This window comes from Tursiops truncatus, chromosome 7 (genome assembly GCF_011762595.2).
Source record: "Tursiops truncatus isolate mTurTru1 chromosome 7, mTurTru1.mat.Y, whole genome shotgun sequence".
Lineage (NCBI taxonomy): Eukaryota > Metazoa > Chordata > Mammalia > Artiodactyla > Delphinidae > Tursiops > Tursiops truncatus.
The window spans coordinates 26,718,485-27,006,842 of record NC_047040.1 but is presented as its reverse complement, the minus strand read 5'-3'; the positions used below and the strand labels follow the sequence as shown (position 1 = coordinate 27,006,842).

General features: G+C 38.5%; 2 protein-coding genes across 30 annotated transcripts in view; both read left to right on the top strand.

Annotated features, from left to right (window-relative positions):
* MAP2 (microtubule associated protein 2) overlaps positions 1-13,157 on the top strand; it is a 265,271-nt gene extending 252,114 nt beyond the window's left edge. For 13 of the 27 annotated variants that reach the window (XM_073807315.1, XM_073807310.1, XM_073807323.1 and 10 more), the window contains 4 exons: positions 3,282-3,374; positions 5,334-5,415; positions 8,963-9,075; positions 9,294-13,157. In XM_073807315.1, the coding sequence (XP_073663416.1) occupies positions 3,282-3,374; positions 5,334-5,415; positions 8,963-9,075; positions 9,294-9,509 (504 nt within the window). In that variant the 3' untranslated portion in view covers positions 9,510-13,157. The remainder of the gene's footprint in view (positions 1-3,281; positions 3,375-5,333; positions 5,416-8,962; positions 9,076-9,293) is intronic. The other 14 variants (XM_033859830.2, XM_033859827.2, XM_073807321.1 and 11 more) reach the window with 3 other exon arrangements.
* Positions 13,158-45,874: 32,717 nt separating this feature from the next.
* UNC80 (unc-80 homolog, NALCN channel complex subunit) lies at positions 45,875-284,708 on the top strand. 3 transcript variants are annotated; one of them, XM_033860390.1, is made up of 65 exons: positions 45,875-45,966; positions 46,917-46,965; positions 49,651-49,807; positions 50,742-51,043; positions 59,518-59,641; positions 61,801-61,874; positions 64,871-65,010; positions 84,799-85,060; positions 86,038-86,172; positions 88,567-88,783; positions 89,744-89,884; positions 90,850-91,118; positions 92,442-92,801; positions 97,966-98,112; positions 102,443-102,590; positions 104,943-105,091; positions 107,485-107,651; positions 108,411-108,509; positions 112,622-112,830; positions 114,304-114,410; positions 116,030-116,126; positions 130,546-130,718; positions 151,300-151,512; positions 154,888-155,023; positions 164,619-164,752; positions 170,093-170,258; positions 176,428-176,631; positions 178,585-178,685; positions 189,504-189,704; positions 197,027-197,134; positions 198,318-198,456; positions 211,718-211,899; positions 212,520-212,651; positions 215,066-215,252; positions 215,900-216,031; positions 217,706-217,849; positions 221,073-221,173; positions 222,178-222,264; positions 223,853-224,036; positions 225,789-225,883; positions 227,511-227,600; positions 228,337-228,438; positions 230,197-230,377; positions 231,588-231,856; positions 233,941-234,075; positions 236,626-236,764; positions 237,393-237,489; positions 244,931-245,101; positions 248,515-248,607; positions 250,011-250,046; positions 250,401-250,619; positions 255,069-255,269; positions 257,426-257,549; positions 258,504-258,629; positions 259,870-259,993; positions 260,763-260,969; positions 264,631-264,815; positions 265,428-265,593; positions 266,937-267,116; positions 271,427-271,565; positions 274,058-274,114; positions 280,838-280,919; positions 281,873-281,984; positions 282,965-283,164; positions 284,442-284,708. In XM_033860390.1, exons 1-65 carry the CDS (start codon positions 45,875-45,877, stop codon positions 284,706-284,708), a joined length of 9,966 nt encoding a protein of 3,321 aa, XP_033716281.1. The 3 variants fall into 3 exon arrangements, with proteins under 3 accessions (XP_033716281.1, XP_019794447.1, XP_019794449.1); XM_019938888.3 differs by lacking the exon at positions 176,428-176,631 and having other exon boundaries at positions 112,622-112,836; XM_019938890.2 differs by lacking the exons at positions 176,428-176,631; positions 274,058-274,114 and having other exon boundaries at positions 97,966-98,097; positions 112,622-112,836.
* The last annotated feature ends 3,650 nt before the right edge of the window (positions 284,709-288,358 follow it).

The following is a 288,358-nucleotide window of genomic DNA, read 5'->3' as shown; positions in this document are numbered from 1 at the left end:
GATTATTCAAATAATTTTTCCTTCATATCATTTAAATAGAAAATTAGTTCATTTGTAAATTAGAAGGTCATTATATTTTTTCTAGGCAGTCTCTAAGATGTTAACATAATTTTTCTTGACATAAGCTTTAGGAAAACAAAAGTCCAATGAAAATTTCTTCCCAAAGAAAGTAGTTTTTATTTCAATCTATCCACAGAGAACAGAAAGTTAAACTCAACTCTGATAAAAAAAAACTAATCTGAAATAAAGCCTTATGCTTCACAGCAGTCATCTATTTTTCTATTTTATGGGATGGTTGCTGAGGACTGCCTGTATTTGTGGAATTAACTCTCTAAGGTGTTATTTGCCAATGATCCTAGAGATATTTGGCATGAAGTATTTTGTAATTTTGCTAAGGCATAAATGTGAGTCACATGGCTCAGATATAAGTTGTCAAGCTCGAGTGTAAAACTTACTGAACATCAAACATTCACTGCCCAGAGTGGTTTTTATTTCTGTCCACTCAACCATTAAGCAAAATGAATGTCATACTTTGCCTCATTTTAGACAAAAGCAATATACCATGGGGCTTCCCTGGTGGCGCAGTGGTTGAGAATCTGCCAACTAATGCAGGGGACACGGGTTTGAGCCCTGGTCTGGGAGGATCCCACATGCCACGGAGCAACTAGGCCCGTGAGCCACAACTCACGCGTCTGGAGCCTGTGCGTGAGCCTGCAGGTCTGGAGCCTGTGCTCCACAACAAGAGAGGCCGCGGTAGTGAGAGGCCCGCGCACCGCGATGAAGAGTGGACCCCGCTTGCCACAACTAGAGAAAGCCCTCGCACAGAAACGAAGACCCAACACAGCAAAAATTAGTTAATTAATTAATAAAAACTCCTACCCCCAACATCTTCTTTATATATATATATATATATATATATATATATATATACCATGAAGTTTTTTCAATTATGGAAATATGTAAAGAATGTGTTATTAATGCATGTCAAATTAAGCAAACATGGGTTAATATAGTCTACCATCAGAAAAGGCCAGCTAGGGCTTCCCTGGTGGTGCAGTGGTTGAGAGTCCGCCTGCCGATTCAGGGGACACTGGTTCGTGCTCCGGTCTGGGAAGATCCCACATGCCGCGGAGCGGCTGGGCCCGTGAGCCATGGCCGCTGGGCCTGCGCGTCTGGAGCCTGTGTTCCGCAACGGGAGAGGCCACAACAGTGAGAGGCCCGCGTACCAAAAAAAACAAAAAAAAGGCCAGCTAGTTTTTTCCGCTAGAAAATCTATGATTCTCGGGAAAATCGACTTTGAAGTTGGCCTTGAAGTTTTAGAATTTAAGATTTAAATCATCTCTAAATAATGCAGGCAATGTGTCCCCTTTGGGTTTGAATCATTCGTTTTCGAAATCATAAAAATTGTCAAACAATTGATTAAAAGTTAGAGTCAAACAAATTTATATAACTGAATTTGGAATTTCCATTTTTGCAACAGATGAGTCAGATTTAACATTTGGCTTTTGGTCACTTGGTAATGAGTCACTTGATTGGTACTCTTATGATCTCTAAATTAAAATTTGTAGATGAAATATGAGACTCTGTATATCCCCAAGGATTAGAAAAATGGCTTAGATGAATTCTGTTTCATTGCCAAAATAAATAGATCCTTATGGAGAATAATTTAAAGTATTATTATTAGAAATAACAAATCAAAATTATTTGCTTTCTAAAAATAACTTACCTGTGAGGTTTGAAATGTAGTGGCCCTTAGTGACTTCATTATCTGCATCTACAATTTATGTGAAACTCTTACAGTGCAACTACACATATGGTTAGATACAGACTCTGTGATAGCCCCCCTTTTTTTAATAGGAATTTGTATTATGCCCTAGAGAGTGGCCCAATCATCACGTCTTCTGAATTCAGATTTTGACGAGAGGCCCTTCCCTTGGGCTGCCGATGAGAGCGGTGAATGATACTTTCCTGAAAGGAACGAGCTATCTTGTCAATGTTAGGCAGATGCTGCAATTTAAGCTTTGTCTAGTTAAAAATAGTCAGGATTCAACGTGCTCTTGAATTTTTTACTCTTTTTTGCGAATACCAAGAGATGTGATACCAGTCTTAGAGACAGCTGTATATCTAGGGTAATTTTATTAAGCTTTTTTTTTCATATATAAGAGGATAAATTGTCCACTAAAGACGGGATTTCCCTTTAGCTATTGGGGGGTAGTTGTAGCCAAAGTAAGATAAAACAAACAAAAATAAACCTTTCCTTCCATTCTTACATTGCTCGTTGGCCCTCCAAAACACGCACAACTCAAAAACACATGAAAGAAGCTACAAGAGTTATTACTTTGCACATTACATTACACCGGAGTAATATCTTTCCAGATCTGGAGTTGCTATTACCTGGATTTACTATTGCCTTCAAGGTGAGTACTGGACTTGCTGAAAATAGAAATAGAACACCTAACCTCATATCTGTTGGGCCCAACCAAGGCCTGGACTACCTGTTCATGACTCAGTACAAGTCAGCTAGCTAATGGTCCTTGGTTTTCTCCCCTCTAAAGACGGAAATAATGCTTTCACACCAAATCCAAGAATAAGGGCTATTTATGAGCAGTTGTCAGAGAGAGGCCTTTCAAAAGGCTACTGAGCCAGACCAGCAAGGGAATCATAAATCCTTTCAGGAGAGGAGGCCCAGAGCCTCCTTGTTGACCGTCTTGGGAAACCGGGGCTTCTTCCCCTGGATGAATGAGAACCCTCACCTGTAGCATTCAGCCAGACCAATGTGAACCTCACCTGTTCTATGTGGACCAATCATAGTCAAGTCAAGTGTACCAGGTGATTCACAATTGTGATGGGTGACCCTTTAGGGATTAAGGGGGATTAAGGGCACTGGTGTATCCTTCAGGATCCTGGGCTGAACTACAATCTTGGCCCTTCCAGAGAGTGGACCTGAGTCCCAGTGTTGCCCACAATATCAGAAGCCTCCTCCTCACAGATAATTCAAGTTTTATTTTTCTTTTCCTATATTGTTTCCAGATTATAGCAGCCTACGGCTGGGATATCTAAGGCTCTCAAGCATTTGGCCCTTGGGGGAGCGGGGTGCAGGAGAAAAGGGGCTCATATTCATATGATAGATCTGCTCTTCAGTTTCAGTGTTAGTTTTTTCTCTTAAATGATTACGTAGGTGGAAGGGAGTTTGGAGCCTCTGGTGCTGCCCATTTCTGGTTCCCTGTACCCAGCATATTGAAAGAAAAATGCACAGTGAAGTTACTTCCAATTCCTTTTAGGTTAGGATTTTAAACCAGAAGATTGATTTTAGCAAGGTTCAGTCCAGATGTGGTTCCAGGGATAACATCAAACATTCTGCTGGGGGCGGAAATGTAAGTAGAAGCTTCTGTTAGGAGCCGTCCTGATTGTGTGGAGCCATCTGCACAGCAGGCACTTGGTCTCCTTTCCTGCCTCCCTCCCAACACACTCCCCCCTTCTTGTTGCTGCTCCACACGTCCCCCTGGTTTGGGAGCTTGTCAACCTTGCATTTTTGGTGATGACCTTCCCATCCTTCCCTCTAAGATCACTGGCGAATTCTTGCTTTTTTAATGGGGTACGCCATGGTTTTCGGGGAGATGGAAAACCCACCTCACTTGCCAATTTGTTTGCTGGCCTTTGGCTTCAAGGTATTTTCTCATGCTGTCTCTACGCCCCTGTAAAAGTCAGCTGTGCACACACTTTTCTAGCTCCATTTAAGTTACTCTTGGGGCAAAGTCTGATGTACTTGAAAGCACCCAAAGTGTATAATGTCAATATTTTGTGCTTCATTATTCATGAGAGTTGGGCTATCATTTGGAATAATACAGAACTGGTGAAGCATGGCTCATCTGTAATTCAGTGAAAAGATTCAAGTCCCAGTATACTCTGTCTTGATGGAATTTTTTCCTGTCTCTTAAATTGAGTGAAAATAATATCCTATGAGAGAAAGGGAAAGATGAATCCGTGTTTCTCAAATGTAGTTGAGGAAGAGTTGAAACAGGCAAACTCAAGCTAAAGAAAGCATGGTTCTTTGTAAAATTAGAATAACAAAAAAGGCGAACTGGGTGACTCTCTATACTACAGATCCTGTCACCTAAACTTCAGATTCTGACCGTCTGTGACTCAGGTAATTTATAGATTATCAAATCCGGAATTCTCACCTATCTAATAACTCTTGGTTCCTTGCTCCTCAACTGGGCAGAGATGGAGTCAAGCAGTGAAAGGAGAGACAAGCAAGTGCCTTCTAGCAGGAGCTGTCGCCTGATGTTCAGAGTAGCTCCACTGGGTGTGAAAATATGCCATGTGGGAGGACCACAGCAAGGTTTTCTGGGCTCTTTCCAGGGTGCAGGGCTAAGCTTCAGGCTCAGCATTTACACTGACAAGGTTGCCCTCCTTCCTGTTGCCCTGACTGTAAGCTCACACCATGTGGTACTTTCACAGAAGCAATCTTGGTCCTAGGAAATAATTTGAGGGTATCAGAGGGTAGACCCAGCTGCCCTCTACTACGGGTGCTGCCGGTCAAAACACCTACATGGAAAAGGATAAATTGAGATAACTAATGATCTCTAAAGTAAGTAAGGGAGCTTCCAACCTCCAAAACAGTAGTCTGAAACTTTCCCCTAGAGAAGAATCACTTGTTCAAATGTGCAGATTCCCTGACGCCATTTCCAGTGTTCAATTAAGTAATTCCCATGTATTTCTGATGCAAATGGACCAGGAACCACACTTGGAAAGCACTGTTTCAAATATTGGGAGATGAAATAATTTCAACAAGACACAAAGAAGAAAAAATGCTGTCATTTTATATTGATAATTTGGTGTGCAATAAAAATTCCATTTAGCCAAGACATGACAATAGTATTTTAAAAAAGCATGTTTAGAGCTTTCTTCTTCTTGTTATCTTAAAGCAGTGTTGGGCTTCTTGTTTCTATGAGCAAAGTTGGTCACTTTTATGTAAAAATCACTTTTTAAAGCATAATTTCTCTCTTCACTTGGCTCTTTGCTTATGGAAAGGTTTGACACGTGGCTTTGTTCTCTGGGTGGAAGCTTGCCGTATGCATCCAGGTGTTTCTATCCCCTTGGGGCATGATCTGTTTTCTGCTAATAAAATCTTCTATTCTAGGATTTTCCTTCACTTTGGTTTTTCTTTCCAACCAAACATGTGGGAGGATCTATGGAAGATTGTGTTTTCCCATTTGTATGTATATGTTGTTGTATGTTGTGAGTTTGGATATGTTTCTAGATTTGACGTATGATCTTGGGGGTTGTTTATGTCTAAACTATTTTAAGCACATTTTATGTGGTTCACACAGGTACAGATTGTCACCAAGAAGATAGACCTAAGCCACGTGACATCCAAATGCGGCTCTCTGAAAAACATCCGCCACAGGCCAGGTAAATCCGTACTTTTTAGTAGTCTGGGAGATATTAGATTGGATTCAAGAAATTGACAAGTGAAATTTGTGTTGCTGTGAAATATCTAATTGGAAGGACTTTTCCAAATCCTGATACGTCATGCTTTTATTAATAGAAATTTACATGAGAAATTTCAAGGCATCTTCACTTGGACAAGTAAACTTAGTAACCACACACAGGCCACGTATCATAGGACATGTTAAAAATTAAAAGGTACAAAAAAAAAAAGAGAGAAAAAGACAAAAAAATAAAATTAAATAAATAAATAAAAATTAAAAGGTACATGAGATGCGTTTATCTCGATGTACGCAACATGCATGTTGGAGCTCGTTGGAAATATATAGTCTATAAAATACACTGGGCCATGTATTTATACATAATACATACACTGAAAGAAGCACTTCCAAAGATTTTTCAAGAAATTGTTTTTCTGCATTATGTGAAAAAAGGATTGTGCTTAAGCAAAGCTGAAAAAATTAACTTTTCTGCTGAATTTCTCAGATCCAGGTCTATAAGTATTGTGAATCCTCAGAATGCAATGTCTCCCCCAACTTATTTGACCATGGACTTCTTGTTTTTCTAGAATATCTCATAAGACTGATGCTCTAAGGTAGAATTTCTACTCATCTTGCTGGGGATTTTTCCCTCTTTAATTCCCTCTAATGTATTATGAGTCACTTTTTCTGAGTATCATGTATTATGTTTTTGCTAAATCCACCTCCATGCATATGTAAATAATGGACAACTGTCAAATTTGTAAATTTTCTTGAGAATATTTTGACACAATTTATATATACCATTGAAGGACAAGAGGAAGCAATTGGTTTTAACCATCTATGCTTGGCATCTTAATTAAACCAGGTAATAGGTTATTCCCATTAATCATTGTCTCAAATGTTATCAAAACAAGGTATAAGAATAATTGAGCCCAATGAGATTTCTGACCAGGAGGTTATTAAGAAGAATTTATTAGTTGAAAAACAAAGGTAGATAGGATATGTTTCAAAATAGATAAACGAACTGGAAACATATCTAGAAATTGGGCTTCTCTTTGGCAAAGGGAGTTCATAAGGCAAGTCAAGGAGTTAGAAACTACGAGTAAGGAATCTCCATTCCTGGTTTCAGAATTGCTACCCTGGAATTAGCTCTCTGTCATTTAGGAAACAGCAGGGATATGTTCCCATGTGGGTATCTTCACAACCCCCCATCTATTACTTAAGTCTACAAACATTTAGTTGACTTTGTACTGTGCCAACAGTATGATAGAAGTATTTGGCTACACTGCCTACTTTCTTCCAGAATACAAAAGACAATATCGGATTCTTTCATTCCAGACAGTAAGTATACATTTAGTTAAATTCACCTGGGGTCTTGATGCACAGAAAAATCTTATACAGATAAGAAAATATTCTGTGTATGTTTTACTGGTCATAAAAGGCTATTGTCATGGACTCCCACCTTTTTCTAAATCTAGCTCTTACTTCGTAATAAATGAACCAGGTGACTAAGTTCATAAAGATGTATTAGCACAATGATCCGTGTCAATAGCAAGCTTTTCACAAAGCTACTTTGGATTGTGGAATATCTAAGGAGAAAATAAAGGAAACAGTTTGATACCTGGAGCCACAAATTGAAATATCCGGTCTTGTGGACTCCACTTCGGGACATATGAAGCTTGATGGGGATTATAGTCTTCTGCAGTTACTGCTCCTGAGGGGGCCAGAATTTTTCAGAACCAAAGGCAGAGATGTCTGAATTCAAATGGGCTTCTCTAAGAGTTACGTAAAAATACCTAGTAGGACTTCAACAGAAGTAGACTTCTCAGTCTTCCTTTTCTGAATATATTTTGGGTCAATGTTACATTGTTATTTTTTTTTCTCTCTCTCTCAAAATACAGTTCAAAAAAATTTTAACAAGGTTACATAGACACAACATATAACCATAAAAGAAAACTTGAAAAGACAATTTCTATCAGAGGCCACCAAAAAATAGAAAAGTAAGATCCTAAGAAAGTTGATCTCATGTAGCTGAAAGCTCAACATCTTCTAGACTCTAACCAATATAATTATGTTTTATGAATCACACTAATCCTGTAACAACCAACAAGTGAGACCCATGGGGCCAAGTAAAATGTTGGAAGGATAACACTCCTGCAGTTATGCATCTTTTGAGGGAAGGACAACTACATGTCTTCTGTAAGCATGAGTTAAATAACATCATGTACATCCTAAGCCTTCAGGAGGAGAATGAATGAATCTTCAAAATTTAATCCAGTAACACCACACAATTTCAAGGGGCCCCTGGCCAGGTAATTGGGTGTTAATATAAATGTCCAGGTATCACATGAGAAAAACACCACAGGCCTAAGAGACCTGTAAAGTTTTAACAGAACTTTCTCTCGTCTACAGAGATAAATAAGCAGCAAGAGTCCAAAATTGAAAAATCTCTTCCATGTTTCCATAGAGTCCCTCAGGTATTCTTCCCAAATCAAAATCCCAAGAGAGATGCAATGATAGTAGAGGGTCACGTGGCTTACCACTGGCCTTGCAAAAAAAATGCATAGCGCCAAAACCAAGTTAATAATGCAAGTCAAAGCTAATCCCTTAGGTGGAGACAGGTAAAGGTATCTAATCCAGCTTCCTTCCAGGTCAAAGACATCAGCAGACAGGCTCAAGAACAGGCTAAAGGACAACTCAATGTAGAACTCCTTACATCCCTAAGCCTGAGAAAGGTGTGCAGAAATGGGGAGTGCCACAGAAGGGTGGCTCATGGCACTCTCATCTATCAGCAGATCCTCGAGTTTCAGACTAATTAGCATTTAAGGAAATGGCATGGTCAAAACTCCGTCTCAGTATTATCAGATCGAAGTCAGAGTCACATTGGTCCTATGGCATCTGGAAAAGAATGGGATCTCCTGAGAGTCTCTTCCTATCACTCCATCTGCTAATTAAAATGGAAGCTCTTAAGCAACTTAGCCCCTGACTCCAGTTTCATCAGTCAAGCTATCAATGCTGAAAATTGACAAATGGTAATATTACCCACATGCACTCCATTGCTAGCCTAATAGTTCTTTGAACAAGTGACCTATTACCATTAAGAAAATTAAAGAGCTTCATTGCAATTTAATTTGCTCCCTTAGAAATAAGAGACTAAATGTGCCAAGTTCGAGAAAGGATACATATGATACTTTCATTGTGTTATTTTTAGAGTTTTTATCACACAGACAAGAAAAACCCCTCTGATATTTTAGGTTAGACATGAGTAGAGGAGAAAGGAATTAACATGTAGAGCAATCCACGTAATGGTACAAAAAGGATGTCACTACCGTAGATGGTGTGGGGAAAATGGTATAGTCTAGAAATCTAAAAGATTCCTTTCACATCCATGGTCGGAGGGATAGTAGAGTTCATTAAGTTTGTCATTTGCCATGGTCTACCTACTATAATCATTTTGGGGAACTAGTCACCACAAATATAAGATTTAATTTTAGCAAGGCATTTAAAAGCCTTTCTCCTCTCCTACGTAGGTGGTGGGCGTGTGAAAATTGAGAGTGTGAAACTGGATTTCAAAGAAAAGGCCCAAGCTAAAGTTGGTTCACTTGACAATGCTCACCACGTACCCGGAGGTGGTAATGTCAAGGTAAGAAACAAGATCCTGAGCCGATCTTGCCTTTTTAAAAAATCCTTCTGAAATACTCTTCATCAAAATGGGTCCCAAATTGAAGGCCTGGACATCTAGAAGTAGGGATGGTAGAGCTGGATAGAAGTGACATGAACGTCAGCTCTGGGATATAGAGAAAGAGCTAAGCAACAGTTAAGATGCTTGAGTTAACGAGGACTGATGCTTGTCTTAAACAGATTGACAGCCAAAAGTTGAACTTCAGAGAGCATGCTAAGGCCCGTGTGGACCACGGGGCTGAGATCATTACGCAGTCCCCAGGCAGATCCAGCGTGGCATCCCCCCGACGACTCAGCAACGTCTCCTCTTCTGGAAGCATCAACCTGCTCGAATCCCCCCAGCTTGCCACCCTGGCCGAGGATGTCACTGCCGCACTCGCTAAGCAGGGCTTGTGAATATTTCTTGTTTAGCATTGAAGTAATACTATTTAGGCATGAGCTCTTGGCAGGAGTGGGCTCTGAGCAGGTGTTATATTCATTCTTTACAAACCATAAAATAAATAATCTCATTCCCAAACTGTAGTAATTGTTACAATTTTATATTAAAAAAGAATAGTATATGCAGAAATTGACTTGATTTCCATTTGTAAAAGGAAGATACTGGCTTTACATGAGTACAATTGGACAATTATTTTTGCTCTGCTCTGTTTTGCATGGAGTAATATTATTTTAAAAACTGCATTTCTACCTTTCATGTGCCTGAAGGCTATCCACTACATCCTGAAAGGCCTTGTTAAAATCCAAGCTGCTCATTTCACTATTTTGTTGCTGGGTGAAAAGATAAAAAGCTGCCCATTGTAACTTATTACAGGTTAAATTAAATCAAGGAGTCTGATTGCAGGAAGGGAAGAGCATGTAAGAAATAAGTTTTTTTTAAAGCGTTATTTTGTATAAATGGGAAGAAAGATTCAATTAAGTTATTAACATTTGGGACCTGGATAATTATATCAGAGTATAAGTCAATCCAATAAATTATTTAACTAATTAAGAAATAGTTACGACGCATTTGAGCTGTGGTTGAGGAAGTGGTATAAAGTGCATCTCTTAGGAATGAAGCACTTTCATTAGGGTGGACTCGTGTCTGATTAGAACGTTGGTTGATCAGCTAGATTTGTGTACACACTACCAGTTTCACACCCCTTTTCCATCTGTTTGATACAGTATTATAGATATAAATATATATATATTTCTCTGTGGCCATTTGTGATACTTCCTCATATACTTGAATATTATACTTCCTTATTCACAGCATCTGTGTCTCCTGCACCCTTTGGTGTTGCAGTTTTAGGTATGTGAAAGTAGGTGTTAGCAGGGTTCTTTCCCTATTAAAAAAAAGTTTAAAAAGACAAAAAGTTTTAGCATGAAGTTGCTTTCTGTAACAACTCAAAGCTGTAACCCTGTTTTAGTGCCAGATACAAGTCTCTCCCGTGATGCTAGAAAAAATTTGTTTTTCTTTGCTTTCACCAACATGGAGTTTGTGGGGGTGGGTCCAGTTATACATAAAAGGGTTTACAGATTGTTGGTGTAAGATTATGGATTTATCTTATTTTGAATCACAGGATAGTTTGGGTTTTATTCCTGTAATCATTCATGAAACAGACTTCTTAAGATTTCTTTTTCTTTTTTTTTCCATTTGCTAAAGTTGAAACTAACCGTGGGATTTGGGGGCATGTTATCCCATTCTTCCAAATAGTACCTGTTTATTAAATTATCTGATAGAAAATGTTTGACCTCCATACCCAAAGATCCCTTGATCAGAAGGGAAAAATACGGTATTTTGAGAAGCTATAGCTATAACATATTGGAGATGCAGATATCTAAATCAGTTTTTTCATAACTCCAACATTGTACTCTGTAAAGGAACACTATTATTTATCAGTAGATAATACCATTCTGACTTTAGATGCGGTCTAGAAATCACAAATCTATTAATTAATTCACTTTACAAATCATTCATCTTAAATTTATGAATAAGCAATGAAATAGTCAATAGCCTGAATAAGGCAGTGGGTTACCAGGCTAGATGGATGCTTTCTAGTATTTTATCTGTTCTTTTTCTTGCTCAGGGATGGTAGGCTGGATCTGAACAGTTAAAGGCAAATGGTCCAGTAGGCGTTTGATTCCTTTGAGCCAAATCAGTTCTCGAATATAAAGGAAAAAAATGATGAATATGGACTGAGGCAACAAGCTAGTATAGTAGCATCTAAGAAAGAAGCCAAGGGATGCAAAGACAGAGACGCGGGTGCCATTTTGTGACCCGTTGGAAATTACAACCAATGCGACTTCCATAAAAGAAACTCTAGGAGCAAAAGTGCACCATTCATTCTCAACTAAGAGGTTTTGCGTAGGCAAACATTTCTGAAACTATTTATAGATCAGTTATTTTATAGGACAAAGATTTAGAAATGACTGATTAGGACTGTGGATGTGTCTGTTTTCTGCCTAATTATTGCTGTGAGGTTTGATTTGTCCCATCTGGGCATTTTATTCATCAGCTTCCCTTGAAATGCACCAGAATATAGGAGAAGAAAGAATAGGAGTGTGGAGACTTAACAGTATTTTCTTATGTGTTTGGTAGTGTTAGATAGTGATTAAAGCTGAAGTTAACAGCTGGTTAGAACAGTTTTAACCTGTGAAACAAGTATTTTTTTTCAACCTGGTTTAAATTTTTTATAAGCATTAAGAATAAGTAAACATGATCTACATATTAAAATTGTTTCTTACAAATACATGTCTAAAATAAAGATTATATAAAGTACCAAGTTATAAGATTTGGCATTAAAACAAATGTTTACTTCAAATCACAGCAAAATTATAATGAATAAATGCCCTTGCTTTGTATGGAAATACAAATTCTTTATAAAAAGTTAACAAAATGAACCTGATAATTTGTACAAGTAGAAGAAAGAAACACAGGCTAAATGTCTTCTTATGGGGATAAGGGGTGGAACCCATCTTGCCTTTACACTCAAGATTAACGACACAAATTAAGCTTTTTGAACACCACTCTTGTGGGGACATCCATACGCTGATCTAGAAATTAAGGCTTCATAGTTCCAATTCTAGATCTATTAATGCCAGTTTCTCTCTGGCTTTAGCCTTTGAGAACCTGTTTAAGGAAACATAAGTAATCCAGAGCTGTGAAGAGTTAAAAGGCCCACTCACTCTCTCTGGGTCACCTGCAACCAATAATTGGGTACTTTACAATGATGCAGGAGAGATCCGAGTCCATGATGAGTCTCAAAGGCCATGTTCATTTAGGAACCAACTCTCTCTGGATTCTCCTGCTGAGTTCCAGCAGGGTGATGGGCTAAAAATCCCACCCACAAGCAAGACACCTGTGTCACACTAACTAGGTATCACTGAAGAAGGCTGAAGAGAGAACTTGGTTAAATGGAAAGATGTACTTGATGGTAGCTGACCTTCTCCACACACTCATATAGTTATAGAGCAGGGAATGGGTCATCAGCCAAAATATGTCAATATTATTAAAGAAATAATCTCAATGTGGTTGATTCTGACATAGCTGCAAGTATAGTATTTTCTCCTATTTTTCATGCCACAGAAAGGAGGAAAATAAACTATTCATGGTCTAAGTGGCCAGAAAAGATAGATCCATGGCTTGGAAAGGCAAATTCTACACATTCCTTCAAAGACTGATGTGCTAAAATTAGCATTGATGTTTGTTTTTTAACACCTAGGATTTTTAGCCTGGGTATGTAGGTTGAGGCCAAGTCCCTGGCAGGAAAAAGCTTATTTTTAGACTCCTAAAATGTCAATCATGAAGATCTACTTCAACTTTAGCAAAAAGAAAAAAAAAATCAACAAAAAGTATACTCTGTATGCTGGGATTCCAAGGTTCCAACATGCCGCTACAAATCTGTGGGGGGTTTCTTTCTTCTGATAATTCTAGAGCCTGTTACCATAGAAAGGCATTTCTTCAATGGCTGGTTGTAGTTAGTTCATGTTTTTCAAGCAAAATTTGCAAATGTATTTGTTGCTGTATAGTGATTGTTTTGCAAAATAAAGTTGCTTGTCACCTAACTGATAGTTTCAGATTGTTTCTTCTTCTCTGGAAAAAAAACATAATATATAATATGATCTAATCTAATCTAATATAAATTCCTCAATCCAACCAAAGAAAAATTAGAAGAGAAGGCTACAGTTATTTGCTGAATGCCTACTATGTGTCAGGCCCTCTCACTACTGTATTAGCAGGATGCTATCTGTTGCAAGTGACAGAAACTCGAATTGGCCTAAGTATAAAAGCAAATTTATTGGCTCAAGTATCCAACTAGGCAGGAGTATCTGCCTCAGGCAAGGATGTATCCAGGCACTCAAAAAATGTCATTTAGACTCTTTCTTGGGGCTTCCCTGGTGGTGCATTGGTTAGGAGCCCGCCTGCCAATACAGGGGACACAGGTTTGAGCCCTGGTCCGGGAAGATCCCACGTGCCGCGGAGCAACTGGGCCCCTGCGCCACGACTACTGAGCCTGCGCTCTGGAGCCCACCAGCCACGAGCACTGAGCCCGCGTGCTACGACTGCTGAAGCCCGCGCACCTGGAGCCTGTGCTCTGCGGCGGGAGAGGCCACCGCTCGCGGCAGCTGGAGGGGGGCCTACGCGCAGCAATGAAGACCCAATGCAGCCAAAAATAAATAAATAAATAAAAGAAATATGTTTTAAAAAAATTATAAAATAAAAAAGACTCTTTTTTCAACTCTGGATCTAGGCTCTCAAAAGATGTCATCAGGAATTTTTCTTTTTTTCAAATTTTCGTTCTGCTTCCTCTATGTTGTCTTCATCCTCAGGCAGGCACCTCTCTCCCTATGGTTACTGGGAGCTCCAGGTTTCACAGCCTCCCAAAGGAAGCCTCTTTCCCAACAGCACTAGCCAAAATCCAAGCTCTGAAAATCATTGCATTACGTGGGTCACCTGCTCACTTATGCTGATTGGCGAGGGTGGGTCACAGACCCGACTCTATCGCAGGTGGTTGGGGTAGGTGGAGAGTAAAGGGAGAAGTGGCCTTATCTGAACTCCATAAACTAACCATGGAGAGAAACTATTTCCTCCAAAGTCAAGTCAGGCTGCTACTGCCAGAAGAGAGAGAAATCAGTGCCGTGCAGGCCGTGAAAACAGACATCCTCGACGTCCACAAGCCCTACTCTCTATCTTTATTCATCCTTTAGCTCCTTGCTGCTTAGATTGTGCGCAGCTTCACCTGGGAGCTTGTTCAAAATGCAAATCCTCAGGCTCCACCCAGGCCAATTTACAACATTCCCCTAGGTGATTTCACCGGCCCGTTAAAGCTTGAGAAGCGTCGGCTCATCCAGTCGCTGCTAACGTGTTCAAGGAGGAAGAGCTCCGTGGCAGAGACCCCTAACAGGTAAAAATCACTCCTAAAACTGTTCAGACAATGTCACCGACTCCGATGTCGAAGAGGTTAGTTTTCAAGTGGTAGAAACGTGTGACTGGTGGAAGAATTACTTTTGTACTGAAGGTTTTCCAGACTCATATTCTCACTTGACTGAAACCTACTTCTTCTACCAATAGTGTCATCACGTTCTATTTACTCTTCCTTTGGTAATAATACAGATTTGGAGCAATATAGCCAAAATCATTAGAGTTTTCCTATAGTAATTTTTTAAGATTAACATCTGTGTTATACTTCGTAAAGGAAGTCTTTAAACCACAAGGGATTAAGACGTCTGTCTGGTAGTAGGAATCACGATAAAAGTCTTTTTTTTTGCTAATTGAAGTAGATTTACAATATTGTTTCAGGTGTACAGTATAATGATTAAGTATTTTTGCAGATTATATTCCATTATAGGTTATTATAAAATATTGGGTATAATTCCCAGTGCCATACAGTAAATCCTTGTTGCTTATCTATTTTAGGTATAGTAGTTCATATCTGTTAATACTGTGATTCTAATTTGTCCCTCCCCACCTCCTTCTCCCCTTTGATAACCATAAGTTTGTATTCTATGTCTGTGAGTCTTTTGCTGTCTTGTAAATACATTCACTTGTATCATATTTTAGATTCCACATATAAGCGATATGATATAGTATTTGTCTTTCTCTGTCCAACTTATTCCACTAAGCATAGAACTGTAGGTCCAATCACATTGCTGCAAATGGCAGTATCTTATTCTTTTTATGGCTGAGTAATATTCCATTGTATATATACCACAACTTCTTAATCCAGTCATTTGTTGATAGGCACTGGGATTTCTTCCATGTCTTGGCTATTATAAATAGTGCTGCTATGAACATTTGGGGTGCATGTATCTTTTTGAATTAGTGTTATCAATTTTTTCAGATATATACCCAGGAGTGGGATTGCTGGGTCATATGGTGGTTCTATTTTTAGCTTTTTAAGGAACCTCCATACTGTCTTTCAGAATGGCTGCACCAATTTACATTCCCACCAACAGTGTACAAGGGTTCCCTTTTCTCCACGTCCTCTCCAACGTTTGCTGTTTGTAGACTTTTTTTTTTTTTTTTTTTTTTTTTTTTTTTGCGGTACGCGGGCCTCTCACTGCTGTGGCCTCTCCCGTTGCGGAGCACAGGCTCCGGACGCGCAGGCTCAGCGGCCATGGCTCACGGGCCTAGCCGCTCCGCGGCATGTGGGATCTTCCCGGACCGGGGCACAAACCCGCGTCCCCGGCATCGGCAGGGGGACTTTCAACCACTGCGCCACCAGGGAAGCCCCCCAGTAGACTTTTTAATGATGGCCATTCTGACAGGTGTGAGGTGATACCTCATTGAGGTTTTGATTTGCATTTCTCTAATAATTAGCTATGTGACACAATGAAAGCTTTTTTTAATTAATTAAGGCAAAGAAGAGACAAATTAACTCAGATATAATGTGGGAGGGCAGGATAACCCTCTGTGCAGCTTATGGGGGGGAAATGTTCCTCTTTTGTGATGTGGCACTTACTTATAATTCAAGGCTAGAATGTTGTCTCTGTCAAAAGTACTCTTTCCAGCAACCTAAAATTGTTTCAAAATACTGTCCTTCCTAGGTTTTCTTAAGTACCTTAAAGAAACACCACAGACACACCCTTAAAGCCGCCTTTTTTCTTCTCATGCCTTTTCATCACAAACACACCACAGCTGTTCCCACTTTGCCCTCAAATTCCACCAAAATCTCCTACCCCCAGGCCTCGTTGAGGTAATAGACCTGTGGCCTCCAGCTGTGCTTTGTTTGGTTCGCACCCTGTTTTTAAACTCAAGAAGATTCACACACACACATACACACAAAATCCCAGATTTGGATCTTTGAAAAGTTAAAAGATTTGGCAACAGTAGGCCCGCATTCACGATAATTAACTGGAGCTGGTCCATGAATGATGAGATAAAATCGTGTGGCCTCCCCTCGGCCACGGCACCCATCTGTGCCTATTGTTCCTCCCAGCCCACATTATTCCCTTTCGCTTACCACTGTGGGATTTAGAGTTTGTAACCTCTGGCCTAAACTCACGTGTTTCTCCCTCCCTCTCTCCCTCCCAATTTCTTCCTCATTCTGTGAAACGAAAACCCAAAAGCATAAGCCCCAGTCCTACAGTGGGGGAAGGAAAAGGTCAGGTGGGGTAGGTCAGATCAGAATCCTCAGGGAGACTGGGAGCCTGAGAAATCAATATTCAATAGATTTTGCCCTGTCTCAAGAAAAAAGAAAAAAACACCCTTTTAACCAGTATGTTTATTACTAATTGGTAATTATTTACCATCATTTATTACTAATTGGTAATTATTTACCATCAAATAATCTGGTAATTTCATGTTTGTAATAAACACATTTAAGATTCTGCTCCCACCTTTATCATAAAGCAGAGAAAAAAGAAGAATGCAGTGGAGTATATTTCCTTCTTTCCCCACGCTATGATAAATAAAAATGTCCTTGTCAAGTGAGAAATGGCAAAAGCTATCATCTTACTTAGTAGGCCTGAACTTATGGGATACTTGCCTATTACTTTTAGAAGTAGAAGAAAGGCATAGCGGAAGGATGTTCTAACCTAGTCAAGCGAGTGACATGTTCTTAAACCCAGGGCTGATCTTCAGTCAACATACACTTTATCCAGTTGAATAAGTTGTTATAATATTAAAGGACTTGCTTTCCAAGCTCCTCCTTATCAGTGCCTGCCCTTTGCCACCCAGGCCTATTCCCACAGGTGTCATAGACACCTCCAATTCCTAGCCTCTATGAGGTTAATGCTTGGTACAGCAGAGAGCTTCCAAGATCCTGTTGCAGTGCCCCCAGAAGTCCTGCCTTCCAGGCATCACCAGTTGCTATGATCCCCTCAGGGCCTCTAGAGGACTGGCTTGTGCATGCCAGTTCAAGGAAGTCCAGATTGTCTATGCTGGCTTCTAGCAACCTGCTGGCCGCTAGCCAGCCTGCCACAGCTTTTTCTCAACTATTGCTATGCATGCATTGTTCTCCAAGTCAGAAGAAGACTGGAACCCTACAGGGGAGACAGCACTTTTGGGCTTTCTGGTAGGCGGGTACCTGGTGCTCATATAACCATACTTTGGCTATGGCCAGCTGGTACCAGTCTTCATTTTTTCCCCAGACTCCTCTCCTACAGTTGCCTGTAAGAACTGCAGTCACCACAAGACTTTTAACTCTCACCAGAGTATAGGGACGGGCAATAGGCACTGAGGAGGTAATCGGGGCTCCTGAGGCCAACAACAGGAGGTTGTGAGCAACATATAGGCCCCATGGGACCATGCAGGGTTAACAGTGCCTAAGGGAAAGCCTTTTATGGTCCCTGTTGAAATTCATCTGCATCTAAAACCCACCAAAAGCCCAAATGGAGTGGCCTTAACATTAATTTTATACTTATTTAGTGATTGCCTCTTATAGGCAACCTTATAAACATGTTGACTCCTATGAGTACTGTAATTATCAGCATCCCCATTTAACAGATGAGAAAAATAGAGAGGTTGTTTAAAAGTTAATGGGCAAAGCTGGAATTTGAACCTAAGCAGCCCGAGATGTCTCATCTGGTCTAATGGATTAGGGTTGATCCAATTAAATATTCTAATAAACAATTTTCCTGACAATGATAAAGATACCAAATAGATATTATGTAAAAATCTCAGCATTATGAGGGCTAGAAAAATGTTCATATTTTGCTCGTTCGTATTTTGTTCGTATTCAGCAAACAATGACAGGATTGTGGATCCTAAACAATATCATGTATGTAAAGAGAAATTTTCTTTTTTTAAAAAAATAAATGCAAGCCATTCAATGACAATTAAATGGGAACTATTGGGACAATTTTCTGCCCTTCTCTATGTCAAGTCACGGCTCATACAAAGGCATCATTTAGCGAGTGACTCCTACGTCAAGCAAAGTTCAACCAGACATTGCTGAAAATCACCAATATATTTGGAAATTATTAGGAAAATTGGATGAACTGTTTGTGCCAAAACACACATCACTTGACAAGCAATTTCGTAATTCATATTGTTTAGAGAATAAAAGCATTTTTCTATTGTATATATTTATGATGATGTGTCAGTTGCTAAACACTGTTGACTCTCCGTTTCCATGTGTCCTGCATCCCTGGATTCAACCATCACAGAACCCACAGATGCAGAATCTGCAGATGCAGAGGGCCGACTGTGCCAGACCATTTTACGTAGAGGATTTAAGCATCCCCAGATTTTGGTATCTGCAGCGAGGCCGGTCCTGGAACCAGTCCCCAGCAGATACTGAGGGATGACTGTATTTTAACATTACTCTTGCTTCCAGCGCCATGCAGCTTTCTTAAAGGCTGTTTTTCTTTCTCTATTATGACACCAATAACTGAATTAAATTTCTCGCTTTCATTACAAGCATGGCATGTCACTTAGATTTTCCTTGTAAAACAGGTACCTACAATTCATAGCATAAAATGTAAGAATGCCTGCTCAAGCTTTAGATGTGGAATACACACTTCTGATAGTCTAACTTTTAATATGAGTAAACAAAAGATTTTCATTAACATCAGAAAACTAAGACACAAATAGATACCAAGAGGAGCTCCTCAGCCATTTTTTTTGCTTCAACTGTAGAAAAATCAGAAAGCACTCATTATGTGGACACCCAAGTATTAATATTTTGTCTTTTCCTATGTAACCAAAGTGTTGAACAAGCATGACGCATGTAAGTTGTGATCAAGACACAAATTTAGTTTTGTCTCTCGCCGTTCCTTTAAACATTATGCAGTGAAAGAAATCTTCCCCTGACTCAAGCTGAAGGCTTGGACAGACTCGTGACGTTTTAGTCACTCTTAGATGATAACATTCTTCTGGCTATAAAAAGAATCTCAATTATTAAAAAGTCTGAATTCAGAAATTAAAATACACAGCCCATGGAATAGTCAAAACTCCAGAGCTGATGTTATAAGATTTGTAGCAGAGATTTGCCTCAGGCATCAAGCCTGCTTTCTTCTCTGTGGACTCAACTCTCTCTTCTTCCTGACAAAGCTGCTTTTGCTCCCTCTAGGGATAAAGCTGGGGGAATAAGGAAAACTATGGGAATAGGAGACGTCTTCCTTGATTGGAGACTGGGCATCCCATGACAGGCAGGTGGTTTAGCGGATTTTTTTTCTCTTTCTCTGTGGGCTTCCAGGGGTGTACCTCCAGCCTCTTTCTGCTGAGGCTTCTCTCCCATCCAGGCAGCCCTACTGGACAGGACCTAAGACAACTTTCTCCAGCTCCCTCTCCCGCCCGGCCCTCGCCTGGCCCTCTTGTATTACCAACCCTCCTTACTCTGGGAGTCGAGGCAAATTCCAGCTCAGAAGCGCTTCTAGGGAATTCCCTGGTGGTTCAGTGGTTAGGACTCCATGCTTTCACTGCCCAGGGCCCAGGTTCAATCCCTCGTCGAGGAACTAGGATCTCACAGGCCGCGAGGTGGGATCGCATAGGGTAGATGTTGCCTAGGGTTAAAAAACAAAAAAGCGCTGAAGGGTACCAGAACCAGAGCCATCAGCCCTTCTCTGGCTGCTGGATTTCTCCAGCCTGTAGAAATCTAGTGTCTCCCAACATCTGTGTCTCCCAACATCAGGGAACACATTTCAGTGCTCTCCAAGCACTTAAATCCTCTTTTTATTAAACTTAGGGTTACAAGGCAACAAGGCAACAGCTCCCCAGACCTCCCCCAGAAGTGTGACAGACAGCATGGCATCTCTGTCCAAAGAAATCCCCTCATCAACCTCCTCTATCCAATCCATCTCTCTATCCCCTTTTTGTGTCCTTAATCACACAGAAACAAAGTCCTGGAGACCATTTCCTTTATAAATCTGCACATGGACAGGGACAATTTGTCACTCTCATTTTTGTGTCCTGCTGTCAGTCAGGCCAGCCATGCAGTAGATTCTCAGGCCAAAAAAAAAGTCCAATTCTAAAATTCTTCTGTGTTTTCTGCACTTTGGGCTAGAGTAGTCTCAAAATGTGTATACCTTTTTAAATAGGAAACGAATAAATGCCACAAACACTTACTGAATGCTGCATCCTCATCTGGTCCAATGGCCTCAAGGCATTGAGAGTCAAGTGAGGGAGGCAGATCATATATGACACACCACAGCCCAGGATAAACAGTGATAGGTGGTAGAAACTCAAGTTTACACAAAACCTATGGGGAAAAAGGAGTCCAGCAGGGGCAGGGAATAAAAGGGGATTTCTAAAGCAATGCATAAAGGCATGAGTGGAGGACACATTCTGAGAACATGAAACTGTTTGGTGTACCTGGAGCATAAGGTAGGTCAGAGGAAATGAGACCAAGAAAAAAAAAAAAGCTTGGAGATAGATATTGGGTCTTCTATCATATTCACAAGCTTGGGGATTCTATTGTGTACGCTAGAGCAGTCATTACAGGTGAGGAGAAGAAATGATGTGACCAGATCTGAGTTTTAGAAGAGTAATTTTGGCAGCAGTGTGGAGATTGGACTGGAAAGAAGGGGCTAGAGCTGGAAAAACCAGGGAGAGGTGACTAAGAGCCTGAGTTAGGAGAGCAGCAGCGAACATCTAGAGGAAGAAAGATGCTTAAGACCCTCAACGTAAAAGGGACAGAACTTGGAGACCACAGGATGTGAATTGGTTAATAGAGAAGGAGAAATAAACGTGAGGTTTATAACTTGGGTAACCAAGTGGATGATAATGCCATTGACAAAAATGAGGTAGGCAGGTGGAGAAGACATGGTGTCAGTGGAGTGTTCATTAGGAAATCTCAGGAATTTGTCAGTTCATATCTGGATCTTAGAAGTAGAATCATGACCAAAGATGGGTATATGAGTACCACCCCAGATTCCAGATGGTTCCAAGCCAGGGAGAGTGAATAAGAGGAAGGGGGTGGCTTGCCCCAATCATTTCTAACCCAACCGTACTGCTCAATAATGAGCAATGCTCTTGCCGTTCATCCCAGAGTGTGGTTCTGTCTTAGTTCAGGCATCATCCCTTAGGATGAGTGAATTTAGTTGACATGAATGCAGTGTTGGTGACCACCCTAGGTCCACAACTTCCCTGTTGTAAATCTCTGCAGATGTTCCTAGTTTTAAGGAAAGTTAGAGACGCTAAGTTTCAAAACATCATGAGTCGGTAGGATGCAGGCTGCAACAGTCCCTCCTTGGTTCAGTGATTTTATACTTAACTCTTCCTATGTCATCATCAATGCTAATTCTTAATTTGTCCATTGCCCCTAAGACTTTGATCTTAAGCAGAGAAAAGGTCTTTTTTTCCACTTTTTTATTTGTTCTTGACATCCACTCATTAAACATCAGTTACCTTAGCTCCATTTATTTTGTTTAAGGATGAAACATCAAGTCATCTAGAAATAACATTCTTCATGTCAGCCAGGACCAGTACAGTGTTATTAATTTTGCTATGTTCCCATAATACTTGACATTTGTTCTCCTTTCCTCATAATCTGAAACAGGGCTTTGAAAAATTCCTAACATACGAATGATGATATTAGTCCTGGAGAATGGATGAGCTCATGTAGGCTGGGCTCACAAAAGAGAGGAGTTAAAAAATCCAAAATGAAACAGTGTAATTCCTATACTTAAGGGACAAGCAGAGAGGGAAAAAAAGGGGGTTAATCATAAAAACTGAGGACCAGCCATTTGAGGGATGGGACTAAGAGAAAATGTCACAGAAACCACAGGAGTAGATGTTGCATAGGGTTAAAATCTGCAGGGAGTCTGCCAAACGTGAGAAATGAGAAGCTGTTGAATTCTAGAATAGATCGGTGACTTTGCAGAACGATGGTGAATGCTGAAGCTAGAACAGGGTTCTTGGGCTGTACTTCTTCATTTCACTTACATATGACCTGGGGCAAATTACATAACTGAGCCAGTGGCAAAGAAATATCTTCTCCAGCTCGGAAAGGGCAATCTGCAATGCATTTCCCACTCGTAGCTTGGGGAACTTTGAATATAAATGTTCTCTTCTGGAAACGCCCTTCATCCAGGGCACACAGTATTTGTCAGCATTGTCAAGGGTGAAAAGGCAAGCTCTCTTCACTTTGGCAACTCACCCTATCAGTCCCGATGACTATTTTTGAAAACTAGTTTGTATTTCCCCTCATTCACAAACACTTGCATTTCCTATCTTGCTGGCACATGACTGCTCACTCTATACTGGCTTCTAAATGAATATAAGTAGATTTATTTTTTATATAATAGCATGAATCAAATTTTTAAAAAGAGTAAACAGACTTTGTAAGTATATGAAGCGTCTCAGTAGGATCTCAGGGGTTAAAAGGAAGAGATTAATGTCTGTTTCATAACTGCTTCATTTGTTGGTCTTAGATTAAATCTTTGAACCAAACCTTTCAGCCACAAAAATGAAGATAATAATTCTTCTTTATGTCCTTGTGTTTTAGCCAATTAGATTTGCAGAGTGATTTGTGATTCTCAGATGAAGATTACTGAGTTTTCTCATTTAAACATTAGAATTGTAATAGATGATGAGTTGATGAATTTAAAAACCTCTGCCTTCAAGGCCAGTCTGGAAAACCACACTAGATTAATTTGGGCTATATAATTTATTGTGATTTCTTCTCCAGATAGACTTGACTGCATTATACAATCATGGAATCATTTGTACATAATCGCCTTTGAATTATATTCTATTGATATTTTGATCTCATTCCTGGTTTTGCACATACATGCATGTGAGCACACTTTAAATATTCTATGACATGCCCATTCTAAAATTAAGTTAGTTTTCAATTGCTTGGGAAATGAGAAGAATTTCTCATAGAAGAATAAAAAGGGGTTCAGTCTGCAGCCAGCTCTTACAACAGGGTTGTAGTTCTTCCCAATTATGTTGCCTGTGCTTGCTTTCATTCCTGATGTCAGAGGAATCATCTGGATCAAGCACCATGGTGCTTAATTGGAGAAGCACATTAGCAGCAACACAACTTCAAGAAAAATCCAAGGGCTTCCCTGGTGGCGCCAGCGAAGTGGTTAAGAGTCCGCCTGCCGATGCAGGGGACGCGGGTTCGTGCCTCGGTTCCAGGAATATCCCACATGCCGCGGAGCGGCTGGGCCCGTGAGCCATGGCCGCTGAGCCTGCGCGTCCGGAGCTTGTGCTCCACAACAGGAGTGGCCACAGCAGTGAGAGGCCTGCGTACCGCAAAAAAAAAAAAATCCCAGAGGAGATGCGGCATTTACCTATGCTTTGTAAGGAAAATTTTTACCAGTAAAAAATGAAATCATATTAAATATCAGAGCATAAATGGGCCTTCCACTCTTTATGCAGCATGGATTAAATATGAGAGGAAGTAGAATACTTCCTCCTGAATTTCACAGACACATTCAATGTCATTCCATTTTTATAGCGAAATTTCTCACCAATTTTCTACAGAGACATCAAAGTTTCACAGAATCAATTTCATACACTGGAAAGGAAGATTCTAGGTGTGATATCAGTAAAAGAAGTAAACATCAAGAGAAGTCTGTTTGGCTTGTTTTAAAAAATGCTAGAAAAATAGAGATGAAAATTACCAGATGTGGCACAGCACAGATCATGGAACAAGATGAAACTCCCTTGTTTTAAAGGTGTATCAAACACAGGTGCCACTTTTCCCTATTCAAGACACTTGACTCAATCTGTTTTCTTGTGTTTGAACCAATGGCTAGGACTGTACTCAGCTATTTCAGTACCCCAGCCATGACACCTGCAAGAGGATCCCATAGCAACCATTCCTCGATTGTTGGTATTTTTCTAACTTGCTAAGTTGTAGTCCTAACACTATCAGAAAGGAAATTTCCCAAATCATTCTTTTGAAGAATTAGATATTTTTCTTGCCAGCTAACATATATTTTTTTTAGCAGACAAATGTCATTCTTAGGCATGCTAAGTAATATCTCTAGATGTAAAGTGTGCTTGTCTGTAATGGAAGGGCTGTATAAATTTTACATCAAGGACTCAGAGAATGATTGCTATGTCTGTGATAAGTCAGTCTCTTCCTTTAGCATCATTTCCTTCAAAGACAAAATAAGGATTTCTAAATTAGTAGCTCTAAACTGATGACAACCAGTCTTAATGTACAAAATTAAATTACATGGTCACTGCTTAGTATTTTAGAAATCCATATGTAGACACACAGGGGTAAATTATGGTACTCATCGTTTATTACATTCTTAAGGGAATCAAAGTTTATTGCTTTTCAAGTATGTCTTACATGCTTTTTTAATATGCTTTTTTATGTGCTTATATTGCTTCTTTTAATCTTCACAATAACTCTATGAGATAAATATCATTATGTCCATTTTATTTTAAGGAAAGAAGAACTCATTGGGCTAAATAACTCGTTCAGTATCACGCAGACAGTAAATGGTTAAGCAGTGAATGACATGGATCTCTCTGATTGGAATTTCCACAGTTTTCCCATGAAACATGGCTGTATCTCAGGAAGGGCCTCAGCCATTTATAGTAAAAGAACATACTAAAGTTTACTGTTTGATTTTTATTAAAATAAAATATTCAACCTGATCCCTGATAGGAAACTGTGGTGTAGGGTATAAAGAACATGAGCTTTCTAATCCTGGCCTTACTGCTTACTGGTTATGTAACTTTGGGCAATTTTTTGTGCCTCAGTTTCAACACTCATAAAGTGGAGACAATTTTAAGTACATTAAAAATATAATTAAATTAAAAATGAGTGAATAGCTTACAGGATTGTTGGGAATTTTAAATGAAATAACGTTTAGGTTTGTCTAATAGAGTACTTAAAACTCAGTAAATGCTATATTTTCTGCCGTTCCACCTTTTATATTTTTAAAGATCACACTTAATGAAATACCGCAACATATAATTTTTTGTTTTTTTTGTTTTTGTTTTTTGCGGTATGCGGGCCTCTCACTGTTGTGGCCTCTCCCATTGCGGAGCACAGGCTCCGGACGCGCAGGCTCAGCGGCCATGGCTCATGGGCCTAGCCGCTCCGCAGCATGTGGGATCTTCCCGGACCGGGGCACGAACCCGTGTCCCCTGCATCGGCAGGCGGACTCTCAACCACTGCTCCACCAGGGAAGCCCCAGAACATATAATTTTACTAAAAGAACATACTATACATGTTCTTGTGTACCATGATGTTTTCCCCTAAACATGTATTATGCACATGTTTCAACTCAGTAAATGTAGGTGTGCATTATTCTTTTTAATGACTTTATTACATTCCATTTGATGCATATACTATAAGTTACTTAGCTAATTATACATGTTTGGACACTTGGTTTGTTTATAAATTTTCACTATTATAAATGATTCTCCTTTCCTACATCTCTGTACAGATGTCTATTTCCTTAGCAAAATTTTATAGAAATGGAATTATTGAGTCCAAGGGTATCCAGATTTATAAGAACTGTTTACACATGTAGTAAAATTGTCTCCAGAAATCATGTGCTACTTTTTATTCCCACAATAGAGGGATTTTCCCCACTGTAATATTTTTATCTTTGCCAATTTGTTGTACATCCATTAGTTTTTCACTTTAAATGCTTTTGATGACAATTGATGAGACACTATTTTCTTATTAATAAGAAAACAAATGAAAAGCAACCAGTAATGGAGATCAGGAGTCTGTAAACAAGAGCCAGATAATAAATACTTTAGGTTTTTGCAAGCCATACCTTCTCTGTCTCCTCAGCTCTGCTTGGTAGTGTGAAAACAGCCACGAACAACATGTAAACAAATGATCAACATGGAAATTTGAATTTCATATAATTTTCACTTCTCATAATTTTATTCTTATTTCAATTTTCTTTTCATTTAAAAATGTGAAAACCATTATTAGCGCACACAGAGGACTGGATTTGGCCTAGGCTGTCGTTTGCAGACCCTAATTTGAATAGATGTAATGTGATTACACGTGATTCATGCTGCCTGATTTTCATGTAACCAAGGCAAGGGAGGAGACAACATAGATAGGAGGTCAACTGGTTGAAGAGACTGGTGCCCTTTAGTCTTAAGGAAAGAGCTGCCCCCTCCCACAGTCCAAAATGACTTCAAATCCTGCTCTGTAATTTACCACCAGTGTGGACTTACGCAACTTAGCCTCTCTGAACGTCAGCTTTTCCTCACTTACGATGAAGTTGGAATCATCCACATGATGCCCTTAATTCATGTGAAAGCAGTAATGGCCAGTATTCATTCTTCAGTGTTTTGGAAAATTCACACATGAGGTATTACATTAGTATATTGGATACATGAGTTAAAATAGACAGCCAAGCTGATATTTATTCATAAGCCGTCGCCTTGCATTGCCTTCCTTACAGTAGTAATTAACCTGACATTCTGGTCCATTGAAGTAATTATTCCTTTGCATTTGTCTGATGCTTTCAGATTTACGAAGCATTTTCAACCTTTTATTTATTTATTCCTTAAGTCAGTCCTGTGGGGTATATATTCTTGCCACATTTTCTGTAGTGAAACTGACATGAAGTAATGTTGCAAGGTTATACAGAAGACAGCTAGTTAATGAAAGAGCTATGGTTGAACCCAGGTCTTCTAACCCCAAGTCCAGGCTTCTCTTTTTCACATCCAGGTGGATCCTCTCACATTTGGAAAGACTAGGCAGCTGGCTTTTCTGTTGTCCCCTTATCCTGAAGCTGTCACTCATGGCCTGACTCTCACAGGGATTCAAAGAGGGTCTGCCCCTCTGCCCACAGTTCCTGCTGTCTTAGTCACAGTTTAGAACATGACCTTTCTCCTCCCAATTCCACCACAGTTTATGGAACTACTAAGGACACTGAGTCAAAGACAGCTCAGCCCTGGCAAAGGGACAGGGAGGGGCAGGCCCACAGAGCACAGCCAAGTCTCACTAACTAGGGAGTTATAGCCTGAACTGATGGTCTGGTCCTTGTCACATCCTCGTCCCCACCTAGTTCCCTCTCAGTGAGGCTTAAGCGCAACTTCTGTGTCTGTGAGAATTCCCTCTTTATATCCCCCTCTGTTTAAGCTAGTCTGAATAGGTCTCTTTATTCCAACCAAATAAGCTCAAAATAAAACACACTGCTTTGTCCATGGTGCATTTTTATTTAAACACCTATATAAATCCATGAGATTTTTCAATCAAAACCCACATTAAAAGCTACGTATCTATGTAATGTTGGGCACGTTTAAAAAATATGATCAGAGTAGGCAAACTGGGTTTTGAATTATTTCTCGTGGGAGGTAAAGAACATTTATTATTGCTAACCATGAAATTTATTTTGGATGAGGCCTGTTGCATGAACAAATGTTGATCAAAGGTTAAAGGTAGAAGTTAGAGGATTGTTTCCTTTATGGTATTTGTTTCTGCTTTTCCTGGTGATTAAAACACTACTTTCTTGGTTAATCCTATTCGTACGACAATTGGAGTTGTTTCCTTCTGTTTTTCAGTTTTTTGTGTAAGTCACCTTTTCTATATTAAAATAATAAAAGTTAAATAATTGTTATCTGTGCCTTTAATGTATTCAGTTTTCCCTTTTGGCCTGAGCTACTTACCTGCTTTTTCTAATATATGTGTATTTTTTAAAAATTTATTTTATTGAAGTATAGTTGATTTATCGATACAGCGTTGTGTTAATTTCTGCTGCAAGGCAAAGTGATTCAGTTAAACGTATATATATTCTTTTTCATATTCTTTTCCATTATGGTTTATCACAGGATATCAAATATAGTTCCTTGTGCTATACAGGAGGACCTTGTTGTTTATCCATTCTATATATAATAGTTTGCATCTGCTAATCCCAAACTCCCAATCCATTTCTTCCCCACTCCCCCTCCCTTTTGGCAACCACAAGTCTGTTCTCTATGTCTGTGAATCTGTTTCTGTTTCATAGATAAGTTTATTTGTGTCATATTTTAGATTCCATATATAAGTGGTATCACATGGTATTTGTCTTTTTCTTTCTGACTCACTTCACTTAGTATGACAATCTCTAGGTCCATCCATGTTGCTGCAAATGGCATTATTTCATTCTTTTTTATGGCTGAGTGTAATATTCCATTGTATAATAGGTACCACATCTTCTTTATCCATTCGTCTGTCGATGGACATTTAGATTGTTTCCATGTCTTGGCTATTGTAAATAATGTTGCTATGAACATAGGGGTGCATGTATCTTTTTGAATTATAGTTTGTCTGGATATATGCCCAGAAGAGGCGTTGCTGGATCATATGGCAACTCTATTTTTAGTTTTCTGAGGAACCTCTGTAATGTTTTCAATAGTGGCTTCACCAATTTACGTTTCCACCAACAGTGTAGGAGGGTTACCTTTTCCCCACACCCTCTCCAGCTTTTGTTATTTGTAGACTTTTTAATGATAGCCATTCTGATTGTTGTGAAGTGGTACCTCATTGTAGTTTTGATGTTGAGCATCTTTTCACGTGCCTGTTGGCCATCTGTATGCCTTCTATGGAGAAATGTCTATTTAGGTCTTCTGCCCATTTTTCAACTGAGTTGTTTGGCCTTTTGTTATTGAGTTGTATGAGCCAGTTGTATATTTTGGAAATTAAGCCCTTGGCAGTTGAATCATTTGCAAACATTTTCTCCTGCTCTGTAGGTTGTCTTTTCATTTTGTTTATGGTTGCCTTTGCTGTACAAAAGCTTGTAAGTTTGATTAGGTCCCATTTGTTTATTTTTGCTTTTCTTTCTATTGTCTTGGGAGACTGACCTAAGAAAACATTGGTACAATTTATGTCAGAGAATGTTTTGCCTATGTTCTCTTCTAGGAGTTTTAAGGTGTCATGTCTTTTATTTAAGTCTTTAAGCCATTTTGAGTTTATTTTTGTGTGTGGTCTAATATATGTGTATTTTGACTTTAGCCGGATTAGAGCACAGTTGTTCTTCATCCAGTTTGCACTTTAGAGTTAGTTACCTGCAAAGCTCTGTAAAAATATTCAGAAACTTTTCTGTCTCCAATGATTCTGATTTAATTGATCGGGGATGGAACCTAGATATTAATATTTTTTAAGCTCCTCTGATAAGATTCTAATCACCAAGGTTGAAAACAAATGGTTTCAAGAAATCTATCCACCTCTCCTAGAATCCAGTTAGTCAGCACTAGGGTTGATAAATGTGTAGTTTATTTCTTGATCAGGTAAAACGATATTGACCCAGATGTGCAACACTTTGGATCAGGAAACGAGGAGAGCGGAGTTTTGCTACACTTGTAGCTCAGAAGTATAGTGTGAAATAAATCCCCAAGAGGGTCTTGGGCAGGCTTGCTTGATCTTGGTTCCATCGATAAGAATGATTATGCTGAAAATAAAAGTTATTTGATCGGTGGTTATTGCTTGCCTTTTTAAAAGAGAAAACTATGAGCTGTCAGAGTTTGATCGTATTTTAAATCAAATTGCAAGTGTTTTGCATATCAAATTCCCTTCCTCTGGGGAGGAAGTGCTGCCCAAGGTCGCACTGCTGGTTTCTCTGCAAGCAGACTCCCAGATGCAGTTGGTGTGCAAGAAATAGTTGTTGTATTCACTGTGGAACAGGGAAAGCTCTCTCTGCGGGGGCAGGTCAGGGTCTGGGGTTTGTGCTGCTGCCGCCACATGACTGAGTCATGGACAGACTCCCACCCTACATGCACTAGAGAACAGAAGGAAGGAGGCGTAAAAGCAGCGACACAGCAGCAGGGAGAAGTGTTAACAGTGAGACTGTTTCTCCCTGGTTATTTCCTAAGGAGCCCAGCATCACCAGGTCTCCTCTCACACCAATGCTCATTATTACATATTGCATTATTACATTGCATATTGCATACCAGCATTACAGTATTTCTGAAATTTCGGCCAGTTACACACCAACAAACCTTTCATTAATAAGAAATGTCAATAGAATATTAAGTGCAGATATGGCATTTTCCACATTTTAAAAGGACACACTTTCTAAAACAAACAATTTTATTTTTTCTAAATTGACCCTGTGCAAAAATCGTTTAGACTCTAGGAAAACATGAGTCTCTTCATTCTTTTAATAGTGCTGATATAAAAGAAGATTTTTAAAAAATCTTTTTTTTCCTGTACTTCAGAAGGAAAATTAAATTGAAAGGTAGTTTTCTAAGGGGTTGCTCAGCATTTCCACATTAATAAAATAAAGCTTCCTTCATTACAACATTACAGCATGATAGAAAGTGGAAATATATACATCTTCCTCCTCATAATATGACAAACTGTGCATAGTAATGAAGTCTGAGAATTTAAAATATTTCAAATATTCAACATACCAATGTTAAATGAAAATAAATACACAGTGACTCAGCAAATATGGCTTCCAGCATCAGGAAGCTTTCCTAGTCTTTCAACCAAAATACATGTGATTGTTTATAAAACTAGAAACAAACAAAGATAGGCTTTATGATATTGAAGTCTCCCTGAAGTACAGTATACGTATTTCTTCTTGTCTTAAATCTATAGAAGAAAAAGTTTATTTACTCCAGAAACAGAGCTGTTGGACAATTGATAGGAATCAGAGAACTGGCATGAATTAAAGTTAAAACAGATCTGACCTATTAAGGGACTAACCATTCATATGTCATGATTTTAAATAAGTGGATCCTAAAGTGATGTCAGGAGCTAGCATCCACCCCCATCCTCTGCAGGCATCAACGAGCAACAATGTGTCATTTCACCCTGTGCTTCAGGGATGTGTTGACTAACAAGCCCTAACAAGATACCAAGTGGCGAAGAAAAATTAAGTGAAAATGCTCTAGCCATCTTCTCCATATAACTGCAAGGTTTATATAACATCAGCTCTGAGAATTACCAGAACTGTTGTTTGTCCATCTTCCCCAGTGTCACTCCATAAAGAAACATCATGGATTGTAACATCAAGACAAAATAGAAATGACTAAGCTACAGAAGAGTTCATTTAAAAGGCTAAAAGTCTATGGCATCATGTCCAAAGAATAGTACTAAGGATAGAGTCGAACAGGCACTGTTCCAAGTGCTTTACCTATAGTGTGGTTATTTTAAAAGATGTCTGCAAATCCTTTGACAGTCCTCCCATTGAGAGGTGGAATCTTTGTTGCTACCTCTTGACTCTGGAGGAACCTTAGTGACTTACTTATAACCAATAGACCGCAGCAGAAGTGCTGCTACGTGGCTTTTGAGGCTAGATCAGAAAAGACTAGGCAGCTTCCACCTAGTTCTCTTGGGATGCTCTCTGGGTGAAGTGAGCTGTAAAAAAAAATCCAACTACCCAGAGACTGACACTCTGGAGAGGTTGTGTATACTTGCTACAGTTGACAGCCTGAGCTGAACTCCCAGCTGTCAGGCAGTATCACCTGTCAGCAATGTAACTGAGCTGTCTTGGGCATACAGACCATTTAAGTCTTCAGATAACTACAGTCCCAACTCACGACTAACTGTAACTGCACGAGAGACTATAAATGAGAACTACCCTGCTGATACTTCCCAAATTCCTGACTCACGAATCATAAGCCCAATAAAATGGTTGTTTTATACCACAAAGATTTAGACTAATCATTGTTATACAACAGTTGGAACCAGAAAATATATTGATTCACTTAATCCTCACAACAGCCTTACAAAATAGCTATGCTTGTTAGTCTCGTTTTTCAGATGAAGATACTGACTCCCAGAGATGTTAAGTGGCATTTTCAATGTTACATGGCTTGTGAGCCACAATGCTGGTGTTTGAACCCAGGAAGGACCCAGGTTCCAGGGTCTTTGTTTTTAAGGATGAATGGTGGTTATCATATTTGAGCTTCTTATGTGCCATTTCAAATCCTCTTGGCCTCACCTGTTTCTGGAGTCAGTGACCACTTGTTCAACCTCCAGCACTTCTACAGAGACCAGTACTGTGCGGACTCTTGCCAACTTCACCTTGCCTGATGCCCCTGCCACATACGCTACTAGTAACCCAGAAATCCGTTTTGAGATGAGATGCTGCAAGACCCTCTCTGCACCCACACATAGGTGTCCAGGGAGTGTGTGAATGTGTTACCGAACGCAAATTTGTGTACCCAACACACAATGAGGCCAAACAAACTGAAACATCAGAGTTTGGAGCAGAGAAAGGTTTCTTACAGGGCCATGCAAGGAGATAGGTGGCTCATGCCCCCCAAATCCTGAACTTTCTGAAGGATTTCAGCAAAGCATTTTTAAAGGCAAGCTGAGGGAGGGGCATGGTTGGTTGGTGCAAATTTCTTGGTGTTGGAATCCTTCCTTCTTGCAGCTGTCCTTGTAGGTCGGGTCACGATGTTCCTGTAAACCTCCAACAAGACAAATGTTATTCTCTGTTCTGCAACTTTTTATCTTTATCTGAATGGAGAAATGTTACACCCTTAAAGGTCAGAGCCTTGAGAATGGCTGTCATGTATATTTCAGGCTATAGGTGCCCTTCTTAACTTGAAGCAAAAGAAATAGAATACAAAGGTTAAACTAAAAGAAACAGATCTAGTATGGAGTCAGATTTGTTCTTCCCTGTTACAAAGGAACTACACTCCATAGAGCAAATCAAATCTCCAGGTACACTTTTCTGGCTTCCTTCTGTAGATACACTCTCTGGAGAAGCAGTTATTCTGAGAAGCAAGTTCCCAGATCAAGCAATTGCTTTTTTTTTTTTAACATCTTTATTGGAGTATAATTGCTTTACAATGGTGTGTTAGTTTCTGCTTTATAACAAAGTGAATCAGTTATACATATGCATATATCCTCATATCTCCACCCTCTTGCATTTCCCTCCCACCTTCCCTATCCCACCCCTCTAGGTGGTCACAGAGCACCAAGCTGATCTCCCTGAGCTATGCGGCTGCTTCCCACTAGCTATCTATTTTACATTTGATAGTGTATATATGTCAATGTCACTCTCTCACTTTGTCACAGTTTACCCTTCCCCCTCACCACGTCCTCAAGTCCATTCTCTAGTAGGTCTGCGTCTTTATTCCCGTTTTGCCCCTAGGTTCTTCATGACTTTTTTTTTTTAAAATTCCATATATATCTGTTAGCATATGGTATTTGTTTTTCTCTTTCTGACTTACTTCGCTCTGTATGACAGAGTCTAGGTCCATCCACCTCACTACAAATAACTCAATTTCGTTTCTTTTTATGGCTGAGTAATATTCGATTGTATATATGTGCCACATCTTCTTTATCCATTCGTCTGTCAATGGACACTTAGGTTGCTTCCATGTCCTGGCTATTGTAAATAGAGCTGCAGTGAACATTGTGGTACATGACTTTTTGAATTATGGTTTTCTCAGGGTATATGCCCAGTAGTGGGATTGCTGGGTGGTATGGTAGTTATATTTTTAGGGTTTTTTTGGGTTTTTTTGTGGTACGCGGGCCTCTCACTGTTGTGGCCTCTCCCGTTGTGTAGCACAGGCTCAGCAGCCATGGCTCACGGGCCTAGCCGCTCCACGGCATGCGGGAACTTCCCGGACCGGGGCACGAACCCATGTCCCCTGCATCGGCAGGCAGACTCTCAACCACTGCGCCACCAGGGAAGCCCTATTTTTATTTTTTTACGGAACCTCCATACTGTTCTCCGTAGTGGCTGTATCAATTTACATTCCCACCAACTTCCTAGTGCCAGAGGGTTGCCTTTTCTCCACACCCTCTCCAGCATTTATTGTTTGTAGATTTTTTGATGATGGCCATTCTGACCGGTGTGAGATGATATCTTATTGTAGTTTTGGTTTGCATTTCTCTAATGATTAATGATGTTGAGCATTCTTTCATGTGTTTGTTGGCAATCTGTATATCTTCTTTGGAGAAATGTCTATTTAGGTCTTCTGCCCATTTTAGGATTGGGTTGTTTGTTTTTATGATGTTGAGCTGCATGAGCTACTTGTATATTTTGGAGCTTAATCCTTTGTCAGTTGCTTCATTTGCAAATATTTTCTTTCATTCTGAGGGTTGTCTTTTCATCTGTTTATGGTTTCCTTTGCTGTGCAAAAGCTTTTAAGTTTCATTAGGTCCCATTTGTTTATTTTTGTTTTTATTTCCATTGCTCTAAGAGGTGGGTCAAAAAGGATCTTGCTATGATTTATGTCATAGAGTGTTCTTCCTATGTTTTCCTCTAAGAATTTGATAGTGTCTGGCCTTACATTTAGGTCTTTAATCCATTTTGAGTTTACTTTTGTGTATGGTGTTAGGGAGTGTTCTAATATCATTCTTTTACATGTAGCTGTCCAGTTTTCCCAGCACACTTATTGAAGAGGCTGTCTTTTCTCCATTGTATATTCTTGACTCCTTTATCAAAGATAAGGTGACCATATGAGCATGGGTTTATCTCTGGGCTTTCTATCCTGTTCCATTCATCTATATTTCTGTTTTTGTGCCCGTACCATACTGTACTTGATTACTGTAGCTTTGTAGTATAGTCTGAAGTCAGGGAGCTTGATTCCTCCAGCTCCGTTTTTCTTTCTCAGGATTGCTTTGGCTATTCGCGGTCTTTGGTCTTTCCATACAAATTGTGAAATTTTTTGTTCTAGTTCTGTGAAAAATGCCAGTGGTAGTTTGATAGGGATTGCATTGAATCTGTAGATTGCTTTGGGTAGTAGAGTCATTTTCACAATTTTGATTCTTCCAATCCAAGAACATGGTATATCTCTCCATCTATTTGTATCATCTTTAATTTCTTCAGTGTCTTATAATTTTCTGCATACTGGCCTTTTGTCTCCTTAGGTAGGTTTGTTACTAGGTATTTTATTCTTTTTGTTGCAATGGTAAATAGGAGTGTTTCCTTAATTTCTCTTTCAGATTTTTCATCATTAGTGTATAGGAATGCCAGAGATTTCTGTGCATTAATTTTGTATCCTGCTACTTTACCTAATTCATTGCTTAGCTCCAGTAGTTTTCTGGTAGCATCTTTAGGATTCTCTGTATACTATTATGTCATCTGCAAAAAGTGACAGCTTTACTTCTTCTTTTCCAATTTGTATTCCTTTTATTTCTTTTTCTTCTCTGATTGCTGTGGCTAAAACTTCCAAAACTGTTTTGAATAATAGTGGTGAGAGTGGTCAACCTTGTCTTGTTCCTGATCTTAATGGAAATGGTTTCAGTTTTTCACCACTGAGGACGATGTTGGCTGTGTGTTTGTCATATATGGACTTTATTGTGTTGAGGTAAGTTCCCTCTATGCCTACTTTCTGGAGGGTTTTTATCATAAATGGGTGTTGAATTTTGTCGAAACTTTCGCTGCATCTATTGAGATGATCATCTGGTTTTTCTCCTTCAAGTTGTTAATATGGTGTATCACATTGATTGATTTGCATATATTGAAGAATCCTTGCACTCCTGGGATAAACCCCACTTGATCATGGTGTATGATCCTTTTAATGTGCTGTTGGATTCTGTTTGCTAGTATTTTGTTGAGGATTTTTGCGTCTGTGTTCATCAATGATATTGGCCTGTAGTTTTCTTTCTTTCTGACATCTTTGTCTGGTTTTGGTATCAGGGTGATGGTGGCCTCGTAGAATGAGTTTGGGAGTGTTCCTCCCTCTGCTATATTTTGGAAGAGTTTGAGAAGGATAGGTGTTAAGCAATTTCTTTTGATACAAAGTAGTACTCAGCTTGGTAATGCACCATCCTATTAGCTTTTCCTCCTTCCCTACCTAATCTATTTTTAGTTCACTTCCACCCCCTTGAATTGCACTCCCTAATAAGGAGTAACATGTAAACCATTGTTTTAGGCCCGCGTTTCCTGGGAAGCTCAGGTCAGGATAATAGCCAAACATATTTTATTACATTATTATGCCTAAATATACATAACATATATAGCATTGTTTTGTGTATTTTAAACTTTTAAAGTAAATGTTATTGTACCATAAGATAATTCTGAAAGTTGTTTTGTTCAATCAACACTGTAGTTTGGAAATGTTCCCATGTTGATACATGGAGCTCTAATTCATACATGGTAGTTGCTATATATTATTCCAACGTGTGAATGTGTCATAGATAATTTATCCACTCTCCTATATATGGATATGCATCGGATGCTTAGAATTCACTAAAATGTTGTTATGAATAATTATTGTTCTTATCTTTTTGTGCATATATGTGATAAATCCTCCAAAGTCTACTTTGGGAATTGTTGAAGTGTACACATATTTCAGTTTTCCTAGATATTGCCACATTAGTCTCCAAAATTATTTTATAAATTAAGTTCTTGCTGGCAGTTCTATTCTTGACAAAACTTGGTATGACCAGACTTTTTAGAAGACTTTATTTTTAGAGCAGTTTTAGGTTTACAACAAAATCGAGAGAAAGGTACAGAGATTTCTCATTTATCCCCTGCCCACACACCAGCATAGCCTTTCCTATTATCTGTATCCCCCATATTATCCCATTAGAGTGGGACATTTGTTAAAGTAATGAAACTACATTGACACATCACAATCACCCAAAATCCATAGTTTATCTTATGGTTCACTCTTTTTTTTTAATAAAATTATTTATTTATTTATTTTTGTCTGAGTTGGGTCTTTGTTGTTATGCACGGGGTTTATCTCTAGTTGCCGCGAGTGGGGGGCTACTCTCCGTTGTGGTGCGCAGGCTTCTCATTGCGGTGGCTTCTCTTGTTGCAGAGCACAGGTTCTAGGCATGCGTGCTTCAGTAATTGTGGCTCACAGGCTCTAGAGCGCAGCCTCAGTAGTTGTGGTGCACAGGCTTAGCTGCTCTGCTGCATGTGGGATCTTCCCAGACCAGGGTTTGAACCCATGTCCCCTGCATTGGCAGGCGGATTCTTATCCACTGTGCCACCAGGGAATCCCCACAGTTCACTCTTGATGTACATTCTGTGGGTTTGGATAAATGTATAATGACATACATTCATCATTATAGTATCATATGGAGTGTTTTCACTGTTTGAAAAATCCTCTCTGTTCTACCTATTCTCTCCTCCTCCCTCACCAACCTCTGGCAGCAGCTGATCTTTTTACTGTCTCCATAGTCTTGCCTTTTCCAGAATGTCATATAGTTGGAATCTTACGGTTTATAGCCTTTTCAGATTGGCTTCTTTCAATTAGTAATATGTGTTTAAGCTCTTCCATGTCTTTTCATAGCTTGATAGCTCATTTTTTAAATGCTGAATAGTACTTCATTTTCTGGATGTACCGCAGTTTATTTATCCATTCACCTATTGAAAGATAACTCAGTTGCTTCCAGGTTTTGGAAATTATGAACAAAACTGCCAAAATTATCTACATGCAGATTTTTGTGTGGGCACAAATTTTCATTTCATTTGTGTTAAATACCAAGGAGTGTGACTGTTGAATCTTATGGTAAGAATATATGTTTCATTTTCTAAGAAATTGCCAATCTGTCTTCCAAAGTGGCTGTATCATTTTGCATTCCCACCAGCAATGTATCATGTTTCTGTTGCTCTATATCCTCACCAGCATTTAATGTTGCTGGTGTTCTGGGTCTGGGCCTATTAAGGTGTGTAGTGACATTTTAATTTGCATTTCTGTGATGACATATGATGTGAAACATCTTTTAATATATTATTTGCCATCTGTCTGTCTTTTTGGAGAGGTTCTGTTAAGGTCGTTGGCACATTTTTAAATGGGGTTGTTTGTTGTCTTATTGTTGAATTTTAACAGTTCTTTGTATGTTTTGGATAACAGTCCTCTATCAGATGTGTCTTTTGCAAATATATCCTTCCAGTTTGTGACTCATCTTCTCATTCTCTTGACATTGCATTTCACAGAGCAGAAGTTTTTACTTTTGACGAAGTCCAGCTTATTTCTTTCATGGATTGTGCCTTTGGTGTTTTATCTAAAACATCATTTTATGCCACACAAAAAAAATGGGTTTTATTGCTATACTACCGGTTATCAAGGTTTTCCTCTATGTTATTTTCTAAGAGTTTTATACTTTTGTGTTTTACATTTAGATCTTTGATCTATTTTGAACTAATTTTTTTAAAAGACATAAGGTCTGTGTCAAGATTCATTTCTTTGCATGTGGAAGTCCACTTGCTGAAGAAATTATCTTTGCTCCTTGTATTGCCTTTACTCCTTTTCAAAGATCAATGACTAAATTTATGAGGGTCTATTTCTACGATCTTTATTCTGTTCCATTGATCTATTTGTTGTTTCTCCAATACCACATTGTCTTGATTACTGTAGCTTTATAGTAAGTCTTAAAGTTGGGTAGTGTCAGTCCTCCAACTTTGTTTCTCTCTAATATTGTGATGGCTATTGGTCTCCATACAAACTTTAAATTCAGGTTGTCACTATCCATAAAATAACTTGCTCGTGTTTTTATTGGGATTGCATTGAATCTGTAGATCAATTTGGGAAGAACAGACGTCCTGATAATGTTGAGTCTTCCTATCCATGAATATGGAATATCTCTCCATTTTTTAGTTTCTCTTTGATTTCATTTATTAGAGTTTTGTACTTTTTTTCATATAGTTCTTGTACATATTCTTTCAGATTTATACCTGAGTATTTCATTTTGAGGGGTGTTAACATACTTGGTATTTTGTTTTTAATTTCAAATTCCACTTGCTCATTGCTAGTGTATAGGGAAGTGATTGACTTTTGTATATTGACCTTGCATCCTGCAGCCTTGCTGTAATCACTTTTTCCAGAGGAGTTTTTTTTTTTTTTGTCAATTCTTTTGAAATTTCTCTACAGATGATCATGTCATTTGCAAACAAAATTTTATTATTTTCTTCCTTCTCAATGTGTATACATTTTATTTCCTTTTCTTGTTTCATGGCATTAGCTAAAAGTTATCAGACTTTTAAAGTTTTTTAACTTTATGGATTTGGAGAGAAAATTGTTTTTATTTACATTTTCCAGGTTATTCATGAGACTGAGCATATTGACTATTGGGACCACTGATGAGATATGAGCATATTCTCATTTTTCAAATTTTTTGTCTTTGCTTATTGATTTTGCAATAAATCTTAATATATTATGGATCCTAATGGTTTGTTGATTAAATGCAAGATATCTTTAAGAAAATGACTCTCCCTACCTAGGAACATGGTATTTTTGCCAGTCTCTATGAATTTAAACAATTTATGGTGTTGTTTCCACAATGGTATTAAATGTTTTGTTAGATTTATTCTTGAATATATTATAGATTCTCTTGCTATTATCTAGACTGAACAAATATTAAAACAAGTAAATATATTAGAGAATGATAAATTTTATGAAGTAAAAAACAGGGGGAAATAATAACATTTCTGGAACAGGATAGGAAAGACAATTTCAGGCAGGTTAATAAACAGTCTTATATGACAAGGTTATATTTGGACTGAGACCTGAATAGTGAAAAGGTACCAGCCTTGTAAAGATTTGGAGGAAGACAGTATCTAGAGCAAAGTAGAGTGGTAAGAGTTGTATGTAATGAAATCAATCATGAAGAACCTTGCAAACCAGAGTAAGGAGCTCAGATGAGTATGGACTTGGGATTTGGAGCTTTGTTCTTCTCACTGAGGGACCACTGAGACTGCTTTCCTTAGAGATACCAGCTATTTGGGCTAAGGATACCCAAGACACATGGGATATATCCACTCCTGCATAATGGGTGTGGCCTCTCCCCTCAAACTCCAAAACTACAGCGTCAATGTTTTCATTGTACACTTTGACTGATAGACACATGACAACAGCAATCATGCTTCATCTTCAAATTCTAGTGGGTTGCTGTAGAGTAACAGTGGGCTCTTGCCAAAACTGTTTTTATTAATTACTATGAGTGTTTATATTACTACAAACTCTTCATATACTAACACAGCATTCTGGATTCTGCTTACTAAAGCAATCTTTTCCAAAATCCAAACAGAGTTCTCCTCTGCTCAGTTTATTTGCAAAGAATGTTTATTTATATACTCATCTGGCAACTTGGCTCCTGGCCACTATCAAAATTCACCCTTCCATTTAAAAGAGAGGATAACTTTCAAAGCTGACGTATATTTAGCTACATCTGTGTGCATCTTCTTGCAGTTTCCTTTCACATGCTTCCTAAAGCCCAGTAGCCAGTTTCCTCTTCTGACCCAAAGCCACTCCATCACTGAATGCCATCATTGGGAAAGCTCCACATCCAATTCAATGTGTTGCACAGTGAGATAATAATATGCAGTGATTATCATGGACTGGTTTATTAACCCTGGTGCTATGATTGACAGATTAACTCAGTTCTTAGCTTTCCTCCAACAGTGTTCATCTGAATTGAAAGAGAAATGTATTAAAGAAGACAGTGTAGAGGAAAGCATTTAGGGAAGGCAGGTTTCTTTCCCAAAGGCAAAAAGTATTTGGAGGTTTTCAGTGAGGTATGAGAAGTGAACCATCATGGTAATCTTAATTCTCCACTAAAATGTTATTTTGAAAACAGATCTTTACAGTGCTTATTATAGATTTTTTTCCACCTCCATATGACTCATTGCCTTAAGGGGATTTGGAAATGGAAAGGACCATTAGCTCTTCTTCATCTTCTATCATTAACAGAGAAGTTCTTTCGTATGTCCTTAAGTAGCTCTCATTTACATGATTCATAGCACTTCTTCCAAACCCTCAAAACTTCACAATACTCAGTATTGTAATAGAAAGTTAGGGTATAACTTTGAAGCCAGACTTCACAGTTTCTTTTAGCACTTACCGTGTAACCTCAGGCAGGTTATGTAACCTTTCTGTGGCTCAGTTTTCTCTACTTTAAGTTTTGACAGCAGAGTTTTTTGGATCAATTGATTGATACACTTAAAACAGACCTTGACATATAACGAGTACCCAATATATGCTACCTGCTATTAATATTTTTCTGACAAATACCCTACTTTTATCTATTAAATATCACTCATTAAAAATGACCTTATTGATTACTACAGAGCTTACATAGGCCATCAAGCCTGAACACTCTCATATTCTCATTCTTCCTCTTTTCCTTCTAACTTAGACTCTACCATTCTTCCTTTTTATCTCCCATCCTAGGAATTATTTTTCCACCAAAGAATGATAAATCCAGCTGTGCTCCAGAACCTGGTTAATTAATTATTCTCTCTCTTAAATATGCTCAACATTTCCTTCTAAAATGACCCTTTAATTCTGGCCCATAAATATGTCCAAATCTCTTATTTTAAAAAAAAAATTCCATGGTAGAGACACTTTGGCTGACAGTTTAACAGTTTCTTACAAAGCTAATCAGTCTTTAAAAATCGTCCAGCAATTGCACTCCTAGGTATTTTACCAAATGTGTTGAAAACTTACATCTACACAAACACCTGCGCACAAAATGTGTGTAGCATCTTTACTCATAATTGCCAAGTATTGGAAGCAACCAACCTTCAGTAGACGAATGGATAGGGAATTCCCTGGTGGTTCAGTGGTTAGGACTCCATGCTTTCACTGCCAAGCACCCAGGTTTAAACCCTGGTGGGGTGACTAAGATCCCACAAGCCATGCAGCACGGCCAAAAAAAAAAAAAAAGATGAATGGATAAATAAACTGTGGTACAGCCATACAAATGGAATATTACTTAGCAATAAAAAGAAATAAGCTATCAAGTTACAAAAAGACATGAAGGAAACTTAAATGCTAAGTGAAAGAAGCCAGTCTGAAAAAACTACGTACTGTATTATTCCAACTACATTGCATTCTGAGAAAGGTAAAACTATAGAGACAGTGAAAAGATTAGTGGTTGCCAGGAGCTGGAGAGGAGCAGGGAGGAATTAGGTGGAGCAGAGAAAATTTTTAAAGCATGAAACTACTCTGTATATCATAATGATGGATAAATGACATTATTTGGAAAAACCTATACAACTCTACAACATAAAGAGTAAACACTAATGTAAACTATGGATTTAGTTAATAATGTATCAGATTGGCTCATCAATAATAACAAATGTACCATACCAACACAAGTTGTTAAAAGGAGAAATTGTGGGCTGGAAAAGAGAGAATATATGAGAACTGTCTGTGTATTCTTTCTTTAAACCACAACTGCCCTCAGAAATAAAGTCTATTAATAATTTAAAAAAATCTTAAAGTTTATATAAATTGTTTCACTGCAGCACCTAGGTTAGTATGGGTTTTATTAATAACTTGGAGAAGATGTGTGTGTTTAGCAAGGGGCAGGAATCTTGGGGGCAATCTTAGAATTTTGCCTACCCCTCTATCCTATCCTATGCTGTCACCTCCTAAAAACATCTTTGGTGACAAAAGACTAAAGTTGTTTTCCCCTATACTTCCAAATTGGGCTCTTTTTTTCTCTTTCCATATGTTCACCTGAATTACTCTATCTACTTCTATGGTTTCACTGTCTTTTATACAGTGTTAATCAATCTATCCTACCCCGTTAACCCTTCTGGGCTCCACATCCATATTTCTAGCTGCCTCTTCGTGGTATCCATTGGAATTTCCAATAGCTACTCAAGGAAAACTAATTAATTCTCCCATACACACTCATAAAATAAGAACATGATTCTCCTTGCCAACTTTTTCTCTCTTTGAATGAGATCATCATTACTCAGTTGCTCAAAATAGAAAATTTAGAGCTTCAGCTGATATTTACTGAAGGCTTAGTATAGATCAGGGACTCTCTTAAATTCTTTACAAGTATTAACGTTAATCTTCACAACATCTCTATGGAGAAAGTATCAATACAATTACTTGAAAACCATAGTGAAGAACCTTTCCCAGGTTGTTATATCTAATATGAGGTAGGGCTAGAGTCAAAACTGTCTGGCTCAACACCTAAGCTTTTAACCACTGTGCTATTTTTCTTTCCCCATGCCCACTTCGTTATCAAGTCCTATCTATTCTGCCTCTGCAAGTCCACTCAAACTCATCTCCTTATCTCTAGCTCTGTTGTCATGTCCTTAGTTCAGGATCTCATAGGATATTTTTCTAATCTCCAGACTTAGGTTCCCACATACAACTCTTGCCTATTTCAAATAACCTCTACATTCCAGTCATATCAGTCACTTTCGAATGGAAATGAAGTGTTTATTGCCCTGCTTAAAATCTTCCTATCCAAACTTTGTAGCCTGCCATACAAAATCTTTCTCCGTCTGATTCTTGCCCACATTTTCTGCCTTGTCCCTTTGTTCATAAGTAAATTTGTATCATGTCTCCCATTGTACCCTTTTCTTTACCTATCTGTCTTCCCTTCAATACAGTGAGTTTCTTATGGGCAGGAATCTATATAGATTAGTGCTTGGCATATAAAATGGACTCAGTAAATATGAATAAACTATTTAGAATCTATCTTTCTTTGTTTCAAGATTCATATTAAAAGATGACTTCAAGAGAAGCAAAACTGGAGTCAGCCTGTACTCAGAGCTTTAGCCCTGCCCTGGCAGCTTTGAGATCCTAGTCAGACAGGTCACATCATAATAATGCAGAAGCCCAAGACATTTAGCAACATGAGAAATGAGAAACAGCTCAAGAAAACTCAATGAAGATCCGAACTAAGAATGACATATTTCCCAATGATCAAATCTAAGTCTGGTACACTGAGACATATTACCTCTCAGGATAGAATACATTTGACGACATTAAGTAACATTGTGAGTGATGGCAGCTACAAGCGAGGCAGAAGAAATATTGAAAGTTAGGCTCAAAGATCGTGTATAAAGAATACCTTTGAGAAGTAACAAATGTGTGTAATTTCCCCTATGCTGTTCACATAGCAGACAGCACTAATTAATAACAGCAGTCTTTTCTTGAAGTACCTGGGCCTTATCTCCACAGTCTTTCTCAACAGCCAGGCCTACCAATTGATCTGAGTTGGCATGAGAGAGAAAACCTATTTACCATATAGCCTATAAAAGAAAAGAGCTCTGTGATGAGAATCCTAAGGACTTGCTTCTCCTTTGGGTCCTAACCATTAACCAGCTAGGAAGTCACTTCATAACCCTAGGCCTCATCACCCTTATCAGTACAATTTGGAAATAGGAGTGGACTGTCTCTAAGTTTCCTTTGTATGTCCTAGCCCTAGATATTTATAATCTTAAGCAATGGAAAGTATCTATGAATAACTGAAAAAAAATGACCATCACATAATTCTAAGAAATGAACTTACTCATTGATGTTATAAAACATCATTGTTATCTTTTTTCCTCCTCACAGAGCTGCTGATACTAATTATAAGATTCTTTGTCCAATGGTTAAAAAGGAAAAAAAAAGCTTTAAGAAATTAAACGAAGAATTTATTTCTGTGACTGAAAATACCAATACATACCATATAGTTGTCTCTATATGGTGTAGACACACATGTAGTTAATAGAAGATATTTCTATCTGTTGAGATGAGGCCCTGGGGTGTCTGATTCTCCATTTTGTGGATCACACCAATACCTTTGCTCAACATGGTGTATGACTATGTTCATTTGCAAGTATTTGGATCCACAGCAATGGTTTTTTACTCACACTGCTTAACTGTTGACCCCACCCCCTATCTGTTTTACTGCCAGATAAAACATCTAACAATAATTACTTATAAACTATAGTACAGGGCTTTGACTATGATAACTCAAGTAAAATGGCAGATATCAATGGAATGAACATGAATATCAATGTTCTTTCTCAAGTTGTAATTAACTGATACAACTGGTTAGTTTGGCAATATTTCTGCTTTGCCGAAACAAGCATGGTTACTTTCTTGTGGTTACCCTTTTACAATAAATTCTCACATCAGAGAACTTTCAAGCTTTCTGTTTTGCCAAACTTGCTTCCTTCCTGGTTTAGACTTCTAATAATTTTCAAGTGCTCCTTCTGCTGAATCCCGAGGGTGGACTCCTGACCTCCTTGCCGGAGGTACGAAGGATGCCAGGGTTATAGCGACTGCTCTGCGGTTCTTCAAAGCTCCTCCTCCCCGGAACGTGACAGTTCTTCAGCTGCCAAGGTTGGGAAGCAGGACAGGGGACACTCCTGGGGTGCAGCTCCAAGGGGAGGAAGCCGAATTCTGGGGGCTAAAGAGGCCACGCAGGGGACCTGCTGCGCGGTGCCGAGCTGGGACCCTTTTGGCCGTCCCACTGCTGCGCAACCTGACCCCTGTCCGGCGCGGGCCGCTGTCCACAGTGGGAGGTGCTGAAAGCAAGGAGAGGGCGCGGGGGCGGCGAGGCGGACAGCTTCTCCGAGCGCCTCCGTCCTCGCTCCTCGGTTCCTCCAGCCCTCCCCTCCTCCCGCAGCCATGTTCCACGCGCGGGGAGGGGCTGGGGAAGGGGAGAGGGACGGGGGATCAGGGCGGAGAGCGTCTGCTCTGCCTCAGGGAAGGAGGGGATGAGAGTTGGGGAGAGCAGCGGGAGGAAGCGGCGGCGGCTAGCGAGGAGCCAGCGCTGGGTCCTGCAGTGGAACTCCCAGGAGCCACCATCATGGTGAAGAGGAAGAGCTCCGAGGGCCAAGAGCAAGACAGCGGCCGCGGCATCCCCTTGCCCATCCAGACCTTCCTGTGGCGGCAAACCAGGTGAGGGGCGCAGAGGGCGCACCGTGGGCCGCCCTGGGCTGGGAGCGCTCCTGGGGCCGCCTGGGTCGTCGTCGTCGCCGCTGCCGCTGCTGCCGAGGCCGCGCCACAGCCTGCAGCTCCCTCTCTGGGGCTGGAAATCGAGCCTTCTGCACCCGCGTAAAAACACGCATTTAAAAAATATTTCAGTGAAGTTTGACGGCAAGCAGGTTGGCAGCTGTAGAATAAATATATACATTATTTAGGGGATGAGAGGGCAGAGAGCCTAGGGAGAGGGGGCGGGGAATTAGGGAAGATAATTATGACTGGTTGTGCTCCTGTGTCCAATTCCCCCTCCATCTCCTGCTGTAATTCCAGCCCGGTGACCTGTTGTTTTTCCAGCTCCTGTTTGTTGAATGTCTGCTATGCCCACTTGTTAACCATTTTTGCTCGGATTCAGCTAGTGTAATCTTCCTGGTTAAAGCCTCTGAGAAGAATCATTTTTAATAAATTTTTTTTTTCTTGGAAAAACCTGAAACCTATTTCCATAAACAGGAAACAAGGTTTCCATTATTATTATTAATTATTATTATTTTAGAGATTTATCAGATAAGAAATTAGATTCTGAAAATCATATGCCACAAACTGTGTTCAGTTTTCAGTTTTTGAAATGACGGTACACATGAGTAATGCAACGCTTCTGACCATTGGTGATTTAGAATCCGATTAGGTAAGAAGTCTTCAGAATAAGACTGGATACAGGAAACGTAGAAATCCACAGCTTTTTCATGTATGTAATCACACACATAAAAGCAAATGTCGTCAGCTGTTTAATACCCGCCCTTTAGCAAGCCATAGGGAGGCGTGAAATTTGTTTCATAGCACTATGTCTTATTCGTTGAAAATATGTCATAAGGATGCTCTAATAATAATTTTACTTGCGTTTAAAACGATTATTTCTATTAATTTTTCAGTGCATTTTTGAGGCCTAAACTGGGGAAGCAATATGAAGCCTCTTGTGTGGTATGTGATATTCACCATTTAATGACTATTTGCATATACTGTGTGGTAATTTGAAAGAAAGAATTTAAATTGTACTGTGTATATTAATTCACTCAGCAAATATTATTGAGCACCTACTATGTGCCAGGCACAGTTCTAGATGATGAGATAGAGCAATAATCAAAACAAATATAGAGTTTGCATTCTACTGGGAGGGGGATAGGCCACTCATAAATGAGTAAAATACATAGCCAGCCAGGTGGTGATATGCGCTATGGAGAAAAATTAAGCAAGAAAGGTCATTAAGGAGCCCTAGGGTGGAGGTTTCATGTTAGAAGTAGAGGATAGATAAGGTTTGCCTGCTAACGTGACCCTTGGACGAAGATTTGAAGGAAGGGAGGGAGAAATAGCTGAGGGCAGAGCAGAGGGAAAGCAAGTCTAAAGGCCCTAAGTGGGGAGGGGTAGAGCAGTAGAAGAGAGTGTGGAAAGATAACAGAATGAGGACAAGTATAATAAGTCAAATCCTTAATCAACAAAATCAAAACTGTTATATAGTGGAAGCTCATAAAATGAGAGCCTATGACCTACTCAAAGTAATATGCAATTCTGAACTTTTATTTCTTCCATTTTTTGTGCAAGCTTGAAATGGATGATATGAAATAATTATGAAAATAATGCTATTAATATTTATGCAAAATACAGTGCACTTGTCCTGAGATTCTGAGGGAATCCCATGACTTACAGATTGTCTTTTTACAAATTGAGAAGACACAAAAACGTGAAGCAAAATTAAAATGGGCTTTTCAAAGACTTCATTAAAACTTGGAGCTCACATAAAGGTCTTTACATTGCATATATTATAACCTAAAAGTGGAAACCTACCCATTTGGATATTGCCATGATATTTGCAAATGACTTGATAGATGATAAATGACCTTCTAGTAAGGAGCTCTGAAATGTGTTAGGGCCACACACTATTATGGAAGCCAACTGGAAAGTCAAACACCTCTCCCCATACACACACATACGTGCACAGCACACGCTCAAATAAGAATTTTTTTTGTTGCATTTCATGCCCTTCAAAATTGTCACAGATATTTTTTTAAATCTAACCAACTTTTTAATAAGGACCTTTTAATGGGATTTGTTGTACTTAGCTCAAGTTAAAGTAATTTGGCACCTGAAATCTCTGCGCCTTCCTCAAATCATGCTTGCAGTTATACTAGCTTAAAATAACCCTGACTTTTCTGTTCTTGGCAAAGATACGTCTGACATTTTAATGTTGTCACACAATATCAAGTAAGTCCCATTCATAGATACAGATAGATAGAGAGTGATGTAAGTATAGAAAACAATTGCCAAGGTTTAAAATTACAAAAAGTTATATTAGTAACATTTAAGAAGAAAATGGCATTAAGTGTCTAAAGCTTCCTGAGATTATAAAATGTATAACTCATCCTCTGAAAGTATATTCATCAAGACTATATAAATTCTTTATAATCTTTTAATGTCTAACATACTCACCCTTTACTTAATGAATACTTAGATCCCTGAGGGCTGAGGAATTTTAAAGTATTTGGACCTGCCTTTATCTGGTTTCTTTAAGAAAACCCCAAAGACTACATCTCTGATTGAACTCCTTGCCAAACCTCAGCATGCCTTTCATTATGAAGGTGAATGTATTTTCTTTTCTTGAATCAAAGGTAAATAGCTTTCTTTGGAGAATCTCTGTATTAGGCCATATCTTTTTTCAGATATCCTAATAATTCCAATAACACAGCTTGAGCACTTGGGACTGGTATTATGACCACTTGGGGAGAACACAGCTCTCTAGATCATTTGGGACATCAAGTAGCAAGCAGGTTCTGTTCATACAAGTCAAATGTTTATTAACTTTATTCTGATATTTGGTAGCTGCACTTTCCCCAACACCTTATAGGGATATCCTCCTCCACCTTCAAAGAGAAAAAACAACTCAGTAGGTCAACTTGTTCTGGGGCTTGGGGGTGGGGTGCTTCACTTGCTGAAAGTATCCCTGGCCAGGATAGAAGATTTAATAAACCACCAAAGCAAAAATGGCTTATTCCCTCCTCCCTCCCTCCTTTCTTCTTCCCCTCCTTTTCTCTCTTTATTCGACAGTTAGATGAACAATCTTTATGGTTTTAGGCATTCTGTAAGGAGTGTCCTGTGCCACATCATTGCTAGGGACATGGAATAACTCAGAGACCCCAAAATCAGATCTCTTGAAACAGTTGGATCTTATTTAACACTTGTTGCCCATTCACATAAATTCTGTACCTCAAGACACTTTCACAAAAGACATTTCACCTTGGTCTGCAGTTGTGATAGCTCCTTTCAATGACCCAGGATCATTTTATAAAATATTACGTCCAAAACCTTCATACAGCTAAATGTGTTGTTGTACTCTTTTTGACAGGAGCTTATTTTGGTGGAAATAAAAATCATGTAATAATTCAAGCCATATACTTTGGATCAAAAACGTGAAAATGGGTAGACAATAGGAAATTATCACTGGCTCATTTCATGTCAACATATACAATGAAATGCAATGTGCGGGCACGCTAAAGAATTTGGTCTAGTGATACGTATCTTTTTGGGTATACAGTACCGTGTTGTCTATTTTTTCACCCATCAGAATCTCTAATTTCTTATTTTACTTTTTTTTTTTTTTTTGGGTATCTACAGTCCTTTGAACGAGTGTTGGTAGAAAACAAGCTGCATGGCCTCTCTCCAGCCCTCTCTGAAGCCATCCAGAGCATTTCCAGATGGGAACTGGTACAAGCTGCTTTGCCTCATGTCCTGCACTGCACTGCAACCCTGCTGTCAAACAGAAACAAGCTAGGTTGGTGCTGCTACATTCCTTCTTCATGACATACCATTGTCCTCACTCATGGTGACCCATAATAACACTCACAATAACAACCTGTATAACTGACTATTTTTCCAGGCACTGGGCACACATTCTCATTTAATTCTGACAAAATCTCCCTCACGTTGGTGTCATTGTTATCTCCATTTTACCAATGAGGGAACTAGCTCTCTTTGTTTTAACTTTTTAACTTTACAAGAATATGTGAATGTATTCTCCTTTTAAACATTAGAATGTTATAGAGAAGCTAAAGACTCTCTCTCACCTGTTCAAGATGAGTTCTAATCACAGTTGTCCCTTTGTCCTCCCAACGCCTAAAGCAACCACCTTCATGAGTTTGTCATATTCCGCTCCAGATCTTTTCCCAACTTCGTGGTGTTATGTGTATGTGTGCATGCATGCACATACATATTATTTTTCTTGTTTAGATTATTTTGCAGATTGCTTTTCCCACATGGCATTATGTCCTAGCCATCTGCCCCAAGATCTTCTCCATCCAGTTCCTTCCCCTCATTTGGGTCTCTGCTCAAATGTTACCTTTATAGAGGGGCCTTTCCTAATCACACTGTCTAAAATGGAGTAGCTGTTATCCTCAAAGCCCATACTCTTAACTACTCTGCTGCTTATTTGGAATATATGTGGGTATCTGACTGAAGAGATATGACGCATGCAGTTTCTTTCCCTGTGTCAGCATATCATTCTGCAGGGATTGCAGCCAGTTAGAAAGTCCCAAAGCAAGAGTGAACCCTTTCAGCAGTGGCTGTAAGGGGTGTAGAGAAATGCTAGTTTCTCCCAGGAAATCAAGCCATAGAACAAAGCAAGGATGTTCTTCCCACACCCAAGGTTGACACCCGTTGTTCTGGTCACAGAGTTTGCCTTAACCTAGCTGTGTTGTTGTCCCATGCAGGCCACCAGGATAAACTGGGTGTCGCTGAGACAAAGCTCCTTCATACCCTGCACTGGATGCTCCTGGAGGCCCCCCAGGACTGCAACAGCGAGCGTTTTGGGGGCACAGACCGAGGCTCCAGCTGGGGTGGCAGCAGCAGTGCTTTCATCCACCAGGTTGAAAACCAGGGCTCTCCAGGGCAGCCTTGCCAAAACAACTCCAATGATGAAGAAGAAAACAACCGATGGAAGATCTTCCAGAACTCCATGGCTACTGTGGAGCTCTTTGTGTTTCTCTTTGCTCCTCTGGTACACAGAATCAAGGTAAGCGGAAAGCTGGTGAGGGCTAAGGGGAACTAGAAGTCAGATGAGAGTTTGCTTCAAATGATATTTCTGTATTTGGCATCCATGTCTTTGTATGATCTTATAGCAAGCCAAGACATGGAGAGCTTTGTTTTTATACTAAACTATTGAACGTTATTTCAAAACCACAATTGTCCTACTCAGAAGTCTTTAGTGGTTCTCCATCTGCCCCAAGATAATACCCAATATATTAAACATGGCATATAGAGTCAACTGTGATCTGGGGCTTAAATCCTATCTTAACTGATGAACTGCCGATCCCTGCTGGCCACCTCGTGATCCAGTTCTGGGAGCCCTGTGAACCATTCCCTGAATATGCCCTTGCTGTTTGCTCCGCCCTCCTTTCCTTCCTCTGTTCCTTTCATGGTTCTTCAAACTTCAACTTTAGTGTCATCATTTCCATGAAGCTTTTCCTCTGACCTTCCCCATGTAGGTTTAGTCACCATCTCCTTTGTATTTCTACAGCATGTTGTAGCTACTTCTATTATAATGCAAGATCTGGAACAGAAGTTTTTACTGTGGACTTTTTGATATTTTGGTATACAATCTAAGAATTGCTTTTCAAAATACTTTTAAATGCATAAAGTACAAAACATAGTATTACATGGAAACAAATTGTATTAAAATACAATTATATACATGTACCCCTTGGATCTGAAAGAGACAATATTATTTTAAATCATAGTGCTACCACTTTCTAGCTGTGTCATCTTGTTGATATTACTTAACCTCTTGGATCCTCCATTGCATAAAATCGTGGATATTCAAACACAGGGTGAATATATATGAAGACATAATGCATGGAAAGTATGTAGAAAAAAATCAAGTACATGGAAAGAAATCAAGAACTATTTGTTACTTCTGTGAATGAATAAATTACAATATTCCATCTAAGTGCTCTGATAAGAGATAAGAAGGAATTAATATGCTCAACTGTTCTTTAATAGAATATTAGGATCTTAATCTGATTGACTCTGTTCCATGCCTGGTAGGACTAGGATTGAAACTACCTGTAAATCCCCAAAATGCTTCACATGCACTGGCCACATTGTCTATCAGAATTATCAAAAGATATTAAATGTTGTTAAATTAAATTGATGCTTTAAAAGCATTACACTTTCTATTTTTAAAAGTCTTTGATAAAGGTTACACTTAATGGAAAGCATTACTTTAACTGAGACGGTCCCCCTGACCTGTGGGATCTACAGGATCTGCCTCGTGCCCCGCTACCTGGCCTCATCTCCCTCCATCTCACTGGCCTCTCTCTTGTTCACTAAGTTGCAGGCTCCCCAGAGACTTATCCTCAAACTCAACACATTTGTTTTTGCTTTCAGGACTTTGCACTGGTTTTTCCTTCTAAAACATTTACTGCCACCTTCCACCCTAGATTTTCACATGGCCATGTTCTTTCCATCAATTTACTCACAACTCAAATGTTACCAACTCAAAGTATTTCCCTGGTTACTTTAGTGCCACTAGGACATGACTCTACATTTTTTGTTGCTTCCTTCTTAGCACCTATCAGTACCTGAAATTATTTTATGTGTTTGTTTACATGTTTGTTGCCCATCAACCCCACCAGAACAGAGGTTCTCCAGCAAAGGGACACTGCCGTCCAGGTCACAACTCTATCTGATAGTGTCTAGAATAGTGTCTGGCATATATGAGGCAATCAATAAATATGTAATGACTGTCACTAAATAAACCCAAGTTATTATCAGAAGCTGATCCAGATGCTAAAAGTAGCAATTATACATATGTACATAGTCCCCAAAACAGAAAGGGCAAGAAAGAAAGCTCCTTTAAAAAAAAAAAAAAAAAGATAGCCTACAACATGTCTATTTGTAGAGAGAGATCCTCTGGATTGAAAAATATGGAAGGGGCTTCCCTGGTGGCGCAGTGGTTGGGAGTCCGCCTGCCGATGCAGGGGACACGGGTTTGTGCCCCGGTCCGGGAAGATCCCACATGCCGCAGAGCGGCTGGGCCCGTGAGCCATGGCCACTGAGCCTGTGCGTCCGGAGCCTGTGCTCCGCAACGGGAGAGGCCACAACAGTGAGAGGCCCGTGTACTGCAAAAAAAAAAAAAAAAAAAAATGTGGAAGTATAGGAGTGGCTGGAATGGCTATAATTTTATTTGAAAACATGTTGAGAGTCCAAGATTTGGAAAGAGATAGACCTGTGTTAGAATCCAGTGCTTGCTGCTTCCTATTCTATGTAGGAAAGACATCGAGCAATTAACTTCTCTAAGCCTCAGTTTTCTCAAGTATAGATTGAACATAAGAATAATTTTATGGAGCATTGTGAGGATTAAACAAATTAAAGTGCTCAACCTGACACACAAAAAGGCATTAACAAATGGTAGTTTTTAGTGTTGGCATTTTATTGCTGTTGACATGAATTATTAGTAGAAGGGGAGCCAGATCTTCCTTCAGGGGAGACCACACAGACAGTGAGGAAAGCTGGCTCAACGTCCCCAAGTTTTACCTATGGCCTGGGATTGGAGTATTTATAAGGAAGTAAAACAATGCCTATGAAACACTGCACGGCGCTTAATACATGGTATTGTAACAATTACTGTTGGCTATTATAACTAGCATTATTGTTTTATCATTTTATTATTGCTGTGAGAGAAATATTGTTCTAGATGCCATAGGGAACAAAAAATATTAATGAGTCAATACATTTCACCACAACGCTTTTTCCCTCTGAGCAAGGACTTTGCTTCTATCAGTGTAGTGAGGAATGAACAATCCCTTGATCAGGGTTTCTCAATCTTGGCACCATTGGCATTTGGGGCCAGATAATTCTTTGTCCTGTGCTTTGTAGGATATTTACTGACGTCTCTGGCTTCTACCCACTAGATGCCAGTAGTACCTCCTTCCTCCGAACTGTTACAACCACAAATGATTCTAGACATTGCCAGATGTCCTTAAGGGGTGGGGAGGGGTGAGAATTGCCCCCTGATTGAGATCCACTGACCTAGATCTTTTATTTGCCTGCAGGTATCAGGCCCTACCTTCCTTCTCCGTACTGTACCCATGTCAACTCCTCACCAGCACTTTTAATAGCCTTTTCTCCCTATTCTTCCTTTGCATTTGTCCTTCAGAACTCCAGCCCCAGATCAAGACTGAAAGCCACCTTTTCTATCCCAGCCCCAGAGATCTGCATGCTCCTGGGGTAAAACTAGACAACAATCCAGCCTGTTGTTTCTACAAATTGTGGTCTCAAGCTCCGTGTGCTGCCCCACTTGTCATGATTCCCTCGAGTCCCCACTCTGTGCTCACATAGACAATGTTTTATGTTGAGGCTCTTATAGGACATAGTGCTGCAGGAGGCATGAAGGGCTGAAATCCAGTCTAGGCATGAGCCTGTGCCTCCACTTCACACCTCCTCAATCCCTTCCACTTGCTTTCCTCTATTAGGTAACAGAAGTGTTCACATGTCATTTCTCATTTTTACAAACACCCACAGGAAGGTGGATATCTTTGTCTTCATTTTACCAAAGAGGAAACTGAGGTCCAGAGAGGTAATAATCAAGCTCATTTAAGTAACCGAGGTGGGATTCAAACCCAATTCCATCTGACTTTCTACCAAACTATACTGTTTCTTTTGTTTCTGTGCTGGAACTCTTCTCATCAAGGTCATGAACAACCTTGAGCTATTGAACCTAATATTTATTTTGCTGTCTTCATTTCACTAAAATTTAGCTGCATTTGAACTTACAATCCTTTCTTCTTGAAGTTTTTTATTCCTTTGGTAGCACCACACTCTGCTAGTTCACCTTGCATCCCTGGCTATCTGCTCTATCTCCTTTGAGAGCGTATCTTCTTTGCCTGCCCCTCTAACATTGTGGTTCTCCAGAGATGCAACCTAGACCCTTTGCACTTCTCACTTTGTCTTCTCTTTGCAGACCTCCCCTCCTGCTTCATTTACCATTTGTGTCCTAATAGGCTGAGGTCATCTAATTTTATATGTCTAAAGTAGTCTCCTTTCCTAACCTCTAGACCAACTTGTCAACTAGCTTCTCCAGATAGATAATCTAAGGGCATTTCAGATTTCCCCTGGAGTGAGCCATTGTCCTGATGTTCTATATTTCAGGTGATGGACCCATTCATATAAACTCAAAACCTAGGTGCTTCCTTTGATTACTCCTTCATCCTTACCTACACATTCCACTAATCACAGAGTTCTACTCATTTTGTCTCTTAAATATTTCTCAAATTTACCTAATTTTCTTCATCCCTATTATCCTCCTTAACCCAAGATTTCATCATCCATTGCTTGGGCCTCTTACTTGGGCCACTTTCTAACTGGATTTACAGTCTCCTGGCTTGTCTCATAAAATCCAACCTCAACACCAAAGTGATCTCTCTAAAATGCATATCTGAACATATCACTAACATACTTAGAGTAATTTGTTGATTTCTCATTATACAGAGGATGAAACTCTAGCTCTCCAGTGTGGTAACTGGGACCTCCATGACCTGCGTGGTTACCTCTCCTGACTATGAGCTCCGAATGCTTGGAGTCTCCCTAAGAACATAACATGCTTTGTTCCAGGCCTATTTTATGCTGGTCATGTCACCTGGAATACCCTCCTACCCTACCCTTCTGCCTAGAAAATTCTTACTCATCATTTATGACTTCATTCAAGATCTATCCTCCCTCCTTCTCTATCTCTATAATATATTAGACATATTTTTAAAAATTATTTTTAGCTTCTTATTATCATTATCTCTTTATCTGTCCATCTCTTCTACTAGATTCCAGATGGTTTGAGAATAGGAATTATCATTGTATCATGGGTAGCTAATGTAGTGTCTGTGTTTTGTAGGCATTTAATTGATATTTATTGAATGAATTAGTTTACTAATTAGCAAATAATCTAAGTGACTCATCCTTTTGTAAGACAGTGTATAATTCAATGCATTTTTATGCTTTTACTTTATAACTAGCTCAAATATTTTATATGAAATCAATAATCTGAAAATTCTGTCAAATATATTATTAAATGATGAACATTTGTTACAACTAAGGAATCTACTTTAACTGTGCTGCCAACATTTTCTTGATTTGATCCTAATCACTTATTCCTTCCATAAATATTTATTGAGTGCCTACTACATGCTAGGCACTGTTCAGAGTGCTGGAGAAATGGCAGGGGATAAAACAAAATCCAAGCCCTCAAGGAGATTTTTATAAAATTCGTATGTCTGAAGTAAACAACTTTAAAACAGAATTTAAAATAATAGTTGTTTAAGTAGATGTCTCTAAGCTACTAGTAAACACATTTAGAATTGCTTCATGTCAGCAATTCTAAAAACAGGCTTTCATTGCAAGCAACATTGTGGAAATGTTGATTCTTTGAATTTTTACACCTTCTGGTTTTTCTCAACCTTTCTAGACCACCCACCCCACAGCTGTTTGAATGATAGAGTACCTTCTCCAACTACAGAGTTTCTGTTCATGTGTGCATATGTGTATATATCACACTGGGTGACCCATGAAAGGGAATTCTATAAGAGGAATTAGTGACCCAGAGTTTATACATTCAGCCAACTTAAGAGGACTTACAAAGGAGCATATCAACATAAGAACTGGCCATCCATTCTGCAGGTGTTCAGGTCTAAAGAATGATCAGATTTATTTGGTGTTATTTGGAGACTGTAACATGCTCAATTAATCAACAATTATGTATTGATGTTCAATCAACAATTATGTATTGATGTTCAAGGAAAAATGCCCAGAAGGAGATCTCAACTTGTCTTCAAGAAATATACAGTCTAGTTGGGGGTATATCAAACAAAACAAAATGATGACAGTAACTGTCACTGAGTGGATAGAGCAGAGGTTAAAGGCCAGGATGTCAGTTTAAGAGAGCCCACTTCCTGCTGCAATGTCCATTGGAGTTTTATTTGTGCCAAGATTACTTAGAAGAAATGTGGAAAAGGACCAATCTCTGAAACTAAGAAATTGTCAAAACCAGATCAATTGTGATTTAGCATTCTGCATTTCTGGAGACAAATCTGATATACTTTGCACATGGTGAATTCCCTGATTGCTGGATCACACATGATACCATGCAGACTTCCCCATGTCCATTTCAAGGGAAAGGGGTTGCTTTCCCCTTAACTTCGGATCTATCTAGTTGTTTACTCAGTATATCTAGTTGAATGTCTAACAGGCCTCTCAAACTTAACATGTCTAAAACTAGGCTCCTGATATCCCCAAACCTGTTCCTCCTTTATCTTGCCCATCTTTATCAGTGGCAAAGCCAAAAAATCTTTGACATCTCGTTTTCCTACACTCTACCTCTAGTCAGTTAACAAAGTCTATAAACTGTATCTTCAAAATGTATCCAGAATCTACAGCTTCTCATTTTTCCCTCTACTGATACCCTGGTCTAACGATCTTTCACCTAGTTGGTAATAACAGCTCCCTAGTCTCTTTCCTCCCTTGCCCTTTCTCAAACTATTCTCAATAGCCTGAGTGATCCTCAAAACATACATCGAGTCATGTCATTCCACTATTCAAAACCCTCCAGTGACTTCTCATGTTACTCAGTAATTGAAGCCCTTACTATGACGTATCAGGCCCTATATTATTTGGCATTCAAAAACGTCTCCAATCTTATTTTTTTCTACTCTTCTGTCATTCGCTTAACTCCAGGCCCGCAGTCTCTTGGCTGTTTCTTGACACACAAGATATACTTAGGACCTTTGCACTTGCTGATCCCTTTTCACAAAATGCTTTTTCTGGAAATATCTACTTGGCAGCTCCTTCATTTCATTCAGATCCTTATTCAAAAGTCACCTGCACAAGAAGGGCTTCCCTGGCCTTCCTGTCTAAAACACCAGCACCTTGTCTGGTACTTCCCTTTCCCTCCTTTACTTCTCCTTTGCACTGGAGAGCAGGGATTTTTGTATGCTTTGTTCACTGTTGTATCCCAGAACCTAGAATAGGACCAGGTACACAGTAGGTGGTCTATAAATATTTGTAGAATGAAAGTGGCATGAATTTGAACAAATGCTTTTCCAATACTGACACTAGATGCTTTTCCATCATGGGTATTGCTGTGGTGCCAGGATCTTGGCCTATAGCTTACGGAAGAGTCCCCTCTTTACCAACGTGGAGATTTATTCAGGGGTTTCATCTAGCCTTTCCAGTTGAAGCTTCCTTTGAGCTACATTGATTCACCATTTGCAGAATAAATTTGTTTTCCTTTTTTTCAATTTCTTTCCAGCTCTCCTCCTTCTAGATCAGTGATTTTCAACCATAGCTACACATGAGAGTCACCAGGGGCAACTCAAGAAAACCTCACAGCAATTCTAATTTAATTGGTCTGGTTAGGGGAGGAAGTGGGGCCTGGGCCTCCTAGGTTTTAAAAGCTCCCCAGGTGATTATAATTTACAAGCCAGGTTGCAAATCACCACCCTGTGAATTCCTGGTTTCAGTTATGTTCATTAATCTGCAATCACTCTCTCTGCTTCCATCTCTACATTGTTTTGAGAGGCCGAGTTGTTGAAAATGTAACCTCAGAATGTCATACATTTGTACTTATACAATTGCATTTTAAACATCTCAGCCACTCAAAATGATGTAATGATGAAGCAGAGAATGTACTCCCTGGAAGAGACCTTCAGTTGTAGATAACCGAATGAGTATGGGTTGCAAAGTAAGTACAGTTCAGCAAGTACTTATCATGCACCCAATTCCTAATGCTGTATTTAACATTGTGATGATGACAGGGGCTGTGGCTACATCGCTGCCCTCAGGGAATTAAAGATTGTTGAGAAGGCAACAGTATAAAATAACATGCTAAGAAGGGTCTAACTATATGTTCCTGATTCCATGAAATGCAAGAACAAGAGTTAGACTGGAGAATAGAAAGTCAAAATAGCATCTGAGGATATTGCCTTATGAGGGAGAAAGAAGGACCATTAAATCATTAAGAGGAATAATAACAATAACCACGAGTAAAGAGATCTGCCAAGACCCTTGAAATAAAAAGGCCTCAATCATTGCTAACAGAAAACAATAATTGTGTGTTTCACGCTCTACCCAAAGCTGCATCTTTATTAATTATTCATTTTGCCTAAAGCAGACCACCGTGATTTCTATCGTAGTTATGATGATAATTTAAGGCTATTGGTTTACCCTAGAAACACTCATCAGAGTGAAGAAGAAAGGTCTTGAAGATCAGCCTGCTTTGAGAATAATCGTGTGAATGATCTTTTTTTATACAATTTTAGAAGGTTACTTTCCATTTATAGTTATTACAAAATATTGGGTATATTCCCCATGTTGTACAATGCATCCTTGAGCCTATCTTACACCCAGTAGTTTGTGCCACAAACTATTGGGTGAATGATGTTAACCGTTGCATTGACTGGTCCCTTCAGCCAGTTCTTGGATATAGATCTTCTCTTCTCCCAGGAATCTGACCTCACGTTCCGACTGGCGAGTGGGCTTGTTATATGGCAGCCCATGTGGGAGCACAGACAGCCCGAAGTCTCTGGCTTCACAGCACTGGTGAAGCCCATCAGGAACATCATTACAGGTTTGTGACTCAGACGCCCAGTGGGACAGTGTCAGCATACACAGGAGTGAGGGCGATGGGATGATTTGCTCTTAAGAAACCAAGAGGAAGACAACTTCAGGGTGTTGTCTAGGTGCCCCAGGTACAGGGCTCATTTACATGATGAGAAACTCTAAACCAGGAGCACATGCTGCTGAGTTGTGTGACTTTGGGTAAGTCATTTAAACTTCCTGTGCCTGTGTTTCCTCATCTGTAAAATAGGGTAGGGGTCAAAACACAGTATTACAAGTACTTACAGAGTTGTTATGAGGAAAGATGAGTTAATATATGTAACATTACTTAGAAGAATGCCAGGCACATAGTAAGTGAGTAAGTGGTAGCCATTATTATTTCATCATTATGGTAGATGGAGTAGCAGCTCCTTAAGGATCTCGCCTTAGTGGGTTGTTTTTGGTTTTTCTTTTTATCAAGACATTTCACTACAGGAATGGTCCAATGCAATAGTCCTACTGTTGAATTGTAGAAAGAGTACAACATGATAGCTTGAAAAGTGCCTGAAAAGTTCATGTTCCACCCCAGATCTATCTCTTACCATGTATGTAACCTCACCTCCCTGAGCATTTCTATTTCTTTAAAATGGAGATAAAAATACCACCTTATATGGCTTCATAGTGAGGAGTCAATAAAAATGCATATAAAGTGCCCATTTTATAGAGAGTGCTTAATTACATACTTCTATTCCCAGCCCAACTTTTAGCATCAATAACAAAATTTAAAAAGAGATAAATTGTGTGGGAAATCTACAGAAGTGTGTGTGTGTGTATACACACACTGAAGTATATACAGAAGTATATATATGTATACATATATACATACATATATATATATATATATATAGTTTGTTAACTTTATGTTTTTCTGCAGACAGTGGAGGATTATGAATGGAAAAGAGCTTTGTAAAGGGAAGGAAACCATAAACAAGTTCTTACATGCTTTATTTTCCCCTATAACTTAACACAAACTTGCAAGGTTCATAGAATGTTAAGGGATTTTGTAAACTGAGGAGTTGCATATTATTCATATACGTGATAAGATGCTTATAGTGACAAGTCATGCTTATTATAGACATTCAAAAGATGAAATTTTTCATACAGTGAAAGTAGACTAATCCCTCAATTTACATGTATATAATCCATTAACTATTGAAATAAATTGTAAATTAAAGAGTAACAGTCTATCATAATATTCAGATATCAAGGAACTAAGTAAAGATGCCATAGTCAGAAGTGACCTACTTCAGAATCCATGGATGGAATGAGGTTAACACTTGTATAAAAACTAAGGAATCATGTCCCTCCATGAAAGCACCTAAGCTGTTCACTTCCCTGCTCCCTGTGCTTCTCAGTGATATTCACAGCGGGTTCCTTACCCGCTGCTTGATGCCTCTGGACTTGAAATGGTGTCCACTGAGGGAAAATTCAACTTAGCATGGCCAGAAGAAAAACAATGGCACATGAGTGACACTCCTCTTATCTCTTGCTTTGTGATTTGGTAAATCACTTTGCCTCTCAGCACCAAAATATTCCAATTCAAATGGGGCCTGTCGTTTTGGCTTCCCATTGATCCTCCGGTAAAGATGTGACTGGTTTGAATCTTACCTCAGGGGCAGCTTAATGTGTTCAATAAAGCACCTGGAGCCAGGTAGCCTGGGCTGGAACCTTTTTCTAAGGGTCAGTGACCTTGGGCAAGTTAAATTCCCTGTTTCTTAGTATCTTCATCTGTAAAATGGGTCTGGAAGTATACCATAAGTTATTACAGGGTTATTGTAAGTGTTGAATCAGTTGATATACGTAAAACGCTTAGAACAGGACTTGACAGATATTAGGTAATATGTAGATGTTAACTGTTATAATTTTTAGTATGGCCAATTTTTAGCACCTTAACTTATTGAGTCATACTGAATAAAGAAATCTATATTGATATCCTAGAAATGCTAAGATTTTTGAATAGGTTATGTGATTTCTCTTACAACATATGCTATTAAATGTCTTCTTGCAAGGTTTTAATGATCTATTAAAATAGGTTTTTGATTTGAAAGTGGAATGAACTTAGGAAATAAAATACCTTATATAACATATAAACTTATAAAATTTGTGGTGGGATTTCATCTATCTTTGCAGCTAAGAGAAGCTCTCCCATCAACAGTCAAAGTCAGACCTGTGAATCACCAAATCAAGACACAAGACACCGAGAGGTGAGTATATTATAATCATGAGAAGAAGGGTGGTAATTCCTTGAACGTAGTGTAGTGTGAAGGGTAAGACTTGACCAGTGCTGCATCTCAATGGCTAGCATGTAACAATAAATGTTAGTTATCATTATTCATCCTGCATTAACTCAAGTATCATCTTGTTCTCAATTATTGAGTCTCCTAATATTTGCTAGGCAAACCTAATATAGGTACAATAGTCCTGCAGCAGTGGGGAAGGAAAGGAGGTTTAAGTTACAGCATCCTTTAAGGAAAGTAAAGTTTAATGGGGAATCAAGACCAATCCACATAAAAAAGAAGATGCATAATAAAACAGAATATAATTTAATGTAAATTCATCATGCACTATTTGATTCAGAAGAGAAATGAAGACCAGGGTAGTTCAAAGCCACATAGAAATGTATACTGTCATTAACTTAATACGTGTTAGATGACCTGCTTTCACTTCCAGTTCAGCATGTGAAAAATACACTTTACTGCTTTCCATCAAAATTGGATCATGCATTATTGCCAGGAGTAGCACCATCCTTTTCACCATGAAAACTAGAAATTTTGGAGTCCTAGTATATCTCCTACTGAGCAATTGCTAAGTATAGACACTGTGATTTATACGCTGTATTTCATCTATTCTAAGGTGTACATTTTTTTCACTTTTAACATATTTGAAATCTGGTGTATTTCATGATCTTTGGCCTCTAACCATCTCCCTGCCTGGTAGAAGTCTTGATATGATTGTCATTCTTGCAGCATAAATTTGGTCATTTTCAGCATCCAGGTTTGCAGAATCAGGGTCAGTGGCTTGGAATAGTATGTCAGAGGGGATAGTGAAGCACTCTTTTAAGAAATAACACTCTTGACACAGAGGAAGTTATTCTATGGAGAAATATATATCAACAGCTCTGAGTTGAAATTGCTAAATGTGAAAGAATTTTAGGAATACCTACACAAATTTATTTCACTTATATTTTCCTTTTTACATATACATGGGATTAATATATAATCAAAAGCTCTGCATAAATAAGGCTAAGGTAGACCTTTTTTTTTAAGGTAGACCTTTTTAATAAGTATAAAATTAAAAAGTTCTCACTGATAAGAAGTGTCCTAATTTAATTAACAGAAATTTTTTTCTTAATCATACATAAAATAATGGTGTATCTTATAACTTGAAGACGTCTTAGATACAATGAAATACATAAATCCCACATTTCAGTCTCTTTAATCCTTTCCATTTGATTTCCTTAGTCATCCTGTTTTCTTTTCATCCCGTTGCTCAGGTGTGCACTGCTACCCCGCTAAATCCAGGTCCTCGTAACTAGATTGCAGCTGGAGCCACAGATTGGATTTTCCACCTGTAGCCTCTCCTGCTTCACATAAATATCAGTTCATAATGCCTGACTAATCTTCCTAATGCATCATTTTTTTATTAACTCATCATTTCCACAGAGGCTCATTATATACAAGGTGCCATCCTTTTATTATATCCCTTCCTCCTTAGGAACCTTTAATCATCACCTCAAGACCACACTCCTCTCCCTGGCTCTCTGTGCATTCCACCACTTGACATCATCCTTCTTAGGTGACCCTGATTATCCCTTCAGTTAGTTAAGCACTGCTCCCAGGGGGCAGAGCATGCAGTTTTAGTCTCTGGGTCTTCCCTCAGACTGTTTCCTCCTCCCTGTTGTCTACGTAAATTGTATCTTTCTTTTAGGGACGAATTTAGATCTTGACTCCCCATGAACTCTTGTCTAATTACTCTAAATCTACACTGTCCAACATGGTAGCCACCAGGCGCATTTGGCTACTGAGCGCTTGAAATATGATTAGTTTGAATTGATTGAATAGTCTGAATTGGTGTTAAGTATAAAATGTATACCCGATATTGAAAACTTAGTATAAAAAAGGTAAATACTTATTGGTAACACTTATATTGATGACATGTTGAAATGAAAATTTGGGATTAAACAGACTATATTATTAAAATTTTAATTTTGCCTATTTCTTTTTACTACTTTAAAAATTAGGTGTGTGTCTCCTATATGTGGCTTGCATTATACTTCTATCAGATGTGCTGCTGTAACCTGTATTTACTTCTCTTAAAACTAAACTGTAAGCTCTGGATTTCAAGGTTCAGGTTCATCCAATATCTTTTTATCTCCAAAAATCTAACATGAAACACACATCATATGTTCATGCGGAAGGATTCTTTGATCAAATTCAGAGGATTTATTTCATCAAATTTCTAGCTGTATTTGTCTCTCTATGCATCATGTTTGAACAATGCTTTCTTATTTTACATATGAAAATCGAAATTGTAAGGGCTAAAATGCTAGGATCAGTTTTTGAGGGTCTTTATCTTTTAGCAAAGAATTTTATCTGTAATACTGATGGAAAAATAGCTCACATTACCTGGGCAGAATTACATTTATCAGCTAAATGTAATTAAACTACTCTGTAAATAAAGTGAAATGAATTTGTACTTACAAGTAAAGGTAATTGTATCCAATTGGAAAAATGTATTACATGCCCCCCTGATGCGTAATGGAAAAACCTGAACCTTGCACTTTCATTCTTATGTTTTGTCTTTGATTTGATTAGCTCTTTCTAACCTGACCCTTGTTCTCTGCCTCATGTCTCTATTCAGTTCACCTCAGTATTGGTGTATCTTTGATGAATCGTTGGTTTGTAGCTCTTCTTCTGTAGATACTGGACATGGAGGTGAAAAAGAAAAGAATCAAGGGCAAAGTGAAATAAAGGACATGAAAGTACTTAGCCCAAGGCTTAGAATAACACAGGTGCTCTCTAGAAGCCAGTTTCCATTCCCTCTTAAATGAAGGCAAAATCCCTTCCTCTATGACATGATATTTAACTATGCTGCAAATTTTTTTTAACTTAAAAAACAATGTATATAATATGATAGATAATTCTAGAGGATATGCCTGAAGGAAAATAAAGCACTAATCTACTATCTCCACCCCCAAAAGGGACTCCAGGTGGTCTCTGAAACGTTCCAGTCAGATTCCGTCTCACCCAAGGCCACCATTTCAGGCTGCCACCGAGGAAACTCCCTTGATGGAAGTCTGTCCTCCCAGACTTCCCAGGAAAGAGGACCATCGCATTCCAGGTACACAATTGCAATGTTAGGGTCGAAAATGTATCCCCAGCTCCCAAAAATTAAACATACATTTCTAGCTACTTATACAGCCTCTGTCCCTTAAAATGTGTAAGTGCACGATACGTATGTACATCTTCTTGGTCAAAGTATAATTAGATTAATAATTCCAGAAATGAGCTATGAATAACTCATTTAAACACACTTGGGTAGACATGGAAAGACATGTCTGATTCAATGAGATGTCTGAACTGAATAATATTTTAAATATTTCGATGCAGAAATAAGTGATGCTATCAAAAGATTGTGTTGCAGGAGTGTGAAATGATCTGTTCTAATGTATAAAAATACTTTATACCAGCAGATCCTTGTATTAAAAAATGAGTGCTTCTAAAGTACTGACAGGGAATTCCAAAGTCTGTTCTTTGTAAATATTCCAAGGCTGACTGTTAGCTTGTGTCATAGTGACTCTACTTACCGACGCCTTCCCTAGGGACAAACATTGATCCACTTCTTTCTACTCCCTGATAAAATGATGAAAGCCTAGATTCATGAGGTTTGCCTTTGTACCCATCTATAAACTCCACCTAGGAGGGGAGGGTCCCTGAGACCATTTGTATATCCCTGTTTTCAAATGACGTTATTGTCTAGTAGATAGTATTTTAAAAGGAGGTATTTTAAAAATAGTTTTATTGAGGTTTAATTTGCATACCATAAAATTAACCCATTTTAAGTGTACAGTTTAATGATTTTTAGCAAATTTACAAAATTGTACAATTATGAACACAATTCAATTTCAGAACATTTTCTATCACCCCAAAACATCCCCTCTGCCCATTTCAAACACTGATCGCTTAGTATGCTTTTTGTCTATATATAGTTGCAATTCTGGATACTTCAAATAAGTGGAATCGTACCATCTGCAGTCTTTTGCATCTGAATTCTTTCCTTCAGTGCAGCGTTTTAGATCATAGCATGTACAAACAGTTCATTCCAATTTGTTGCTGAATAGTATTCTGTTGTATGGATGTATTACATTTTGTTTATCCATTCTTTAGTTGATGGATGTTTAGGTTGTTTCTAACGCTTTGCCTGTTGTGAATAATGCTTCGATGAACATTCACGTATATGTTTTTGGATGGGCAAATGTTTTTCTTTCTGTTGGGTAGATACCTAGGAGTGGAATTGCTGGGTTGTATGGTAAATTTATGTTTAATTTTTTAAAGAACTATCAAACTGTTTTCCAAAATGGCTGCACCATTTTACATTCCCACCAGAAATGTATGAGGGTTCACTTTTCTCTATATCTTTGGCAGAACTCGTTGTTGTCTTTTTATTATAGCCACTCTAGTGGGTGTGATGTGAGATCTGATTGTGGCTTTAATTTACATTTCCCTAATACCTAATGATGTTAAGTATATTTTCATGTCTTTGTTAGCTATCTGAATATCTTCTTTGGTGAAATACCTATTCAAACCGTTGCCCAAGTTTTAACTGAGTTGTTTGTCTTCTTCTTATTGAATTGTAGGAGTTTTTAATGTATTCTGGATACAAGTCCTTATACCTCCCTCACCCCCAGAGAAAAGATTCACAGATATTTCCTCTCAGTATTAACTTGCCTTTTTGTAGGTAATTTTAAAATGATCTACCTCCTTTTGGCACCAGAATCAGGCCACATGGGTATAGTGTTTTATTTTTATTTTTTAACATCTTTATTGGAGTTTAATTGCTTTACGATGGTGTGTTAGTTTCTGCTTTATAACAAAGTGAATCAGCTATACGTATACATATATCCCCATATCTCTTCCCTCTTGCGTTTCCCTCCCACCTCCCTATCCCACCCCTCTAGGTGGTCACATAGCACCGAGCTGATCTCCCTGTGCTATGTGGCTGCTTCCCACTAGCTATCTGTTTTACATTTGGTAGTGTATGTGTGTCCATGCCACTCTCTCACTTCGTCCCAGCTTACCCTTCCCCCTCCCCGTATATAGTGTTTTTTTTTTTAAGATTTCTTAGAATTGTTGAAAGCATGGAATCAAATGAATATAATTGCTTTTTAACAAAAACACTATGTTGTGCTTTCAAAAAGCAAAATGAAAAGAGTTTATTTTTGTGTCTTTATTTTGGATTTTAAAAGCAAGTGGCTCCATTGAATAAGCTTTTGCTGGCTGGGAATATGAAAGTTTGACAGCAACTTTAGTTGTGTAAGCAGGGGTTGTTTGTGTTTATCCACAGGATTTACTGTGCCAGGTCAATGGTGATAATTCATTCTTAAAATCATATCATTTTTAATGTGGTAGGAACCCTGTGAGGATAACCAATCCAATCTCCTGTCTCCTTGCTGATAAACTAACCACATTTGAACCAGTTGGACACTTTCAGCAATGAGAAAGTTAGTACTCTCAGATGAAACTCATTTCATTTTTAGATAACTCTATTTAATGGCCTTTTAAAAAAATTGAAGTATAGTTGACTTACAGCAAAGTTGTTATACATACATATATATGTATTTGGCATGTCCTTTTTATATTTGACTAAATTTTGCTTTTCTTTAGTTTCTGTATATGGTTCTTGTATTAGTTTTCTATTGCTATGTAACAAATTACAACAAACTTACTGGCTTAAAACAACACACATTTTTTATTTCAAAATTTCTGTACGTCAGAAATCCAGGCACAGTTTAGCTGGACTCTCTGCTTCAGGGTCTTATCAGACTGAAATCCAGGTGTCAGGATGGACTACAGTCTCATCACAGACTTGACTCAGGAAAGATACGCTTACAAGCCTTTTCAGGTTGTTGACAGAATTCATTTCCTGTGGGTGTAGGACTGAGGGCCCTGTTTCCTTGCTGGCTGTTATTTCAGGGCTGCTCTCCATTCCTAGAGGCCACCCACAGTTCATTGCTATGTGGCCTCTCCACAGGCTACCTCACAACATGGCAGCTTACTTCTTTAAAACCAGCAAGGGAGAGAAGTCCTCTCTAATTCCAGTCTGCCTATACAGTCTTTATAATATAACATAATCACAGGAGTGACATCTCATTATCGTTGTCATATAAAATAACCTAATCACAAGAGTGACATGCCATTACTTTTGCCCTATTCTAGAGGTTATATGAAAGTCACAGGCCCTGCCCAAACTCAGGAAAAGAGGATTATAAAGGGTGTGACCACCATCAGGTGGGAAGCAGGGGTGGCTCCCCAAAGTGTATCCATCACAGTCCTTTTGAGTACGTACAGACTCTTCTCATATTACTGTTCCACTTATTCAAAAGTAACCACTATGATGACCCCTCCACACACCAAGACTCTCATTTTATTTAGTGACAATAACTCACTAACAAAGTTATCAACGGTATAATTTAATCATATCTGGGGAAAAAGTAACTCCTTACTACACAGATTAAAGAGAATAACAACAGGAACTACCTGTTGTTAGACGTCTCCTGTGTGCCAAAAAACAGAACTAGGGTCTTTACATTCATAGTTTTGTCTAAATTTTCATTTATTCATTCATTTCTATATCTTTTAAGTGTATTCTAGACACTAGGGTTTTTTCAGTGTCAAAGTTCTTATCCTCAAAGAGCTCATTTTCTAAAAAGATAGACAGATAAAAGAGAGTAAATGCATAAATAAGTAAAAATATTTTCAAGTTACTCTAGGACTAAGAAGACAAAACCAAAGCAAAGGGATGGGAAATGGGCTCTTTTCATAGAGACCTAAATGGTATGAAGGAGACAGCCTCAGGAAGATCTGGGAAGAGCACTCCAGGCAGAGGGAACAAGTCTAAAGGCTTTGAAGTGGGAATAAGCTCAATGTGTTCCAGGAATGGAAGGGAGGCCAGTGTGACCAGGGGCTAGTGGTGAGCGGGGGGTAAGGTGTAGGAAATCAAACCAAAGTGGTTATTAGGGGTCAGATCACGGAGGAGCCAGAAAGCCATGGTAAGAAGTTTGAATTTTGTTCCAGGTGTGATGAAAAGTCATTGGAGTTGTTTGAGCAGTGGAGTGACATTAAGTGAATTATACTTTTTAAATATCACTCCAGATGGTTTATGAAAATAGGCTTGGAAAGCGGAAGTAGATACAGAGATTAGTTAGGAGACATTTGCAACGGTCCAGGTGAGAGAGGATGTGGCTTGGTTAGGATGGTGGTAGCAGGGGTGGAAAGGCTGAGATGAGGTTGCAGTTGAGATATATTTAAGGTAGAGCTGACATGACTGGATGTGAAGAGTGAGAAAAAGAAAAGAATCAAGCATAACTTAGGTTTTGGGCTTGAACAACTCTATGAGTAGTTATTAAATTTATGATATAAGGAAGACTGAGAAAAATCACATATAAAAATATTCTGAATCTGCTTACTTCCACCTACCTCTATGGCCACCACCGTTATTCAAGCCATTCATCACCTCCTGCCTGGAGTCCTGCAACAGCCTACTTATTAATCTTCTCTTATTCACTCTTGTCACCACCCAATAGAGGACATACAGAGACATGAAAAAAACTAATCATGCCACTCCTACACTTTAACTTTTTCAAAGGCTGCCCACTGCTATCAAGATAAAATTCAAAATCCTTGAAATACCCCTCAAAGCTCCCCATTATCTAGCTGCTGTCTAGTTCTCCTGTCTAACATTGTGTAATTACTCACATTCACATCACTAGATTCCAACATCTTCTGAGTTCTTCACATGCATCGTACTTCCTCTTAGCGCTGAGATTTGGAGTATGTTATTCCATCTGCCTGGATGGTTCTTCCATCTCTCTTTACTTAACCAGCTCCTCATTCTTCAAGACTCAATTTAAATAGCATTTCCTTACTTCCTAGGGAGGCTTTGGCAGATTTTAAATACAATCACAGAACTCCCTCTTTTCTCGTACGGTACAAATGGCAATTGTAATTTAAAGACCTGTGTGATTAGCTATCACTGTAAAATCCATGAGCAGAGGGACCAAATCTCTTTCACTCATTGCTCTATCTCTAGCGCCTGGCACATGGCCTAGTGAAGGGCGCTGAATAAGTGGATGAGTTTAATCTTCACAACAGCCATGCAAAGAAGACATTGTTTCTCTTTTAAAGATGAGGAGCTGAAGCTTAGAGAGATTAAATGACTCACTCAAGGACACACAGAAAATAGAAGAGCTAGATCTGAGCCCAATCTAGACAGTTACACGGTCCACACTCTTCACTCCTCTTCCATGAGAAGGTAGGCCTTTAGGGGAGCACAGTGGAGTTCCTATAGCAAGCCACCCACCTCCTTAACTATGTTTTTATGGAAGCCTCTTTTCTTCTTGATCCCTCATTAAAGGAGAAAGTGTTGTGGTTGTTTGCCAGAATTAGTCATTTTCAGGAACGAATGCTAGCATCACCTTCCCCTGACCTCTCCCAACAGGTCAGAAACTCAGCTCCTATTTGGTCCTTATCTAATTGGGTCTTTCAACACTTTAACCCCGGTGGCCACTCTACACTTCCTGACACTTCCTCCTTGACTTTTTTCACGTTATACTCTGTTGTTGTTGTTTTCCTTACCTTTCAAATGGAACCTTTATAGACTTTTTCTTTTTTTTTTTTTTTTTTCTTTTACGGTACGCAGGCCTCTCACTGTTGCGGCCTCTCCCGTTGCGGAGCACAGGCTCCGGACACGGAGGCTCAGCGGCCATGGCTCACGGGCCCAGCCGCTCCACGGCATGTGGGATCTTCCCGGACCGGGGCACAAACCCGTGTCCCCTGCATCGGCAGGCGGACTCCCAACCACTGCGCCACCAGGGAAGCCCTAGACTTTTTCTTTGCCTTCTCTTCCATGGCCCTCCTCTTACTGTTGCTGTTTCCCTCTCCTCCCACATTCTCCCTCTGAGTGGTCTTATTCACTGCCATAGTTTCAATGACTCGCAAGGTGATGATGACCCTCAAAAGATATCCCATCTAGACAACTCTTTTAGGCTCCAAACCCATGTAATCAAGAGACTGATAGAAAGCTCTTTCTGTACCTCAAACTCAGCCTGTCTAAAACCAAATGCATTCTCCTATCTTCCCTATTTCAGTAGATGGCACCACTATCAACCCACACATCTTAGTCAAAAACGGGAGGTTTGCTCCACTCCAAGTCCTTTACATTCTACCTTATTAATGTCTCTCAAATCCTCTCCTTCTCTCCAACCTCATAGTCACTGCCTTAGTTCAGATCCTTATCATCTCTTATTTGGATTTCTGCAAGTGATCCTAACTGGTATCTCTACATTCAGTGTTGTCTCCCTCTAAACCATTATCTATATAATGTTACAAAAGTGATTTAAAATACATATCTGATCATTCTATCCCCTTGCTAACAAATCTTCAGTGGCTACCCATAGTTTTTAGGATACATTTCAGACTCCTTGGTCAGCATATGTTAAGTCTTCATGATCATTCCCGACCAAGCTTACCTTTCCCCACTTCTCTCTTGCCTCTTCTTTTTCATGTTTATTTCTGGTACCAAAATCTGTATTCACTACAATTGCTGTACAACAAGTTACCCAAATTTCTTAGCAGCTTAAAATGAAAGAAATTTACTGTCTCACATAGTTTCTAAGAATCATGAATCCAGAAACAGCTTAGCTAAGTGGTTGTGACTCAGGGTCTCTCAAGATACTGACCAGAGCTGCAGTCATCTGAAGACTTGAATGGGCTGGAGTGTCTACTTTCAAGGTCACTCATATGGCTGTTGACCAAAGGGTTCAGTTCTTCAACATCTGGGCCTCCTGAGTTCCTCATGACCTGGCAGTTGGCTTCCCATAAAACAAGTTACCCAGGAAAGAGGGTGAGAAAACAAGATGGAAGTCTCACTGTCTATTATAACCTAATATCCAGATGGAATCTTCAGTGTCTTTTATAACCTAATCACCGAGGTGACATGCCATCACTTCTGCTATATTCTGTGTATCACATGAACCAACCCTAGTACAGTGTGAGAGGAGATTCCACAAGGGTGTAGATACCAGGAGGCAGGGATCATTGGGGGCTATTTTAGAGGCTAATTACAATAAATAATAATGATTACAATGTCACCATCATTTTATATATAATTATTATGACTAGATATCTGTATTTTCTTTATATCAGTCATTAAGTATTCTCATATTTCTTCTTTACTAATTCTGTTCTACACATATTCCAAGGAGTTTAATTTAATTTAAATGTAAGTGATTTCTTACCTCAAATACTATGCTTCTGCCTGACTTTAAACAATTGTGAAAAACAATGTTATGGTGAAATATTGAGGTCATAAAATACCCAGGAACTTATATTTCTTACATAATTTTTCTCAACCAGAGTAAGCATTGGAAATTTGCAAATATAAATAACAAATGATCTTTCTTTCCTCTGCCAAAACTCAGTGTTAATGGCTTTATTCTGATTTGCCTGTAAAGACAAAGCCAACTATAATGTCCAAGGTTTCCTCTTTGTGGAAGGACATTGTTTTTCCCGTTCTCTGATATTGCCACAGTCAATCATCTACGTGTATATGCATTCATCGACACATATATGCACACAGTCACCCATAGCACACATAAACCTCACGTGTGAATTAGATATGAACTCAGTGGCGCTGCAGAAAAAATGAATTATGTCTTCTCTTTGCCTAGCTGCAGGGAGTGGTTGCCATGGAAATGAGGCACAAGGTAGACCTTTCAGAAAATGCTAATGTTAATGTGTCTGCATTGGAGGAGTTCATGTATTAGTCAGAAATAAAGAGAACTTTAATAAAACAATGCAAATATCCTAGGAACAAAAGCTGTCCTCTTATATCAGAGAAATCCAATTTACCATCTCTTTTGCCCTGACCTTGACTGAATGGAACATCACTCTTCCTGGAACTCTGCAATCAGAGAACAGGTAGCTAGTTTTTTAAAATTAATGTGAGATTTCATCTTTAATTACCATATGCATAGACTTAATTTCTGCTTCATTAAATACTGCATAGGGTCAGGACTAATTTCCACAGTTCTCTTCCTCCATAGATTGTCTGTTATTTCCAAAGTGTTCTTTTGCTTCGGATGCATTCTACTAGGATCTCCCGACCCTAATTAATAATAACTTGGTTTCCTTAAAGCCATAGTTGCTTGGAAAATTCACTAAAGCAATTCCTACCTTTTTTTGACAGTCTTTTTTGGTCATGATGTATTCTACACATATCAGAGAAGTGTGTGCCAATTATAGAAAAAAATTTAAGGGTATAAAATATCTTTAAAAAATTGAAAATTATCCATGAGCTCATCAGGTAGATATAAACATTTTTTTTGTATATATACTTCTCTTTATTACTTTTACATATACCATTTAGAATAAGACTTGTATTCATACTTTCATAAAATTTTCACTTTTTTCTGCAAAATAACTTACAGAATCATAGAATATTAGCATTGGAAATAACTCTCCCATCATATCATACAATGAGCTGTCCCCATACCATCTTTATTCACTTATGTAAATTTTTTCTCACATTTAATTAAGTAGATAGTTGATTAGTTAAGTAAAATGACTTTATTGGTTACTTAGTGACAAGTTGATTGTCTGATAATCCTGTCCTAAATGAAAAAATCATGATTGATTATTCTTGCCTTTTATTGACTACTCACCCCAGTGTAGCTCACACTTTTAAGCCAAATAAACTTGTACTTGATAAAATGAAGGTACTTCACGTTATAAATATTTGCTATAGAATGGCCTGTTAACTTCATTCTTGTTTCAGAGTCTCTTTAAATATTAAGCAGCTGAAATGTGAATTTGCTTAACAAATTTTGATTGCCTAAGTTATAGACTCGTTTTTAGTCTCTGATTGCAGCCGTATATTGGTGGAGTCTTGCTGTTGAAGACCTGATTATCAGCAGAACTGATCTGTTAGTAAGTAGTTAATAACTATGAGACTCAACTGTACAGTAGTAATTACTTTCAGTCAAATAAATTTTGTGTGTAAAGACAGAAATATAGTCATCTGGCACCCTCAGGGACAAAACTACCAACATATCATTGCAGTTAGTGTTTCCATATAGGAATTGTTTTGGATGTTGTTTAAAAGTACAAAAGTCATGCATTATTTGCTCTCTAGGGCAGTTGCCCTCCAATCTTATTAAGAATGTTTAAGAATTACCTGGAGAAATTAGGAATATGGGATGAACAGATCCAAATTACTATATATACAATAGATAAGCGACAACGATTTACTATATAACAGAGAATTATATTCAATATCTTGTAATAACCTCTAACAAAAAATAATCTGAAAAAATATATAGATATACAAAACCGAATCACTTTGCTATACACCTGAAACTAATGCAATATTGTAAATCAACTATACTTCAATAAGAAAAAAAAAAGATTACCTGGAGATACTGTTTAAAATAAAGATTCCTGGGTTCTATCACCAGCAATTCTGGTTTAGTTAAGTTTGGGATAAGACTTGGGAGTGTGCAAATTCTCACAGAAGCAGTACATTGACATATCACTATATAGAACACTGCTCTAGGGACTTGAAATTATTTATGGAACTTCCTAAACTAATTTACTAACTAGAAATATTTGGGGACACTGTGGTGTGGGGCAAAAGGTAAAGGGTAAAGATAGCTAGTCCAATGGTGGGGGGATGGAAATCTGTTGAACTACTAATGTCTGCTTTCATCACCGCGGCCTATTCAAGAAAACAACAGGCTCTTATAAAAAGTCAATTGACTGTCACAAATGCTTGAGAACCTAAAATTACCCAGCTGGTAGCCAAGCCAACCTCATTCTTTGTCTTTTCTTTATAAATCCAAGAGTACAGCACTGAAAAAATAAAATCCTCTTATTCTAGGTATGAACGATAGGCTGAGAGGAGTGGGTTAGTCCATGCTTTTTAAAAAACGAGAAGTGGGGTGGGTGGGAGGGAAGAGTGTTGAAGACCTCTTAGGAAAATGGTAGAAATGAGAATCAAGGTTGTTACTTTCCCTCCAACTGGGCTTGGGGACATAACCAGTCAGGGTCTCAGGAGGAAACAAGTGATAGACTGGTAATTTGAGAAGAGATTAAAAAGGGCTATTTACAAAGGTTTAGATAGGATGTAGCGAAACCACAGGAGCTAGTGCAGTACTCCAGGGAGAGTGCCCTCAGGAGGCCCACCAGGAGGCTCCAAGTCTGAGTGGGCAATGGGAGGGAACAGCTGTGGAGAACTGTAGGGAGAGAGTGATTAATAAGATCTGTGACCTACCGTGGTCACATCGGTCCTAGGCCACAGTGTGAGCTCTCCTCAGATCTCTGGGAGGGAGAAAATCATTGTCCTTCTTCCTTCCCATCTCCTGTGGGAGCCTCCTGTTGCAGAATTCACCCTGGAGCGAAAGGCATGGGAGCCTTCTATAGAGTCTATACAGACCAGTCTTTCTGGACATGGAGGTAGAGAAGGGTGGAAAGTGGATGGGGTTGGGGAGCAGCAGGGTTGGAGGCAAATAAGAGATATCCTGCCCAAGAGGAGAACCTTAATTTTGAATCTAACCCTCATACTTCTTATGAAAACTCAGCAATTCACAATTCTGAGACTCAGCCTTTTAAATAAAATGATTACATAATGAAAAGTTAGATAATAAAGTATTTTGAAAGAACAGTCTAACACATCACCCGGAGGATGAGGAGACATTTGTATAAAACTATATATATAAATAATATAAATTACATATATAAATATTTACATTATACATTTATTATATATTTATTTTATATATAATGGATGTACAGAGTTCTGTATAAATGTGTATCAATATATGTGTATATTATATAAAATATAGTGTACATATGGATAGAGTTTCTGTATATATAAATAGTGGCTATTTAGTCTATATTGATAAAGTTCAAGATCTTAGTTGGCTAAAATCCTCTAAAGAAACACAGAGAAAAGTACACAACACCCAAGTGGTTAATTTTATGTATTTTCACAGGTGAATACACTAGAGTAATCAGCACCCAGGTAAAATAGAACATTACAAGCACCCCAGCCTGGTAGATCATATAACACCTAATTAATTTTTGTTAAATGAATATACGTACTAGCATTTTTTTGCCTATTCTCCTTTGGCTGACTTTGAGAATGTTCTCTAGGTTTTTACTGTAACAAAATTGCTACAATAAACATTCTTGTGCATGTCTCCTTGTGTACAAGGGTTTCTCTAAGGTGGACTTTCTGGATCATAAGGCAGGGACACTGTAAAATTTACTAGATATCACCAAATTGCACCCTGAAAGGGTTTACCAGCAGTGTATGAGCGTTCCCATGTATTTGCGCCCTCCGCATTTCTTACTGTCTTCAGGCTTCTATACTCTCACAGATCTGATGGGTGTGAGGTGATATCTCATTGTGGTCTAAGTCTACATTTCCCTGATTATTCATGAAGTAGAGTATCTCTTTATGTTTATTCTCTCTTTAGGTTTTCTTTCTGGTGAAATTTCCTTCCATACCCTTTGCTCCATTTGAACTATTTGTCTTTTTCTTACTGATTTATAAGCATTCTTTATTAATGAGAAGAATAATCCTTTGTAGGCTAAATACATTTCAATTATCTTTTATATTTTGTAGACTTTTCACTTTGTTTATGTTTTTTAATAGAAGTTTTACATTTGAAATAGTCAAATTTATCAATACTCTCTTAAAATAGTTGGGGATGGTATCTTCTTTAAGAATCCTTTCATATTGGTTATAAATATTTTCTCCATAGTTTTCTTCTGTTTTGCCTTTGCTATGTCTCCAGTTCATCTAAAGTTGGCTTTTTCTGATACATGGTGGTATGAAATAGGGATTTGGTTTCTCCACATGAATGACTCATTTTTTCCCTCAGCATTTCTTAAACAGTTATTTTCCTGCAGATTTGTAACTTTATTGAGTATCAGTATCAGTATCCACATATGTGAATGTATGATTTTGGGGCTCTCCATTCTGTTGCATCTCCCTATTTGCCTGACTCTACCCATATTCTACAGTCTTATCATTATAGCTCTTTTCTCATTTTTGTTATTGACTTTAATAAATTAATAATAAATTTTATAAAAGGTTTTGTGCATCTATTAAGAAAATCATGGGACATGTTCTCCTATAATCTTTTTAGGTAGTAAATTAATAGATTTTCTAACAATAAATCATCCTTAAATTCCTGGGGAAAACCCAATTTGTGCATTGCTGGATGTAGTTTGTTAATATTTTATTATTTTTACATTGTGCTCATAAATGAGTGTGGCTTTTGGTTTTCCTTTCCTGTTCTGTTCTTGTCTGGTTTCAGTAGCAAATTCATAATAGCCTCATGAAAAGAATGTTCCCTCATTTTTCTGTCTTTGGAACACTTTGTATAAAACTAGAAATACCTGTTTCCTTAATATTTAATGAAATTTGGCTGTAAACCTTCTGGGCTTGATATATTTTTAAAATAAACTTTATTTACCACAGTTCAATTTTTAAAGGTGGTGGATCTATTTAGGTTTTAATTTCTTCTTGAATCAGTTTGGTTGGATAAATATGTGTTCATCTAGGTATTCAAACTTTTAATTCCATTGTTCACAGTGTTTTCCCTCATTTCTGAAACCGTCACCATATCTAGTTATGTCTGCTTTTTCAGTGATAGTATTTTGATCATACTTTTTACTACATTTCTTGATTAATTTGTATTAGTTTTATCAAAGAAATAACATTTGTTTTTGTTAATCCTATCTATCTTTGTTTAATATTTCATTAGTATATGCTCCTATTTTATCTTTTTTTATTCTTTACTATTTGGGGGTTTATTTACTTTTTTTTTAACCTATTGAAGTAGATGCTTACTTCATTATTTTTCACTTCATTATGTTTCCTTTATCCTGCTATAAGCATGTAGATCTCTAAATGTTCCTCTCATTCCACTTTATCTGTATCTCACACAATTTCATATGTGGAATCATTATCATTCCATGTAATATTTTAAAAATTCTAATTGTAACTTTTTATTTGACCCATGAGTTATTTCAAAGTGTATTTCTAAATTTGCTAACTGATGAGAGCTTTTCTTTTTGCTATTAGTTTCTACTGGAATTCAACTATGGTTAGAGTACTAGATTTATGTGAGATGTTGAGTTTTCAGTTTCTTTTGAGACTTCATTTGTAAACACTGCAAGGTACAAGAAAATAATGCTGAGTGTGTTATTCAGATCTCCTATATTCTTACTAATCTTTGTATGCTTGATCTACTATTTGCTAGAAAATACGTGTTAAAATACTACTACTATTATTTATTTGTCTATTTTCCCCTTACAAGTCTCTCAGGTTTTGCTTTAAGCATTTGGTAGCATTCTTGTTAGGTATGTACAATACATGTTTAGAACTAGCATAGCTTCCTAAGTTTTTCTTTTAACATTATGGTGACAATCTTTATATCTAATAATACTTTTACCTCAAAGTTTATTTTTTATTATTGCTACACAAACTTCCTTTTAGTTATATTTGCATTTCTATACCCATTCTCTCCCTTCCTAAATTTCTGTGCCCTCAACTTTTAGGATTTTCTTTTGTAATTAGCATGTGACTAAACCTTGTTTTTTAAATCCAATGTGAACATTTTTGTCTTCTAGCCCATGAATGTATTCAGTATTTATTTTGATAACTGCCATTTGGATTTATATTTTCCATTTTATTTTATTTTGTGCTTTTTATATACTCTGCTTTTTTTTTTTTTTTTTTTTTTTTTTTTTTTGCGGTACGCGGGCCTCTTAACTGTTGTGGCCGCTCCCATTGCGGAGCACAGGCTCCGGATGCGCAGGCTCAGTGACCATGGCTCACGGGCCCAGCCGCTCTGCAGCCTGTGGGATCTTCCCGGACCAGGGAACGAACCCATGTCCCCTGCATCGGCAGGCGTACTCTCAACCACTGCGCCACAGGAAAGCCCCTATACTCTGCTTTTTATGTTTCTTTTTTCTCTTCCGCTCTGCCTGTTAACTGATTGAGTTTTCTCTAATCTCCTTTTTTCTTCTATTGGAAGGAGATTTTCTATTATACGGCTACCATTGAAAGTATAACATGGATATTTATCTATTGAAAGTCAGAATTAAATAAAATCCCAGTGTTTCAGCTCTGCCTTGTTATATACACTTGTGAAAACATCACCAAAATCAAGATAATGAACATACCCCTCACCCTTTAAGGTTTCTTTGTGCCTTTTATAATTTTTCCCCTTCTGCACCCCACTCTTTCCTCGTTCATAGGCAACCAGTGATCTGCTTTCTGTCACTACGGATTAGTTTGCAGTTTTCCAGAATTTCATATAAGTGAACACATACTCTTTTTACTCAGTGTAATTATTGAATATATTAATAGTTCTCTTCCTTTTATTGCTGAGTAATATTCTGTCAAATGGATATACCACAGTTTGCTTATCCACTCACCTGTTGATGTGCATTTGTGTTGTTTTAAGTTTGGGGCAATTCCATTCTTATAAAGTCCTCTCCACTCCAAGATTATAAAAACAAATAGCCAATTTTTTTTCTAGTATTATTATAGTTTTATATTTTTGCCTTTAAATCTTAATCCATCTTGATTTTATTTGGTGATAAAATATGCTAATTAAGAAAGGTTAAATTAAGTTTTTTTCTGAGGAGTAAGTCAATTATGCCAATATTATTGACTAGTATATTCTTGGAACTAATTTGATTCATGACCTTTTTATATATTAAATTCTTGTAAATATTTGAATCTTTTGTAGCTCCATATTTTATACCACTGAACTTTTGTTTAAACTCTTGGCTAAATATTATTGTTGTAAAGCACAGACTAATATCTGGCAATTTATACTCTTTATACTTCCTGTTAAACCTTTCTGGATTACTCCCAAACTTTTCTTCATCCATCCAGTTAAGTTTCAGAACAGTCTTATTGATTTATCAAAGATAAATCCCTTTAGAATTTTGGTTAGAATTTCTGATATTGTGATTTATAAAAAGAAATAGATGATATTTGGTCTTTGTCCTTGTTTCTGGTACAACGATCCTACAACCCTTAGAGTCTCCTAAGTGACGAGAGGAGCAAAGGTGTCTCTTGTTATGTTAATGAGGTGACTTTTGGACAGCATCTAAGGTTAAGGGCTGGCTGCCAGGAGAACTAATCATGTGATTAGAGGGTTGGAAATTTTAGCCTCACCCCTGACCTCCCAAAAGGGGAGACAGACTGGAGGTTGAAATAGTCGCCAATGGCCAGTGATTTAATCAATCACTGCCTATGTAATGAAGCCTCCATAAAAACCCAAAAGAGAGGGTTCAGAGAGCTTCCAGGCTGGTGAACACATGGAAGTGCTAGGACAGTGGCGAGCCTGGAGAAGGCATGAAAGCTCCGTGCCCTTTCCCCATACCTTGCCTTATGCATCTCTTCTGTCTGGCTGTTCTTGAGTTATATCCTTTTATAATAAACTGATAATCTAGTGAGTACATGAGTTTCCTGAATGCTGTTAGCCTCCCTAGTGAATTAATTAAACCCAAGGAGGGGACCATGGGAACATCTGATTCATAGCCAGTCATTCAGAAGTACAGGTAACAACCTGGCCTTGCAGCTGGAAGCTGAAGTCCCGGGGCAGGGGTTGTGGGAACCTCCAATCTATAGCTAGTAGGTCAGAAGTGCTGGTAACAACCTGGACTTGTGACTGGTGTCTGAAGTGGAGTGGGAGCAGTCTTGTAGCACTGAACCCTTAACCTGTAGAATCTGACATTGTCTCCAGGTAGGAGGTGTCAGAATTGAGTTATATTGTAGGACATCCAGTCAGCATCCAAAGAATTGTTGGTGATGTGGGAAACACTCCCTTCCTACTTCCACACATTGAAACTGGGTACAGAACACAAAAGAGAATTACATTAAACTTACGGATTCCACCTATAAAGAGTGGAAATCTTTATAGAACTGAGTATTTATTCCAATGATTATAGTTTGTCTTTTCGTTTATTAAGATTTTTTAAAATGTTCTATAGTACTGTCTATAGTGGTTTCCAAGTGTCGCCAGCCTCTTGTATTGCCATTCTCTTTTAGTTTATGGGTTGATTTTCTAGGCTAACTTCTTTAGTGCCTGTGCAATCTTTCCTAATATATCCTGATACTGATTATTTTTTTCAGTGGTTTGTAAACCATAATATAGGACAATGATCAAATCTTATGTTGAGTGTTAGATATTCCCTACATAAACTGATACCAATTGATGTTAAATTGATCTTTCTTCCCCTTACTTTTTGGAGTGGATGTTTATCTTCAGTTTGTTAGGTCAAATATTATTTAAATTTGAATGTATTAATAAGTTATGTACGTGGGCTTCTCATTGCAGTGGCTTCTCTTGTCGCGAACATGGGCTCTAGGTGCGCAGGCTTGAGCAGTTGCAGCATGTGGGCTCAGTAGTTGTGGCACGTGGGCCCTAGAGCGTGCAAGCTTCAGTAGTTGTGGCATGCAGGCTCAGTAGTTGTGGCGTATAGGCTTAGTGGCTCCGTGGCATGTGGGATCTTCCCAAACCAGGGATCAAACCCATTTCCCCTGAATTTTCAGGCAGATTCTTAACCACTGTGCCACCAGGGAAATCCTGAAAAGGCCTTTCTTATTTACATTTTCAAACTGTTTATTGCTTGTATGTACAAAAGCCATTGATTTCATCATCTTTGTTTTGAATCCTTTTCTGAAGTTTATCAGTTTATTCAAATAAATGAAGACAGACAATAAGCATGTAAACAAAATAAATATAATTTCAAGTCATGCCACGTGCTATGAAGAAAATTAGAACAAGATGAAGAGATGAATAGTGGGAGAGTGAAGCCATTTCCCATAATGGTTAGGAAAGACCTCTCTGAAAAGATGACATTGGAACAGAACCGGGATAAAGCTTAGATCATAAGGATAGAAATTTCCACATAGAGAAAAGCTCTGAAGCAGGCAAAAGCTTGATGTATTCAGGGGTGGTAAGAAGGTCAGTGTGAGTAGAGCACAACTACCACATGTATCCAGATGGGTCCAATCAGGAAGGAGAAACCACACAGTAATTTGAACAGGGCAAATTTAATATAGTGAATTATTAAGTATAACAGAGGATTGGGGTATTGGGGTAATGAGAGACCAGCTAGTAAGAAGTAAAGAGAATTCTAAAGCATATAGAAATAGCAGATATAATGGAGCAGTCACCAACTTTGAAGCTCAGACACAACACCCAAGGAAGAAGCCCCTCCAGGACTGAGATCCAGACCTTGTTGGAGAGGACAGAGTCACACCTCACTGAATGGAAGAGAAGTCAGCGTGGTGCTGTATCAGGGGAACATGCTGGAAATCTGCCCTCTGGAACTTGTCAGAAATCCACTCTCTAGGGTGCTAGGGAAAGCTGTTCATGGCGGGGGGGGGCTCTTAGTAGAGGCACTTTGGTACAGAACTTCCTGAAACGGGATGTGCCAGGGGAGCTGTTGACCACTGGGTGCTGCTAGCCACTGATCACGGAGGAGCTGGGCACAGGAAGAGCTGTGAGTGCGGCAGGAGCCTGGTGCTAGAAAAATCACCCAGGCTGCAGACCCTGCACACTGGGGAAGCCGTGTGCCCTGCAGGAGCTCAGCACTGGATACACACAGACGCGACGGGAGCCTGGTACTGGAGAAGCTGCACACAGTGGAGGGACGTGCCAAGCAAATCCATCAGAACCAGGAAGCAAAATTCTTTCCTCTTGCAATACCTCTTCCATTCCCTCTACTGACAACGCTTAACATCATGCCAGCTGTCCACAGAAAAATATTTAAAGGACTCGAATCCATTTTCACAGAGCAAGCAGAAAAGATGAACTTGGAGTTAAGAGGGAAAAAATAAATAACTGGCATACCAGTGCAAGCATGATAATGAGGTTAGAGTGATAGACACAGCCAGATTATGCAGGCCATGTTGGCCACTGTAAACAGCTTGCATTTCATTTTAAGATCTTTATTTCAAAATCTATTGGAGGGGTTTGAGCAGAGGAGTGGAGAAACGAGAAGAAGCAATAAGACTAGGAAGAAGTAATTGCAGTAAAGCCTAATGGGACATGTTGGGGTCTGTGGAGCAAAGTGGTTGGAAGGAGAATCTATGGGACTTCCTGATGGATTAAAAGTTGCCATGCTGTTGATGTCCAAAGCGTATTCTAGCTCCCTGTAAAAGGGATAAACTCTAACATTCCATACATAGGAACTGATATGAAGAAACGCTTTCTACAACCGGTTGACTGCCCACTTGGTTAAATAATTAGTATCGTAGCAACTTATGTGGTTGAATTGTAACTTATACTTAGTTTGCTACTTCCATTAAAATATTCAAGAATATTAGACTACAAGATAGCATCAACGGTCACAACCATCGTGTACATAGACAGTCACCCCTCCACATGCCAGACAATGCTAATGAGAGTAGAGAGGAGAAAGGGCATCACGTGCTTTGGTAAGGGAGTAGAAAGGCTATGAAAATGATTCACAGGGCACCAGACCTCGTCGGGGTTTGTATATCTGAACTTTTTACTGCACGCACAGTAAGAAATATTTTTTACTCATGACTCACGGCAAGTATGTAAAGTGAAACAGAAGTATCACCAACCATACAAATCCTTACTCCATTTGTTGCATTTTGATAGTTTTTATTCTAGTTAACATTTTAATAATAGTCATATCCTTTTGAATTAATTTCCTGAACCAGTAATGAGTCATAACCTCCAATTCAAAAAATATGTGCCTAGTAAATTAAGGAGAACCTTTCCTTCTCACTCTCAGTGGCTGCATTTTTCTTTTTTTCTTTTTTTTTTCTGAAGCTCTTCACGTGGGGGTGGCACCATTTGCTAGTTGATAGCAGGGTATAAAAGTTTCTCTTTTGCATCATTTAATTCAGGAAGAAATTATGCTGGGGGTTAATTTCAGATTTTAGATTTAAGATTCCATCTTTGGATTCCAGAAGTTCTAAGTTTATAATTTGTCATGTATTGTCTATCATTCTCACCAGACCATACGTTCCTCAAGGTGAGGAAGTTGAACTTACCTTCATATCCCCTAAGATACCCGAGATGCTGAGCAATTGCTTAAAACTAATTTGTAGTGCAAGTAAGTTGAACATTAAATAATGAATATATCATGTGTGTAAACTGAATAATAGAATTCCAGAATTCTGAGATTTTTTAAAAAATTACTTTTGCTGTCTTATATGGATATGACTTTAGAATTTTCAGAATGATTTCATTTTCCTCAGAGTATAACTTCTGTTCGTTTAGTACTTTGCAGTTTGCTTGGCTCCTTTACATAATATTATCAAACTGAAAATATCCCAGTGAAGTACACAAATATTATGTCCATTTCTATCAAGGTACAAGTCAACCTGATAGCTTAGCATAAAAGAAACATCATGATCTGAACCTCATCTGTTTTTATAGATCTCATCAGTGCCCACCACCCAAATTACTCACCAATTATACCAACTGCATGATTCTCCCCCACCGACTTAAAACTCATGATTTTTTAAAAACTCCGTGCCTTCGTAGGCATTGTTCCCTCTGACTGAAATGCTGATCCACTCTCCTGACCCATCCTCAACTTTGCCTGTATAATTGCTACCTATCCTTCAAAACTCTCTCAAATGTCTCTACTTCTAGGTAGTATCTAGCAAAAGCAAAATGAGTGAGACCAGTTAGGAGGACAGTAGAGTAAATCAGACAAGAGATAAGTGAATGAATAAATGACCAAATGAGAAAAGCAGAGCTATAAGCTACATTGTGCCTCCCCTTGGAATGTATGACTGCCAGGATAATCACGTTCTTTCTGCCGTTGGGAACAGGGTCTCTCTCGTGATTCCTCCATGCCAAAGGTCCCGCTATGCCACCTACTTTGACGTTGCTGTTCTTCGCTGCCTACTCCAGCCCCATTGGTCTGAGGAGGGCACTCAGTGGTCTCTGATGTACTATCTGCAAAGGCTGAGACACATGTTGGAAGAGAAGCCACAAAAGCCCACAGAGCCGGATATTCCTCTCCTGCCCAGACCCAGAAGTAGCTCCATGGTGGCGGCAGCTCCCTCACTAGTGAACACACACAAAACCCAAGTAAGAGAAACTTGGTCCATTATCATTTGAACCAACAACTTCAGCCATAACAGATTCTTTGTTTCTTCTGTGCATCCAGCTCTTATTTATCCCAGTGCTGACTGTTGGATTGGTGGGTTACTCTGATGCTATTTTCCATCTTTTATTGCTGGACCCTTTTGCCGTTCTTTAGCATTTAATTGACCATTCAAAGAGGTGCTATCTAAATGCCTCTTACACACAGTTATCTAGAGTAAGCCTCTGTTGATCCAGGATAATGGAAAATGGATCCTCTGGTTAATCAAAGTGCTGGTCAATTGAGAGTTTTCACATATAAGTGTCAATTGATGATATTATAAAATGCATGACACTAGCACTTTACTGAACGTGATTTGACCTCCTTTTGCATAGCTCAACATTTTCCAGTGCCTCAATGTCGTCATTAGCAATTTCATTTTTTGATATATAGTCTCGCTCTTTATTATAGATGTTTGGAGGAGTAAACTGAATGTGTACTGATGACATCCCCCTGAAAATCACTTTTTGATAAATGAAAGTCCTAATACCAGCTTGAATGCTTGTTCTTTTCATCCTTTTCATCAATACCACATATTGAATATGTAGAGAAAAGTACGATTCACCGTGTGTTCCAGTTGTCTGGGCTTACTTAAATGTGATTTGGCTGCGTCTAAAAGACGTCTGCGTATTCTGAAAATAAACAGGAGCAATATCAGAATGAAAAGGAAATATGCTCTGTTTTAGTAATAGATGATTCTGCCCAAAGTGAATATCTCCTCTGGTGAATCATTAAATGTAAAAATACTTTTTTTTTTTTAATAGAAAGAGAAAAAGAGATACCTGTCCCCTCCTTATTTTCTTAGCTTTCCTAAATCTGGAACTTTGTAGTCTCACTGTTGAAACTCCAAACAGAAGTTACAATTAATATGAAATATATCTCTAAGTCCTTGATCATTAATCTACCTTTATTGTCTACTAAGGATCTCACCATGAAGTGTAATGAAGAGGAAAAATCTCTCAGCTCTGAGGCTTTTTCCAGAGTTTCATTGACCAACCTACGTAGGTCTGCAGTCCCGGATCTTTCTTCAGACCTTGGCATGAACATTTTTAAGAAGGTGAGTAGAACCATTTATGTTCTTTGCATTTTGGTGATAAAAAAAAAAATACACAGTGGAGCATGAGGTGCTTCTGATCATGCTGCAGAGTGGGGTGGGATGGGGAAGGACTTCAGAACAGAGGTCCACTCCCAATTATAGCACTGGCTGGCAGCATGACCTTGGGCAGCATGACCTTGGGCAAGTCCCTCCTGTGCATGAGTACTTCCCATTCTACATGTCATGTGGGGTTGTTACAGAATTCAATCCTGATGATGTGTGTAAAGTGCTTTTAGTCGTGTGGTTATGGACAAGGTTGTAGTAGCAGTAATGGTAACTGACATTTGTATGGCTCATTCTCATTTTACCTAGCACTTTATATAAATAATTCTCATTTAATCCAATGAGATTTTTTCCCCCTAAGGTCTGTTTTGTTGTTTTCTTTTTAATTTATTTATTATTTATTTATTTATTTTTGGCTATGTTGGGTCTTTGTTGCTGCGCGCGGGCTTTCTCTAGTCGTGGTGAGCGGGGGCTACTCTTCGTGGCAGTGAGCAGGCTTCTCATTGTGGTGGCTTCTCTTGTTGTGGAGCACGGGCTCTAGGCGCACGGGCTTCAGTAGTTGTGGCACACAGGCTCAGTAGTTGTGGCTCACGGGCTCTAGAGTGCAGGCTCAGTAGTTGAGGTGCACGGGCTTAGTTGCTCCGCAGCATGTGGGATCTTCCCGGACCAGGGCTCGAACCCGTGTCCCCTGCATTGGCAGGCAGATTCTTAAGCACTGTACCACCAGGGAAGTCCTCCAATGAGATTTTTATTCTCCACAATGTACACCTAAGAAACTGGGTCTTACTGCAGTTCTTAAAGTGTTGGGATCATCATGGAACATTTATTCTTGAAATCATCTCTGTTTTAAAGGCAATGGACAAACCAAGTTTTGTTGATGAAGTAGTAAATCCTTATAACTGATCCCTAGGTTTATGACCATCACTTCTCTTTGTGAATGACAGTGTAGGTTTCTATTCAATAAACATTTATTGAACATCCATAAGAAGCTAGAACCCTAAAGGTGGGAAATTAAAGGTGGAGTCTTTGTGCAAATAAACTGACTTGGGAGTCAGTTGACTGGGGTTCAAATTCCAACCCTACCACTTTCTACCTATGCGATACTGGCAAAATGATATTGGTTTCTTCATCTATAAATGGGTACATAATATACTTACCTCAAAAGGTTATGAGGATTGAGATAATGCATGTAAAGTCTTTATTGTGCCTGGTACTCAGCAAGTACTCAATAAATGTTAATTATTATTCTCAAAAAAAATATGAAATGAAATGAGACTTTATGTAGTTTTTGAAAGGTTGAGTCCAAACTCAAAACTAGGTCTTCTAACTAAGTAATTCATGCTCTTATGAATCCACACTTCACCTCTCTATTTTATAAGTGAATGGAGCTAATCAAATAGAAAATAATACATGTAGAATAATATATGTGATGGCTTATTTTTCTCTTTTGCAAAATGACTGGTTTATGTCAATGAATAACACAGAATTAACAACCTATCTATGAACTCAGAGTGTTGCCACACAAGCAGTGCTCTGCCTTCATTGATGATGTAGTAATAAGCAATGGCTGTAGTTTTTCTAAAAATGTCAATCAGTGGGGGCAAAAGAGGTTTTCCATACTGGCTGCACATGAGAATCTGCAGAACTTAAAAAAATTCAAGTGCCCAGGCCTGACCCCACACCTATTAAGTCACAATTGCTGAAGGTTAGGCCCAGACGTCGATATATTTTAAAAGATTTCCAAGCAATAAACTCTTAGTTATACTGGACCTTGAACTTATTTGACTGGTAGGAGTAATAGAGTTGCCTCTCCTTATGGGCAGAGGCGCACATATGAAGTTGTTTGGTTGAAACAATGTATCTCAGTCTGGAGAAATGGAACAGAAAAAGACTGGCTGATCCAAGTGATGGCTCAGGGATCCTATACTCTAATCCAGGGCTTCTCAAGTTTTACCAAGCATCAGAATCACCTACAGGGCTTATGAAAACACATTGCTGGTTTCCCCTTTTTGGTCTCTGATCCGGTATGTCTGGGGTTGAACCTGAAAATCTGCATTTCTGACAGTTTCCCAGACACTGATGCTGCTGGTCTAGGAACTACACTTTGAGAAGCACTCCTCAAACCCAACCCAGCAAAAGAAAAAAAAACCCAGGAAATACATTATCTTTTCCTTAGTTTCTTTCACTCTTTTGACACATTGTAGAAATTTCTTCCATCTCTATTGGATGCCATTCAGTGACTTTCCAGGTCTCCTTTTCCTGTATTTTACCCCAGGTCATGGAGCCCTTTGGGAAGCAAACTGTAACCTTGCCTTTGCCCTGTGCCTGACCCTTCATATCTCATTTCTGTAGTTCAAGAGCCGCAAAGAAGACAGAGAGAGAAAAGGTTCCATCCCATTCCACCACGCGGGGAAGAGGCGGCCTCGGAGAATGGGAGTGCCATTCCTGCTGCACGAGGACCACCTGGATGTGTCCCCCACCTGCAGCGCATTCTCCTTCGGAAGTTTCTCCGGGCTTGGAGAAGACAGGCGAGGCATGGAAAAAGGAAGCTGGCAAACCACCATTTTAGGTGACCACAAAGACCTTCCAAAGTAGGGCAGAGCTTCAGTGACCTGTTTAGAAATCTGGATCTAGGGCTCCCAGGGAAATGTGGATCTTTCTTGAACAGTTTAGTCAAGGAATTTGGGCCCAAATACAGGCTCCCCAGGACCAAAATAATGCTGTGTCTTCATAGCCAAAGAAATGCAGATAATTGAATTATGCAGCAATCCTGTTTAATTAGACAGGTCATAGCCCTATTTCTTAGATCATTCTATAGTTCAATGATTTTATTTTATTGAAGTATAGTTGATATACAATATTGTGTTTCTTCTGTACAGCAAAGTGACTCAGATATATATAGATATATAGATATTCTTTTTCATATTCTTTTCCATTACGATTTGTCACAGGATATTGACTGTAGTTTCCTGTGCTGTACAGTAGGATGTTCTTTATCCATCCTATATATAATAGTTTGCCTCTGCTCATCCCCAATTCCCATTCCTTCTCTCCCCTCCTCCACCCCCTCCACCTTGGCAACCGCAAGTTTTCTATATTAGATCATTCTTGATGTGGACACATGGCCTTAGAGGGTTCTGTGCATTAACTTTCATTGTGAATCCAAAGACAGACTTCCCTTTAACTCAGATATTAAAATAGGAAGATGTAACGAAAAGAAAAAGGAGCTTTTTTTTTTTTTATCTTTCTGGATGTCATATTACGAAGCCCAGCTTAAAAGCAAGAGCTGACAGCTAGCGGGGGCCGAACAGATGGTTTCTGACATTTGGCTTAGATTGGGGCTGACCTTATCACAGGCAGCGTCATCAATCATCTCGACCCTGAATGTTCCCAAGGCAGGCTAGTCGGCTGTGCCTCACATACTGCCTAATATCCCCTCACTATCACTGCTGTCCTTTGGACAGACAGAATCTTGGCAGAGAATCTTTCAGATTTTCAAACCCTCTTGTGGTGCTCTTGTCCATCTCAGGGAAATTTACCCGGCGGGGCAGCTCGGACGCGGCCACTGAGATGGAGAGCCTGAGCGGCAGGCACTCCCACTCTCATCACACGTTGGTGGGCGACCTGCCGGACCACTCCAACAGCCATGGGGAAAACACCGTCAAGGAAGGTGGGTTGGAGGCGGCCGCTGCAGGTGGGCGTCCAGGTTCCGTTTCCTGTTTTTATTCCATGTTCCATTTTCATTGTAATCTGGCTCCGTGTGCTTTTTTGAAAAATTGCATTCGTGTATTATATTGCTTGATAATTTACTTGTGAGCCATTCTTAAAATTTCCTCAGTAGCAAGAGCTATTGGATAGCACACTATGAACACCATGCCTCTCAGGGAAAGCAAGGGCAAGCCATTCATGGTTGTTTTCAAAAGAGCATAGACCTACAGAGCTTGGAGAAACTTGAGGGCATCTGTGATGTCCCTCTGAAGGGCTTGTCCACTTTCTGTGGGAGGAAAGTCCCTGCCTTCCAAGACCACCTATTCCCTTTCCAGACAGCCGCTATTTTGTGCTTTCTGTGGAGCAAATGTGTGTCTCTGGATGGGATCCAAGATGGGGGTTTCTTATTCTGTGCTCTTAACCTATGAGCATAAATTTAGTCCCTCTTTTCCCTGGGCTGTACTTCAAGTATTTGATGACATCTGTTAGTTACCACCACAAATCTATGTTCCATTATTCTTAAGCAAAGGTGAAAAAGAATATTTCTTGTTTGCTGTTACCTAAATATACTAGATAAAACCAAATATTTTAACAGCTATTTACTTGTGGGGAATACTTCAACCAAACTAGTTTAACTATACCAATAGGGTCTGTCATCTAACAGTGAGTAAAATGCACCTGTTAGACAAAAAATTCTAGCCTGGGTCTCAAGGAAGCCAGTTAAGAATTCACATTTTCTATAGCCTTCATTGTTTATCAGATATTACATGACTTAACATCATGGGAGTTGAGAATAGCTTTGAGACTATTAGTCAAATATCTGCTAATGCTGTGATCGTGGTCATGATTTAAATAGTAGTATAACTGTCTAACATGATGTTGTAGGTTAATACGGGGAAAACTAAGACATTGCTTTCCTTTTTTTAGTGCGATCCCAGATCTCCACTATCACAGTTGCAACCTTCAATACCACATTGGCGTCATTTAACGTAGGCTATGCAGACTTTTTCAGTGAGCATATGAGGAAGCTCTGCAACCAGGTGCCTATACCTGAGATGCCACATGAACCCCTGGCATGTGCAAACCTGCCTCGAAGCCTCACAGACTCCTGCATAAACTACAGCTACTTGGAAGACACAGAACATATTGATGGGACCAATAACTTTGTCCACAAGAATGGCATGCTTGATCTTTCTGTAAGGAGCAAGAATTTTTCTTACTGAAGCTTGAAAGATATTGAATCTTTGGCCCAGTTTTGACAATGTTGAATAAAATGTGCATATAAATTCTTAGAAATGTTGAGCCTTTAAACGAAAAATCTACCCTTTAAAAAAAATATTTATTTATTTGGTTGTGCTGGGTCTTAGTTGTGGCAGGCAGGCTCCTTAGTTGCGGCTCGCCAGCTCCTTAGTTGAGGCACATGGCCTCCTTAGTTTTGGCATACACGTGGGATCTAGTTCCCTGACTAGTATCGAACACCGGCCCCCTGCATTGGGAGTGTGGAGTCTTAACCACTGTGCCACAAGGGAAGTCCCTGAAAAAGCTACCCTTTTTAAAAAAATTTCACAAGTGTATCACCCATCTTAGATGCACCTTTTCTTTTCTTTTTTTCTTAAGCATTACATTAGATTTGATCTGATCTCAGGATAATTTTATAATCGAAAAACATTAATGAATCCTGAATACACGCAGTAAATGTGTGTGTGCGTGCACGCACGCGCGCACACCAAGTCCTTCTTTCCTAGAATGGAAATAAAAAATTCTCAGTTTGTTTCCTTTTGTTATATAAGCAGCATGACTATAAACCACCCATAGAGCAGGAGAAAATGAACAGAAGTCCATTAAAACATTTAAACCTGCATTCTCAAGAATGCCTGTCTTAATTATGGTTATTAGCAAATGAAAGGGTTGTTATATTTTACAAATATATGTCACACAATTTTTTAATTTCACATTAGGGAACCTGTGTCAGCAAATAATTTAAAATTTTAAAATCAATATAAGGACATAATTTAAACATGCAAATATTTTGCTTTTAAAATTGAATGTAGATAATGATACAATTGCGAATGTGCAAATGTTCTTCTATTATGTGCATAAGGAAACCATTTCCCTTCACCCATTATTGGTAGAAAGCATTATTGGCAGGGAATTAAAACACTTTGATTTTAAAAATCAGTTGAACAAGTTTCCATTTGGGCAAATAATTACTCTCCCATTAATTCATTATGTTTTGCTATCTCCATTAACTGTCTATATTATGGCAAGTCTTAGAGTCCTTAAGTGATATAACACACTTATACATTTTTAATTCCTTGGGTGATTTGTACTCTATATTAAGCACATACACAAGGTCCCGATGCAGCTTAATAAGATCATCTGAAAATTACCTGAATTATTTATCCTTAAGTGCATAGAACAGCCTAAAGGAAATGTATTAAATGGAATAACCAAATCTATTTAGGAAGAGGTAATTCAAGTAACTTAATCACTCTCAGTTTACTTTTGTCTTCCCCCAGGTGGTTCTGAAGGCTGTTTATCTTGTCCTTAACCATGACATCAGTTCTCGCATCTGCGATGTGGCACTGAACATCGTGGAATGCTTGCTTCAACTTGGTGTGGTGCCCTGTGTAGAAAAGAACAGAAAGAAGAGTGAAAACAAGGAGAATGTGACTGTGGAAAAAAGACCAAGTGAGGGAACGTTCCAGTTCAAAGGAGTATCTGGAAGTTCCACCTCTGGATTTGGGGGCCCTTCAGTTAGTGGAGCTGGAGATGGAGGAGGAGAAGAAGGAAGAGGTGGTAATGGAGGAGGTGGAGGAGGTGACGGAGGTGGAGGTGGAGGAGGCCCCCATGAGAAGAATGATAAGAACCAAGAGAAGGTATGACTGGACCACATTTTGTGTCCTCTTGAAATGTTGTTCCTGATTTCTTTCCAATTCTTTCTTGCCAGCAATTTATTGACTCAGAATAGCAGCTAGTCACTACAGCATGAAAGTGGTGAGTCTAGAAATCTCTTCATTAGGTTCTCGGCAGGTATTAGTAAAAACAGTTACGTGAAATTGTATCCTACATTCAAAAGCCATTGCCATCCAAGCAGTGTTAGAACGAATTCCCTGGTCATGTTAATTCTGCAAGAGAATATCTCAGATACACTACATTGCCATAATTCTCAGTCTGCCAACAACAGTCCCTCTCTCAAAACTTTCAGGGTCTGACCTAATGGAGTGGCATTCTAGTCTTCTTAGGCGGTCAAAACAAAATGCAATAGATTGGGTGACTTAAACTACAGAAATTTATTTCTCACAGTTCTGGACGCTGAGAAGTCCAAGATCAAGGTGCCAGCAAGGTAGATTTCATTCTGAAGCATCTTCTCTTGGCTTGTAGGTGGCTGCCATTTTGCTATGTGCTCCCATGACATCTTTTTTCTATGTGCATGCAGAGAAAGAGAGAGCAAGCTCTCCAGTGTCTCTTCTTATAAGGGCACTAATCCTATTGTACCAGGACTCCACTCTCATGACCTCATTTAACCCTAAAATTTACTTCCCAAAGGCTACATCTCCAAATGCCATCACCCTGGGGGGTTAGGGCTTCAACATATGAATTTGGGGGAGATGCAAACATTTAGTCCATCATAAGCAGTATAATTTTCCTGAAAAAAGTTAAATAAAGTTCTTTCTCTTGATTTAAGGAACACATTTTTAGGTAGCCTGCTTCAATCACAGGTAAAGGGAAAGAAAGGGAAAATTTTTGTTTAGTTAGTTGCTTTGCTGGTGTTGGTTTGGAAGACTAGCCTTGGTTCTCTTATGTATCAGTGTGTCACTTCCAGCTGTCTTTAGCTTTCTTATTACTGATTGTTCCTGAATTTAATTCCCTTTGACTTGACAACACCTGATTTATGATCTCAGTGCTTAAAGTCATTAATTAGTTTTCTCTTTTAATTTGAATTTTAAATAAGAACTACTACAGCTTAAACCCATATAATTTATGCTGATTTCAATTTGGGGTTTTAGTTGGAAAATGCTATTAAGGAATTGAAATCAACAAGAGATTTGAATCTCTAACAGGTGACAATCTACACATCAGGCCAAGTGTTTAGAAGTACAAGATTTCACTGTACAGAGTTCTACCACCAACATATTATCTAGAATATAAATTGTTATTTTCTTGTAGGCTATCAGGTTTTTACATTTGAATAAGTGTTTCAGTGCTCTTTCCTCTTTTATATTTTTTTCTCCATCTCTTTCCAGTCCTACCCGATGCATGTTTAATGTGCATTTAATCATCTCTGTTTCTTCCCTGATTGTCTACTCTTATTTTTCCCAATATTTGTGGACTCTGATCTAATTATTTCTGCCCCAATATTCTTAGGTTCCTGAACCTAAGCTTTTCTTTAGGATTTCTTCTCCTGCCTCAATCATGTATATGTTTTCCGATTCTAATAGAATCTTCTGGTACTTAAGGTCCCCAACTTCTTACTTTCCCAAACATCACTGAAGACAATCCAAGGATCCTCAGATCTCACTGTAGATGAAAATTATCTAAATGATGATATAGATCACAAGGGATTTGATATTGAATGCTAAGATCTAAGGAATTATTCAATCAACAGTTATGTAGGAATTAGCAAACAAATACAAGTTATAAGGACCAAATTTATAAACACAGCAAACAGTGAGATTCTTAAATTTTCAATTTTTTTACCTGTCAATTTAGGTGGCCACTCAAAGAGAGAATAGTGCTATGTTATTATGTCATAATATTCAGGGGAAAATAGAAAAAAATTAAAGTTGTGAAATTTTGATAAGCTCTTATCAGTAAAGCTTAGATATTCCCTAAATTGATGAGGACTTTGTTATGTTTATGAGGATCTCTGAAGTTCATTATTAGAATTTTGTTTCTGTTTTGTTTTTGTTTTTAGTTCAAAAATTTCACCCAAGTAGTGGGGATTTCTTTTGGTTTTGTTTTTTTAATATTTATTTGGTTGCACCAGGTCTTAGTTGTGGCAAGCATGCTCCTTAGTTGCAGCTCCCGGGCTCCTTAGTTGCGGCACATGGACTCCTTAGTTGTGGCATACAAACTCTTAGTTGTGGCATGCATGTGGAATCTAGTTCCCCAACCAGGGATCGAACCCAAGCCCCCTTCATTGGGAGTACGGAGTCTTATCCACGGCGCTACCAGGGAAGTCCCCAAAGTAGTGTTTTCATCTACTTTCATATTAAAGAACTGCAAGTCTCTTACCTATTTAAAATCTAGCTATCATACTAGAAACTTGATAATATAAATGCTACTTGATAATATAAATGCTACTTGATAATATAAATGCTACTTTAACCAAATCAGGATGGGATTTTACGGAGTCAGATAATGTGTTCTCCAAAACAGCCACCAAAGATACAAATGTTTTTTAGTCAGTTCTAAAGAATAATATTCTTTGTAATACAGAGAATTTATAAAATCATACCTGACCGTAGGTCAGATGCGTTGTACTTGGGAGTCACACAGGTCTGTTCTGCCTCTATCCCATCTGTTATTTTCAGTGGAATCAGGAGGTTTATCTAATTTTGCAACCTAGTAATGCCAGGAGCATGCGGGAATTGATTAATTCAGAAAGGAAGATCTAATTTCTATTTCTATATTTGCCACTAACTGGTACTGAGAGCTTGAAATGTTATTTAATATCTGTCCTGATTTCTGCCTGTAGCTGGATACAACTTTCTGAATGTCTTCTGCTAGAGGAGCCAAAATCGCAAGGACATCTGAAGGTCCAAAGAAATACAAATAGATATTTACAAAAAGCTTTTGGAGCTAGGAATTTGCTTTAAAGGAACATATGATATCAATAGTTTTTAAATGTATGTAAGTCAATCTTCCAAATCAGCCGTTACCCAGGGTGACCTTTGGCTGTGCAGGCTGTGTACTCCACAAGGGCTCTCGCCTAAGGAGTCCAGACAGGACTGAAATCCAGTCTGAGCTCTGCTCACCAAGCTGTTTACCCAAGGGCTGCATCTACCGAGAGGATTCACCTTTTTCTAGTTCATCCACCGAGAGGAGTGCCTTTTCTAATTTGCGCAATGGTGTCCCCAGTAGATAGCAGTGCCCCACACCTAGAAATAATAATTAACACTGGTTTTGCTATTATTACATGCCTTCCATGTTTTACCTCACAAACTGTGAAATACATATTTTTATGATTCTTATTTTGTAGGGCACAGAGTGGTTAAGTAGCTTGCCCAAGGTTATGGAGCTAAGATTTGAATTTAAAACATTTCTGAATTTGGTATGTATGTATGTACGCATGTATAAATAAATAAATGTATGTATCTGTGTGTGTGTACGTTTGAGTCTTCCATTTACAAGCATCTGAGCTGTAGAGTTCGCAAGAAACAGACTCAGACAAGGAGATATGCACACAGGAGGTTTCCTGGGGTGTCTGCTCAGGATCAACGTCTGTGGGGTGTAAAAGAAGCAGGATGGGGGCAGAGAGAGAAGTTGAATTGCAGTGTAGTTGTAACAGAGACTTCAGCCCATCACACAGGGAGCTCCAGAGATGGGATGGCTCTTCAAGGTAATCCCCGGGTGAAGTAAGGGAGCCCGCTTTATTCCACACACCTCCCCACACACACTCTTTATGCTTTTGACCAGCCATTGGAGGCAGACTGCTTCCAGGAGGAGAGCATAACCTGGATCAAGGCAGGTCTCTTTAGCTAAGGGCAATGCCTGGAGAGGGACTCACCTGAGAGCTATCATCCATCAATACTCCCAGCGGCTCAGAGAATGAATGTTCAGTTCTGAAGGGGGCATCTCTGGAGTCCAGCACCACATCCAGTACATGAGCATTTGGTTAGAAAAAAAAGGACCAATTATATAACATTAGGGGAGCAGAGAGCCTACCCCATCACATAATGAACAGCACATGATGTCTAGATAACCCCCATCCCTTTCACACCCTCCCTGCTTTTGAGTATACTTTCTATGTGGATGGCCCCAAAGTTTATGTATCAACCTGAGCATATGAAGATGGAAAAGGCCTTCGCAATTTACAGAGCAATTCTTATTCATTATTTCATTTGTTTGGCACAGTAAGCTGATGAAGTAGGAAGGGAAGCTATCAGGAGCCTCGATTCACAGGTGAGAAAACTAAAGCACAGAGAGATTAGTTCATTTACCTACCGTCATACGCAATTAAGGAACGGGAGCGGGACTCTCAGGTCCGCAGTGGCTGTGCTGACAGCAGAAAGTAGCTAGAAGGACTGAGGAATGTTGGAGCTTCCTGAAGGTAATGGCACTCCCACGCTGGGATCTGCATCATTCCTTAGCAACAGTTTCCTTATGCTTCTTTGGAAATAATTCAAGAAAGTTCATTTTTCTGGAAGCTATGTTCTTCACCAAGAGCAAGGATTAAATGAGTCAAGAGAGAGGATGATAACACTTCTCACAGTTCACTTCGGGAGGGCTTCCGATTTAGCCTCAAAGAACCATGCTGAATATTTACAGTTTTTTTTACATATTCTCTCTTTGCTTGTGCATGAATATTACAATATAACGAAAGTATAAAATTAGAAAAGTCCTTTGAAAATGTCAGAAATTGCCACATGATTTCACAGTTTCAGACTTTGATCAGTTCCAGAAATTTAGCAATAATCCTTGCTTCGTGATATTAACAGAAGCTGCTGATGAGGGTACCTTCTGGAAAATCTACTTGCTTTCATCACTGATAGTCCACACTGTCTCTCTCTAGACAGTTATTCTGATAGTCTAATGAGGATACGAAAGCATGTCTTCTAATAAAGAGGTCTGCATTCATATCCTGTAGCACTAGAGGGTGTTCAAAATGCATAAACATTTTCTTTCTCGTAAGTCCGTTCTAGAGTTTTGAAAAGTTAGCTTGCCTGTTGAGCCCTTGACAATTCTGTTTCCCAAATTGCAGGGGCTTGCTGCAAAACATAGAAACTTGGTTTAATAATAAAATAGAGTCTTAGCACCAAAAGAATCCTAGTGACTAAATGAACCGAATCGTCTTTCTTTTTCGTTCATGGGTACTAGGATGAAAGTACGCCTGTCAGCAACCATAGGCTTGCTCTAACCATGCTCATCAAAATAGTGAAGTCTCTGGGATGTGCCTATGGTTGCGGAGAAGGACACCGAGGGCTCTCTGGGGATCGTCTGAGACACCAGGTATTCCGGGAGAATGTAAGAGAACTAAAGTAGATTCCATTTCCTCTTCTTCTTCCCTCCCTCCAAATTAGGCATGAGTCCTTTGACAATGAGGGTCAGTGTTCCCTGAAGAATACTGTATTTTGTAAGGGTAATTAATGCTGTCTTAAGGTGGGAGGATTCCCACAAGATATCTCAAAGACATCTAAAACCCAGGCTTAGGAAAGTTTAATTGGGAAAACCACTTCTGCCTCCTGCCTGGGCAGGCCAACTCCCAACTGGTAAAAGAGTGTATAATTGGAACATGTGAATTCGAGTTTGAAAGAACGTTGCAAAAATGAATACATTTAGCAAGCTTCTGATAGTCCGTGGCAAATAACTTTTTATCACCTGCCTGGGCACTATGGAATCATACGTTATATTAGAAAAAGGGATCAAAGTTTAGGACTTGGTCTGTTGTTCTTAGATATGGAAAATGGCCCTTATTGGGACAAAATAGGACTACAAAAGTGGCCAGTCATTTTCTGGCTGCTTTGTTTGAGAATGAACCTTGACTACTAAATATTTGAGATCATATCTCTTTGAACTGTGTGAAACTTGAAACTCTGCGCTCAGGCTTGCAAAGCATAATTCTGTAATGGAACATGGAAATGTAATTCCAGCTCATTTTCATTTGCCTCCACTGATGACTACTGTTCACTTAAGACTTGAGCAATAACCCACCTCCACAACAAGTCCAAACTGCAACAGTTGCCCTCATACATACTCTTGAACTGAAATAATAAGAAAACATTCCCTTAAAAATAAGGGGTTGATGCAAATTTGAGACCAGGAAACCTTTTGGCATATCTTAGCAGAGTTTTAGGATCATGCCAAAGTCTAATGCCAGCCCATTTTTCCTTGGTATTAGGTTTTGTCGTGAAACGTTCACACAGCCTTAGCATGCTGGGTTACTTTCCTAATCTATCATCTACCTATCTATCCATCTGTATATCATTCTCTTTCGTTTATATTCGCTTGTGTTGTATTATATTAATTATCTGCATGGGGGAGTTTTATTCGTAGTAATTAACTTCTAAATTCTGAAACTTGAAAACTTTGACCAAGATCTAGATTTTGAGGCCCCAAATTTTAAGAAATCAAAATAATAAGTAATAAGGCAGTAGAAAGCTGACATTGCCCCCATCTCTGCACATGTGTGTGTGATTTTTGATCTTTGATTTTTATTCTCTCACAGTATGAATAAACGCCTTCAAGGCTAAAACCACATCACTCCTCATGCAGAAAACTAATTCTATGAAATCAAGCATCAAAATATAAAAGGAAGTGTCGTGCTGTAGTTGGAGGTATAAACTCGTTTTGACATCAGAACCTGTCTTTCTAGAATAGGAGAAGGTAGGGCTAGTTGGATCAGAAACCACTTGAGAGGCTGTTGTTACTGCTTAATCACCATGTGTTCTTTCCTCAAGAGTACGGAATATTTCCTGTCAGGATGTCCAGTTTTCTACCTGCCTTCTCAACTTTGTCGATTTACGTGGCAATACCTCTATTCTCTAGTAGCCCAGTTCAGTACTCACTATAGGGATTATACTTACTTGTCCATGCTTAGTAAACACCTTGTCCAAGAGGGAAGTTTTTTTTTTTTTTTTTTTGCGGTACACGGGCCTCTCACTGTGTGGCCTCTCCCGTTGCGGAGCACAGGCTCCGGACGTGTAGGCTCAGCGGCCATGGCTCACGGGCCCAGCCGCTCCGCGGCATGTGGGATCTTCCCGGACCGGGGCACGAACCCGTGTCCCCTGCATCGGCAGGCGGACTCTCAACCACTGCGCCACCAGGGAAGCCCCGAGAGAGAAATTTGAGCAATATTCCCTGGGAATGTCTAATTCAGGAAGCTAGATATTTCCAGATTTCTCTGGCATTAGATTGTCAGAAGTTACTTTTAATATATTAAAGATATTTCTTACCTCTACCAGATCAGGTCCTCTATATTTTATTTTTTTAATAAACAGATTAGTACTGCAATGATGTTCATCAAAGTGCCTAGCAATTCCAGCATGTTTCCTGGGATAGTTTAATCATTAGCTTGTCCCAAATTATTGAAAGGGAATTCACTCTTTATATCTCTTGGAGAAGTTTAAAATATTCATTCAGAATCAAAATGCTTATGGTTTGATATTCTGATTCTTGCTTAAACTTCTGATTGAACTCATTCAGACGTCCTAATAGCCTCTAAAGAGCAGATTTGAAACAATGCATTTTTTGGTGTATTTTACAGAGAAGCAAGAAGTACTTTACAGGCTTCATTTTATAGCAAGAATCATTTATTTTATAAGAAAAGAAGCTTGCTTTGCAGCTAGCAACCAGTAACCTCTGGTTAACACCTAATTTCCCAATCTTCTATGACCGAGTAAAGGAAAAATGGAAGAAAAAAAAATCAATCCGCCTGACTTTGTGATACAGATGGAGAGACTATAACAAGGTCACACCAGGATGCCTATTGCTAATTACAGTTTTCAACCTTTTATAATCTTCCTTTTTCCTCTCGAGTTTTCCAAGAATCTTTCTCTGGGCCTTGATTTGTCAAAATGGTCATGTAACTTAAATTTTCTTCTGGGCCACCATTAAGGCCCATCAATAAGTCCCAGTTCTCAGGGACTGCTTTCTCAGGGATGTAACTTCCTTGCTTCTGTCTGATTGTCCAAATTTCTCTATCCTCCTTTAAGGTTGTCCTCACCCAGCCACCCCTCCCTTCTTTATTTTTTTTAAATTTATTTTATTTATTTTTGTCTGCATTGGGTCTTCGTTGCTGCCCGTGGGCTTTCTCTAGTTGCGGCAAGCAGGGGCTACTCTTCGTTGTGGTGCGCAGGCTTCTCATCGCAGTGGCTTCTCTTGTTGCAGTGCACGGACTCTAGGTGCACGGGCTTCAGTAGTTGTGGCGTGCAGGCTCAGTAGTTGTGGCGCACGGGCTTAGTTGCTCCACAGTATGTGGGATCTTCCCAGACCAGGGCTTGAACCCGTGTCCCCTGCATTGGCAAGCGGATTCTTAATCGCTGCGCCACCAGGGAAGTCCCCTCCCATTTGATCTTTAGCTTTTTCCCCTCAACCCAGAGTTCTCTCTTATCATTTTCCGATTTCATTCCATTGTTAAGGACTTTCTTTTTTATGATGATCTTGTTCTCCACAAGATATCAACTAATCTCTATTATTGGTCATCTTAAATCTTTTTTCAAAGTAGGTGTTATCTAGATACATTTTCCCCAACAATCACTATCTAAACTATTCATGTGACTATTATATCATAGGAGAAATAACCACTATGAGGAGGTAAGACCCTGGCTTCTAATTTTGGCTCTGCTGTGAAACTTGGTGTATCAACTTGGGCAAAGTCCTTGACTTCTTTGAGTCTCAGTTTCTTCTGCTGTAATATAGGGAAACTCTTCAAATCACAGAGAAGGTGTGAAAGTCCAATGTCGTTATGCACTTACAAGCAAGAAATGCATTTTTAACAGCAAAGCACTGCACAAATGTGATTTTTCTCTCAGTAGTAAGAGAGGGTTAGGGAGACCACTAAGGGTCTCAGATAGTATTAGCGCATCCTGTCTGTGGCCTTCTCCAATCAATGAATGTGATTTTATTTGTTCTGATGGTGGGGATTACTTCCTTTTCCTTTGCTAGATGGCAAAATTATTTGCTGGATCATAAGAAATATATTTTTGAGTAGCAGGGCCTAGTGAATGGTCAATTGCTTTTCATATCCTGAAGACGAACTTCTATTTAAATACCAAACTTCCACATTCAGAAGCAGACACAAAAATCAACAAACTAGACTTGCCTTTATTTTATGCCTCTTTCATGTTTCAAAGATCCTTCCCTCCTGACCATATAAGAGGACTCTGGACAAAGCACTTCCTACAGCCCAGTCACACCATCCGTTAAATCTACTTAAATTCAAGACAGCTGAGCATGGGAGTGGCCTGCTCCTTCCCATGGCACAAACCCTTTGAGGTTTTCTAAACCTTGATGACCAATCCTATCACCTACCTAAATTTTACACTTTAAGTTTTTCCTTGAGATCTTAAAATCTTGATCTTGGCAAAAATACTGAGCTCCTTCTGGGACAGCACTAGCCCCTAGTTTGGGGTTTCTCCTGAGGAGCAGCCCTTCTCCAAGTCATATACCTAGTACTGCTCAGCCTGTCTCTGCCCAATGCATTCTCAGACAGGAGGGGCTGGCAGGGTTGGTGGGCAGCAGCCGGCAGGGATGGATGGAAATGCTTGCCTTTTGAGGGCTTCTGTCGCAGACCACTGGTGTCCCTGTAGCTTAAGCGGGTACCTGTGACTTCTTCACTTTTCTTCCTTCCTTGCAGGCCCAGAACTGCCTCACTAAGTTATACAAGCTAGATAAGATGCAGTTCCGACAAACCATGAGGGACTATGTGAACAAAGACTCTCTCAATAACGTAGTGGACTTCTTGCATGCTCTGCTAGGATTCTGTATGGAGCCGGTCACCGACAGTAAGTAAAGCTGTACCGAGTTCTAGGAGAACTCGCTGGGAGGTAAAGCAGGTAGCATTTCAGAGACACCCTAAATTTCCAGGGGTAGAATGGAGAGGAAAAGATACCTGTGTGCGTGTGCATCGTGTGTGTAATAAAATATGAACACGAGAAGCTTGTACATCATCTTTGACACACTTTAGAGGCTTTCTGAGGACAACTTAGCTCAGCAGAGGGGAATTTGGAAAAGCTGCGGCACCCTCACCTGTAGCCCCTCTATCCTTACGCTCTACTCATGGCACTCCTCTCTCTCCCGTGACTTTCTGTCGTATGACTTCTGAGGCAAGGATCAAGGAAAAAAGAACTATATTCATTAGTTCAACAAGTATGAAATGAGCCAGGCATAGTGCTTGGTGATTTTTTCACAAAATAAAATAGGAAAGGAAAAAAAAAAAAAAACATGACAGTAAACATAGTAGTAACATAATTTTGATATACACATATACTGAATTTTAAAAAGAATGGGCAAAGGGATCTATAGATAGGCTCATAAACTATAGCTTCATGGCTTTAGGAAAACTCCAGTATAGAGACCTATATTACAGGGCACAACCAGTGAACACGAATGGCATCCATAATACATGAACACCTCCAATACCACTTGAATGCAAATGCAGTAATGAAATGAAGGTGATGTATGAAGCCTGATTGAGTAAAATATACATTTTAATTAGAGTCTGGGAAGAAATAACTTCTTAGTATAGGCTGTTATTTTTTATATAGTATATGTGTGATAGTGGTTGATTAATTTATAATGGAGCTATATTTGATGGATTTATTTATTTTTCCTGCTTTCATAATCTTTTTTTCTTTTTAATTTTTATTGGAGTATAGTTGCTTTACAATGTTGTATTAATTTCCACTGTACAGCAAAGTGAATCAGCTATATGTATACAGATATTCTCTCTTTTTTGGATTTCTTTCCCAGTTAGGTCACCACAGAGCACTGAGTAGAGTTCACTGTGCTAGACAGTAGGTACTCATTAGTTATCTATTTTATACATAGTAGTGTGTCTATGTCAATCCCAACCCCCCAATTCATGCCACTCCCCCTTTTATTTGTGATGGATTTAGAAACAGTTTTTCTGTTTGTACCCCAGGCTTTATTGTTTGGTTTTCACATTAAAGGAAAATATTGTTCCCTATAGAATCCCTGAAATAATCTATGTTATTGAAATTATTTTAAGCCAAGCACACAACAAATTTATAAATCAATGAAGTGAGAATTGTAGTTGAGGTACTGCAAGAGAAATTCTTGATTACAAACTTTTTTTTCCTCCTTTTTAACCTATTTGAGATAGAAACTATAAGAATGGACTAAAACATTTCTTTCTGTAATGTAAAATCTAAAGAGAATCCGCAGCCCATTGACACAGACAGTGAGAGGTTGGTAATAAGGTCTGTTCCTTTAAAGTGATGAATTCCCTTTGGAATTCTTGAGACATTAAAGTGGCTCACGATGAATCAGCCAGCCAGAGACACACATCCCTATCTGACCAGCCTTGGAGCTGCACATATCCTGCCCCTACAGTCCACAGGTGGCTCGCAAGCTATGAGGAATACCCTGGCAAGGCCACAGAACGTGTCCATGGAAATGTGAAAAAGTGGCCTAAAATGCCACATAGGGTGATGGCCTCAGTTCACTGGCGTTTCATGTGTGAATGAGTTATAAGAAGGCGGATCCGAGGGAGGTGGTAGATTTTTCCAATTCATGTGGCTGTGGAGTCTCTGGACTCCCTAGAAGCTGCTAGAAGCCTTGTGCAGCTCTTGGCCAGACTCAGTCTTTTCTGTTTCCAGTGCTGGCATGAATTCCTCTGCAGGGCCCTGTCCCCCCTCTTCTCCCCCTGCCGGCTCCCCTGGTCAGCCCAACCTCACTCCGCTTCTCACAGACTGAACAGTTTCCAGTGAGAAGCCAGCCTTCTTCACCACCAAAAAAGCCAAATCAAATTAAGTCTGTCTCCACTGAGGGACCATTCAGTAAACCATATATTTTTTTACATGATCACCTATTTAAAAACTACTTAGGTTTAAAAGACTTTCATAGGGTCAACAGTTGATCCTCTTTTTGTTGCTAAGAGTTATCAATGAAAACATTTCTCAAAGTGCTGGAATGTGTCATAGTAAAGACTCTGAAGGAGACTATGAGTTGTTTATCTTTAAGTCCTCATAGAGATGATCAAACCGGGAGTATCCTCAGTCCTCTGTTTCTGTATTTTGTGTAGCCCTTCAGTAAGTCCTGGAGTACTTCATTACTTCTTTAAACTATGTAGCTGAATGGAAACACTGCCTTTAATTGGTGCCTTTGCATTCCAGACAAGGCTGGGTTTGGAAATAACTTCACCACGGTGGACAACAAATCCACAGCCCAAAATGTGGAAGGCATCATCGTCAGCGCCATGTTTAAATCCCTCATCACACGCTGCGCTTCAACTACACATGAATTGCACAGCCCTGAGAATCTGGTGAGAAGCTCACCTCTTCTTCCCACAGGAGTTCTCAGTCTCGTGCCGTGGCCTTGAGAAAGAGAAGTGAAGTCTAAAACTTTTAAAGTTAAAATATCTGTTTTCTCAGTGTCACCAGTAACTCTCAGTAGAAACTCAGCAACACATTTCTCCTCCGTTACTTGTTATCCTACCTGCAAAGTGGATTATCTCTTCCATCTCAGAGGTTCTGTGGTAGTTGCTGAGATCGTTGCTAGGTACTTAAGAGCCCTTCAGAGAGAAGGTGCTAGAGCCCAGCGTGTTGGCTCATGAAATATTAAAGAAAGTTATACCAAGCTTTTGTTTGAAACCATGCTTACTTTAAAAATTAACGCAAATATGCTGCTGAAATGGGTTTTGCCTTCTTTTATCGAACACTGTAATCTTTTAGCTACTCTTCAAAAAGACAAAGACTGTTAATTAAACCACTGAAGCCACAGGTACAGAGAGCCAGGCTATAAAAGGTTAGCGTTTAATTGCTACTAAGGAGATTGTGGTTTGGGATAGGAAAATGTGGATGAAGACTGAGACATCTGATATGACTAGATGAATTCAGGTCTCTCCGAGGAATAAAGAAACATTTCTCTGTCTTACCGATCTGTTAGATACAATGACTCCTATGCAGAAATCAGCCCATTTACACATATGGACACTATCTGCTAATCTACTTAAATCAAAGAAATGGTCTTAAGCTACTCTAAACCACTGAAACTATGTATTCACTTAACTTGAGATAAACAGAACAAAACCCCAAGTGAAAAGGAATTTAATTTTGCTGATTGTTGAAACCATCCTAGCAAGGTTCTTGGAGTTTGTGAATAACTTGGGTACCATCCATGCCTTCAGTTTGGTCATGGCAAGAAGTAATTTGACAAGTTGATTATAGTATATGCAAGCTCTTATAAGTCTTAACCTACAAACTCGTGTATAGAAGAGATACTATATTTCTTAATTTTCTTTAAATCAACTTAAGTTTGGCTTTGGACCCCCATTCCACCAGAATGGCTGGAAGTTGAACCTCAGTCATTCATGGGTCTCCCCACCTCACAGAGTAGTGCAAAGATCCCCAAGTCTTAGGTAGGACCCAACGCCTGGTGAGGCTCCGTTGGTTTCAATCAGTCATGCTTATTAGTTCACGTAGTACTCTCTGCTGCTTAGGGATGGGCTCTCTGGTGAGTTTGGAACCCTTGCTTTCTGGGGCCTTGCCTTCCATGGAGGAGCCACCAAATTGCAGAGTGAGAGCATAGGGCCTTGCTGCCCACAGGATCCAAAGGACATTCTATGTTTTCCTTAGTAGTTCTTCCTTCTGCTTTTCTAAACATCATAGGCATAATTGTCCCAGTGGTCTTAGGTTCTGAAACCCAAAAGGGTTATAAGATAAGTGTTTTGTAGGCTTCTCTGTTCTGCTTTGTCATGAACTTTTCCTAAGACAAAGAATATAAGTAACTACCTTTTTTTTTTTTTTTTTTTTTTTTTTTTTTTGGGGTACGCGGGCCTCTCACTGTTGTGTCCTCTCCCGTTGTGGAGCACAGGCTCCAGACGCGCAGGCTTAGCGGCCATAGCTCATGGGCCCAGCCGCTCCGCCGCACGTGGGATCTTGTGGGATCTTCCCGGACCGGGGCATGAACCCGTGTCCCCTGCATCGGCAGGCGGACTCTCAACCACTGCGCCACCAGGGAAGCCCAATAACTACCTTCTTAAAGAGAGAAGAGAGTGGGGGAAATGCTGAATGCAAAGCTTAATATCTTTAAAATAAAAGTCCTGCATTAAAAGTTGAATCACTAATATGTTGGTTTTAACAGCCCTGTATCATCTTAAGTCCATAGTCAAGCTCATGTTCAAATGGGTGACAACATACATATTATTTGTTAAATCTGTGAAGCAAAATGGATCATCCTTGAATATCAGGCTCTGTTGGAAGTATCTAGAGGACTTAGCATATTTTATCACAGTGATGCAGAAACTTTGGAGAAGCTGAACAGAGACTGAAATCTCTAGTCTAGACAAAATTCTGATTGCCTTTTTTTTGCAGGCATCTCTTCAGAAGTCACAATTAAGAGAGAAAATTAAAAGCTTGGGAATCCAGTGGTTAAAAGTGTAAATTGATGTCTTTCTAATGATACAGCCAACTTTCTGAATATGAAGCATGGTAACCATCTTTTTTCATACTAAGGATGATGGGCAAGGTTCTTGGTAATGGTACCATAGGAACAATGGAGGGACAGGATACCGTTGGTTTCACTGTAGTAATATGTTTTCTTCTTATGATTCCAATGCTCATCTAGATCCAAGGAATTACCTTCTACCCCTCTTTCTGTGGACACTATTCAATCACAGCTATCTTTCCCCGCACTTTCTTTCTGGCCTCCAAACAGGGGCTGTATTGTGACATCCGTCAGCTGGTCCAGTTTATCAAAGAGGCCCATGGGAATGTCTTCAGGAGAGTGGCCCTCAGTGCTTTGCTTGATAGTGCTGAGAAGTTGGCACCAGGGAAAAAGGTGGAGGAAAATGAACCAGAATCTAAGCCTGGAGGTGGTAAAAGGTTGGAAGCTTGAGCTCTCTGAATATGAGGGTTTGCCTATGTCTGTAGAATATAATCTTCTGTTGTACTGTCCGTGTGGTTCCTACGTGGTGTGTAACTCCAGTACAGGGATGGGGGAACTATAATTTTTTGTACGAGTGATATCACTGGTGGTGGCCCAGCAACAGATTAGAAAAGGAATGAGTTTACTGTCAAATAAATGCTGCCTTTGTATGAATCAGAGCTCAGTTGATCCCAAACTTTCATACACTTGAACCACACTTCATAGCTCTTAATTACGTGGTAAAATGTTATCTGTGTTTTGGTCCCTTCTATAGCTAACTTACATTCTTATCCAGAAAGGAAAAGCAATTACTGATACCGTGTCATCCTGTTCAGCAACTAATATTTTTAACATGGCAAAAGAAAAATTGCTGAGCAATGCCCAATTATTTTTTCTTCTAATAAATACGAATTTATTGTATGCCTATTATATAAGAATTGCCACTTACAAAGATTAAAAGAAATACCTAATCTTAAAATCCTGCCAGTAGTTAATGGCTCTGTCTGCAATGATGGTGGTATCCTTAGGCAATAAGGTAGCTAGGTCATGACTCAAATGGTAGGATATGTTCCATACCGACATAGACTCATGATGGTATAGGGTTTGCAGGGCATTTAAGTTGTCTATAACAAAGTGTTTTGCTTTATGAAGTATATGAAGTATTGGGAGGTGGTGTCCTGCTATGTTGTGATTGGTGGAATGTACCACTTGCACAGGTCAGAGGCAGGAAGCATTGTGGATAAAGGCCAGGTGACCTCTGCACCTGAGGAATGTCGCAGCTTCATGTCCGGTCGCCCCTCACAGACTCCAGAGCAGTAAGTAGCGTTGGTTTTGTCTCCCATGGAGTGGATTGAGCACTTCCCACTGGAAGAAATTCTGTTTTCCAAGTTGCTGTTTGTTTGTTTTTCATTTCTGTTGAGCTTCTCCTTCTGCCCTTTATTTTTCACTCCCAAAGCCACTAATCTCTACGGGCCCAAATCACAAATAACCAACCTCGTGCTTCCAGGAAGCCTCCCTCACTGCCTTTCCCATTGCCAGTCTCTACCCCACTTCTGCCTTTCATGCACAATCCTACAGATTAATCTTGAAAAATAGCATGTGTATCAGGTGGGCTGGGGATGGCATCCACTTTCTTGCTTAAAATCACTTACGACTGTCAATGTCATCAATGAAGCTTTTCCAAAAATAAGTAAGATAATCTACTCCCCTGTCCAGCGTTAGCTGAAACATCGACTCTTCTCCTTTTCACCTTGGTTCTCTCCTGAGATCCTTTCCAATGCCCTCTGATGTCAGTTTATCTCTACTTTTCTTTTCTTTTTTTTTTTTTTTGCGGTACGCGGGCCTCTCACTGCTGTGGCCTCTCCCGCTGCGGAGCACAGGCTCCAGATGCGCAGGCTTAGCGGCCATGGCTCACGGGCCCAGCCGCTCCGCGGCATGTGGGATCTTCCCGGACCGGGGCACGAACCCGTGTCCCCTGCATTGGCAGGCGGACTCTCAACCACTGCGCCACCAGGGAAGCCCTCTACTTTTCATAATAACAAAATCAAAAGCATCATGAAAATAGTGCCCTCAGAAAATGTGAGGATTACTGTAGACACCAAATATACAGTCTAGTTCTATGCAAGGCTCACCTGTATTCATTCTTCTTTTGAGACCTATTTACCCACAAGTGGTGTGATCAATATTTAAAATATCATCATTTTAGGTATACCATTCTACTTCCCTAAACCCTGATTTAGTATTAAATGATTATCCTTCCAGAAATTCTGCAGGATAGTCCAGATTTTATAATATGCCCTCTCTATAGTCAAGGAAATCACCGTCATGAAATAGGACCTGGTAATCCACAACAAACAAACAAAACCTTTAAGGAACAAAAAGCCTGCAGTTTTTGTAGGCCTTCAAACTCTTAGAAACTGCCCCTAAAATGGGTGGAGAAAAGTAAGGAGAAGGTAAGTCAACCCCATGGGTGCAGGGACCTCATGAGTTTTTACTTACCATTACAGACCCAATGCCTAGACGGGGCTTGTCCCATGGTAGGCACTTAATTTTAAGAATGAATGAATGACAGTCAATGAAACAATAGACTTGCCAAATTACCATGTAGCCTTTGTCTCCTTTAATTTCCATTCTCAAAACCGAGGTTTAGTTTTTCCTTTCAGGACATCTTTAAGGACATAGCAAAAATCCAAACATAAGCTCTAAGGGAAAAAAAATTAATGTGAAAGGCAAAGGTCTGTCTGTAGCTGAATAGCCAACCACAAGACTAGTTAAAAGTCCTTACATACAGAATCTGTCCAAAAAAGGAGAGAGGACTTTTCCCAAAATAACACTAATAACTGTTAAGCTAATCTGAATAATAAGAATGATTTAATAGGTAAACTAGATTTAAACATAAAACTGTCTACCTTGCTAGGTGATTTAGTTTTCTAGATTGCAAAAGATTCTTTCTCTGTAGTGTTCTGTAAACACCACCTGATTTCTCAGCATTTAGCACAGGTCTGTTCTTTCCCTTGAATGAAGATACATGTATTAATATGCCTGTACATAAAAATTTCCACTTGGAGGGATGTCACAGAATGTCAAACATGGGACTTTTCCCTGGTCCAAGTGGGCCCAGGAGATGAGCACAGCACATGTCCTCTGTTTAGCACTGGAGAAAGGTGGGTGGGTGATTATGGCTTCTCTGCCAGAAGACAGAGAACTTTCTCTTCCCCCTACGCCCCTCATACCCTGTGCTTCTCCTTTTTCCCTTTTAAATAAAAATCACATTAACTGAGTAATATTAAAAGCAGTTTTATATGCCCACATCTCTGAAACTCATGATTGATACACACGCATTGGACAGCGCTGATGCGGCATTTTATTGTAAAGCTGATCAATTATAGTCTCCCTGGATATTTCCCCACTCAGGCCACGTAGTCATATACTCATCACTGTGTTGCACGTTTTCCAAAGGTAAGAAATGCTTCAAGCACTGTGATTGTTTGATAAAAATAACAAGGAAGTCAAATTCTAAAACACTGATTTAAATTCACACCATATTTGATAAACAGAATGTCCTGAGTTAAAATAATAATTAAAGGTATTTAGTACTCTAATGAGATTTTGAGATAAAAAATCTGCATCCCCGTGTAAATATCCCAAGAAAATGACTGCTTTACACAGTACTGTCAGATTTTAGGTAGATCCCAGATTTAACCCCAAAGCTTATAAACAGACCATTGCCCAAACCCCCCTCAAAAAAATTTCATCACATGTTACTAGAGTATTCTCCATAACCTTTTCTTTGCAAATTACTAAAGTATAATAATATGTGTTCTTCAAGTTGCCAAATGTGGAAAACACAGAAAAGCATAGAGAAAAAAAATGTTTAAATACCTTCAATTAGAAATAACCACAGTAAACTTTTGGTGTATTATGTTGGGTACATGTTTGAGCATGTGTACACATGAGCTTACACAAAGACACATACACGTGTACTTTTTTTATTAACCTGGTGATATCCTGCTTAATCCATTTTATCAGTGCCTTTTAACTTTGCAATGTATCATCAACATTCCCCATATCACTAGTCTTCTGAAAATAGGATTTTAATGACTACAGAGGATGCCATCGTATGGAAGTCGCATAATTTATTCAGCTGTTTCCCTAGAGGTAAACATTTAGATTATTTCCAATTTTTAACATTGACCCAGAAGCCTCAGTGAGCATTTGACCTTCTTAGTATCTACATCTTAGATACTAAGTAGATACTTAGTATCTACATCTTAGTATATTGTCCCATCATTTCCTTGGGATAACTTCCTGGAAATTGAAGTTCTTTGTCATGGGTGTAGACATAGCCTTTGGATAACATCTTACAAAATTACCCTCTAGAAAAGTTGACTCATTCTCTCATCATGGCAGTGTGATAGTATCATTGCTTTCTTCCCCTCCCAGCCCACCCCACCTTAATCTTTGCCTATTTAATGAGTGAAAATAGGGATCTCATTTCAACTGGCCTTTTTTTAAAATTCCTAGTGAGATTAAACTCTGCATACCATTGGCCACTTGTCTTTTTCCTCTTGTGGAATGCCCTAGTGAAAAATCCCTTTGGAGATGTTCCCATTTGTCTTATTGAGTCAGGCTAATTTTTTGTTTTACTTTTTTTTTTTTTTTTTCGGTACGCGGGCCTCTCACTGTTGTGGCCTCTCCCGTTGCGGAGCACAGGCTCCAGACGCGCAGGCTCAGTGTCCATGGTTCACGGGCCCAGCCGCTCTGCGGTATGTGGGATCTTCCCGGACCGGGGCACGAACCCATGTCCCCTGCATCAGCAGGCGGACTCCCAATCACTGTGCCACCAGGGAAGCCCTTTTTTACTTTTAAACCTTAAGTTTCTTTGACTTAAGAAAGCTAAATAATCAGGCACTATGAAAATTACTTACTGAAAAATTGTGGGATGATGCATCCCCTGGGTGTGCTGATTGCATTTTACTTATTCATTCGTTCAAGTATTTTTGTGAGTTTATTTAGGGCCAAGAATTATACTGTCCTGGGGTAGGGGTGGGGAATAAGATACGGTACTGCACACCCCCAGGGAACTTAAAAATATAAAAAGTTAAATATTTACTGACACTGTAAGTGCTTCAGCTTTTATGACTCACACTCGCAGACGATTACCTTCAGTAATATTTAGTCTTATATCATGGCTGAAAAAAATGATTTCCTCAACTTGACAGCTGAGACATGGCTATTATCAAGAAGAGCTCAGAGAGTCAAGCTTGATCTCCTTCCTTCCACTCCCACTCTGCCTCTTCCTAAATCCCGGCCCATCAAAGATCATCCTGCACGATTTGCCACAGTGTCATTGGCAGGAGGTTGAAAGAAATGTAAGAGAATTTCACATGTGTTCAGACTTTTAACCCTCTTCTCTGCTTGCTTTCAGCGATGAACAAATGCAAGGGGGCAACATGGGGCGGAAAGATTTCTGGCGCAAGATGTTCAAATCCCAGAGTGCGGCGAGTGACACCAGCAGCCAGTCTGAGCAGGACACTTCAGAATGCACCACTGCTCACTCGGGGACCACCTCTGACCGGCGCACCCGCTCTCGGTCACGTAGAATTTCCCTCCGAAAGAAGCTTAAACTCCCCATAGGTAAAAGTATGTCTGTATTTATCTTACGGATTCTCTTATTCCCTGCCATGTCCTCAAACCAACTCACAATCAAAACAGAGCAACTTGTGGGAAGGTCGAGAAAGGGAAAGCTTTCAAGTCACAAAGCCTAGGCTGACTCCTTCATTTACTCATTCATTCATTCATTTTTTTCAGCAGATATTTCTCAAACCTTTCCTATGAGCTTCTATGGTGTGCAAACACTGTGCTAGGATTCAGGGATTAAATGGTGAGCAGAATTTCACAATGCCTGACTTTGCTGAATTTACAATCTATTAGGGGTGACAATCACTAAAGCAGATAACCATACAACTAAGTAGAGTTGCAAACTACGAATTTTTTTTTTTTGGTTGCATTGGGTCTTCGTTGCAGTGCTCAGGCTTCTCACTGCGGTGGCTTCTCCTGTTGTGGAGCATGGGCTCTAGGCGCATGGGCTTCAGTAGTTGCAGCATGCGGGCTCAGTAGTTGTGGCACCGGGCCCTACAGCACAGGCTTAGTGGTTGCGGCGCATGGGCTTAGTTGCTCTGCGGCATGTGGGATCTTCCTAGGCCAGGGATCGAACCTGTGTCCCCTGCACTGGCAGACGATTCTTTAACCACTGTGCCACCAGGGAAGTCCCCAAACTATCAATTTTATGAGGGAAGTATATGTAGTGCCCTAAAAGCATGCAAGGATGAGACCTAACCTAAATGAGGGGGAGGAGAGGCAGGAATCAGGGAAGGCTTCCTGAAGGAAGAGAGATTAAGATCTGCAGGGTACTTGGGAGAAGGAGGAAGGAGAGCATTCCAGGTGGTAGCAGTACAATGCGCAAAGGTATTAGGAGGGAGGGACATGGAAGAACTGAGACAAGAGTGGCTGCATGACTATGGTGAAGCCATAGGGACCAGAGCGTGTGGGCCTTGCAGGTCAGGTTGTCTCTTCATCCTACAGCCCTACAGAGCCGAGGTGGGATGTTGAACAGGGGGATAACATGAGCAGGTAAACTTTTTTTCTAAAAGATCACTGCATGGAAAACACATTGGAGGGAGCATGAGTGGATATGGGGGACCAGACAGAAAGCTGCCCTTGTGCTCCAGGTATAAGTAATGGTAGGTTGGACTGGGTGGTGACCGTGTAGATGGAGAGAAGTAGACATATTTGAAAGATACTTAGGAGGTAAAATCAACAGGACTTAATGGAAGATGTGAAAGTTGTCAAAGAGAACTGTATGGATTACGGTCTTAATCATGCAAGAGGCCTGGGTTCTTTTTGTTCTGATTTAGTCATGTAATTTTATAGTCCAACACTGAATGTTTTTATTCAAAGCATGTACATTTCGAAGACAATTTGTTTTCACTTTTATTTACATCAAGTCACGTAACTTTCATTGCTTGTTGGGCATATGCCAACTTTTTTGTTTAATCCATTTGGGAGAAAATGCTATAATGGTCTAATTTTTTTTGAATTATTAACTAGGAAACTGGCTGAAACGATCCTCCCTCTCAGGCCTGGCAGATGGTGTGGAGGACCTCCTGGACATCAGCTCTGTGGACCGCCTCTCTTTCATCAGGCAAAGCTCCAAGGTAAACAGGACATTACTTACGTAAGAGAATGTTGGAGTCACTGATAGAAAAATGTCAGGGCTGGGAACTGCTAAACACCTGGAGGGGCCAAATAAGGAGGAGCTGAAGAAATTCTCTTCAAGGTAAGTAAGTTTTGGAAACTTAAGTGAACTATGGAAACTAAGATGTCTTAGTATGAGGCAATCATAGAAAGGAAAAAAGTGACAAAAAACTATGAATAAAATTGTAATGCATATATAGAGAGGTATATAGGTATTAATTCCCAGCTACTTTTTTTCTTTGTTTTTTTTTGTTTTGTTTTCTTGGCGGTACGCGGGCCTCTCACTGTTGTGGCCTCTCCCGTTGCAGAGCACAGGCTCTGGACGCGCAGGCTCAGCGGCCATGGCTCACGGGCCCAGCCGCTCCGCAGCATGTGGGATCTTCCCAGACCGGGGCACGAACCCGCGTCCCCTGCATCGGCAGGCGGATTCTCAACCACTGCGCCACCAGGGAAGCCCCCAGCTACTTTTAATACATGTATGAAATCCTAACATCTCAAGCTCCTATCCAAGGACACATAATTGTATAGTGATTTATTTTACACACACACACACACACACACACACACACACACACACACACCCCATATATTTTCCTTCCCTACTTTTCCTACCATCTGAACCTTTCTCCCCTTTGAAAAGGATTAAGAAGCTCAGGATGATTTTTCCCACTAAGTGCTTCTTCTGTTCAGCATTGTAGTAGCATGCAGTTTGGAAAAGGTCGTGATTCTTAGTGAAATCCATTTCTGATAAGAGTCTTCCCTGTGGCTGATTCATGGCCTGGTTGCTGTAATTTTCAGCATGTAATAGGAGTTACATTTCTTTATATACAAATTATTTGCTTATACTCTTTCTTCTTTGAATCTCACTAAAACCAGTTTTCTTCTATCTCTTTTTAAAGTAATATTTTGGAGTTATAAAAAGATTATAGCAACCTTATAAGGCATTTAGAAGATATATTTATAATTCCTCCTTCATATTCTTTTTACTAAAATTTGGCCAAGTATTTGAGGGTCTGTGAGGTCCATAGCTTCCTTGCTTTGCTGTAAACAAACACATTTTAAGTGTTAGGAAAAAAACATGTTACTGCACTTTAGTTATACACATTACAATACACATTATAATACACATTATACACATTATAATACACATTATACATTCATTTATACTGGTTCTTTCATAGAGATTTGAAATCTTCTATTTGGCTATCTTTTACTTTCATCTGATTCTCAGTTGTGGTGTTGTTTGTAAAGGATGAATATGACTTGTTCATAAATTTGAGTTTGGACTTTTTCAGAATTAAACTCTAAGAATATCTCAATTGCTCACTAAATTATTTTCATAGTGCCTGATTATTTTACTTTCAATCTATGACCAAGACTCTCAAATTATAGTTATAAGTGATGTCGTTTTTGGCACATGGGAATAAACTATACAGACTAGCTAACCAGATGTGGAAGCCAAAAGAAATGAAGTGACCTTTATATTCTAAACAACTTATTTTTCAAGGTAAAGGTTAGTATAAACACAAAGAATTTCCTCTGAATTGAGTTATCTGACTACCGTCCTTTTTTTTCTCAGGTCAAATTCACCAGTGCTGTAAAGCTTTCTGAAGGTGGACCAGGGAGTGGAATGGAAAACGGGAGAGACGAAGAGGAGAATTTCTTCAAGCGTCTTGGTAAATGTCACTTGGCCTAAGAATTACATGCAACTTTCATTACACAGAACAAACATTTGATTAGATAAAATGATCTACTTTCTATTTCCTTTGATTTCTTATTCATTTCTTTCTCGTATGTGTTTTGTTTGTACTACTATTTATAGCTTCTCTATTTATTATCAATTTGGTGCAACATTTATGGAAGTCCTACCATGTTCCTCATTCCCTAGTGGGCCCTGGGTGTGCAAAGAATAAGACACAGACTTTTCTGCTGCTGTTCTGTCCCTTATTAAAATCTGAGAGTTCTAAAAAAAACTCCGGGTATCCTTTTATCCACCCACCTATCTACTTAGGAATTCTGCACATTATATCCCAGACGGGTGGCCGGCCACCCTCTGAACACTTCCACCGAGGGCAAGTTTATTACTTTACAAAGCAACCTGTTCTAGAACTAGACAGCTTTCATTGTGAGAAAGTCTTTGCTTATGTGCTGAAAATATACTTATCCATAAATTTGACTCACTAGTCCTAGTCATGATATCTGTAGCCACACACACACGCACACTCATACCCACATAATGCCAGTTTCACCTATTATCTATTTCATGTTCTCTCTTTTGATCTCACTTCTGCTCATTAAATATTGTTGATTCCTTTTGTTTTCCTTACATAGGAGAGTCTCTAGATCCATCACCAACCTGATTCCATTTTACTATGTATTCTAATTAGATGATGTGCTTTACAGAATATGGTGCTTCAGATGGAATGCAATGCACTATATTTGACTTTAATCAGTGTAATAGATAGTGTAACTGTTAAGCTCCCAGGGATACAGCCAGTGGATGAACACAATTTAAGACTGCATTATCTGTTTTCACATCACAGAGTTGGTCTGTATTGAATTTTGGATTAACTTTTGCCACCTGTCCTTCTCATGAACAAATATCATGCATTACTTTGTTGTAGCCCTTATTCATTCTTCATCTCAAAGTAAATAAAATGTATTGTTTCATTAACTTGGGGGGTAGTTAAGTCACTTGTCCAGGAATTCTGAATCTTTTCTTCTCTACAGCTGTGCTATAAAAATCCATCATGAGAGACATATACATTTCCCTGTTTTCATCCAAGTTGTTGATATTCTCACAAAGCAGGACAAATACAAAGAACTAGCTCCTAGAGCACATGTAGTTGACTTTTATTGATTAACAATTTGTGGGTACAGTTTTTCAGCCAACCATACATTTAATTTACTAGTGATCAGCAAGCACTTTCCTACTTTATGCAAAAAACATCATTAGACTTTACTAAAACATTATCTCACTGATATCTTTATAACTTTGTCGAAAGGAGGAATGTAACAGTTCAACACGCTGTCTTCTTCAGTAAACTACAGTGGTGTCTATGATTACTTCTGTGTTGTTTTTTTTTTAGTGTTCCTGCCTATCCAATTCTCTCTTACAGAATTTGGCTAGGACACACATCAGGCTTATTAGTCTATGGTTTCAAGAATCTTCCTAATAATTGGGATCTTTGTCATTTTCAATCCTCTTGTACTCTTACCACTCATGATATTTTAGAGATATATCTAGTGTTCAAAACTGTCGGTGTTATAAAGACATTTTTGTGGTGGTTCTTTGAGAATGAAGTGTGGAACTAAAGTACGTTCTCTAGGTATGTGCTGTGTTAGCTGGATGTCATTTGACTAGTACTGTGATCGCATCTCCAGGTCATTTCTATGCACTGGAGGGTAATTTGATGGAACTGAGGCTTAAACTCAGAAACTAGGGTCTTTCACATTTGGTGCCTTTTTAATGAAGCTTTTCTGTACTTTCCCATCTGTGAATTTTTGTCCTTAGTAGAAAGGATGAAAGCATAATTGAGTTGTTTACCCTCCTTTGATTTCCTTACACTCCCTTCTTCAAGTAATAGGTCAATATTTTTACTCTTACTCTTGTTCCAAATATGTTATCGTTATTGTTTCATAACATTCTGGATTTTGAGTTTTCCTCATCCACTATTCTTACAGATTTCAGCTATTGTTTCACATAGTTTTTATATTCCATTCACAAATAGAAAAGACCTGATACAGAATATTCATACAGCCTGAGTCTAGGATGAGTTTGTGTCAACAATACCTGTAATACAGACAGTCTCTTCCTGTGTGTCTAGAAGACAAAACGATAAAATCTGGGACTGATTTTGGAATATTTTATGTGCTTTGGACTGGCAAAAGAAGATGGCTTGTACATCATCATTCTTTATCCACGATCTCTGGCTTGTTAAAAATTATAAAAGGTATTCTGTGAGTTAACTCTTTCAGAATCTCTCGCAAAAGACAGGTATCTCCAGCTATTCTAAAAAACCAAAAGAACATTATCTGCTAATCTAAGAACATTGTATTTTGCAACAACTACCATACTTGGCCTTGTGAACATCTTTCTAACTTTAAGCCTGCTTTTGCTTATTTCTTTCTTTCTTTTTTGCTTTGCAATCTGTGAATAAATCCCCATCCATCCATTATAGATGCATTGTCTTTTTTCCTTCTCATTTAAATTATTTTCATTTAATTGCATATTTTCTGTTTCTTTCTTTAAAGTTGTTAAAGAAAGCAAATATGAAACGTTCTTACCCTCAATTTCAATGTAGTACCTGAACTTCACTGAGCTAAGATAAAATGCAATAGGCGATAGAATTTTTTCAATCTAAAAATTTATTCAACAAATGAAAAACACATCTGCTGAACATTTAACAGAACTGAAATTACATTCACAGACCAGCTATCTTTTTCTTCTATATTTTTCTATTCACTAAGAATATTTTGTTTTAGAAATCATGATGTCTCTATCTGAGGGAAGATATTCCATTAAAGCAATGGGTTTTTTTTTTTCAGCTGATCAGCAAAACTTACTGAATATCTTCTTTGTGCTCAACTCTGCCATAAACTGTATGGAAAATGCTGCTTAAAGAAATACTAGATTTTGAAATGCTCCTTTGGGATTTAACAGCTTTTTAAAAATGCATTCTATGTAAATCATACCTCAGTAAATTTAATGTTAAAAAATAGTAAATAAATGCAACTAAAACGTACTGAGACTAAAAAATTAATCATGGCCAAGGAAGCCAAGAGGCATCTTTACATTCTAGTAAGTTTATATAAAAGATTGATATAGAAGAGGTACCTTTTATAGGCAAATTACTTTTCAACATTTCTTTCAGTATTACAATACGAAATGTCAGCAGGGTACAACTTGACAATCAGTTTGTAACATGTACAGTGTTGATTTATTTATTACAGTAGTTTTCCTGACATAATCACTACCTTAAGCAGTGTGTAAAGGTCTGAACTCTTTGAACATAAACATTCAGGTATTCTAGAGACACAGTGTGGCAGAGTGGTAAGAGTGCAGGCTGGTTGTCACTAGGTTTGGATTTGAATTCTGACTTTATCACTTTCTGTTGCATGAACTTAGACTAGGCTACTTAACCTGTCCCTTTTCTCTTTATCTTTCTGTCTCTATTCTCTCTCATTCTCTCTCTCTCTCTCTTTAATTATCTTTAAAGATCTATCTTACATGACTGTTACAAAAAATTTTTTTAAATAAATTATAAAATATTTCATATAGTACTTGGCACATATTAAGTGCTCAAAAAGTTAGTAAATATATTGTTATCTATTAATGCTTTATAGATAAAATGGAAAATTTCCATTGTAAATAGCTTTTACTTACAGCGTGATCCTTATGTCCTGGGCTCGTAGGAGTCTGCTGATCTTCTTACCTGTAATAAGTGTACATCATTCTGTGAATGATTCTTCACAGAATAGGTTCTTGCTGACAAAGATTGTTTTGATCACTTTTTTCTTAATTATTTATACTCTTTAACTGTTTTGTTTCTGAAGTTCTTTCAATCAAAATGACACTTTCTTTAGTAATATTGAATACATTTCTTTTAGAATTAATTAGTTTGTCAAAAATATTGGAAGAAATGGTGGGATACTTATTCTTAATGCTTCTTTTAATAAAATGATGACAACTGTTTTTAATAAATTGGTTAAATAAGAATATTTTTTTGCCATCCATCCTGTCTTATATATTAGTTCTATTACAAATTTTAGAGTTATCACTTAATGTATCTTAAATCTTAATTATAGTATGAAATAATAAAACAACTGGATTCAATAAAAAGAAAACTATTACTTGGGATCTATCTTAAATTCAAGGTTTAAGTTTAGGTACTGTTAAGGTTATAATTTTTTTTAATGGATGAGATTTCCTGTGATATGGATATCTATCAAAGGGCTATATATAAATGATTAATAAAGTGATATATAGATAGGAAAAATAGCAGGAGTTACCTGTTCTGATAGCTTTGGTAATGTCCAGTGAGTAAATAGAGTAGTATTTTGAAAGGCAGCTGTCTGGAAACAGCATTGTCCAAGAAACGTTTGTTCCTTATTTGTAGTTTCTAGCTTTACCTTCTGTATACCATTTGAAATTCTGTCTTCTCAATTTTTTCCACCTTTAGATTCTTCTTGTGCTACTTCCTTTTGCATTTAATACAAAATATGCTATACTAAATGGAAAAAAAATACTGAAGTTGTTGAATATAGAATTTTCAATATGGAATATTTGTACCTGAAAAGGAAATGTACCCATAAGGAATGAAATATGGAAAATGTTGATAATAATATTTTAATTATAATCTGAGCCTTTTTAAAAAAATTTATTTTGTTGAAGTACAGTTGATTTACAATATTGTGTTAATTTCTGCTGTACAGCAAAGTAATTCAGTTATACATATATACACATTCTTTTCCATATTCTTTTCCATTATGGGTTTATCACAGGATATTGAATATAGTTCCCTGGGCTATAGAGTAGGACCTTGCTTTTTTTTTTTTTAATTACTTAGTTTATTTCATTTTTGGCTGCGTTGGGTCTTTGTTGCTGCACATGGGCTTTCTCTAGTTGTGGCGAGCGGGGGCTACGCTTCATTGCGGTGCGTGGGCTTCTCATTGTGGTGGCTTCTCTTGTTGCAGAGCATGGGCTCTAGGTGCGCGGGCTTCAGTAGCTGTGGCTTACAGGCTCTAGAGCACAGGCTCAGTAGTCGTGGCACAGAGGATTAGTTTCTCCGTGGCATGTGGGATCTTCCCGGACCAGGGTTCGAACCCATGTCCCCTGCAGTGGCAGGCAGATTCTTAACCACTGCGCCACCAGGGAAGCCCCTGAGCCATTTTTGTGCTTATGAAAAATTTCAAACATAGACAAAGAGTAAAAAGGACCCAAGGGATACCAAATATCCATCGCTGACTTGCAATAATGGTAAAAAAATTTTCCAACTTGCTTCATCTTATTTTTTTTAGTGTGTTATGGAACAAATTCCAGACACCATACCATTTCACACCTACATATCTCAGTATGATGCTGAGACATTTTAAAAGTTGTTGACCAGGAATTGGTAATGATTTTCATGCCATGCCATAAATTTTTTTCAATTTACCAGGAAGTTTTAATTTGTATGCACTTAACTTCAAATTATATAGAGCAACAGAGCTACAAGGAAAAAATAGACAAATTCAATATCATAATAGGAGATTTAGCATACTGCTGTTATTCGCTGATAGAGGATACCTTTTCAGAACCAGTAGACACCCCCCCCCAAAAAAAGTTAGTAAGGATATAAAAAACTTAAATAATGTAAGCAGCAAATTTGATTCAACAAGCAGATATATAGTCACTATACTCCGAAACTTTAAATTACAAATTATTTTCAAGCACAGTTGGAACATTTTTAAAACTGACCATATTGTGCTATAAGGCAAATTTTAACAAATTTCAAAGTATTAAAATTATACGAAGTGTGTTTGTTGACTTGTAGTTAAGCTACAAATCAGTAACGAAAAAGTAACTAGAAGTTATGAAATACACTACTTCTAAGTAACACCCCAAAAAACAAATCACAATTGGAGTTAGAAAATAAGTTAAACAGAATGATAATAAAAATATTACATACCAAAACTTGGATGTGACTAAAGCTGTGCTTACAGGAAAATGTATAGTCTTTTTTTTTCCAAGGTAACAGTAGTGTTTTTTTTTTTTAATTACACACGTCTATAAACTTAATAAATAGGTTTTCTCTATTTTTTTTATACAACAGGTTCTTATTAGTCATCAATTTTATACACATCACTGTATACACGTCAATCCCAATCACCCAATTCACACCACCACCCCCACACCCCTGCGGCTTTCCACCATTGGTGTCCATACGTTTGTTCTCTACATCTGTGTCTCAATTTCTGCCCTGCAAACTGTTTCATCTGTACCATTTTTCTAGTTTCCACATATATGCGTTAATATACAATATTTGTTTTTCTCTTTCTGACTTACTTTACTCTGTATGACAGTCTCTAGATCCATCCACGTCTCAACAAATGACCCAGTTTCGTTCCTTTCTATGGCTGAGTAATATTGCATTGTATATATGTACCACATTTTCTTTATCCATTCATCTGTCAATGGGCATTTAGGTTGCTTCCATGACCTGGCTATTGTAAATAGTGCTACAATGAACATTGGGGTGCATGTGTCTTTTTGAATTTTGGTTTTCTCTGGGTATAGGCCGAGTAGTGGGATTGCTGGATCATATGGTAATTCTATTTTTAGTTTTTTAAGGAACCTCCATACTGTTCTCCATAGTGGCTGTATCAATTTACATTGAGGGTTCCCTTTTCTCCACACCCTCTCCAGCATTTGTTGTTTGTAGATTTTCCGATGAAGCCCATTCTAACTGGTGTGAGGTGATACCTCATTGTGGTTTTGATTTACATTTCTCTAATAATTAGTGATGTTGAGCAGCTTTTCATGTGCTTCTTGGCCATCTGTATATCTTCTTTGGAGAAATGTCTATTTAGGTCTTCTGCCCATTTTTGGATTGGGTTGTTTGTTTTTTTAATATTGAGCTGCATGAGCTGCTTATATATTTTGGAGATTAATCCTTTGTCCATTGATTCATTTGTAAATATTTTTTCCCATTCTAAGGGTTATCTTTTCATCTTGTTTATGGTTTCCTTTGCTGTGCAAAAGTTTTTAAGTTTCATTAGGTCCCATTTGTTTATTTTTGTTTTTATTTCCATTACTCTAGGAGGTGGATCAGAAAAGACCTTGCTATGATTTATGTCAAAGAGTGTGCTTCCTATGTTTTCCTCTAAGAGTTTTACAGTGTCTGGTCTTACATTTAGGTCACTAATCCATTTTGCGTTTATTCTTGTGTACGGTGTTAGGGAGTGTTCTAATTTCATTCTTTTACATGTAGCTGTCCAGTTTTCCCAGCATCACTTATTGAAGAGACTGTCTCTTCTCCATTGTATATCCTTGCCTCCTTTGTCATAGATTAGTTGACCATAGGTGCGTGGGTTTACCTCTGGGCTTTCTGTCTTGTTCCATTGATCTATGTCTCTGTTTTTGTGCCAGTACCATATTGTCTTGATTACTGTAGCTTTGTAGTATAGTCTGAAGTCAGGCAGTCTGATTCCTCCAGCTCCGTTTTTTTCCCCTCAAGACTGCTTTGGCTATTTAGGGTCTTTTGTGTCTCCATACAAATTTTAAGATTTTTTTGTTCTAGTTCTGTAAAAAATGCCATTGGTAATTTGATAGGGATTGCATTGAATCTGTAGATTGCTTTGGGTAGTAGAATCATTTTCACAATATTGATTCTTCCAATCCAATAACATGGTATATCTCTCCATCTGTTGGTATCATCTTTAATTTCTTTCATCAGTGCCTTATAGTTTTCTGCATACAGGTCTTTTGTCTCCCTTGGTAGGTTTATTCCTAGGTATTTTATTCTTTTTGTTGCAGTGGTAAATGGGAGTGTTTCCTGAATTTCTCTTTCATATTTTTCGTGATTAGTATATAGGAATGCAAGAGATTTCTGTGCATTAATTTTGTATCTTGAAACGTTACCAAATTCATTGATTAGCTCTAGTAGTTTTCTGTTGACATCTTTAGGATTCTCTGTGTATAGTGTCATATCATCTGCAAACAGTGACAGTTTTACTTCTTCTTTTCCAATTTGTATTCCTTTTATTTCTTTTTCTTCTCTGATTGCTGAGGCTAGGCCTTCCAAAACTATGTTGAATAATAGCAGTGAGAATGGACATCCTTGTCTTATTCCTGATCTTAGAGGAAATGCTTTCAGTTTTTCACCATTGAGAATGATGTTTGCTATGGGTTTGTCGTATATGGCCTTAATTATACTGAGGTAGGTTCCCTCTATGCCCACTTTCTGGAGAGTTTTTATCATAAATGGGTGTTGAATTTTGTCAAAAGGTTTTTCTGCATCTATTGAGATGATCATATGGTTTTTATTCTTCAGTTTCTTAATATGGTGTGTCACATTGATTGATTTGCATATATTGAAGAATCCTTGGATCCCTGGGATAAATCCCACTTGATCATAGTGTATGATCCTTTTAATGTGTTGTTGGATTCTATTTGCTAATATTTTGTTGAGGATTTTTGCATCTATATTCATCAGTGATATTGGTCTGTAATTTTCTTTTTTTGTAGTATCTTTGTCTGGTTTTGGTATAAAGGTGATGGTGGTCTCATAGAATGAGTTTTGGAGTGTTCCTTCCTCTGCAGTTTTTTGAAAGAGTTTGAGAAGGATGGATGTTAGCTCTTCTCTAAATGTTTGATAGAATTCATCTGTGAAGCCATCTGGTCCTGGACTTTTGTTTGTTGGAAGATTTTTTTTTTTTTTTTTTTTTTCAGTAAGCGAGCCTCTCACTGCCATGGCCTCTCCAGCTGCAGAGCACAGGCTCCAGACACGCAGGCTCAGTGGCCATGGCTCACGGGCCCAGCCGCTCCGTGGCATGTGGGATCCTCCCGGACTGGGGCACAAACCCACGCGCCCCGCATTGGCAGGCGGACTCCCAACCACTGTGCCACCAGGGGAGCCCTGTAGGAAGATTTTTAATCACAGTATCAATTTCATTGCTTGTGATTGGTCTGTTCATATTTTCTATTGCTTCCTGGTTCAGTCTTGGAAGGTTATACCTTTCTAAGAACTTTTCCATTTCTTCCAGGTTGTCCATTTTATTGGCATAGAGTTGCTTGTAGTAGTCTCTTAGGATGCTTTGTAGTTCTGCAGTGTCTGTTGTAACTTCTCCTTTTTCATTTCTAATTTTATTGATTTGAATCCTCTCCCTCTTTTTCTTGATGAGTCTGGCTAATGGTTTATCAATTTTGTTTATCTTTCAATGAACCAGCTTTTGTTTTTATTAATCTTTGCCACTGTTTTCGTTGTTTCTATTTCATTTATTTCTGCTCTGATCTTTATGATTTCTTTCCTTCTGCTAACTTTGGGTTTTGTTTGTTCTTCTTTCTCTAGTTCCTTTTGTTGTAAGGTTAGATTGTTTACTTGAGATTTTTCTTGTTTCTTGAGGTAGGCTTGTATAGCTATAAACTTCCCTCTTAGAACTGCTTTTGCTGCATCCCACAGGCTTTGGATTGTCATGTTTTCATTGTCATTTGTCTCTAGGTATTTTTTGATTTCTTCAGTGATCTCTTGGTTATTTGGTAATGTATTGTTTAGCCTCCATGTGTTTGTGTTTTTTACGTTTTTTCCCCTGTAATTGATACCTAGTTTCATAGTGTTGTGGTCAGAAAAGATGCTTGATATGATTTCAGTTTTCTTAAATTTACTGAGGCTTGATTTGTGACCCAAGATGTGATCTATCCTGGAGAACGCTCCATGCACACTTGAGAAGAAAGTGTAATCTGCTGTTTTTGGATGGAATGTCCTATAAATATCAATTAAATCTATCTGGTTTATTGTGTCTATTAAAGCTTCTGTTTCCTTATTTATTTTCATTTTGGATTATCTGTCCATTGGTGTAAGTGAGGTGTTAAAGTCCCCCACTATTATTGTGTTACTGTCGATTTCCTCTTTTACAGCTGTTAGCAGTTGCCTTATGTATTGAGGTGCTCCTGTATTGGGTGCATATATATTTATAATTGCTATATCTTCTTCTTGGATTGATCTCTTGATCATTATGTAGTGTCCTTCCTTGTCTCTTGTAACGTTCTTTATTTATTTATTTTCTTGCAGTACGTGGGCCTCTCAGTGTTGTGGCCTCTCCTGTTGTGTAGCACAGCCTCCGTATGTGCAGGCTTAGTGGCCATGACTCATGGGTCTAGCCACTCTGCAGCATGTGGGATCTTCCCAGAGCAGGGCACAAACCCATGTCCCCTGTATTGGCAGGTGGACTCTCAACCACTGCGCCACCAGGGAAGCCCTAACATTCTTTATTTTAAAGTCTATTTTATCTGATATGAGTATTGCTACTCCAGCTTCCTTTTGATTTCCATTTGCATGGAATATCTTTTTCCATCCCCTCACTTTCAGTCTGTATATATCCCTAGGTCTGAAGTGGGTCTCTTGTAGACAGCATATATATGAGTCTTGTTTTTGTATCCATTCAGCAAGTCTGTGTCTTTTGGTTGGAGCATTTAATCCATTCACGTTTAAGGTAATTATCTATATGTATGTTCCTATGACCATTTTCTTAATTGTTTTGGGTTTGTTTTTGTAGGTCCTTTTCTTCTCTTGTGTTTCCCACTTCGAGAAGTTACTTTAGCATTTGTTGTAGGGCTGGTTTGGTGGTGCTGAATTCTCTTAGCTTTTGCTTGTCTGTAAAGCTTTTGATTTCTCCATCGAATCTGAATGAGATCCTTGTCGGGTAGAGTAATCTTGGTTGTAGGTTCTTCCCTTTCATCACTTTACCTTCTGGCTTGTAGAGTTTCTGCTGAGAAATCAGCTGTTAACCTTATGGGAGTTTCCTTGTATGTTATTTGTCACTTTTCCCTTTCTGCTTTCAATAATTTTTCTTTGTCTTTAATTTTTGCCAGTTTTATTACTATGTGTCTTGGCATGTTTCTCCTTGCGTTTATCCTGTATGAGACTCGCTGCACTTCCTGGACTTGGGTGGCTTTTTCGCTTCCCATGTTAGGGAAGTTTTCGACTATAATCTCTTCAAATATTTTCTTGGGTCCTTTCTGTCTCTCTTCTCCTTCTGGGACCCTTATAATGCAAATGTTGTTGCATTTAATGTTGTCCCAGAGGTCTCTTAGGTTGTCTTCATTTCTTTTCATTCTTTTTTCTTTATTCTGTTCTGCAGCAGTGAATTCAACCATTCTGTCTTCCAGGTCACTTATCAGTTCTTCTGCCTCAGTTATTCTGCTATTCATTCCTTCTAGTGTAGTTTTCATTTCAGTTATTGTATTGTTCATCTCTGTTTGTTCTTTAATTCTTCTAGGTTTTTGTTAAACATTTCTTGCATCTTCTCAATCTTTGCCTCCATTGTTTGTCTGAGGTCCTGGATCATTTTCACTATCATTATTCTGAATTCTTTTTCTGGAAGGTTGCCTATCTCCACTTTATTTAGTTGTTTTTCTGGGGTTTTATCTTGTTCTTTCATCTGGTACGTAGCCCTCTGCCTTTTCATCTTGTCTGTCTTTCTGTGAATGTGGTTTTTGTTCCACAGGCTGCAGGCTGCAGGATTGTAGTTCTTCTTGCTTCTGCTGTCTGCTCTCTGGTGGATGAGACTGTCTAAGAGGCTTGTGCAAGTTTCCTGATGGGAGGGACTGGTGTTGGGTAAAGCTGGCTGTTGCTCTGGTGGGCAGAGCACAGTAAAACTTTAATCCGCTTGTCTGCTGATGGGTGGGGCTGGGTTCCCTCCCTGTTGGTTGTTTGGCCTGAGGCAACCCAACACTGGAGCCTACCTGGGCTCTTTGGTAGGGCTAATGGCAGACTCTTGGAGGGCTCACACCAAGGAGTACTTTCCAGAAATTCTGCTGCCAGTGTTCTTGTCCCCACGGTGAGCCACAGCCACCCCCCACCTCTGCAGGAGACCCTCCAACACTAGCAGGTATGTCTGGTTCAGTCTCCTATGGGGTCACTGCTCCTTCCCCTGGGTCCTGATGCTCACACTACTTTATGTGTGCCCTGCAAGAGTGGAGCCTCTGTTTCCCCCAATCCTGTTGAAGTTCTGCAATCATATTCCACTAGGTTTCAAAGTCTGATTCTCTAGGAATTCCTCCTCCCATTGCCGGACCCCCAGGTTGGGAAGCCTGATGTGGGGCTCAGAACGTTCACTGCATTGGGTGGACTTCTGTGGTATAAGTGTTCTCCAGTCTGTGAGTCACCCCCCAGCGATTCTGGGATTTGATTTTGCTGTGATTGTGCTCCTCTTATCGTCTCATTGTGGTTTCTCCTTTGCCTTTGGATGTGGGGTACCTTTTTTGGTGAGTTCCAGTGTCTTCCTGTCGATTATTGTCCAGCAGCTCGTTGTGATTCTGGTGTTCTCACAAGAGGGAGTGAGAGCACATCTTTCTACTCCGCCATCTTGGTTCAAGCCCCATGCCATAATTTTTTATCTTGTGGTAATAAAGTCCAAAGGAATCTTTTCCCCAAGCTTGAACTGCTTCCAAAGGATGTGTTTTCTAAAAGAACAGGTGCTCACCTCTTTCCACGAGTACATACTTTCATGGTAAACCAAGCTCATAATTGTAAATATCGCCCTTTTATTTACAAAGAATGCAAGTTATTAAAGGGGTACATCCAACTCTGGATCTGATTTTTAAATGCAAATTTGTGAACATTAGTGTTTATTAATAGGAACAGATTATTTACCGTACATCTGCAACCACCAATCATGACCTGCTTGCGTATAGGACACCTCAGTTGAGAGCAAAGGCTACGTGGGGCCACTTTTTTTGTGTTGAGGCAGCAAGTGGGAAAGTGGGGCAGTGGGTGGGAGGTATCAAGGTATTTTTGACAGAAGAGGTGAGAAAGCCGTTTCTTGTAATGGGATCTGTGACTTAGTGAGGACCTAGAGTTGGCAACATCGCAAATGGTGTCAGCACACATTAAGCCAAGCACTGAATCAGGGGGTATATTCTTAGGTGCTGAAAGTACATTTCAGAGTTATGGGAAGTAATTTGGGCTTGGTGTTTAAAACTATATTCAATATTATAGCCTTATATAAGATAAACTAAGTATATATATATACATATATATACATATATATGTGTGTGTGTGTATATATATATATATATATATATATATATATACTAGAAGCTATAGAAAAGCTATGAGATACTTAGGTTTTTAAAAACGTACATGGGGTTAAAAGAAATGAAAAAAATGCTTTGTATTATTCTTCCTTAATGTGTGATCCTTAGACTTTCTGTATTAAAATCATGTGGCATGTTTGTTAAAAATATACATAGCCTGCAGACCTATGGAATCCATATCTCTAGCGATGAGATCTGATAGTCTGCATTTTAAGAAGCTCTAGACTGATTCTCATCCGTATGCAGTTTAACTATGGAAAAATAAGAGAGGATGAGTCAGTGGTTCCTAAACCTCTGACCACCGTGTGGGGTCAGGCTGGCTGCATCCTTATCATCTGTGAGGCTTTACAGAGCACACATTCTTACACTCCTCTTTCAGAGACTCTGGTTCTGAACTTCTGAATAAGATTCAAAAACTGCTCAGGTAATTCTGATGCACAGGCAGGTTTGGAAATCCTGGCATTAAATGACCAACCTCTCAAGTCCTTTACAACTCTAATAATCAGTGATTCTTTGCATTGTAACTAAGATATCAAGATACTGTCTTTGATATCAGTTTTTTGTAACAGATCTGAAATTGCACAGTGATTTCGCATCTTCCATAAAAACAGAAGTTAGTGACAGGCAGAATCATCTTAAATAATCCTCTTAGCAGTATTAGAGAAGAGACCTGAAAGCAAAATGATCAGACCCTATATTTATCTATTTTTTTTAATTTTTAATTTTTAAAATTTATTGCTGCATAGTTGATTTACAATGTTGTGTTATTTCTGCTATACAGCAAAGTGATTCATATATATATATGCATTCATACATATATATACATATATATATATATATATACATACGTATATATATGTACATTGTTTTTCACATTCTTTTCCATTATGGTTTATCACAGGATATTGAATATAGTTCCCTGTGCTATACAGTAGGACCTTGTTGTTTATCCATTCTATATATAATAGTTTGCATCTGCTAATCCCTAACTCCCAATCCATCCCTCCCTCACCCACCCCTCCCCCTTGGCAACCACAAGTCTGTTCTCTATGGATCAGACCCTATATTAAAATAGTTATATAAGACCCCTTATTAACATATGCTATGTGTCATCAGATTCCTAAAAGTCAAGGTGTCCAAATCAAGCATTAGATAGAGAGGAGGGAAGTGTAGTTCAGGAAAAAGTTCTTAGGCCAACACTATAGAAAATGCATTGTTGAAACTTCAAAGCTCTTTTTTAATCTACAACCATTACACTCTCTCTCCTTCATTCCTCCAACATGGGAAAACCCCTACAGGTTGCCACAGTTTTGATGACCATCTGTCTTCCAACCAAGATGGCGGAAAAAGCAAAAACGTGGTGAATCTTGGAGCAATCCGACAAGGCATGAAGCGCTTTCAGTTTCTGTTAAACTGCTGTGAGCCAGGGACAATTCCTGATGCATCGATCTTGGCAGCCGCCTTGGATCTTGTAAGTTGTTGGAAGAATTTTCTCACCCTGTATCCCATTCCAGTTAATTCTACTAATGGAGGAAAGCATGAATCCCTACTCCAAAGCCTAACTATGGGGTTACGTTTTTGGTCTTTTTTTTTTTCCTCAGCATTAGTGGCAAGAGGAGGGTAAAAGGTAGTAAGGTGAAAGAAGAAAAGAAAGGGGAAAAAAATCTTAGTAAATATATTCTGTACAGCATCATGATTAACAGTATATGAGGATTCTGGAATGAGACTGCCTGGGTTAAAATCACTCTGACATTTATTAGCTAAACCCTGTAAAATGAGATTAAGAGTAATAATAATATTATGCCTACCTCCTAGGGTTAGTGTGAGGATTAAATGAGATATTAGATGTAAAGTCCTCATCATAATGCCTGAAATATAGCAGTTGCTCAATAAAGTAGGTCGTTATTATTATTACATTATTAGTCATGTCTGTCATGTATTAGTCCTTTAAACTCTGTCTTGATTTAATTGCATATTAATTGAGTGAAAATATGAAGCAAGGATCAATTGAAATTAATTGCACAGAAGTACCTTGAACATTGTGTAGCCTTATACACATGTAAGAGATTCAAGAGTATAATGTGGATCTTGTTTAGAAAGTATTTTTGTCAAATAAACGAGACCCAGATATGAGTTTTGAACACAATCTTCCAATTTCCTTTATTTATCTTCTGGTTTAATAAATTCTTCATATGCTATATAAATACTGGGTACAAAATTCCAAGTAAATATCAAGAAGTAAAAGTTTTCTGTATTCACATTTTAAGAAGAAAAACTAAAATAGACATTTTTACAACAAAAACCCTTTAGCCTGCCTACAAATGATCCCTTTTTATAACACATGAATATGTAACCACTGGCCACTCATATTTTACCTTGGAAAATAGTCCAAACCATTTAATATAATTCATGACATTTTTCTGTGACATTAATAGCTTTTGCTCTCACGATATTTAGTGACCAGCAAGGTATGTAGCTTCACTTAAGCTGAAAATGCAAATACCACTGTAATCACCCAGAATCATGACCTGTGGTTATTTAAGATTTTTCAGTCAGTTTCTGATTCCTGGACATTGGTCTTTGAAAGTATTTTTTTTTAATTCCAAAGTGTTTAATGTGTACTGATATATGCTATCATGACTGTAAAATGTAGAAAGTCACAGGTCTCCAGGAGAGCTGAGGCAGGTGGCAATCAAACAATTAAAGAACAATGAGATGCCTGTCTAAAGCAAGAGAGCTGACAAGGCAGAGAGCCAATTTCTTGTTTTCTAAGTGGGAGAGAGGAAACCAGCCTGTCACTCTTATGAGTCATGCATGGTTCTTCTTAATCACCAACTGGCCAGGGTTCAAAGCCAGGAAAGGATAGAGCCAGATTAGAACAGACCTTATATTTGGTACAATACCATGTTGACTCTCTCATTAAAAAATTATGTGAGATCACTATAGGAACTTTAAAATGTAAAAAAATAAGAAATTCTGTATTTTAAACCTGATAGTTTAAATGTGATTAAGAAAGTGAAGATGACACAAACTAGTTGAACAATGGTTAAATACACAATAACTATGGTGCATTAGAACTTTATGGGTAGTTTATGCTACAGTGTTCCAGATGTACTATTATGTCCATCTTTGTTTCAATCCTAAAGTCACAGATACTTTGGAAAATTTTTAGACAAGTGAGACATCAAATTTCACCAGCAACTGTCTGAGTGTAAGGAAAATGATAATAATGAATCATGTTACTTCAAGTTACTGTTGACAGAGAAAGATAGAGGCATGGGTGCCCATACAAATTGGACAATGATAGGATAATAGCATTTGGACAACTGTCAGTAAAATAAGCACCTGATGACATAGAGAATGGATTGTCCTTCCCTCTTCTGGAAAGCCTCAGCCCCACACCCACAACTCTTTCAGAGATCCTGAGTGAAGTCTCCACATGAATGCATATCACGTACTGGACTCCAAGCCACTCTTTTCATTCACGCATTTTCCACATGAGAGAACAAAAGCCCCAAGAGCTAAGGTGACTTTGCTCAAGGTCATATAAGCCAGTTGAAGTGAAAACTGGGCTCAGAGAAGAACCTTCTGATTCTATTCAGGACTCTTTTGGCAATACCGTATACTTTCTCTGAAAAAAAAAAAAGTTATTTAGGTAAATCGGAAAGAGTGTCTCTTGATACACTGAAAATGTACTTAAATATATATGGTCTCCATAATAAGGAAGATGGCAAATGATTTCTAATGGTCCAAAAGCAATTGAATCATTTTTTAAAAAAAAGGTCATGTGAATACATGATGAATTTATAATAGGAACATATAGGAGATTTTCAACTTTAAAGATTCACACTACACATTCACCCACTAAACCAGTGATTCTTAACATGTTGGAGACATAAACTCTTTAAGAACTGAATGAAAGCTATGGAGAGCTATGGAGAGAATTACACTTACAGACAAAATTCAGCCTGTAATATCAGAAGGTTCATGAACTCCCCCAAAACCCACCCATGAAACAAAAAATGGGAATAACACAATCTCAATGTATTATCATTGGCAAAGAGAGACTCTTTAATAAAGTAGTTGGAATGATTTTATTATCATTGATGGTGTAAAAACAGAAGGAATAACTGCTTCCTACATAAAAAGCTTTTAAGCTTTATAAGATATGTGGCCATGGGAGAAACAGGAGGCTTGTCACAAAGAGAGTGATACATTTGAAAGTTTAAAAAATAATCCCAGTCAAGGGCTTTCCCTGATGGCACAGTGGTTAAGAATCCTCCTGCCAATTCAGGGGACATGGGTTTGAGCCCTGGTCCAGGAAGATCCCACATGCCCTGGAACAACTAAGCCCGTTCACCACAACTACTGAGCCTGTGCTCTAGAGCCTGCAAGCCACAACTACTGAAGCCCGTGCACCTAGAGCCTGTGCTCTGCAACAAGGGAAGCTACCGCAATGAGAAGCCCGTGCACTGCAACAAAAAGTAGCTCCTGCTTGCTGCAGCTAGAGAAAGCCCACATGCAGCAATGAAGACCCAAAGCAGCCAAAAATAAATAAATAAATATATTTTAAAGTAATAAATAAAATCGTGTTATCAATAGGTTCTTTAAAAAAAAAATCCCAATCAAACAAATTAATACTGGCTTCTGAATGGAGATTATAAAAGTATTCATCAATATTCTTCTTAAAATAATCAGTCTCTTGGATGCTGGAATTTCATTCCCTCTCATCAGATGGTTCTATACCTATATGATTTCCAGCTGCTATAATGCTTAGAGTTTTCAAGGAGATTTATTTCAGGGCTGAATTCCAGAAAACATTTAAAATTTATTTTACTTCCTCCAAATAAGACTATGGCCAGGTAGTTACCAGATCACTAGATTCTCCTTCCTTCCCTTTCTGTTGGACCAACTCTGGCCCTGCTTGACCTTCTCAATCTTATTAATCTCATGGCAATAAATAAAATAAAGGGGGTTTGATACTTATAAGTGGTGTCTTCAAGCTTCAAAGTAAAGAAGCATTTTCTGATCACTATAGATGTCCAGTGATAAAGTAGATACATTGAGAAGTAATTAGCTCTTTGTCACTACACTGGACTCAATGGGGAAGTACAAGGAGACTCAAGAAGGGGGTGGTTAGTATGAGTTTCTTTCATATCTGAGAATCTTTGATTCTAGGTCAAGGCCAAGGAGTGTCCAGAGGTCAGAATCAGTCACGGTTTAAAGGAAACAGAGACAGAATCTAGGTAGACCTGGTTGGTTGAAAAAAAAGCGATAGGTGGTGATGGTGGTGGTGGTACTCATGGTGGTGATAATGTTGGTGGTGATGGTAGTCATGGTGGTGGTGTGGTGGTGGCGGCAGTGGTGAGAGAGGTGGTGGTAGAAGATAACAAAAGTAACATTTTCATTGTATGTCATAGTTAATGAAGCACCTTCACATTCATTGTCTTATTTGTTGATATAAGAGGAAAGAGTTAAGCCAGGACATGGTCCCCAAATGAGGGTACATTCAACTTCAGTTTCTCAGGTATAGAAAAGTGAAGGAATTGAAGTCACTGGTGAATACTGGCAAGAGAACTGAGAGGAAGGAAAATATAGCTGCATGTCCAATATGTTTAAATCATAGTAACATCCTGTTTTTACCATCATTGTGCAAGTGTGGCAATTGCAGTTGTTCATACCTGTCTCTTTGGGTTAGGAGACCCTTGAGATTACTCTAACATTCACAAGTTGTCTTCTATTAAATGTATTATTAACTTTTGTATCCTCTGTGTTTGGTTTCACTTAATATCTGATCTCATCTGCTTCCTGACTTTCAGAAATGCTTCACTTTTAAATATGTTCTAGAATGAATTTGGGAGTGTTCCTCCCTCTGCAATTTTTTGGTAGAGTTTGAGAAGGATCAGTGTTAGCTCTTCTCTAAATGTTTGATAGAATTCATCTGTGAAGCCATCTGATCCTGGACTTTTGTTTGTTGGAAGATTTTAATTACAGTTTCAATTTTATTACTTGTGATAGGTCTGTTTATGTTTTCTAATTCTTTCTGGTTCAGTCTGGGAAAATTGTACCTTTCCAAGAATTTGTCCATTTCTTCGTGGTTGTCCACTTTATTGGCATATAGTTATTTGTAGTAGTCTTTTATAATCCTTTGTATTTCTGTGGTATCAGTTGTGATTTCTCCTTTTTCATTTCTAATTTTATTGATTTGTATCCTCTCCCTTTTTTTCTTGATGAGTCTGGCTAAGGGTTTATCAATTTTGTTTATCTTCTCAAAGAACCAGATTTTAGTTTTATGGATCTTTGCTGTTGTTTTCTTCATTTCTCTTTCATTAATTTCTGCTCTGATTTTTATGATTTCTTTCCTTCTACTGAATTTGGGTTTTTTTGTTCTTTCTCTAGTTGCTTTAGCTGTAAGTTTAGATTTTTTATTTGAGATTTTTCTTGTTTCTTGAGGTGAGATTGAAATGCTATAAACTTCCCTCTTAGAACTGCTTTTGTTGCATCCCATAGGTTTTGGGTCATCATGTTTTCATTGTCATTTGTTTCTATGTATTTTTTTATTTCTACTTTGATTTCTTCAGTGATCTCTTGGTTATTTAGTAGCACAGTGTTTAACTTCCATGTATCTGTGTTTTTTACAGTTTTTTTTTCCTGTAATTGATTTCCAATCTCATAGTGTTGTGGTCAGAAAGCATGCTTGATACGATTGCAATTTTCTTAAATTTTCCAAGGCTTGATTTGTGACCCAAGATGTGATCTATCCTGGAGAATGTTCCATGTGCACTTGAGCAGAAAGTGTGGCATGTGGCATGTCCTATAAATATCAATTAAATCTATCTGGTCTATTGTGTCATTTAGAGACTGTGTTTCCTTATTTATTTTCTGTTTGGATGATCTATCCATTGGTGTAAGTAGGGTGTTAAAGTCCCCTACTATTATTGTGTTACTGTTGATTTCCCCTTTCATTGTTGTTAGCATTTGCCTTATGTATTGAGGTGCTCCTATGTTGGGTGCATAAACATTTATAATTGTTATATCTTCTTCTTGGATTGATCCCTTGATCATTATGTAGTGCCCTTCCTTATCTCTTGTAACAGTCTTTAGTTTAAAGTCTATTTTATCTGATATGAGTATTGCTATTCCAGCTTTCTTTTGATTTCCATTTGCGTGGAATATCTTTTTCCATCAATTCACCTTCAATCTGTATGTATCCCTAGGTCTGAAGAGGTTCTCTTGTAGACAGCATATATATGGGTCTTATTTTTGTATCCATTCAGCCAGTCTGTGTCTTTTGGTTATTCCATTTAATCCATTCACATTCAAGGTTATTATCAACATGTATGTTCCTATTACCCTTTTCTTAATTGTTTTGGGTTTGTTTTTGTGGATCTTTTTCTTTTATGTTTCCTGCCTAGAGAAGTTTCTTTAGCATTTGTTGTAAAGCTGGTTTGGTGGTGCTGAATTCTCTTATCTTTTGCTTCTCTGAAAAGCTTTTGATTTCTCTGTTAAATCTGAATGAGATCCTTGCTGGGTAGAGTAATCTTGATTGTAGGCCACCATCACCCTGATACCAAAGCCAGAAAAAGATATCACAAAAAAAGGAAATTATAGATCAATATCACTGATGAACATACATGCAAAAATCCTGAACAAAATACTAGCTAACAGAATCTAACAACATATTAAAAGGATCATACACCATGATCAAGTGGGGTTTATCCCAGGGATGCAAGGATTCTTCAATATATGCAAATCAATCGACGTGATAAACCATATTAACAAATTAAGGAATAAAGAACATATGATCAGCTCAATAGATGCCAAAAAAGCTTTTGACAAAATTCAACATTCATTTATGATAAAAACTCTCCAGAAAACGGGCATAGAGGGAACGTACCTCAACATAATAAAGGCCATATATGACAAACCCACAGCAAACGTCATACACAACGGTGAAAAATTGAAAACATTTCCACTAAGATCAGGAACAAGACAAGGATGTCCACTCTCGCCACTCTTATTCAACATAGTTTTGGAAGTCCTAGACATGGCAATCAGAGAAGAAAAAGAAATAAAGGAATACAAATTGGAAAAGAAGAAGTAAAACTGTCACTGTTTGCAGATGCCATGATACTATACATAGAAAATACTAAAGATGCCACCAGAAAACTACTAGAACTAATCAATGAATTTGGTAAGGTTGCAGGATACAAAATTAATGCACAGAAATATCTGGCATTCCTATACACCACCAACAAAAAATCAGAAAGAGAAATTAAGGAAACAATCCCATTCACCATTGTAACAAAAAGAATAAAATACCTAGGAATAAACCTGCCTAAGGAGGCGAAAGACTGTACTCAGAAAACTGTAAGACACTGATGAAAGAAATCAAAGATGACATAAACAGATGGAGAAACATACCATGTTCTTGTATTGGAAGAACCAGTATTGTGAAAATGACTATACTACCCAAAGCAATCTACAGATTCAAGGCAATACCTATCAAACTACCAATGGCATTCTTCACAGAAATAGAACAAAAAATTTTACAATTCGTATGGAAGCACAAAAGACCCCAAATAGCCTGAGAAAACCATAATTCAAAAAGAGACATGTGGGCTTCCCTGGTGGCGCAGTGGTTGAGAGTCCGCCTGCCGATGCAGGGGACACAGGTTCGTGCCCTGGTCCGGGAAGATCCCACATGCCGGGGAGCGGCTGGGCTCGTGAGCCATGGCTGCTGAGCCTGCGCGTCCAGAGCCTGTGCTCCACAACGGGAGAGACCACAACAGTGAGAGGCCCATGTACCGGAAAAAAAGAGACGTACTCAATGTTCATTGCAGCACTGTATACAATAGCCAGACCATGGAAGCAACCTAAATGTCCATCAACATGAATGGATAAAGAAGATGTGGCACATATATACAATGGAATATTACTCAGCCATAAAAAGAAATGAAATTGAGTTATTTATAGTGAGGTGGATGGACATAGAGTCTGTCATACAGAGTGAAGTAAGTCAGAAAGAGAAAAACAAATACCATATGCTAACGCATATATATGGAATCTAAAAAAAAAAAGGTAGATGAACCTAGTGGCAGGGCAGGAGTAAAGACGTAGACATAGAGAATGGACTTGAGATCACGGGGAGGGGGAAGGGTAAGCTGGGATGAAGTGAGAGAGTAACAGTGACATATATACACTACCAACTGTAAAATAGATGGCTAGTGCGAAGCAGCTGCATCGCATAGGGAGATCAGCTCAGTGCTTTGTGACCACCTAGAGGGTGAGATAGGGAGAGTGGGAGGGAGACGCAAGAGGGAGGGGATGTGGGGATATATGTATACATAGAGCTGATTCACTTTGTTATACAGCAGAAACTAACACAACACTGTAAAGCAATTATATTCCAATAAAGATATTTTACAAATTATATTCTATATGTTTTCCAGTGCATTTGTGGTTTTAGTCATATACATATATGTGTGTGTATAAATATAGAGAGATAGAAATACGAATATAGAAATATATATAGATGTAGATATAAATGATACCGATGGATAGACTGGTGACAGATAGATAGATATAGATGTCAGATAGATATGCAGATGCAGATATAGGTACAGATATACAGATTTATACATAGGTATAGATTCTACCATTTCATCAGATAGCATTTGGGAGAGGAGGGGAAAATGAATGTCTTCAGTTCATCATCACTTTCCAGTCCCTCACTTTCTCCCATCTCTCTTTTATTGTTTGCTTTTGTTGGATGTCGCATTCATTTTTTTAAGTGCAGCTTAAATACAGTGTTTACATTATGATGTAATTTTATTTCGGAACAGTTTTCATTGTTTCGTTGCCTTCATCATAGAATTTATATGTGATTGTTTTCAAGTTTCCAATTTTCTTCAGAATTAAAAAGTATTATTAAATGAAAGAAGTACTAGAAGTGTCAATGTTCAAAGTCTTGCCAATCTGAAGGTTTTTGTTTTAAACAGTCCTCTTGTCATTATTGCTATGACTACAAAGGGATAATTGGATCCGTTTTTAGTCCAGCACAGCTCCTCCTCACACTCTTCCTCTTTAGTGTAAATTTAATAAATGCAACGGTAAGGTATTTTTAAAAAGATATGTTTTATAAAGGACTCATTTTATCTTTAGGTTCATATAATCTACAAGCACAAAAATAGTTCAAATAAAAGGCACTTCTGTCTATTTTATGTATATTTCAGGTGAAATTATCTATCCTTTTTTACCCAGTTGAATATATAACATATACAGACATAGTGATTTCTAATTTACTGGTAATTTATTAGCATAAATAACACATAATGTCAGTTTGCTTTAGGAACAGTTTCATGAATATAAGAGTCAATGGGATCATAGTTTTCTCCTTAGTCTGTGGATAGAGAAAACCTAATTCATGTTAAATTATAATAGCTTCATAAATAGATAGTTTTAGGAGGACTGGTTATATAATTTTTATCCAAATTGGGACACTTTTGAGAGTGAAATGGAGTGCTATCAATAATTATACCAGTTAGACATAAACTAGAACTCTTGAGGAAAATGAAACATTTGGTTACCATATAGTCATACTTTCCGGTTCACTGCAACACATGTAATCCACATTGGTGTTTACCATCATAAAACTACTTGGTGATGAATGGATATTAGCTTTTTTCAAGGAGTTAGGAATATATGCAGACTAGGAACTATCAAAGCAAAATAATATTGTGTCCTGTTTTGAATCATAAGGAAAGTTGAAATAATCCAGTAATAACCAAAACTAAATGGTCAAATTATTCACTTTATTCTAGTGGTATTCCTATACTGAATATTTGAAAACATTCTATGAAATGTAACATAAAAAGGATGTATATCATGAATATGTAGAGTTTAAAGAAAAAATTTGAATGTCACATATCCACCACATATCTTAAAAAATAGGACGTTTCCACTTTCTTTAAAGTCCCCTGTATCTCCTTCCCTAATTACTCACCCCTACCTCCTAGAAGACACTGCTGTCTTAAACTTTGTTTTACTCTTCCCTGTGCTTGCTTTATTTTACCACATGAGCTTGTATCCCTAGAGAATATATCATTTTGTTTTGTTTCCTTACGCTGTATGTTAATGAAATTTTTAATGTAATTTAATTTATAAAAATTTTCTTTAGTGGTTAGCATTTTTATGCCTTTTCAAAGAAATCCCAAGGTAGTAATAAATACATATTAAATTTTCCTCTAAAAATTTTAAAGTCTGCATTTCACATTTAGGTCTTTAACTAGAATTTATTGTGTGTATAAAACAGGATTTTTTTTTCTTTCTTTTCTTTTCACATGAAAAAAATATTCTAGCATAATATATTGATTAATTCATACTTTATTATCCAATGTGCAACAACCATCTTAATCATGTGTCAGGTTTCTATGCATGCATGGGTGTAAGTCTGAGTTTTTTTTCTGTTGCATTCCATGTGTGCTCTGAGTTAATCTACTCTGTCTTAATAGCTTGAACTTTGAACATCACCTAGGTTGTTCTTGGCTCCTTACTCTTCCATGTAAATTTTATAATTAGCTTGTCAGTTTCTATGAAAATATTTTGATTTATTCTTGGAATTACATTGAGTCCACAGATAAATTTAGATATAATTAAAATTCAAATTGAAATTCAGATCTGAACTGATAATTCAAAAGTTCTATTTCTTTGAGTACACTTAAGTAATTTTAATCTTTTTAGCAATTTGTCAGTTTTACCTGCATTTTCATATTTGTTGGATTAAAATTGATCATAACATTTTCTTATTAGTTTTTGATCTTTGCAGCATCTGTAATTATTTTTTCTGTTTTTATTCCTAAAATTATTTCCTTTTCTTTTCTTGATTAGGCTTGCCAGATATTTGTCAATTTCATTAGTCTTTTTTAATGGTACAATAGAGATTCTCTCTATTGTATCTCGTTCTCTAATTCATTAATTCCTGCCCTTATTATTGTTTTTATTGAAGTATAGTTGATTTACAATGTTGTGGTAGTTTTAGGTGTACAGCAAAGTGATTCAGTTATAAATACACATATACATATAATATTCTTTTTCAGATTCTTTTCCCTTATAGGTTATTACAATATTGAGTATATCCTGCCCTTATTTTTATTCTTTCTTCCTTCTTGCTTTGAATTCATTGTATTATTATTTTACCTTGTTAGTTGATTGCTTAGCTCATACTTTTATTTTTTCTGTTCAAAAACTGAGCATTTACCTATTCATTTCCCTCTAAGTACTCTTTCAATTATGTCATAAATTTTGATAAGTAGTATTTATGTTACAATTTATTTTAAGTCCTTTTTAATTTACTTAATGGTTTCCTTTTCCATGGGTTATGTATATATGTATGAGTGTGTGTGTTTCAGTTTTATAAATTTCAGAGTTTTGTTAGGTATCCATTTGTTATTGATTTCTAACTTCATTTTCAGATACTGATTCTTTGGAATTAATTTAAACTTGCTTCATGAACTAGAGCATTATTAATTTTTGTAAATGTTCTATGTGTAGTTGAAAAGAATGTGCATTCTCCAGTTGTTGGGCACAACACAGAGGCTTTTCTTTCCTTTTTTTTTTTAATTGAAGTATAGTTGACATACAATATTATATTAATTTCAGGTGTACAACACAGTGATTTGGCATTTATATACATTATGAATTGATCACGGTAAGTCTAGTAACTATCTGTCAACTTTGTCATACAAAGTTATTATAATATTATTGACTGTATTCCCTATACTGTATATTATATCCCAGTGACTTATTTATTTTATAACTGGAAGTATGAAACTTTTAATGCCCTTCACCTATTTTACCCAAACCCTGTTCCCCCCTCAACCTCCCATCCCCACCTCTGGCAGCCACTAGCTTATTCTCTGTATCTGTGAGTCTATTTTGCTTTGTTTGTTCATTTTTTTGTTTTTTAGATTCCACATATCAGTAAAATCATACAGATTTTTCCGTCTAACTTATTTCACTTAGCCTAATACCCTCTAGGTCCATCAGGGTGCAGTGTTTCATATTCAAGTCTTCTATATTCTTATTTTTACCCCTCACTACTTGATCTGTCAAACACTAAGTTGTGTTAAAATCTCCTCTATGATGACAACCTTGTCCATTTATTTTGTAGTTCCAGCAATTTCTGTTTTATTGATTTAGAGGCAGATCGTTTAGAAGTATGACAAGTATCTGGTGCTATGAACCTTTTATCACTATCTAGTGACCCAGTTTATTTCTAGCATATATAAGATATATTTTTCTTTGATAATAATACAGCTGAAACAGTTTTATTAGCATTGGTCTGGTCTTTTTGCCAGTCCTTTCCTTTCAACTTTTCTACATCTTTGTGTTTTAGATATGTGTCTTGTAAAAAGCAAGTATTTGAATTTTTATAACATTTTAGTGACCTTTTTTTCCCTAGAAAATTTAGCACATTTGCACAGATTATGATTACTTATATAGATTCACTTCCGTCTTCTTCTGCCTACTTACCACATTTTTCATCATTTCATTGTATATGTTTCTTTATTTCATTTTTTCATTTTCATTATTTCATTGTATATTCATTATTTCATGCCATCTTTCAAATAGTGTTGAATTTTGTTTTATTTCTCTTGCTTTGGTTTGGTTTAGCTTTGTTTTATTCATTTTTCTTTATTAGCTTTAAAATTATTCTATTTATATTTTTAAAAATTGCATGCATATTTAACTCAACAAAGTCTAAATTTAATGAATATCTTTACTTTTCTTTCAAACAGTAAAAGACTATAGAGGGTTTTAACCCCAATTATTGTTCAAGATTTAGTTCTCTCTTATTTTTGTTTTAACATTGATAAAGTAGACATTACTTTTATTGATTGTTAGGAAGATGGTTTTTAAATTTGCCCAAAAGCTTAGCATAGTCTTTGCTCACCAGTTTTCCTTGCATCTCAGACATTCCTTTCTAAGATCTATATCTTCCTGAAGGAAAGTTTTCAGACACTTCTTCGGTGATGATCAACTGGCAGTAGCTCTCTCAGCTACAGTTAATTGAAAATGTCTTTATTTTGGCTTCATTCTTGAAAGATACTTTTGATAGAATTAGAATCATAGGCTAACATTTTCTTTCTGTACTTCAAAGATATTATCCCCTTCTCTTCTGGCTTAATTGACATTCTTTTATAGGTAATGTGTCTCCCCCAATTCCTTCTCCCAGTTGCTTTTATTGTTGATCTTCTCTTTATTATTGATCTTTTGCACTTTCACTAAAAAGTTTCTAGCCTATATTTCATATTTCATTAAGTCTGTGAATCATGTAATTGGCATATTATGTCTATTCTGGAAGTTTTCCAACTGCTATTTCTTCAAAGATTGTGTCTTTCACATTTTCTCTAATTTTTCCTTCTATAAACTGAAAAGATGCATGATAGAGCTTCTCAGTTTATCCTCTGTTTTTGACAACTTCTTTCATATTTTTCATTTCTTCATCTCTTTCTATGCTGTATTCTGCCTAATTCTCTTCCATTTCACTTTTTCTTTTTTCAGCTGTGTCTAATTTCATGGTTCTTAACCAGGGGTAACTTTGCCCACCAGGGGGCATTTGGCAATGTTTGGAGGAATTTTTGGTTGTCATGACTTGGGAATTGCTATTTGCATCTAGTTGGTAGTTAATAAAGATTCTGATAAACATCTCATAATACATAGTGCACACTTCACAAAAAAGAATTATCTGGCCAAAACGGCCAATAATGCTGAAGGTGAAAAAAACTGATCTAATTTTTGTTTGAATCTGTCCATTGAGTTTTAAATTTCAAGTACTACATTTTTTTATTTGTAAAAGTTCTATTTCTTGTTTTAAAACTACATGGTCAACTTTGATAACCTAATTCCTTCTACTTTCAATACCCACATTAATCTGTAGATGTATTTGATACATTATGATTCCTATAGCCACAGTCTTTGTAAAGGGTCTGATTCTACACTTTGCTGTTTCTTCCTACTCTGACTCATGGTGAATTTTTTAAAACATGTTTTTAATAAGCTTAACTCCTTGAAACTTTATCTGTGCTGATTCTTTAAGACCTGTGTTAGAAGCAGTGTTATTCAGTGGACCAGCAGTTTTAGCAACATCTGTGGGTATGTTAGAAATGCAGATTTCCAGGCCCTGCAACATCTGCATCAGAATCTCTGAGGGTGGGCCCAAAGAATCTATTTTAACCGTATTCTCTTATGCATACTCAAGTGACTCTTATGCATACTCAAGTTTGAAGATTTGAGAAGCACTAATTTAAAGTATTCCTCCAGAGAGGCTTTCCATTTCTTTTCCTCAGGCACCTCGAAACATCACCAACCTAAGATCATTTTTTTTTTTAACATCTTTATTGGGGTATAATTGCTTTACAATGGTGTGTTAGTTTCTGCTTTATAACAAAGTGAATCAGTTATACATATACATATGTTCCCATATCTCTTCCCTCTTGCGTCTCCCTCCCTCCCACCCTCCCTATCCCACCCCTCCAGGCGGTCACAAAGCACCGAGCTGATCTCCCTGTGCTATGCGGCTGCTTCCCATTAGCTATCTACCTTACGTTTGTTAGTGTGTATATGTCCATGACTCTCTCTCGTCCTGTCACAGCTCACCCTTCCCCCTCCCCATATCCTCAAGTCCGTTTTCCAGTAGGTCTGTGTCTTTATTCCTGTCTTACCCCTAGGTTCTTCATGACATTTTTTTTTTTCCTCTTAAATTCCATATATATGTGTTAGCATACGGTATTTGTCTTTTTCTTTCTGACTTACTTCACTCTGTATGACAGACTCTAGGTCTATCCACCTCATTACAAATAGCTCAATTTCGTTTCTTTTTATGGCTGAGTAATATTCCATTGTATATATGTGCCACATCTTCTTTATCCATTCATCTGATGATGGGCACTTAGGTTGTTTCCATCTCCAGGCTATTGTAAATAGAGCTGCAATGAACATTTTGGTACATGACTCTTTTTGAATTTTGGTTTTCTCAGGGTATATGCCCAGTAGTGGGATTGCTGGGTCATATGGTAGTTCTATTTGTAGTATTTTAAGGAGCCTCCATACTGTTCTCCACAGTGGCTGTAACAATTCACATTCCCACCAGCAGTGCAAGAGGCTTCCCTTTTCTCCACATCCTCTCCAGCATTTATTGTTTCTAGATTTTTTGATGATGGCCATTCTGACTGGTGTGAGATGATATCTCATTGTAGTTTTGATTTGTATTTCTCTAATGATTAATGCTGTTGAGCATTCTTTCATGTGTTTGTTGGCAGTCTGTATATCTTCTTTGGAGAAATGTCTATTTAGGTCTTCTGCCCATTTTTGGATTGGGTTGTTTGTTTTTTTGTTATTGAGCTGCATGAGCTGCTTATAAATTTTGGAGCTTAATCCTTTGTCAGTTGCTTCATTTGCAAATATTTTCTCCCATTCTGAGGGTTGTCTTTTGGTCTTGTTTATGGTTTCCTTTGCTGTGCAAAAGCTTTGAAGTTTCATTATGTCCCATTTGTTTATTTTTATTTTTGTTTCCATTACTCTAGGAGGTGGGTTAGAAAGGATCTTGCTGTGATTTATGTCATACAGTGTTCTGCCTATGTTTTCCTCTAAGAGTTTGATAGTTTCTGGCCTTACATTTAGGTCTTTAATCCATTTTGAGCTTATTTTTGTGTATGCTGTTAGGGAGTGATCTAATCTCATACTTTTACATGTATAAGATCATTTTTTAACTACTTTTTGGGTGCAAGGAGCATAAAAGTAGTGCCCGTTCTAGTCCAAACTTATATGAAAATGTGGAATTTTGATTAGAAGTTCTCATTTAGGACTTTTTCTTTTTTTCCTTTTCTACCCAGAGCCAAGACTAGTCATGCAGGCTTATTTCTGTGGGGTAGATCATTTTATTTTTCATGCAGTAAAAGTGACACACACATGGGATATTGGCTTTATATAGGAGTGTATGGCCTGATCTCACACTCCACTTTGGACCCAAACATTTAATTTGTGGCCCATTGAAAACCCATACTCTGGTCTTGCCATAGTCAGTAGAAACCCTTGGGACATATATTCCTACACTAGTTCACACCTTTCTCCCTACCTTCACCCCAGAATTGTACTTTCTTGTAATTTCTGCTCTCCAATGGTCTATCATCTCATGTTAGAAACAAAAGCAAAAACAAAATGAAAAAAATTGGGGTATTTTATCTAGCATTTTTAGGTGTCTAAACCAAAAGATATTTGTCTTCACACCTAATCTATCATATTGTCAGAAACAGGAGTCCTCATTTGTTTTTAAAACACTTACCCAAGATATTAGCATGATCTGAGTAAGTGTTAAAATGACTACCCCACCAGACTGTGTACTAAACAATAACGCCTGCCTCTAGCCTGACATCTGAATCATTTCTGTTGCCCTCAGCTACTGCAGAAAGGGGCAGGGACAGAGACAGCCTGTCAATTGCTTAATGATCTCAGTCAGGCAGAGAATTCAGTACAAGCTAAGTAATAAATACTGAGTCACAAGCACATGCCCTCTAGCAAATGAGGTTCCAGTGTACACGAAGAACCACAATAACTGCTTATTCCCAGTGTTTTTAAATAAATAGGTATCTTGCACCAGCAAGAGCTTTATATTTTATTGTAAGGCAGTACAAATAGTATGTAATTCCCCAGGGACCACCGTAAAATATTCACTTTTTAAAACCAGTTAGTTCCTGTCCTGTGTTACGAGTTTTCAGGATCAGTCAGTGTTTCTTCTCACATAATAAGTTTAGATACAGTCCTTCAGGGAAAGGAATGTATTGCAGTTATAACCTTCAATTAACCATCATATCTTGGTAACAATATTTTCTAGGTCCCCAGGCAAAATAAAGCACAGCTGTTTGAATTAGTATTCTAGTTCTCTTCTTTACTTTCATAAAGGAAACATTCAATATACATAACGATCTTATAAAACGCAGGAAAATGCCAAAGGAAGTCAAGGAAAATTAGCTTGATGCTTGAAGTTTTCTAGCTGTAGAATGTTAGAGAAATCCATGCTGCATAATGCATGACATTTTCTAATTTTAACTAGACAGCTCTGTAGCCATTGCAGAGAACACCTTATATAAAACTGAACCATATGAAATTGATGATATTCTACTATTTTTGACCTTCAAACTTAGAAATTCCATAAGGTTCAACCTAACATTTTATCTTCCTAGTTAAAATTGATTCTTGCTTGCCTGGGAACTATGAAGTTATGACATAATGGAATTGAAGCCACTCTGTGGTGTTACGGAACATAAAAAGGTGATCTGGCAGACATATTAATAAAAAAGAATTTAAATATGCCTACTTTTCATTTAGGACCACCAGCAAAATTGGTATACCAATGGTATCAAATTTTGTTTAGATGTTCACTTTTAACTATGCCTCTGATACTCTGTGGTTCTTTTCATCCATGCAGCATCCTTCTGATTCATTTTTCTCCATTTGTGCTGTCTTTCTCTGTGATGTGAATTCATCCCTATCCATTCTGTCACGCCTCCATTTTTCACTGCTTCTTCAGATTGCACTGAGCCATAAGAGGTAAGCTCCATCAAAAGAGGGAAAATTGAATTTCCTTTAAGTCCAGGAAGAATCCTTTGTCTAAGGTATTCTATAACCCTGCTCCTAAAATCAATACTTTCTAACTTACACTTTGAAAGGAACTTATAAGGAAAATAATTCCCCATAGCCACACCCACACTAGACTGCCTTGAATACTCTTCCACACACACTGTGAAGTTGATACTTGTTGCTAAGTATCTTCTACTAGGATTCATAGTTGAGTACTTAGCTTTGTACCGCAGCAGTATCCTCTGTTTTCTGTACAGTAACATACACACTACAATATCCCAGAAATTGGTAGTACTCAGTGCCATCCCAAGTGTGCTTGCACCTACCAGGTTTATGAGGCTTATAATAAGAAGGCTATATTTAAGTCACGCTATGTCATCATCCCTTAATTCGAACAGTGACATTTCCAAAAGTTACTGGGTTTGATCCAATTTACATGGATCAAATTTATCAGATAATAACCAACCCTCCCTTTAATGTTGTGCTGTATGGTTAATTAATGGGAATTATTTTGATAATGATCTCAATTCTATTTCCCAACTTAGATTAGGATTTCTTAGGGCCGATAACTGATGATGTCTGGGTTTTATCATAAGAAGCTTTTCAGAGCAGAGAATTAAAATTTCTTTTCATTCAAAATGCCTTGAGCTTCCTAACCAAGTAAAAACATATTTTCTAAAGAAGGCAAGCCAATCGACATAGGAAACCTTACATAGCACAATTTGGGTTTTTTATTCATCTTCCGTTAGTCCTCTCAGTGCCATCTAATAGTTAAGAGCAATTAAAAGAAAAAAAAACCACCCACCTCTGTCCCATACATTTGAGTTAGGTTAAGTTCTACCCTTGTTCATCATGAAGGAGCCAGGGTTCATAACATAATGCTATTCCAGCAGTGTTGTTTCTGTCTTCCCATCATAAAGCAATGAATCCCATTGTTTTTTATTGGAAATGTGTCAAAATGTGACAGGCTAAAAATAAATTTGCATCACTCGCCTTGCCCTCCAGACTGGCATTCGTTTTTTAGAGATAGATGTTCCAGCCTTTTCCAGATGCAGATTAGCATATCTGAGATGTTTAGTAAAATGAATATTTAATACAAGAAGAGAGTATAGATATTTAGTCGGTATATTATGGCACCACAGTAATGATAGGTTTGATACAGAAAGTCATCTGACCCTTTGCAATCTGAAGTCTTTCTATCCCTGTGACCTGCTGCCAAGTCTTGGCACCGACGCAGTTGATGATAGTTTCTCATCATCAGTGTCCATCTTTTATTAATGATAGAGTCTCACCATTGTGTTTATCTTGTATTTTGCTTTTTCACATAGATTAACTTTGTCATGGCAATACAACATATGCTTTGTAAAATTAAGTCCCAACATAAATAAATTTGTTATTAGAATTCTTGATGGTTTCATTTAAGTTTTAGACAATGAGAAAATGCTTAATGGGCTAACTTACTTGAATCATCCAGGGTATTTGAGATAGTGTGGTACTCCACAGTATGAAGTAGCCAACTCTGCCTGAAGAACGAAGGGATTAAGGAAGGCTTCTTGGAGGAGGTAACTAAACTGAAGCTTAAAGTGGGAATTTGCCAGATGGAAAAGGGGCTTAAAGGCTCTGCAAGTCATGGAAACAACACATGGAAACGTATGAGATGTCATATCTGGGAGGCTAACCAGTTTGACATAATTGGGCCACAGAGCACTTGAGATGGGGATAGAGAGAGAGGTGAACCAAATAACGAATGTCAGTTATCTTTATTCATTGACGACTGAGGTAGATTGAACCTATAATATATTTTAAATGGGAAAATGATGTGATTATACATTTGTGTTTTAGTAAATAACATTATATGACATTATTGTCTCTTTTGTTTTTTTTAATTTTTTGGCTGTGCCGCACGGCCTGTGGGATCTTAGTTTGCAACCAGGGATCGAACCTGCACCCACTACATTGGGAGCACGGAGCCTTAACTACTGGACCGCCAGGGAAGTCCCAATTGTCCCATTTGTAAACAGTGACTTTCTACATGCATTCTAGAAATCATCTTTTCCCAAGGCTTATATGAGTATAAATTAAGACAATGTAGATACCAAAGAGGAACTAGTACAGATCTGGGCATGAGAGAGACCTGAGATTGAATCCTGTGTCGATTTCTTCCCAGCTATATAATAGTGGAAAAATTATATCTCATTTTAAAAAAATATTAAAATGAAGATATTGTTTCACAGGGTTGTTATGATAATTACAATTTATAAAAACTTATTGGCACATATGGATATTCTCTGTATATTAGCCCCTATTTTAACATTATGGATCGATGGATTGTTAAGAATGCTATTGCTTGAATGATGAAAACGGTTTCCATTTGAAAACATGTGCTTACTAAGCAACCTATGGTTATTAGGTAACTGAGGTGATAGCTAATATTGTGATGTATATTTTTTTAACTGGCACGAATGAATTTTTGACGTATGTACTTTTTGTGACCTGTTGACCTATGGGAAACTTCACACGCCTTCCCTTATTATTATCATTTTTTGTTTTTTGGCTTATAAAGAATTCGGTAGATATCTCACTCTTACCAGTTTCTGGGTATCAACTAAAAGCTGTTTCTTTTATTTTTTCAAGCACGTCTTGACAAGATGGAGCCATATTTTTATTTTCCTGAACAAATGCTCTATTTTTCATTTATCAATTAAGCAGTTTCCTCTTTGTCAAACATTTTCAATTGAAACCATGCCTATTTGAGCAGAATTTGGTCTGTTTATGAAAAACTGGGGAAAGAGACTAACTCAGTCTAATTTATTTATTTATTTGTTTGTTTGTCTGTTTTCCATTTCAGGCCCCATTTTATTCTCTGTTTTCTCTCACAACTCAGCCTAATGTAGTAAGCTCTTCCTTTTCTTACTAGCCAAAACGAGGGAGCAGTTGCACTTGCTTGGAGCTTGTGGATGGTCCTACATAACAAAATCCCTACTGACACCCTTGGTTAACATACGACTAGTTCTAGAAATTGAATATGTGTTTGCATCATGTTAATTTTAGGTTTAAAAAAAGCATCGTATTTAAAACCTTCTGATTAAAAATTATTTCACACTTAAATCCCAGCTGTCTCTGAAATATGCAAAGAGTCATGAAATTACTGGATATTCTCCAAAAGGAGAAAACTAAACTCAGAAACCTACTTAAAATGTCTAATTTTTCAATACCCAAATTTGCCTTCATGGATTCCTTTCCCAGATTTCCCACTACTATTGTAACCATGCTAACACTACCCTGGGAAATATGGCTAAACTAAGTCAAAATACGGAGGCGAAAATAAACTAAGAGTACATAGTATTTCAATTTAAGTTCAACTTCATTGTTTGTTAATCCTACATTACTCTTTCCTTAACAACCCTACTCAGGAAGCGCCTGTAGTAGCCAGAGCAGCGCTGTTCCTGGAATGTGCCCGTTTTGTTTACCGCTGCAACCGTGGCAACTGGCCAGAGTGGATGAAAGGGCATCATGTGAATATCACCAAGAAAGGCCTTTCCAGGGGACGGTCTCCCATTGTGGGCAACAAGCGGAACCAGAAGCTGCAGTGGAACGCTGCCAAGCTCTTCTACCAATGGGGAGACGTGAGCTTTTGATTTTCTTCTATAAAAATTAGGCTGAGTGAAGTGATAGAAGTTTTGTGTTTATGTTTCTTCATTTGTTTGGGAGACAGTTTATTGAGTATCCGTTATGTACCAGGCACTGAACAGAACATATCAGGGGAAAATAAATGTAATTCACTTAATCTTCCCAGTAAATCGACAAAGTTAGACATTATTATCTCTTCTGTCTCTTTTCCTGGTCCTCTGCCTCTTTCCTTCCTATAAATGTAAACATTCTCAGCATCTCTTATAATTTCTTCCTGTATATTCTGCACCAGGATTACATTTATTCCTGTATTTTCAACTGTTAGCTGTATGCCAGGGGCACACACTTCTCTATCCATAGCACTCTTTGCATCCGCGACCGGCATCGCCAGCTGTACTTCGGAGGCATTCACTCAATGTCCTGAAACTCAGTCTGACCAAAATAAAACCCTTCTCTCCATTTAAACACACCCCCATCTGCAACCCTTCTTGAATTTTCTATTCTTATTGATAGTACCACCATCATCTAAGATGACAGCCTTGAACATATTCCAAACCTTCTTTTCTTATTGATTCCACCTCTTCCATGTCACTGATGCCCTTTTAGGTCAGAACTTCATTACTTCTCATCTATATGACGAAAGTATTTTCCTATTTAGTCTCCTCCCACAATCTCCCCTCATCTGACCCATCCTACACACTGCCAGTAAAATCATCTCCCTTTGGCGTAGCTCATCTAAAAGCAGAACATTCGTACTTATCTTCCAGCCTCCAGACTTGCTCCCTCCAATTCATTCTTCAAACTGCTGTCAGAGTGATTAGGCTAAAATGCAAATCACATTATAGTGCTTCAGTGGCCCTCCTTTTCCCTTGGGATAAAACCCAAATTGCTTAGCCTGGCATTGCTGCTCTCGCCACAACCTTTGTTCAAATCACACCAAGATTATGGATGATCAAGGCAAATGAGCTAATGTATCTAAAGAACATTTATCTCAATGCTTTGCACCTAAGAGGTGTTCAATAATAATGTTATTATATTAATTCTTGCAAGCAGGGTATATGATTTTTCTGTGCATTGTTAGGCAGCTATCACAGTGTTCCTCGAATGAGTGATAAGGTTCTCCCCCACTCAGAAAGTACCTTTCATCCTTCTTCAGAATGCAAAATGAAGTCCAGCTTCATGAACTGTAGGATCTAGTCACAATCTACCTTTCCAAGCCCTCAGGCACATTATTTCCTCTCACAGAATTGTGCTTCAACCAATTGGCTTCTTTGTCAGTCTCTGAACATGTCAGTGCATTTCCCTGAATATGGATCTTTTGAAACTCTCCATCCGGAATATCCACTTTTCCCCTTCCCCATTAGCCTACACAGCAATTCTTCAGAATCTACAGGAATGAAACTTTGTGTGATCCTCTGAGATGAATCCGATTTCTCCATATTCCAATAAATAAAGTGCTTTCAGTCTTTTACACGACTGCTTTTTTGGTATGTTATTACCACCCCAGTAGACTGTAAGCTCCATGAAGTAAAGAGCAAGACATAGAGTCAGATACCCTATTTGACTCCGAGTTCAAGGTTGCTGAGCAACCTAGAGCAAGTCTTTCAACCTAACTTTCCTAAGTGCCAAACAATGATCCTTCTTTATGAAGGTTTATAATCTACTAGGGCACATTAAACAAAGATACTGATGTACTATAACAATTTATTCAACTTTATTTTTACTTAATACGTAACCAATTACCTCACCTAATAAATATTTGATGAATGAAAAAGGAATAAACATGTTCCCAAGGCACTTTTCTGGTCTTAGAAGAGACAGAGAGCTCTAAATTATTATTTAGGTATTTAGTATTATCCCAGACAAGTTCATTTTTTGAGCAACCTTTTAAGCTTTATGAACTGTGGGTTTAACTTAAATTGCTTGGTTTCAGCATCCTGGGAGGATCGATGTAGATTTTTTTTTCCCCTGTGAATCTCACTATTAAATCTGCTGGCTCCACTCCAGACTCATAATTCCACATCTCCTTCCTTAGAGAGGATTTCCAAAAGAGTAGCATCGGAACAAGGCTTTTTGTTGAGGTGGTGGTTTTTGCTTTTATGTTTTGTTTTGTTTGCTTAAAACTTCTCAGGTTAGCAGCTAAAATTTTAGGATGCTGTGATATTTTTCTACACTGCTTTCTTTCTCCTTTTTGTGGTTTTTGTTACTCCCCACTTAATTCCAGAGTTTAAGCAGACCCCTTTGTTTTCAGATAGCCAAGACGTTCAAACAACTTGTGTTTTTATTTAGTGTTCTGGACATATCTTTGTCAGTTTCCAGTAGTGAATCTAATCTCTTGCATGCCCAGAATGTAGTAACTTTTCTCAATATTTGAAAAGGATAATATAGGAAGAAAAAAGAAAAGTAGCTGGAATTTTGTTCGTATTAATGCACAGAGTAACCAAACTGTCAAATTCTATGTTCAGTGTTCATTTTAGCTTTTTGACTCTCTTTCTTAAGCATGCATCTCCTCTTTTGTTGCATACAATTTGTCATTGGAATGTAAAAGGAATTAGATAGAGGTAGCATATTTTGTCTTTTCATTTGGAAAATTCCTTTTGGTAAATCAGACAATACTACATGATGATTCAGAAGAACAGATAGTAAGTACTGGTTTTATGAATACCTTGTAAGAGCCAGTATTGCCCATGTGCTGACTTACTAAAAATCATATTTCTAATGTTGATGTTGGGTACACTATCAAAAGAATAATATTTCTTTCTCATTCATAGTGTATCATGGAGGGGGGGGTAACAAAGTCTATAAGAAAGTCATTGATTGCATATATGATGACAGATACAAATAAAATTGCAGTTCCAGAATTCATGCCAATCTCCAAGCTCATTAGCATGATAATGCCTTTCTCATAAAATAGCATAATCAGAAACAGTCTGAAGAACTGTGACTTCTTATTTTTTACTGCAGCAAAATCCTTCATTAGAAACAACTGCAAAACAAAACAAACAAAAAAACCTGACAAACAACAACAACAAAATCAACCGCATACTCCCTTATGTGAAACCTATAAAATAGATGACCTTTGAGGAAATAGAAATATTTTCAGAAAATGTTTTGTATGAAAATAAAAAATGCCATTCCATTTCCTAAAAGTCTTTAGACACAGTGACCTTAGAGATAGCATCAGTGCCTTCCCTCTCTGGGTTCCCACATTGGGAAATGAAACATGGTGGTAACAACACTGTGGCAGACAGAGGAGGCTTATGCTGAAAATCATTCCCATTGATTGGTTGCTGGTGACCTCTGTAATGTGAGAGCCTATTTTACAGTCTGACGTATCTCATGCTGTTTCATTCTTCTTCTCTTCATGGTAGGCAATTGGCGTCCGGTTGAATGAGCTGTGCCATGGGGAAAGTGAGAGCCCAGCCAACCTGCTGGGTCTCATTTATGATGAGGAGACCAAGAGGAGACTGAGAAAGGAGGATGATGAGGAAGACTTTTTAGATGACAGTAAGGAGACTCCCTTTACTACAAGAACCCCTGCTTGTAAGAACCTCTGCTTTAGGAGCACGTAATATTTCTCTTTCCTCTTTCACATTCTTACCACCTTCCCATGTCTCCCACTGCACCTTCTCCCCTATTCCCTCTGCATGGATGTGAGCATGTGCATAAAGCCACACAAAGAGAGAGCAGGAACCAGAAGGAGAAGACTGTAGACAGGGGCAAAGAGTTGGCAATATGGAAAACTCACTGCTTTGAAGTCTCTGACTCTTAATATTGTAAATACGAAGATCAGTTTTAGGCCTACTTGAGAGAACATAGTTGTGCTGCCCCAGAAGAGGGCTGGTCAGGGTTTGTATTTTATTACTGCTCTTGGAGTTTTAAAAAAGGGTTAGACCTGAGGGAGACCTTCAAGATGGTGGAGGAGTAAGACGTAGAGATCACCTTCCTCCCCACAAATACATCAGAAATACATCTACATGTGGAGCAACTCCTATAGAACACCTACTGAACGCTGGCAGAAGACCTCATACCTCCCAAAAGGCAAGAAACTCTCCACATACCTGGGTAGGGCAGAAAAAAAAAAGAAAAAAGAGAGACAAAAGAATAGGGATGGGACCTGCCCCTCTGGGAGGGATCTGTGAAGGAGGAAAAGTTTCCACACACTAGGAAGCCCCTTCACTGGTGGAGGTAGGGGTGGGCGGGGGGGGGGGGAAAGCTTCAGACCCACAGAGGAGAGCGCAGCAATAGGGGTGCAGAGGGCAAAGCAGAGAGATTCCTCCACAGAGGATCAGTGCCGACCAGCACTCACCAGCCTGAGAGGTTTGTCTGCTCACCCGCTGGTACGGGTGGGAGCTGGGAGCTGAGGCTTGGGTTTTGGAGGCCAGATCCGAGGGAGAGGACTGGGGTTGGCTGTGTGAACACAGCCTGAAGGGGGCTAGTGCGCCACGGCTAGCCGGGAGGGAGTCTGGGAAAAAGTCTGGAACTGCCTAAGAAACAAGACACCATTGTTTTGGGGTGTGCGAGGAGAGGGGATTCAGAGCACCGCCTAAATGAGCTCCAGAGACGGGCATGAGCCATGGCTATCAGCGCGGACCCCAGAGACAGGCATGAAACACTAACGCTGCTGCTGCAGCCACCAAGAAGCCTGTGTGCAAGCATAGGTCACTATCCACATCTCCCCTCCTGGGAGCCTGTACAGCCCACCACTGCCAGGGTCCTGTGATACAGGGACAACTTCCCTGGGAGAACATACAGTGTGCCTCAGGCTGTTGCAACGTCATATCAGCCTCTGCCACTGCAGGCTCACCCTGCATTCCATACCCCTCCCTCCCCCTTGCCTGAGTGAGCCAGAGCCCCATAATCAGCTGGTACATTAACCCCGTCCTGTCTGAGCGAAGAACAGTTGCCCTCAGGCGAGCTACATGCAGAGGCAGGGTCAAATCCAAAGCTGAACCCCAGGAGCTGTGTGAACAAAGAAGAGAAAGGGAAATTTCTCTGTGCAGCCTCAGGAGCAGTGAATTAAATCTCCACAATCAACTTGATGTACGCTGCAACTCTGAAATACCTGAATAAAGTTCAGGACATTGGTCCACAAGAGACCTTCCAGCTCCACATAATATCAAACAGTGAAAGTTCTCCCAGAGATCTCCATCTAAATGCGAAGACCCAACTCCACTCAACAACCAGCAAGCTATGGTGCTGGACCCCATATGCCAAACAACTAGCAAGACAGGAACACAACCCCACCCATTAGCAGAGAGTCTGCCTTAAATCATAATAAGGTCTCAGACACCCCAAAACAAACCACTGGACACAGACCTGCCCACCAGAAAGACAAGATGCAGCCTCATCCAACAAAACAGAGGACCTAGCCCCTCCACCAGGAAGCCTACACAACACAGTGAAGCAACCTTAGGCAATGGGGGCAGACACCAAAAATAACGGGAAATATGAACCTGCAGCCTGTGAAAAGGAGACCCCAAACACAGTAAGTTAGGCAAAATGAGAAGACAGAGAAACACACAGCAGATGAAGGAGCAAGGTAAAAACCCACCAGACCAAAAAAAAGAAGAGGAAATAGTCTACCTGAAAAAGAATTCAGAGTAATGATAGTAAAGATGATCCAGAATCTTGGAAATAGAATGGAGAAAATACAAGAAACGTTTAACAAGGAACTAGAAGAGCTAAAGAGCAAACAAACAATGATGAACAACACAATAAATGAATTAAAAATTCTCTAGAAGGAATCAATAGCAGAATAACTGAAGCAGAAGAATGGATAAGTGAACTGGAAGATAAAATAGTGGAAATAACTACTGCAGAGCAGAATAAAGATAAAAGAATGAAAAGAATTGAGGAGAGTCTCAGAGACCTCTGGGACAACATTAAATGCAACAACATTCGAATTATAGAGGTCGCAGAAGAAGAGAAACAGAAAGGGACTGAGAAAATATTTGAAGAAATTATAGTTGAAAACTTCCACAATATGGGAAAGAAAATAGTCACTCAAGTCCAGGAAGTGCAGAGAGTCCCATACAGGATAAATCCAAGGAGAAACATGCCAAGACACATATTAATCAAACTATCAAAAATTAAATACAAAGAAAACATTAAAAGCAGCAAGGGAAAAACAACAAAATACATACAAGGGAATCCCCATAAGGTTAACAGCTGATCTTTCAGCAGAAACTCTGCAAGCCAGAAGGGAGTGGCAGGACATATTTAATGTGATGAAAGGAAAAAACCTACAGCCAAGATTACTCTACCCAGCAAGGATCTCATTCAGTTACGACAGAGAAATTAAAACCTTTACAGACAAGAAAAGCTAAGAGAATGTAGCACCACCAAACCAGCTTTACAACAAATGCTAAAGGAACTTTTCTAGGCTGGAAACACAAGAGAAGGAAAAGACCTACAATAAGAAATGCAAAATAATTAAGAAAATTGTAATAGGAACATACATATTGATAACTACCTTAAATGTGAATGGATTAAATTCTCCAACCAAAAGATTCAGACTGGTTGAATGGATACAAAAACAAGACCTGTATATATGCTGTCTACAAGAGACCCACTTCAGACCTAGAAACACGTACAGACTGAAAGTGAGAGGATGGAAAAAGGTATTCCATGCAACTGGAAATCAAAAGAAAGCTGGAGGAGCAATTCTCATATGAGACAAAATAGACTTTAAAATAAAGACTATTACAAAAGACAAAGGAGGACACTACATAATGATCAAGGGATCAATCCAAGAAGAAGATATTACAATTGTAAATACTTATGCACCCAAAATATGAGCACCTCAATACATAAGGCAAATGCTAACAGCCATCAAAAGGGGAAACTGACAGTAACATAATCATATTAGGGGACTTGAACACCCCATTTTCACCAACGGACGGATCATCCAAAATGAAAATAAGTAAGGAAAAACAAGCTTTAAATGATACATTAAACAAGATGGACTTAATTGATATTTATAGGACATTCCATCCAAAAACAACAGAATACACTTTCTTCTCAAGTACTTATGGAACATTCTCCAGGATAGATCATATCTTGGATCACAAAGCAAGCCTTGGTAAATATAAGAAAACTGAAATCGTATCACATATCTTTTCCAACCACAACACTGTGAGACTAGATGTCAATTACAGGAAAAAATCTGTAATAAATACAAACACATGGAGGCTAAACAATACACTACTTAATAACGAAGAGATCACTGAAGAAATCAAGGAGGAAATCAAAAAATACGTAGAAGCAAATGACAATGAAAACACGATGACCCAAAGCCTATGGGACGCAGCAAAAGCAGTTCTAAGAGGGAGGTTTATAGTAATACAGTCCTACTTCAAGAAACAGAAAACGTCTCAAATAAACAACCTAACCTTACACTTAAGCAATTAGAGAAAGAAGAGCAAAAAAACCCCAAAGTTAGAAGGAAAGAAATCATAAAGATCAGATCAGAAATAAATGAAGGAAATGATAGCAAATATCAATAAAACTAAAAGCTGGTTCTTGGAGAAGATAAACAAAATTGATAAACCATTAGCCAGATTCATCAAGAAAAAAGGGAGAAGACTCAAATTCATACAGAATTAGAAATGAAAAAGGAGAAGTAACAACTGACACTGCAGAAATACAAAGGATCTTGAGAGATTACTACAAGCAACGATATGCCAATAAAATGGACAACCTGGAAGAAATGGACAAATTCTTAGGAAAGCACAACCTTCTGAGGTTGAACCAGGAAGAAATAGAAAATAAAAACAGACCAATCACAAGCACTGAAATTGAGACTATGATTAAAAATCTTCCAAGAAACAAAAGCCCAGGATCAGATGGCTTGTCAGGTGAATTCTGTCAAACATTTAGAGAAGAGATAACACCTATTCTTCTCAAACTCTTCCAAAATATAGCAAAGGGAGAAACACTCCCAAACTCATTCAATGAGGCCACCATCACCCTGATACCAAAACCAGACAAAGATGTCACAAAGAAATAAAACTACAGACCAATATCTCTGATGAACATAGATGCAAAAATCCTCAACAAAATACTAGCAAACAGAATCCAACAGCACATTAAAATGATAATACACCATGATCAGGTGGGGTTTATCCCAGGAATGCAAGGATTCTTCAATATACTCAAATCAATTAGTGTGATAAACCATATTAACAACTTGAAGGAGAAAAACCAGATGATCATCTCAATAGATGCAGAAAAAGCTTTCAACAAAATTCAACACCCATTTATGATAAAAACCCTCCAGAAAGTAGGCATAGAGGAAAGTTAACTCAATATAATAAAGGCCATAAATAACAAACCCACTGTCAACATCATTCTCAATGGTGAAAAACTGAAACAATTTCCTGTAAGATCAGGAACAAGACAAGGTTGTCCACTCTCACCACTATTATTCAACATCATTTTGGAAGTTTTAGCCACAGCAATCAGAGAAGAAGAAGAAATAAAAGGAATCCAAATCAGAAAAGAAGAAGTAAAGCTGTCACTGTTTGCAGATGACATGATACTATACATAGAGAATCCTAAAGATGCCAACAGAAAACTTCTAGAACTAATCAAGGAATTTGGTAAACTAGCAGCAAACAAAATTAATGCACAGAAATGTTTTGCATTCCTGTACACTAATGATGAAAAATCTGAAAGAGATATGAAGGAAACACTCCCATTTACCACTGAAACTAATAGAATAAAATATCTAAGAATAAACCTACCTAAGGAGACCAAAGACCTGTATGCAGAGAACTATAAGACACTGATGAAAGAAATTAAAGATGATACCAACAGATGGAGAGATATACCATGTTCTTGGATTGGAAGAATCAACATTTTGAAAATGATTATACTACCCAAAGCAATCTACAGATTCAAGGCAATCCCTGTCCAACTACCAATGGCATTCTTCACAGAGTTAGAACAAAAAATTTTACAATTCGTATGGAAACACGAAAGACCCCGAATAGCCAAAGCAACCTTGAGAAAGAAAAACGGAGTTAGAAGAATCAGGCTCCCCGACTTCAAACTATACCACAAAGCTACAGTAATCAAGACAGTATGGTACTGTCACAAAAACAGAAATATAGATCAATGGTACAGGATAGAATGCCTAGAGATAAACCCACGCATATTGTCATCTAATTTATGACAAGGGAGGCCAGAACATACTGTGGAGAAAGGACAGCCTCTTCAATAAGTGGTGCTGGGAAAACTGGACAGCTACATTTAAAAGAATGAAATTGGAATACTCCGTAACACCATACACAAAAGTAAACTCAAAATGGATGAAAGACCTAAATGTAAGGCCAGACACTATCAAACTCTTAGAGGAAAATTTAGGCAGAATACTCTATGACATAAATCACAGCAAGATCCTTTTTGACCCACCTCCTAGAGAAATGGAAATAAAAACAAAAATAAACAAATGGGACCTCATGAAACTTAAAAGCTTTTGCACAGCAAAGGAAACCATGAAGAAGATAAAAAGACAACCCTCATAATGGGAGAAAATATTTGCAAATGAAGCAACTGACAAAGGACTAATCTCCAAAATTTAGAAACAGCTCATGCAGCTCTATATCCAAAAAACAAACAACTGTATCCAAAAATGGGCAGAAGACCTAAACAGACATTTCTCCAAAGAAGATATACAGATTGCCAGCAAACACATGAAAGGATGCTCAACATCACTAATCATTAGAGAAAAGTAAACTAAAACTACAATGAGGTATCACCTTATACCAGTCAGAATGGCCTCATCAAAAAATCTATGGACAATAAATGCTGGAGAGGGTGTGGGGAAAAGGGAACCCTCTTACACTCTTGGTGGGAATGTAAATTGATACAACCAGTATAGAGAACAATATGGAGGTTCCTTAAAAAACTAAAAATAGAACTACCATAGGACCCAGCAATGCCACTACGGGGCATATATCCTGAGAAAACCGTAATTCCAAAAGAGTCATGTACGACAGTGTTCATTGCAGCTCTATTTACAATAACCAGGACATGGAAGCATCCTAAGTGTCCATCAACAGATGAATGGATAAAGAAGATGTGGCACATATATACAATGGAATATTACTCAGCCATAAAAAGAAATGAAATTGAGTTATTTGTAGTGAGGTGGATGGACCTGGAGTCTGTCATACAGAGTGAAGTAAGTCAGAAAGAGAAAAACAAATACCATATGTTAACACATATATATGGAATCTAAAAAAAAAAAATATTCTGAAGAACCTGGGGCAGGATAGGAATAAATACACAGACGTAGAGAATGGCCTTGAGGTCACGGGGTGGGGGGAAGTGTAAACTGGTATGAAATGAGAGAGTGGCATGGACATATATACACTACCAAATGTTAAACAGATAGCTAGTGGGAAGCAGCCTCATGGCACAGGGAGATCAGCTCGGTGCTTTGTGACCACCTGGAGGTGTGGGATAGGGAGGGTGGGAGGCAGACACAAGAGGGAGGAGATATGGGGATATATGTATATGTATAGCTGATTCACTTTGTTATAAAGCAGAAACTAACACACCATTGTAAAGCAATTATACTCCAATAAAGATGTTAAAATAAATAAATAAGTAAATAAATAAACGTTAAAAAGTGGTAGAGCGAATAAAATTAAACGTGAAAAGCTTCTCAAATCGCTAAAATATTTAATCAGACTATATTATAATATTTAACATGAAATTAAAATATTAAGATTCAGATTATTACAACTGTGAATGTTTGATGTATTGTACTTATTTATTAAAAGTGTAATTGAGTCCCATCATAGACGAATAGAGATGAAGAGATTCCTGAACCTCCTTCTCAGCACCATTTTGTGCATATGTGTGTTCTATACCATATAAGCTTGTGTGTATGTGTACCACTGCCTTTTATGGAATATCAAATGTCAGGACAGTTTTGGAATTAATATTGTTATCTGATGAAGACATTGAAGCCTCTACCTTTTGACCTTTCTTAGTGGTTTCAAGTTCAGACTCCCTGATGATGTCTTATGGATTGTCCTTAGTTAAGTGATGCCAAACCTACTTCATCCTTATAGGCATGAAATGTAAAAGGATGGCTAGAATATAACATTGGACAGAACTATATAATAATAACAGAAAACATATTGTCTTCTTTTCCACTTTCATACCAGTAATATTTTTTTTGCATTTTTTCATCATTTTGTTCTTCCTCAGCCCATATCAAATCAGAGAAATCTTCTTGACTTAGCTGTTGACAAAATACCAAATTCTGACATTAGTCTTTTAGTGTAATGATGGAAGTTGGCCCCAAAGATTCCCTCAAGTTCATAAGAGTCTAGGCTATCCTAGAATGACTCATAGTATTGGGTCTGATTTGTAAGAGGACTTGAAGATTATCCAGAAGTCACAGAACCTAGTTTAAGCCTGCCAGGAGATATCCCCAAACTGCCCTGGATCTCCTAGGGGTCCTTCAGAACAGAGAAGAGCCAAAGCAACCTTAGATGGATGTATCTTCATAGGCCAAAATGATCTCACATCTCCATGAGACCACATAAGTATCATTGGCCAATATGATATGCATGGTATATTGGTTTTTTGGTGAGGTTATTTATAAGTCAATACTCGTTCATTATAACAATATTTCAGATGACAGTTATGAGAGAGCCTGGACTAAAACCAAGCTCATCGTCTACAGGACTGACCAGAAGAATCTAAATGATATCCTCAGGATTGCAAGGACAGATCTGGAAGTTTATACTAAATATCTAGTGTTCAATTATTTTTTAAAAACAGTTGCAATCTAGGCAATTTCTAGAGTCATGTAGCCTCCACTGAATATAAGATTGGAATGTCTGCTTTAGTTCCACTTTCAAGTCAATACATAGCTTATTTTGCATTTTAAAAATAATTATGGTATAAGTAAGTATCAGTCTGGAAATTCTAGAGGAGTTTGTTGTTTTCATTCTTAATAAGAGGCAATGTTCCCAGCCACATAGTACCTCTGTAGAAAATATAATGGTTTTCATGGAGAAGAAATAGCCAGATATCTTCAGAAAGACCATAATTCTACCTACTATCAATATAAACCATGAATTATATATTATATTCAATTAAGAAAGCCAAATACACAGGAAGTATTTTAGAGATATTTTTAGGAAGGTTAATATGTAACGATATAATGATTGGTGATAAGTTGAGTCATTGGAAATAGATAACTATTTTGTTTCTTTTATGAGAGGCATGACTTTGGTCTTCTTTTCTGAACACTGATAAGTAATCAATATATTTCTCCATGATTTGTGATGTCGTGTATCTGAGACCTATGCCTGAGGATTTAAAAGTCTCTGGTGTCACCTTGGCCATTATCTGCCTTTAGAGCAAAATCCATTTGTTGGTCTATGGTGGATGCAATGTTTTACTTATTCAAAGACTGGTGTTCTTCAAAGCAAAGGAGAATATTTGCGTATTCTAGTGTAGCTGTTCCTTAATATGACAGGCTAACTTGTATAAACAGTATAATAGAGGTGACCAAGTAAGTAATCCTAGTTTATGCTACAGAAACACATCTGGGCTAAAGCTGAAACAACTTCACTGCTCTAAGAACATCAAGACAGACGTCTTTCACAAAGTGAGCTGACAGGATTTTTGTAGTTCCAAATCTAGTTCATGGCTCTGTACCTTGTCTAAATCTGATTGAATAACGATATGAAAATCTGGCAGGACTGCTTTCTGTTTCTGTTTTAATTAAAAGGCTTTCCAGTCTAGTGGAGCTGCATTTTGTTACTCTATGATGCCTTGGGGAGAATAATTTAATTCTTATTGATTGACATTTTAATACTGAGGCATTCATTATAGAATTGCAAAATGGAGAAAAAGAGAGGTGTATTGTAATGCATAGATTATGCTAAAGGGACCAGGTAAATTGAACGTATATAGGAAACATCCTCATTTGCAGTTTCATTTTGGACATGTATAGGTAACATTCTCATATGCAATTTGATTTTACACATGTGTAGCTATGTCCATCAAACTGTGCCTCTCTATTTTTTATTGGTTTGTTTGCTTGTAAAAGAACTCTTTCATTCCATAGGTACTGTGAACCCCTCTAAATGTGGCTGCCCCTTTGCCTTGAAGATGGCAGCATGCCAGCTTCTCCTGGAGATTACCACCTTCCTGCGAGAGACCTTTTCTTGCCTGCCCAGACCACGCACTGAGCCTCTGATGGTACGTAAAACATATTAATAATGAGGCTACTTGGAGAGTCCAACCATGTGGCTAGACTTGAGTATTCACAGTTTCCTCAAATACCAAATGACCAAATGTATCCCATAGTTTAAAAATTCAACCAAGGGATTTTCATATATAAAAAGAAAATCTCTTTTATCTATTAAAAAACAAAAGAACTAAAATTGACCTTGAAATCTCTAAAGATGGTACCACTGGGTAAGATGTTTGATTGATCACTGTCAGTTAACCTAGGAATGTCTGAGAACCTCCAGGTTCCTTTAGTCTGCAAACTACGAGTTTAATGGCCAGCATTTTCCAGGAATCACTGATAGATTTTTTTTTCATACTAACAACTCATAAATTCATGTGCCTCCAATGAATTTTCTCATTTAAACTAAGGGCGAAAAGACTCAAGTCTTTAGCATGTAAATGCCTCTGAACATATATTTTATTTCTGCAGTATTTCTTGTGGATACAGATAGGCAGAGAAAGAACATGTGTGCATGCACACACGCACGCGCGCATGGAAACACACAGACACACACAGGCACACACACATACACACACACCCCTGTACCATCAGGGTCTGATTTATTTAACTTAGGATACAAATTCTAACAAGAGCCAGGAGTCATCACAGAGCATTTGGGACAGAGGCACACCTCAGAGCCCATTTTCCTTGGCCCTTTGTTCCCTAACAGGCACCAAGTTTCCGGTGGTTCTTTTGTCATAGGCATTATCCAACTAGAGCTGAGGAACCAAATTCTCTTCTTTCCCCCTTTACACAGATTTACACTATTCAACCAGAACAGTTGGTACACTAACAATCTGTGTGGTTCCATTTAGGTGGATTTTACAATCCACCAGCTCTCCTGCTTTTTTGACCAAACTCAGCATGAACAAGGCCATAACCTAGTTCCAGAGGGCAGGTAGGGGAGGGAACGGGACAAAAAAGTCAGTGCTCTGGTATTCCTGAGCAGTGCCTCTAACTCTGATTTTCCAATGTCTGGACAGCCTGTTTCCTCACAGTCTAAAACATAAAATGGAAATATTTATAGGTAAAATATGTTTTCAAGAGAAACATACCGACATGTGGCCTGTGAAACTGCACCCTTTAAATACTGAAAAAGAGAGTTCTTCTTACTGCCCTTACTTAATTTCATGTTATCCTGAACATTGATTTTTCTGAATTGTCACCTTCACTATTATATTGAGACTGTTCTATAAAATCAAATCAAGGCTGCCACTTAACACGTGTTTAGTTTAAAGTCAAGTCTGATCTGTAGGCCTCTGTTGGTGTTATTCTATCAACATTCTAATTGTATCAAAGTCTTCATAAAAGCACAGAAACACATCTACTTTTAAATTTACAGATTTTTAACGGTCACCATTTTGACCTATTATGATTTTAAAACATAAGAATCTTGAAATTTGAGTCACTTATTTTTGTTCTTTCTTTCATCACTATAAAGCTATAGTTTAAATATTCCTTATTATTGTAACACATTTCATTTTTTAAGAAAATTAATCAAATCTTTTAAAAATGACTGTATAATCAACTGGCTATCTAGGAGAAAATGCCAAGAAATTAAACTAAAACAGAGGCTGTAGTCATTCAGTTAATAAGAAGAAATTTTTCATTGCCTTTAACTAGGTCTCACAGATCTTTTATTCATTAAGCTAGGATTTTCATTGTCAAGTATACGTTCATATATTGTACTGGGATGTGACCTTTATAAAATAAATGGGAAAGATGCTTTCTCATGTTTAACCTATCTAACTACAGTTGATGATAAAGAAAACTCAAATCACATTTTTTTAACTATTGTAGAAAAAACAGTATCATAAAACTTTTACCAACACAGAAACTATAAATGCTTGAAATATTTTTTTAAGAAATTGTACTAAATGGTGAATCTAAGAGGCTAAGCATAAATACCATCAAAATGAAATATTCTAAAGTTTTAACAAAGCACTTGCTGTAAGAGTATTTATAGATCTTTGGGATGTTTTATTCAGTAACATTTTTAACAGCAGTAAAAATAAATAGCTACCCTAATGTACAGAATAATAAAAGTATAAGCCAGAAAAATCACATTAGAAGCTATAAATATCCTGGGATCTGAGATTTGAGGATGGGAGAAGATAGGGAACATAAACTTTCTACCAAGAAAAAGTCTTTCTGATAGAAATGTCATAAGGCCATTTCCAAGATAAAAGAGATTTCCCTGTGAAATATTTGTTTGCTTGAAAAAGTCCTAGTTATGGGCTTCCCTGGTGGCGCAGTGGTTGAGAGTCCGCCTGCCGATGCAGGGGACACGGGTTCGTGCCCCGGTCCGGGAAGATCCCACGTGCCGCGGAGCGGCTGGGCCCGTGAGCCATGGCCGCTGAGCCTGCGCGTCCGGAGCCTGTGCTCCACAACGGGAGAGGCCACAACAGTGAGAGGCCCCCGTACTGCAAAAAAAAAAAAAAAAAAAAAAAAAGTCCTAGTTATATCCAAAGTGTGGAAGAGAAAGCAAAAGAGCCTAAAATACAATAACTAAAGGTTAATTTGATAGGGTCAGGAAATCGCAGGAGACCACTCACTGGTTTGGTGGGGAATGACAGTAAGAGAAAAGGAAAAATGATATCAAAAGGGTTTAAAATGTTGCTAAAACCATATTTTTACCAACTTAACAAATTGTTTCCCAGATAGATCCCTGGATGCAACTTAATGTGCTTTCCCCCCAAAAAAACAACTTCTGGTAGCATTTTTATTCACTCTTTTTGTGCACCATACAAATAATATCTAAAAAAGGAAAAAGCCTTTTTACAATATTTATCATAAAAAGCATAGCAATCAATTTTACTCTGATTGTTAACTTCCAAACTTGAAAACAAAGAAATATTTTTTAGAGAATTTTGTCTATAAAACTGCTGGTCTGTTAAAATGTTCTCCTGTTGAATTAGTAATACCAATAACTGATGACCAAGCAACATGGAATTAAATTAATTCCCATCCAACGCCAAGACGAGTCCATAATAATAAAGTAAAAGGCAGTAAGGAAGTCTCTGTACATCTATATTCACTCATTAGGGAAAACAACATATTGGATGCTTTTGTACAAGATTGTGCTAGAAGCTGTACCAACTGTATCAACTGGATTTAACAAGTCAGGTTATAAATAATACACTGCGGGATTCCAAATGCTCCTAAAGTTAAAGAATCAGAAGCAAAGCACAGTTCACATATATGAAGAGTAGACTGGTGAATATTTGAGAGTAAGGCTGTGAGCAAGGTGGTGTGATGGATGCAGAGGTGGGAGTGGGGGTGATGCAGAGATGACTATGTTGTAACAGGAGAACCGACACGTAAACAACACACTTAAGAAAGGAGCAGAGGGCCAGGGTTGGCCAAAGAAGGGACTGGAAAAATCTGAAGCGCCTTCCTGGATGAGATCACATTTGAATGTAACTTTGAAAGATAAGTAGGATTTTGACGAGTAGATACAAGAAGTTGGAAGAGAGAACTACTTTTGATAATCAGAATTGTTATTTTATTACTTTTTGTCCCACCTAAGAAACTTATCTAATTAAATTTGGCTACCAAAATGGAAAGTAGTTAGGTTATTTTTTTTCCTAAAAGGGATTAATTTCAGAGAAACAATTATATTCCTAGAATACTTTTTGACAGTGTTAAATAGACTCCATGTAGTTCCTTATTTTTCTAGATGTGATATAATTTTCTGAGTACCAAAGTATAACTTCTGTTCTTAATTCAAAGGGAAAAGAAGAAACGATATGTAGAGTCTAAAGTTTCATTTATTAATAATAGTTAAAAGCATAAGATTTTAATCTTGGTACAAACTGCGTTTTTCAAAATAGTTTTTGTTTTTCAAACTACTTGAATCTGAGGGATTATTATGTCATAATTAGAAAAAATGCTGTATAGAAATAAAGTTAGCATTTTATATTTTTTTCATTTATCAAGTCTGAAAGCGCTTCATAGATTAGTGATTAATTATGATCTTCAGCGTGAGCGAGTCTCCATTTACAGAACAGGTCAAATGTCTACACTGGGGCCTCACAGGCCAAACTCCTACTAAATATTTAAACTCCCCAAGGCTTATTTTCAGTTTTGGGATCATGAAGTCTCCTAAGAGAGAGTGAGAGATTCCTCCAACGCATGATCCTGTTTTAAACCTCTGGCCGTTACCCCTGAGGTTTCTTAAGAGGAAACCAAACTGGTTTCCCTACCAGTTTGCAGAGCTAACTTTACTTAATCCTAAGGATTTAACTCCAACATCACCTTGGTATTTGTTTTCTACTTTTGTTGTGTGATATTGTGATTTATGATAATATATGTTTGGTCTCCATCCCTGTTTCTGGCACAGTGCTCCTAAAATCCTTGGAATTTCTTAAGTCGGGAGGGTGACCAAGGTGTCTTTTGTTATGTTAAGAGGTGACTTGTAGAATGCCTCTAGATTACCTAAGGTTCAGCTGGTCACCAGATGAACCAACAAAATAATTAGAAAATTGAAACTTTCAGTCCCACCCCTCACCTCCAGGTGACAACGATTTAATCAATCATGCCTATGTAATGAAGCCTCCATAAAGACCCAAAAGAACAGGGTTTGGAGAGCTTCTGGTTGGTGAACACGTGAAGACTGGGGAGTGTGCTGCCCTTGAAGAGGGCATGGAAGCTTGGCACCATCACCCCATACCTTGGCCTGTGCATTTCTTCCATCTAGCTGTTGCTGATTATATCCTTTTATGATAAACCAGTGATCTAGTAAGCAAAATATTTCTCGAGTTCTATGAGCCCCCCCCCCCAGCAAATTAATTGAACCTGAGGAGGGGTGTTGTTGGAACCTTCAATTTATAACCAGTTGGTTAGAAGCACGGGTGACCACTTGGCCTTGCAACTGATGTCTGAAGTGGGGACAGTCTTGTGAGACTGAATCCTTAACCTGTGGATTAAGGAAGACATTTTCATGACCCCAGTCTAAACCTGGCATTAGATAGAGGGAAATTTGGCTGTTTAAATGCTGTTATGTGCAGCTTAAAATGGAGGGAGGGGGCTTCCCTGGTGGCGCAGTGGTTGGGAGTCCGCCTGCCGATGCAGGGGACACGGGTTCGTGCCCCGGTCCGGGAGTATCCCACATGCCGTGGAGCGGCTGGGCCCGTGAGCCTGCGCGTCCGGAGCCTGTGCTCTGCGACGGGAGAGGCCACAACAGTGAGAGGCCCGCGTACCGCAAAAAAAAAAAAAAAAAAAAAAAAAAGGAGGGAGGTTTGCCGGAAGACCAGTGCAGTGCTGGGGAGATGCCAGCATCCATGTGCTCCTCACTGACATTTCAGGACTTGGAGAGCTGCCGACTTCGTTTGGATCCTGAGTTGGACCGGCACAGATATGAGAGGAAGATCAGCTTTGCTGGTGTCCTGGATGAAAATGAAGACTCAAAAGATTCCCTTCACAGTAGTAGCCACACCCTCAAATCAGATGCAGGTGTTGAGGAGAAGAAAGGTATGGATAAGCAAAAATTAATTCACGTTTCAGGGTTTCTCATGGGGTATTTGGTCTCGGGTCTAAACTGCAGAATTGTGCACTGAAAGAAGTCCAAAACTGTTGTTGACTCAATGAGGTAGGCAATCATGCTAGTTAGGAGTTGGACTCTGCAGTCAGACTCTAATTCCGTCTCAGCAATTCTCCATATCCCATTGAATCTAAGATGGCATCAGTTGTAAGATGAACCATTATCTTATATACCAATAAGAAAGGAAAAATACTCCCCATTCAGCTCTTATGAGTACTTTCTTATCACTTAATTTGTGCTTTATTCTTACTGAAAGAGGACTTTCAGATGTAATTAGATGTAGATTTTTATTATCGGTCTATATCATTCTTTGTGCAGCCAGGTAAACTGGTTAAAGGTTTTCTAAACCATCTTCAATTCAGAGATCAAATTCTTAATCACTTTTCAACTCAGAATTGTCAGTGTCTGTGTTTTTATATGTGATAATGTCCTCTGTGTTAGTAACACATCATTTCTTAAATGAATCTGTAAAAGAAGTAAAGCTATTGGTGATAGTTACACAAGCCAACGTGCAACTGTATGAAGCTAGCCTACTTCAGTCGCTGCTTCAGGAATGTTCCCAAACACATCTGACTTACCATCCCACCCACTCCTCCACCCAACTATCATTTGGTTCCTGGGACTTAAAAGACACTGGCACCCATTTTGTACATTTTGTTGCTGGTGCTTTAGATATTCACATGAACACAAGCAATAGCAAATGTGTCCCAACTGCCACCTGGCTCTAGTCATCTTAAGATGTCATCAGTTGTAAGCCAAATCTCAATTTCAGAGATGTTCAAATGTAAAAAAATGTGCATCTTAAAATGGTGAAATAAAGTAGTTATGTGGCCTTGTCCAAGTTGCTTACCTTCTAAGCCAGTTTTCTTCCCTGTAAAATTAGATGAATAACACCTACCACATTGGAATGTTGAAAGCTTTAAAAGAGACATTGCAAGTCAAACATAAACTCAGTACCAGATACCTAATAAGGACACAATAAATAATTGTCACCATTGTTTTTTTTAATCTGTATCATGAGCATATCGATTAAAATCCATGCAGAAAATCCTAAATATGAGTTACAGATTGCAAAGTTTTAAGTTGCTCTTTAAAGGCTCCTTTAAACTGTTAACTTCTCTATTTGATTTTTCTATTTTCTTAAGTTTCGTTATCCTTCAATGTTTTTCTAATGAATTCCACTAGAAAACAGCATATTTGTAAAAAGAGTCAAAGACAGTTTTATCCATTGGTATATTTTCTGCAGACAGTGACTGCATAAATGTTTGGTAGTTTAAGGAATGCATGATTCTCAAAAGACATAGCCCTACAGAAGACTTATATAGACATTTCTCCAAAGAAGGCTTGGCCAACAGGCACATAAAAAGATGCTCAATATCACTAATTATTAGATAAATGCATATCAAAACTGCAGTGAGGTATTACCTCACACTGGTCAGAATGGCCATCGTTAAAAAGTCTACAAATAATAAATGCCAAAGAGGGTGTGGAGGAAAAGGAACCTTCCTACATTGTTGGTGGGAATGTAAATTGGTGTAGCAACTATGAAGAACAGTATGGAGGTTCCTTGAAAAACTAAAAATAATTACCATGTGATTCAGCAATCCCATTCCTGGGCATATATCTGGAGAAAACTAATTAGAAAAGATACATGCACCCCAATGTTCATAGCAGCACTATTTACAGTAGCCAAGACATGGAAGCAACCTAAATGTTCATCAACAGATGAATGGATAAAGAAGATGTGGGGTGTGTGTGTGTGTGTGTGTGTGTGTGTGTGTGTATGCATATGTATATATATATACATATACAAACAATGGAATATTACTTGGCCATAAAAAAGAATGAAATGCTTTTTGCAGCAACATAGATGGACCTAGAGATTATATTAAGTGAAGACAGAGAAAGACAAATATCATACGATATCACTTATTTGTGGAATCTTAAAATATGATACAAATGAACTTATTTACAAAGCAGAAATAGACTCACAGACATAGAAAAACAAACGTGGTTACCACAGGGGATGGTGGGGGGGGGAGAGACAAATTAAGAGTTTGGGATTCATATATACACACTACTATATATAAAAGAGGTAAACAACAAGGACCTACTATATAGCACAGGGAAGAAACTCAATATCTTGTAATAACCAATAATGGAAAATAATCTGAAAAAGAATATATATATGTTTTTTAAAAAAGAAATAGCCCTAGATAAAGAAAACACAACATATTTTAAATATTTAAAATGTTGTAAGGAATGGATATATTCTGAAAAAAATTTTTTAATATTTTAAGATCAGATTGTTGTCACAGCATTTAAAAAATGCAAATAATTATATCGTGTTGAATTTATGGTGAACAGAAGCCATGTTGCGGGAAGGATTAGCCAAATTTTAGCAGTTTCTGAGTATGAAGAGGTATCAAGTCAAGGTTTGTTCAAATACTACTACTTCTGACAAGGATGACTGCATATGATGAGAAACATCCTTCTTTTTTATCAATATTTTTTAATTGAAGTATAGTTAATTTACAATGTGTTAATTTCTGCTGTACAGCAAAGTGGTTCAGTTATACATATATGTACATTCTTTTTTTATATTCTTTTCCACTATGGTTTATTATAGGATATTGAGTATAGTTCTCTGTGCTGTACAGTAGGGCCTTGTTGTTTATCCATTCTATATATAATAGCTTACATCTGCTAACCCCAGCCTCCCACTCCATGCCTCCTCCAACCCTCTACCCCTTGGCAACCACCATTCTGTTCTCTATGTCCATGATTCTGTGAAACTCCCATCTTTTAAACATATCCCACAGGGATTTTTTCCCATTCAAAATTATTATGTTAGTTATTATTTAAAGTAGTTGAAATAAAAATTGCTAATACTGACATGGTCAAATTTCAGCAGAGTAAATTCTACACCATTTAAAAAAATAAAACCTCAGATTAATTTTAAAGAACACTTTAATTTCATGATTATCATTTATGTAAATTGCCTTTAATATTCAAACACACAAATACTTAATAATTTTTCTCCTCATAGAATGGCTATGTAATTACATGAAAGTTATTTAATAAATTAGGAGCAGAAAACTAAAAGTATAGATAAAATGAGAACATATTCATAAAATGTCCTTTACCAGTTGGCAAGAAACTTCCTGAAGATTCCTAAATCTTCCTTAATCCTTTCAATAAGCTGATACCAGATGCTAAAGCTGATGTGAAAATGGGGACCATAGGGACCCTGCTAACTCAGATTATTAAAATTTTATTTAAAATTTCATACCATCTGTTTGTATAACATCTAAAAATGTGAGTTCTTGAAATAACTTGAGGACAATTTGGATTCTACAAAGGAAAACTAACATGAAATAATCCTTAGAACTAAAAATGTCTGCCTAAAATCTCCAAGCAAGATCTGTCAGATCATTTTATCCATATTCCAGATACAAACTAAGACTGGCATTCCAGAATACAGACACCGAGACATGTGTGATCACTCAACAGTCATATACTGAGCACCTGTTGTATACCAGGCGCTATTACAGGTTCCTAGAATACAGCAATGAACAGGGAAAATTTCCCACATGTATTTTAGTTTAGATTAGCTAATAGTTAATAACTTAATAGTGAATAACATTAAATTCTGGACTTTCAAGTAGAGATAAGTAGTATGAAGAAAACAAGTTAGGGTCAGAGAATTGGTAGCGACCTGAAGTAGGAAGGATTGTAGTCCTAAGTGACATTGAGCTGAGACTTGTGTGATGTTGAGGATCCAGTCATGTGAAGGGCTGAGAGAAGAGTCTTCCAAACAGAGACAACAGTGAGAACAAGGCTCCGATGCAGGAATGAACTTGGAGCATGTGAAGAAGGGCAAAAAGGACAACAAGGTTGCAACAGAATGAGTTGGGGGAAGAGCGGTAGGAGAGAGGGTCAGGCAAAGGACAAATAAATAGGGTCTGTAGATATGGTTAGAAATTTAATTCTATTTAAATGTGTCTGAGAGTTGTTGTCAGGTTTTGACCAGAAAAGCGATATAATATTTATATTTATGATTTATGTATTTAAAAGATGAGTCAAGCTGTTAGAGTGGGGGTAAGAGCAAGCAGTTTGGTAGTTATATTAGTCTAGGGAATAGGTGACAGGGCTTTCAAAATCCTACGCTATTTTGAAGTGTTGAATCAGCAGGACTTGCTGATGGATATATGTGGTGTAAGAGAAAAGGGAAAAGAGATGTTTTATCTAATTCAGATGAATTTGTTTTGCTTTCATACTAGTTCTCATTGTCATAAAGGCTAAACTTCAGTGGTGTAGAATCTCGACTGATGTCTTTCATGTACTTTACCAAATCTGAATTCTAACTATGTTATGTCCTTTGTAACCAATGCCATAATTCTGAACATTATTTTTTTCAGTGCTATAAAATGTCTCCAATTATCTTTGGTGATAGAACAGTTTCTCAAAATTAAATTTTTTTTCATGTCATATTAATCTGGGGTTATTTTGCTGTACTTGTAGGCTGAAAAATATCATGAAATCAGGCAAAGAATGCCAAAGTGTGCCTCTGTAAAAATTTTTAAATTATTTCTTTAATCTTTTTCTCTACTTCCCAATCTCTTTTGACATAAATTGTATTAATAGTAATTAAAAATGATAAGTATATTCAGTTTCAAATGCATTTCAGATAAGTCATAAAGTCTCAATTATACCTAAAAATAACACTGAAAAATACAGTGGATGAGTTTTGTGCTATAACTAAAATAGAGCATTATGGTCTTTGTGGGATGTATTCAACTGTGCTGTGAGAATTTCTGTCTAGATGTGAAATTCTATCCAGATGTGTTCACGGAGCTCCATGAAGCCTTTGCCAGCTGAGTGGTGATAATTTTAGTCTTTCTCAGTCATACGAGTAAATCAGAGATTAAACATTTCACATTATTCAACAGGAATCTAGGCTCCTTTATATGGCACTAATTAACATTTTACGGAGCAGTATGAGTTCTATCACAGACTAACTCTCCTGTGAGTGAGAAACTTGAGACTAAAATGCAATCTTCCTGATTGGCACTAAAATATTAATAGCTGTGCCTTAAATAATTAGTAAGAAATCTTGTTCATGTCTTAAGAAGGAAACCTTACAAAAACAGCCCCTTCCTGATAATCACTTGAAGCCCTAAACACTTTCAAAATCACCCTTACCATATCAATGTGTGACAACACCAAGTCCTCAAAAGAAAAAGAAGGTGTGGATATGACTATGGGAAATACGGATGTTTTTGGTTAAAATGTAGGTTTCAAGTTGAACGTGTTGCTTTTACCCTTTTATTTTCCTCACTGATGACTGTTTCTTCCAGAACACTAAAGAGGAGTAATGCATGTTCTTCTTGGTTCACGTAGACTGTAAGGTTGATTCAGGGTGTTGCAACTTTTGGACTCAGATCTCACCCAACCTTTTGACTGAGAGGAGGATGCTATGAAATCATTAGGTGCATTGAAAATGGAATCATTTCACACTCACGTTCACCCAAAGCACCCCACTGCAAACATCTTTTAGTGACTTTGCTGAGGAGCTGAGTGGAACCCACTGCTGACTGTTGGAGAGAGAAGCGCCTCTTGTTTTTATTTCTTAATGAGGTATTCCCAAATGAAGGGATTTTCCATGAAGGGGTTTCCCTAACTCACATAAGTCTGTCAGTGCCATTTCAAAAGAAAAACAAAAACAAATGGTTGGTGGTTCTGCTGAATCAAGCAATGATGCTGTGTGAACGTACTAACGGTCCCGGAGGACTCCGTGGCGAGGGCGCGCTCATGCTTGTGAATTCTGGGCCAAAGAGAGAGCAGGTTGTTCCCAGCACTGATGAGCTGTGTGTCCAAGAAAGAAGCTGCACCAGCCCTTCGTGGTGGACCCAGCCTCCTGCCCACCTAACAAAGCCGCCTGACTTGGGGCTTGGGAGAAGCTCCTTGTCCAGACATGCTGCTCACCCCGGCCAGCAGAGAGGAGGCTGTTCAGGGACAAGTTGGGGAGAGCTTGGCTCTAACGCTGGCTGGGGAGAACTAAGGGGGAAAAAGCCCTATTTTATTCTTTTAATACAGTTCCCAGCAGGAAGATCAGGATAGGAGGTTCCCGCCTGCTCCAGATTAAAGGAACCCGCAGTTTCCAGGTGAAGAAGGGGGGTTCCTTGTCCAGCATTCGCCGGGTCGGCAGCTTAAAGAGCAGCAAGTTATCACGGCAGGACTCAGAGTCTGAGGCTGAGAAGCTGCAGCTGTCCCAGAGCAGGGACACTGTCACTGACCTAGGTAACATAGAGGAGTGGGCTGTGCAGGGACGTGGGGGGTAGGAAGACAGAGACCAAATCCCCAAACAGCTCAAGTCCATTTTCTGATACATCAGTAGATGGAGGGCAGAGTCATAGGTTAGAGTACTCGTTTAGTCCATAAGCTATGTTGCCTTCCAGAGCAGGGCTGCTCCAGCCTTATTGTGCACAGGGTCAGCTGGGAGCTTGTTAAAACGCAGATCCTGATTCAGCATCTCTGGGATGGGAGCCTGAGATTCTACGCTTTTAACAAGCTTCCTGGTAAAGTTGATGCTGCTGGTTCAAGGACCACAGCTTGAGCAGGGAGCATATGGAGTCTACAGTAGGGAAAGAAAACATTTTAATGACAAGGACAGTTTTTTGAAATCTAGATCTTTGTGCCTTTATTCTTCTGGTCAAGACCTTTAAAGCAAAAATGTAGATATTCCCTTGGGAATAGCTGGCTTAAAGTCTTCTGTAAACTAAAGCCTCTATTTCCCAGTAGAAACAACCAAAATTTCAGAAAGGAAAGATTGTCTACATCTAACAATTAGTGACCTTCAGCAAGTCACTTAACTTCTCAGGGATTTGTTTTCCCCAGCTACCCAGTGAGAATAATTCTGTGTACTCCTTGCCTACTGTGAAAGGATGCTCTAAAGATAAATTAGGGATGATAGTAAAGTATGTTAAACTCCTAAGAATAAGCTTTATATACAATCAGAGCTGTAGATTGTCACTATAGGACCCAAAGAGACTCTGAATCCCAAAATGTGTTAGTCCTATGGGCTCTCATCATCATCTTAGTAGACAAGAAAAAGATTAAGCAGGCTTGCCGATAGGACTCACCAGCTGCCTAGAATTTAAATGTTAGGTTAAAAATTGAAGTGCATATTCTTTGCCTTTCAGTCGCTGTATGAAAACCAAAGTGTAAAACTCTTCTTTCTAAGTAAGTTGTTTCAGAAGTCAGTCAGGAAATGTGGATAAATTATCAATCTAGCCTGCTGAAACAGAAGCTGAGTATATTTAATCAAGGAGAGTTTAAAATAGAAAATGTTTCTACACCTACCCACCCTTGCCTTTGAAAATAGCTAATTTATGCGTTAGTTAAGATTCAGCTTATTTTTTTAAGGAGACAATAGAAAAAACCTTACGACATCTTTTGTTACAGGCCTGAGCTGTAAGAGTATCATCAGTTAGTTTTGGGGAAAATATTATTTGAATTAATTATTTAAATTGATCAACGTAGCCTAGCCAGTTAAGTCAAACTATCCAAGCTAGAAGCATAGTTTTGTCATAGAAAATACCCAGAAAAGCTTGTAGATTTGAGGACAAAGCTTTGTTATCTAGTATACTAAGTAGAGAATTCCTGTGACATGTCTCCTTCACAGTTTCCTACAGAGACGAGTTTGGACAAAGGGTTGTCCACAGTTGGGCACAGTTACTTCCAAATTCCCTTAGTCTTTCCAAGGCACCACCCATCTTTGAAATAGCTCTGATAGCAAAGCCAGGTGGTGTTAAGAGGAGTAGCACTAGCCGTAGTCACAGCAGCAGTGGAGGTAGCAGCACCCTTTGTGGCCACTGCAGGTTGGTTGGTGTCCCTACTTAACTACACCTGCGAGGTCTGGGCAGTCTGGAATGGATTTGGGCACACTCAACCAATAACTTGCTCATCTCAGCAATTCAAGGACTTGACTCTGTTCTTTTTCTCTGCTCCCATATCTCAAAATGGAAGCCACCATAACAGAGATCATAAATGTCTTTGTAATTGCCAGTTCAGCTGGTGGTGAAGGGAACAGCTCCTATTAATATTACTCCACTAAAGCCGATGCTATGCCCTGTAACCCATTGGCCATGGTAGTCTGCCCTAGGATTCAAAAGCATGGACCACTATACCATAGCAACATGCTCTCCAGGGAGACAGAACAGTATAACCTTTCTTGGTATTTTTCTTTTGAAGAAGGGAGTCCTTGGAGTGCAAGTGAGCCCAGCATTGAGCCAGAGGGAATGAGTACAGCCAGCACGGAGGAAAATTACCACAGGAACATGTCATGGCTTCATGTAAGTAGGAATCTCAGAAAGAGCGCTGAGATCAATTTCTTTTGGCATTGGGGAAGATCTGTGGAGGTAGGATGAAAGACTGTACTAAAAACATCCATCATTTCGGCCTATTAGAAACATTATAGGCTTTTATTTCAGCTGAACCTCTGGATACTCACTAAGATTGGTTTCTGCTGGATTATATTCATTTGAAGCTTATCTAAGACCAAGGGTGCTTTGTTATAATTGGCTTGTGAGTCAGTATAAGTCAGGGAAGAAAACCCTGAGGGATCAGGCCAGGTTGGTGGTCAAGAGAGACTGAGTGACACAAGGCAAGGCATCACGATAGTTTTATACAGGTCACCACAAGTGCTGAGAGCAAGGTCATGGTGTCAGTCTTGAGTCTGTATTAGATCAAATTGTAAACTAGGACACGGAGATTCTAAGATGATGAAGGTCACACCTCAAAGGGCTCTCCAGAGGGCACAGGCAGGAGGGAATCCCAAGCACAGATTACAGTTCAAGGTTTGACCTGGGTGTAAAGAAAGGAAAAGAAAGGTCGGGAAGCATGATGTGAGATCCACAGTTGGCAGGGTACTGCCAGCACTATTATTATTATCATTTTTTAACATCTTTATTGGAGTATGATCGCTTTACAATGATGTGTTAGTTTCTGCTTTATAACAAAGCAAATCAACTATACATTTGCATATATCCCCACACCTCCTCCCTCTTGCATTTCCCTCCCACCTTCCCTATCCCACCCCTCTAGGTGGTCACAAAGCACCGAGCTGATCTCCCTGTGCTATGCGGCTGCTTCCGACTAGCTATCTATTTTACATTTAGTAGTGTATATATGTCTGTGCCACTCTCTCACTTCATACCAGTTTACACTTCCCCCCACCCCGTGACCTCAAGTCCATTCTCTACGTCTGCGTATTTATTCCTATCCTGCCCTTAGGTTCTTCAGAACTTTTTTTTTTTTTAGATTCCATATATATGTGTTAACATATGGTATTTGTTTTTCTCTTTCTGACTTACTTCACTCTGTATGATAGACTCCAGGTCCATCCACCTCACTACAAATAACTCAATTTCGTTTCTTTTTATGGCTGAGTAATATTCCATTGTATATATGGAATATATATGGAATATATACATTGCCACATCTTCTTTATCCATTCATCTGTTGATGGACGCTTAGGATGCTTCCATGTCCTGGTTATTGTAAATAGAGCTGCAATGAACACTGTCGTACATGACTCTTTTGGAATTATGGTTTTCTCAGGATATATGCCCCATAGTGGGATTGCTGGGTCCGATGGTAGTTCTATTTTTAGTTTTTTAAGGAACCTCCATATTGTTCTCTATACTGGTTGTATCAATTTACGTTCCCACCAACAGTGCAAGAGGGTTCCCTTTTCTCCACACCGTCTCCAACATTTATTGTTTCTAGATTTTTTGATGATGGCCATTCTGACTGGTGTGAGGTGATACCTCATTGTAGTTTTGATTTGCATTTCTCTAATGATTAGTGATGTTGAGCATCCTTTCATATGTTTGTTGGCAATCTGTATATCTTCTTTGGAGAAATGTCTATTTAGGTCTTCTGCCCATTTTTGGATTGGGTTGTTTGTTTTTTTGATATTGAGCTGCATGAGCTGCCTGTAAGTTTTGGAGATTAATCCTTTGTCAGTTGCTTCATTAGCAAATATTTTCTCCCATTCTGAGGGTTGTCTTTTCGTCTTGTTTATGGTTTCCTTTCCTGTGCAAAAGCTTTTATGTTTCATGAGGTCCCATTTGTTTATTTTTGTTTTTATTTCCATTTCTCTAGGAGGTGGGTCAAAAAGGATCTTGCTGTGATTTATGTCATAGAGTGTTCTCCCTATATTTTCCTCTAAGAGTTTGATAGTGTCTGGCCTTACATTTAGGTCTTTAATCCATTTTGAGTTTATTTTTGTGTATAGTGTTAGGGAGTGTTCTGATTTCATTCTTTTACATGGAGCTGTCCAGTTTTCCCAGCACCACTTATTGAAGAGGCCAGCACTATTATTGATCTTAGATATGGAATGTCTCCATCTCCTCTGATTTTAATCTGACTTCCTGGTAGGGTCAGATAAAGGGCTGGCTGGTACCTCACGCTCAGTGTTTACAGTGCTATGCCCTTGGAACTGGTTAATCTCCAGAACTGGCTGATTTTGAGAATCTCTGAGGCAGCTATATTTAAAGTAAACTTTTTAGTGAAGTCCAACCTACATATTAAAAAGCATACAAAATCTTTGTGTACTGCTCAATAAATTTTCACAAAATGGACACGTCTGTGTAACTACCACCAGTTCAAGAAGAACATTAGCAGTACCTTAGAAGCCCTACCCGGGCCCTCGACCAGCCACTACTCTCCCCTATTGGTCACTGCCATTCTAACTTCTAAAACCAATAATTATTTTGTCTGTTTTTGAAATGCATATAATTGGTGACATATGCTGGGTACTCTATTGTGTCTGATTTCTTTTTTTCACATAAGTGTAAATCCTCCAGCTTTGTTCTTCTGCAGGGTGGCCTGTTCTATTCTTGGCTATATTCATTTCTATTAGAATCACCTTGTTAATTTCCATAAGAAAGCTTCCACAGCAGCCTTACTTTGAATACAAAGATCATTAAAACTGAGGAATTAAAATCTTTAATAAGTCTTCTAATGTATAAAATGGTCTATCCTCCATTAATTTGTGTTCCATCATTCATTTAGGATCTCTTCAATTTTATTCAATAATGCTTTTTAGTTTTGTGTACTGTTAACTCTCTGGAAGTGTTTGTGTAAAACCAGAGTTATTTATTCTTTAAATATTTAGAAGGGATCACTGGTAGAACCTTCTAGATGTAAAAATTTCTTTGTAGTAAAGTTATTAATTACAGATTTAATTTATGTAATATAATTAAGATTTCTCCAGGGAGCAGATTGGGCAAATTGATTTTTTTTCCTAGGGATTTGTTAACTTAATCCAAATATTCACATTTATTAACAAAAAGATGTTTATAATATTCTCTTTTTTTAATTTATTGAAGTATAGCTGATTTACAATGTTGTGTTAATTTCTACTCTACAGCAGTGATTCAGTCACACATATATACATATATTTTCTTTTTCATATTCTTTTTCATCATGGTTTATCACAGGATATTGACTATAGTTCCCCGTGCTATACAGTAGAACCTTGTTGTTTATCCATTCTATTTATAATAGTTTGCATCTGTTAATCCCAAACTCCCAGTCCATCCCTCTCCCACATCCCCTATTCTTTGGCAATGACAAGTCTGTTCTCTATGTCTGTGAGTCTGTTTCTGTTTCGTAGATAAGTTCATTTGTGTCATGTTTTAGATTCCACATATAAGTGATATCATGTGGTATTTGTCTTTCTCTGTCTGGCTTACTTCACTTAGTATGAAAATCTTGAGGCCCATCTATGTTGCTGCAAGTGGCATTATTTCATTCTTTTTATGGCTGAGCAATATTCCATTGTGTGTATATATATATGTATGTATGTATGTATGTGTATATATATATATACCACATCTTTATCCGTTCATCTGTCAGTGGACATTTAGGTTGTTCCCATGTCTTAGCTATTGTAAATAGTGCTGCTATGAACACTGAGGTGCCTGAATCGTTTTTGTTTTTTTTTTGCGGTACGCGGGCCTCTCACTGTTGTGGCGTCTCCCGTTGCAGAGCACAGGCTCCGGACGCGCAAGCTCAGCGGCCATGGCTCACGGGCGTAGCCGCTCTGAGGCATGTGGGATCTTCCCAGACCACGCAACTTAGGTTGCTTCCATGTCCTGGCTACTGTAAATAGTGCTGCAGTGAACATTGGGATAGATGTCTCTTTTTGAATTATGGTTTTCTCAGGGTATATGCCCAGTAGTGGGATTGCTGGGTCATATGGTAGTTCTATTTTTAGTTTTTTAAGGAACCTCCATACTGTTTTCCATAGTGGTTGTATCAATTTACATTCCTCCCAACAGTGCAGGAGGGTTCCCTTTTCACCACATCCTTTCCAGTGTTTATTCTTTCTAGATTTTTTCATAATAGCCATTCTGACCACTGTGAGGTGATACCTCATTGTAGTTTTGATTTGCATTTCTCTAATGATCAGTGATGTTGAGCATCCTTTCATGTACTTCTAGCCCATCTGTATATCTTCCTTGGTGAAATGTCTATTTAGCTCTTCTGCCCATTTTTTAATTGGATTGTTTGCTTTTTTGATATTGAGCTCCATGAGCTGTTTGTATATTTTGGAGATTAATCCTTTGTTCTTTCATTTGCAAATATTTTCTCCTATTCTGAGGGTTGTCTTTTTGTCATGTTTTAGGGTTTCCTTTGCTGTGCAAAATCTTTTAAGTTTAATTAAGTCCCATTTCTTTATTTTTGTTTTTATTTCCGTTACTCTAGGAGGTGGGTCTAAAAAGATCTTGCTGTGGTTTATGTCAAAGAGTGTTTTTCCTCTAAGAGTTTGATAGTGTCTGGTCTTACATTTAGGTCTTTAATCCATTTTGAGTTTATTTTTGTGTTTGGTGTTAGTGTTCTAATTTCATTCTTTTACATGTATCTGTCCAGTTTTCCCAGCACCACTTATTGAAGAGGCTGTTCTTTCTCCACAGTATGTTCTTGCCTCCCTTGTCATAAATTAGATGACCATATGTGTGTGGGTTTATCTCTGGGCATTCTATCCTGTACCATTGACCTATATTTCTGTTTTTGTGCCAGTACCATACTGTCTTGATTACTGTAGCTTTGTGGTATAGTTTGAAGTCAGGGAGCCTGATTCTTCCAACTCCATTTTTCTTTCTCAAGGTTGCTTTGGCTATTCGGGATCTTTTGTGTTTCCATACGAATTGTAAAATTTTTTGTTCTATTTCTGTGAAGAATGCCATTGGTAGTTTGATAGGTATTGCCTTGAATCTGTAGATTGCTTTGGGTAGTATAGTCATTTTCACAATACTGGTTCTTCCAATACAAGAACATGGTATGTTTCTCCATCTGTTTATGTCATCTTTGATTTCTTTCATCAGTGTCTTACAGTTTTCTGAGTACAAGTCATTTGCCTCCTTAGGCAGGTTTATTCCTAGGTATTTTATTCTTTTTGTTACAATGGTGAATGGGATTGTTTCCTTAATTTCTCTTTTTGATCTTTTGTTGGTGGTGTATAAGAATGCCAGATATTTCTGTGCATTAATTTTGTATCCTGCAACCTTACCAAATTAAGTTGATTAGTTCTAGTAGTTTTCTGGTGGCATCTTTAGTATTTTCTATGTATAGTATCATGTCATCTGCAAACAGTGACAGTTTTACTTCTTCTTTTCCAATTTGTATTCCTTTATTTCTTTTTCTTCTCTGATTGCCATGGCTAGGACTTCCAAAACTATTTTGAATAAGAGTGGCGAGAGTGGACATCCTTGTCTTGTTCCTGATCTTAGTGGAAATGCTTTCAGTTTTTCACAATTGATTATGCTGCTTGCTGTGGGTTTGTCGTATATGGCCTTTATTATGTTGAGGTAGGTTCCCTCTATGCCCACTTTCTGGAGAGTTTTTATCATAAATAAGTGTTGAATTTTGTCAAAAGCTTTTTCTGCATCTGTTGAGATGATCATATGGTTTTAATTCCTTAATTAGTTAATGTGGTGTATCGCATTGATTGATTTGCATATTTGAAGAATCCTTGTATCCCTGGGATAAATCCCATTAGATCATGGTGTATGATCCTTTTAATGTGTTGCTGGATTCTGTTAGCTAGTATTTTGTTCAGGATTTTTGCATGTATGTTCATCAGTGATATTGGTCTATAATTTCCTTTTTCTGTGATATCTTTTTCTGGTTTTTGTATCAGCGTGATGGTGCCTTCGTAGAATGAATTTGGGAGTGCTTCTCCCTCTGCAATTTTTTGGAAGAGTTTGAGAAGGATAGGTGTTAGTTCTTCTGTTAATGTTTGATAGAATTCGCCTGTGAAGCCATCTGGTCCTGGACTTTTGTTTGTTGGAAGATTTTTAATTGCAGTTTCAATTTCATTACTGTGATAGGTGTGTTTATATTTTCTAATTCTTCCTGGTTCAGTCTGGGAAAATTGTACCTTTCCAAGAATTTGTCCATTTCTTTGTGGTTTTCCATTTTATTTTCACATAGTTATTTGTAGTAGTCTCTTATAATCCTTTGTATTTCTGTGATGTCAGTTGTGATTTCTCCTTTTTCATTTCTAATTTTATTGATTTGCATCCTCTCCCTTTTTTTCTCGATGAGTCTGGGTAAGAGTTTATCAATTTTGTTTATCTTCTCAAGGAACCAGCTTTTAGTTTTATTGACCTTTGCTATTGTTTTCTTTGTTTCTGTTTCACTTATTTCTGCTCTGGTATTTATGCTTTCTTTCCTTCTACTGACTTTGGGTTTTTTTGTTCTTCTTTCTCTAGTTTTTTTAAGCGTAGGATTAGATTTTTTATTTGAGATTTTTCTTGTTTCTTGAGGTGAGATTGAATTGCTATAAACTTCCCTATTAGAACAGCCTTTGCTTCGTCCCATAGATTTTGGATCATCGTGTTTTCATTGTCATTTGTTTCTATGTGTTTTTTAATTTCTTCTTTGATTTCTTCACTGATCTCTTGGTTATTTAGTAGTTCACTGTTTAGCCTCCTGTATTTGTGTTTTGTACAGTTTTTTTTCCTGTAATTGATTTTCAGTATCATAGCGTTGTGGTCCAAAAAGATGCTTGACATGATTTCAATTTTCTTAAATTTTCCAAGGCTTGATTTGTGACCCAAGATGTGATCTATCTGGGAGAATATTCCATGTGCACTTGAGCAGAAATTGTATTCTGCCTCTTTTGGGTGGAATGTTCTGTAAATATCAATTAAATCTATCTGATCTATTGTGTAATTTAAAGATTGTATTTCCTTATTTATTTTCTGTTTGGATGATCTGTCCATTCATGTAAGTGGCGTGTTAAAATCCCCACTATTTTTGTGTTACTGTCAGTTTCTCCTTTCATGGTTGTTAGCATTTGCCTTATGTATTGAGGTGCTCGTATGCTGGGTGCATAAACATTTATAATTGTTATATCTTCTTCTCAGATTGATCCTTTGATTGTTACATAGTGTCCTTTGTCTCTTGTAGTAGTCTTTATTTTAAAGTCTACTTTATCTGATACAAGTATTGCTCCTCCAGCTTTCTTTTCATTTCCATTTGCATGGAATATCTTTTTCCATCCCTTCACTTTCAGTTTGTATATGTCCCTAGGTCTGAAGTGAATCTCTTGTAGACAGCATATATCTAGATCTTGTTTTTTATCCATTCAGCCAGTCTGTGTCTTTTGGTTGGGGCCTTTAATCCATTTACATTCAAGGTTATTATCAACATGTATGTTCCTATTACCATTTTCTTAATTGTTTTGGGTTTGTTTTTGTGGGTCTTTTTCATCTCTTGTGTTTCCCACCTAGAGAAGTTTCTTTAGCATTTGTTGTAAAGCTGGTTTGGTGGTGCTGAATTCTCTTAGGTTTTGCTTGTCTGAAAAGCTTTCGATTTCTTCATAAAATCTGAATGAGATCCTTGCTTGGTAGAGTAATCTTGGTTGCAGGTATTTTTCTTTCATCACTTTAAGTATATCCTGCCACTCCCTTCTGGCCTGCAGAGTTTCTGCTGAAAAATCAGTTGATAGCCTTATGGGGTTTCCTTTATATGTTATATTTGTTTTTCCCTTGCTGCTTTTAATATTTTTTGTTTCAATTTAGTTTTTGTTACTTTGATTACTATGTGTCTTTGTGTGTTTTTCCTAGGGTTTATCCTGTACAGGACTCCATGTGCTTCCTGGACTTGGGTGACTATTTCCTTTCCCATGATAGGGAAGTTTTCAACTCTAATCTCTTCACATATTTTCTCAGACGCTTTCTTTTTCTCTTCTTCTTCAGGGACACCTGTAATTCGAATGTTGGTGTGTTTAGTGTTATCCCAGAGGTCTCTGAGGTTGTCTTCAATTCTTTTCATTCTTTTTTCTTTATTATGCTCCTTGGTGGTTATTTCCACCCTTTGTCTTCCAACTCACTTATTCGTTCTTCTGCCTCACTTATTCTGTTATTGATTCCTTCTAGTGTATTTTTCATTTCAGTTATTGTGCTGTCCATCTCTGTTTGTTTGTTCTTTAGTTCTTCTAGATCTTTGTTAAACACTTGTATTTTCTCAATGTGTGCTTCCCTTCTCTTTCTGAGATTCTGGATCATCTTTACAATCATTACTCTGAATTCTTTTTCAGGTAGGTTACCTATTTCCTCTTCATTTACTTGGTCTTGCAGGTTTTTACATTGCTCCTTCATCTGTGACATTTTTTTTTGCCGTTTCTTTCTTTTTTTTTTTTTTTTTTTTTTTTTTGAGTGGGATTGTGTTCCTGTCTTACTGGTTGTTTGGCCTGAGGCTTCCAGCACTGGAGTTTGTAGGCTGTTGGGTAGAGCTGGGTCTTGGTGCTGAGATGAGGGCCTCCGTGAGACCTCACTCTGATGAATATTCCCTGGGGTATGAGGTTCTCTATTAGTCCAGTGGTTCAGACTCAGAGCTCCCACAGCAGGAGCTTTGGCCCAACTCCCAGCTTCTGAACCAAGATCCCGCAAGCCATGTGGGATGGCAAAACAAACAAACAAACAAAAAACAATTACAAAGTAAAAAATAAAATTATACTAGGAAACTAACAGATATGTTAGAAAGAATATAAAAATAAAAATATAGATGAATCAACAACCAGAAGGTACAACAGTACCACAAGAGTAAGAAAGAGGAGGAGGGAAAAGAGAAAAACAAAAAAGAAAAGAAAAAAGAAAAAAAGGGGAAAAGGCCTTGGCTGTGGAGGGTGGGGCCTAAGTAAGGGTGAGGTTTGGGTCGGGGGCAGGGGCTATGCTTAGGACCCACAGGGCTGGAAAAGGCCCTGGGAGCTGTGGGGGGTGGTGCTTAGGCTCAAGGAAGAGAAGGGGCTGGGCATGCCCCCACCCCGGTCTCAGAGAGTAGGGGACCTCACCTGGGAGCCCAGCAGGCTTTCTGGGCTCGAGTGCCTGGGGTGAACGCCCTCCACTCCTCTCCCTCTCCTCCTGGAGGGTCCCTCCCACCTGCCTCTCCTGATCTCCCCAGCCTCCCTCCTATGCCCCCAAGCACCCACGTGGCCTGGAGGGGGCTTTGAAGGGCAGAGGACTGGCCTGGGAGCTCAGCAGGTTCCCCAGGCCTAAGTGGGTGGAGCAGTCACCTTCCTCTCCTCTCCCATCCTCCTGGAGGGACCCTCCCTTCTGCCTCTCCTGATCTCCCTGGCCTCAGGGACGCCTATCCTGTCTGGCCTCCACTTCTCCTCCCCCCCCGTCCCCCCACATCCTACCAGTTCACTTGGGGGTTCCTCCTGTCTCCTTGGGCGTCAGGGTCCCCCACCAGCGGCGGCAGATGCCCTAGTTGTGGGGAGACGCTCTATAATATTTTCTTAAGATCATCTTAAATTTCGTGAGATCTACAGTAATGTGCCTTTATCATTTCTGATATTGGTAGGTTTTATCTTTTCTTTCTCTTTTTTTGATCAGTCTTGCTAGAAGTTTATCAGTTTTATTAGTCAAAGAACCATTTTTTGGCCAGATTCAAGAATAACAAGGGAAGGTTTACAGTTCTTCTTTGTGCCCTGACTCATATTAGTATAAACAGGAATATCAGGGATCTTCAATGAATCTTGAGAGAGATCTGGATATTCTGTTCAGACAACACCTATTTTTTTTTTTAAAAAAACTTTGAAGAGTATGAGGTATTGTTAGCTGAGTTTGAGAGGGGTGCATTGATACTGTTATTTACATTTGTCTCAGATTAAGCAGGACCTCTCATTCCTAAGGAAATGCATGGCAGCCCTTTCTAGAGGTTCGATTGGTCTTATCTGTGTAGACTTACTTTATGTTCTCCATTCAATGTGGCACATGGTCTCGCACAGTTTAGGTGTTGGGGTGGGAACTAGTTTCATGAAGGATAGACTCATTCAGAAGATTACTCTGTGCAGATTTGACTAAACTTGCAGCTCTAGGAATGCTACTGCCTTTTTAGGAAGGCAACTTAAGAAGTTATCATCTCAAGGCCCTTCATTTCTTTTCTTAAAATAACCATATCATTTAAATCAACTGAGTTCTTTTCTGTAATACTACTTGAGAAGTCTAGAAGATATGAAGATTTGAGCCAGATCAAGCCATAAGTGAAGAGCTAGAATAGCCCAAAAGCTGAAAACAAATTAGTTTGTAGAGAGGGAAATGAAGTGCTACACTGGGTTTCAAGGCCCAGTTGAAGGTTAGAGGCCAGGGTGGAAGATGCAGAAATGTTTTCATGTTCCATGTAGATGGGCTGGAGTTAAAGACATCCCACAGCTGTCAAAGGCCAGCCAAATCCTTTGGGATGGAGCTTCTCATTAGTTTCTGCTCTTCTCCTGGCTCCTTCTACAACATAAGAGCTGAAAAAATAATACATTTTAACTTCAGAATCTTCATTTGAAAATATTTGGGAATCAGACGTTCCCCGATAATTGTTTCAACTTTTGAAGAGCACTTAACCTTGTATTATTTCAAAAAGAACTTTCTATCAAGTGTGAATCCAGGGAGCAAAAGAAGCCACGTACATAAAGGCTTGTAACTCTTTGTTCTCTTGTGGGAATTATTATTCTCTGTGGAATTATTGTGATTTTAAGACCCATTAAAGAAAGTTGACATTCTCACTTTTCATCTTCCACCCCACATCGTCGTTCACAGTTGGTCTGTACCCTGGTTGCCTGGTTGCCTGGTTGAGCTTCAGTGATGTCTGTGTTCCAGGTCATGATCTTGCTGTGCAATCAGCAAAGCTTCATCTGCACCCACGTTGACTACTGCCACCCTCACTGCTACCTGCACCACAGCCGCTCCTGTGCCCGGCTCGTCAGGGCCATTAAGCTGCTCTACGGAGACTCCGTGGACTCCCTCCGAGAGAGCAGCAGCGTCAGCAATGTGGCTCTCCGGGGCAAGAAGCAGAAAGAGGTGAGCGAATGATCACATGATAATATACCAATGATAGGGAAAGTGATGTCCTAACAATCTTTTCTCTGGAAATGCAAACTTCAGCCCACTGCAGTTGCATAAACCAGGCTACAGATCTGTGTGATTTCGAGCAAAATTAGAAGATGGGTACAAAAAAGACAAGTGCCAAAAAAAATAAATAAATAAAAGACAAGTGCTTTGTCTTCATGTCCATGAGCAAACATGGGCTCAACTCTTTTCCCAGGCTTATTTCTACAAATAAATATGAACTCAAAGGGGCACTGGTGATAAGTAGGTTGCTGTGGTAGGAAGAATAATGTCCCCCCCAAAGGTGTCCGATTTCTAATCCCTGGAACCTGTGAATATGCTACCTCACCTGGCAAAAGGGATTTTGCCTATGTGAGTAAATTAAGTATCTTATAATGGGGAGATTATCCTGGATTAGCCAAGTGGGCTGAACGTAGTCAGAGGTAGAGATGGAGATGTGATGACAGAAGCAGAGGTCAGAATGATGCAGGGTAGTGAGTCCAGGCAGCCTCTGGAAGCTGGAAAGGGCAAGGAAATGGATGATTCCCTAGAGCCTCCAGAAGGAGCACAGCCCTGCCAATTCATTTTAGACTTCTGATCTAGAGAACTGTTAAGATAATAAATTTGTGTTATGTTTTTGCCAGGAAGGTTTTAGTGATTTGTTACAGCAGTAATAGGAGACTGATACAGTTATAGCTTAAGAAATAAGCAATAAATGGCCCAACTGTTCACTGATAAATAATAGAGTCAAATCAGACTAAAGGAAACTTCTTCAAGAAACTATTACATTTTCTAAGCATTCAGCTGCACTTTCCTGAAAACTGAACAGCTGAACTGGCAGAAGATGAAGACAGTAACCAGGGCTGCCGTGCTTCTGCCAGGGAAGCCCTGAGTTACCCATCTGCCCCTGAACAGGCGTGATGGCCAAGATGCTCTACTGCATGCTGCTGGCCGCCCCTGCAGCTGCTTCTCACAAGTGGATCTGCCAAGAGATCTTTATATAATCCCTATTCATTTCGATGAGCATTCATTGTGCACCTGCTGTTGGCACAATATGAGGCCAGATATTCTTGGAGAAATAAAAAATAATTAAGCAGGAGTAGAGGTTATTTCTGTTGATACTAAAGAGTTTGTGAACCAGGTTTGGTGGGGTGGGAGGATGGCAATAAAATACAAATCAAACTAGAGAATATAAACAATAACAAAAAATGCACTGTAATGCTTTAGCACTCACAAAAGGGATTTATTTAATTATGATTTTTAAAAATTTGAAAGCAATATGGGTATATGGAAGAAATTTTGGCTAATACAAGAGCTCCTAAAGAGATCCTAAAGAAAAAAAATATGTATCTCATGCGTATCATAAGTGTGCTAATTTGCCTTCTGGAAAATGACCTTTTAGTATTTTCTTCAAAGCATATGTATGAGCGTATAAGGTAGGTATACATCACTGACAAAGTACTTTTTGATTCTTGCAAATCTTGTGCAGGAGACACTCTTCATCACATTTTACAGATGAAAATGTTGAGGTTCAGAAAGATGGGATTGTCCACAGTTCACATCTAGAACAGCTAGACTTTAATTTATAAACATGGAATTTCAAAGTCAGGGCTTTTTCAACTAGACTCTATTGCATCTACCGGTATTCAAACTATACAAATTCTGAGGGGAAATCAGGTGGGGAAACTACATGAACTGCTAAATGATGACATAAACAGAAAAATATGTATGTGTATATATGTTTGTATGTGTATGCATGTACATAGACATGCATTTATGTTTGAGATACATGCATACGTTTATGTTTGAGATACATATATGTTTGAGATATATGTGTGTATATATGTTTGTATTCATGTACATAGACATGCATTTATTTTTGAGATACATGTATGTACACACATGTATCTCAAACATAAATGACACTTCATACAAAGAAAACCTATTTTTATTTAGGTAAGTTCTCCTTCATATAAAAACTCCCTTAGCTTTAGAAGAAAACCATATATGTTGAAAATTGTAAAAATACGCCAACCTAATGTTCATTGTTCACCATACACACGCTGAGATTTCTTACTTCCATACCTTTGCTCCAGCTGTATCTTCACCTGTAATCTACATGTGGCTGAACCCAAACATCCTTCAAGATCCAGCTCAAGTGCCGCCTCCTCCTTTTCTGATCTCCCTAGCATTTACCACTGGGCATACTGCAGGTGGATGATTAATGACATTGTCTATTCCTTCTTCCTCTAAACTACAATGATGGTTTACTTGTGCTTTTCACATCCTTCATTCAATTATTCATTCATTCATTGATCCATCCATCCATGGGTCTATTCAGCACATTTTAAAGAGATTCTGGACCATGCTGAGTCCATACTGTGTTGGGTATAGTAATGGCCAAAGAGATATGGCCCTACCCTTGTAAGATGCACACAGTCTAGTCTAGAGACAGAAATTAATCAAACAAACATCCCAAGTTGATGTAAAATTGCAACAACGATAAGCACAGTGAAGGAGAAGCACTCTGTGCTGAGAGATCTTATGAATAAGACTTTGAACCAAGGATGATGGCTGGAGCATGGAGGACCGTGGTGCCTGATGAGGCTGCACAAGCAGGTAGAGAGCAGACCAGGTTGAGCCTCTGAGGCCTTGGGAAGGATTTTAGTCTTTATCCTGTGAATAGTGACAGCACCGAGAGGTTTTTAAGATTGCTCTGCCTGCAAAGTGGGGCTACTTACATCCCTATTTCTCTTCTCACTTAATTATAAAGCTTCTTGAGAACTGAGGCAGTCTTACACATTTTGCATCCTGTGTGATACCTAACAGAGTACCTCACTATGGCAGAGAGACTATAATATTGAGTGAGTGAGTGGGCTATAGAGTTCTGTGATGTTTCATGAGTGCCTTTCACCTCTGGCCCGTCCAGGACACTGGCCTGAAGCAGCAGAAAAGGTTACCAACCTTACATGTTGCTTACATTTTTGAAAGGGAAAGTAAAGCAAGAGTATAAGTGTTCCCTAACCCTAACACACTTAAATTAGTCATGCAGGTGGAGAGCTGAAAAGATGTATTGAGTCTTCTGTGATAAACATTTTATTTCCAAAATGCCAGCCTCCTGTTCAAGCTTCTTTTTTATTCTCTCATGATGTTTCCATTTGCCTGTTCCGAATCTGTCACATAAATGAACAAGGCCCACATTTTCAGAGCCCAAATGAAAACAGAGTAGGCAATAAATCAAGAATAAAAGCAGTGATTCTGATTAAAATCGAGACTTATGAGCAATTGGTATTTCATTCGTGTTTCCTTTTTAATTGGTTTTTATGGCAGAATATATTTGTGGCAGCTAGTACATTTTGTAACCCTTCTAACTCTGATCAATCTGCTAATCTACATTTCAGTGCTCAGAGACTCCCTGTACATTCTGTTAGACTGTTTTAGTGCACTTCCAAATTTGAAAGGTTTAGATAAGCTATCATTATATATATCACCTTCACCAAAAGGTGAATTCACCAAAGAAGTCTTTGAATTTTCCTGTATATCTCTACCTTGTCTAATGCTATGTTCTAAACATAGTAATGTGCAATTAGTGCTTGCTGATGGAAATGGGTGGATAAAACATTTTTTCCTTTCAGCCGAAAAGGGGAGGTAACTAAAAGGTTATATGTACCCCAAAAAAGAAAGGGCATAGTGTCCATAAATTTTGTGAAGCCAGTGTAAATGGCAAGAGGCCACCTGATCTCCTGCAGGACTCATATTTTTCTAAAGCTATGGAAAACACAGCTGTGAGGCCAAGACCAAGCCCTAGGTCTTGATTTCATGGGTCAGAATTACTCTTCACTATGATATACATAACTCCTATGTCAAAGATGTATGAGACACAAAGGGTCTGGGTTACCTCTGGGGAAATACTATACTTCTGTTGGCATGTTTCTTTCCAGAAACATGAGGCAATCCCTTTCCCAAAGAACCCAGTAGGCTGACTCCAATTTTCCCAAATGTTAAATACCTCATTATTTCCACAGTGTTATCATCATTTATGACATGTATTCTCCTTTTCTACTTATCTTGAATTTTCATTTGTTTGCTAGCTGTCTCTCCTGGTAAGATACACTCTCCAGAAGGGTGTATCATGGGGGTTTTGCTCCTCAGCATATCCTCAGAAGTTAGCCCTGTTCCTGGCAAATGGTTATTTCTTAATAAACATACTTGAATTATTAAATGAATAAGTAAAAATTTTACTTAAACTAATTACGTATTATGCCTCCGTTGTCAATAATATTTTGTTGTGAGTAATAGAAACCCATTGAAATTTGTTCAAATAATTAGAGTTTCTTCAAAGGATATAGCAGAATCTCATGAAACCAAGGACAGGTGGGAAACACAGTCAAGCCTCAAAGGAATGAGATCCAAAGCAGCTGTCCATCTGAGGTGGACAGTGTCTCATCTCTGCTTCTTTCTGCATCATCTCTGTCTGCTGACTCATCTCTGTCCCCTGACCAGCAACCCCTGCTTTATTCATCTTGTACTTAGACTGAAGTCTCAAGGTTGCATCATCATTTCTCAGTCCCAGTAACCATCACTAAATGAATCAGACTCGGTCCCCTAATTCCCTAGGACAGGAATTTGATGGGACAAACCCCTCCTCTTTCTGATCCAAACACCACAAGTGATAATTCCCTGGACAGTTAAAGGATAGGTTTTGCACTACAGATTTTACCTGAAGTTCTACACCATCCCATAGCAAGCATGTCCCAGTATCCCTGCCAGCTCTTGGGACTGTATAATGTCCTCCCACTGACCATAGCTTCCTCTGGTAGATAGACTCAAAATGAATGACATCCTCTATTAGTGATAAATTCTGTCCTTCAGTCTTGGGTTACTAGTTTTGGTTTTCTTTGCAGTCCGTGGTTGATGTGTGTTTCCAACCACCACCTACATCTCACAGTCCAGTGAAATTTCTAACTCTTCAGGAACCACTAATGGTTATAATTATATAATATGGTTATAAATGCCTTCAGAACCAGCCTCCTACTCCATCCATTTTCTTACTCTCTTCTAGCCAAGTTTTACACCACGTTACCAAAGCAAAAAGCAACTGACGATAATGTTGTTAGTCTGAGTCAGGGTCACACCAGTAGAGGACTTTAGGGACCTCACATAGGGTACCCAAGTGCCCATCACATGTGTACCCATCTTTAATACCTGTTTTCAGGCCTGAACAAGTCACTCAAGAAGAGTTCCTAGCCCATCACCCTAGTGTAAAAGCCTTTCCAATTCCCTTCCCTTTCCACTAAAACAAACATCCTAATATCTTGAAGCCAGCAGAACACACCAGGCTTCTTAAGGAAGCATGCCAGGATATTAAATATTTGATATTTGAGAAGCTTGACTTATACCTTCTGTCCCCAGCAGATAGGATTAAACAGAAGCCTACATTTCACAGAGTGTGAGAAACAGACATAAATGTTTGTCCTTTTTCCTCTGAGTATTTTTCTGTATCTGCTTGCTTAAAATTCCTATAAATTAATCAAAAGTATTGTTCAAAGGTAACCCTGAAAAGATAAAGTGTCCAGCCAAAGGAGAAAGCAATAAAATATTTTCAAAATTTAAAAATCAATTTTAAAATAACTCTAACAACCTGGGGAATATTCATCATAAAATCACAGTGAAATGAAATGTTTAAAACTGTGTACCACATATATAGCATCGTCACAGCTTTGCTAAGATGCCTAGGGGGACAAAGGGCTGAAAGAAGCCAAATAATGGCCATCACTGAGTTGAGGATTATAAGGATTTTTATTTTCTTCTTCATAGTTTTTTTGTATTTTCCAGGTTTCTGCAATTTACATTTTTTTATAAATAGAATAAAAGCAGAAAGATGCCACTTTTTAAATACCTTGATTTTTTTACAAAGTCAGATACACCCCTATATTTGTATGGAAAATGATTGCCATATATGATTTTAGAAGTTTTCAAATTATATAAAATAAGCATGATATTTATGCTATATTTTGCTTTTACATTCACAGGGGGGAAATAAAGCATTGCAGGATTTCTCTCCCCAGATGATATTTATTCCCAAGCAGGATTTCTCTCTCCAAATGATATGTGTTCCCAAGTATGTGCCTCCACTTTTTTTTTTTTTTAAATCTTTAGAAAACACAGCAAGAGCTCTGATTCATTTGTTTCCAAGTAGATTCGTTTAAGAGTTCATTCCATACTGGTCACATAACAGACGCATTGTCTTGGGTCTTTTTGTCAGAGTTTTGAAAGACTTCCTTGGAACATGCATGTACTTTTTAAATTTGCTTTTTCTTTCAAAATATCTCCATCTATAACACTGTGAAGCTCTGTTCAGAAATTCTTAAGGAGTTCAGTTGTTTTCCCTTGGCACTGAGGGAGAGAGTGTTTCATTGACATGTCACTGGAAAAACAAATGAGCATTTATACTGTGCAAAGGGATGGATTCCCTGTTTGCACAGCCTGGAGTGCAAAAATGGAGGCATCAGGACTCAGGATAAATAAACAAGGGCCTGCCACCACTGGAGCAATCATTCTCCCAGCTTCTCTGTCCACTCCATTCCTTGGCACTTAAAGAGTCAGGGGAAGAAAATGTCTCCTCCGTGTATATGCAGATGTCAGGCTTATTCTGGACCCTGGTTGAGAGCACAATTTAAAAGAAGAGCTGCTGCCTCCAATAGACAAGTATGGGTTTTTAAACAAACAAACAAAAAAACAAACAAACAAAAAAACACTTTACCTGGATGATGGATGCTATGAACTCGTACTTCGTTGATGAGTCTTTTGTCTTTCACTTCCTAACACTCCTCTGTGAAACATTTTCTCTTCCAAATAATCAACTTGTAACATCCAACCCTTTAAAGGGATTATTAGAGAGAGTGGCTTTTAACTGGAAATATTTAAAAAGATTTGTGTTTTTAACAGCTTGGTGGAATATAATTAGCCCTGAAATGGAAATCAGGAGATCCTGTCCTTTCCTTATTCTACTAATAACCAGTTTTGCAATTTGGTCAAGCTACTCCACCTCTCTGGGTCCTGGTCTCTTCAGTGGTAAAAGAGGAGTTTGTTGCTAAATACCCCTAAGCTACCTTTTCATTACAAAATTAACTGCTTTTATCACTTTCAGAAAGTGCAGGCCCATAAAAAGTCCTTACTGAAATCATCTGTTGCATTAGAACCAGTTGGTTGTTTGGAGAATTTGGAGGAAAACAGCACTGTTGGGTTTTGAGAGAACACAACACTCTTCGTCACCTATCTTATGTTCTTTCCAGTGCTCAGATAAATCATGCCTGAGGACACCTTCGCTGAAAAAGAGAGTTTCAGATGCCAACCTAGAGGGGAAAAAGGACTCTGGAATGCTGAAATACATCAGACTACAGGTATTGATGCATGGATCAGAAATGTTCACGGAGCAGTAATAAGGAGGGAACTCCAGATATCTTGTTTACTAATGTTTGGGACATACAATGCCAACTGGCACAGTGTTGGCATAAAGTCCCCTCTAATTTGGTGAGCAAGAATGCTACCAAGTATGCAAGGAAAAATCCCTTCTTGCTAGACAGCCAACTTCCATAGAGACAAGGCTTGGGGGGCTTGGCTAGAACCATGCCTCTTCCCACTCTCTCCACTCTAATGGAGCCAGCTTCCCACCAATGTGTGGTAGCGACGCTCATAGGTCTTGGAATGAGACAGTCAGGTTTCAAATCCTATACCTGCTGCTCTGGCTCTGGGACCTTGGGCAAGTTAACTTAATTTTTCTCAGTTTTAGTTGCCTAATCTCTAAAATGGGGATTTTAACACTAGACCCATCTTAAAGAATTATTGCATGGATTAAAAAAGATAGTATATTTAGCTACTTATCCAGTGCTTGGCACAGTTATATTGTTATTACAACCTAAACTCTAAATCATAATACATTTCCCAGGGGAAGAGAAAAAAAAAGTTTCATGTTTTTCTAGAAAGTGTTTTAAATGATGGTTAAAGACCTAGACTTGCCCCAAACCTACATTTATCACCAAAATTATTTGAAATAATGGATTAAATGGGATTTTGTTGGCTAACCTGGAGCAATAACCACAATGTATTATGTTGTGAAGGGAAAATGCCATCCAAGTTCACTGGCTTAGAAAACTAACTTTCTGAATGGGACTCCTTTATAAATTAGAGGCTGATCACAGTTTCCAGTGGAAATCAGCTTCTAACAGGAAGGAAGATAAGATGCTATGAAAGTCCACCAGGACTTTAAACACAAAGATATATTGGCTGGAGTCCTTCTTTCTCACAGAGCTATACTTATTCTACAGTTTATTCCCTAGGTGGTTGCAAATTAATTTTTGTGGTGAAAGTATTATAAAATTAATATGATTTGGGGGTAATTATACATCAACTAATAGGGTGTAAAGCTTATTATACATCATGCCAATAAATACGCTCCCACTTTAGAACGTATTTTAAGGTCATTTAAGGAAAGCAGAGAGAGGGGAAGTGACACTTAACGCTCTAGAGGAGTACAACAATCAGTGTCTTCAAAGATTTTACGACATCATTTCCATCTTTTTCCAGGTGATGAGCCTGTCGCCTGCTCCCTTATCTCTGCTAATCAAGGCAGCACCGATTCTGACGGAGGAGATGTATGGAGACATCCAGCCAGCTGCCTGGGAGCTCCTGCTCAGCATGGATGAGCACATGGCCGGGGCAGCAGGTAAAGAAAGACCACCTGGGACTCTGGTCCTGCCGCCACTCATCCCAGCGTCTAAACAAGAGAGAGGCACATTCATTCCATTTTCACCCTTAGGTCAGATTGCTAGCAATGGCTGGACCTCTAGACAGAGCTGTGCACTGAACAGAAACAGGCCTAGGTTCTGTGTGCACCCTTTTCATGTCACTGTATAGTGTGCACAAGGGCAGCATGTCTCTCCCAAGATGTTCCCAAATTATAGAGAATGATTTCCCCCAGAAGCTACATTTTCACTATATTTCACAAAAGATAAAATTCTTTTTGTGCGTTGTGATTTCCCAGATTGACCATGAACAACCATCATTAATTTTATTAAATCTTATGTGAGTAATAGTCTGTGTTCAAATCACAATATCAAAATAAATTTGTGAAATTTAAGTGACGTGTCCAAAGCCACATAGCTAACAAATGGTAGAGGTAGAATCTGGATTCTTCATCGTTTTCCATTTTTTGTGCATATTCCTTTATTTTATAGTTATTTTAATTGAAAATGCACATGGTTAAAATTCAAATAATATAAGAGTGTATGAAGTTTAAAAGTATCACCCTCTTTCCCATGACTCCCAGTCCTCTTTCTCAGAGGTGACAATTTTTAAATTTCCCAGGAAACCTCTAGGGTAAACTATGCATATATATATATATATATATATATATATATATATATATATATATATATACCTATGTATGTATCTATTATGTTTCCTTTTTCACACAAATAGGACATACCATAGAGACTTCTGCATTTTGCATTTTTCATTTTTATCTAGGAGACTTTCTTAAGAGTTTATTTGAACAAAAATTGCTTCCAATCAGGCAGTGCCAAGCTACAAGTGGTTAGGAGCACTCCACCGAGAGTAGCTCAGGGAGAGACTTTTATAGAGAAAAGGCAGAAGCAAAGCAAAGCAATTATTTATTGTCTGTAGCGTAAAGCCTAGTTAGCTGTTTGTGATTGGTTATCCTTAGCATTTTGATTTGTAACCTTGAGGTGTTTATAGGCATAGATTTTGGTTTGCTTATGTAAGCTGCCGTGGCATTAGAGCCACCTCAGTCTAATGGTCTCCTTTTAAAACAACTTAACAATTTCCCCCTTTTGGTCATCCTCTCATATGTGAAAAGTTGACCAAAAATTAGTATTAATGCCACTTTGTCACCATCAGAGTTAAGTTTCTCTTGTCTCATTGTGAAACTCATAGTGGGTTATAATGTCATGTCCGTGGAAGAATTGTTTTGCTGTTCATCTCATTGTTCATCTTGTTCCTGTTTCTCCAAGCACAGTAAGACCAGCTAATGTACTGCTGATGGCTGTGAACATGCATTTAAGACCGTTGAGAGAATATAGCACACCACAGAGACTACAGTGATAACTATTAGGAGGATAATATCAAGAGACTGACGTGTACTCCTTAGCCAGGGCCCCAGTGAACCAAACTAGCTAGTATCAAATAAATCAAAGGATGCACCTGTTTAACCAAGTGGCTTGTTTGTTAATTTTCTGTATTTGCTACAATAGTAGAGATATTGATCAGGGCGCAGCAGGAGACATTTGCTATGGCACATGTTCAGCCAATAACTAATCTAAAACAATTCTATTATCTAAATTTACCTTAGCAAGAAAATCTTGGGACTTTGGTTGTTCAGCTACGGCCTTAGCAGTAGATTCATCAACAGTTGCCAGAGTTAAGGAGCATTACCTTCCTATGCATTAACAGAGAAAAAAAGCAGGTAGTGAAAAGGCAAAAGGAATAAACATTTCATATTGGTGTTAAAGACCTTGAGCTGCAATCTTGGGAGACAGCTGTCTACCACAAGATGCCATCTGCCTCTGGGTAAGAACCTCCTGAGTCAATTTTAATTTTAGGTCTCCAGCTGGTATGCAGTTCCAAGAGTTTGGAGAAGCCCTTTTTAACTGAGGGATGTGGACCCAAGGTTCAATTCCATGACGTTTTCTAAGTAGTTTTAATTGTATATATTGATTAGAATTCTTAATACTTAGAACTGTTTTTTCCTAGTGAAACTAAGATGTAAGCAATTGTGGAGTGTCTGTTATACTAGCATTCTGTGAGTTGGCAAATTTATAAATACATTTCACGATTTCTGGAAGTATATTCTTTCTTAGTAAATTTTTCATTGTGGCACAAAACATGTTTAGTAATAAATGCAAATATCTTTAGTGCCTCTGAAAAGGAAGCCAAAAGTAGATAAAGCTATGTTCAGTAATTAATGTTTCAATATTGTATCTTATTTGGAAATGATCTAGATATTCAATGAATATCCATCATTTAACTTATCTCAGCATAACTTTAAGGTTTCAAGTTACCAAAAAGATTTTAGAAACTATTTTTAAGTAGACATACCATAAAGCATAATGTTGAAAAATTTATTTATAAACTTTTTACTTTTTTAAAAAGTAAACTTTTATTTACATCTATTTAATTTATTTGTTCTTAACAATTATGTTTAGAATATTCATGAAAATTTCGTGAGACATTAAACAGATAACCATCATTTTGAGTTATTTTTCTTTCTGACAAATTCTATAACATGAGTTTATTTGACTTTTAGTAAACCTAGGTAGGATAAAAGTATTATATTTAATGCTAATAACTCTAAAGACATACCTATTTTGATTAAACCAACAAACTTAAACCACCTTTTATTTACTGAAGGTTATCCTAGATCAAATGAACTTGAAAAAATTTTTGGTTAGTTTCTGGATTTCTGAGAGTATACTTGATTTATGTAAATGCTTGTTTGTCTTTAAGCCAATTAATAGAGCTCTTTACACATTAATTTTGGCAATACCATCCAAAGGTAGAAAAATATCACACATCTACAACATACGAACAGAGATATACATAAACATACAGACAGATGCAGAGATCTTATAGCTTTAGTTTTAAAATTTTGGCCATGAGACAGGTATGATAATGCAAAACTGACTAGTTTATAAAAGAACAGTTGGATCTAAATTGTGTTTCTGGCAGATAAAATAAGTTAAGGTTACCTGCTCAGATAGCTAAAACTTTTACTAATATTTGTGGGAAAGACTTTTAAGATTTTTCATTCACTTAATTTCCAAAACAGCTCCCTTCTTTTTCTGATAAGAATTACTTCCATGAAGTTTACATTTCCAGAGATGGCTTTGGGTTCCTAGAGAAGACCAGGTAGAACGTTTATATCTCAAAGGCACAGAGAAAAGATACAAATTTCTCCAAAAAAGGCTTTTGTTTCCTAAATCCAGTTTTTTTTTTAAACAATATCTGCAAGCCTTTTGAGATAAATAGGGGAAATTTGGGGATAGGTAAAAAGGATAGGTGGGCTTTGAGTTGTTTCTAGAGCCACATTTCTGTTCTTACAAAGACTTAGTGTGTTAGACAGTTGTTTTTAATTCCTTGAAAGATTGGGTTGCAGCCTGACTATCAAGATGCTGACCCAACCATCCAACTACATTATTCTTAGTTTTCTTCTTTATATCAGGGAGAAGAGCTCTAAGATGGAAATCAAAAGATTCCTGCGTTCTAGAGCTGTGTGTCTTTGAAACGCTTCAGTAAATCCTTCTACAATGGCTTCAGCATGTTTTTCGTTCCCTCTGGGTACATAATTTTATTTTAGGTTAGGGGAGAAGGCCTAAAAAATGGTTCCTATCAGGCTCTGAATATCAGCTTCCAGTCTGGTCAACTTCTGACTATAGAGCTAATTAAAAAAAAAATTTTTTTTTTCCCAAATATCTTGTCAGGTTCGAGCGAGACAAACAGTAAATATTCCTGGCAGTATTGAACTACTCCATGAGCACAACATCCAGAGCCACTCCCAAAGATAGCCAGAAGAAAGAAGGACTTAGACAGTTCCCCTGAGAGCTGGCAATGGGAGGACCCTAGTCACAAATGGAATGTAACCCACATTTCTGCCTGGCTATATTTTTGAGTTCCCCAACCTGATGATTGCCAAGCTAAGTTCTCAGGACAAAAAATGAGATGGACAAGAAGGCAATAGCTGTCCCCGGGAGAGAAAGGATCAATAACCTTTTTTTTTTTTTTTTTTTTTGGTTATTTGGAAAGGAAGCGGCAGTGTGGAATTTTACCTTCTTCTCTCAACCAGCCACCACAGGTAGAGAGGTCTGGGGGAGCTGACGTTAGTAAAAATTCTTACTCTTTGCCGGCTTCTGCCAGTTTTCCCAGGGTGAGGTCTGCAGGCTCCAGAGTGAGGGAGGCATTCCAGTGGGTCTCATCCTGGTCACCAGTAACTGTAAAGGAGGAAAAGTAATTTTCCCTCTACCCTTAATAGTGAGTGCCTGGCTGAAATACATTTTCCTCTAGGATAACTCATAAATGGATAGGCTTATCTAAGATGGTTTAAAGTTCTCCACTGTGGCCAATGTAATTCAAGATTATCTTTGGTATAGTTAACCTACTCGTTCCTTAAAAAAAAAAAAATTCTGTTCACCTGAGACCTCACACTAGACTCAGTCCAGTTTTAAGTCAGACCCAGTCTGACCCTGGATCCAGTCTGGTTTCTAAATTGGAACCAGTCCATTCCTGAGCCCAGTCTGGTTTTTAAGTCTGACTCATTCCCACTCCAGCCGGTTTCTGGACCCAGCATGAAAAAGAAAGGCTCAGATAAAGTCTGCAAGCTCATAGTACAAAACCTTCAGTGCTAGGATTTGAGAGGGACTTACCCATGACCTCCAGAGGCAGCGAGAAAGCAGCAAGCTCAAGGTCTCAACAGATACCTATGCCGGGTTGCTCATTGCTCCTGTGGGCTGTTGCGGGGGGTCTCCTTTGGTTCCCTCTTCTGACATCAGAACTGTTAAAAGGTAAACTGAGGCATATTAAAAATTTGAACAAAAATAAATTTGAATTGAGAAATGCCAAACAAGAAGTGGTTAAGAGGTCTCTCTAGGAGACCATTTTTAACATCAGTCTATAAGTTTACCTATTCTTTTTAATGGCTACCAAATATTCCATTGAATGAATGGATATAACAATGTATTTAACCTGGGAATTTTAGTTGATTCTTGCCTTTTGCTTTTTTTATACTATGCTGCATCAAATGTCTTTGTAAGATGTCTTTGTTCACATTAAGTATCAGATTTTTGCTTCTCTACCAAGTATTTTTCAGAGAGAAGGGCATGCTCCCTAAATATGGGACAGCCATGGATATTTTCATGAACGTTATGAACAGGGAGACTGAGCTTTAAGAAAAGCTAGAAGGAAGAGGAAATGGTGTATGCAAAGCCACATGGGGTGTGGAAATGCACTGGGTTGATTTGGAAAGCCTGAGGAGGAATTGAGACTGGGGTGGCTTTTGTAAAGAGGTTGCTAGTCTGTAATATTAGGCAAGTGAGCAGGTCTCACATTGTAAAAGACCTTGAACAACAGGGTTAGGAGTGTGGACTTCCCACTGAACTGTGGGAAACCACTCAGGGGTTCCGAGCCAAAGAGTAATGTTGCATATAGTGTTGAATTATTACCAAGTTTAATGTGGCAGCAATGAGTGGAGTGGCTTGGTTTTAGAAACAGTGATTTTTAGATGACGAGGAGACATATCAGTGGTGATATGACACTAAAGCTAATGAGAAAGGCCATAGCTAGAGAGAAACTTGGGAAAACCTGATGTATGTGGCAGCTGAAGCAATGAGAGAGGATTATTTCCAGGGGAGAAATGATTCCGGGGGAGGATGATTTCTTGGTATAGAGGAGAGGGCTGAGGAATGAACACTAGGCCATTGGCCTTCTCTACCTTCAAAGGACAGGAAGAAGAGCTGACCAGCAAAACCCAGAAAAACGACCAGAAAAGTAGAACTTAAGTAATCTCAAACCATGGAAGTAGAGGAAGATCCTTTTCAAGGAGATTGTTATGAAAGTGTTAAAAACTGAAAGAAAAGAAATGCTGTAAAAATACCACTGGATCTGCTGATTAGTGAGCATTACAAGAAAACTGTTTCAGTAAAGGGATTGAGGTAGAACTCCAACTGCAATGACTTAGAGAGTGACGATGGTGTTTAAAAATTGAGACAGAGTACACTTTAAAGAAAAGTAAAGAAAGGAGAAAAAGTGGAAATTTAAGGAGGTGGTAGGATTAAGAAACAGATTATCAAAAGCTACTGATGACAGTAGCTCACATTTGTTCTAGAACTCTATCATACACACTATCTTATTTAATCCTCATAACAATGATTGTATAAATGAGCAAAATCCAACTCAGAAGGTTGAAAGGACTTTTAACCAAGTGCTCACAGCTCAGAATTAGCAGACCCAGGAAATCAAACCCAGATCTTTTGACTACAAATAGATGCCCCTTCCATATACCACTTTGCCTCTAAAAAATAAAATATGCTTTAGAATTCTGTAGTACTTTTCATGTCACAAAGCACTTTCTCATACGTTATTTTATTCTAACAACAAATTAGGAGGCAGATATCAGAAGCATCCTCATCCTCATTCTCATCATCATCATTGACATTTTACCAATAGAGAAACAAAGGTTAAGAAGTTAAGAGGCTTGGCCAAGATCAATAGGAGAGAAGTTTCAGAGCTGGGATTTAACCCCAGTTGTTCTAACAATTGCCTGAGCATGTTTTGAGGATCTTGGAAAAAGTACAAGAGAGTTTTTAAATTATATTTTTATGATCAACACTGGCTCCTCCATCTATGCTACAGAGTGTATTTCTTTTCCTTATTATTCATTGACTTCGTAACTTATCATGGCACTGATCTTTCTCTTATTCATATTTGGCTTTCCCCCCAAAAAACAACAATGGTATTATGGTTCATGAAGTCTCTTTTGGTTTCTCAGTCCTTCTACCTCTTGGAAGGGTAGGTGTTTCTAATAGAGTCTATCTTATGAATGTTATTTTTATTATTTAAAATTTTTAACATCTTTATTGGACTATAATTACTTTACAATGTTGTTTTAGTTGATGTTGTATAACAAATTGAATCAGCTATACTTATACGTATATCCCCATATCTCCTCCCTCTTGTGTCGCCCTCCCACCCTCCCTATCTCAACCCTTTAGGTGAACACGAAGCACTGAGCTGATCTCCCTGTGCTATGCAGCTGCTTCCCACTAGCTTTCTATTTTACATTTGGTATTGTATATATGTCCATGCCAATCTCTCACTTTGTCTGAGCTTAACCTTCCCCCTTCCTGTGCCCTCAAGTCCATTCTCTATGTCTGTGTCTTTATTCCTGTCCTCCCCCTAGGTTCTTCAGAACCATTTTTGTTTTTTTTTAAGATTCCATATATATGTGTTAGCATACGGTATTTGTTATACTCTTTCTGACTTACTTCACTCTGTATGACAGACTCTAGGTCCATCCACCTTACTACAAATAACTCAGTTTCGTTTCTTTTTATGACTGAGTACTATTCCATTGTATATATGTGCCACATCTTCTTTATCCATTCATCTGTTGATGGACACTTAGGTTGCTCCCATGTCCTGGCTATTGTAAATAGTGCTGCAATGAACATTGTTGTACATGACTCTTTTTGTATTATGGTTTTCTCAGGGTATATGCCCATTAATGGGATTGCTGGGTCGTATGGTAGTTCTATCTTTAGTTTTTTAAGGAACCGCCATAGTGGCTGTATCAGTTTACATTCCCACCAACAGTGCAAGAGGTTTCCCTTTTCTCCACACCCTCTCCAGCATTTATTGTTTGTAGATTTTTGATGATGGCCATTCTGACTGGTGTGAGGTGATACCTCATTGTAGTTTTGATTTGCATTTCTCTAATGATTAGTGACATTGAGCATCCTTTCATGTGTTTGTTGGCAATCTGTATGTCTTCTTTGTAGAAATGTGTATTTAGGTCTTCTGCCCATTTTTGGATTGGGTGGTTTGTTTCTTTGCAGTTGAGCTGCATGAGCTGCATGTATATTTTGGAGATTAATCCTTTGTCAGTTGGTTCGTTTACAAATATTTTCTCCCATTCTGAGGGTTGTCTTTTCATCTTTTTATGGTTTCCTTTGCTGTGCAAAAGCTTGAAGTTTCATTAGGTCCCATTTGTTTATTTTTGTTTTTATTTCCATTTCTCTAGGAGGTGGGTCCAAAAGGATCTTGCTGTGAGTTATGTCATAGAGTGTTTTGCCTATGTTTTCCTCTAAGAGTTTTATAGTGTCTGCCCTTACATTTAGGTCTTTCATCCATTTTGAGTTTATTTTTGTGTATGGTGTTAGGGAGTATTCTAATTTCATTCTTTTACATGTAGCTGTCCAGTTTTCCCAGCACCACTCATTGAAGAGGCTGTCTTTTCTCCATTGTATATTCTTGTCTCCTTCATCAAAGATAAGGTGACCATATGTGCATGGGTTTATCTCTGGGCTTTCTGTCCTGTTCCATTGATCTATATTTCTGTTTTTGTACAAGTACCATATTGTCTTCATTACTGTACTTTTGTAGTATAGTCTGAAGTTAGGGAGCCTGATTCCTCCAGCTCCGTTTTTCTTTCTCAAGATTGCTTTGGCCATTCGGGGTCTTTTGTGTTTCCATATAAATTGTGAAATTTTTTTTCTAGTTCTCTGAAAAATGCCATTGGTAATTTGATAGAGATTGCATTGACTCTGTAGATTGCTTTGGGTAGTGTAGTCGTTTTCACAATGTTGATTCTTCCAATCCAAGAACATGGTATATCTCTCCATCTGCTTGTATCATCTTTAATTTCTTTCATCAGTTTCTTATAGTTTTCTGCATACAGGTCTTTTGTCTCCTTAGGTAGATTTATTCCTAGGTATTTATTTATTTTTGTTGCAATGGTAAATGGGAGTGTTTCCTTAATTTCTCTTTAAGATTTTTCATCATTACTGTACAAGAATGCAAGAGATTTCTGTGCATTAATTTTGTATCCTGCTACTTTGCCACATTCATTGATTAGCTCTAGTAATTTCCTGGTAGCATCTTTAGGATTCTATACATATAGTATCATGTCATCAGCAAACAGTGACAGCTTTACTTCTTCTTTTCCAATTTGGATTCCTTTTATTTCTTTTTCCTCTCTGCTGTAGCTAAAACTTCCAAAACTATGTTGAATAATAGTGGTGAGAGTGGACAACCTTGTCTTTTTCTTGATCTTAGTGGAAATGGTTTCAGTTTTTCACCATTTAGAACAATGGTGGCTGTGGGTTTGTCATATATGGCCTTTATGATGTTGAGGTAAGTTCCATCTATGCCTACTCTTTGGAGGGCTTTTATTGTAAATGGGTGTTGAATTTTGTGAAAAGCTCTTCCTGCATCTACTGAGATGATCATATGGTTTTTTCTCCTTCAGTTTGTAAATATGATTTATCACATGGATTGATTTGCATATATTGAAGGATCCTTGCATTCCTGGGATAAAACCCACTTGATCATGGTCTATGATCCTTTTAATGTGCTGTTGGATTCTGTTTGCTAGTATTTTGTTGAGGATTTTTGCATCTATGTTCATCAATGATATTGGCCTGTAGTTTTCTTTCTTTGTGACATCTTCGTCTGGTTTTGGTATCAGGGTGATGGTAGCCTCGTAGAATGAGTTTGGGAGTGCTCCTCCCTCTGCTATATTTTGGAAGAGTTTGAGAAGAATAGGTGTTAGCTCTTCTCTAAATGTTTGATAGGATTCGCCTGACAAGCCATCTGATCCTGGACTTTTGTTTGTTGGAAGACTTTTAATCAGAGTCTCAATTTCAGTGCTTGTGATTGGTCTGTTTATATTTTCTATTTCTTCCTGTTTCAGTCTCGGAAGGTTGTGCTTTTCTAAGTATTTGTCCATTTCTTCCAGGTTGTCCATTTTATTGGCATATCGTTGCTTGTAGTAATCTCTCATGATCCTTTGTATTTCTGCAGTGTCAGTTGTTACTTCTCCTTTTTCATTTCTAATTCTATTGACTTGAGTTTCTACCTTTTTTTCTTGATGAGTCTGGCTAATGCTTTATCAATTTTGTTTATTTTCTCAAGGAACCAGCTTTTAGTTTTATTGATCTTTGCTATCATTTCCTTCATTTCTTTTTCATTTATTTCTGGTCTGGTCTTTATGATTTCTTTCCTTCTGCTAACTTTGGGGTTTTTTTTGTTCTTCTTTCTCTAACTGCTTTAGGTGTAAGGTTAGGTTGTTTATTTGAGATGTTTCTTGTTTCTTGATGTAGGATTGTATTGCTGTAAACTTCCCTCTTAAAACTGCTTTTGCTGCATCTCATAGGTTTTGGGTCATCGTGTTTTCATTGTCATTTGCTTCTAGATGTTTTTTGATTTCCTCTTTGATTTCTTCAGTGATCTCTTGGTTATTCAGTAGTGTATTTAGTATTTAGTAGTAGCCTCCATGTCTTTGTATTTTTTACAGATTTTTTCCTGTAATTTATATCTAGTCTCATAGCATTGTGGCCAGAAAAGATATGTGATACAATTTCAGTTTTCTTACATTTACCAAGGCTTGCTTTGTGACCCAAGATATGATCTATCCTGGAGAATGTTCCATGAGCACTTGAGAAGAAAGTGTATTCTGTTGTTTTTGGATGGAATGTCCTATAAATATCAATTAAGTCCATCTTGTTTAATGTATCATTTAAAGCTTGTGTTTATTTATTTATTTTCATTTTGGATGATCTGTCCATTGGTGAAAGTGAGGTGTTAAAGTCCCCTGCTATGATTGTGTTACTGTCGATTTCCCCTTTTATGGCTGTTAGCATTTGCCTTATGTACTGAGGTGCTCCTATGTTGGGTGCATAAATATGTACAATTGTTATATCTTCTTGGATTGAACCCTTGATCATTATGTAGTGTCCTTCTTTGTCTCTTGTAATAGTCTTAGTTTTAAAGTGTATTTTGTCTGATATGAGAATTGCTACTCCAGCTTTCTTTTGATTTCCATTTGCATGGAATACCTTTTTCCATCCCTTCACTTTCAGTCTGTATGTGTCCCTAGGTCTGAAGTGGGTCTCTTGTAGACAGCATATATATGGGTCTTGTTTTTGTATCCATTCAGCCAGTCTATGTCTTTTGGTTGGAGCATTTAATCCATTTACATTTAAGGTAATTATCAATATGTATGCTCCTATTACCATTTTCTTAATTGTTTTGGGTTTGTTATTGTAGGTCTTCTCCTTCTATTGTGTTTCCTACCTAGAGAAGTTCCTTTAGCATTTGTTGTAAAGCTGGTTTGGTGGTGCTGAATTCTCTTAGCTTTTACTTCTCTGTAAAGGTTTTAATTTCTCCATCAAATCTGAATGAGATCCTTTTGGGTAGAGTAATCTTGATTGTAGGTTCTTCCCTTTCATCACTTTAAATATGTCCTGCCACTCCCTTCTGGCTTGCAGAGTTTCTGCTGAAAGATCAGCTGTTAACCTTATGGGGATTCCCTTGTATGTTATTTGTTGTTTTTCCCTTTTAATATTTTTTCTTTGTATTTAATTTTTGATAGTTTGATTAATATGTGTCTTGGCATGTTTCTCCTCGGATTTATCCTGTATGGGACTCTCTGCACTTCCTGGACTTGAGTGACTATTTTCTTTCCCATATTGTGGAAATTTTCAACTATAATTTCTTCAAATATTTTCTCAGTCCCTTTCTGTTTCTCTTCTTCTGCGACCTCTATAATTCGAATGTTGTTGCATTTAATGTTGTCCCAGAGGTCTCTGAGACTCTCCTCAATTCTTTTTGTTCTTTTTTCTTTATTCTGCTCTGCAGTAATTATTTCCACTGTTTTATCTTCCAGGTCACTTATCCATTCTTCTGCCTCATTTATTCTGCTATTGATTCCTTCTAGAGAATTTTTTAGTTCATTTATTATGTTGCTCATCATTGTTTGTTTGCTCTTTAGTTCTTCTAGTTCCTTGTTAAATGTTTCTTGTATTTTCTCTATTCTGTTTCCAAGATTCTGGATCATCTTTACTATCATTACTCTGAATTCTTTTTCAGGTAGACTGCCTATTTCCTCTTCATTTGTTTGGTCCTGTGGGTTTTTACCTTGCTCCTTCATCTGCTGTGTGTTTCTCTGTCTTCTCATTTTTCTTAACTTACTGTGTTTGGGGTCTCCTTTTCACAAGCTGCAGGTTCGTAATTCTTGTTGTTTTTCACATCTGCCCACTGTGGGTAAGGTTGGTTTAATGGATTGTGTGGGCTTCCTGGTGGAGTGGACTGGTGCCTGTGTTCTGGTGGATGAGGCTGGACCTTGTCGTTCTGGTGGTGTTTTTTGGGGATGTCTGTGAACTCAGTATGATTTTAGGCAGCCTCTCTGCTAATGGATGGGGTTGTGTTCGTGTCTTGCTAGTTGTTTGGCGTAGAGTGTCCAGCACTGAAGCTTGCTAATTGTTGAGTGGAGCTTGGTCTTAGCGTTGAGGTTTAGATCTCTGGGAGAGCTTTCACCGTTTGATATTATGTGGGGCTGGGAAGTCTCTGGTGGTCCAGTGTCCTGAACTTGGCTCTTCCACCTACTTGGCTCAGGCCTGACACACGGACGGAGCACCGAGACCCTTTCAGCCACACGGCAGGCTCTTTATGGCCCTCGTCTTCCTTTCCTCAAGCCACCACACGTCAGCCACTTCTGCGCCCTCAGAGTTTCCCAGTGGCGCCCACTCACTGGATGATGAATGTTATTTTTAATATAACTAATGGAACTGAGACAGTTTTGGGTTTTTTTTTTTTGCAGTATGTAGGCCTCTCCCGTTGTGGAGCACAGGCTCCGGACGCACAGGCTCAGCAGCCATGGCTCACGGGCCCAGCCGCTCTGCGGCATGTGGGATCCTCCCAGACCGGGGCACAAACCCGTATCCCCTGCATCAGCAGGCGGACTCTCAACCACTGCGCCACCAGGGAAGCCCACTGAGACAGTTTTAAATGGACATTTTTATGTACTGTCCTAGGGTTACTCTGAGATGACTCTAGCCATTTCTTAAAAAGGATATTTCAGCTTGTAATTTCCTTTCTTCATTTGCTTCCTCTGGCATCTACTTTTCACTGTGAGCCAAAGGAAACTTTGCTTAGAATGAGTTTTTCTACTGCAATGTCATGCTGTCACAGATCATGCTCGCATCAGATATTAGAAGATTGTGGGAGGCTCAAAGGATGAAGTCTGCTTTCCAGGTGCTGAAACAGGCTTTGCTTTTGCCAGCGCTGGTGGCCTGGCTCTATAGCTCAGTAGTCATTTTCAAGAGACAGAAGCAGTTTCCCCATTCTACCCATCCCCAGGAATCATGCAAAATTAAGAGATGCGTAGCTGATGAACTGTCTTTGATGTTGACTGTCTTTAGCGGCCATGTTCCTGTTGTGTGCGGTGAAAGTCCCTGAGGCCGTGTCTGATATGCTGACATCAGAGTTCCACCACCCGGAGACCGTGCAGCGGCTGAATGCTGTCCTTAAGTTCCACACGCTTTGGAGGTTTCGCTATCAGGTCTGGCCCCGGATGGAGGAGGGAGCACAGCAGATTTTTAAGGTGAGGTATACATACGCGGGCCTCTCACTGTTGCGGCCTCTCCCGTTGTGGAGCACAGGCTCCAGACGCACAGACCCAGTGGCCATGGTTCACGGGCCCAGCCACTCTGAGGCATGTGGGATCTTCCTGGACCGGGGCACGAACCCACGTCCCGTGCATTGGCCGGCGACTCCCAGCCACTGCACCACCAGGGAAGCCCGAGATACTTCTTTTTTTCCCTCTCTGATTACATAAGTAAACCTGACTCATATATGAGTGAATTCTTGTCCTTAAAACAAATTGAAATGTAGGAATGTAGAGTAAGAAAATCAAGTCTTCTATAAACCTCAAGATTTCAGCACCATCCCCAGAGGTAAGCACATAGAAGTTTGGGGTGTAATCTTCCATACATTTTACTATATAAACACAGATGTTCTTTGGAAGATGGGGTGATTAACACAAATAGAGATCATATAGTTGAAACACTTCATTTTATTAAGGAGTAAACTGAGGCCCAGAGACGTTCTTCACGTGCCTTATAACATCCTATGCTCTAAAAGATTATGTCATAATTTTGCTTCAGACTCATTCTATCTTATTTTCCATCTTACTCACTTCATTCTTCTGATATCAACTAACAGATCCCGCCTCCCAGTATAAACTTCACCCTGCCCTCCCCAGTGCTTGGAATGCCATCTGTCCCGATGTTTGACCCCCCTTGGGTCCCTCAGTGCAGCGGGAGTGTCCAGGACCCCATTAATGAAGACCAGTCTGTGAGTAACAGGCCCTTTCTTTCTAATATCTTCAGGCTCCATGGTATACACGTAAGAGAGAACAATGGATGTGTGAGACAGTTGTCATAAGAATGTAATAACAGCACAGAAAATCAACCACAAAAGGCCTTTAGTTCTTGAGATAGGAGGAACTGACATCTGGGGTGAGCATTTGCAGACCTCCAAAAGCCAAAACAGTTTTGTTCCGTAATCATAGAAGCAGCCACCTTATAATAAAAGCTACTAAAAGCCTTAGGCATTGATTTCCTAGCCAAAGGTAGTGCTTTTGCCTCTCTTTATTATAAAACAAACAATTCATTTAACCTACATAAGCTACCCAAAAGTTAATGAGATTGACTCTGGATGAATAAGAAAAAGAACTGAGTTTCCTGCTCTTGCTGTCCTTGTTTGGACCTTAGTCTGTTCTTTACCTTATTGATCATCAGTATCATCATCAGAAACATCACCCTGAGAGCTCAGGTCTTATGCTCTTCTAATACATTACTGCTCTAAGTAGTATAATTTATAAACAGTTAAGTTTAGAACCCAGTCTATTTATAAACAAGAACCAAGAATATGTGCCTTTTGAAAAAATAAATCTTCAAAATATGCCTTTTTCACCTGTTGCATAGCATTTTCCTAAATTACAAATAATGTAGAAAATTTGGAAGATAAAGCAAATATAGAAAAAGAACACATCTCTATACACAAATTCATGATTATTTCCTTGCATAATTTCCCACAGGATTTAGGGCAATTGGTATGTGAATATTAAAGATTTCTGATATATCTCACAAAATATCCCCAGGATGATTGTACCATTTTACCCTTATATAACACAATAGGAAAATGTCTTCTTTATTCAAATTAACTAGTATTATTTTTTAATGCCACATTGAATGGCAAAAAACAAAGTTATTGGCTTTTTTATTCACACATCTTTAAAAAGTTGGTTGAATATGTGAAGCGAGGTTGAACGTTTTTGCATGTCATACATATATTTTCTAGGCATTTGTAGTTTTCTTTGAACTGTTTGTTTGAACTCTTTACCCATCAGAATGTTTTTCTTTTAATTCTTCTGCATACACTGCCTTCATATCTGATGGTTTTGTGCCAAGGACAAAGGCACGCTTGGTTCTTCCCTCCTGCATCGGAACCACTCGCATAAAGATCCTTGGTTTTTCTCTCATACATGTGATAGATTCATTTGAGTCAGGTACATTCTCTTCCCAATTTCACAGTGAATTTCAAGCCAAAGCCCCTAATTCTGTATCCAGTTATCTTTCCCTTATCTTATTATAATAAACCAGCTTAACCCCTGGCTCTGAAAATGAACTGCCATGTGGCCCATCAAATGCCCTTAATTGCTGTTGTGTCATCCACTATTGGAAACCTTTAGTCTTATGTTAATACCCTGCATAAAGAGAACTTCGATGACAGCTGTCCTTTAGAAGAGTGACCAACACCCCTTGTCTGTCTCTTTAATCCTATGTGACCACTGGCCAACAAAGACGTAGAATTTCTACTATACATAGACATCACTTCAAATTGGTAGTGAAGAACGTCAGTGATCACTTCCCTGCTCTGAGACCAATTACTTCATCCCCAGAGCTCTTGGAATTTATCTCAGCATAAGCATCATGATTCAGGCAAAAACAGAATGGTCCCTTTGCAAAGTGAATCTTTTCTCCTTTATTGTTTCTTATCTGTTATGCTTTTGCTGCTGGTAAACAGAGTCAGATTTTACATTCAACTGTAGTAACACTACCAACTCTCATAATTTCCATTCAGTAGCTTTGTTTCTATAAATCTTGTTAAGTATTTACAGTGTGCCACTGTATTTTCTATTATTTATATTTATTATTATTTAACATTAATATTTCTAAATATTAAGTATTTGCAGTGTGGTAGATACTTAAGATACAAAAATGAAATAAATCACATAATTAATTGTTTTACATGAAAGAGATCTTTCCTCCTCCTTCCCATGGTTCTGACTTTCTCTTTTATTAACCTTATGAAGTAAATGTCCTTCATTTAAAACGAGTTCAAGAAATTTTGGAAGGAAACAGAGCATTAAAAATGTTTATTCGATGTGTTTAAAGAGTGGATCATTGATATTTTATCCTAAAATAAGATTAAGTAAAATAACATTTTTTCTTTCCCGAAATTACAAACATCCTTGAAGAATTATCCCGATTGAATGAAAAGGAATGTCTTAGTTGTACACAGCCTGGAAACTTGGTAGAAAAAGAAGCAAACAAATAAATCTCCATGAAACTAGGTCACGGATGCCCTAACATTTCCTGAGAACAAAGTACCACATCTGTGTCTACATTTAGTAGAACACTTTTTATACATGTGACCTTGCAGAAGAGTTGCTAGTAAGTAAACTTGCCTTCATGTCTCTGTAGAAATCCTTTTCAGCCCGGGCTGTGTCCCGCTCCCATCAAAGGGCAGAACACATCTTAAAGAACTTGCAACAGGAGGAAGAGAAGAAACGTCTTGGTCGAGAAGCCAGCCTCATCACCGCCATCCCCATCACCCAGGAGGCTTGCTACGAGCCCACCTGCACACCCAACTCAGAGCCGGAAGAAGAAGGTGCCCTCTACACACTGGACTTCTTTGTGGGGGGGGGGGGGGGGGGGGGGCTGAGTCACACAAAAGGGAAAGGACTTGCTTTGAAATAAACATTGACGATTTTATGTGACATGAGGTGATATGCTCCCTCTGTCTCTCTCTCTTACCTCCTGACACTATCTAAAGAAAGAGAAGAAAGTTGTCTTTTTCTAAATGTTTAGAGCTGGCTTGTTTACAGAGGAGGACATTAGCCACATTGAATGAACTAATATGATAATGGACCAAGCAGTGACTATGATTCAGGCAGCAGCTGAATCCAGAGTGTGTGATAAAACACATGCAATCAATCTTTCATCATTAAAAATGGGGTTAGTCCATTAACTACTTTCAGCCTTCACAAGTGCAGACAGTTTTTTGGTTGGTATCAGAAAAATGATTTCTGAACCATTCTAAATTCAGTGATTCTCTGCCCCACTTCTGTGAAATCTTTGGGAGGAATTTTCTGTCTGCCTTTCTGTAGGTGTTTTTTCCTCACCAAAGAACACTCTAAATTACTTAAGCCTTATGCTATGAGACCTATATACACTTTGATGTAAGTACAACTATAATAGTGATGATAACTTTTTTGTTACAAAACCAAAGTTCACGTTCCCCATTTTCTTTGCCAGTAGAAGAAGTCACCAATCTGGCAGCCCGTCGACTGTCTGTGAGTCCATCCTGTACCTCCAGCACTTCCCACAGGAATTATTCCTTCCGCCGAGGGTCAGTCTGGTCAGTGCGTTCAGCCGTCAGTGCTGAAGGTGTGTCCTCTTACAAATGTGTCCTTTATTCCTCATGACTTGTGTGTTTTGAAACAATTTTTATTTGATATGATTATCTCACTTCATTACACTGTCTTGATTAAATAACCTGTCTCATGATCTTAAAGTTTAAAAATGTATATTAGATGAGTGGTATTCTAAAAAAAAATTGTTGATTTAATCCAGCAAATGTCCTTGATAAATTGGTTCTATTTTAATTACATTACATGTCATCATATTGCTGAGGGTTCCATAAAACATCATTCTAGGCAATTAACAGTTTTCAACACTGGCTACACATTACGGTCAACCAGGGAGCTTTTAAAAATGCCCAGGTCACACCCAAGACCAAATCAGAATCTCTAAGGGTGGGACTCAAGCACCTCAGTGTTTTTAAAATCTCAGGTGATTCCAGTGCATAGCTAAGACTCAGTAGGATGCGTTAGAATGCTGTTCTAGAATAATTTATCAAAGGAAGAACAAAGCTCGTGCCAGTCCTGTAATGAAATCTGATTCCGGTGGAGAACTGTGATACTCTTCAGTTCTAAGAATTTAAAAACTATGCTTCTCTAATGATAAATAACTGTCTGGGGACTCGCTCCTTCATGATTATACAGATTTCATCACGATTTATAAAGTCATCAAAAAGTTGTACGGAAACTAGTGGTTCTCAACCCTTCACTGCACAACCCTGGAAAACTTCAAAAATGACCAATGCTAATTAATCACAGCAGCCCAAGGCATATCTATATTTTTTCTAACACCTTTATTGAGATATAATTCACATACTAAAATTCACCCTTTTGAAGTGCATAATGCAGTGGTTGTTAGTATATTTGTAGACTGTGCAACCGTCAACCCTACCTAATTTTAGGATATTTTCATTATCCCCAAAAGAGACCCTATACCCATTAGTCGTCACGCCTCATCCACCACTCCCCCCAACCCCTGACGAGAAATAATCTACTTTCTATTTCTATGAATTTACCTATTCTGCACATCTCATATGAATGGAATCATAGAGTATGTGGCCTTTTGCGACTGGATCCTTTCACTCAGCATACTTTCCAGGTCGATTCATGCTGCCCCATGTATCAGTTCTTCATTCCTTCTTATTACAAGATCATGTTCCATTATATGGATACGTCACGTTTTGTGTATCCATTCACCAGTTAGAGTGGACTTCTGGGTTGTTTCCACCCTTTGGTTATTATGAATTACACTCTTATGAACCATTATGTATAAGTCTTGTGAGGAAAACTGCCAAACTCTTTTCAAAAGTGTCTGTATCGTTTTACATTCCGACCAAAAAGCATGAGGGTTCCAACCGTTCCACACCCTTGCATAGGCACAGTAATCTTGGAAATGAAGAGCAAAGTTGGAAAACTTACATTTCCCCATTTCAAAACTGACTACAGAGCTGCAGTAACCAAGACTGTGCAGTATGGACTTGAGGGTTGATATACACGTCAAGGGACTAGATTGGAACCAGAAGTAAACCATTACATGTATGTTGATTTCAAGTTTGAAAAGGGTGCCATGAAACGTCAATGGGGGAAAGAATAGTCTTTCCAACAGATGATGCTGGCACGACTAGATATCTGCACAGAAAAAAAAGTTCCATAAGTAGGTCTTGAACTGAGAAAAGCACGCCGATTCTGTCTCCCTCTTCAGATGAGGAGCACACCACTGAACACCTGCCCAGCCCCCACGTGCCTCAGCCCCCGCAGGCTGTGTTCCCGGCATGCATCTGTGCAGCAGTGCTCCCCATTGTCCACCTGATGGAGGATGGTGAGGTGCGAGAAGATGGAGTAGCAGGTACAGTTTTCGTTTGTTTGTTTGTTTGCGGTACGCGGGCCTCTCACTGCTGTGGCCTCTCCCGTTGCGGAGCACAGGCTCCGGATGCGCAGGCTCAGCGACCATGGCTCGTGGGCCCAGCCGCTCCGCGGCATGTGGGATCTTCCCGGACCGGGGCACGAACCCATGTCTCCTGCATCGGCAGGCGGACTCTCAACCACTGCGCCACCAGGGAAGCCCAACAGGTATACAGTATTGACTAGTCAAAACCGTCAGTAACTCTAATAAATACTGAAGGCGTTCATCTGATAAAGAGCAGTAGGGTGCCCTCGAAGCCATGAACCACTGGCCACGTGTGGAGTTGTTTTATGGACATACTGTAATGACAAATTTGTAGTAGGCTGAACTAACACTACCACTTTCTCCACCTTTTCCTCCCACAAACTTTATGACCAAGATATTGCACTTAAAATAGGCAGTTTTTTCCAGGAGCGTTGTTTAGGACCATAGAACAGACCAACCCTCATTTGGCTACGGAGAAATCAAATAGTGATTTTGGCTACCTTAGAAATCTTAGCCATTGGCTTGACATCATTAATGCCATCTTTCTCACTTGATTTCCTTTCCAAAGGTAGTATGTAAAGAAAATAATTGAAAAATGAAATGATAAACTAGGGGTAAAGATGAGTTACATTTATCACAGATAACAGGTTAATATTCTTGATGTTATTTTTTTTTAAAAAAAGAACCTTTATAACTCAATAATGACATTTTTATACCCCAGTAGAGAAATGGACAAAGGATATAAACACACACTCTAACAGCCAATTAAATCTGTAAATAACACTGTTGTTTAAAACAACAGTGAAATCTTACATTTCATATAAAAAATTGCAAGGATTTTTTCAAAAGAAATTATGCATAGCTGGTAAAGATTCAGAGAAAAGATTATCCTCACACCTTGCTGACGGCAGTAAAAATTTAATGCAAGCATTCTGAAACAGTTTCACAGTATGCACCATAAGCCTTAAAAGTGTGTACACCCTTTGACACAGATTTTGGTATCTAGCAATTTCCTAAGGCAGTAATGAGGGGTGAATTAAGGTTTACAGAGAACGCTGTACCTTGTATAGTTTTAAAATAGCAAATATTCGAAAAGAGTTTAAATGTCCAACAATAAGCAATTAGTTAATCATGGTACCTCCATATGACAGCTTTCTGTGCACATTAGAAAAATATTAACATAAAAGTGTTCAATTTATAATTAAAAATGTGAGTACCAGAGAGTATTTTCTATATGATATTACTTAAAGATACATGTAAATATATATATTTCATATATATGAAAAAATATACTCTAAAATGTTTATAGTTGTTTTGGTGGTTGGTAGACTTATCAGTCTTATTCTCCTCTTTGTCTTTTTCTGTATTTCTCATGTTTTAAGCATTAAACTGCCGTACTTAGCAATTAGAATATAAATAGTGTTATAAAGATAGTTTTGCAACCAATTTCAACTTAACAAAAACCCACATCTATTTTAATTATTTATAAAGATACATGAAAGTTAAAGCTTATATTCACATCTGTTGTTATTTATTTATATAGCTCAATTTTAATTGGATGGTTAGCTTCTGAAGCAAAAAAAATTGGTATGATTTATTTTAAATATAGGCTGAAAAATAAATTTATGCTAAACTCTATATTCCTAGTTTAGAAAACTAAACTAAACCATTTAAACTGAAGATCATCTAATGCTTACCCCCTACTCACTTTTACCCACCTGCTTTCTTAGCCTGGGCACTTCAGGCAACCTTAGACTGACCACTTTTCCCAAAGAAGTAGCACTTTCTTTCACATTAGGAATAATTATTTATTCCTAAGACACCCTCATTAGAAGTGGGAACCCTAACTGTTACTGGCTCAACTATGTCATCTTGCTGTGGGAGTTATTATTTAAAACATTCATGTGAAGAATAAAAGGTCATGTCTAATTCATGTGCATTCTAAACAAAGCATATTTTCTAAACCAAATAATTACTTTAGGAATTTCTGCATACAATAAACAATGAAGTGGGACTTTAATAAATACTTACATTAGGGTAAGTTAACATTAGGGTAATTTCCAAAACAAAGATTCATAACTGTATTCTTTTTTTATTAAGATGTAATTGACATATAACATTGTGCTAGTTTTAGGTATACAACATAAACATTTGATATATGTATGCATTACAAAATGATTACCACAATAAGTTTAGTTAACATCCATCACCATACATAGCTACAACTTTTTTTTATGCTGGGAACTTTTTTTTTTTAATTTTTGGCTGCTTTGGGTCTTCGTGGCTGCACGTGGGCTTTCTCTAGCTGCGGCGAGCGGGGGCTATTCATCGCGGTGCGCAGACATCGAATTGTGGTGGCTTCTCTTGTGGAGCACGAGCTCTAGGTGCACGGGCTCAGTAGTTGTGGCCCGTGTGCTCTAGAGTGCAAATTCAGTAGCTGTGGCGCTCAGGCTTAGTTGCTTCACGGCATGTGGGGTCTTCCCGGAGCAGGGCTCGAACCTTTGTCCCCTGCATTGGCAGGCGGATTCTTAACCACTGTGCCACCAGGGAAGTCCTGAGGAGGGCTTTTAATAACTACTGTCTTAACAGCTTTCAAGTATACAATACAGTATTGTTAACGACAGTCACCATGCTGTACATTATATCCCCAGGATTTATTTATCTTATAACTGGAAGTTTGTAAACTTTGACCACCTTCCCTCCCCCCAGTACCCACCCCCCCACCTCTGGTAACAAATCTGTCCTATGTATCTATGAGTTTGGGTTTTTCTTAGATTCCACATGTAAGTGAGATCATACATTTTTCTCTCTCTGTCTGACTTCTTTCACTTTGCATAACACCCTCAAAGTCCATCCATATTGTCACAAATGGGAGGATTTCCTTTTTTATGGCTAAATGATATTCCATTGTATATCACAAATGCATTTTTAACAAAAGCAATGCTGATATTTAAAGGGCATCCTATACTCTTTTGTCACATTTTCCTTATAGGCTAAAATGTTCAGAAACAACAACAAAAAGAACAGATACCTGCCTTTCAATAGAAAAAGAGTTCACAGAACCTCTGTAAGGCAAGAATTTGAGAGAGACCTATTAAAGTTTAGTAAATTATTTGAATACTTTATCTAATAGATCTATCTCCATTTAAGATGAATATTCAATTTCCTTTCTCTTCTGAAGTGAGTGCTGTGGCCCAGCAAGTCTTATGGAATTGTCTAATTGAAGATCCATCAACAGTTCTTCGACATTTCCTGGAAAAACTGACCATCAGCAACAGACAAGTAAATTCCTCTTTCTTTATAGTGTAGCTGTGTAGCTATGTGTGTGAACATGGTTAAAAACAAGCAGTGGACTTTATAGTGACATGCATGCAACATTGGTGTCCTCTGACATATAGCCGAGAAGTACTTTGGATGATGATAATGATGAACAAATTAAACTTGGCTGTTTTCTTTTGAATTTCTCCATTCACTGATGTCTCCGTATGTATATGGTACCCTGCTAGTAATGACCCTAAGATACTGAAAGATTCTCAGTCTTTTCAACAAAGATTAAATTCAGTTTAATGTTTTCAGTGTTCGGTACGTTTACTGAATTCTGACTGGCTGGTAGTATGTGGTGCAGGTAGTATTGTTAGAGCATGTTGAAACTCTCCATGAATCAAAAAATCTAATTTATCAGGTCACCCTGTGAGAAGATTATGCCAAATAAAAGTCATTTTCTGAGCAATGGCAAAATACCCTGACGATTACAAATTATTTCTTCATTTCTGTGTTATGGTCCTGTTCACTGGAAGATTAAGTTTCTGAAAGGAAGGTTAATTAGAAACACCTCCATTTATTCTCTCTTGGCCCAGCTTTATCTCTTTGACTTGAAACGTAGGAAGCAGAACTGTGAAGTTCAATAAACCTAGTTTGTTTAATGGTTTCTTAAGATAGATCCTCCTCACATTTCCATCACACCTGGAAGCCACAGCAAACAGATGACTAGATGTACAGCTTTCCTGTGATTTGCCTGGGACCTATAGACACAGTCTGCATTTTTATTTAAAAGTTTGACTCTTGCTTAGTAATTTCATGTATTAGCTTCTAGGAGACGGTGTTACAGTTGGTTTAAACGCTATTTAACAAGTATCACAAATACCATATTAAAATTCTGAACATAAGGGAAATCAACATGTGGGCAAAAGTAAGAAAAATCCCCCTACCTTGCTTTTCAAGAAGTTAATTTTATTTCCTACAGCATGGCAGCTGAATAAGACCTAGAAATTCTGTTGTTCTTTCAGGATGAGTTAATGTACATGCTGCGCAAACTTCTCCTGAATATCGGAGACTTTCCTGCTCAGACCTCTCACATCCTATTCAACTACTTGGTGAGTTTCACCTCCAGTAGGTTATAAATATTCATTTCCAAGTAGGAAGCAACAATAAGAGAAAAAGATCTTAGGAGATTTCTTTTTTCAATAAGTTCCCATTAATTATATGACTGAAGGTGAATCATGGTCAGCTGAATTCACCACTGTTTGTATGGGGAAGTCCCTCCTCGCACAATCCTTGGCATGTGGTGGGCACTCAGTAAATGTCTCTTTCCTCTCTGTCTCCCTTTGGCATTGTAGAACTTCCTCATGTCGGTCCATAATTTTAGTTTTCTGTTGAAAAAATGTATATGTCGTTTTTTTTAAAATTCCTTTTTCTTTTAACACCTTTATTGGAGTATAATTGCTTTACAATGGTATGTTAGTTTCTGCTTTATAACAAAGTGAATCAGCTATACATATTCATATATCCCCATATCCCCTCCCTCTTGCGTCTCCCTCCCACCCTCACTATCCCACCCCTCTAGGTGGTCACAAAGCACGGAGCTGATCTCCCTGTGCTATGTGGCTGCTTCCCACTAGCTATCTATTTTACATTTGCTAGTGTATATATGTCAATGCTACTCTCTCACTTCATCCCAGCTTACCCTTCCCTTTCCCCATGTCAAGTCCATTCTTTACATCTGTGTCTTTATTCCTGTCCTGCCCCTAGGTTCTTCAGAACCATTTTGGTTTTTTTTTTACATTCCACATATGTGTGTTAGCATACAGTATTTGTTTTTCTCTTTCTGACTTACTTCACTCTGTATGACAGTCTCTAGGTCCATCCAGCTCACTACAAATAACTCAATTTCGTTTCTTTTTATGGCTGAGTAATATTCCATTGTATATATGTGCCATATCTTTATCCATTCATCTGATGATGGACATTTAGGTTGCTTCCATGTCCTGGCTATTGTAAATGTGCTGCAATGAACATTGTGGTACATGACTCTTTTTGAATTATGGTTTTCTCAGGGTATGCTAACACATATATATGGAATCTAAAAAAAATATATAGTTCTGATGAACCTAGGGGCAGGACAGGAATAAAAACCCAGATGTAGAGAATTGACTTGAGGACATGGGGAGGGAGAAGGGTAAGCTGGGATGAAGTGAGAGAGTAACATTAACATATATACACTAGCAAATGTAAAATAGATAGCTAGTGGGAAGCAGCTGCATCACACAAGGAGATCAGCTCCGTGCTTTGTGACCACCTAGAGGGGTGGGATAGCGAGGGTGGGAGGGAGATGCAAGAGGGAGGGGATATGGGGATATACGCAGACATGTAGCTGATTCACTTTGTTATACAGCAGAAACTAACACAACATTGTAAAGCAATTGTACTCCAGTAAAGATGTTAAAAAAAAATAGCAGTAAGTATTTTAGTGATGACATAAAAATATATGGCAACCTGTTCAGGCCAGTTTTCCCCTTGTCCCTTCTTCTGCTTACTTCCACTGAAAGTGTTAGAGAAGCATATGAACAGAGAATTCAAAGTCAAAAAAACAATATTTAATTAAGAAAATGAAAAGCCAAGGCAATGAGAATGTAAGCTCAGAATTACTGTGACTTTGTGACCACTTCCTGTTCTGACTTATAGGTAGGATTAATCATGTACTTTGTGCGGACCCCCTGTGAGTGGGGGATGGATGCCATTTCAGCCACTCTGACTTTCCTGTGGGAGGTGGTCGGTTACGTAGAAGGCCTGTTCTTCAAGGATCTGAAGCAGACCATGAAGAAGGAGCAATGTGAGGTCAAGCTCCTGGTGACCGCTTCAATGCCAGGTACTGCTTTTGGAAGACATAACTTTTTTAGGAGTATAAATAAGGCTTTTACAAACCAAGTCTCTTTCATTCATGAGAAAATTTTCTGACCCTGGGATTGAGTGCTTCAAAGAATTTTTGTTGGATACAATCTGAAGAAATACAATAGACCCTTTAAAAGTCAGCAATTGCCAGATGAAAAGGGAGACATCAGAACTGAGATCCACGTGAATCAGTACTTGAAGGACTGCCAAGGTTAAAGATTTATTTAAGTCTATTGCAGAGGGCCAGCTGAACTGAGAGCCTTTTTGAATGAATTTTTGGCACTGCAAGGAGAATACTATTGTTTGCATGGCAGGGACCCCAGACTTTTGTAAACTCACTGAGAGATGGCTTTATGAAAAATTGGAAAAGGGAAAAGCAGGAAGGAAAATTACAAAAAAACATGCAGTGTGATATAAACTCTAGGTACAATTCCTTTTCACTTTGGATAGCTTGCCTTTCTCGGAGATGAAATTTTGCCAAGCCTTTATCCTTGCGTAATGTCTAAGAAAATGTGAGAGAATACATGTACTGAAATAAAAAGGCAAAATTATATATAAATAAGAACACAGGTTCTGGCAGCAAAGAGGCCTATGTTAAAATCAGAGCACTGCCATTTATCATCTGTGTAATTAATATTAGCTATGAAAAAGGACATCACTTTTAAAGCTTTCTTTACTCACACGTACAATGGGAGTATGATTCGTACTTCATAATCGTGAGGAATAAATGAGTTTAGGTTTGTACAATACTAGCTGCCACACCTGACACGTGGTAAGCATTCAGTAAGTGGTGATGGTATATTTATGTGTCTATAGGTTGCTCAACAAAGAGATCAGCTTTTATCACAGCAAAGAAACATATTGTCAGGCATACACTTAAAAACAGCTCATTTTATATCAAGGTATATCATAATGTTCACTGTCTCACCAGCCAAGCAGAATACAGAAATTGTAAATTTAAACTACCTTTCAGGTACTTGTTTAGCTTTTGCTAATAGCTCTGTTTGTATCTTCTCAACCATTATTACCTCATCATCTCATTTAAAATAAAGGAATAGATTATTTGTTGGAATGCTTAAGGTTTGAATTCTGACTCTTCCACTAAATAAATGTGTCTTTGACTAAGTTACTTATAAGTTCTTATTTATAAGAATAAGTTCTCTCTGTTTCTTCATTTGTAGTGTGAAAATAATAATACCCATATCATAGGGTTGCTATGAGATTTAAATATGATTATGCACATAAAACCATTTAAAAGTATGGGGAACTCCATAAACGGTAGCTATGACTTTTAAATAATAAGTAAACATATTTAAAATATATATTTAGGGCTTCCCTGGTGGCGCAGTGATCGAGAGTCCGCCTGCCGATGCAGGGGACATGGGTTCGTGCCCCGGTCTGGGAAGATCCCACATGCCACGGAGCGGCTAGGCCCGTGAGCCATAGCTGCTGAGCCTGTGCGTCCGGAGCCTGTGCTCCACAACGGGAGAGGCCACAACAGTGAGAGGCCCACGTACCGCAAAAAAAAAAAAAAATATATATATATATATATATATTTAACTAGAAACAAAGGAGTGCAGTTAGTACAATGCACAAGTCGCATTAAACCCTCACTAGTAGTAATCATAATAAAAACATCAGCTTATTGGTAATATTTTAATAATTTGTGCTTTATCTATAAACTTTCTTATAGTAGAAGTCGGTTTATTATGATTTTTACCTTCTGTAGGTACCAAGACCTTGGTAGTTCATGGACAGAATGAGTGTGATATCCCAACCCAGTTACCAGTCCATGAAGATACTCAGTTTGAAGCCCTGTTAAAGGTAGGGATGACTTTTGACAGAAGTGATTTGTTTTTAATGCACAGTGGCTATGGCCACTTCACTGATCATCCAGTTTTGAATTAAATTGCCTTTCTCTAACTTCAAATGAATATATGCATTTATTTACCTCTTCTAGAATCTGCCCCACTCTTGTGTACTTCCTCTATTTCCTTGCATAATTTTCCCCACAGGGATGTAGGCAAGATCATGCTGGCTCCCTCTCAGTTACAGCAGCCACGTGACACTCCTCTTGAGATGCTGTGAATCCTGCTTAGGAGTATCCTGGCATCACTTGTGGCAGTTCTGGAGCCGCCCTGGGTTTGCACGCCAAGGGCACTGGGACAAACTCTAGGGGTCAGGTGACAGTCCATGCCAGAGACGCTTTTTGTGGCATCGAGTTGAAAATCCACAGTCTTGATTTGCCACTGACAGAAGTGATTGGAGAGGCAGAAAATATATACCTTAGAATAAACTAAGTGAATCAAGAAAGTATTTTTAATGGTTATGACAATTACGCCCCTTAAGAGATACGCAGTCCATTGTTACTCATGCCTGTGGGGTTGTTAAGGGAAAGTAGTAAGTACACTAGTGCAGTGATTCCCTGTTTATCTGGAGCCCAAACTTTCGGCCCAGAAAAGACCTCTGAGAAATTCAGTTTTGCAAGCCTGTGTATTTTATTTCAGTAGAAAGGGTCGTTAAGCCTCCTCCAGGCCTCACTCCTTCATCTCCAGAGCATCTCTCAGGCCCAGTGAAGCAAACTTTAACAGCCACTTCATTTTCCTACTCACTTTGGATGGTAGGATAGCATGAAGGCAGACAGTGAGTTCAAACCCAGCCTCCACCACAACCAGTGTTATCTAAATAAGTCAAACGACAGGCTCTCTCTAGTCTCAGTTTCTTTTTCCACAGTGCTCGATTATTAGCGCAGGTTATACAAGTTCTCTACATTGAAAGCATTGAGCATAGAATATAGTAAATAATAAGTGCTTAATCACTGTGCTTCATATTATTCTTAATGTTGCTACTAAACATGCTTTCTTCTGATATTGAGACCAGTAGATGCCACTGTGCCTTCACAGTTCATGACTCAAGTCTACATTGTAATTGTACCTCTTTTAGCTCTATGAGAACAGAGCAGATAGTTTGTATTACACTATCAGGCTTTTTTTAAATTGAGATATAGTTGATGTATAATATTATATACATTTCAGGTATAGAGCATAGTGATTCACAATTTTTAAAGGTCATATTCCATTTATAGTTATTCTAAAATATTGGCTATATTCTGTGTTGTACAATATATCCTTGTAGCTTATTTATTTTATGCATAGTCGTTTGCACGTCTTAACCCCCTACCCCTATCTTGCACTACCTTACACAATCAGTCTTTATGCTGTCATTTTTTTGGATAGCTGTGCGCATGTAAGTGTTCGTATATATGTGTGTGTATATAATATATATATGTATATATATGCACACATAATATATAAAATGTGTGTAAGATATAAATACATATATATTCCTTACAGGAAGTTACCTTGTTTTACGACATTTTTACCTTTCAGCTTACTGTTTGGCTCATAATACGATCTCAGTAAATGTTTATTAAAAATTGCTGTCGTTCTAGGAGTGTCTGGAGTTTTTTAATATCCCAGAATCCCAGTCTACACATTACTTTCTCATGGATAAACGATGGAACCTTATCCACTACAATAAGGTGAGACTGCAGTGATGACGCTCATGGAGAGCTGTGTCAAAAGCCCATTATGCCTTTCCGGAGGGCAGCTTCACTCAGGGGGGCGTCGCTGTTTATAGGTGAGGCGTATGGCCGCTTGGTTCACACCACCTCACTGCTGATGTATTAGCTTTGGACTGGCCACTTTACCTTTGTACCCTTCAGTTTCCTTGTCTGTAAAGGGAAGGTGATCATAGTAGCTACTTTAGGGTCGTTGTAATAATTAAAGGAGATAAGTAAGGCACTTCGTCACTCATCATTATTACATCTAGATGAACACTTAAGTTGCCCGTATTGTAAGTACACGTGTTTATTTGGAATGTTAACGTTGTTCTCGTGCCGCTTTCTACTACATTAAGCATGATTGTGGTAACGTGATCTAATGAACAAAGGAAACCTCAGGAAGACCACTGACATCACTTTACAGGGCTTTTCTTTTCTTCTTCAGAATGGGTTTTAGTAAATGGCCTCTGGCTCCTTGGCTCCTGACAGAGCATCCTGGACTTTGGAAAGCATACTCAGCCTGGGGAGATTGAAGCTTTCCCGAGGAGGGTGTTTATCTTCCCTAGGATTTTGTAGAATTGGGGAGCGTAAAATAGTAAGAATCTAAACCATCAGAAAATACATAACATGTTTGTCTGACCTTTGGGGAAAGAGGAAATGAGAGTCAGAGTTTAATTATTGGAACTCTTTTTGTCTTTGTGTAATCCCACCACAGACCTATGTTCGGGATATCTACCCTTTTAGGAGATCCGTGTCTCCACAGCTGAACCTTGTACATATGCATCCAGAGAAAGGACAGGAGCTCATTCAGAAACAGGTGCCTGACCACCACAGTTTTATTCTATTTTGTCATGTCATTGGGATAGATGATCTGTAAACGGTTGCCAGCCCTGAGATTCTGTTATGATCCTTTCTAGAGAGAGAATGATGGGCCCTTGGTCAATAGATCGTTCCCCAAAATAGTGTGTTAACCAAGTTTTATAAATTGGTTGAATAATGTAAAGGTATTAAGAAACACTCACTTGGAGAATGCTATGAGAAATCATTGGGGTATAAATAACAGAAATCTTCTAATTTATTTACCTACTAGTTCCTAAGTTTGGATTTTCACTCCACATTTTTGTAAAGCAGGATTGGAAGTACACATAGTGTAGCTATAAGAAGGTTGTCCCGGAAATTTATGCTAGCTGGAAAAAAATAAAAGGGGTCAATGTAGTGTGCCTGCAAAAGGCCCTGCACCAAGGTCCAGAGATTTGGACTCAGTCCCATCTCTGCCACTGACCAGGGATCTGACCTTGGACATGTTACTGACTGCTCTTAAAATAGGAGGAAACAGAATCAAGCAGCTGTACTTAGATTTAAGATTGAAGAACAGAATAATGTTTACACATCTCATCATAAATCAGACTTTGAGCTTAAGGAAATTCACTATTTTGCAAGCGAAATATAGCTGTAGTACACAATTCTAATAATGATACAATCTTAATATGGTCTTTGTGTTATATTCATTTATTTTTAATAAAATGTTGAAACACACTATTATTTCAGTTTTTCCGCATGTAGCAAGGATGCTATTCAAAAATATCTTCAGGGGATGGCATAGAATCCGACCGCTTAAGTAATTAAAAACATAGTATTAACTACCTAAATTGCATTTAGAAGAAAGAAAATAGTGAATGTATTACAAAGTGTGAGGTGTTGGGCAAAACTGTAAGACCTTAAATATAAATAATTCCTAAAACAATTCCCCACAAATTATCCCAGCCTCTGATTTTGGCAGCAAAATAATGAAAACCATAATCAATAACCGCACTTCACGAGTGTGTTTTTTTAGTCATGTTTAAGAACACAGTTTAAGAGAATAACATAAAATGGGGCCCTTACTCCAAGTTGGGATCTTAAGACTTCTTTCTAATTTCCTCAGGGAGATAATAATAGACAGACCTGTGGTTCTGGCTCTGAAGTCTCCTCCACAGCTGCTCACTGCTTATCATCTTCCTAGTCACATCCCCCTGCCCACTGATCAGCAACAGAAAAGGCACTAAGAGAAGGACCAAAAGATCCACGTTCACGTCATCTAAACTAAGGGCTAAAGGACCACCAATCTAGGTCCTATTAGCTTTTGTTCCAGGATAGGTTTTTCCTGGAGCCCATTTCAGTCTTTAAGAGGCAAACCCAGAAACAGCGTAAGGCATCAGTAGAAATGATAGAAGCAATTGGAACTGACTGGCTCCTGTTGGAGAAGGTCTTCTATATTATGACATCCAAACAAATGGGCTGTATTTACTACTGAACTGTTCTTGACAGTGCTTGCCTTGTTCTCCTCTTCTAGCTGGCAAACTCCATAAGAAACACTTCCTTCTGTAGGACAGATGCAGGAAGTGAGAGTCAATTAAGTATTGTTTGCTCTTTCTGTGTGGTAAAGAAAAAATATTTCTCTCCCATTTCACTTCCCCCATCTTTCAATTTTTAATCAGCCCGGTTTGCCATTAAGGTTTTCACTTCAGTTTCTTCACTCTTGGTAATTTCAGAATTGCCAATTCTACTTTTCATCTGCTCCTGCCTTTGCCGGTAGGTATTCACTCGGAAGCTGGAGGAAGTGGGGAGGGTTTTGTTTCTCATCTCCCTCACCCAGAAGATCCCCACAGCCCACAAGCAGTCCCACGTCTCCATGCTCCAGGAAGACCTCCTCCGACTGCCCTCATTCCCTCGAAGTGCTATTGATGCGGAGTTTTCACTCTTCAGTGATCCTCAAGGTATCAAGAAAGAAGCATTTCCTCTCTTGGGCTTCTTCTCCTGCCCTTCTTTTGTCCTCAGCTAGAGGACGTCTCTGTCTTAATCGGCAGACAGTTCTCTAAGCTAGTGGCTCTCAGCTCTGGAGTGAGCACAAGAATCACCTGGAGAACTTGATAAAACGCAGATTGCTGGGTCCCACCCTCCAGCCCCGAGTTTCTGATTCAGTAGCTCTGGAATGGGGCTTGGGAACTTGCATTTCTGACAAGCTCCCAGGTGAGGCGGGTGCTTCTGTGCCAAGGACCAAATCCTGAGACCACTGCTCTAAGCTAATCGTAAGCAATTGAAGGAAGCAGTGTGGTATTGTTAGGAGAGTACTTGACTAAGTGAAGAACAGATATTTATATGAAATTCAAGAGGAGGCAAAACGAATCTACAGTGACAGAAATCAGAACAGTAGTTACCTCTGGACTGGGGGGAATGGATTTCCCAGAAAGGGGTATGAGAGAACTTTCTCAGGTGATGAAAATGGTCTATACATTGATTGGCGTGTTCGTTACCTGAGTGGGTATTTTTGTCAAAATTCATTGAATTCTACATTTATGTTCTGTGCCTTTTACTCTATCTAAATTATACCTTCTTAATTAGAAAGTCTGGAGTCAGGGCCCAGTAATCTGTGTTTTTATAAGACCTCCAGGTGGTTTTGATGCCCGAGGAAGCTTGGGAACCATTATTCAAATTGAGAGAGAGAGACTGAGACAGAGAAATTGGAAGAGACCCATTTTGAAACCACGCTCTGTTACTCAGTTATTAATCTGGGACAGTTTACTTAAATCAGCATCCGTATGCTCTACATCTTCATCCAGAAGCTCCAGAGAAATAGTAGACACAGCTCTAGTCTGACCATGAGTTCAAAGACCAAGAACAAGTCCCAGCCCTGCCATTTTCTTAATAGCTTATTTTTTCTCAAAGCCACAGCTTATGCAGCAGCAAGACACTGCACCTGCCTGCCCCGTCTTGCCCACAGAGTTGAATCAAAGAGTTGATGAAGAAAGTACTTGGAGGGCTAGGAGGTGTCACAGCAATGGCTGCAATATTGCTCTGGGAAGCGTATCAGCAGTAGATCTTCATGTCCCTGAGCTGGAAACATCAGCGCCCTGGGGTTTGATCGCCCTCCACACTGACAGGATTGGCGTGGGGCTAATTCTGTCTCTGCTGTTTCATGTTTCACAGCTGGGAAGGAGCTGTTTGGCCTCGACACTCTTCAGAAAAGCTTGTGGATCCAGCTCCTGGAGGAGATGTTCCTGGGCATGCCGAGCGAGTTTCCCTGGGGAGATGAAATCATGCTTTTCCTCAACGTTTTTAACGGGGCTCTGATCCTGCACCCAGAGGACAGTGCCCTGCTCAGGCAGTACGCGGCCACCGTCATCAACAGCGCTGTGCACTTCAATCACCTCTTCTCCCTCAGCGGCTACCAGTGGATTCTGCCCACCATGCTGCAGGTGCACAGGCTGTCCTCTCCTGCCCATGGAACAGGTCAACAAGATCTGTACCAAAACTTTTAATGATGGAATTATCTTCTTTTATGACCTCAAAAGGCACCAAATGAACCCCCCCTAGAAACTTCCAAAAGGTCATAATATTCCATTCTATTCTGAGATCTCCCAGACCTGGGCTCTGCTTTCCCATTTCTTCTGGACCAGTGGTTCTCAAAGTGCAATCTCTGGAGCAACAGCTGCAGAAGCAGCAGCATCGCCTGGGGATTTGTTAGAAATGCACATTCTTGGGTTCCATCCCAGTGCTACTTAATCAGAAAGTCTGGAGTCAGGGCCCAGTAATCTGTGTTTTTACAAGACCTCCAGGTGGTTTTGATGCCCTAGGAAGCTTGAGAACCATTATTCAAATGTATGGCAAGCATTCAGTTGATGTTTCTCCCAAGAGAGTCTCCAACCTCTATCTGAATAGAGATTTTCATTGCCATTAAATTTGGTATGACAAGGTTGGAGGAGGTGAATGTAGCAGGAACAGTTTTCACTTAGTCATGCCTAATGTGTACATGGCTACAGTTAGGAGTACTGAATAAAGTTCAGAAGGGGCCTTGAGGGCTCATCCTACTTCTTATTTTTATGGAAATTTTAATAAAATTATGGAAGTAATGCATGTTTGTGTAAAGTGGCATTTGCTCAACTACAGGGGCAAGAAATTGACTTTTTTTTCTCTTTTTTTTTTTTGCAGTACGCGGGCCTCTCACTGTTGTTGCCTCTCCCATTGTGGAGCACAGGCTCCGGACATGCAGGCTCAGCGGCCACAGCTCACGGGCCCAGCCGCTCCGCGACATGTGGGATCTTCCCGGACCGGGGTACAAACCCGTGTCCCCTGCATCAGCAGGCGGACTCTCAACCACTGCGCCACCAGGGAAGCCCAAGAAATTGATTTTTAATATCATCAGGGCACTCTGTCCTATTTTTAGATAGTTGGAATTTCCTGTATAACTTTTTAAATAATTATCAAAAACAATAAATGCTCATTATAAAATTCGAAAGATAAAGAAAAGTTTAAAGAAGAAAATAAAGATCACCCATGGGGCTTCCCTGGTGGCGCAGTGGTTGAGAATCTGCCTGCTAATGCAGGGGACACGGGTTCGAGCCCCGGTCTGGGAAGATCCCACATGCCGCAGAGCAACTAGGCCAGTGAGCCACAACTACTGAGCCTGCACGTCTGGAGCCTGTGCTCCGCAACAAGAGAGGCCACGAAAGTGAGAGGCCCGCGCACCGCGATGAAGAGTGGCCCCCGCTTGCCACAACTAGAGAAAGCCCTCGCACAGAAACGAAGACCTAACACAGCCAAAAATAAATAAATAAACAAATGTGGGGTTTAAAGAAAAAAGAATATTATTTAAAAAAAAAAAAAAAGATCACCCATAATCCTCCCCCTAGATAACCATCGTTTACACATCTTGAAAATCTTGGTACTCTCTCCTACTTTTTCTAAAACAGAAGTTGAATCGTACCATATATTCAAGTTTGTTACCTACCTTTTTTAATGTGACACTAAGAATATTGTGGGAGTTTTCCCTGTAGCACTATATAGCATCTTTTAAAATATAACTGATAGTATTCTGTTGAATGCATATACATAATACACTTAACCCCTATTTATGAATAATTTGTTTCAAATTTTCTACTATTTTAAGCAACCTTGCAGCAGTCATTATTGTATATATTATATCTTTGTACATTTGTCTGTTTTCTTAAGATAAATCACTAGTCACAAACTTCCCGAGAAAAAAATATATTTATATTTTTAGGATTAAATATAAATATACATATATATATATATAAGTATATAATATATATATATAAGTATATAAATATATATATATATAAAACATATCTATATTTTTAGGATTTTTATGTATATTGCCAGATCTCTCTCAAGAAGGTATATACCATTTTACACTCCCCTCCATCAGTTTATGAAGTTAGTCATTTCCGTCCATGCTTCCCATGGCTATGAGTTTTAAAAGCAAACACAACTCTAGTAGGCTGTTAAGGAATTTTCTGAATATGGTGACATTTTTCCATAGGTGTACTCTGACTATGAAAGCAATCCCCAGTTGCGTCAAGCCATTGAATTCGCCTGCCATCAGTTCTACATTCTACACCGGAAGCCCTTTGTGCTCCAGCTGTTTGCAAGTGTGGCCCCTCTCCTGGAGTTTCCTGTGAGTAAGCTCTGTGGAAATAAAGACCAACCCAACGAGGAAAGCAAAGTCTGTTTATTCAGAGCTTACTACAGCAAGGGATTCCTGGGCTGGTTACTACAGATTGTAGATCAGTTCTATATTTATGTATGGCCTGGTCATTGTGCATTTGTATAATCAGTCTCTCAGCTCTCTTTATTCAAGCAATGGAATATAAATACCAAAAATTATTTCTCTTTCAACAAGAAAATCTTCTCTCTTCAACGTTTCTCTTCAACCCTTATTTCGGCCCCTAGGATGTAAATAGATCAACTCTCTGGATTTTTATACTCAGTTAATGAAAGGATGGAAAATGGAAAATGATAAAAGGAAGAGTTCCGGATTCTCATTTTTTTCTGTCACTCTCTAGCACTTACCCTGCTTTATTTTTATTTTTCTGCAGAGCATTTATATCATATCACATGTAATATATGTATTTGTTTCACTAATATGTATCTTTACCACACACCACAATAGAATTTGAGCTCCGTTAAAACGAGACATTTGTCTGGTTTTTGCTTGCCTTTTGCTTGTTTTTAGTTGTTGTTTTGTTTGTTTTTGTTTTGCTGTAACTGCAGTGCACAAAATGGTGCCTGGCACATAGTAGGAATTTAATGAGGTTTTTTTTAAATTAATTTTTATTGGAGTATAGTTGCTTTACAATGTTGTGTTAGTTTCTGTTGTAGAGCAAAGTGAATCAGCTATATGTATACATATATCCCCTTTTTTGGATTTCCTTCCCATTTAGGTCACCACAGAGCATTGAGTAGAGTTCCCTGTGCTATATAGTAGATTCTCATTAGTTATCTATTTTATATGTAGTAGTGTATATATGCCAATCCCAATCTCCCAAGTCATCCCACCACCACCCCTTCCCCCTTGGTATCCATACATTTGTTCTCTACGTCTGTGTCTCTATTTCTGCTTTGCAAATAAGATCATCTGTACTGTTTTTCTAGATTCCACATATATGCATTAATATATGATATTTGTTTTTCTCTTTCTGACTTACTTCACTTAGTATGATAATCTCTAGGTCCATCCATGTTGCTGCAAATGGCATTGTTTCATTCTTTTTATGGCTGAGTAATATTCCATTGTATATATATATACCACATCTTCTTTATTCATTCCTTTGTCAATGGACATTTAGGTTGCTTCCATGTCCTGGCTATTGTAAATAGTGCTGCAATGAACATTGGGGTGCATGTATCTTTTTGAATTAGAATTTTCTCTGGATATATGCCCGGAGGATTTGTTGTTTTAATGAATGAATCAAAGTCATTTTACAGAGATTTGAGACGGTAAATATCTCCATTCTGGAGATAGATTATCAACAAAGACCTGTAAAATTCCCAGGGTTGTCAAAAAATTCATCTGTTTCTCAAACATATTTGATGTATTCAACCAATCCATTATGGAAATTTGCGGGGGAATGCTGAGTCCCATTATCATAGACCAGAGAAAACATAGGCATGAACTTTACTGGCAGTTCACATGTTGCTGTATTTTTATGAGTTTCCACAAATATCTCTTTTGTACTAGATTAGCATTTAATAGATCCCTTAAAACTCAGGTGTTCACTCCATACAGTAGCATGGTTGGATGCAGAATTCTGTAAGCTGAATACTTCCTAGATATTGTTATCAATGGCAGTATTTATGAAACTTGTATTTCTGATCAAACCATATTAGTACTGATGTAGGAATTAATAAACTAAAATGGCTTTTCTTTTGTTTTTAATTGAAGTATAGTTGATTTACAATGTTGTGTTAATTTCTGCTGTACAGCAAAATGATTCAGTTATACATATATATATATATATACATCTTTTTTATATTCTTTTCCATTATGGTTTATCACAGGATATTGAATATAGTTCCCTATGCTATACAGTAGGACCTTGTTGTTTATCCATTCTATATATAATAGTTTGCATCTGCTAATCCCAAACTCCCAATCCATCCCCCTTCACCCTCCTTGGCAACCACAATTCTGTTCTGTGTCTGTGAGTCTATTTCATAGGTAAGTTCATTTGTGTCATATTTTAGATTCCACATATAAGTGATATCATATGGTATTTGTCTTTCTCTTTCTAACTTCAATTAGTATGATAATCTCTAGGTCCATCCATGTTGCTGCAAATGGCATTATTTCATTATTTTTATGGCTGAGTAGGATTCCATTGTATATAGGTACCACATCTTCTTTATCCATTCATCTGTCGATGGACATTTAGGTTGTTTCCCTGTTTTGGCTACTGTGAATAGTGATGCTATGAACATATGGGTGCATGTGTCATTTTGAATTAGAGTTTTCTCTGGGTATATGCCCACGAGTGGGATTGCTGTATCATATGGCAACTCTATTTTTAGTTTTTTTTAGGAACCTCCATTCTGTTTTTCACAGTGGCTGCACCAACTTACATTCCCACCAACAGGGTATGAGGGTTCCCTTTTCTCCACACCCTCTCCAGAATTTGTTATTTGTAAACTTTTTAATGATGGCCTAAAATGGCTTTTCTTTGTACAGGATGCTGCCAATACTGGGTCCAGCAAAGGCGTGTCAGCTCAGTGCCTGTTTGACTTGCTGCAGTCGCTGGAGGGGGAGACCACGGACATCCTAGACATCTTAGAGCTGGTCAAAGCTGAGAAGCCTCTTAAGTCATTAGGTAAAAGCAAAACTTGCCTTGGCATTCTTTTTCTTTTTGTAATCTTTCTTTTTGTAAACGACCTTATACTGAATATTTTGAGCTAAATCAAAATAGCAAAAATAAGTGGAACGGTGATATAAATTAAATGAGTACATTTTCCTATCTCCTGTTTTTCTTAAATTTCTTGTAAATCTTAAAATGTAAAGGATTCTCTGCCATGAAAATTGTATTAAAAGGGGGCCTCAATAGACCACTGTAGTTTTCAGAAAATTGGGTTTTCCTGGGCAATTCTAAGTGAATAACCCTTTAAGACAGGCTTTTATTATCATGGAATGTCTACAATTAGAGGTATTCAAAGATGAAGTCTCATGTCTTACCTTAGAGCATCCAAATATCCTTCTATTAGATGAGTTTTTTTAAACTACCAAAAAAAAGCACTTTTATTTGTCATCTGATTATTCAAAAATAGAACAGAATTTTTAGTCCCTTTAGATGAGGATATTAAGTGTTCACAGTTTAGGAATAAAGTCTAACAAGGAAATGCCTACAAAATATAACTGGAAAGAAAGTGTTAGGAGTGATAAATTCTTCTTTATCCCTGGTGGAATCCACTCTGATTGTGTGCCTTGCCCTTCTGTCCCTTCAGATTTCTGCTATGGAAACGAAGACCTGACTTTCTCTATAAGTGAAGCCATTAAGCTCTGTGTTACTGTGGTGGCATATGCTCCTGAGTCATTCAGAAGGTAACTGCAGCCTTTTAGTCCATGCCTTGTAATAAGTAAGTATGGCAAAGGAAATAAAATTAAGCGACTACAAAGGTTATGTTTGCTAAGATTAGCCTGTAATGTTCTGGCAAGTATGTTTTCAAAAACTAAATTTAGGGAACTTGTCATAGCAGAGGTTATGAAAAATACAGTAAATCTTCATCAATTTGAAATCCCCTAATTTGGAAATTGTGAAGTGGCTAAGATGTTTTAGTCTTGTTTAGGAAATATCCTCACATGTAACAGAAATTAATAGCAAATAAAATTTCAGAAAAGACATTTAAGCTACTTAAGAAAACTCATTTCAAGGAGCAATAAGAACTTGTGTCCCACAAAGAGCAGGAAGAGAAATCTTGCCTGTCATTTTGCCAAGTGCAAGGAATCCAAAGGACTCACCATGGCGAGTGTTATTTCCAGTTCTAGGATGTTGGCTCTGACCTGATTTTATTTACATATATATATATTGTGTATATATATATATATATATATATATATATATATATATGTAAAATATGTGAAGTGAAAATCAGCCTCATCTCTCTATTAAAATAGGTATTCTAAAGGCAGAGACAATAATTCAAATGAATTATGGATAACCCCTTTTTATGTAATGTACATGCTTAAAGATAAGAGCTGCATTCCTTCCAAATGTTCCATAATTCTGGCTTAACCAGCCCTATGGCCTTCCCTCCTCTTCCTCAATTCAACATTAGGAAATCTCTCCCTCTTAATTTCTCAATCTACTTTGATTTTTTCTTGTAATATCTAACCCATAAACAAAGCATTCGATTGTATTCTACCATATTCTTAGTATATGTGATACATCTTCCAATGCCTAATACAGTGCTGTATTCCATATATGATATAACAATATAAATTTATAAAATGAATGAATCAGGTAACAGCCAACTGTTTCCATGTTCCTATTTCTCTCATTTGTAATTCTTCTTGCATAGGCCTTTGTGGTGAGAAAATAGTTTGAAAATAAAAATATGGATTAGTCATAAACATAGCACAGTTTTTGCCTCAACTTTCTTTCTTTTGAGAGAAGGATGGGCTAATGAATTATTCCAGGGTATTGCTCCTCTGTTAAGACTGCCAGATCTAGGTAGGTTATCACCTTTCTGATGTAAATTCAAAGAACTGAGACTACAAACTCCTGTCACACGGGAATAAAATATAAATCTTATCTGAGTGTGAACTCAGGGTTGCTGGCTCTGATCTAACCCAGAGTCACGCGCATTGGTCCTGCCTCCTGGGACCAGCTGTTGATCTCATGTGCTCAGGGTGAGCTGTGACTCTGACTCAGGTTTGAAGTGACAGGGAAGATGACTAGTGATTCTCCTGGTGAAACCAACAGAGAACTAACGCTTGTCTATTCATACCAGTCCAGTTCTAACCTAATACAAGCCTATCCTGAAACATCTATAGATCGGGTGATTTATGGAACACTAGATAGAAATGTATAACTGATCTGAAAGTAAAGCATAGTGGTCTACTTGGGATCTAAAGATTGCTTGGGGCTTACAGATTTCCACATTACTTAAAATTCTTAATTCTCTCTGTTTGATCAAATCTCCTTATCAGTTTCTCATATTCCTCCTTAAATCTACTTCTGGTTTTCAATTAGTGTAGAAAAATATTGACCCAACTATTGCAACTCTACTATTTTAACCCAGTGGATATTTTGACCCCAAGGATATTTTGACTACGACTTTATAAATACAAACATCTTAATCATAATTATACCTATAAATTTTCATTAAGGGATTATTTTCTAATTTATTTATGCCAGTTTAATTCCTCAGTCAGTTTATGTTGCAAATAAGCCACTTTCAACTTTTCATTTTATCAAAGTTCTTTTCATTGAAATTATTTTCTTTCTATGTAAAATTTATAATGAAGTTTACATTCATTGATTAAGTTTTAGGGGAGGACTTATTTTATCTTGGTCTGTATCAAACTTTGCTCATTAGAGTTTCTGTCATTTTGAGCTTTTGTGTTTCAGGTTTTGATCATTACTGCAGTTTCCCCAAGTCAAATTTCAACGGTGCCCATAAGATGTAGTTTCTTAATGTAGAATAAACATCTGAAGCAGGATGTTTATTAAATAACAAATTCTACTCAGTGGTGTTTTAACAATTGTCAGTTTTATTTTATATCAAAAATTCTTTCAGAATAGTTATTATGAATTGGATAAAAGACTGGGAATTTGTATTTTTAAAGTAATCAATGAAAAAAGCAGCAGACAACTGGTCAGGTATTCCCAGACTGCTTTATTATTCGGGATTAATCTTAGAGTGTAATACCATTATTTAATATTCTTCCATCAGTTTGTTCATTATGCACTATCTCCTCACACACCGCTGGGACAGAGAGAGCAGATGGTAGGGTCAGAACATCCCGCTGACAAGCAGGGTGACCTCCGCCCCATCTCCACAGTGCATTTCCCGGTCCCCCCACTGCAAATAATCTCTCCTGCCTCCGGTCCCAGAGCAATTTATTTTGAAGTTTTCCCTTATGAAATCTGTTGCTCAGCCATCTCGAGGCGCTGAGCCAAGTCACCTTACCTCATCCTGCCTCTTACCTACCAAGTCTGTAAACATGAGGAGCCACCTGAAGAAAACGCGTACAGTTTATTCTTACCACAGCCTCTGGTGGAAATCTCTGCTCTCCTTGCCTGAGCTGAATATCACAGCCATCTGCAGGGTCCTCTTTATCCTTTCTCAGAAACTCCTGAAACGGTGTCAGTCATAAGAGTTGAGGTTTCTGGAAGGATCCAGTGAAGAGTGACTTCTTTCTTGCCCATGTTCTAAATAAATGAAGGCAGGCAGAAGGGAGGTTGAAATATCACCTTTAGTGCTGAGAAAGATTAAGTAGGGGAATCAGGCTTGAAACAGGACTGCCCTGAGAACTCACAGCAGAGGATAGAAGCCCTGTTGGCAGGCTTTTGCAGGAAAAGGAAAAGAGCTGAGCTGATTTTGCCCAGTATGTCTATATCAATTTGCCCCTCAGGTAAGTCTTTGTCTTCTCCAGAACCGAATGAGTAAAAGGGCAAAGAGGAACCGGGATTGATATTGACTGAACTCTCTCTGCTGGAAGGAAGCATAAGGGATGAATAAAATATGCCACCCCCATCCCCAACATTCCCACCTTATTCTGTCTTAAGCAATGGGGATTAAACTCTGTGCCCCTGGTCAACCCTGCCTCAGGAGGGCAAATCTACCCTCTCTCAGGACGGTCTTCATCCTACTTTCCTTAGGCTCCTCCTACAATATCACAGCTCCATAAAAGGTTCAAAAATGGATCAAAACCTTACATTAACTTAACTCCAAGTCCACTCGATTCCTGAGTGTCAAAATACCCCCTCTTCTATTTTCCACTCCAAGCATATCCAGTACCATGTTATTAGGGTGTATCAGAGATTCTGCAGTGCGATTAAGTGATAACATGAAGACACTGCAATAACAAAATGTATAAAGATTCTCTAATATTAAAATGCTAGCAGCATAGAGAAGCCCTAAATTTGACTAAAAAATCCTCGCATTATCAAATTCCCAATGAGCTATGAAAGACACTTTCAAGTTAAAATCCAAACACATTGAAATCAAAAGGAATTAGAGTTCACAATCAAATTCTCTTGTCATTGTGAGTTAAAAGCCAGAGTCCAATACTGTTAAGCTAAATTAAAAATTTTTAAAAAAACCTCCCTAATACCTTATTCTGCTCTGTTTAAGCCAGAACTGTTCTTAATTCCTGCGTGGAGCCAGGATCTCTTAAGTAGTTGTTCCCTAGGATATGTTTCATGGGAATAAATTCAATTCTTACAAGACTTCAACATTTGTATACCAAGTCCCTGTTGTGCTTAAATTTTTTTTAAATAATGTATTTTATTTAAATATTCATACAAGAATGTTTTTACAAATTGTAATTTTATAGTTTAATGAATGTATACAAAGTTAACACATCAGTGTAACTACCACTCAAATTGAAAAATCAGATAAAAGAACCACTATCCTGATTTCCAACATCACAAGTCAGCTTTGTCTGTTTCTGAACTCAACTACAATGAAATAATATGGTAGGTATTTTTTAATGTCTGACTTCTGTTATTCAGTATTATTTCATGAGATTCATCCACGCAATCGTATATAACAGTAGTTCTTCATTTGTCTATAATATTCTATTGTATGGCTATGCTGCAATTTGTGTATTTCTTCTTTTGTTGACAGACATTAGTGTTGTGTCCAGTTTGAAGCTATTAACCAGTAATGCGGCAGTGAACATTTTTATATATGTCTTTGTGCGCACATATATATGCGTCTCTGTGGGTAGAAATGCTCTGCTAGATCATGGAGTCTGTATATGTTTTGCTTTAGTAGATACTACCAAAAAGTTTTCCAGAGGGCTTGTATCAGTTTTCACTCCCACCAGCAGTGTATAGGTGTTCCAGTACTCTACAGCCTCATCAACACTTTGTCAGTCTTTTTTATTTTAACTGTTTTTTTGGCTTATAGTGATACCTCATTGTGGTTTTGATTTCCATTTCCCTCCAGCAAATGAAAAGGTTTGGAAGCCTTTCAGATTGTTTACTGGAATTTGGATATCTACTTTTGCAAGGGACCTATTGAAGTATTCTACCTATTTTTAAATGAGATTATCAGTAATTTTTATTTGAGATATAGAATTTTTTTTAAAGAGTGTGATATAAATACATTTTAACTTATATAGAGTGGTGTTGCTGGTAAACATTTAACAACCAACTCTCTGGGAGTAAGAGTTTCTGATGTGTAGCATTGCCAATTTGCCAATATGTAGCAATTGCTGAATACAAAATACCAGAATGACATCATTGAATGTGGTGCTGGAAAGAGATGCTTACGGTAGGCCTTTTTCTTTAAATTAATTTTTATTGGAGTATAGTTGCTTTATGATGTTGTTAGTTTCTGCTGTAAAGCAAAGTGAATCAGCTATACATATACCTCCTCTTTTTTGGATTGCCTTCACATTTAGGTCACCACAGAGCATTGAGTAGAGTTCCCTGTGCTATACAGTAGGTCCTCATTAGTTATCTATTTTACACATAATATCAGTAGTGTATATCTGTTAATCCCATCCCAATCTCCAAGTTCATCCCGTCCCCCCCTTCCCCCTTGGTATCCATACGTTTGTTCTCTATGTCTGTGTCTCTATTTCTGCTTTGCAAATAAGAACATCTATACCATTTTTCTAGATTCCACATATGTGTTAATATACAATATTTGTTTTTCTCTGTCTCTCTTACTTTACTCTGTATGAAGTGAAGTCTTACAGTCTCTAAGTCTGTCCACATCTCTGCAAATGATCCAATTTCGTTCCTTTTTATGGCTGAATAATATTCCAGCGTATATATGTACCACATCATCTTTATCCATTCCTCTGTTGATGGACAATTAGGTTGCTTCCATGTCCTGACTACTGTAAATAGTTCTGCAGTGAACCTTGGGGTGCGTGTATCTTTTTGAATTATGGTTTTCTCTGGGTATATGCCTGGTAGTGGGACTGCTGGGTCATATAGTAGTTTTATTTTTAGTTTTTTAAGGAACCTCCATACTGTTCTCCATAGTGGCTACATCAGTTTACATTCCCACCAACAGTGTAAGAGTGTTCCCTTTTCTCCACACCCTCTCCAACATTTGTTGTTTTTGGATATTTTGATGATGGTCATTCTGACAGGCGTGAGGTGATACTGCTTTGTAGTTTTGATTTGCATTTCTCTAATAATTAGTGATGTTGAACATCTTTTCATGTGTTTGTTGGCCATCTGTATGTCTTCTTTGGAGAAATGTCTGTTTAGGTCTTCCACCCAGTTTTTGATTGGGTTGTTTGTTTTTTTGATCTTGAGCTGCATGAGCTATTTGTATATTTTGGAGATTAATCCTTTGTCAGTTGCTTCAGTTGCAAATATTTTCTCCCATCCTGAGGGTTGTCCAGTAGGCCTTCTTGACTGGTTATTTAGCCATTCCAGCACACCACTGGCTACTTGTATTTCAAATAACATCTCTTACTCTGTGGTTTATAATCTTACTCCCCTAAAGGTTGTCTTTTGATGAACAGAGCTCTTCATTTTAATACAGTCCAATGTATCACCTTTTTCCTATTTTTTAGTGCTTTCTGTGTCCTCTTATGAAATCTTGGCTAACCCAAGGTTATGAATAGATCCCCTTATATGCTAGGTGCTTCTTTGTTTTTATCTTAACATTTAGATTAACAAGCCATCTGGAATTAATTTTGGTATGGTGTAAAGTAAGGACCAAAGTTTATTTTTCCCATAGAGGTATCTAATAGGCAATAGACCCAAGCACCATTTATAGAAAAGACTAGCCTTTCCCCATTGCATTGCAGTGTCATCTTTGTTATAAATCAAGTATCTGTGGATTTGTTTTGGACTCCTTATTCTGTTTCACATATCTATTTGTCTATCCTTGCACCAATATTATACTGTCTTAATTATGATAGTTTTATAAAAAGTCTGATGTCTGGTAATATGTCCTTTTACAATTATGAAATTTCCATCTTTAACTTACCTTGAAGTCTGTTTTGTCTGACATAATAGTTACATCAGCATTCTTTTGGTGTTTGCTCTTACTTTCACCTTCAACATTTCTATATACTTATATTTAATGTCTCTTGATAGCAAAATATAGCTGAATTTTTAAATTATTCACACTAGTAAGCAGCCATTTTCATACCTGTATCACAGTGACTGTTTCCAGACCAGACTCTTGCTGTAAACTTGCTTAAGCTTTAAGAAGCCAGACTCCTAAAGAAGGGTTTTATTTTGTTTGTTTGTTTGTTTTGCGGTACGCGGACCTCTCACTGTTGTGGCCTCTCCCGTTGCGGGGCAACAGGCTCCGGACGCGCAGGCCCAGCGGCCATGGCTCACGGGCCCAGCCGCTCCGTGGCATGTGGGATCTTCCCGGACCGGGGCACGAACCCGTGTCCCCTGCATCGGCAGGCGGACTCTCAACCACTGCGCCGCCAGGGAAGCCCAAGAAGGGTTTTATTTTGTCTCAGATTTGTTACAAATTACTGAATGGAAGCTTTGTTGATTTTTGTGAAGCTTGTTTCTCTGATTGACTGAATAGCTCTGCCTGTCACCATTCTATTGTTCTTTCAACCAATTGTATATATGCTAACTCTCCCAAGTAGATAATATTCTTCCTAAATGCAGAATTTTATCACCTTTTATCCGGTGCTTAATTAACTAATTAATTAGTGTTGGTAGATATTTCCAGCAGCTTTAATTACTCTTGACTTGGGTGGTGTGGGAAGGGGATTCAGAGTTTTCCAACTCTCTAGAGGCTTTTCATTTCTCCATGCTCCAGAATATCAAGTAGGGTGTAAAAACGTGATTTGGTTTTCTATCTGTTGATTAAAGTCTTCAGATGCTGATGGTCTTGGAAGCTTTGGTGCCATGTTACCTACAAAAGCTAAAGAGGCAAACGTCACAAGTGGAGACAGGGCCCGCTGCCCGAGAGGAGATCGCCGCCATGGCTGCTCTTGCGACATCCCTGCAGGCCCTTTTATACAGCGTAGAGGTCCTCACCAGGTAATCCCATCGGCAGAAATAGCCACAGCCATAAGCTCTATGTATCCACCAAAAAGATGAAAATCTCTAAAACCCAGTTTTTATTTACAGATAACTTATCCAAACTCAGCTGAAACTGCAAGCATTCCCTAAGTTGTTTAGATAAATAGTGCTCAGTACTCTAAATAATAATAATGATGATGACAATAATAATTGTTAGTATTATTATTCTACCATGATTGCTAAACACACATTTACATGTAGCTTGCCGAGCTTCTGTGGCAGTTTTAACCCAGCAGTAAACAAATCTTTTGTAAAAGGGCTAATTTAGTGAATATGAAAATGTGATCCACGTTTTTATTAGCTCTTTTTTTACGAGACATGAAATGTCTGCAATTTCAGCTAAGCATTCTTTTATTATTTTCCTGTTTGTAAAGAGCTGGGTTTATTTTTACTTTAATTTCAGAAGCTACATAACAAACATAAACTACAAAATTTTATTCTAATGCTAGAATTGATAGATTCTCTGTCAGACAGGACTCAAGAGTGCTGAGAGAGGGGACTGAGGGATTTAGGATTGGAAAGGTCAGTTGACACCAGGGTTCAGCCCTAAACAAAGTTCCAAGAAGTTAGCCCTCTTACCAGATTCTTGGGTACAGAAGCAGAGGAATTGAGCTGCCCTGTGTCAGGGAAGGGCTGGATAGATGAGGCCTGGGCAGGCGTTGGCGGGTGGGGGCATTAGCGGGGCCGGGGGGATGTCTGTGTACCAAGGATAGAGCGAGTGGGGGTGGTAGATGCAGGACACTATATAGTGATAGGCTTTCCTTTTCCATTGTCATCTAAAATCAGCTGGAAGGAGACGTTCCTCCCCACGGGTGGAGGTGGGGAAGCCGTCTTTCTGCATCGATGTCTTTGCTTCTCCATCCCATTTGGCCACATTGTTAGCCTAAAATTCTATGGTTTACTCCCGTCACAGGCACCAACTTCTCCAGCCCCATCTTGCTCAGTTGGTGAGGGTACTCGCTGCAACCCCTCAGTCCAGGGAGGACTTTTCCAGTGTGCACCAGCAAGTGAGAGGGGGAGTGAGATTGTTATTCATTAAGTTCAACCTATGTTTAGTTCCTAATCTTGCACTACATTGCCAACCGAGGCAAGCACAACATAGCCCAAAGCCTTGGGTAGACTCTCTGCTGAACTGCCCGCGTGCATCTAATCTGAAGGGATGGGAAGCAGTGGAATAGGGAGCAGTGACAAACTGCAGTGAGAAACAGCCCCCAGTGCTTTGATGATGGTTTCCTGAAAGTCTGAGGGGGAAGAACATTACAAGGAGAAATACGTGACTTACACCCTCCCTTCTGCACCCACCTGGTTATGTCACTAGTGCCTTCCTGTGACTAGAGGAGAGAAGAGCAGTCAATTTCCTTCAAGGGCCACTTGATTCTCTCTCTTTACAGTACACAGTGTTGATGCTTTCTATTCCCTTTTATAAGGATACATCAATTAACTTCTCCAAAACTGCCTTACCAAAAATTCCACAAAGAGTTATGGATGGAGCTCTGACATTTGAAATTCTGTGGCCTTAAATATTCCCATGTATTTAATATTCAAAAGATGGAGTGGAAGGCTAGCCTCATTGGCTGGCTGTAATTATTCACAACAAAATTGGCTCCATTGTTTTTACGAAAAGAAAATGAGAAGAATACCACTTCGCTTCCACAGTCCTAATGTAGTTGCTCATGAAAAAAAATTAACCGTTCTATAGGTAGTAACACAGAAACAAGTATATTACAAGTGTATCAGTATTAGTTTTCCATTGTTGCATAGCACATTACCACAAACTGAGAGGCTTAAAACTGAATGCGTTTATTATCATCGCATGGTTCTGTAGGCCGGAAATCTGGGCAGGCTCAGCTGATCTGTCGGCTCAGGGTCTTGCAAGGCCAAAATCAAGATGTCAGTTGGTCTGAGCTCTTACTGGAACGATCTGGGGGAGAATCCACTTCTCAGCTCATTCAGGGTTTTGGCAGAATCCAGCACCAGGCCGCTTTAGGTCTGAGGTCCCCTTTCCTTCCTGACCGTCAGCCAGAGGCCACTCTCTGCTGTTGGAAGACATTTGTATTCCCTCTTACAGGGCCCCGCAGTTGTCCAGCCAGCAGGGATGCCTTGAGTCCTTCTCAGACTTCAAATTTGTCTGCCCCTCCCAAGAGAAACTTTCTGCTTTTTAAGGGCCGGTGATGAGATTAGGCCTACCCAGATCGTTTCCCTTTTGCCATATGATGTAGCGTGATAATGGGAGTAACACCAGTGGGGCAGTGGGGGGAAGGTCTTGGGGCTAGCTTTAAATGCTGCCCCCTACAGCAAAGGCACCGAAGAGACGGTCTGGGGCGATTTTTAAAGGTTACTCTCCAGCCACAACCAGCATACAGAAAATGAGCATGACAAAAGCAAGCTTTAAAGAGTTCGTGTAAGCAATTGCTTTGAAAGGGCTTATCTTCCTTTCCACGTCACAGATGACACAGACGCAGTTTACCTATATATGAGCTCATTTGAACCTGTTTCTTAGCATCTATAATAAATTACTGACTTAACAATAGATACTAATTTACTCACTTCCCTGGGTAGTCTTAGGTACAATTTTTTTTTAACATCTTTATTGGAGTATAATTGCTTTACAATGGTGTGTTAGTTTCTGCTGTATAACAAAGTGAGTCAGCTATACGTATACATACATCCCCATATCTCCTCCCTCTTGCAGTCTCCCTCCCACCCTCCCTATCCCACCCCTCTAGGTGGACACAAAGCACCGAGCGGATCTCCCTGTGCTATGTGGCTTCTTCCCACTAGCTAGCTATTTTACATTTGTTAGTATATAGAAGTCCATGCCACTCTCTCCCTTCGTCCCAGCTTACCCTTCCCCGTCCCCGTGTCCTCAACTCCATTCTCTACGACAGGAATAAAGACACAGACTTAGGTCTAACTTTGGCTAGAAAGATTCTTTCCTTGTTTGATAGTTTCTCAGAAAAACAGAGTGATTGATTATGGAGCAGGTGGCCCAAATGATATGTACACCCTTATCTTTTTTTTTTACTGTCTAGAATGGCTAACTTCCTGGTACCTGTGGAATTGAAAAAATGAACTCTTAACTCCCTTAATCAGCACAGACTTAGAAGTCTGATTTCATGAATGTCTGGTCTGAAGAGTACTTGTTTATTACTCAGGACCAAGAAATGAAAGACCTTAAATCGTGGTGAGCTTATAGACCCTTGGGAATCAGTGTTCCCTTTAAAGTGCCTTCCAGGACAGACTCAGCAGGGGAGTGTGACAGAAAAGGCCAAAGTCTTTGTAAGCTTCTAGCTTCAAGCTTGTGTGAGCTGCAGTAACTTGAGGGTTTCATAAGTGTCTCCACTTCTGTGGTTTTGTTACTGTTGTTGCAGGCCCATGACGGCCCCCCAGATGAGCAGGTGTGACCAGGGTCATAAAGGGGCCACCACAGCCAACCACACCATGTCGTCTGGGGTGACTACCAGGTAATTCACTGGCTTTATTCTGTGGTCTCTCAATGTCGTACAACCTGAATCTCAGCTGTTGCGAGTGAAAGGAATCCTGAAAATAGTCGATATTGAGCGTGAAAATCTCCAAGGAAAAGAGAAGAAGGTGAGAGTTGAGAGTTACACGAAAACACCTAGGCTTTTTTTGCAGTTGTCACCTTTGTAAATGAAGAGAAGTAAGCCACCTTCAGAAAGTGGCATTTATGTCCATTTGTTTGTGTGAACATGCAAGATGTTCTCTGCCTCCTGGGTGGTCTTTGAACTATTCCAGTGTTGTTTCACTTGCCTCCAAGAAAAAGGCAAAGGAAACAATAATAATCAGGAGGTGGCTTCTCATTCCAGGGCAGTTGTGCAGAGTCACCTTTCTTTCATCTGGACAGATTTTCTACAGACATTTCATCCAAGCTTTGACTTAGCCCCTTAACTGATGCTTTCACGGTTGTTGACTTAATCACCTTCCCTCTTGGTGCAACTCAGACACTGGCTGCACTAGTTAATACTTTACTTCATTCTCCCTGGGTTAACCTCTAGGTACTCTGAGACAAAAATAAAAGTTTAATTAGCTTCCTCCTCCAAGGAAGATTTTAAGACACAGCAAACCCAAAATCAGCTAGGGAGAAAGTTCTCTTTTCCCAGTATGGAGTAATTAGCAGAGATTATAAGGAAAAACTGAATAATTTTCTATTTTCTCTGAAGCACATTTTTAAGTATATATCATTATTTATGTAAATTCCCTGCTTATCATATATTTATGTTAAAAATGAAATAAGTTCCAAACTATTACATCAGATATAAATTATCTGATGTGATAGTGTTACCTCAATTTCTCACATTAGGGGAAAATGATTATATGGGTTTTGAGTAATGAGTTTAAGGGATATTTAGGGGTTTTCTCTAAGCTTACTGAGCTATGTTCAACACTAGATGAAAGGTGCCCAGAGAAAGAGGGTTTCTAAAGTCCTCTTACCCATCACTCATAAAGCAAGAAGTCTCTAGAACTGAAAGGAAGTCAGCCATATTTCTTCCTAAAATATAGCACATGATGTTAAAACTGCAACTTAGATTCACCTCACCTTGAAAGTTTTCCAAAATTTCCTTCATTTGACCGCATTCCATGAGTTTGTGTGTGTTTTTAGAGTATCTGTCTTTCTACAAATTATCTGGCAGTGGAACGGCGTTCGTGGCAGCTATAGTTGCAGCATATGTGGTAGGCAAATGAAAGATCAAGATTTTATATTTTAGGATTAGCATGTGTGTATTAGGGAGCTTACCAAAATGTGTAACTTCAAAGGCTTCTCATAAGAAAAAGCCGTCAAGAGGCCCCACCACAGGGCCCCTGCTCTTACTCTGATAGTTACGCAGACTGTTTTTCTGACTCCCAGGTACCAGGAACAAGGCGCCAAACTGCACTTTATCAGGTACAGAAAGACAACCTAATTTTGTACTAATTTTGTCATCTTGTGATAATTTGCCTTGTGAGCTGGGTTATGGTTCCGTCAGCTTTCTTTTCATTCAGGCATGGCATCCCACTTCTGCATAAATCCTCAGGAAGTGGCTAATGGAAAGCCACTGCAGTTTGGGATGACAGTCTCTTGCAGGATGATGAACTTTCTCGATCCTTCCGATAAGGTTCTCCTAGGCCCCACCCTGCTGCTTCATTAACTTGCATGTAATCTAAGGCATCATATTTTTCTTCAGTGTAATACCTTCCTCTCATAGTTGCCCCCCGTACACCTTCCCAGACCCCCAGTTAAACTTTTATAACTCCCCAGAGAAAACCTGCACTTACTGGAGGAAGGGCAGGGCCTTCCCAGAGAGGAACTAGATGAACGGCTTGCTCGGGAGGAGTTCAGAAGACCCCGGGAGTCGCTGCTGAACATCTGCACGGAGTTCTACAAGCACTGCGGGCCCAGGCTGAAGATCTTGCAAAACCTGGCCGGGGAACCGCGGGTCACTGCCCTGGAGTTGTTGGACGTGAAGTCCCACATGAGGTACTGTCCTCATTGTCTCTGCCCCTGAGTGTGCACACAGCTTGGGCCGGATGTCTGGAGGGGGTTGGGGAGGGGGTGTATGCAGTGGGGGGATAAATGTGGGGCAGGATAAAAACTTGAAACTGGCTGAAATTGATTGGTCTCCTGTAGCTTGGATGCACATCAAACAGGGCCCTCTGGGAAAATAGATGTTAAGTCTGTGGAAAAGGATCTTAGCGTGGACAGGGGGAAATGTTCTTAAAGACGGAAAAGCCCAGTTGATATATTTGCTCCTTAATAAAAGAGAGTGAAAGGGAGATTGCATCACCTGAATTCATAGGGAAGTAGCTTTCTTCCACATGCTCTTTACTGCACAAATTCTAATTTTTCACAAGAATCCAATGTCCCCTCTCTCTTATTTTACACAAAAAAATGCACAGCTACTTTCTGCTTGAGGACTTGCTCTGCCGCTACACTATCTGAGGACTCAGTGAGGGGCCTGCAGGGAAGGAGCAGTTTTAACTCGGAGCCACACTTTGGTTGAGTCTGAGATCCCTTATATACATGTTGTGCATGATAGCCTTCCAACGTTTCGAAAAAGTGTCCTGGTAAAAATTCTGCACTAGATGAGGCCAGTCATCCTTTAAAAATGTGTACTCCTGGTATGTCAGAGAGAGCCCCCAGAATTATATCTCTGTGCACTCATGTTTCCTTCTTCCTAAGGAGATGTCATGTCACTTGTTGCTTCAAACTATAAAGGCTGTGTCTGTATTTTCAGATTCTTAAAAGGAACATGATTCCAGATGATCTTCTATTTAGATTTGTAACAGTTTTTAAAGCATCATAAAAATTCCTTGAAAGGAAAATTCCATTGGTAACAAAATATTCACTTGGAAAGTTTAGTATATCTGTAAAACTAAAGGTAGGCTTAAGTTCTAGCCTTTCAGCAATAACATTGCAATTTGGCAAAACACACCAATTTCCTGATTATCGTCTCTTTTTTTTCTTAAAATGATTCCTCGAAAAATTTAGAAAGTACTAAGTGAGGGAAAATGAGAAGCCAGAAATGTCTGGAGAACACAGGCTCTTTATCCTCCAGACTGATTTCACATTCTCTGAGTTACTGGCACACACCCAGAAGTCTAGAGCATCACATGTGTTCACACTCCCTGCTGTGCTGTGAGGGGGAAGAACTTATTTTGCACTAAGAATTTCAGCTCCTGCACTGGGAAAGGCGAGGAAAGTTTGAAGTGTTAGGCTTCTGTTGCCATAGTAACTCCGTGCTCCATTCAGGTCATCTCCCCTCCTTTCCTCCTGATAATGACTAGCTGATCTGAGTAATTGTACATCACATTCCCAGAGTCAGAGAATCACTACTATTGACAGACATTTTGTGGGAGAAAGGGGAAAAGATTCCTGAAAGATAGGAGAGCGAGTGAAAAGTGGGGGGAGGGGAGGGGAGAAATCATGATAATGGGTTAGTACCTGTCTTATGTATATCTGTATCTACACCCAAGGCATTTGGAGAGAGGGGAGAGCATGAGTTAGAGAGGCCTGGAGCTCCCTCTAGAGGTCAAACCCTATTAAAGGTTAAATGAGCTCTAGGAGTTCAAATGATTAGCTCTGTGCCTGGCACGGATCTAGGGCTCAATAGATGCTAACGCTAATGAGAAAGATCCACATGCTGTCCTAGACACTGGGGATGTGAAATAAAGCCCTAGTCCTCAACATGATCACAGTTCAATACGTGAGGCACACGTAAGAATACAGAATGCGGTGTTGCAAGCACTATATATCACATGTATTTATGTGTTTATTATTTTACCAAGTACTTGAGGCAACTCAGAAAATTATATGATGCAAAGGGATACAATTTACAAATTAGAGAGTCGAAACAATGTGAAAAATTAGCAGGGAAATAGTTTATGATAAGATTAGCATGGGAAACCTACGTGATTTTATCACAGTAGATACTATTGATGAACTGTAAATTTGACTTTGGGCTTCTGAGTTATCAAAACAACAGGGAGAAATGGCTGATCATAAAATCATAGTGTCAATAAGATAAAACACACAACTAGGTTTTTTTGGTAAAGCAAAATCCCCTTTTTGAAATATGAAGAACAAGAAGTATCTCCTGGTTGAGGCATGTTGAAAGGAAAGAGCAGAGTGATGGGCAGCAGCCTCACCAACATCCCATCACAGGTAAAGGGCCAGTCTCACGTGACTGGATGCCTGGAGGTACCAAAAGCTGCAGAACGTCACGATGCAATTCAGCAAGAGTAACCTGTATGAGCACAGTTATTTCATGGCCTGGATCTATGGGAAGGTAGGCAGAATTTTTTAATGCCAGGGACTGTTTAGACGACATCTCCTCTGTTCATGCTATTTCACACCAGCTCTCAATAAAAATGGACCCGTCACGTTCTCTGGCCAAACAGAGTTTGCTGAGTTCCACATGTTTTGACCCTACACCAAAGCACAGGGTATAGTTAAGGTTTTCTTTTGTAAATCAAGTACACATTTGGCTGTATGTCAAAGTCAGAGCTAAATATATAAATTTTAGAATTGGGGACCTATAGGTAGTATTTAAAGTCCTAAGAATAGATAGTATCCATCAAGGATAGTATCCATGATTTTTTTTTTTTAAAAAGAAATGGGACGATATAAAAGATAGAGGAGATAATTGCAAGAAGTACTCGATTTGAATCAAGGAGCCAAGAAGGAGTGTTGAGGCAATCTGTACCCCTGCATTTGCAGAAGTTATGATTGGCTGCAAGGCTCTCAAGTAAAACATTCTTGATTAGATAGAGTTTCTACCCTAAAGGAATTTATTACCTCATTTTCTCAGACCAAAGCTGCCACAGCAGCAGAATAGCAGGACAGTAAGCTCTGCAAACGAATTTTTCTCTCTCTCCCCCCTCGCCCACCTCTCTCCAACTCTCCCTCTTTCCTTTCTCCCCCTCCGTCTCTCCCTGTGTTCTCAAGATTTTCATGTGATAGTACAGCAAAGACTGTATTAAAGGAAAGTTTTGTTTTATGCTGGAAGCATATTCATTTTGTAACATGACCAGAGATGAGAGAAATTCAGTTAATAATCCATCAGATGACACAAATCCAACTCTAAGTATTGTTTTCAAGCTTGAAATAGATCAGTTATTTCTCTAGCATTTCTTAAGGTTACCTACAAGATAACAAGGGAAAAGAAATCTGTGTATATACTAGATTTGTTGTGGTGGTCACTTCATGATGTATGTGAGTCAAATCATTGCGCTGTACACCAAGAAATATGTGTATATACATATACTTGTATCTGTCAATCAAACGACCTGAAAAGTAAAGCATTATTTTCTGCATGGCACATTTGTGAGAAAGAGATAAACAAAAGAGTGTGAAGACTGTTTAAAACGATTTCTTTAAAACACACACACTCACACACAGTTTCTAGAAGGACAAGGTGTATGTTCAGTCTGGAGAGAGTATGAGTGGGGATGAAGAGACAGTGACTGTTGATAGTGAAGGGTTGCCATGGAGAAGATGGATTGAATTCATGCTTCCAGATGAAGCCTCATAGGAAAATATTGAGGGAATTTGGGGACCTAATATGAGGAGAGCTTTTCACAGTGTGGATGTCCAAAGATGGAATGAGCTGCCTCATGCAGTGGTGAATCCTCCATCCATGGCACTAGTCACACGGAGCAATTGTAGAGCAATCCATGTGGTAGAGGGGCAAGGGCCTAGCTCTGATTCCTATACCAGAGTGCCTGTCAGAATCACCTGGGGTGCTCTTAAACTGTAGTTCTTTTTAAGCATTTGTCCTGTCTCTCTTGGAGTAATCAAAAGGACTTCTTATTAAAATGCTATAGTTAATACATGGAAAAAAAGGAACGATACAATATTACCATTGTACTACTTCTAATGAGTTGAGGAGTCTGTGCAGTGCTCACTAGTAGCCACTGACATCATGAAGAGTGACAGCTGGGAATCACGTACGTCCTGAGGAAAGTACACATCGCCTATGAAGGACACATATCAGAAAATCAAAACCTAATCTGATCTAGCCCCTGGATCTAACTACCAATTGAATTACGTACAGGAGAAATAGGATAACTTAAATGACACCATGGAGATTCAATCAGCAAAATCCAGAGTGCAGGAAATGCTACAGGACCAACAGCTAATCTCTCCAACAAATAAATTACTAGATGTCAAAACAAGAGCAGAAGAGGGGGAACCTACAAATTGAAAAGACTTAAGAGATATATCAACCAACTAAAAAGTATGGGCCTTATTGTGTCCAGGTTTGTTTTTTAAAACGTTTATTTACAAGTTATGAGATAATGTGGCAGAATGTTCCCAGTTTAGGGAGTCAGTGTGCTGGAAGGAGGGTGATTAGCATGATGCTGTGTGGGAAAATTCTCATGGTGGCTTTCTAAGCTTATTCTTTAAAAACAAAACAAAACATTTTAGGTTGGCAGAAATTGCACACTCCCTTCTGAAGTTGGCACCATACGACACCCAGACAATGGAGAGCCGTGGGCTTCGACGCTACATCATGGAGATGCTCCCTATCACCGACTGGACCGCCGAGGCAGTGAGGCCGGCCCTTATCCTCATTTTAAAGAGATTGGATAGGATGTTCAACAAAATTCATAAGATGCCTACTTTGAGGTGAGGAGGCCTCCTAGTCAGCTGTTGGTATTACAAGCTTCAAACTTCAAGTTTGTCATTTGTGAAGGTGGTGGATCAATCCGCAGTTGAATGAATGGCTCAGAAGTGTTCGATTGGTTATATGTGCAGAGCTAATCAGGTATACGAAAGCATAAATAGCAGGGTCTATATTTTGAGGAAATAACATATTCTTCAAAAAACTATATTTATCTTGAAAAATCTATTCACTTCTTAGCTATCAGGTTCCTTATCTGACACACATAAGAAATTCAATGTGTATCCTTCAATTCCTTTTAAAGTAAGGCAAGCTATGCCTTATAAATTAAACAACTAAGGAGAGAAGAAAAATTAGCTTGATGTTCAAAAATGTGTATTTAACATAGTATTTTAGGTACCAGTTTATAGAAATGCCAAGCTTTACAATAATCAGCGAAGCAGCAGCTAAAGAGCTCTCAGGGTTGATAACAAATACCTAATCTTCACCTTTTCACCTAATTCAGGTGGTACTAAATCAATGTTATTGCCACTTACCCTCCACTCAGTGGCCTGAAATATCAGTTGGTAGCCTTTCTGTGAGCAGACGCCTCCGAACCAGGCTACCTGGAGTTCTGAGCCCAGTTTGGAAACCTATAGCCACAGTGGGAAGATACATCAATTGATAAATGCTAATAAACCCACTAGTTTGGAAATTTCCACTTTGGGTTAGTGAGACCATTTTCTGTCCTGTTAAACTAAACCCCCAATCAATGCAACTCTTGCCCAAGAATCTGTAGCATTTACTGTTCAATTTGTCAGAACTTTTCCAGGTTTTATCCTGTGCTCTTTTCATTTATGCAGCCATCAGAAGCTGTTGAATTTATTAAAAAGAAATTGAAAGATTTTATTCTAATAATGGACAGTTTGCTCCTATATTCTTTTCTACCGTGATGATGGATGCCTATATGTTATTTCAAGGTTATTTATTTTAGTAGCATAGAAATGAGTATCCTTAAAGCACTCCTATTTTCTTTAGTGGTCCCAGTGGAACATCTGTGCCTATTGGCAAATGGCCAGTCTTATAAATCTCACGAGGGTGTGTTAAAATAACGTTTCTTCTAAAGATGTTAACATCTCCATAGGCTAGCTCATTTGTCATATAACTAAACCCATTACAAAGAACAGCAGTTTCCTAAAAGTAGACGTCTGGATAAACTCATAGACTTGATTAATTGTAGGCAATTTTCTTGGTGTGCATACTGTGAATTTGGGGTTGCCTTGGATTTAATTTCTTCAGGTGATCTCAGTTCAACAAGAGAAATGTTGACTGAACCTAACCTGTAGGTTACTTGAGCATCAGGAATGTCAACATAGCCTCATGTATGAACGTTTCCATTTTGTCATTGTAGAGATTTCAATTTGGTAGGCAATATAAGCTTAGAAATTATTTCCAGGAAATAGCATTGATCTCAGTAAAGCCCAACTTGTTTATTTAGGGGGCCACAGAAACGACTCTTCAGTACGGAGACAATTACAGACCAGATTGTCTTCTATTACAGAAAATCTCATATTCATCTCATTGGGTTATGTATACCACCATTTATACTACCATAGAATGTAGCCCCAAAATATCATTTTTTAGGAGGCAAAGAAAGAACACTTTTTAAATAGACTGTTTTCCTCTAATGCCATCTTTTTGGCAAGAGTTAAGCCATATAAATCTAATTAGTATCAGTCTGGTATAAAAGCTGATGAGATCAACTGTAGTCTGATAAAAAAACATTTCAGAAACACAGCCTATAGTCAAATTAGTTCTACTGGGAGTAATGACTCCTATGATGGGTTTCCTAAAATGGTAGTCTCATACCCTCTCTCATAGTTAAAACCAGGAAACTTGAAATGCCACCCATTCATCATCTCTGTTTTTTCTTCAATAGATTTTGTCTCATTAGTCGAGTGGGGCAGGAGTGCCTCTGCTACGTTTTCAGTATCCTCTTCCCTCCCTAATGTGCTCTGTACTTTTGGAACAACGTGGGTAAACTTCCTCCCCTCTGAAGCATTTTGTTGTCTCAGACACCCATCCTGTCTTAGATGGCGTCAGAATCACTGTCTCATTCACTCGTTTCAGACAGTCTCCAGAAGGGAGCCACGCTGCTAATGGCTCCTATATTGTATTCCAGGCGACAGGTTGAGTGGGAGCCTGCCAGCAATTTGATTGAAGGGGTTTGTTTGACACTTCAGAGGCAGCCAATCATATCCTTCCTGCCTCACCTTAGGTCACTGATCAATGTCTGTGTCAATCTGGTGAGTAGCCAAGTGGCAATCTTATGAAACTTTACAAAATTTAACTCTGCTATTGATTTCTCTGAATTGAAGATTTACAGGTCAACCTATCTACCTACACACCTACCCATGAAAACAGACGGCTCAGGTGACACTGAAAATAGTGAGGTACATTTCAAGGTAGTGTGTGGGGAGATCAAGGGGCCCATCCCTCTACAGATGGGATTTTGGTGTGCTGCTTCCCATGCACTACTTTGACAATTGACCTCTTCAAGTTGCGCTGAGAGTTGAGGGCTGCCAGTTGGAGAGTGGGGTGGCGGGAGACTGCACAATTGGCTAGAAGTCGAAGTAGTCTGGGGTGGGGGAGATTAAAATGCAAAGAGGATTTTTCTTTCTTTCTTAGTGAAAAATCACATTATGGGTTGGCCAGTCTAGGATTTACAGGAAAACAAAAAATTTTTTATCAGTTACGTAATATCTAGAGTCTGGTCCTGACAAGGTTTTGTACAATGTGGAAACCATGGTAGAGCATTTCATTGAATAGAATCTGCTGCTTAGCTAATTGAGCAATAAATCTGTAGCTGGAATGCCTAGCACAAGTAGCGCTCTTGCCATCATCATCGTTGTCGGTATTTGCTCCATCAAAGAATGTTGATTGCATTCCTTTGAGTCCACAAGTAAGTATGTCCAGTCTCCTGCTTAGAACAGTTTTGGGTTCATCTCTCATTATTTACATAGTTATGAGCAACATTCTACAAAACCTTGGCTGAATCCAGTGTAATCGTTTGATCTGACTCCAGACATTACTTGCCTTCAGAAGAAGGCAACACGAACAGATTGAAAGTAACATGCCCAACCTTCGAATTTTTTATTATCATTATCATTATTTTTATTATCATTGACTGAGACTCCCTTACTACAGTTGCATGAAATTGCAATAGTCAAGGCTGGTCATGTGCTCTGTTTGTATTTCAGGTGATGGGAGTGGTAGGACCCTCCAGTGTTGCTGATGGATTACCCCTTCTTCATCTCAGCCCTTATCTCTCACCACCTCTGCCCTTCAGCACAGCTGTTGTCCGGCTTGTAGCATTGCAGATACAGGTGTGACTGCCTTACCTGTTTGTCACGCTCATTACGTTGCTGGTTGAGGCACCTGATCATGGTGTTCTCTTTTATTTTTCTGCAAAGGCTGGGCAAAATCTGTGAAACAGAAGTGTAAACATCTCCAGACTTTTACAGTTCTGGAGCTTCAGCCCTGAGCTTGGTCCTAAAGTTGTGCTTCTGTAATTCTTCTTGAGATCTCAAAAATAGCAGAGTCATTTAGTCCTGCCACAACGTCAGGAGCCGCTTCCGTCGTTTAAAACGTGTGTCAGTACCTTAGGAAAATAATGGTTCACAGATAATCAGCTCACAATTGTTAATTAAAGGAGGCAGTAATGTTCAAAGTCCGGTTTTAAATTATTTGCAGAAAGAATTGCAGTAAAAAAATTCAAATATTATTACTAGACTTTGAATATCTTAATTTTCTTTAATGGTTGTGGGCTGAATATTGCGGGTGCTTTTTTTAATCATTTTTCTCCCACTTCTTTTATTTCCTAAAATTAAAATAATCATTCCCAAAGCAAAAAAGTATAGAATGCCAATTCCCCTGCCTATTTCTGTGTGTCACCTAACTTTAAAGAGTGATAAATCACCAGAAAGCTTTCTGACCAATGGGAAGTAAAGAATGGCTGTAAATGGATAACCGACCCATCCATTATCTGACAACCAAGCTTGATGGTCCATTGTCCAGAGAATGGTTAGATGATGGAAAAGAGATTAAGCAAGCGCTGTGGCTACCAGGCAGAAGGGAAATAAAGACATCCCTAAAGTGATACATTTTGACAACACATATACAGAGATCATTTATTTCTTTTTATATTGTCTGTTGCTTTCTGGCTTGAAGAAGGTCTTATACAGGGGAGAGGATTTTTAAATAACTCCCCAATGGAGCAGGTGGCAAGTTCTCCTTTTCTTTGGTCACTATGATATTTATTGGTGGACACATGGATAAAATGAATGGGGAAGTGCGGTTGTTTTTGTACCAGACTATAAGTGTCATGATTTTTCATTTGATATTCAAGATGTTGCTGTTTTTTAGGTATATAGCTCTCCATTATGTCAAACAAATGGTAAAGTATCGGTTTGGGGTGAATCTGGGATGCTGCACAGATGACAGTTGAACTCCTAGTTTGCAGGGGCAGCCATCAGGGAGTCCCCGTCTCCTCCATGCTGTGTAAAAACAAACAGACTGAATGGGTGAGGGGGTCCATTAATCTTTTTTTCTATTATTGCTGCACAGGCTTTAAAAGAAGATTTTCCTTTAAGTCATGTGATCTCCCCATTCACCAATCAAGAGCGAAGGGAGGGGATGCTTTTAAATCTGCTCATCCCATTTGTGCTCACAGTAGGATCTGGAAGCAAAGGTCTGATTAATTTAACTAAAGGAAACTTATCATTGTTGTTGTGTTTTCTTAAGTGTCAGGCTGTTATTTCTTCCTTTTCCCATGAAGGCCGTCATTGAAGTTGATCTGAATGATTTAAACAAGGGTATCTTAGGAAATAAGAGTTTTTCTTTCTTTTCAGTTTAGCTGCCCTTGGTCAAGACTGTCTCTGCTCCACCTAGAAGATACATCCTATTTAAAAGCATTTCAGTGCAGCAAAAATCAGGAGAGCATTGTTTCAATTAAGAAAATGGTATTAAAAAAAAAAAAAAAGAAAATGGTATTAACTGAAGTACAGGATGATGTGAATTGACAGAGAATGGACTGGATAACCTACTGACACTAGGTTTAGTGTAAATCCTGCCACTGTCACTAAATTCCAATATGTTTTCATTACTCTTACTTCTTGGGGGATTTTTTCTTTTAGGAAAAGTTTATCTCAAACATAAAGACAGTGCATTATGAGTATTTGAGCAGAAAAAAATAAACAGAAAAGAGATTGAAATGGTAAGCGGGAGATTTGGCTAAGAGCAGGGACCCTTGGGTGCTGACTACGGAGGAGACACCCAGTACCAGGAGCGCTGCTTCTGTCCATAGGAGAAGCTGTACTTGGTGGGGAAGGCACTCGAATTTCTAGGGTGTTCTAGTTTGGAATTGGAGAAAGAGCTGAATTTTTCTGTGTCTAACGTGGAAAGTTTACCTTGTGACTTGCTTTTCTTTCCACTTCCTCCTTACAAACTCTGCCCGGCAGACAGCCCATGGCTGGAGCAGCCTGAGGTGCAGCTGCTACTGCAGACAGTCATTAATGTGCTCCTGCCTCCACGGATCATCAGCACGTCCAGAAGCAAGAGCTTCATGTTGGAGAGCTCCCCCGCTCACTGCTCCACCCCCGGGGATGCAGGCAAAGACCTGCGCAGGGAAGGGCTGGCAGAGTCCACCAGCCAAGCAGCATACTTGGGTGGGTACTTCTCTCTAGATAGGTAGGTAGATAGATAGGTAGATAGATAGATAGAGAAATAGAAAGATATAGATATATACACACATATGTATATGTATACATGTATATATGTATGTACATATGTACTTATTTAGTTATGTTCCACCTTGACTCAAAAAGTATTTTATTTTTATTTTTTTACATCTTTATTGGAGTATAGTTGCTTTACAATGGTGTGTTAGTTTCTGCTTTATAACAAAGTGAATCAGCCATACATATACATAAGTTCCCATATCTCCTCCCTCTTGCGTCTCCCTCCCTCCCACCCTCCCTATCCCACTCCTGTAGGTGGTCACAAAGCACTGAACTGATCTCCGTGTGCTATGTGGCTGCTTCCCACTAGCTATCTGTTTTACGTTTGGTAGTGTGTATATGTCCATGCCACTCTCTCGCTTTGTCACAGCTTACCCTTCCCCCTCCCCATGTCCTCAAGTCCATGCTCTACAAAAAGTATTTTAAAAGACCTCAATCCAGAAAGTATTTAGAGAAGCCACTTCAGCACGTACAAAGCATCACCCTTGACTTCTACCTTCCCATTACCCTATCCCTGCTGTGACTGGGTGGAGTACTAATAAGTATTCGACCATTCCATGTGACCCATGGAATACTAACAGCTACTCCTTGACTAGAATGAACTAAGCTGGGGAGAAATGACCAGTGTTGCCACAGCACTGAGACTAAGGAGTACTGGCAACAGAAAATCTCAAAAGGAGGAAGCTGAAAAAATCTTGCCTGACATTTTTCAATTCACCAAAGCAGACCTTGGTGGGGAGTATAAGATGAAAGCAGACACAATGGTAAAAACAGGTTCTTCAGGTCCTTGGAGTTTGGAGTGTGTGTGTGTGTGTGTGTGTGTGTGTGTGTGTGTGTGTGTGGCGGGGGGATGTTTGGACTGCATTACTGAGGAATGTATTTGAAAATGATGTGATTGACAATGAGAATGAAAGAGGAAAAAAAGAAACAAGGCTGCATGTGCATAGGACTTGCCCGTGTGGGGCATGGTGGCCAGAGACGTGAGGTTGTAGGGTTCAGATAAAATCTAGATTCTGACACAGAGCCCTGCATGAGGTTTAGGACTGTACAGAGGATGGTGGGAAAAGAGACCTTAGCATGTAAGACAGGGATAGGAGAAAACACTTAACGAGTAACTATCTTCAGTTCTCTCCACTTTCTGCCTTTTCTTAAAAACTGAAGTATAGTTGATTTACAGTGTTGTGTTAGTTTCAAGTGTGTAGCAAAGTTGTTCAGTCATACATACATACATAACTTTTTTTTCAGATTCTTTTCCCTTATAGGTTATTACGAAATATTGAGTATAGTTCTTTGTGCTGTACAGTAGGTCCTTCCTTGTTATCTATTTTATGTATAGTAATTTGTATAGGTTAATCCCAAACTCCTAATTCATCCCTCCCCCCTTCCCCTCTGGTAACCGTAAGTTTGTTTTCTATGTCTTTGGGTCTATCTGTTTTGTATATAAGTTTATTTGTATCATTTTTTTAGGTTTCACACATATAAGTGATATCATATGATATTTGTCTTTCTCTGACTTACTTCACTTAGTATGATATTCTCTAGGTCCATCCATGCTGCAGCAAATGGCATTATTTCATTCTCTTTATGGCTGAGTAATATTCCATTGTATAAATATATCTCATCTTTACCCATTCATCTGTCGATGGACATTTAGGCTGCTTCCGTGTCTTGGCTATTATAAATAGTGCTGCTATGAACATTGGGGTGCATGTATCTTTTCGAATTATGGTTTTCTCCAGATGTATGTCCAGTAGTGGGATTGCAGGATCATATGGTAGCTCTATTTTTAGTTTTTTAAGGAAGCTCTGTACTGTTCTCCATAGTGGCTGTACCAGCTAACATTCCCACCAACAATGTAGGAGGGTTCCTTTTTTTCCACACCCTCTCCAGCATTTATTTGTAGACTTTTTGATGATAGTCATTCCAACTGGTGTGAGGTGACACCTCGTAGTTTTGATTTGCATTTCGCTAATTAGCGATGTTGAGCATCTTTTCATGTACCTTTTGGTCATCTGTATGTCTTCTTTGGAGAAATGTCTATTTAGATCTTCTGCCCATTTTTTGATGGGGTGTTTTTTTTTTTTTTTTCTATTTTCTGCTTTTTTAATGAAGGTGAATCCTTTGGTTACTTGGCCAGGCTACTGGACCTCTATTTTAAATTTATTTTTACCTTTATTCTGAGCATTTAGTGTGCACTAACGAGTGTTTTCTATACTTTACATTATCATCACTTTGAATCCTCACAACAACTCCAAGAAGTACATATTCTCACTTTAGGAAGGAAGAGGCTAAGCCCCAGAAAGGTTGAATAACTTACCTAAAGTCACACTGTCAATAAGTAGCAGAGCCAAATTTCAGATCGAATCCATCCAGCACCAGAATCCCTGAGCCCTTTGCTATCCTGTCTGTGTGTTGGGCTGTTGCTGGTGAAGGTGGAAAGCAGAAAGGCAGAAGCCCAAAGAAGGCCAACAGGCACATAACAGGTAGAAATGTCACCAGGATCAGGGTAGGGTTAGAGGAGTGTTGCTTTTTGTTCATATGTTTGTTATGATGAGGGAGAGGAATAGGGGTGAGTAGATGCGGAAGGAAGAATCTTACATCTCTCTCTGTGTTATATGACCTGGTTTTCCCCTGGAAGTGCCCTAAATAGACGGTAAAGGTGTAGGTGACTCCTGAGGGCTTTAGGGAATTTCTATGTGTCTTCTAGATGCTGAGATGGGCCTTAAGACGTGATGAAGAAGGCCCAGGTTCCCTTGACTGCCCCATGGGAGACCCTGTGGGGAGAGCCGGGTGGTAGAGGAAGCCCTCACCATAATCTCTGATGTTTTTACAATATTCTGGTTTGTCCTGACACACTGTTTGGGAAATCTGATTCCTGAAAATAAATTTTAAAATGTAGATTGTGACAAGGCTGCCAGAATCTGGAAGAAAAGAGATATTGTTCAAGAAATCCAATACGGTTTAGCAAGAGACATCGTGAGAGGTGGAGGAGGGAAGATAGTGTTTTCTTTTCTGGAAGGATTTACTGGTTACTCTGGGGAAGAGTTTAGGATGGAATCAGGAAGGGAGTAGGAAGGGGAAGGACTACTTTTTTAAACTTTATGCATTTCTGCACGGTCTTGATTTTGCTTTTATTAGCAAGAATATATTATCTCTGAGCTTAAAAGAAAAATATTTTAAAACACCCATGTTTTAGTTTCAGATGTGAGTAATACGCTGATATTACCATGAAGCCACTATGACAAAACTCTTAGAAGCATTAGCCACACATCATGTTTATACCACATTTCCCTTTCAATTCTGTGAAGAGCTTTGGTCTGTATTTTCCAAAATAGTAGTTAAATGCACTTAAGAAAGATATATGTGTGCTCTTAATCAGAATCAAAGCATGTTTACCATAGAAATTTCTGTCTTGATGTCAGAACACTGTCAGTCAGGAGTACGCTCAAGTCTTTGGAAACATAGAGAGAGTTTAGACATTTAGAAATTAGATGCGTAAAAAGGCTGTGGATGTGGGCAGCTGGATGTGGGCAGGGTTCCTCCGAAGCACAGGTCTGCAGGCTCACTTGTGTCTTTTCCTGGTGTGAAGCGCTGAAGGTGATTCTCGTCTGCTTTGAGAGGCAGCTCGGCAGCCAGTGGTACTGGCTGAGCCTCCAGGTGAAGGAGATGGCCCTGAGGAAGGTCGGCGGCCTGGCCCTGTGGGACTTCCTCGACTTCATCGTGCGGACCCGCATCCCCATCTTCGTGCTCTTGCGCCCTTTCATCCAGTGCAAGGTGTGCTTCTCCTCCAGGAAGTGACAAGCCCCGTGAATGTGCTGCTTTCCAGAGCAGGGCAGGATGACAGCAGCAGTCTCGGGGCATGTGCTATATAGCTAGTCAGGAGGACGTGTTAATACCATGCTTGACGAGAAATCAGCCCAAACAGGTATCCCAGAGGATAAAATTTCATGTTAGAAGTACCTTCACAGTAAAAGCTTAATTAACGTCGGTGAAACTTTGCCCTCTCCCCATTTACCAACCCCCCCCCCCCCCCACCAAGAAACAAAGATTGACTGGATAAAAAGATCTGAAGAATGGTCTCTTGTCTTCAGGGGCATGACTGAGATCTGATTTTAAATAAACATGGGGAAAAATGAGATAGTTAAGGCATGTTTTTCCTCTGAGACCCTCAGTATTCATCTGCTCTTTTATTCTTTTCGTGCCTCGATTTCCGGGCGCTGTGATTCAAAACAACATATTGATTAAGCACGTCCTAAGCACTGTTCTAAGAACTTTGTATGCGTTACCTTATTTAAGCTTCGCCACCAACTATGAAATAGATACAATAATTAGCTCATTTTACAGATGAGAAAATTGAGGACCTGAGAATCTATGCCTTCCTTTCAGCTTCTGGCCCAACCAGCAGAGAACCACGAAGAGCTTTCTGCCCGACAACATATCGCTGACCAGCTGGAACGGCGTTTCATTCCACGCCCTCTGTGTAAGAGCTCCCTCATTGCTGAGTTCAACAGTGAACTAAAAATTCTAAAAGAGGCAGTTCACAGTGGATCAGGTAAGTATGCAAGGGGTATTTTCCATTTGTTTTACTCATGGAACTTACAACCTACAAAGAATGCCTCTTTTTCCAGGTCACTGCTCTTTCTGGAGCCAAGTATGCAGTAGCCATTTCGGTACAACTGGTAGATTTGACCCTGTGATCCTTGTCAACAACAAAACAAATCCAGGGGGATATCATAAGAGTTTCATTGTATTCCTTTTCTGAATATTTTATTTTCAATCTTTATTTCAGTAGTTCGGCTTTTTCTTGAATATTTAGCTAGGGGGGAAAAAAACCTATTTAAATTCTTACCTTCATTTCCGTTTTGAAAAGGAAGAGGGAACTCATTCATTGAGTGTCTGTTATATGATAGATTATTTCATAGCTGTTATTTAATCCACACAAATACCTGCAAGATGCATAACTGAAAGTCTGCTTATAGAATGAAGAAACTGAGACTCAAGAGAGGTTAAATAACTTACACACAAAGACAGTGACACCAGTGAGGGGACTTAAAACTGGGTCTGTATGATTGATGATAAAATTGACAAATTGGAGGGAGAGAGGGTTGAATAGAAACCGGCAGGCTAGTTTACATTATCCAAAAGATTTTCTTTGGGAATGTATTGTTTACTTTTATAATTATATTAATTGCAGGTCACCAAGGAAGGAAAATAAATCATTATCTGCCATTAGAGGGCAGTCATTACCCATAAGTAGAAGACTGTCATCCATGTGGCTTTTTTTTCCTTTCTAAAACTTTTAGGGTTGTTCTCAATGTATTAAAGACCAAAAAACTGACAAATACAATCTTGGTGAAATCTACTCAAATGTTCTGCTTTATAATAAAATAATATAACATAGAACCAAGGGGGTGTTTTATAAATTGTAATCTCCAGAAAAGGGGAATAAGAACACAATTTTAATTATGTACTCTAATTTTGGTTGTAAGGTTCCTTTCAGACAATGTATTTATTACTTCTATATGCTTGGGTCAGGTAACGTACATTTCTCAGTGAAAAAATGAATTTGCATTCTGCCAGCCTTGGAAAATAAAACTGAAAAACAATGACAGAGGGAGCAACATCAAAACATTTTATATTGTTAGAGATATTCTGCTCCCCCAAGAAAATTATTCAATTATAAGTACATCAGTGGCCATTCTCTCTTTTTTTTTTTCTTCCCACCATTTTCAGTTCCATTTGCTACTTTGTCCTAAAGATCATCTATCTGGGACATACTATTTGAATGACCTTTCCTTAAAAAAATATAAGTTGTCTGGGAGGAGCTTGAAGCTAGCATTTGTTTTCTTTCAAGATCCTCACCATGGATTTTCTTTGGTCTCTCAACCCCACTAGCCTACCAAGGGAAGACATCCATCAGCACCGTGGGTACCTCCACCTCTGCTTACCGCCTGAGCCTGGCCACCATGTCACGCTCCAACACAGGCACCGGCACAGTCTGGGAGCAGGACAGTGAGCCGTCCCAGCAGGCTTCACAGGACACCCTGAGTCGAACTGATGAGGAAGATGAGGAAAGTAGGTCACCCTGCAGAATCTGGGGTGGTGGGAGGTGGGAGGTCATGTGTGACACAGCTTGGCCATGTGCATGAGGGCTTGGGAAGGATTTCTACCTTCCTGACCTTTCTCAGTTCTGATCCTCTGGTCGTTTTTACAAAAAGGATTTAAAATGGAATTGTGACTGATCCCATGACTTCTAATGCCTGCTTTTCTATAAATTCCTTGATATCCTTGGTCATTTGGTAGGAGTTCAGGCAAAAAGTAAATCTTTTTTTTTTTTTACATCTTTATTGGAGTATAATTGCTTTACAATGGTGTGTTAGTTTCTGCTTTATAACAAAGTGAATCAGTTATACATATACATATGTCCCCATATCTATTCCCTCTTGCGTCTCCCTCCCTCCCACCCTCCCTATCCCACCCATCCAGGCGTCACAAAGCACCGAGCTGATCTCCCTGTGCTATGCGGCTGCTTCCCACTTGCTATCTACCTTACGTTTGGTAGTGTATATATGTCCATGCCTCTCTCTCGCTTTGTCACAGCTTACACTTCCCCCTCCCCATATCCTCAAGTCCATTCTCTAGTAGGTCTGTGTCTTTATTCCTGTCTTACAAAAAGTAAATCTTTAGTGACCCCTAAGTTTTCTTTGAGTTTATGTATTCAACCTTTTCACTAACTCATTTAAATTGTGGTTAAGTAACGAAGGGGAGTGTTTATTCCCCTTTCTCCTGGCCATCTTGCTTAGAAGGTCAGTCAGTACTTACATGACCCGATTGGGCAAGGAAAAGTGAGCACTGCATATGCTTATGACTCAGAAAAGACCAGCCAGCTATATTATCTAGAGTGTAAAACAGCAGACTGTCTCGAGGGCATACAACCCAATTTGAGTTAAGAGTGTCCCCAGTAACTGAGGCAGCCAGGAGCTTCTAAAGATTTGGTGAAATGAGGGAAAATCCAGTTAAGAACACGCTTCCATATATATGCATAATAGTTTTAAAAAGTAAAAGGTGAAAGGTTTCATAAATACCCCTGTCATTTAATGTTTTTTTAACTGTATCGATTATTTTCCAGTTGTGTTTCAAAGACACTCTGATACAACATTTAGAGCAAAGTGTACTGTCAATGCCTTATGAAAACAAAATCTAGATCTTCACTCAGAGCCCCTCTGTACCAAACAACAACAAAAAGCCGCACTCTGGGACTTCCCTGGTGGCGCAGTGGTTAAGAATCCGCCTGCCAATGCAGGGGACACAGGTTTGAGCCCAGGTCGGGGAAAATCTCACATGCCGTGGAACAACTAAGCCCGTGTGCCACAACAACTGAGCCTGTGCTCTAGAGCCCGCGAGCCACAACTACCGAGCCTACGTGCTGCAACTACCGAACCCCGTGTGCCTAGAGCCCGTGCTCCGCAACAAGAGAAGCCACTGCAAGGAGAAGCCCGCACACTGCAACAAAAGTAGCCCCTGCTCACCGCAACCAGAAAAAACCCATGTGCAGCAATGAAGACCCAACGCAGCCAAAGATAAATAATTTTTTTTAAAAAGCTGCACTCTGAACTAAATTAAATAGAGTTGAGGTTAGAATTTTAATTAAGATGAATGAAAGTATTTTAATACCCTACTACAGTTGGATGTGTAGGAGAAGGAAAGAAATAACTGCTCTGTCAAAGCATGCATCAGTGGACTTCCCTGGTGGTGCAGTGGTTAAGAATCTGCCTGCCAGCGCAGGGGACACGGGTTCGAGCCCTGGTCCTGGAAGATCCCACATGCCACCGAGCAACTAAGCCCGTGTGCCACAACTAGTGAGCCTGCACTCTAGAGCCTGCGAGCCACAACTACTGAGCCCAAGTGCCACAACTACTGAAGCCCACATGCCTAGAGCCTGTGCTCTGCAACAAGAGAAGCCACCCGATGAGAAGCCTGCGAATCGCAACAAAGAGTAGCCCCTGCTCGCTGCAACTAGAGAAAAGCCGGTGCGCAGCAACAAAGACCCAGGGCAGCCAAAATTAAAATTTAATTAATTTAAAAAAATTTTTTTAAAAAGCACACCTCAGTAATATTTCCAGATTTAGTTTCAGGGTTAAGTAAATAACAAAGTGATAATCATACTGTTCTGCACCAGACCTACCGACATATTTGTTTTGAAATCATTGCTCATGGAAATAATCCTATAATTATAATTAGGGAAATCATGAAAGACCTTGATGAAAAAAAAATAATGAGAGAGATAAGGATCAGCAGTTCGCATAGTCAATATAAGTCCTAGTAATAGTCCAGAACTTAACGTAGTATCTATTTTTCTTTAATGGTTGAAGTAGTCTCTCCCAGAAAATTTTTAAATATGGCAAATGATAACAACCTCTCTTCAATAAAGCTAAATATATTTTGCAAGTAACCTTATGAATTAGAGGATGACCAAGCCAGTAGGAAGGAAGTAGAGAAGAAAAGTAGAGAAGACATAAACAGAGATAGCAATGACCAAAGGCCAACACTCATACACTTACAAGTATGCAAGTTTTTGCTAATATCTCTGCTCTCGAACATCACAACCATCCAATGACAGCAGGGTTGCTAACACACAATGTGGTGTGATTGTGATGTGGGTGTGTATTAATTTATAAGGTGGGGTATGAAAGCTAGAGGGTTGACACCTTTGAATTAAACATTTTTTCCATTCAATCATCAAACCTGTATTAGGACCTAGCAGGAACAAGATGAGGAATAAGAAAGTATGAGAAAGATATATTCTCTGCTCTCTAAAATCTTAGATATAGTCTTGTAGAGGAGATGACAGACATTTTTGATAAAGAACACTTAACAAAAGTGTAAATGAGGGACTTCCCTGGTGGTCCAGTGGTTAAGACTTCGCCTTCCAATGCAGGGGATGTGGGTTCAATCCCTGGTTGGGGAGCTAAGATCCCACATGCCTCACGGCCAAAAAAACCAAAACATAAAACAGAAGCAATATTGTAACAAATTCAATAAAGACTTTAAAAATGATCCACATCAAAAAAGTCTTTAAAAAATAAAAGAGTGAATGACACAGCACATGATTAATCACCAAACAAATATTGAAGGAGTAAGTGTTAAGTGATATATGAGTTTGGATAAGAGAGAAAAAAGTCAATGGAATTTCAGAAAGGTCTTAGTAGAAATAGCTCAATCTACCCTACCACATTTTTTTCATGTTTTTAGGACACATTTGATTATTCTCTTCTCTATGAACACATCTAAAAAGGAAATACCATTCTATAACAAGAATCAACTTCAAGTCAGTTATATAGCAAATTAAAATTTTTAGCACTTTTCGTATTCACCTCTTTGGTTTGAAATAAATTTCACTAGAAATATGACCACTTGGGATATTTTAAATAAATGATGTCAGACAATCTTACATAGTAGCATAAGTTCACCAAAATTCTATGTCAGTCAAGATGTGTTTTCTGTTCAGTTACAAACAATATTTGCTCACTGAGAATGAGGTCTCCTTGTCACAAATTATTGTGCTAAAGTTAATTTTCATATGGATTTGAATACATTAATTTCAGCTTCTATGGAGAAAGCAAGACTGCTTCAAACTTTAAATTTAGGTTAAAATAAGCACTTGTTTCTGAACTTTATAGGTTTTTAAATATTTTTCCAAAAATTACCTGAAATAGTCTTTCCCTCAGCAGTCTAAAACTCATGAAATGTACTGAATGTAGTGTTTGAATTTCAAAAATGCTTGATTTGTTCAATAACAAGGTCCCTTACTGAACTATTTCTGGAATGTTTAAAAATTATAGTCCAGCTTTTCTGAAATCTTTAATTTGCAGATGCCCCTTGATTTTTACAAATAACCTACTTGTAGAAATGGACAAGAAGTTTACATATATTTCATGAAGGCTGTTTGAGGGTGGGAGATTTGTAGATGGGAAGAATTATCCTTCATCCCTTTGTGCAGATTAAAAACCAAGCCCCCAAAGGTCTTTTTTTTTTTTCAAGATGGAGATACATTCATGAAGTTTTACTGAAGCTGTTTCCCTCACCCAAATGAAGTAACCAGTCACTTTAACTCAAAGTTCTGTTCGTATTCTCAAAATGACACTGTTCAGTAACCCTAGAGGCTCAGCTGTTAAAGTCTCTGGTTTTATAAAAATAGTGAAGATGTTTCTTAAGGCCCCAAAGGTCTTAGTTTTGAATCTGTACAAAGGGATGGATGATAATTTAGCTTTAGATACTGCCCTAAGTTTGCATACAAGCCAAGGATGGAGCCCAAGTACAAAGATGGTCTGGGTTTTCTGGTCCACATCACAGTTGCCTAACACTCCCTTCTCTGGCCCTTTCAGATGACTCTGTCAGCATGCCCAGTGTGGTAAGTGAACAAGAAGCTTACCTCCTGAGTGCCATTGGAAGGAGGCGGTTCTCCAGCCATGTCTCCAGCATGTCTGCACCTCAGGCTGAGGTGGGCATGTTACCCAGCCAAAGGTAAAGAGCCATGGATATGTTATACTCTGCCTTTGGGGGCAAAGGTAGAAATTCTGAAAACTCACTCCTGTTATTCTAAAAAAGGACTAAAGAGAAGCAAACAATCAATGTTGTTAAGTAGACCATTCAAACAACTTTTCAACGAGGGTTGCACAGGCAACAACTTGCGGAGAGTTTTCTAAGCCAGGCCAGTAGAGGGATCTCAATTTCTGATCCAAACATTGTTTCTCCTTAAAATTTTTCTATAAACAGATATATGGTCTTCTTTCATGGTCTTCTTTCAGATGACATTCTTGTATTTCAGCTATAACATCAGCTAAGCTAATAATGAGTACCTGGCAAGTGTATAGGACTAGCTTGATATATGTGGTAGTTTAGACTTCTGGTGTATCGTCAGTATTTAGTTGGAGGTAGTGATGCTTAACCAAGCAGAAGAAGACCTATGCCACTATGTGTGATGTTGGGCAGGTCATTTAACAGGAGCCCACTGTTTTCTCCTCTGTGAAATGAGAGGTTAGCTAAAGTTGGTCTTTAAGGTAACTTCTCTACCTAGAGAGTTTTATGTTTCCATAGCTAAACTCTTTAAAACATTTTCTTTGGTGTTCTCTGCCCTCTAAGAATATAGATTTAAAACTTTCTATATATAGTTTACCATATATATGGTTATATAGGAAATGATCTGACATAAGAAATAAAACTATCTATTTCAGAGGCAGTATTTTTACTTCAGAAACTGAATTCTTTAAAAGAATCAGTCTTATGTGTTTTTTATCTAGTTTGTTGTTTATTCTTATTACCTATAGAGTCATTGTGGTATAACTTATACACGGAGAATAAGAACAATCAGGTCACATTCTAATGATCAGATAAAATTAGTTTACGTGCAGAAATAATTACCCTAGATCTATATCCTTTAGCAAATCATTCCTCAACTGTACAGATGAAATAAAATTTGTGAAATAAAGCCAAACTTTGGAGAATATTGAAAAAATAGGGGGAAATGATAAAAGATTAATAAGTAAATTGCATACTTAAAAAGAAAGCATTATTTATGTACTACTGAGTTATTACAAAAATTGCTAGTATATAAGGATTACTGTCATTGTAAGAGATGGCTTTACCTACCATTTGGTAATTTCTCTTTGAAAAGGAAGTCTTATAAATCAAATATATGAACAAAATCAGAGCCAAACTATAAAATATCCAAAAAAAGATGTAAAGCCATACAAGCAGTTAATACTGGTAAGTATTATGCAATTATGTTTAGCAATTATGTTTAATTGCTAGAAATGTGCAAACTTCTATCAAGAATAAATGAAAACTATCTAGCAGTCTGTCTAAAAGTCTAAATTAGGGAATTTTAAGTAAAGAGTTTTTTGGCTATTTACCTAAAATAACTAGGCCATCAATTCCCTTTGTACATATCCATTAAGGAGTTATCTCATTCCTGGGGAGAAAATTTGTTCTATTACGGATATACTAGAAATCCAGAAAAATAATATAGTTAAACCCTCTGGGCTAGGGAAGGTAATTATGTCTCTGTGTGTGAGGGAAAGCCTCTTTCTGGGGATGGTTGCTATTTTTACAGTGTACAATTAGGTGAACAACAATTCTCTAGAGGCGGGCACTCCAATTTTCTAAATTGTTTAATTCCATCCATTTTAACAACTATTTATTGAGTGCCTCATGAGTACTTAGCTCAGTGCTAGGCACTGAAGGAAAGGGAGAGAAAGTATAACACAGTTTCTGTTCACAAATTCCCAAATCAGTGTGATCCAAATAAATCGATAAACTAATTATTCTTTCACCAACCTGACAGGTTTCTTCTTTTGACATTTACAATTCAGTCACTAGAGGATGGAGTGAGGACGTAAATGCGAGTTCCATGTGAATTTTCCAGGGTTATCTTCCTTCCGTTTGTTTACTTGCATTTTCACTGCAAAATTAGCAGGTGAAGTCGGGTTCTTTCTTTGCTTTTCTTAATGGCATCAGTTCCAAGAGTTGGGTTGTGGCAGTTCATGGTAAGTGGTTTCTGTGTGATCATGTCATAAGACACAAGAAAGAAGCAGGATCCTAATCGATGAAACATCTGTACATATGATAGGTGAAAAATCATAACCACGCAGCCAGATTGTTACCAAAGGAATGATAGTTTTGTCCTCTACAGATTCGTTCTGCAGTGTGTTCCAGAGCTCCCGTGTCCGTTCGGAGCTCGTTTTAAGTCCCAACTCTTGACCAATAAATAGATCACTCACTCCTCTGAGAGTCGTATCCACCCAAAGCCCCTCCTCCCCGTTGCCTTGAGTCCTAGGTCTTGACAAACCCAGCACAAGGTGAAATGGTTGACTGTCTCCTTTTCCTTCCTTGTTCTGTTAAATTTATTTATTTACTTTTGGTCCTTGGAAGCAGAAAAGTGCATGCTTTTTTTCTTTTTCTTTTATTTGTTTGCATTTTCTTTCCCTAAATGCTTCATCTCCCTACCCCTCCTGCAGTGAACCTAATGTCCTCGATGACTCCCAGGGCCTGGCCGCCGAGGGCAGCCTCTCTAGGTACAGTGTCAACGCTACCTGTGTATTGGTGTCTGTGCTGGGAAACGAGCTGTTCCCTGTCTCCTCTGTCTCTCTGTCTCCTCTCGCCCCGTCTTGACATCGATTTCCATTCCTTGCCCTTTGTTGCTCATAAACACACGAGCCTGGAAGTCAAAGGTGTAGCCTCCTTTATTTTCAGCTTCAGAGCTCAATCAGAGATGGCCTAAAAAGTTAACTTTAAAAAAAAAAAAAAACTTCCTGGAGTTCTCCTAGGGGCTTATCCCATGGACTGTCTCAGGAGTTTGATATGCAGAACGTTAAATTTATCCCACCTAATCATTTTCTCCCCTGCTGATATTCCTTAAGAAACATTTTTTTCAGAAGCCTTTTCATACAACTCCCCATCATTAGGAAGCCTCAGTCCAGACAGGTCTTTCAGCTAATACCGTGGATGATAAGAAAACAGTGATGCTATAATAAGAATACCAATGTCAGTACGATTTATATAATTCCCTCTCTTTGATGCATGCAGCATGACAGGCTATTATAGTAGCTTGTTCAAACAACACTTACATAAAGAATGTCTATCCCACCACGAAGATGACCACCAAATTTGCCATGAAATATCAGACACAGACATTTCTTGGTGAGAGAAGTCTTATGATGCGAACAATGTAATGGCTTAGCTATTGGTTTAAAGCTTCAGAAAGGGGGACTGCACCTTTAACACTCAGTTAAACCACGGCAAACATTCCTAATTCTGTGCTGTTGATTCACACCTCTCAACTAATCCTCATTAGGGGTAATGCTTCTTGTTCTTGCTAAGAGTGCCTTTGTTCCATCTCAAGATAAAATATTCCCTTTCAGGTTTGCATTATACAGTGAGTTGCATCCGTGTTTATTGCTTTATCACAAAGACGAGGAAATGTTGAGAGGCCGTTCCTGTGAAAGGTTGTCCTTTGTTTTCTTTGCATCTTGTTCAGATTTCACATTTTCTTCCACAGTTGAAAATGGGAAATTTATTCCATCATCTGGTGTATCTTTTTTTTAACTGGCCCCGTAATTCATGACATTCATTTGTGTTTGCGAGCCCCTGCCTGGACAGGTCAGTCTCTTATTGGTGGTAAATGTGGAAGTGCTGCAGAGTGCAGGCTTAATTCCATTACCGAGAGCTTTGGGGATGAGGAAGAATGCAGCAGTCCTTAGGGAGGTTTCCCTTCATTGTTCACAGTGTTGGAAGAGCTCTGAACCAAGCCTAGCACTGTGACCACTGGTTTCAAAGCATTCATTTGTTTAATGCTGAATATTACATACAAGACAGGAGAACCTAGTTAGGAAGATGATTTCAGTGTCCTGTTGAGAGTTGAGAGTATTAAATCAGACTTCCATTGGGCTGACTTTGTCCCGGGCCTTTTCTAATTAGGCCAAATTCTATTCTTGCTGAGTAGAATGCTAGTCTGGGGTTGCTGAGACAAGGCAGGAGTTTGAGTTGATTTTTATAAATTCTCCCAAGGACTTGGCTCTCTCTGGCAGGCTTAAGGGTTCAAATGACTGATCTGGAGTTGTCTAAACCAATCCAATCTGCTCTGGGTCCAGTGTTGATAGGAATAAACCCAAAGTTCTTGCTATCTGAGGGTGGTTCAGAGCCAAAACTAGGTTTTATCTACAGTTGAATTAGTCGCTCATGGGAGAACACTGATGACTGTTTTAGATCATCTGTTGTTGATCTGTTACTCCTGTAACTGGTGTGTTTTAGTTCTGGGCGTCAGTCACCTGGATTCATTTGTGGTCATTAAGAAACCAGAATATGAGGCACTCACTTTGTATTCTAAATAATTCTGTAAATGCAGAGGCGTTCCAACAGCCGTAGCACGTCCACCTTTGCCATACACTGCAAATCATACCTCTTGAATTCCATCATGTCACCAAGTTCTCTTTGGAGGAGAGGAACTTTGGGCATTTACTAAGAGGTGGGTTTATAAAATAGGATATAGATTTCCTATATTTGGTTTCCAGGCTTTCTTATTTTTGGCATGAAACTTCTTTGTGCTGCAGACTCTTAAAATCCTAAAGAAGCAGTAAGACATTAACAATGTAAGTTACATTTAGCACATACCTGAGCACTCAGGACCTAAAAGACACCCCGAGTAATCCTAAGGAAAACCTGACTCCAAAGCTTAAAGAATATCAGTAAGCAAGCATGCCTAACGAAAAGTAATAAACCCCGTTCCTCCTCACGACCCCACATTTTGATAAACTTTCTGGGGATTGGCTTTTGAAAGAGCACTTGTTTTAGGCAAAATGGGCAAGTCGGTCTGAGGGCTAAATGAGGAAGAGACCAGGATAATAGTATAACCTGATGAATAGGTGGAAACCAATAAAAATTTTGCAGACCTTTAGAAAATTTCTTCTAGGATTTTTCTTGAACCTGTGCTAGCTGGTTTCTTATAAAGATTCATGGCAAGAAGTATAAGCCTGTTAGAATCACTATGCTGAGAAAAAAATTTTGTCTTTTGGAAATTAACTGCAATAATATTTCATGGAAGAATTCTCTTCTTTAAGAGTGTTGCTCTTGGAAGTACAGAAACTTCATTGTAGTTCTTCCCTCCCTGTACCCACCCACAAGTAAACACACCATGGACCATATTTTCTCTCCAGAAGAATATAGACATACAAAAAGTTATTCAAGCACTTAGGCCTAGAAGTTTATACTTGAGAGTTAAATTTGGTTTGGACACGTTAGAACATTTTGAAAGGCAGGAACTGACAACCAAATATAGCTTAAAAAAAAAATTACAACGCTATTTGGTTCTGTAAGGGTAATTTTAATTGCAGTGGAAAATAAGAATGTGGCTCAAGTTTGAACAAGATATACAGTCTGGGTGAAACAAAATAAAAATAACCTATCCATCTCATAATCATCCACATTTTCAAAGTATGCAAACTTGGCAAGTACTCCCAAATTACAAAGAAAAGATGAAAACAAACTTTTTATGTAGCTGAGAATTAATAGCTAAGAAAATGTGTGTTGTGATACCCAGAGAAGTGTTCTTTGCCAATGCTAAATCAGTTCTTATAGGGTAACTGAGAACCAGATTATCCCCCCTTTTTATCTGATTCTAGTCTCTAATCTCTAAATTCTGTGGCATTTAAAATATATCTTCCTAGGGCTTCCCTGGTGGCGCAGTGGTTGAGAGTCCGCCTGCCGATGCAGGGGACACGGGTTCGTGCCCCGGTCCGGGAAGATCCCACATGCCGCGGAGCGGCTGGGCCCGTGAGCCATGGCCACTGAGCCTGCGCGTCCGGAGCCTGTGCTCCGCAACGGGAGAGGCCACAGCAGTGAGAGGCCCACGTACCGCAAAAAAAATTAAAAATAATATATATATATTTTCTTGGATGTTGTGGAGGCTACGTAAATTTTAAACAATAATCTTTTACTGGGAAAGGGAAGAGGAGGATTTTGTCCACTGTTTATGTCTCTGTCCTCTATAAATGCTTTATGGCTCCTTCAGTGCTGGCTTTATGCATTCCATCACAAGGCAAGCACTCAGGGAAAATGGCTACGCTGTGTGCTTTGTACTCTCCCTACAGATTTCTCTAACCATATTAAAATTGAAACTAAAGGTACAGATAAAAGCAATGAAAATACAAATTCATTTTCTCTATACTAATCTCACCCAGTACTTCTACTTAAAATTTTTATTTATGAAATCTATTTCTAGATTGAAATACACTTTTTTGTACTTTGAGATGAGTGATATAAATTTTTGTTGTATTACTGAATGGCCCTTTGTTCCCCTGTCCTTTAAGAAATACCACTAGTTATATATTCCATTAGGAGATACATATGTGTTTATACACTCCAATCCAAGTCTTCATGCTGAAAGAAAAGAGGTCATTTGTGCCAGAATTGTCTTCTAACGTTGTCTAAATTTCCCTAGCTTGTAAATTACTTCCTTGCATTTTGAGGAAGGTGTTTTTGCTTTTTGCAGAAGGTTGAGTCACATCAGTTCTGCCAAGACCCAAGTATATTTACTTCTCTAAAATCCAGATCGTTTGCCATAGTAATGTTGTTTAGTGACTCAAAAATACAAAGGATGATTTTAACTTCCATTTAGAAAGTTTTATTTGCTTTTATACTTATGGTTTTGCCTTTTTATTTGGCAAAACACTGGAAATCAGCCATTCTCAAATTCCCAAGATTAAAATTTTTAGGGAATCAGTTTTCCCCAGAGAGATGCTTCAGGCAAACACCATGGTCTTCTGGTTGATGTTACATTGCACACCTGATGGTCCACACACCACAAATCCTACATGTGACGGAAATACTACGTGACATGGGGAGAAAGTAAATTGAGACTACTTTTTATATGTATATACTCTAATTTGATACAGACCGGAACTTACTTCTTCTGCATAAGTAACTTCAGTTATTAATTTCTCTGTCTGTTTATTATTAACATATCCTCTTCATGCAGTTAAGCCAGACTTTGATGTTCCAGATATAAACATGTTAGCATCACATTCTCAGGGAGAATATATATATGTATATATTAACTGAGCTGTATTTCCAAGGACACATCCTATAATTTAATCATTTATATGTGCATTCCATTGATGAAATACTATATCATTTACATAGAACAGCTAATTACTAAAGCTATAAACTTGATCCATTTCTTAGATATAAGCCTCTCTATCCATAGAGAAAATTTTGATGCTTTTGATCCTTCCTTGGAATAATCATGATGAAATTACCATTGTTTTGACATTTAACACTCCCTGAGCAACGTGTATTTCTTTTCTTGCACCATTTTTTCCCTCACAATCTCAGATTACTGAATAAAATGAGACAAGCGGACTGCCTCTATTTCATTTTCTCTGCCCAAATATTTTTAAGACATTTTATTACCTACTTCCTTCTAGTGGTCTAGAAGCAATAAATTCATTACAAGTGTAAAACAAGGAAGCATACTATGTTACATCACTTTTCATATTCAAATCATTTTACGTCAACTAACTTCTTTTCTCTACCTTAATGGGAGGTAGGTGGTAAGTATTAACCTCCCTTTACGGCCAAGGGAACTGAGGTAACATTTAGATGTCAATGAAGAATCCATTCCAGTGAAAGCTTTGCTTGGTATTTGGGAGAAACTTGTTTCTACTTTTGTGCCTATGGTAATTGAATACTCTTTCCAATTTAAGACACGTTAAAATGTATAATTAATCAGGAGATGTCATTTCAAACATGCCAGCAACTTAGTCTGGATTGCTTCTCAGAATTTATTGCACTGTTCCTTTGGGGTAATTTTCCATCTTCATAGAAAGATCATCTATGGTACAAGGCCATATATGTATAAAAATAATGTACATTGATCTTTTGAACTTGATATTCAGGAGAACAAGAAAGTTTAAAAAAAGTCTGTTTTTAAAACTCTTTATGGAATTTTGTATTGTGTATCCCAAATGGTCTAATTACAATATAATTACATGCTTATTTCAGAAGAACTATGATAAACTCCATTTGGGAATCATTGGTTCTCTTCTCGTGGAAATATGAGTAAGACTTTTAAAAAATGACACGTGACTGTGTCAACCATGTGATGATTAACTAGTTGTTAATAAAACAGGGGAAACGTCTGATTGTCCATCCTGCCACCTGCACGGAGACTGTATTTAGGTAGCTCATTTTTTTAAAATAGCAATGAATGCATACAGTCTTTCCTTCTCATGGACAGTTGCTGACGCTGCATTCCTCTGTGGAATATTTTACTGTCAAAACTCTTTGCAGATGACTCTCCTTTTGCAAAGGCAAAGCAGAAATTAATTACCCATTAACCAAATAATCACATTGGCATCATCTACAGGATTACGGTGTTCTCTGGGGCACGATACATTTCTTTTTTTTCACCTCCACTCCCATTATACATTCCTATTATACATGCATGCAGAATGAAAAATGATCATGCGTCCATGACAGTTTTTTCAGCTTCACCCAACACTAAAATAGGAACCACTGCCAGCAGTCATTTTTGCATATATAAAAGACACACACACAGTAAATTTGGGGGGAGCAGGTTGTTGCTTTTGTAAATTGTGTATTATGTTTGGGTGCAGCTGTTCGATATTAAACTTCTAAGTTGTAATGACAGCTTAATTACTTTGCCAGCCTTTTAAATCTAAAATCAGTTTTACAAGACATTTAATTGTCTATCTATGCGACTGTTCGTTTACTCAGAGAGACTTCAGGCTGCAAACATGTGTTGAATGTGACCCTTCACCCAAATGGATTCTGTGTCTGATGTGTTTGATATTCGTTCATCTTATTTTCATTTAAATTGAAAAATTTTAAAAGGTGTTCCCATCCATGTGATAGAGTTGTACATGTTTGTTCGTCACCACCTTTCTCCTTACCCTTGAAAAAAAAATTGAGATTAGCGTACAACATCTTAAGCCTTTTGGTGGCTTCCAAACCAGGGGTGTGATGTTTTGCTGAATGATAGATCCGGCCTCAGTGATTGAAAACAGAATCTCAATTTTGGCAGCTTGGGGCTACAAGGCCTCGTCTTCCCTCCTAAACCTTTGAAAACTCCCATCCCGGGGATTCTTTCCCAACCTTCCTTCAAAGATAATGGTATCTTTGAAGTGACTTGTATCCTGTAAGTGATTTTGACTAACACCCACCAGACAATGGTCTTGTGTGCTTGCTCCAGGGCACACTAACACTGCTGATGCTCTCAACAGGGTGGCAAGTGTGCAGAGTGAACCTGGCCAGCAGAACCTCCACACTCAGCAGCCGCTGGGGAGGAAGAGGGGCCTGAGGCAGGTAAGCAGACCCTGGAAGGGCAGGAGAGTCATCCTGCGAAATGCAAGGTCTACTCAGTTTTTAATGCCCATGTATGTTAAGATTATATGTTACCTTCTCCCCACCTGAAATGAGCAGTACAGAACGACTTTAAAGCATGGTAAGTGCTTGGGCAAGCGGAGAGTTTGGGGCTTCTTCTCTTTTTAGCTCCGAACCTTCTTATTAGCAAAGCTGATCACTTGGTAAAATAAGTGGGCCTATATTTTTATCTGCTCCCTATCCAGAAACCTTTGCCAGCCAAACTACTGACAATGGAAGATTGGTTAGAAGGTTGATTTAAGGCCTGTTTCTGTAGAGAGGCAGAGACAGCCATCCTTTCTGCCTCGTTTCAAGATTAATAATTCAATTTAAAACTGAAATCGAAGGAAAGATCATCTTTATACATTTCCCTAGGTGGGGTTTCTTTACGTTACTGTCTAAATAAAAATCCAAATGAGGCTTTGCGCTGTTTCTTTGATGGGAGCATCCCAGCACTGATTTGGAGACCAGACATTTTCCCAGGGCCTGAGGTGTTTTTCATCAACCTCCCCTTGAGAGTTAGCATATGGTCAGCTACAGCTTTTAGATGAGCAAAGGCTGATTGGTAAGCAATCGTTGTTAGTTTTGTATCCTTAAAGTCACTGATATTCTCACTGTGACTGTTTCAAATTATGTTAATGTTCTTAGGATACATAAAGGAGTAATAATCGTAAGATAGAAGTGGCTAAGGGGATGCCAGAATCAAACGCGTACTTGTATTTAAATATGCAGAAAGAAGTTTATTTTATTGGCTATGAATGTTAAGGAACAACCATAAGACTCCACAGAGACCCACCAAGAAGGGAACAAACCATAGTCAGAATCCTCTGAGCTCAGTCTTTCCTCCCAGGCAGTTAGACCCTTCTTGCTAGCTTTCTTCTGCCTGTTCTCTTTAGCTAAGACGTCCTCTACTATCACGTCAGAAGACTCAGACTGAACCCAGAAACCGCCACGGGGCTCGGCTGTCAACCACCCGCAGGAGCATTCAGCCTAAAACGAAGCCATCTGGTGAGGCCTCCTGTGTCCCTTCTGGCTACACATTGACACATTGCCCTGCCACACAGCCAGGAAGGCCTGCAGAGACTGAGCTCATGCAGATAAGCACACCTTTGGGGAGCCACTAGGAAAAGGGACGAAATTTCCCAGGAGACTTGAGTGCCTTTTTTTCGCTCACCTTTCCCAATTCCATCCCTCCCCTCGTGCACCTAGGAAATGGAACAGTCCAAGGTAAACCACAAATGCTATGAAATTTGTTGATAGAAGGTTGTGTTTCATTTACCCAAGCCAGGAACTGGGTTTGTCATGTGTCTTACTGAAGACAAAGAAATGATGAATAATAGGGACTTTTAAATCTTGTTGGCAGCTGTTATAGCAATGACCAAGTTCACTTAATGATCTATGCCAATTTTGTTTTTATGTAAAAACTATTTATGTGAAAAGGCTATTAAAAATTTTTTTTAATAAATTAATTTTTTATTTATACTATTTATTTTTGGCTGTATTGGGTCTTCGTTGCTACACACAGGCTTTCTCTAGTTGTGGCGAGCGGGGGCTACCCTTCCTTGCGGTGCGCGGGCTTCTCATTGCAGTGGCTTCTCTTGTTGCGGAGCACGGGCCCTAGGCGTGTGGGCTTCAGTAGTTGTGGCGCATGGGCTTAGTTGCTCCACGGCATGTGGGATCTTCCCGGACCAGGGCTCGAACCCATGTCCCCTACGTTGGCAGGCGGATTCTTGACCGCTGCGCCACCAGGGAAGTCCCTGAAAAGGCTATTTTATGCAATAATGATTTTTATACCCAAGTCCTAGTCTTTGTAAGAAGGTGAAATCAATACATATACATAATAGTCTAATCTGCTCTCATTTACTGATAAACCAGCAATGTCTTTACCAAGAAAAGTCAAGTCAGGAGACACTTGTTAAAACGAATTATTAAGCACTGCCAACCTACTTTCCTCCTATTCTATTTACTGCTCTACTTCTGACCTACAGCGGATCAGAAACGATCTGTGACCTTCATTGAGGCTCAGGCAGAGCCAGCCGGTGCCCCAACAGACATGCTTCCTGCTACAGGCCAGCCACAGGGCTGCGGCCCAGCCCCATCCAGGAAACCAGACGGAATGGACAAACCAGTGCTCACGTCTTCCCCCGCCATTGTTGTTGCTGACCTTCACAGCCTGTCTCCCAAGCAGGTGAGGGCACTGGAGAAACAGGCAAGTCTTGCTCCTTGCATACTTCTGTCTGGGAACCATTGGGATATGCAGATGTAATCCATATAACTTAAGTCTGGGTCTGTAATGTTTTGTTAGACAGACACTGGTCCTGTCATCATGAAAAAAAAAAAAAAAACTGTAAAGTATATGGCCAAGAATACATCTACTTAAGAAGGCATAAGAGAAATCTTCATACTCTTTGTTATGAAAACCCTAAGAAGAAACATTTCATAGTTAAAATAACCATTGAAATCCAGTATATGATACATGATTGACAGTTCAATTCAAAAAATATATATAAATAAACTTACCAATTTAGATGAAACCTTTAAATATAGAACCTTCTGAATCCTGTGAGAGGAACTTTTGTTTTGATCTTTTTCGTCGTTGTTTTGATCTTTTTCGTCGTTGTTTGATATTTTCTTGTTGTTTTAATTTTTTCCCTGCTTTTTTTTTTTTAATTTATTTATCTTATTTATTTTTGGTTGTGTTGGGTCTTTTGTTGCTGTGTGGGCTTTCCCTAGTTGCGGTGAGCGGGGGCTACTCTTCATTGCGGTGTGCGGGTTTCTCATTGCGGTGGCTTCTCTTGTTGTGGAGCATGGGCTCTAGGCGTGCATGGGCTTCAGTAGTTGTGGCACACAGGCTCAGTAGTTGTGGTTCATAGGCTCTAGAGAGCAGGCTCAGTAGTTGTGGCACACGGGTTTAGTTGCTCCGCGGCATGTGGGATCTTTCTGGACCAGGGCTCGAACCCATGTTCCCTGCATTGGCAGGCGGATTCTTAACCACTGCGCCACCAGAGAAGTCCCTTTTTCCCTGCTTTTGATTTTTATCATTAAATTCCCATGGGTCCCACGTTCTTCTCATGTGGTGTTTAAAGAAAGCTAAGGGGCAATATACTATATATGTTTGTAAAGTCTTTAATGGTTAAAAAGCAGAAACTAACACACCATTGTAAAGCAATTATACTCCAATGAAGATGTAAAAAAAAAAAAAGCATTGTAATACCATTGTCTCATTTTTATCCTCACAGTCTACAGGATAAGTGGGGCAAAATATTATGCTCATGCAACAGGTTAGAAAACTGAGGCTTAGAAAGTTGGAAGGGCCTATCTGAGGTCTCACGTATACCAAAGGCTAAGACTGGGTCCACCCTTGGGATTCCTTGTCCAGTTACAGCTGTACAACAAACATTCTTTGATCCTTTTCCCTAGTACACATCCTACCTTTCCATGATGTTATGATCCTTTTGGTCACAGGGTGAAAGCCTCCCAGCTGAAGAAGGAGAAAAGGAGGAGGACACAGAAATACAAGGTGCTACAGCACATAGCCCCCTCTCTACTCAACTCTCAGACCCTGATGACTTCACAGGCCTTGAGACATCCATCCTCCTACAGCATGGAGACACTGTCCTTCACATCAGTGAGGAAAATGGCATGGAGAACCCCCTCCTGTCCAGTCAGTTCCCTTTTACTCCCACTGAGCTAGGGGAGACTGAGGTAGACCTAGATGAGTCTCATGTTTAATTCTGTACCTTTTAAGAGTTGTAGGTGTAGACAAGATGTGGAAGGGATCACTTTGCTAAAAGTTGAAAACGTGCTTGGAAAAGATGAAAACATAGCACTTTACACTCAATGGGTAGCACAAATCCCAGTGGATTTTGCTGTCGATGTGCATATTGTTTCATAAACATCTTTTAAAAGTCAATGGCTAAGATGGTTTGGTTGTGTGAAGACCATAAAATCTAGGGAGGAATAAAGGGAAAAAGCCATTTCACTGCACATTGTTTATGATTCAAGAAGCCTTGAGCAGTTGAAAATGTATACTGTTACAGAGCTGCTTACCTAGGAATATTAACAAATAATGTGTTCTAAAAAGAGAAATCAATTTTTTGAGGTTACATTATACATCTCATGCAAATGTTTATTTTTCTAATTTCAAAATCATTAAATCAGGTGGCTGTACAAGTAGCAATTTATATAAAAGTAATCAATAAGGAAAATATTAGTTTGGGGAAACTTGATAGCAAATAAGCCTGCAGCCATTTTTTTTTTTTTTGATCAACAATACAGCCATTTAGAAGAAGAAAAAATACTATTTTTAGAGCTGTGGATTTTTCAATATTTATTTTTTAACTGTCATTTTCATTGCATATTGTAAATCAAAATGCTAATGCCATAAGATCATTCCATTTCATAACACATTAGAGAATATTCTAGAAATTATCAGACATAATTCTGAACTAAGAAGAACCTAAATAGCCTATACTATAATAAAAATTAAATGTAAATATAATAGCTAGAAAGAGATGGTATTCCTACGTCTAGTCCTGACTACATCAATGCCAAGATTGGGAGATTTTGGGAAATGTGATTAACTTTCCCTTACAGTGTCCTGTGCCTGCCCTTGATGGCATATTTTCAGATATTATATTAAGGTTAGTGTTGTTAGAATTGGTTCAATGAAATAACTCTTTCTCAATGTTAACAATATTCATATCCTTTAGATATTAAGTTTATGGTTCTCTATAGACAGAGCTTGTATATTTTACTTTAACTTGAAGTTCAGTTACTTGAAGAAAAGTATAAAACTTGGCTTGTGAGGCTATATCTAGTGTGTTATTGATCCTATAGCAGGGCTTGGCATCATGTAGTTCAAGATTAAATTTCAAAACTTTAACAGTTTACATTACAAAACTGTTACATAACTTCTAAGTGTATAAAAACTCATATATATATATATATATATATATATATATATATATATGTAAATTGGTATGGTGGTGAGGGGGTGTGTGTGTTTTCTAGTCCTCAAGCTAAAGTTTAGACTGTGATTACATTGCAATGAATTTGGAACCCATTCTGTACACTTAAACTTTGACTACATTGGCTATAATATGGTATATGTATATATAAAGGAGACCTACTAAACCCACCCAAATCACAAAGGAAACTTATTTTTCTCTTAGAATTGCTTATTAAACAGGCATTGTTTTTAATGTGATATATACTTTCAAATATAATTTGGGGTTTTGGTCTCATTCACTAATAGAATGAAAGATATCTGTGAGTTAAAGTACAAAACTAAAAATCTCAAATCTAAAACTTCAGAAAGCAGAGGTGGTAAATGACCTCATCTATGTTTTACAATATTTTCAGGACATTTACACTTAATGCTGAATTCTCAAATGCAGAAATATACATATATAAGTGGTTTTATGATTCTTTCTAAGCTGATATATTTCGCCTGTTAAAAATTATGCTGCTCCCTTAGTGTTAGAGGCCTTATGTTTGGTAATTACAAGTGTCTGTGCTATATGAGTCTCTATGTATGTGCGTGTTTTGTTCCAGTTTCTTGATTCTTGACTCAAATTCTCTATGTATAATCGTATCAAATATTTAAAAAGTAAAAGGGTCAAAGAAGATTGTTAAATATCTGACCAGAATCCTATATACCTTTATATATATATTTAAAAAGTATTGGGATGTTTTGAACATGACTATGCTGGCCTGTCTGCCTTTTACCCTGATTCCTTCACTCTAGTGTTATGGAAGTCTACTGGAAACTTTTTCAATAAGCTAAGTAATGTTGTACCTTGCAAAAAAGCCTCCACTCTGACAAACAGGGCCTTACAGAGTGGGAATGTTTTCATACTGGGACTATGGAGATTTTGCAGATGTGTACATCTGTTCCATTTAAGGTGCCCTTAAACGTGTTGAATGTAATGTGTTAAATGTTTATGTGTAATCGATAAAATATCTATATGTATGTGCATAAGATTGTCACAAGATGTATTCTCAGGAATACTGTTACCTGGAGTTTGAAGGAATAATTATTTATAAAAACAAAAAAAAGTCGAGCAAGATTAGAAAAAGTTCAAGATAAGTAACAATATTTTGTAATTCAAAATATTATTGAGTATATGACTAAAAGTTAGTTATTACATATAAATATAGTATTGGTAATAGATCATTTATTAAGCTATGATTCTTTCTGAAATTAACTTTTGAGAGACCTTAGAATAAGCATGTATCATCCACAATAGTGGGTGTAGATTTACTCAGATTCAATTAAAGCAGTTCAAATTCTGGATACAGCATTTTATACAGCAAAACATTTTACTTTCATTTTTCAGTGTTTGCTGCTTTCTGTAATTCTATTAGATAAGTTGTTTTTTTCCAAAAAGGAAACTGAGTTGTTGAGTGCATTGGGGCAAGGCACTGAGAACTACGGTGTCAAAAGGCATAAATGGACATAGCAATGCTGGAGGAAAAAAAAGTCTGTGGCATTTCGGGGTCTGACTAGGGCCTGTTGAGTAGGCTGGAAGTAACTGATTTGCTATTTCAAGCCTCCAAGAGTACCTTAGGCAGGATGATATCTCCTCCTTCTTTAGTTATCTGTCCCTCTAGTCAATGAGAAACATTCTCCAGTCTGCTGTCCAGCTCTGAGAGTATCTGAGACAGGAATAGAGTGTATATAGGGACCTACAAGGAAGAAAGGGTCATAAATAGAATGACAGTCCAAAATAGAAGTTAAATATCCTTCCTCAAGTTGTACATGAGACTAATAGTCTCCGGAATTTGCTGCTATCACACCGAGTCATGCTGTTGCCCTGTGACCTCACACTTCCAATTCCACGGCCTTGTCTTGGCAGTGAATAGAAAGTCCCACCTCCTCATTTACTTCAGTGGGTCCTAACTGCAGCATTTCAGAAACAAAGTTTGGTTTGACACTCAGGAGAATAAAAACAAGTTTAGGGCAGAATGTATCTGGAAAAACTTAAGACAAATTTTCTTATGTTATTTTAGGATCATTTAGGATTACAGATCAATGTACCTCCATATTTTTCAAAAGTCACTGTGACTGCAGGATGAAAATCCTTTATTAGCCATTTTATAGGTAAAAACAAAAGATTGACTACACAGCCAACGTCCCTCAGATGACTATAAAGTTTGTTATGAATACTGAATGACCAAAGAGCATGGAAAAAATGCATATGAATAAATACTGAAATGTTTATGAAAGATATTTATGAAAGATAAGACTTCTGTGTTTGAATATGCACATATAATAAAATAAATCTAAAAACATTTAAGATGCCTGATTGAGTTTTGTTTCTCATTTTTCAACATAGGGAATAGGTTAACTCATTCAGGAAAGTGTTCATTTTAGATCC

Excerpts from the sequence above, each read along its gene's own strand:
- UNC80 (XM_033860390.1), top strand. The coding sequence starts at position 45,875 with ATGGTGAAGAGGAAGAGCTCCGAGGGCCAAGAGCAAGACAGCGGCCGC. Across the intron at positions 130,719-151,299 it reads TGGCAGCCGCCTTGGATCTT|GAAGCGCCTGTAGTAGCCAG; the intron begins GTAAGTTGTTGG and ends AACCCTACTCAG. Across the intron at positions 267,117-271,426 it reads TGATGAGGAAGATGAGGAAA|ATGACTCTGTCAGCATGCCC; the intron begins GTAGGTCACCCT and ends TGGCCCTTTCAG.